This window comes from Rhinoderma darwinii, chromosome 1 (assembly GCF_050947455.1).
Source record: "Rhinoderma darwinii isolate aRhiDar2 chromosome 1, aRhiDar2.hap1, whole genome shotgun sequence".
In the NCBI taxonomy this organism is placed as follows: Eukaryota; Metazoa; Chordata; class Amphibia; order Anura; family Rhinodermatidae; genus Rhinoderma; species Rhinoderma darwinii.
Genome location: NC_134687.1, coordinates 420,583,841 through 420,847,527, shown reverse-complemented (window position 1 = coordinate 420,847,527; position 263,687 = coordinate 420,583,841). Strand labels below are relative to the sequence as shown.

The 263,687-nt window shown below is 43.0% G+C and overlaps 2 protein-coding genes across 5 annotated transcripts in view; one reads left to right on the top strand and one right to left on the bottom strand.

Annotated features, from left to right (window-relative positions):
- Positions 1 to 66,901: 66,901 nt before the first annotated feature.
- MORC2 (MORC family CW-type zinc finger 2) lies at positions 66,902 to 214,799 on the top strand. 4 transcript variants are annotated; one of them, XM_075829377.1, is made up of 27 exons: positions 66,902 to 66,990; positions 67,959 to 68,231; positions 85,368 to 85,421; positions 85,526 to 85,560; positions 88,922 to 88,990; positions 99,969 to 100,059; positions 117,813 to 117,921; positions 136,458 to 136,617; positions 136,712 to 136,823; positions 139,213 to 139,338; positions 139,919 to 139,998; positions 140,260 to 140,342; positions 148,451 to 148,536; positions 153,162 to 153,302; positions 157,091 to 157,245; positions 158,032 to 158,160; positions 162,174 to 162,279; positions 174,477 to 174,609; positions 175,004 to 175,075; positions 175,147 to 175,515; positions 192,661 to 192,819; positions 195,948 to 196,059; positions 197,418 to 197,559; positions 206,994 to 207,167; positions 208,229 to 208,322; positions 213,569 to 213,757; positions 214,454 to 214,799. In XM_075829377.1, exons 2-27 carry the CDS (start codon positions 68,164 to 68,166, stop codon positions 214,520 to 214,522), a joined length of 3,117 nt encoding a protein of 1,038 aa, XP_075685492.1. In that variant the 5' UTR covers positions 66,902 to 66,990; positions 67,959 to 68,163; the 3' UTR covers positions 214,523 to 214,799. The 4 variants fall into 4 exon arrangements, with proteins under 4 accessions (XP_075685492.1, XP_075685502.1, XP_075685482.1 ...); XM_075829387.1 differs by lacking the exon at positions 66,902 to 66,990 and adding an exon at positions 67,228 to 67,622 and having other exon boundaries at positions 195,951 to 196,059; XM_075829367.1 differs by lacking the exon at positions 66,902 to 66,990 and adding an exon at positions 67,229 to 67,622.
- A 35,052-nt stretch (positions 214,800 to 249,851) lies between these two features.
- The window catches only part of LOC142655334 (rab5 GDP/GTP exchange factor-like), a 21,003-nt gene continuing 7,167 nt past the window's right edge, over positions 249,852 to 263,687 (bottom strand). Inside the window, exons 3-9 of the mRNA XM_075829353.1 lie at positions 261,774 to 261,922; positions 261,013 to 261,158; positions 260,488 to 260,557; positions 256,002 to 256,137; positions 255,553 to 255,644; positions 253,596 to 253,852; positions 249,852 to 250,304 (exon numbers count right to left, since the gene is read on the bottom strand). Of these exons, the coding sequence (XP_075685468.1) occupies positions 250,002 to 250,304; positions 253,596 to 253,852; positions 255,553 to 255,644; positions 256,002 to 256,137; positions 260,488 to 260,557; positions 261,013 to 261,158; positions 261,774 to 261,922 (1,153 nt within the window). The 3' untranslated portion in view covers positions 249,852 to 250,001. The remainder of the gene's footprint in view (positions 250,305 to 253,595; positions 253,853 to 255,552; positions 255,645 to 256,001; positions 256,138 to 260,487; positions 260,558 to 261,012; positions 261,159 to 261,773; positions 261,923 to 263,687) is intronic.

The window sequence follows — 263,687 nt, the reverse complement described above, 5'->3', positions numbered from 1 at the left end:
GAATTACAGCCTTCAGTAATAAATGAGTCATCGTGGATTCTCCAATAAACTGTAGGGATTTTATTTTTCTTACGGGAATTCTGCACATACTTACATCCTGCTCGCATTTTATTGCCATCCCCACCATGCCACGTGCCTTTCTTCTGGATCAGATGCTCAACTGACTATAACTATTTAATTTCTTTATTTGTTTAGCTGCCTTCCAGCTATGCTGAGTCTAAACCATAATGAATGTCTAATGAGAACTGTATTTTATCACATCTAAGGCTTCGTTCACAGTCGACTACGCTATTGATTCCGTCAAAACGACGGAAGCCTTGCACAACGGAGACAAACGGAAACCATTGGCACCGGATCCGTCACCATTGAAATCAATGGCGATGGAAATGTAAACCTTATGGTTTCCGTTTGTGTCAGGATCCCGTTCCGACGAAAAGCTCAGACGGAACTTCGGAACGGGACCCTGACGCTGAACAAAGCCTAATGTATACATCCTGTTATATATATTCATATATATTATTGGCCTCTAAAGGAAGCTGTAATTCTATTCCCCACCGCAACGTTGTACAATATGGAGCAGAATGAAGGGGGAAGTTTCGTCAGAGTACTGTGGCCCCCTTCAAATAAGCTGGTCGGCGAGGGTGCCGATAGTCAGACCCCTACCGATCAGATATCCTATCCAAAAGACAAACCCTCACCAGATAAACCCTTTAAGACCCTCTGGTACATGGTCTTCTCAACCTACGGGAAGGTAAGTGGACCTCAAATGGTTGGTACACCCAAGTTGCATTCCTTTCTATTTCAGCAGGATCCTTTATATATAAAAAAAAAGAATTCTACTTTACTTTCTAGCAGAATCACAAGCTGTGGCTATTCCCAGACATTGGAAAGCTTCTCGAAACCTTCGACTATTGAAGTTAAAGAGGCTCCGTCACCAGATTTTGCAACCCCTATCTCCTATTGCAGCAGATAGGCGCTGCAATGGAGATAAGAGTAACGTTTGTTTTTTTTAAAAACGAGCATTTTTGGCCAAGTTATGACCATTTTTGTAGTTATGCAAATGAGGCGTGCAAAAGTCCAAGTGGGCGTGTTTAAAAGTAAAAGTCCAAGTGGGCGTGTATTATGTGCGTACATCGGGGCGTTTTTACTACTTTTACTAGCTGGGCGTTGTGTATAGAAGTAACATCCTCTTCTCTTCACAACGCCCAGCTTCTGGCAGTGCAGATCTGTGACGTCACTCACAGGTCCTGCATCGTGCCGGCCACATCGGCACCAGAGGCTACAGTTGATTCTGCAGCAGCATCAGCGTTTGCAGGTAAGTAGCTACATCGACTTACCTGCAAACGCTGATGCTGCTGCAGAATCAACTGTAGCCTCTGGTGCCGATGTGTCCTCGCTCGTCTGACACGATGCAGGACCTGGGGCAGGAAGTGAGTGACGTCACAGCGTGATCTCTGGAGAACACGGCTGTGTCTGCACTGCCAGAAGCTGGGTGTTGTGAAGAGTGGATGATACTTCTATACACAACGCCCAGCTAGTAAAAGAAGTAAAAACGCCCCGATGTAACGAACACAATACACGCCCAGTTGTACTTTTACTTTAAACACGCCCAGATGTACATACACAATACACGCCCACTTGTACATAACTTTAAACACGCCCAGTTGTACTTTAGAAAGCCTCATTTACATAAATATAAAAATGCTTGTTTTTTTTTTAAAAAAAAACGTTACTCTTATCTCCATTGCAGCGCCGATCTGCTGCGATAGCAGATAGGGGTTGCAAAATCTGGTGACAGAGCCTCTTTAACTTTATTATGAGAATAGAAGAATTGGTGGCTGAGGACTCGGATGGCCGTAGTAAATTTTTGTCAGTGTGACCGTGCTGGATTACCTTAAAGAACTCCTCCGAACTCCAGGCGTTGCTTGGAGAAAGCCCCTTCCCCTCCCCACAACCCTTTTTTCTATTTCTTTCTTACTCCTCTCTCTTCCTTTTCCACCCCCTTTTTTGTTAGTGTGGTTCTGTTGTTGTCAGTGTTTACCCCTCAGTCATTGTAAAATTATTTGCAGGGCCTTATGATGTCTTGAGTGCTCCTTACTTCAGCTACTATCCACTTTAATTAAAGCGTACCTAACTTTTCAAGAGATTTTCAGAATAAGCTGTCATATGTGTGTACATGAGGAACAACACTATTTTTGGCCATTATATGACTTGTATTCTGCATTATTTAGCCGTTTTCCCCTCTCTAATTCTCAGTTGTCGCAAAGCTAGTGGGCGGAGCCTAATGGCTATCATATCTTCTATACACAGCACACATAGAGATAGGAGAGCAGAATTATTCTCTTCTTCTATCACATATATAGAAGCTGCAGCAGCAGGAGGAAATTATACAGCAGTACAGAGCAGTGTAGCTAAAAATCCAGCACTGATGTGAGATAGAAATCTTTCCAGGATTGTGTCTGTGTCTCTGCTCCTGCTTCCTCTTGCTACTCCCCCTCCAAAATATATATAGTATATGCGGGCTGATCCTGGGGTACAATCCCAATAGCATCATAAATGCATAATCTAAACCTATAGAGAAAAGATGCCATGAAAACAAAAAATGGATGAAAAAGTAGAAAAAAAATATTTTTTGAGTTACATAATAAAAACAAAATGCATAGGATAAAAAATCCACAACCAACAGGATAAAAAAGGACAATACGCTGTGTAGCTCCAATGTATGCCCAGATAATGAAATTTGTCACAAGATAACCTCCACATAAGTATATATAGACCAATGCAGTGAATAAGTATAAATACAATAAGTATTGACACGTTCCAGGTCAACACGAACACAGAGGCAACATTGGTAGCAAAAAGTGATAGTAGTCACTATCAAAGATAACGCATACCCATGATAAGGGCTGGAGACTATACACAGCGAACATCCGCCCCAGCGCGCGTTTCGGCGCTAATGCCTTCGTCTGGGGGTGGCGCTGAATATTGAACACACCATATTTAAATGAACACCGACCAATCAGAGAGAACAGATATCCAGTTGAAGAGTACCACTTAGTTAGACTAAGGGTATGTGCACACGACCTCTTTTCAGACGTAATGGAGGCGTTTTACACCTCGAATTACGCCTGAAAAGACGGCTCCAATACGTCGGCAAACATCTGCCCATTGCTTGCAATGGGTCTTACGATGTTCTGTGCAGACGAGCTGTCATTTTACACGTCACTGTCAAAATACGGCGCGTAAAATGACGGCTCGTCAAAAGAAGTGCAGGACACTTCTTGGGACGTTTTTGAAGCCGTTTTCTCATAGACTATTGAAAACAGCTCCAAAAACGTCCGTAAAAAACGCAGCGAAAACACAGCGAAATAAGCGAGTTGCTCAAAAACGTCTGAAAATCAGGGGCTGTTTTCCCCTGAAAACAGCTCTGTATTTTGTGACATGTTTGACTCTGCGTGTGAACATACCCTAAAAATACTTACTGCTCATCTATAGGTTGCGTCATGCTGGTAGACAGGAAGAGCGGCTCCCGGAAACGTCGACCACAAGGGGCCGGAAACATGTGAGCATATCAACTGACACGGTCACGTGAGTCCAGAGACCGATGCGTCATGGGCGACGGAACGGAGGCCGGTCATCTGCTGCCAATCAAGAAGCGACACAGTAAGTAAACAGTGTGGGAAAAAGTAAAAGTAAAAAAGATGCATATTCAACCCATCCCAAACCAGGAGGCCACATCAAAGAGCTCCCGCCAGGATGGCATAACAAGAAGTACGGCAGAATACTTAATGACATTACACATATAATGATTACAACCTTGTGCACGTATATTGGATGTGAAAACAACAGTGTAAAAAGTGAAGTGATGATACTAGAAGTATACACTCCCCCTGAGAAAACGCAGAGTATCAATATAGAATCACTCAGACCAATATCTTGAGCATGTAAATGTAAATATTAATGTGAAAATAGGGGGGTGACGAAAATGTGTGCAAAATGATCATAATAAATGGTGCACATATGGAAGAATGTACGTACATAAATATAAAATATAATGTAATGTATGGTACATATTAAAGTGACCAAAATATATATATATGGATGTGAATGTGTGTAAAAATTTATACAATAAGTCAAATGGTGCAAATAATTTTTTTTTTTAAATTCCTGTTTGTCTTCACTTATTCAGTTGATATCTAAATTGCAGTGATGTTACTCAAAGAAAATTAAGGAATCCATTAGTGTAGAGCCAATGTACCATTTCCTAATGTAACAATGGAATATATATCTAATCTGTATGAAAAGAAATATATACGGTAAGTTAAAATCATGTTCAACAATAAAAAATAAGAAGATTTTTTTTATAAACACCCAGCACCACTAAAATGCTGACAGAGAAAGCCTGAAAATCCAATGGTCTCATTTAGACCCTTAGGATGTATAGTTTGAAGCCGCCAAATCCACTTGCATTCACGCTGCAAGAGGAGTTTCCGAAGATCTCCTCCTCGTAATCCAGTATCTATATGATCAATACCTTTGACCTTAAAAAGTTTAGAATTACATGAACGATGAAGTCGAATGTGCTTGGGAATTGTTTTGAGCTGTTCTGGATCTTCTGTTGTTTTGCCATTTTCGATATCCCGATCGTGTTCTCGCACATGAACACGCAATTCGCGTCTAGTCATGCCTTACGATATATCTATATTTTAACAGACACTGACACTTCTGAATCTTTTTTGTGAGATTCCAGCAATGGATATGAAATCTCGCGAGATCACGGAGCTAAACGAGATTTGGTTTCACTTGCCGGAATCTCACAAAAAAAGATTCAGAAGTGTCAGGATTCTGAGTACACATGACGTCCAGGCTGGATGGTCATGTGTATTCATTATCAGGACACTGTAGTAATGTTAGGGTTTGTATATGAGGCTGCACATAGTGATATAACTATATCGCTAGTGCAGTGTAAATGAATGGAGAGGAGTGCATGATGCCGATTGGTCAGCGTCATGCACTTCTCTGTACAACGCCCACTTGGTCGAAAGTAAAAGTACGCCCACTTGGGCATTAAGAAAGCTCATTAGCATAAACCAAAATCGCTCCTAACGTTGTGAAAAAAGATCGTTTTTTTAAAATAAAAAGCTTTACTGTCACCTACATTACAGCGCCGATCTCCTTATGTAGGAGACAGGGCACTTATAATGTGGGGACAGAGTCTCTTTAAGCAACTCATTAGCATAAATCTAAAATCGCTCCTAATGTGGTGAAAATAGATAGTTTTTTTTTAAATAAAATGCATTACTGTCACCTACATTATAGCGCCGATCTCCTTATGTAGGAGATAGGGCACTTATAATGTGGTGACAGAGCCTCTTTAAGTCAACAAAATTCACAGAGCGCTCGATATTGGGACAGCTCAAACAATCTCCACAGGGCTTTCACCCCCATTTGGGGCCTTTTCTGCCAAACACTTTTCCAGGTTTGACAGGTGTCAAATAGCTATGTACCACGGTATCGTGCAGATTCCGTACTCTGCGTGGTGCCATGGTAGGATAGCTTGGCAAGATTTTTCTTAGTGTGGGGTCAGTCAGCAACACTGGCCAAACTTTGGTCAAATTGCCACGCATCTCTGACCAGCGTGAATTATACTTAGTAACAAATCTCACCTTTTTTTCTTATCGTCTTTTGGAGTTGTTTGTAATACCTTTTCACAAGGAGCTAGCAGCGCTCGACGATGTGCTTTACGGATATTGCGACGACTAGCCTCTTTGAACAAATCTATCTTCTAGCTCAGTTGATTGATGTTTGAAATCGTGAACGGTTGAACAAATTTTCTTTATCCTTAAAAACTGTCCAGTTGGTACAGCTTCAATGGTATGTCGAGGATGTGAGGAGGTGGCATGGAGCAGCGAGTTGGTTGACATTTATATAAACAGCTTGTCTGTGTATCTGCTCACGCTCCCTCTTACCCTCTCCATAGACTTCTATGAGCAGCTTGTCCGTGTCTCTTCTCTCTGCTCCTGTTTCTTAGACTTGTATGGGCAGGCTATGAAGAAACACCTCCCCACTTCCTGCAGTCTGTCTCCTCTGCTCTGTAGCTAGAGACGGAAAAGCGCTTGACAACAGGGTGGAACTCCAGATTACAGGAAGGGAGACATCTTGTGACAGCAACTTTACACAGACTACATGCAAAAAAACACCTAAATTTTAACAGTAACTAAATTACAAAGTTGTTCTATATCGGGTATACTATTAGATTAGCATAAGTTGTTTGAAAAATTAGTGTCCATTTAATTTAATTTTAATGTAGGAGTTATTCCGTATGTTAAACCTTTTAGATTTCATTTTCTTAGCCAAAGTTATGGTCTTAAATTATGCTGTTTGCCTGATGTGTATTTATTGAACACCACCTGTTTCTACTTGTACTATTGTATTCTTTATGCTGCCTTTCCACTTTTTTGAGAATCAATAAAATCAGATTAAACGTAATACATCAGATCACCAACACAAACCTCTCCTCTGTTCTTTGTTTAATTCAATGTTTCAGTATAGTTACTGCTTTGTTCAAGCTACATTTGACAAATAAAGGAGCCACGTGTAGCTCCCAAGCTCTTGCCAGCTAAACAAAATTATTTTGCACTTGTGACACCAGGGATGTGGGTAAAAGTCATATCACTAGGTAATATCTTTAATAGACATTTCCATTTAGTCTAATCATAACAGTAACAGCACAACTGGAGGTTGCCCCTGACCTCTGTATACAGGAACACAGAGAGGTTAAAAAGGTCCCTTCCCTCAACCACTCTCCAGTGTTTTTCCTCTCCCTACAGAGGACAGGCGTAGAGCGTCCTCCCAGCGTGCTGTTAGGAGAGGATGAAGATATTTCAGTTTGTGCTTGTTTTTTTCAAGCTCACCAAAAGTACTGCTGGGGTTTGATCATGGTCTCCTCTCGCTTCCTTCTTCAGCAGAAGTAACCCCCATATACTCCATTGCGGAGCTCTGCGGGGTCCTTTTGGCAGCCTCTGCTTCTTTGAAAGCGACGTCATTGCATCGGCGCTGGGGACGTCAGTACGCCGACGTAGCTTGGCGTCAAGACGCTGGATGATGTTGGGGTGCCGACGCAGGAGACGTTGTGAGGCAGTGCCAGATGACGTCAGGACGCTGGCGAAGGATGCCGTTGTGATGCCAGCACCAGATGACGTTAGAATCATTTGACGGCACCATCATGGCAGCGCCCTCGTCAGGAATCGCTGTTGTTTCATTTGGCAGGAGATTTGAATTACCAACTTTACAGGTGCAAGGAAGCCCATGGAGAAATGTACAGGAGAAGAAGCTCAGCTATTTATTAAGGTATGACCAGATATAGCTATACTCAAACGTCATGGTGTGTGCTGACATGGCAGATCTGGATATCCTCCCTTCATCTGTAAGTGAACCAATGGGGTTTTTGTTATTCTTCTAAATGATAGGGTTATGCTATAATATTACTATTAATTCCTTCACTCTCGTAGGGGAAAAAGGAAATCCATAAGTTTAAGTCTGACTTCAAGTCACATCCAAAGGTTGCATTTAAAGCTGGTCCTAAAAAACGTACTAAAAAGTGTATCATGTGTTGTAAGACGCTGGAGGATTTATCTTGAAAATCTCTCTGTGCCACTGTATCGCTAAGGTGATTAGGGGAAAAGATCCGTCCGTTATAGATTAAGATCCATGGGCAGAGAATAGATTCTGGCCTTCATCTCCCTCCTACAGGAATCCTGGGGCCCAAAAACGCTCACGCATACAGTTGTTTTCTGACTCCAATTCAGAAAATGAAGGTTTTAATTTATCAGATGGAAAAATTGAAGAAATGGAGTCTGTTAGTAAAACAGAGGGAAGTTAAAAATACTACTTTTCCTCTCAGGATAATTGAAACTCTTATTAAGGCCGTAAGAGACACAATGGGTTTGGTGACGGTTCAACAACCTATAAGAATTCAATACAAGATCTTTGGTAGTCTTAAAGCGCTAAACCTAAATTTGTGTTTCCGATTAATCAGAATCTGAAATTTTTGGTCAGGGAAGAATGGAAGTTTGCTGAACGTAAACTTGTCATGTCCCGAGAATTTAGAAATAGACTTATTTGATCCTGAAGATACGTACATTTGAAATTAAATTCCTCATGTAGTTAAACAGGTGGCAAAAACAGTTAAGAAAACCTCTTATCGCTTTGAGGATTCAACTAAATGATGTGATCCTATGGAAAATAAATAGGGCTCTTAGGAAAGCATTTGAAACTTCAGCTACCACTATGAAAACTAACGTCGCAGCTACCTCTGTAGCTAGGGCCATGAGATTATAGAGTAATTAGCTAGATAATCACCTTATTTAAAGACACTAAGTGAGGACATTATTAATTCCCTTTACCTCTTAAAAATGGCCACTGGGTTCCTCGCTGATGCCTCGGCGGAATCTGTCAGGTTTTCGGCTATATCTTCTACTTTAGAAAATACCAGTAGAAGTTTGGAAGGGAGGAGATAATAAATCTAGATCCAATCTTTGTGCACTTCCTTGTAGGGGCTCTTATCTGACAAAAAGAAAATCTTTCCTGAAGCATGTAAAAAAATACGCCTCTTTTTTGTAAATTCCGTACTGGCGGGTGGATTCCCACGACAAATTATCAAGGGAAATACAAAACAGGGAGTTATAGCTAACCAAAGGGTGTAGAGGTTCTATCTTATGTTCCATTTAGCTCCAAAATAAACAATGACGCCAGGCAGGTAGGGGGGAGACAAACATTTTTTTTCCATGCTTGGAAAAATATTACTTCAAACTTATGGGTTTTAAAAATCAGCTTAGGGGGTTACAAAATAGAGTTCATCTCCCTCCCCCCAAGAAATTCTGTCATAACCAACCCATAACTCTTGCATCAAAAATTAAAAGGTACCTGTGACCTTTTAAAACTGGGTGCAATTATCCCTGTCCCCCCAGAAGAAATAGGTCAGGGTTACTACTCCTTACTGTTCTTAGTACCAAAACCCAACGGCTCTTACAGAATGATTATAAACCTCAAAAACTTGAACAGATAGATTCCATTTTTTATTTGTAATAACAGATCCATCTGGTCCACGACTCCTTTAATAAATATAAATTCTTTGTGCACAATAGACCTCAAGAATATTTTCACATCCCTATTCACCAAACATACCAGAAATATCTAAAGTTTGTAATTCGGGAAGAATTTTAAATTTTCGGTTCCAAAGTCTCCCCTTTGGGATTTCATCAGTTCCAAGAGTATTTTCAAAAGTTGCAATAAGATGGGAGCCTTCCTCAATCAGTAATTATCGCCCCGTACCTAGACGATTTTTTTGTACTAATTGCAAAATTGTCAGGGGAAATCCAGTCTCACATAAAAAGAATGACGGATCTTTTTCAGAAACTGTGCTGGATCATAAACCAAGAGAAATCAGATCTTTTCTTTGAGACAAAAATATTTTTTGGGAAGTCCTCCTAGACTCGACCACCCAACATTCATATCGCCTTCATATAAAGAATAACGACGTTATGAGGAGGTTCAAAATTTTTCAGCTAAGAACTTCCTGTACTATCTGTCAGAATATGCAAATTCTGGGTCTGATGACATTCTGTATCCAAGTTGTTCTATGGAGTCAATTTCATTCCCGACCACTTCAAAAACGAATACTGTCTTGTTGGGACAAATCTCAGACATCCCTAGACAAAAAACTTCTTAAACATGTACATATCTCTCCAAATTCCTCAAACCTATCCAAAGGTACCCCTTGGATCCGGTTTCCATCCATAGCATTAACTACAGTTGCAAGCTTGACAGGTTGGGTAGCATCAATTCTGAATTTCTCTTATTTAGGGGGCATGGTCCCCTCTAATTCAAAGTAAATTATCAAATTACAGGGAACTACGTGCAATTTGGGAAACAATTCAACAGACTCATAATTTCCAAACTTGTAAAATTCATGTCAGACAACTTAACAACAGTAGCATTCTTGAGACACCAAGGGGGAACAAGACATCCTCATCTACAGTACATGTCACAAAAAATTCAGTTCGGCCGAAAATAATGTTCTTTCAATCTCGACCATACACCTGAAGGGATCTGTAACGGCAGGGGGTAGGGAGACGGACAAGTGAGCCCTAATCTACCCGCCACTCTGTCCCTGCCTACTTGCAACGACCCGCCCTAGGCGACGGGGTACAACTGGGCGGCGGTCCCTGCGCTCAGTAAGTGCACGACAAACACGACAAACATACAAAGAACACGAGCAAGGAAAAGGGGCCGTTGCCCACGGCAACACCGTGAGCAACCAGAGTGGTGAACGAGCCGAGTCAAGCCAGGAGTGTGCGAGGTACAAAACGAAAAGCAGAAGAGTAGTCGGTAAGCCAGGGTCGGTATGGAGCAGGATCAAAAATAGCAGGAGCTGTAGCTGGGCCAGGAACCACAAGGAAGGAAACAAAAGCAATAACAAGCACCGAGGGACAGGAAGTGCAGGCTTAAATAGACCGAGGGCGGGAGCTAGCTGAGTCTGGCCAGGTTACGATAGGCTCTCCCACTCCTAAGCCTGCCAGCCTGAATGGTGGAAGCAGGAGTCAGTCTCAGGGATGTATTCTCAGGTGCTGACTGATTAGTTCTGGGAGTTAACCCCGCAGTGCCTGGCAGATCCTTTACAGGATCTGACAATTTACCAGCAGGTTTTTTGAGCCGTCACCATCTTGACCCAGGGGTCCTACATCAGGAGGTTTTCCACACGCTGACTCAGAAATGGGGTACCCCCCAGATAGACCTTTTGGCCGCAAGGAAAAATGCAAAACTCAAAACATTCTTCTCCCTCAATCCAAAGAATCAAACGGAAGGGGGGATGCTCTTTTCCAGAGTTGGGAAGCAGATCTGTGCTATTTCGCTTAATCCCCTTGGTACTGAGGAAACTCCTTCAGGAAAGAACAAAACTTATTAGAATAGCTCCCTTTTGGACCAAAAAGAATTGGTTTCCCATTCTCAGGAACCTAGCACTGGATGACCCAATAATGCTTTCTTTGAGACAAGACCTTCTTCATCAGGGTCCGGTGTCCCATTCCAAACTGAAAGAATTGAAACTAACAGCTAGGATCTTGAAAGGGAAAGACTGCTACAACAAGGAATTTCTGAGAATGTAATATTTACCTTACTAAAAATCCGTAAGCCAGTCACTTCAGCCATTTATCGAAAAATTTGGAAGAAGTTTTGTTCTTGGAGTGGTAATAACAGCTTTCGGGATCCAGACATCCCTCAGATATTAAAAATTCTACAAGAGGACCTAGATATAGGTTTAAGCCAAAATACCATTAAGGTAGGGGTAAATTGATTAGTAGGTTTAATTGAATTGGACCTTGCTTAGGGAAAAGTTTTCCTAACTGGGATTTGAACATACAGTGGATATAAAAAGTCTACACACCCCTGTTAAAATGCCAGGTTTTTGTCATGTCAAAAACTCAGTATAAGATGAATAATTTTATAACTTTTTCCACCTTTACTGTGACCCATAATCTGTACAATTCCATTTAAAAACAAACTGAAATCATTTAGAGGGGAAAAAAGAACAAAAACTACAATAATGTGGTTGCATAAGTGGGGATGTGGTTGTGTTCAGAATTAGCCAATCACATTTAAACTCATGTTAAATAGTAGTCAGTACACAGCTGCCATAATTTAAGTGATTCTGAGTAACCCCATATAAAGTTCAGCTGTTCTTTTAGGATTTTCCTGACATTTTCTTTGTTGCATGTGACAGTAAAAGCTATGGTCTTACAACACATCAAAGGAATCGGATTGTTGAAAGGCATCAGTCAGGAGACGGGTACCAAAGAATGTCCAAGGCATTAGATATACCATGGAACACAGGGAAGACGGTTATCAAGAAGTGGATTACATTTGGCACAACAGTGACATTTCCAAGAACTAGACGTTCCTCAAAACTTGATGAAAAGACAAGACGAAAATTGATTCGGGAGGCTACTAAGAGACTTACAGCAACATTAAAGGAGCTGCAGGACTTTGTAGCAGGTACTGGTTGTGTAGTGCATGTGACAACAATCATCCGTATTCTTCATATGTCTAGGCTGTGGGGTAGGATGACAAGACAGAAGCCTTTTCGAAACTAAGAAAAACATCCAAGCCCAGCTATGTTTTGCAAAGACGTACATCAAGTCTGCCAAAAGCATGTGGGAAACGTGTTCTGGTCTGATGACACCAAGGTTGAACTTTTGGGCTATAATTCCAAAAGGTATGTTTGGCGCAAAGCCAACACTGCACATCACCAAAAGAGCACCATACCCACAGTGAAGCGTGGTGGAGGCAGCATTATGCTATAGGCTGTTTTTCTGTAACTGGGGCTTTAGTCAAGGTGGAGGCACTGGCGTAGCTATAGGGGTCGCAGTGGTCGCAATTGCGACTGGGCCCCGAAGCCAGGGGGGCCCACGGCCCCCCGCACCACATCAATAAAAAGTTACTATAGTAACTCAGGCCGCGGGCCCCTATTACTATAGTAACAGACTGTACTTACCTTCCTGGTTCCGGATCGCAGCGGAGGTCCTGACGTCAAGCGCTGTGCGCAGCGCATGACGTCACAGCGCTATGCGCCGTGCACAGCATCGAGACGACAGAACTACCGCCGCGGCTGAAGAGGAATGTAAGATTAGCCCTGTTTTGAAGGGGCCGCAGCACTCGTACGAGAGCTGCTCCCCTTCATTCCGGTCACTTCATTCCGGTCACACTGTGAATCGGTGTCGGCGATTCACAGTGTGAGCGAGTAGTGAAATTAAGGGGAAGCCGCTCTCGTTCGAGTGCTGTGGCCCCTTCAAAACAGCTGATTGGCGGGTCCCGGGAGACGGACCCCGACACATCAGCTATTGATGGCCTATCCTGTGGATAGGCCATCAATGTTTAGGGACTGCACAACCCCTAAGCCTACGATGTAGCAGGCTTAGGGGGCCCATGAGACAGGATCACAGATTGCCAGCTTGGAACTGTGACCCCAGCGAAGGATTCTTCCTCTGTCTGCCAGCCGTACGAAAGTTTTTCCTGGAGGAATGTCTCTGACCTGCAGAGGGTTGACAGAGTAGATGCAGGAAGGATCAATAATATTCTCTGGGGACTCCACAGTGTCCTATGTCTCAAATTACCTAGACAAGGCATCGACCCTCACATTCTTGTTGGCAGGTCGGTACCGGAGTTCAAACCGGAACGGTGCAAAAAACAATGACCATCTGGCTTGACGAGGGTTCAGCCGTTGAGCCGTCTGTAGGTAGGTCAAGTTCTTGTGGTCCGTGAAAACCAGGATAGGATGAGCTGCTCCCTCCAGTAGGTGTCTCCACTCCTGCAGAGCCAGCTTGATGGCCAGTAACTCCCGATCACCAATTGAGTAGTTGCGCTCTGCAGAAGAAAACAGCTTGGAGTAGTAACCACATACCACAGTCTTGCCTTTCGAACCCCTCTGGAACAATAGTGCACCGGCACCAACAGAGGAGGCGTCCACCTCTAATGGAAACTGTAGGGATACATCAGGATGGTGCAGAATTGAGGCAGACGTGAAGGCCTTTTTTAAGGTTTCAAATGCGATTTCCGCCTCTGGAGTCCATACCTTGGCATTCATACCCTTCTTAGTGAGGGTGGAGATGGGGGCTGTCAGAGAAGAGAAGTTGGGAATGAACAGTGTGTAGAAGTTGGCGAATCCCAGGAAGCGTTGTATGGCCCTTAAGCCTTGGGGAAGTGGCCACTGCAGGACAGCCTTGACCTTTTCAGGGTCCATCTTGAGACCTTGATTAGAGATGATGTATCCCAGGAAGGGTAGAGACTTCTCTTGGAACACGCACTTCTCCAACTTGGCGTAAAGATGATTCTCTCTTAATCTAAGCAACACCTGCCGGACATGGCCCTGATGAGTCACAAGATCTGGGGAAAAAAATCAAGATATCATCGAGATACACCACAACACAGACATAAAGGAGGTCACGAAAAATGTCATTCACGAATTCTTGAAATACCGCGGGAGCGTTACACAGGCCGAAGGGCATGACCAAATATTCGTAGTGTCCATCACGTGTGTTAAATGCAGTCTTCCACTCGTCTCCCTGACGGATCCGGATTAGATTGTAAGTCCCCCGCAGATCAAGCTTGGAAAAAATTTTCGCCCCACATATACGATCAAAGAGCTCAGAAATCAACGGCAAGTGGTACCTGTTCTTCACCGTGATCTGATTGAGACCCCGGTAGTCAATGCAGGGTCGAAGGGATCCATCCTTCTTTTTGAAAAAGAAAAACCCGGCTCCGGCCGGGGATGAAGACTTTCGTATGAAGCCCCTCTCCAGATTCTCCTTAATGTAGGCCGACATAGACTGGGTCACTGGCAAGGAGAGAGGGTATACTCTACCGCGAGGAGGGGACGAATCAGGAACCAAGTCGATAGGACAATCGTATTCTCGATGTGGTGGCAATATCTCTGCCTCCTTTTTGTCGAAGACATCAGCGAACTGAGAGTAACAAGGAGGCAACTCTGTCAATGACTGAGGCGACGAAGGCTGGGATGGATTAACACGACCCAGACAGCGGTCTAGACACTTGGGGCCTAACTGAAGAACCTCTCCGGAGTTCCAATCCAGGACTGGGGCGTGAAGACGGAGCCAAGGCAAACCCAGAACGGGGTTGACGGCCTTGGGCAGGACATACAGGAAGATAAGCTCGGAATGAAGAGCTCCCACTTGGAGTCTCAATGGCTTGGTCACAGACAATACTGGGTCAGGCAAAGGCATTCCATCTACCGAGGCAACTATCAATGGTCTCTCCAGCAAAACAGTAGACAAATGAAGAAGATCCACAAGGTCTTGACAGATGAAATTGGCTGCGGAGCCAGAGTCCAGGTAGGCAGAGTCTGGATGAGGTCTCTCGCCAACGACGATCGTCACAGGAATAAACAGCTTGGACGCGAGTTCTCTATCAAGTGCAGTAGTGCCCAGGGTTGTCTCTCCAACCAATCCCAGGCGTTGGGGTTTCTTAGGCCTATGGGGACACAGACGCACGACATGGCCAGCAAGGCCGCAGTACAGACAGAGTCCAGAGGTGCGCCTGCACTGTTATTCTTGATCAGACAGTTTAAGCCGATCCACCTGTTAGGGATCTGCCAGGTACTACGTCTAGGTATACTCCTGGGATTAATCAATCCACACCTGAGGCCAGACCTGTTAGACTGACACCGTCTCCCACCAACCAGGGTGGCAGGCTCAGGAGTGGGAGAGCCTATCGCGGCCTGGTCAGTCGGAGTTAGCTCCGCCCCCTGTCCTTTATTACCTGCCGTGTTCTCTTCCTCAGTGCTTGTAATTCTTCTGGATTCCTGGCCCCACTGCTGCTTGCTCCAGCCTGCTTCTGCCGTGCTTCTGCCTTGCTGCAGTTCTGCTTAACCTGCTTCGCTTTGCCCCTGGCTTGCTTCCTTCTCCGTGCTCACGTTGGTATACTCCACTTCATCCTGGTCCTGACTATTCATTCACCGCTCCGTTTCCTCGCGGCGTTCCGTGGGCTACTGCCCCTTCCCTTGCGTGTTCCCTGTTTGTTCTCCCGTGCACTTAGACAGCGTAGGGACCGCCGCCCAGTTGTACCCTGAAGGCTGCGGTTATCCCTGTTGCTTGTGCACCTTTTTCTACCACACTTTCTCCTTCCTCTCAACTTTCCATTAATATGCTTGGGTACAGCACTCTGTGAACAGCCAGCTTCTTTAGCAATGTCCTTTTGTGGCTTCCCCTCCTTGTGGAGGGTGACAATGACTGTTTTCTGGACAACTGTCCGCAGTCTTCCCCATGATTGTGTTGCTACTGAACCAGACTGTTGGACCATTTAAAGGCTTTGGAAACATTTGCAGGTGTTTTGTGTTGATTTGCTGATTAGAGTGTGACACCAGGAGTCTACAATCTTCAGCTTTTACCCAATATTCAAATTCTCTGAGAGACTAAATTTTGGGTTTTTATTAACTGTTGGCCATAATCTTCAACATCAAAAGAAAAAAAATGCAAAATATGAAATAGATCACTCTGTGTGTAATGAATCTATATAATATATGAGTTTCACTTTTTAAAGTGAATTACTGAAAGAAATTAACTTTTTGATGATATTCTAATTAATTGAGAAGGACTAGTATATATATATATTAGAACGTGCATAAATCAAGATTTTTTTTTTTATACACGTGATAATTTCCCTTTAAGCGTTGTACAATCACTAAACATTATTTATAGAAAATCCCTCTAGCCTACCACTCCATGTAGAAAGTTGCGCAAGAATTATGACATTGTTGCAATGTCAAGGCAAATTGCACACAACTTTTTAGGGAAACAATCACTGTTACGAAAACCCGCAAATTTACTGCAACTAAATGTGTCAGTGGAGCCTTGTCCCATCAGTCACAGTGAGTCCTCACTTCAGAAAACAGATTTCCACTGCTTCTGGGTCCAATTGCAATGTGCTTCATATCACTCTAGGTGGCGCCTGCCATTGTACATAATGATCTCAGGCTCATGTGTGACTGATTGGCCAGGGGAACCCAACATATTTGCCTGTGTTCTTTCAAACTGAAGGTCCACTATAACAAACAAAAACAATATAGCATAAAGGCAGTATCATCTCAACCCCTGCCTGGCGCAGGATGGCTAAACAAACTTAGAATTCTGAAAGTTTACCTGCAGACTCCGCAAAGGCTTTTTTATTATTATTATTATTATTATTATTATGGGCCAACCTCCTGATATAAATTGTATAATGTAATTTGAACTTCCTATTGTTTTTTTCCTCGCTCCCTCTATCTCAGGCTAATTTGGGTGGGTAGGGAATTTAATAAAAAAATAATTATACTGTATTTAATATGCTTGTTTTAATTTTGTAATTTAATAAAGAATAAATAAAAAGAGGGCTCGACTGTTTTTGTAACTCCCATAGCAATGAATGGAGGGAACCTGACACCTGCAAACAGTACAACACCACCTAGTGGTCGCAGTAGAAAAATGCAAATTTAGGTGATTTCATTTTTAACTTTTTTTTAAATTAAAGTAAATTTATACAGATTGTAACTGTTCAGGGTATGCATCTCAATGTGTGTGTATAATATAGCTGCTTTGTGTGCCTTACATTTATTTCCCCACAAATAAGTCCCAGGCCACCAGCTATTTTAACTTCTATTGAAACTCTAGAATGAGAAAGTAGCTACTTCCTCCCTTATTAAACTATTTTTGATCTAAATAAAACAAAACTATACCGGATACTAATAGGTATAGGCTCTGACCTGTCTGAAAGTTGGGGGTCTTCTCAGTCAAAGAAATTAGCCCAATAATTGATGGAGAAATCTGGAATATGAACAGCTGAGCTTATAGGAGAAAGTCTACACACAGCAACTGCACATGATTAAGAAACACGGTCAAGTTTCCATTTTTTTATGTAGTGGAGTATAAGATCATTGTCTTGTGTTATATTAAGATGTTTGTAGGATCATATGGGTGAATGGTGCACCAACCACAGGTACACAAACCAAAAGCATGAATCCGCCACCCAGCGGTTTCCTGCAAATACTAAAATTAAGGTCTTTTCACACTGCACATACGTTTATATAGACCCCTGAAAAAGGGCTTGTAATCTCGTGGGGTTCACTGGGCTAGTGTCACCCACTATTACTACCTCCTTTATCTTAGGATCACTAGGGTTATGCCTAGCTCCCCTACCTTTTCCTTGTATTATCGCTTATCTAATCACTTTGCCGTTAAGTGTGCATGTGTATGCAGATTCATGACATAATAGTATAATAAAAGCAATATTTATTAATACAAAATCACACTTAGATATAAAACACAAAATACACAGAACACAGTAAATAATCACAGTATAGTATCATTAAATCCCAATACACATAATAACTTAATAGGTATTGAATATACTGACACAACACGTGGCATAGTATAAGAAATCAACAGTACTATACTATATCACCTAACCCTTACCTAAACATACTTCACGATATAGCATCTGCACACCTCAATACATATAATAACTTAATCTGTACCAAGTATACTAATGCTACACGTGGTACAGTACCAGTACAATAATATACTACCACCCACCCACTTACCTAAACATACATATACAATACAATGCACTCACTCACTCACTCACTCACTCACTCACTCTCTATGAGACCCTCTCCCACCTGGCTCTAACTATCCCTTTAACTACACAATAAGGGGCTGTAGGGACAAAGGGTGTGGGATATGGATGTGAGCTGAAAGGGTTGCTGTTCAGGGCCTGTAGAGTGAGTTCAGCAGGCCTGCTTTGGTGGGTTAAAAAGCTGTAGACCAGGGAAGGAAAAGGGTTACCAGGAATAGTAGGGTTTATGGGGAGAAGGGTAGGAGAGGGGAGAGCGAGAGGGAGGATACTTAGCGGTGCATGGGGTCCTTGGTAGGGCTGCAGGGAGACAGGAGGTCAGTTGGTCTGGGGTGGGAAGCATGAAACAAGAGAGGGAAGTGTAGGATTGTGGCCCCTCTTATACCCAAGTCTGTGCACTTCTCTATGACATCACATACTCATGCACGTGCAGTGGGGTAGGGAAGGTAGCAACAACTCAAGGTTCAGTCTAGTTGCTAGAATGAATGGCTTCAGCCCCCCTGCTGAGTAGGGACAGTAGCGTCCATGGCCGCGGGCCGTCGGGTTTACTCACCTCCCGACGCCCACAGCCATGGATCCGTGAGTGCTGGCCCCCATCTCCTTCTTAGGAGATGCCAGCGCTCACTTCCGCTCTGGTCTGCAGGGTCCTGTAGGGTGCACGCGCATGCTCGTGCCCGGCCTTAAAGGGCCAGCACGCGCACAAAGGAAATCGTCATCATCATCAACTGCCATGATTTCCTGGTCTATAAGAAGGCCCCAGGCCTTCTGATCCTTGCCAGAGCCTGTTAGTGTTGGAGTCGTATCCTATTGCACCTGCTGTCGTCTTACACCTCCAGTGTCGTCTGCCACCTCCATTGTCGTCTGCCACGTCCAGTGTCATCTGCCACGTCGTGTTATCTGCCACGTCTGGCACAACCTGCTACACCTGCTGTCATCCGCCACGTCTGACGTACCTACTGCACCCACCTCCATCCGTGCCAAAGCCTCGGCCACTGTCTGGACTATTAAGGTACCCTAGAGCGGGACTTTGTATTAATTGGGTGCTCTGTTGCTTGGCCAGCTGCTTCCCCACTACAGCGGTGCAGCCTAGTGGGTCCACATACCCACAGACCGTGACAACCATATTGTTGTTCACTTTAGTCATACAGTTCAATTCTTCATCGTCTCCTTTTTAAGACAGGAACCCCTTGGGGTCAAGACGCTATCATAGTTGCACACACTGGCGTAGCTAGAGGGGTCGCAGCGGTCGCAATTGCGACAGGGCCCCGAAGCCAGGGGGGCCCAAAGCCCCCCGCACCACATCAATAAAAAGTTACTATAGTAACTCGGGCCGCGGGCCCCTGTTACTAAAGTAACAGACTGTACTCACCTTCCTGGTTCTGGATCGCAGCGGAGGTCCTGACGTCAAGTGCTGTGCGTAGCGCATGACGTCACAGCGCTATGCGCCGCGCACAACATCGAGAGGACAGGACCTCCACCGCAGCTGAAGAGGAAGGTAAGATTAGTAGCCCTGACTGGCGGGTCCGACTCCCGGGACCCGCCAATCAGCTGTTTTGAAGGGGCCGCAGCACTCGTACGAGAGCTGCTTCCCCTTCATTCCGGTCACACTGTGAATCGGTGTCGGCGATTCAGTGTGAGCGAGTAGTGAAATGAAGGGGAAGCAGCTCTCGTACGAGTGCTGAGGCCCCTTCAAAACAGCTGATTGGCGGGTCCCGGGAGACGGACCCCGACACATCAGCTATTGATGGCCTATCCTGAGGATAGGCTATCAATGTTTAGGGACTGGACAACCCCTTTAAGCCTACGATGTAGCAGGCTTAGAGGGCCCATGAGACAGGATCACAGCTTGTGTGATGCTGTCTGCTGGGCCCTGTATCTAAGCCAATCACATGGTAGGCTTAGATACATGGCCCATGTGTGATCCTGTCTGATGGGCCCTGTATATAAGCCTACCACACTGTAGGTTTAGATACAGGGCCCCAGCACACAGTAATCTTATACTGTATAAGATTACCGTCTGCTGGACTCTGTATCTAAGCCTACCTTGTGGTAGGCTTAGATACAGGATCCCACAGACCGTATCACACATGGGCCATGTATCTAAGCCTAACACACGTGTTACTAATCGTTTTTTGTGTGTGTTTTCTTACAGGTTCGGTCGTTGGACTACGTTGGATTCCAGGACTACTTCGATGACAGCTTTTTTTAATTATCAATAAGATGGTTAATGAGGGTTGTGTGGGTTTTTTTTTTATTTCAATAAAATATTTTTTCTATGTCTTTGTGTTTTTTTTTAAACTATATTACTACCGCCTTAGTAATGGCCGCCGGCTGATTGACAGCGTCCATTGCTAAGGCGGGGCTTAGTGTTAGCCAGTGCAGAGGCTAACACTAACCCCCTTTATTACCCCGGTACCCACCGCCACCAGGGGTGCTGGGAAGAGCCGGGTACGATCCAGTACCCGACCATCTGTAGTGATGGTCGGGCAATGGGGTGGCCGCAAACTGGTATTATCAGGAGGGGAAAGGCCAAAACAGTGGCCCTTCCCACCCTGGTAATGCTAGACTCCTGCTGCTTTATTGTATCTGGCTGGTTATGAAAAATGGGGGGGACCCCACGTCATTTTAAAAAAATTATTGGAAAGAACGATGTCGTGTCCCCCCCCAATTTTCATAACCAGCCAGATACAACACAGCAGCAGCAACTACCAGCCTGCGGCCACCCCGGTGCCTGCCCGTCACTGCAGATGGTTGGGTACTGGTTTGTACCCGGCTCTTCCCAGCACCCCTGGTGGCGGTGGGTACCGGGGTAATAATGGGGGTTAGTGTTGGCCTTTGCACCGGCTAACATTAAGCCCCGCCTTAGTAATGGAGGTTGTCAATCAGCCAGCGTGCGTACATTACTAAGGCGGTGATAATAAAGTTTAAAAGGATACAAGCACATAGAAAAAATATTTTATTGAAATAAAAAAACACAATCCTCATTAACCATTTTATTGAGAATAAAAAAACGCCGTCATTGAAGTCTTCGTATCCGAAGTCCAACAACCGAACCTGTAAAAAAACACAATCACACAAAAATAATCAGTAAGGGTATGTGCACACACACTAATTACGTCCGTAATTGACGGACGTATTTCGGCCGCAAGTACCGGACCGAACACAATGCAGGGAGCCGGGCTCCTAGCATCATACTTATGTACGATGCTAGGAGTCCCTGCCTCGCTGCAGGACAACTGTCCCGTACTGTAATCATGTTTTCAGTACGGGACAGTTGTCCTGCAGCGAGGCAGGGACTCCTAGCATCGTACATAAGTATGATGCTAGGAGCCCGGCTCCCTGCATTGTGTTCGGTCCGGTACTTGCGGCCGAAATACGTCCGTAAATTACGGACGTAATTAGTGTGTGTGCACATACCCTAACACATAAAGAAGCAAAATTATTCTTACCTTTCCTGGGTCCAGCGCTGGAGCCGCAATGTCAGCGAGTCCTGTATCTAATCCGATCATGTGTGATACTGTCTGCTGAGCCACTGTATCTAATCCTATCATGTGTACTACTGCCTTCTGAGCCACTGTATCTAATCCTAGCATGTGTGATACTGTCTGCTGAGCCACTATATCTAATCCTATCATGTGTGATACTGTCTGCTGAGCCACTGTATCTAATCCTATCATGTGTAATACTGTCTGCTGAGCTGCTGTATCTAATCCTAGCATGTGTGATACTGTCTGCTGAGATGTGTATCTAATCCTAGCATGTGTGATATGGTCTGCTGAGCTGTGTATCTAAGCCGCTGTATCTAATTCTATCATGTGTGATACTGCCTGCTGAGCCACTGTACCTAATCCTATCATGTGTGATACTGTCTGCTGAGCCGCTGTATCTAATCCTATCATGTGTGATACTGTCTGCTGAGCCAGTGTATATAATCCTATATTGTGTGATACTGTCTGCTGAGCTGTGTATCTAATCCTATCATGTGTGATACTGTCTGCTGGGCCCTATCTCTAATCCTATCATGTGTGATACTGTCTGCTGAGTCATTGTATCTAATCCTATCATGTGTGATACTGTCTGCTGGGCCACTGTTTCTAATCCCATAATGTGTGATACTGTCTGCTGAACCACTGTATCTCATACTATCATGTGTGATACTGTCTGCTGAGCCAATGTATCTAATCCTATCCATAGTTTATAGAGTCGTAGTGCTATAGATATGCTATGCTGTCTCCTATAGACACATTTTTTTTGGGGCGGACACATATGTATTGGGGCTATTTCCCCTGACATTTTAAACCCTGAGGGTATGTTCACACGGCAGCGTCCGTTACGGCTGAAATTACGGTGCTGTTTTCAGGAGAAAACAGCACCGTAATTTCAGCCGTAATGGCATGTGCAGGCGTCTTTCGCTGCGTCCATTACGGACGTAATTGGAGCTGTTTTTCCATGGAGTCCATGGAAAACGGTTCCATTTACGTCTGAAGAATTGACAGGCACTTCTTTGACGTGGGCGTATTTTTTACGCGCTGCCTTTTGACAGCGGCGCGTAAAAAAAATGACCGTCGGCACAGAACATCGTAAGACCCATTCTAATGAATGGGCAGATGTTTGCCGACGCTTCTGAGCCGCATTTTCGGACGTAATTCGGGGCTAAAACGCCCGAATTACGTCTGTAAATAGTGTGTGTGAACCCAGCCTTAGTGACGCCCCTGGCTGCTAGTGCTGCATTGTTGGGTCACTTAGGAGACCCAGCGACGCAGCTGAAACCTGCGGACCGTCGGCCATGAGAAGTTTGCGGGGAGGGGGGGCAATATGAACTCTTGCATCGGGGCCCATGAGCCTTTAGCTACGCGCCTGGTTGCACACTAACACTGATTATTACAATTACCGTCTTACTTATGACATGTTTTTCCTTCATACTCCATACTAAATGTTAGTGTGGCATTTTATAATTGGATTCTCCCACATATACCTTAGGCGAAAATGTTATTTGTTCCTTAACTTTGGCTTTGTGGTTTACATACAGTACAAGTAAAAAGTTTGGATGCACCTTTTCATTCCATGTTTTTTTTTTCTACATTGTAGATCCATATTGAAGATGAAAACTTTGAAGGAACACCTATGAAATTAAGTAGTAAACAAAAAAGTGTTAAACAAGCCAGAATTTGTTTTTAATTTTAGAGTCTTCAAAGTAGCCCCCTTTTACTTTGATGACAGCTATGTACACTCTTGGCATTCTCCCATGAGATAGTAACCTGGAATGGTTTTCAATTAACAGGTATGCTTTATCAAGAGTTAATGTTAAGAATTGCCTACATAATGTGTTTGAGACCATTAGTTGTGTTCTGGAGAGGTAGGATTGCAACACACTTCCATACAGTGTTTAGCCCTATTCAACTACTGTTATAATCCACATTATGGCAACTAAGTAAAGAGAAATGACAGTCCATCACTACTTTAAGACATGAAGTAATAATGTTTAAATGTGAAAAAATGGATCATAAACGACGCTGCTACTGGTAATAAGGAATACGGATAATAATTGACTATTTATTGTAATTGTGGCTACGCGTTTCGATACCGTACCGGTATCTTCCTCAGTCCATATAAAGTATGTATACAGTCATCCACACTTAAATACATTGGGTTGTTAAAAAAAAGCTGCCAATGTGAACGGGGTCAAAGTACCCAGATGACGTCATCTGGCAAGGTCATGGGTTAAAACCGTAACAATTGAACACGAACGTTATTCTATATAAACCTTAAATATATGTAGAAATATATGTAACTATATATAATCAAATACATTCAAGCAAAAAATATAAATATACAACGTAATCGCAGTACATTAGGGTATTGAACAGATTGTTGCAAAACGGTTAGACATAAGAAATATGCTAAAAACAAACAAACTTACATTCTAAATGTTAAAAAAAAATAGACATTATGCAATAGTTACTTCTGACAGGATATAACAATATATGTAAAAAAGAGTATATACAGAACCAGCCCTCGTGCTAAAGATCGCGCAGGTACACAGGCGGTGCCAAAGTGTCCCTGGAGTCAAGGCAACCAAATGCAGCTACGGAAGCCGATAAGGGTCAAAAAAGGAAAGACTGAACATGTGATAAAAGCGCTAAAAAAGGTAAGTCAAATTTACTACTCTACATGCATACTATATCTTTAGCAATTCACCATACCATTAGAAAGTTGTACATTTAATCAATAGATATAACGGGTAATCAATTAGTTCTACAGCGTATAATTATCAGTCTAGAGATGTTTCCGAAATGTCATTCAAACCTTTTGGATGCAGTGTAACAAGTTTAAAAATCCAATAATTCTCTCTTTGTTTTAATTTTTTAAAGCGATTAGCAACATCAGGGGATATTTGTTCTATGGGGGTAATAATGATTCTATCAAATTGGCAATTGTGTGATGAAGCACAGTGACGGGAAACACTGTGTTTAACCCGTTGCGTACCTTCTCCGCAATAGTACGGCGCAGGCCGCTCATTGCAGCGGACCTTCGCCGTACAATTGCGGAGAAGGAATAAACTGTCACTATGTGAAATCACCTAGTGATATAAAAGCGGCGGCAGCTGTCATTGACAGCTAACCGTCTCTGTTACCGGCCTGGGGACCAATTAGCAGTCCCCCATGCCGGCGATTGCTGTGATTGGTCAGTCTTCAGAGACTGACCAATCACAGCCGTCTGTGACGTCGTCTACAGGAGAAAGCTCCTGTCACTTTCTCTGATCTCCTAATTTCTGTGAGATCCGTGAGGAGATTAGAGAAAGCTATGTGTAAACTGTTCTCTACGATCGTGGAAGTTTAACCCCTTTAAATGCCGCTGTCAATAGCGACAGCGGCATTTAAGTGATTGATACAGAGGGAGGGGGCTCCCTCTGCACCCCATTGCCCCCCCCCCGCAAAAAATCGCGGGGTTCTGATGGTTGCAATGGCAACCAGGAAGCCTAGCAACTGCTTCCTGGTACGGGAGCCTATTAGGTCCTGCCCAAGGCAAGATGTAATAGGCTCAACTGTCAGTTGTAAAGTGACAGTTACAATACACTGCACTACACAAGTACATACAGAAGTAGTGCAGTGTATTGTACAGGGGATCAGAAGATCAGATCTTCCAGTCTCCTAGTAAGTGTAAAATAAAAAGTGGAAAAAAAAGTTTTAGATAAATAAATAAACGTTTTACGTAATAAAACCAATAATCGCCTTGTTTCCCTGATCAAGTCCTTTATAATTAGAAAAAAAATAAAATTGACATAATAGGTGTCGCCGCGTTCGTATCGGCCTGACCTAAAAAAATATCATATTATTTATCCCGCACGGTGAACACCGTAAAAAAAATACAATAAAAAACAATGGCAGAATGTCCTTTTTTGGTCACGTTGTTTCCAAAAAAATGGAATAAATAGTGATCAAAAAGTCGCGCGTAGCCAAACATGGTACCAATAAAAAGTACAGTGTGTCACGCAAAAAACAAGCCCTCACAAAGCTCCGTCGACAAAAAAATAAAAAAGTTATGGCTCTCAGGACATGGTAACACTAAAACATTTTATTTAGAAAAAAGTGTTTTTATTGTGTAAAAGTAGTAAAACATATAAAAACTATATATAAATTTGGTATTGCCATAATCGTAACGAACAGCAGAATAAAGTAAACATGTTGTTTATACTGCACAGAGAACGCCGTTAAAAAATTCTAAAAAAAACTGTGAAAGAATTTCTGTTTTTTGGTCTCCTCACCTCAGAAAAAATTGAATAAAAACCGATCAAATTATCGCATGTACCCCAAAATGATACTAATAAAAACTTCAGCTCGTCCGATGAAAATCAAGCACTCACACAGCTCGTCAACGGAAAAATAAAAAGTTATGACTCTTGAAACGCAATAATGCAAAACGACAGCACAAACTAATTTATATGTGCAGCAGTTCTTCACCTAAAACTCCACGTCATCATTTGCAGCCCCCACTGGTAGACCCTGTAAATGCAGCGGAAACTATGACATTTTGGGGTCTGTGCTACATATGGGGCTAGTGAAGAAGTTAAAGATTAGGCAATGCTGGAGTGCGGATGTTTTGTACAACACCACAGACACCCTTTAGAAGTGCGACTCCTGCACCCAATAATCCGGCCTGTGCATAAAGGATTGGTTCAAAGCGTACGTCACTATCCATGGATAATTAATTTTATTATTCATTCTCCCCATTATTACATGATCCTATTATGACCTGTTGCACTCCGCCCAGCTTACATATACCCTGATGTACTCCGCACAGTTTAAATATACCCTGATGTACTCCGCGCAGCTTACATATACCCTGATGTACTCCGCACAGCTTACATATACCCTGATGTACTCCGCCCAGCTTACATATACCTTGATGTACTCCGCCCAGCTTAAATATACCCTGATGTACTCTGCACAGCTTACATATACCCTGATGTACTCCGCGCAGTCTACATATACCCTGATGTACTCCGCGCAGCTTACATATACCCTGATGTACTCCTCACAGCTTACATATGCCCTGATGTACTCCGCCCAGTTTACATATACCCTGATGTACTCCGCCCAGCTTACATATACCCTGATGTACTCCGCACAGCTTACATATACCCTGATGTACTCCGCCCTGTTTACATATACCCTGATGTACTCCGCCCAGCTTACATATACCCGGATGTACTCCGCCCAGCTTACATATGCCTCCACATTATAAACTGAAACACCAGTAAAACACGAAACAAAACTACTACCAAGCAAAATCTGCGCTCCAAAAGCCAAATGGCGCTCCTTCTGGGCCTGGCAGCGTGCCCAAACAGCAGTTTATGACCACATATGGGGTATTACCGTACTCTGGAGAACCGCTTAACAATTTATTGGGAGTATGTGTCCAGTGGTACAAGCTGGGCCCAACACATTGGGCACTGAAATAGCGCATATCTGTGGAAAATGGCAATTTTCAATCTGCAACATCCACTGTGCACTAATTTCTGCAAAACCTTTGGGGGTCAAAATGCTCACTACACTTCTAGATTAATTCCTTGAGTTGTGCAGTTTCCTAAATGGGGTCACTTCTCGGGAGTTTTCACTGTACTGGTACCTCAGCGCAATGCAACATGGCGTCAAAGACAAATTTTGTAAAATCTCCACTCCAAAAACTAAATTGCGCTTTTTCCGTTTAGACCCTTGCTGTATGTCCAAATAGCCGTTTACAACCACATATGAGGTATTTCCCTACTCAGGAGAAATTGTGTAACACATTTTGGGGTGTCTTTTCTCCTGTATTCCTTGTGGAAATGAAAAATTATGAGCTAAATCTACAGGTTATTGGAAAAAAAATGTTTTTCATTTTCACGGACCAATTCTAATAAAATCTATAAAACACCTGAGGGCTCAAAATGCTAACTACACCTCTAATTTAATTCTTTCAGAAGTATAGTCTCCAAATTGGGATCACACCTGGGGAATTTCTACTGTACTGGTACTTCATGGGCTCTGCAAATGTGACATGGCCCCCAGAAACCCATTCAGCAAAATCTGAGCTGCAAAATCCAAATGGTGCTCCGTCCCTTCTGAGCCCTGCCGTGGGTCCAAACAGCAGTTTATTACCACATATGGGGTATTACCGTAATCAGGAGAAATTGGTTTACAAATGTTGGGGTGCTTTTTCTCCTTTATTTCTTGCAAAAATTAAAAAAATTTACGTTTTTCCAGAAAAAAAGTAGATTTTCATTTTCACAGACTAACTCCAATAAATATAGCAAAATACCTGTGGGGTCAAAATGCTAACTATAACCCTAGATAAATTCCCTGAGGGGTGTAGTTTAAATAATGGGGTCACTTTTGGGGGTTTCCACTGTTTTGGCACCACAAGACCTCTTCAAACCTGACATGGTGCCTAAAATATATTCTGAAAAAAGGAGGCCCCAAAATTCTCTAGGTGCTCCTTTGCTTCTGAGGCCTGTGTTTCAGTCCATTAGCACACTAGGGCCACATGTAGGATATTTCTAAAAACTGCAGAACCTGGGCAATAAATATTGAGTTGCGTTTCTCAGGTAAAACCTTCTGTGGCACAGAATTTTTTTTATTACATATGAATTTTGTAAAAAAAAAAAATACATTTGAAAATTTCAGCTCTACTTTCCTTCAATTCCTGTAAAACGCCTAAAGGGTTGAAACACTTTCTGAATGCTGTTTTGGATACTTTGTGGGGTGCAGTTTTCAAAATGGGGTGTTTTATGGGGGTTTCTAATATATAGGGCCATCAAAACCACTTCAGAACTGAACTCGTCCCTGAAAAAAATAGCTTTTTGAAATTTTCTTAAAAATGTGAGAAATTGCTGCTAAAGTTCTAAGCCTTGTAACGTCCTAGAAAAATAAAAGGATGTTCAAAAAACAATGCAAACATAAAGTAGACATATGGGAAATGTTAATTAGTAACTATTTTGTGTGGTATTACTATCTGTTTTACAAGCAGATACATTTAAAATAAAATCACAATTTCTTCAAATTTTCTAAAAATTTTCATGTTTTTCACAAATAAGCAATGAATTTATCGACCACATTTTTTCACTACCATAAAGTACAATACGTCACGAGAAAACAATCTCAGAATCGCTTGGATAGGTAAAAGCATTCCAGAGTTATTACCACATAAAGTGACACGTCAGATTTGAAAAAAATGGGTCTGGTCCTCAAGGCCAAAATGAGCTGGGTACTCAAGTGGTTAAAGGGAATGTGTTGCCAGCAAAACATGTTGTTTTTTTTTTAGTTAAACAATTAGTGTGTAGGTGATCAAACATTGTTCTAATTTATTTATTTTTTTTCACGAGTCAGGAAATATTATAAATTGGATTCAATTTATAATATTTCCCAGCACTGGTCACTAGATGGAGCCATTCCCAAAATTGCAGCATTGCATGTGGTAAAGCAACCACATTGCTTTATGCTGCAAAATTGGGTAAAAATCCCTCGCTCTAGTGAGCTCTCAGAATCCCCCCCTCCTTTATCCTGGCTAGTGCCGGGAGAAACGAGGGGTTTGAACGGTCTAACCTCCTACACTGTGTGTCGCCATTTTTTGAGCTAACACACAGTGTAGTAGGTTTACATACAGTAGTAAACACACACTGAAACACGAACATACATAGAAATAACTTACCTGCTCCAGGTTTTCGGACGGAATCAATAGCGTAGTCGACTGCGCTAATGGTGACGGAAACGGAAGCTGTCACTTTCACTTTCCGTTGCGGGGTTCACCCGACAGAAACCTCAGACGGAACGGAAGCGAACGGTGATGTGAACAGGCCCTAACACAAAAGTTTTGTATTTTTTTAAGCTGGTTCACAAAAAAAAAATAATTCCAAATTCTAGTGGACCAATTGCCTATTTAGAGACCGGCAGCAGCTCCAGGAGCGACATTATAAGGAACACACTAGGCGGATATGCTGAGTAAAACTACACAGCTTATCCGCCCCCGGTAGCCGCAGGGAATTCCGCCAGCAAAACCGCACCAAATAGTGGCGCAGGTTTCGTGAGGCGTGTCCGCTGCGGGAATCCTGCAGGGAAAAAAACGTTTCGACTTACCCCGGCCGTAGTTTAGGTGACGCATCTCTCACTTCTGAACGTAGCCCCGCCTCCTGGGATGACGCTGTAGACCTTGTGACCTGCAGCAGTCACATGGGATGAAACGTCATGACAGGAGGCCGGGCTGCGCTAAGAATAGAGGATCGCGTCACCAGGACTACGGCCGGGGCAAGTCTAAACTTTTTTATAAATTTAAAAAAGTGCCTTTTTTTTTTCTTCTCATTTGTGATTTTTGCGGCAGAACCGCAGCATTTCCGCAACTGAGGAGCAGCGATTCCACAGAATACATTGACAAGCTGCGGCTTAAGCCAAAAGCCACACGGCAGGTCCATTTTTTTTGCAGCGTGTGGATGAGATTTGTTCTAATCTCATCCACTCTGCTGCGACTGTGATACGCTGCGGATTTTCCACAATAAAATGTGTTGCATAAAATCCGCAGTGTTCATGCCTAGTGTGTTCCTACCCTAAGGCCGGATTCACACAAGCGTGTGCTTTTTGTGTGCGCAAAAACGTGGCGTTTTGCGCATGCAAAAGGTCCATAACAGCTCCGTGTGTCAGCAGCGTATGATGCGCGGCTGCGTGATTTTCGCGCAGCTGCCATCATTATGACACTCTGTTTGTATGTTTGTAGCACGTGGTGCTTTTCTGTTTTCATTCATAGTTTATACGGCTGCGGAAGTGCTGGGCGTGATTTTCACGCACCCATTGACTTCAATGGGTGCGTGATGCGCGAACAATGCACAAATATCGGACATGTCGTGAGTTTTACGCAGCGGACACACGGACACACGCTGCATGAAAATCACTGACAGTCTGAACGGCCCCATAGAGTAACATAGGTCCATGCGAGGCGCGTGAAAATCACGCGCGTTGCACGGATGTATTACACGTTCGTCTGAATAAGCCCTAACAGTAAGGCCCAGTTCACAGAGTTTTTGGCCCTTGATATTGACTCGGACACTGCGTCAGAATCAGCACCAAACAACTTCCAAAACCGCCTCCCATTGATTTAATCTGAAATCAATGGGAGCCAGTCGCGGAAAAAAGAAAAAGCAGCACATCCTTTCTTTCCGCGGTTCCGCCTCTGACCTGCCATCGAAATCAATGGGAGGCAGAAAATGCATTTTTCCCTGCGTTTTTTGACTGCTGTCCTCAATCGCAGCGGGCAAAAAACGCGGCAAGATAGTGTGGGCAGGTCAAAATCTGCCTCAAAATTCGGTGCGCGGTTCCAGCCGGTCGCGGGTGCGCATGCGCGGGAGTTTGCGGGTGCGCGCGATCGGTCGCACGGGCGGCAGTGTTTGACGGCCCCCATGACGACCCCCATGCTACCCAGGGCCGCCATCAGGGGGGGTATTATGGGTACTGATGTGAGAGGCCCGGCCAAACCTAATTGAAAGGGGGGCCCGCAGCTCACGACATTCTTTTCGTGAAAAAAATGGGCCCCATTGCAGGGGCCTGTTTTTTTTCTACCAAAGGCAAGTCGCGGCAGTTGCCGGGCCCCACTTTCAATTAGGTTTGGCCGGGCCTCTCACATCAGTACCCATAATACCCCCCCTGATGGCGGCCCTGGGTACCATGATATAGTGCTGGACGGAGTACCGTTAACAGGCGCTGCCACGGTAGGGGGGCCCAGAAAATTTAGCTGTAGGGGGCCCTGAAATTCCTGATGGCGGCCCTGCATCTCCCAGTATCGTTCAGTCTGAGCACAGCTCCATACTCCGTGCCACAAATTTGTCAGGGGTGTGTTGCATTTGGGACAGCTCGTAATGCGATCGGGGAAGGACAGCGAAGGTAAAATATTGAAGCCATATATGGCCGAATGTATTAGTTTAAAATAGGTTTCCCTCCAGCTCTCGTTCACTATCACCTTCCGTACCGTCTCCCAACCCTCCAATATGGTCTCTCCTATCGCCGGATCTTGCGTCTATCGTTCCCATATTTTGAACATAGCCCGTGGGCGCGGGCGGACAAAATAATCCCCGAGTGCACTATACAACCTCGAGATAGTCGCACGAAGAACCGTTGGGCCTATGACCTCATCCAGAATATGAGTGGTAGCTTCCTTATTCAAATCTCTGAGCCTAGAAGTACAGAACGACCGCGCCTGGAAAACTTGTATGAAATCAGCATTAACATTAACATTGCCCTCTAATGGATTGAGTTTAGCTCTAATTTCTGACCCCGTTAACCATCTCCTTTCCTCTTTATGCATAAGATCCCCTGCGTTACTAATACCTGCTTCCCCCCAAGAGGCAAATCTATTCCTACTCTCTACTCCCGGCAGGAATTCCGGGTGTCCCCACAGCGGCATGTGCTTGGAGAGCAGGTGAGGCAAGCCAAAACATTTACGAACCGCTTTCCAGGCCATGACTGTATCTCTCAGGACAATGGAGGTTTTGAGACGGCACGGAAGGGAGGCCACTTTACAATGCAATAACGCTTTTAAGTTCCAGGGTGAGGCATACTCCCCTTCCAGCTCTAAGTTGGAATAATGGCTCGTTTCATGGAGCCAATCCACTGCATGACGAAAGAGGCATACCACATTGTATCCCCTAATATTGGGAAACTTCAATTCCCCCTCCTGCTTGCCCATCATGAGTTTAGTAAGTGCAATACGAGGCCTCTTTCCTGCCCATACAAATTTTGTGAATGCGGAGTTCAGTTTGGAGACATCCCCATGCTTCAGCAAGAGCGGGAGCGTTTGAAAGGGATATAACAGTCTGGGGAAACTAACCATCTTGATTAGGTGGCACCTCCCCAGCAGGGATAGGGGTAACTGGCACCATCTGGCGAGTTCCGCCTGTATTTTTTTAAACAGCGGTGGATAATTCAGACCATACAGGGTTTCAGGCCCCTTCCCTATCTTAATGCCTAGATAAGTTATGCATTGTTTCACCGGGGATATTCCGCATCCCAAGGACTGCCAAAATGCCCCGGGTAACGGTTTGCCCAAATCCAGCAGTTCGCTTTTAGCCATATTGATTTTGTATCCCGAGCATTGCCCAAAGTCCTGCAAAAAATGAAAGACCGGCATTAAGTGTTCTTGGTGATTTGACATAAACAGAATAACATCGTCAGCAAACAAGGCTAACTTAAAGAGGCTCTGTCACCAGATTTTGCAACCCCTATCTGCTATTGCAGCAGATAGGCGCTGCAATGTAGATTACAGTAACGTTTTTATTTTAAAAAAACGAGCATTTTTGGCCAAGTTATGACCGTTTTTGTAGTTATGCAAATGAGGCTTGCAAAAGTCCAAGTGGGTGTGTTTAAAAGTAAAAGTCCAAGTGGGCGTGTATTATGTGCGTACATCGGGGCGTTTTTAATACTTTCACTAGCTGGGCGCTCTGAAGAGAAGTAACATCCTCTTCTCTTCAGAACGCCCAGCTTCTGACAGTGCAGATCTGTGACGTCACTCACAGGTCCTGCATCGTGACGGCCACATCGGCACCAGAGGCTACAGTTGATTCTGCAGCAGCATCAGCGTTTGCAGGTAAGATCGATCTTACCTGCAAACGCTGATGCTGCTGCAGAATCAACTGTAGCCTCTGGTGCCGATGTGGCCGTCACGATGCAGGACCTGTGAGTGACGTCACAGATCTGCACTGTCAGAAGCTGGGCGTTCTGAAGAGAAGAGGATGTTACTTCTCTTCAGAGCGCCCAGCTAGTGAAAGTATTAAAAACGCCCCGATGTACGCACATAATACACGCCCACTTGGACTTTTACTTTTAAACACACCCACTTGGACTTTTGCAAGCCTCATTTGCATAACTACAAAAATGGTCATAACTTGGCCAAAAATGCTCGTTTTTTTAAAATAAAAACGTTACTGTAATCTACATTGCAGCGCCTATCTGCTGCAATAGCAGATAGGGGTTGCAAAATCTGGTGACAGAGCCTCTTTAACTGCCCGAGACCCCACCTGGATATCTTTGAATACTGCGGACTCTTCCAGAAATCTAGCCATAGGTTCCAGTGCTAGATTAAATAAAAGTGGCGACAGTGGGCATCCCTGCCGGGTTCCTTTATGCAATTGGACGGGAGCCGATAAAAACCCTGAGGAGTAGACGCGCGCTTGGGGATTATTATAGACCCCTTTCAAAAAGATCCGAAAGGCTCCCTGGACCATCATCTTATCCAGCACCATCCCCAGCCATTCCCATTGTATGTTATCAAAAGCTTTCTCTGCGTCTAGCGCCAAGAGTGCCGGTCGGGCCCCTGGCTGAGGATCGTGCCTTACTGTTTCTAGGACCGTCAACACCTTACGCAGATTAGTCACTGCCGCCCTACCCTTTACAAACCCCACCTGACATTTCCCCACCAATGCTGGCAAAAATATGGGCAAGCGGTTAGCTAAGATTTTTGTAAGTAGCTTCTGGTCTTGATCTATCAATGAGATCGGGCGATATGACCCCGGGTCAAGAGGATCTTTCCCCTTCTTGGGCAGCACCTTTATATGCGCTATTTTGGCCTCCGCTGGGAAAGTACCGGTCTTTAGTAAAATATTATAATACTCCACCAAAGTGGGGCTGACTTCCTCTCTTAGTGACTTATAAAATTCTCCCGTGAACCCATCCGGCCCCGGGGCCTTTCCATTATGTAGGGTCCTGATTGTGCTCGTGAGTTCCTCCACTGTGATTTCTGCGCTCAGCAGATCGTTCTGCCCCTGCGTGAGCCCAGGTAACTTTACCTTCTCCAAGAATTCCCTACCTTTTTGAGGGTCAATGCGCGTGTCCGAATAAAGGGCTTGATAATACGTACGCAGAATAGTGTTAATTTTTTTCGGATCCGCTGTAGGGATTCCGTCAGTGTCTCTAAGGGATACAATGTGCGACGGTGAATACCTCCCCTTCGCCAGGCGTGCTAATAATTTGCCCGCTTTGTTGCCAAAGCGCATAAGTTCAGCATCAAATTGAGACCGATAGATGCTTTCTCTTTTATCTAGCCATTGATCAAATTGTCGCTTGGCTGCACTCCATGCCTCCCCCAGAGACGCCGACGGCTGCTGTAAAAATGCCGTATATGCACACCTTAATCGCTCGCTTGCCGTCTTGTACCCCTCAGTGGTCTTACGTTTCAGATTGGCCATAAATTGTTTAATTTTCCTGCGAATTACCGCTTTTGCTGTACGCCAATACAACGACGGGTCCGTGCGGTGTGACGCATTATCCCCTTCAAATTCCGTCCACCATCCCCTTAGTTTTTGTAAAAAGTCTTCGTCCGTCGCCAGAAATGAGGGAAACTTCCATATAAAATCCATTCCCTTAGCTACTGTGTCAGCCAGAGTAATGGTAATCGGGAAGTGGTCAGAGATGATAAGATCTTCTATCGTCGCTTCACGCAATCTGCGGGAACAAGCTTCGTTCACCAGTAAGTAATCAATACGCGACCACGATTGATGCACGTGCGAAAAGTGAGTATACTCCCTAGCGTCAGGATGTAAACTCCTCCAGGCATCCGCAAGGGCAGTATGTCTTAAAAAGTTCGGCAAGATCCTATCCCTCTGTTTCTGCGAAGCAGCCCCTACACTTCTAACTTCCCTAGAGGACCTTACAGTATTAAGGTCTCCCCCTAATATCAATAATTTAGTGCGATCCTGCTGGAGTTGGGCTTCCAATTGGTCAAAAAAACCTGTGTTGGCCGCATTTGGCCCATAGACATTATGGATACTAATAGTTTCCCCTGCATGCTCCACCACTAGATGGACCCAACGACCCTCATCATCATGTTCCTGGGACACCAATGTGAAAGCAAAATTTTTATGTATCAATATTATAACTCCCGCCTTGCCATCTCTTGCCGGCGAGCCAAAAACGTGGCCCACCCAGAATTTTTGTAGATATTTAAATTCTAACTCGGTAAGGTGAGTTTCCTGTAACAGGGCTAAATCTGGATGCAATCTCTTCATATGTCGCAAGAGTTTGGTCCGTTTCTGTGGGGATCTGAGCCCCTTAACATTCCATGAGACTATTTTCATGTTATTGGACTATGTTTAAGATGAGCTAAGGTGTCAAAAAGCCGTGATCGGTTCGGGGAGTCGGATCCATCTTTCCCTAATCGCCATGTATAAACATAGAAAACATGGCCAGAACACGGCCTATCAAACAAAGCTAAACTCCAACTCAAAGCCAACAGACCTTGTTGAAAAGGAATATAAAAAACGCCTGTGCCAAGGGCGGTCACCCCCCTAGTACACATTGGCATAGGAAACTTCACTTTTTTCTGTTGTGCACTAACACGTCCCTCCCTCCCCCTCCCTCCCAGACCTGAGCAGCCAAGATTACAAATCACTTATCGTGATCAAGCTGCACCAGCCCTTCGCCGACCAACCATTTCTTGCAGCCGATACTCGGTCTTCTATCAAAGGGTCACGCCCTTCAGCTGCCGCTCAGATTACCATGCGCCATATCGACCTGAACACTGCTTCACTTCAACGTTGCCCCAAACAGCTACCCAAATAAACCCCTTCAGGAGAGAACCGGCCTTGTGGAACTCTCAGAGTATCCCACCAGTGAGCGTGCTTAGAACTTAGAACAGGCCCTAACTCTGATTCCAACCCCCTGCAATGTGAATACAGCAATATATCAGTATGCATACATTTTGATCTTGATCTGAGGACATTTGACAACAGACTAAAATGCTGTAGTAATAGACAAACATATGCAATCATCAAGCATTATCTGCAATAACTGGCAACTTATCTGCTCAAGATCGGATCGGAACCTGCAAGTGGTCTACAGCGTCCTCAAAACCCTCTCTCTAAGACATAAAGGTCCTAAAAAAACTTCGCTCTTCAATCAGGAGACGTGGACCTGGTGCGGTCCCGTGGCCGTCTCTGCGGCTTCGGAGAATCCCCTCTGTTCCTGGATCTTCCTCCGCGTTCTCTTTCGGGCGTGGGTAGTAAAGCTTCTGCCCAGGTTCTCTCCATATCCAAGCGACTCCTTCCGACTTCTCTTGGCTTGCGACGTGGGCTGTGTTCTGGATTGCGTTGCTCCTCATGCGGGGAGCGGCTTCCACATAGCTCTGCCCGCGCGTCCTCCGCCTCTTTTGCTGTATTGAATGTCGTGGTCCGGCCGTTCGCTTGAAACACCCGCAAGATGGCTGGATATTGCAGATTAAAACGTACTTTCGCTTGGAACAGCTCGGTACAAATCTTGCTGAAGGATCGCCTGCGTTTCGTGACCTCCGTAGAATAGTCCTCGAAAAGTAGCACTTTCATGCCCATTATCTCCAAGGGCCGAGATCTGCTGCGATATGCCTTCATCATTGCCACCTTGTCATTGTAATCCAACAATTTAAAGATGACTTGTCTGGGGCGATACGAACTGCTGCTGGTGTCTGCTGCTGGAAGATTTCTAGGGTCTGGCCCCACCCTGTGCGCCCTTTCCACCCGACATGGACGCTGGAGGCCCAATGCTGCTGGCAATGATCTCTCACATAGACGCTGCAACTCAGAGGGGACCGCCGCTTCTTTCAGGCCCAGAATTCGCAGGTTGTTCCTCCTGGAGCGATTTTCCAGATCCTCTACTTTGTCCCCCAACTGCGTGGTATTAGGCTGGGTTCACACGACCTATTTTCAGACGTAAACGAGGCGTAGTATGCCTCGTTTTACGTCTGAAAATAGGGCTGGGATACGTCGGCAAACATCTGCCCATTCATTTGAATGGGTTTGCCGACGTACTGTGCAGACAACCTGTAATATACGCGTCGTCGTTTGACAGCTGTCAAACGACGACGCGTAAATTGACTGCCTCGGCAAAGAAGTGCAGGGCACTTCTTTGCCACGTAATTTGAGCTGTTCTTCATTGAACTCAATGAAGCACAGCTCAGGATTTACGAGCGTCTCAGACGCCTCGTAAATTACGAGGAGCATTTACGTGTGAAACGAGGCAGCTGTAAACAGTCTGTCTTTTCACACGTAAATGCCTCTCATCGCGTGAACATACCCTTAGACAACACCGTTTTAAGTTTGGATTGCAGGCGTTCATTTTCATCCTCTAGCAGCGTTACCCGTTGCTCTAATTCATTAGTCCTGGACGTTACTTGTGCCAGATCCGCATGCATGCGGGTAAGAGACGCTTGCACCGTTTTTTCCAGCGCTTTTTGCAGGTCAGGAGCTATCCGCTTAGCCACTTCATGGGCTAGTGCTATATAATCCACAGGTACTGGTTGCAAAGAGGCTATGGGCTCTGCCTGGCTTGAAATCGGGGACATGGGCTGGGGCTGCAGCAGTTCCTCATCCTGTGAATACAGCGGGGGAGGAGTGGCGGGAAACGCCACCATCTTACCTCCCCCGTCCACACCCGCGGCTCGATCCTCCATGGCTGGCTTGTGTGCGCTCCGGAGGAGAGATCGTTCCATATACCCCTGGGTACGTTCCTGTGCGAAGGGCCGGTGTCACTGAGCTGTTTTTCGTCACCGAAGTGACTTTAGCAGGTGAGCAGGCTAGTCGGGAGCGGGAGCTCAGTCACACGCGTCCTGCATCGCCCGCGCCGGATCCGGAAGTCTTTAGTATGTTATTAAAATACATTTTATTTATTTGTGTTTATGTGTTTTACTTTTTTCTTACTTTTACTTCACTGTGGGGGCTTCCATTTTTTCTTTCATCTCTGTATGTCTCGATTAACGACACATACAGAGGTGGAATACAGCACATACATCCCCATAGAGAATGCGAACGCTAGCCGTTCCATTCACTATAATGTACGCCGTCTGTGTGGGAACGGCGCATGCGCCGCTCCCACACAGTCCAAAAGGAAGGTCTTCGGCAGAGCGACATCTGGAGCCATTTTCATGTGGATCGGAAGCCACGGCCGGACAGTAAGATGACTACTTCCGGTCGCGGCTTCCGGACATATGTTCCAGGCAGCGAAGACGAGAGGAGTAGGATCGGAGGCAGCAGCGGCGGCAGGAGCAGGTAAGTTATGTTTGTGTATGTGATGTGTGTATTATGTTCGTATTATACTGTCTGATTACCACTGTATCTAATCCTCCTACACTGTGTGCCGCCATTTTCTGAGCAACTGCACAGTCTAGGAGGATTAGATACAGGGCTCAGCAGACAGTATCACACGAACAAACACGAACATAATACACACATTACATACACGAACATAATACACACATCACATACACAAACATAAATTACCTGCCGCCGCCTCCATTGGTCTACGCTCCTATTCCTTGCACCTAAACATATGGCTGGAAGCCACGGCCGGAAGTCGTCATCTTACTGTCCGGCAGCAGCTTCCGATCCACATGAAAATGGCGCCAGATTTAGTTCTGCGAACGAGCTTCGTTTTGGTCTGTGTGGGAGCGGCGCAAGCCCTTTCTGTGAGAACTGTGAATCTATTGAATAGTCCACCGCATGGGGCTGGTCGCAGCAGGAACAGTAGATGACTTTCCTAGAACAAAAAAATATTAGCTCCTATGTCAACGTGTATTTCATCCCCTCCCTTTCTCCCATTCTTTGGTTGAACTTGATGGACAGATGTCTTTTTCAACCGTACTAGCTGGTGTATCCTGCCTGCGAATTGTGGAATTAGATCAAACCAGCTTTTTCACCTCCCCCACTGATGCTGAAAAATGGATTTCAAAATGCAGAGACCCTCCATATACCTAATCGAACTTAATAATAACAAAGCACCCGATTATCTACCTTATGTAACGGCCGCAGTCCGCAGACCCCTCTCATACTGCCGACATCTCCATCCCCGGAGATGCCAGCCCATGCGGCCCTCCCGCCCTGCAGCGACCACTAGGGTGCGTGCGAGAGCTCATTCCCGGCCTTAAACGGCCAGCGCGTGCACATGTAAAGAATTTACTGATCACACCCAAATCACCCTGGACTATAAAAAGGGCCCTGCCCTTTCACTCCTTGCCTGAGTGTTGTTTGTATTCCTATGTTAGTCTTGCAAATGGTCGTATCCTGTTCCCAGTGTTTCCGTGCCCTGCTACCTATATCCTGTATCCCATTCTGTATTTGTTGCTGTGCCTTCTCTATTGTTGGAGTCGTGTTGTGCAGTCTGCTATGCCTGAGGTCATACACCACGCCGGGTGTCATCTGCCACGCCCGGTACCTCCTGCCACATTTTTGCATTACCTGCCGTCAAAGTACCATCTGAGCCTAGCCTTGACAATCTATTGGTACATTCAAGATAAATCTTGCCCCGTCAACGTAATTGAAGTGTCCACCATACATCATATAGGGGCGAGAACATATTTAAACCAAGTATAGCTTGGTGCATTGACCCATAATAATATATAACCTACAAACATAGGGTACAAATAATACCGGGAGGTATGAAAAAATACTCAGAGTGCTTTATTTAGATGTACACAAACAATTAAAAGATGAGCCATACAAAGCAAAAAAAAGGCGTCAGTCTATGCAGAGAGAATATGCAAGAAATGGTGCAACAGGAGCAAGGAAAAACAGCAAATGGTAACAGAAAGAATATATATAGATATATCTGCAAGGCCACGGGAGACCCTAAGTAAAGGGTGAACCCACAAATAGAAATGCAGGTGTAGCATATAAATAACAGAAAAATTGTAATCATCTGTACCATCAAAAAAAGCCTAAACAGATTGATTTAACAAGTACTGTGAAACATGCCGAAAATAATCAACATGTTAAAGGGGTTGTCCAATCCCTAAAAATGTATGGCCTATTCTCATGATAGGCCATCAATATCTGATCAGTCAGGGTCCGACTGCTGGTCAGCTGTTTTGAAGGGGCTGCAGCGCCCGTACGAGCCCTGCTTCCCCTTCCTACTCACACTGTGAATCATGGCAGCAGCGGCGATTCACAGTAATACACCCTACTCCGATTCACTTCAGTGGGAGAAGTCTGTAATACTGTGAACCGCCACTACTGCCGTGTCGGAATGAAGGGGAAGCAGTGCTCGTGCTAGCGCTGCAGCCCCTTCAAAACAGCCGATTGGTCCTGGCAGTCGGACCCCGACCGATCAGCTATTGATGGCCTATACTGATGATAGGCCATAAATTTTTAGGGACTGGACAACCCCTTTAAGGATGGAAACATACCCATGGTGCTGCTCCTGCAAAAAAGAGAGGCCAGACCCAATTTTGGCAGAATGCCTTCATCCTTGCTACTGTCTGGACTATTACAGGTACCCTTGTGCTTGGACTTTGTAGAGACTTGGTATACTGTTGTTTGGCCAGGTGCTACTCCGCTATGGCGGTGCGGCCTAGTGGTTCCATATACCCACAGATCGTGACACTTTATACAAGATTTAAGGTCTCTACATTTCCTTCTGGACTGACTGCAACAATCATCATGTTTCTTTCAAACTGTAAGTACACAGTTACAGGTCTTTCAACTTTCTCAACTTCATAACGACGCTCTTCTTTTTTACAAAATTGCCATTTTCTGATTTTTATCAGTGGTTCAACTGCTCCTGACGATTTAAACCTTTGCTTTTATAATGGCATTGCCCTATGTTTAAGCCGATGGTTGACATTCTATAATCAGTTGTTAACTAAGCTAGTGTCTTTTTCTGAAAAACGTAGGTTCTCTATGAAGGGACACGCTTACCCATGGTACAAGCTACCCATTTTCACAGCGTCATTTCCTATAAGTTTTTTTCTATTGACCAGCGGCAATAGGTGAGTACACATGAGGTTCCAATAGTAGGTGACTATTGATAGTGGTCTTACATATGTCCTATTTTTCACTTACCTATGCTAATCCGTGATTTTTACAGTTTGTCATGTAGATTATGCTTTACATTGCTAAACTGTGTCCGACTGTATTGCATCTGTATTACAAGGTTTTCTTAACTTGCCTACCAGAGATGTACCCCCAGCTTGAGAAGAGGGACCCTGTACCTCAAGACATGCAATATTTCTTGTGTTATTTCGCTGAATGAGCACATGTACTATTCTTCACCTAAATGTTCGACGATTGTAGCCAACTCTCTTACCCCCCAGGCTATATAAATCATTATGTACAACGTTCTTTAAATCCTCCTGTGCTAGATATTACTATATCCATGCAAGATTTTTCTTTTTCAGTTTTTTTCTTTTCCCTTTTTCTGTACATACTTATTGTATATGTACGCGGCTACTAATATGTATACTATTTGTTTGCAGAGTTTGATAAAGGCCGGATTGTGGCCGAAACTTTACACTTTTTCTCTTATATTGCCTTATTTAAAATAAACCTATGTTGCATATTTCAACCGAAGGAGTGCTTGAGTTTTTCATTGCAAGTATCTACAGCAGTGGTTCCCAACCGGGGTGCCGTGGCACCCTGGGGTGCCGCGAGAACTGTCCAGGGGTGGCGCGGCACTCCGCTCATCCACTGCAAAAAAAAAAAAAAAGCCTTTAAGAGCGGGGACGAGCGTGCGCGCGCACCCTCCGGGATCCAGCAGAGGTGAGTGGATGCGAGCGCTGGCGTCTCCTGTTCGCATTCACTATGGGGATGTATGTGCCATATGCCATCTCTGTATGTGTCGTTAATCGACACATACAGAGATGGGAAAAAATGGCAGCCCCCATAGAGAAGTAAAAGACAGAAAATAGAAAAAAGTAAAACACAAAAACACAAATAAAATGTATTTTAATAACATACTAAAAGCAAAAACATATAAAAAAAAATTTGCCGTGACACCTTCCCTTTAATAAACTTACCTGTCTGCACTCCAGTGTCGCCTCTTCTCACTCCCAGTCACAGAAACAAGTTTCGGGACAAGGACGTTGGATGGCCATTATCACACGGCCGTCTGACCAATCAAAATTATATGCAAATTATATAAATCAGCATTATACTGCTTGCAAAGGTTTGTAATCTGCTTTGGTTTGTACATTATACTTGTACTGCTGTGACCCAGATTCCCTGACTACTCTGGAATCTTCACTGTACTGAATCCTTATTCTGCTGGACCTCCGTTACCTGACCCTTGGCTTGTCTATTCATCTTTTCCATGGTGCGGCATCCTCATTTTGCCTGATCCATGTTACCTGACCTTTGGCTCATCGGACTACGCTCACATCTATTTCATGGTACAGCATACCCAATTTTACCTGACCTGTTACCGACCACTGGCCTGTTTGACAAAGCTACAGAATTCCTGTCTAATCGTTATACCCTCCACAGTATGTTTAAAGTTACTTTACTGTTGGTGTTATCCATAGCAGCCATACCGTTCCATTGTTGTCTTGTTTCATTCCGACTAGACATTATCCAGGTAAACAATTACCAGACCAGCTAAGGACACCTAATTCCTGGGTCCAACCTTAAACGAAGAAAGGGGGATGCTATAGGCCTTTGACCTAATCTACCGATACCTACCCACAAGTAAATCAACGTGTAAAGGATCTGCCAGACACAACTTCTGTGTCGACGCCCATGGGTAATCAGTCTGCACCTGCTTCTATGTCTGTGAGACTGACTCCATCTTCCACCACCCAGGATGGCAGGCTTAGGAGTGGGAGAGCCTATCACAGCCTGGCCAGACGGAGCTAGCTCCCGCCCTCCGTCTATTTATACCTGCCTTTCCTGTTCCTCCTTTGCTTGTGATTCTGCTCTGCTGGTTTCCTGGCCCTGCTGCAGCTTCTTGAACTACTGATCCTCTGCTTGTGATTGACCTTGGCTTTACTGACCACTCTTCTGCTCTGCGTTTTTGTACCTCGCTCATCTCCTGGTTTGACTCGGCTCGTTCACTTCGCTTGTTGCTCACGGTGTCCCCGTGGGCAACTTCCCCATTTCCCTGGCTTCTTTGTACCCTTGTCTGTTTGTCTGTCGTGTACCTATTGAGTGTAGGGACCGTCGCCCAGTTGTACCCCGTCGCCTAGGACGGGTCGTTGCAAGTAGGCAGGGACTGAGTGGCGGGTAATTAGGGCTCACTTGTCTGTCTCCCTACCCCGACATTACACAACGGTCCTCACAATACCTTCTTAACTCTCCTCCATACTCTGGAACTTGATACCACAACACAGACTTTCTCCTAACATTAAAGCTTTCTAAAACAAACCTGAACACCCACCTCTTCAGAAAAGCTTGCAACCTACAATAACCCTACTGCCACTAAACTACCATGCAAGCAGTTTCTACGCTCACCTACGGTCTCCTTTCCCCTTCCTTTCTAAATTGCAGGGTTCTATTCCTTCTGTACCATTCTTTCACTCAAGTTCATATGTATTGTACTTGTTGTTTTTATTGTTTCATGTTATGTACTTAACCCCTTAATACCACATGTGATTTGGACCTTAAAGGGGTTTTCCCAGTAAGGAGGAACTAGGTTGGGACCACCTATGCTTAGCAGAAAGACCCCTTTAAGAACCATGCAATATTTTGAGGTTTTTTTATTGTCACATCTCAAGAGCCAACTTTATTTTTCAGTTGATGTATGAGGGCTTGTTTTTTGCAAGAACAGGTTTATATTTTAATGGTTCCATTTTGGAGTACATAAAATGTATTGGATTAGCTTTTCTAAAATTAATTTGAAGAGAATGCAAAACAAAACAGCAATTCTACCAATGTTTTTATTGCATTTTTTCCCGCTGCTTACCGGGCGATAAAAATACTAAATTAAAATAAGAAGACAAATACCAAATAAGTATGGTTTTTTTCAGGTTTAAGTAATTTTGCACTATAAAAACATGTTTTATATAAAAAAAAAAAAAAAAAAAAAAAGAAGAAGGGTGGTCATTTTTGCGTTGCTGCATTTAGAGTTCCATAACTTTTTTATTTTGCTGTCAACTTAGCCGTATAGGGCTTGCTTTTTGCGGGACTAGTTTTTACTGCTACTCTTTTAGGATACATATAATTTATGGATTCATTTTTATCTTTTTTTTGAGAAGGCAGAAAATAAATAAAAAGCAAGAATTCCGCCATTGTTTTTTCTTTTTTCTCGCCACGGATTAGCACTCAGTAAAAATAACAAGTTAATTATATTCTACGGGTCGTTACCAAATATATATTCTCTTTATGGTTAAATATGTAATTACACTTTTTTTTTTGTGTCCCCGTAAAGGACTTGCAGCAGCAATCGCTTAAATAATGCTTTAAGGCAAAGGCAAACTATTAGGCCATTCCTTTGCTAGGCCCCTGGCTCTCATAGTAAAGCATCAGAATCCTGTGATAAGTGTCACAGGGCTGACAAAGGAAGCCCCTCCCTCTGTAAAACACCTTTGCTCAGGGGTAGACAAACTTTTTTTGTTTGGCGTGCAGATGTAAAAAAAAAAAAAAATCAGTGTGCATTGCAAACATGAAAGTAATGACACAAACTGTTACTATGTATGTGACAAACCAATTAATCAGTTAATTACATTTGTGTGACCTTTGTCCCCGACTTTCTTTGTAAATATGACCATACCTCCCAACTTTTGAATTCGAAAAAGAGGGACATTTTAAGCCACGCCCCATAACCACGCCCAAGATCCCGCATCAACACATTAAATCACGGCCAGATCCTTCTGCAAATAACACGCGCGCATTCTCACTGCGGATCTCTGGACTGTCTGGATATCACAGATATTATGGATCCGGTTATGTCGTCTTTATGTTACTTTTCCTATCTTGGGTATAACATTTGCTCATCACGGTGGCAGCAGCTGCAGGACAAACCAAAAGGCTGAGAACAATGAAAGTCAAGAGGGAGACCCTGTGGTTGAGGACTTTTCAAATGACAGGTAGCAGAGTTACATGATGGGGATTTTTTTTTCCAGTTGTGTAACTCTGCTACCGGTCAATGGAAAAATCATCCACCAGAGCCCTCCTGTAGATTGCTCCACAAAAAGACCCCCTGTACATAGCGCAAGACACAGCCCCCCTGTACATAGCGCCGGACACAGCCCCCTGTACATAGCGCCACACACAGCACCCACTGTAGATAGCGCCACACATAGCCCCCCTGTAGATAGCTCCACACACAGCCCCCATGTACATAGCGCCAGACACAGCCCCCATGTACATAGCGCCAGACACAGCCCCCCCTGTAGATTGCTCTACACGGCCCACCTGTACATAGCGCCAGACAAAGCCCCCTGTAGATTGCTCCACACACAGCCCCCCTGTAGATAGCTCCCTGTAGGTAGTGCAACACAACCCCCTTATAAGAGGTAACCGGCCCTACTGCTGCCACTCTCCGTCAGAAGAAGGCAGGAGTCTTGCGGCGGCGTTCTCACTGGTGTTGATACCGGCCCCGGAGTGGACCAGTCAAGTCACCTGACCGGTGAGGTCAGATGACAAGTCAGGTGACTGGACTGGTCCACTCCCGTGCCGGCATCGATCCCAGTCACAACACCGCCACAAGACTCCTGCCTTCTTTTGATCGCTGCTGCAGTCGTCTGACATGCAGGGCGCCTGCCAGTAGCGATCAGCTGTTTTGATACAGCTGCAGCGCCCAGCGGGACATTTTGCAGACCGCCTGCGACGGCGGGACAGCGGTGAGAAACCGGGACTGTCCCGCTGGATCCGGGACGGTTGGGAAGTATGAATATGACCCATCTGTGGTGCATACGAGGCTACTGAAGATCAGCTGGGGGGAGGGGGTTAGGGTGCATATAGGAGAGGCTGAAAACCAGCTAGAGGGAACTGTACACACGGGAGTGGCTACTGAATACCAGCTTGGGGTGCTGCATGCAGAAAAGAAAATAGCAACTGAACAACTTGGGGGTTGCACATACTAGAGACCGCTACTACTGAATACCACATTTTAGGGGTACACATAGGAAAGAGCTGGCAAATTTTGCTAACTTTTTCTTTTATAGAGCAGTTACTGAACTCTATCCTTGCGGCGCTGTTCACCAGGAAAGAGCAGCGCTTCCTTATGCATTTGGCAATGCTGAACAACAGGAGAGAGTGCAGTGCTGCATTGTATGCTTGCCAAGTATTCAGCAAAGACAATGAAGCGCTGCTTTCTCTCCTGATCAGCACCACCCAGCACATAATACAGCTCCACTCTCTCCATGTGAAGCACCGCCAAGCACACAAAGGCGCTGCAGACCGGGAGAGGGAAGTGTGCCAGCACACCATGCCCCACGTGCCGGCTGTGGCACCGGAGCCACAGGTTGCTGAACCCTACCGTAGATGCTATTGACCAAGGCATCTAAGCGGTTAAACAATCAAGACCCATTTTATTGGTCTCTGATCAGTGCCCTGATGCCAAGGCGGTTAGCCTGGGCATCGGGATTGTACAGCGGATAGCACTGCAATATTCTTCTGAAGCACCATAATAGAAAAGTTGGCACATCAGAAGTCCACTGAACGGCCGCCGTAAATACATACGTTAAATTGTTATACCCCTTTTTTCTTATGTACAGATCCCTGGAATCAAGTTAAGCTTTAGTTGTAAATATCAACCCAAAACATCCCAAACATACACTATGTTGGCAAGTTTAGGAATTAGGCTGGGTTCACACGAGCATGTTACGTCCGTAATGGACGGAACGTATTTCGGCCGCAAGTCCCGGACCTAACACACTGCAGGGAGCCGGGCTCCTAGCATCATAGTTATGTACGATGCTAGGAGTCCCTGCCTCGCTGCAGGACAACTGTCCCGTACCGTAATCATATTTTCAGTACGGGACAGTAGTTCCACGGAGATCCATCAAATACATCGGAAGAACCACTGGGAGCAACTGCAGAGCTAGGCGTGTTTGCATAGCGGTTGAGGACTACAGGCTTCAGGAGGGACACATGAAAGGAGTTGGGGATTCTGAGGGTAAGAGGCAGCCGAAGCTTGTAGGAAACAGGGCAATATGCTGTAGAATCTCAAAGGGTCCGAGGAGCCTGGGAGCAAACTTGTAAGAAGGTACCTTTAGTCAGACTTTGGTACCCGGAGGATACGGGTCTCTTCTTCTAGTATCCGCTTTTCACTTCATGCGGTCGACCACCAGCAGAATAGAGGACCGGGTTCGCTGCCAGATCTGTAGAAAGTCCCTGAATGCAGAGTCAGCTGTGGGCACCTGGGACGTAGCTGAAACAGGAAGAGGAATTCGTGGACGTTGGCCATAGACAATGAAGAATGGTGTAGAAGCAGTGGTTTGTTGTATAAGAACTCGGCCAAAGGAAGAAGCTGTACCCAGTCATTATGCTGCATGGAGATGGTGTCGTAGATCATTCTCCATGTTTTTTGGTTAATCCTCTCGACTTGAACATTGCACTGGGGATGGTAGGCTGAGGAAAAGTCCAACTTCACATCCAGGAGTTTACAGTGGGCTCTCCAGAATCTCGAGGTACACTGAACCCCCCGATCAGACATGATATGAAGAGGCAAGCCATGCAAGCGAAAGATGTGTTGGATGAAGAGGTTAGCCAGTTGAGAAGCAGAAGGTAGGCGGTCAGCGGAACAAAATGAGACATTTTCGAGAACCGGTCCACCACCACCCAGACCGTATTGCATCCAACAGAGGAAGGAAGGTCTGTGACAAAGTCCATTGCTATATGCTGCTAGGGAGCATTGAGCACAGGCAAAGGTTGGAGCAGACCAGCAGGCTTGGAGTGAGCAACCTTGTTGGCAGCGCACACAGTGCAGGATGAGACAAAGTCCACAATATCTTTGGGCAGTGGGGGCCACCAGAAATGACAGGCAATCAGATGTCGGGTTTTACAAGCACCCGCGTGCCCAGACAGTTTGGAGCTGTGCCCCCAACGAAGGATTCTCCTCCTGTCTGCCAGGCGCACAAAAGTCCTCCCTGGAGGGATGTCTCCAACTCGCAGAGGATTTACAGAAACAATACAGGACGAATCAATGATACTTTGGAGACTCCACGGTATCCTCTCTCGAACGACCTGGACAAGGCATCGGCCCTCGGCCCCTGACATTTTTGTCAGCAGGACGGTAGTGGAGCACAAACTGGAACCGGGCGAAGAACAGCGACCACCTGGCTTGACGGGGGTTCAGCCGTTGGGCCGACTGGAGATAGGTGAGGTTCTTGTGGTCGGTATATATTAGGATGAGGTGAGCTGCGCCCTCTCTAGTTGATGTCTCCACTCCTCCAGAACCAATATGATGGCCAGCAAAAAAGTCTAATAATAGCCACATACCACTGCCTTCCCTTTGGAACCTCTCTGGAACAGAAGTGCCCCTGCACCAACAGAGGAGGCATCCACCTCCAACGAAAAAGGCTTAGGAGTGGGAGAGCCTATCACAGCCTGGCCAGACGGAGCTAGCTCTCGCCCTCCGTCTATTTATACCTGCCTTTCCTGTTCCTCCTTGCTTGTGATTCTTCTCTGTTGGTTTCCTGGCCCTGCTGCAGCTTCTTGAACTACTCGTCCCTGCTTCATATTGACCCTGGCTTACGGACTACTCTTCTGCTCTGCGTTTGGTACCTCGTACACTCCTGGTTTGACTCGGCTTGTTCACTACTCTCCTGCTCTGCGTTTGGCACCTCGTACTCTCCTGGTTTGACTCAGCTCGTTTACTACTCTTGTTGCTCACGGTGTTGCCGTGGGCAACTGCCCCGCTTCCCTTTGTTCTGTGTTTCCTTGTCTGTTGTGCACTTACTGAGTGTAGGGACCGTCACCCAGTTGTACCCCGTCGCCTAGGGCGGGTCGTTGCAAGTAGGCAGGGACTGAGTGGCGGGTAGATTAGGGCTCACTTGTCTGTTTCCCTATCCCTGTCATTACAGTCAGTTTTATAGCTCCTCTAAACAGCAAAACGGTTTACAGCGGTGCTAACATAATTGCACAAGGGTTTTCAAGTGTTTTCTAATCATCCATTAGCCTTCTAACACAATGTACCATTAGAACACTGGAGTGATGGTTGCTGAAAATGGGCCTCTATACACCTATGTAGATATTGCATTAAAAACCAGACGTTTGCAGCTAGAATAGTCATTTAGCACATTAACAATGTATAGAGTGTATTTCTAATTAATTTAATGTTATCTTCATTGAAAAAAACTGTGCTTTTCTTTCAAAAATAAGGAAATTTCTAAGTGACCCTAAACTTTTGAACGGTAGTGTACATCAGGATGATGAAGGGTTGAGGCTGACGTGAAGGCACTCTTAAGGCTATTAAATCCAGATTCTGCCTCTGGAGTCCACACCTTGGCGTTCATACCTTTCTTGGTGAGGGTAGAGATGGGAGCCGTCAGTGAAGAGAAGTGTGGGATAAACTGGCGGTAGAAGTTGGCGAATCCCAAAAATCGCTGTATGGACCTCAAGCCTTGAGTACGTGGCCATTCCAGGACGGACTTCACCTTCTCAGGATCCATATTGAGGCCTTGATCCGAGACTATGTAGCCCAGGAAGGGTAGAGAATTCTTCTGAAACACGCACTTCTCCAGCTTGGCATACAGGCGATTCTCCCTTAATCGCAGCAGAACTTGACGGACATGTCTCCGATGAGTCGTCGGGTCTGGAGAAAAAAATCTAAGTGTCATCGAGATAAACCACAACACAGAAATAGAGGAGATCTCGGAAGATGTCATTGATGAACTCTTGGAAGACCGCGGGAGCATTACACAGACCAAAGGGCATTACCAGGTATTCATAGTGCCCGTCTCGGGTGTTGAATGCTGTCTTCCAATAGTTACCCCGGCGGATCGGGATCAAGTTGTAAGCCCCACGCAGGTCTAGTTTAGAGAAAATCTTGGCTCCTCATATGCGTCAAATAGTTTGTAAATTAGTGGCAATGGATGTTTGTTTTTGACTGTGATTTGATTGAGACCCCAGTAGACAATGCAAGGCCGAAGAGATCCGTCTCTCTTCTTAACAAAGAAGAACCCGGCCCCAGCCAGGGGGGTGGATTTTTGTATGAAACCCCTCTCCAGATTCTCCTTTATTTATACCGACATAGACCGAGTCTCTGGCAGGGACAGAGGATATACCCGTCCACAAGGAGGAGACGCATTAGGAACCAGTTCAATAGGGTAGTCATAAGCTCTGTGTGGGGGCAGCGTCTCAGCCTCCTTCTTGCTGAAGACATCCGCAAATTGAGAGTAATGAGGAGGCAATCCTGCCAACGACTGAGGCAGAGGAGGTTGGGCCGGATGGATCTGCAACAGACAGCGATTGAGACACTTGGAGCCCTATTGGAGAACCTCTCTGGAATTCCAGTCCAGGGCTGGGGCATGTAGTCGAAAGCCAAGGCAGGCCCAGCAGCACAGGGTTGACGGCTTTGGGCAGAACAAGAAATGAAATTAGCTCTGAATGAAGGGCTCCAACTTGGAGCTTCAACGGTTTGGTCTCAGATACAATTGGATCGGCCAGAGGCAGTCCATTCACTGAGGCAACAGCCAAAGACATCTCCAGAGGGACTGTGGGCAACTGGAGTAGATCCACTAGGTCTTTTTGGATGAAGTTTGCTGCGGACCCAGAGTCCAGATAGGCAGAGACTCGATGCGTCTCTTCGCCGGACACTATGGTCACGGGGATAGACCGTATTGAAGATAATTTTTTATTCAGCGTCGTACTGCCTAGGGTTGTCTCTGCAACCAATCTGAGGCATCACAGTTTTTTGGCTTCTGAGCGCACAAATGCACAACATGGCCTCCGAGGCCACAATACAGACAGAGTCCCGAAGTGCGTCTGCGTTTTCTCCTGGAAGGATAATTTGAGCCGGTCCACCTGCATAGGCTCCCCTGGTGGAACAACTGGTGAGGGCAACAGGGGTTGCTGGAAAGTAGGAGCCAGCCTAGGAAGTCTTCTCTGCCGACGAACCTCTTGTGATCGTTCCCGGATCTTCATGTCAATCCGGGTGGCGAGAAGAATGAGGTCATCCAGGGTCGGTCGCAGATTCACGAGCGGCAAGCTCGTCTTTAATCTCGAAAGACAGTCCCTGCTAGAATGTAGCCACCAAGGCCTCGTTGTTACAGGATAGCTCTGCCGCCAGGGAGACACCTCTGTGGGCGAACATGGCTAAGGGTCAGCAGAGATGCAGCAGCAGAGGCGAATCACCCAGGTTCCTCAAATATCATGTGGAAAGTCTATAGGAAATGCCTGAATTCACGGGTCTCTGGTCCCCGACATCCCCAGATAGGATTCGCCCATGCTAGGGCCTTGCCAGTAAGGAGCGAGATGATGAAAGCGATCCTTGCGCCAGACGGAAATGCTTCGGCAAGTAGGCTGAAGTGGATCTGGCACCGGTTCAGAAATCCCCTGCAGGTCCTTGCGTCTCCATCGTAGCGAGGAGTGGCAGCAAGAATCGGGAGTCAGCACAGGTACTGACAGTAGGTGTAGCAGGAGGAACAGCCAGAGCAACAGGAACGGATGCGGAGGACTGCCGCTTGTGCATCTAGCCGAGGTGTAATGGCTTTCACTGCCTGGAGGAGTTATTCCTGTCAGAATTGGCAGAGTAGCATATCCGCCTGCATGGCTTGTGATGTCGTCATGGTCTTCGGTGGACCAGCAGGGTCCATGGCCTGAGCATACTATCACGGTCTGTGGGTATGTGGACCCACTAGGCTGCACCGCCGTAGCGGGGAGGCAGCTGGCCAAACAGAGCAGCCAAGCAATACAAAGTCCAGCACAAGGGTACCTGAATATTCCAGACAGTGGAAGACGCTTTAGCACGGATGACAGGTGCAGCAGGTTGTGCCAGACGACAGCAGGTTGCACCAGACGTGGCGGATGACAGCAAGACACGACTCCAAATCACTAACAGGCTCAGGAACTAGAACACAGCACGGGATACAGGTAGCAGGAAACGGGAACAAGTTAAACACTAAGGGACCATTTGCAAAGACTAACATGGAAATACTAACAATGCTCCGGCAATGAGCAAGGGGGCAGGGCCCTTCTTATAGTCCAGGGTGATCATGGGCTAATAGAGGATTCCCATGTGCGCACGCTGGCTCTTTAAGGCCGGGCACAAGCGTGCACACGCACCCTACGGGACACAGCGGACTGGAGCGGAAGGGAGTGCTGGAGTCTCCTGGGGCGGAGATACGGCCATGGACACTACATAGGCAGACTTCTCTGAACAGTAGATGGGCGTAACTAGGTCCCACAGGTTTCTCCCAGTTCTGAGCTGATGACACTACTGGACATCTTCCAATTTCGAAGAAAAGTAAGAATGATGCGTCTTTGCTCTGCTGCACTAAAGTTTCCTTGGCCAACCACTGCGTCTACCGTCCTCAACGTTGCCTGTTTCCTTGTGCTTCTTCAAAACAGCTTGAAAAGCACATCTTGAAACCCCATTCTGCTTTGAAATCTTTGCCTGGGAGAGACCTTGCTGATGCAGTATAACTACCTTATGTCTTGTTGCAATGCTTAGTCTTGCCATGGTGGACCTCTGACCTGAAATGGTCTTCCACAACCTCACCTTTATAGCAGTTTGGCTGTTCCTCACCCAGTTTTAAGCCTCCTACACAGCTGTTTCTGTTACAGTTAATGACTGTTTCAACCTACATGTGAAAATGATGTGCATTATCACCTATTTGGTATAACTGGTTAGGCTTCATGCACACGACCGTGCCCGTTATCACGACCCGGAACAGCGGGCGCGGACGACCACGGACTGCCGGCCATTTTTACAGGCCGTGCTCCCATTATAAAGTATAGGAGCACGGTCCATAAAATAAAAATATAGGACATGTCCAATTTTTTCCAGCAGGTTTCTACGGCACGGACACCGTCCCGTGGACATACGGGAAGGTGTCAGTCGGCCATGAAAATGCATGGGGCCTTAATCATACACTTGACTATAATCCTACAAAATCCATGACTTTGGAAGTGTACCTAGAATTGATGCTGTTTTGAAGGCTGGTAACACCAAATATTGATTTGACTTTGTCACTCACTTTGTAGTTTAATTGATATAAAAAGGAGGAAAATTCTGCCTCAAAATTCCATTTGGGATTTTGAGGCAGACTTGGTCCTTCCTGCACGTCGTTTGCCGCGTTTTTCGCTTGCGGCCATTGAATGCTACGGGCAAAAAGCTCAGTGAAATACGCTATCTTTGCCTCCCATTGATGTCAATGGGAGGTCAGAGGCGTAAACGCGCGAAGATAGGGCATGTCCCTTCTTTCTCCCGCGAGGCGGTTTTACCACTCGCGGGAGAAAACCACCCCCGCCTCCCATTGAAATCAATGGGAGGCATTTTCGGACAGTTTTTGACGAGTTTTGCGGAGCGGTTTCAGCTCCAAAAAGCTAGTCAAAATACTCAGTGTGAACAGGCCCTATCACTTCTACTTTTGGAAGCATTATTAGTTTGCAGCATTTTTCCACTGCCTAAAACTTTTGATAAAATATAAAAAAACTATACATTACTGATATTGTTGTTTTCTTATTAACCCAAACCCCCAAAAAAGTACAAATGAAAACGTAATTTCAGGTCACAAAAAACAAACCCTTACACAACTATGTCAACGAAAAAAAAATAAAAAAAAGTTATGGCTCTCAATATGGCAACACAAAATCAAATTTTTTACAGTAGTTATAAAGGATATACATGTACCCCAAAAATAGTGCCATTATAAAATAAAACTTGTCCTTTCAAAGAACAAGCCCTCGATCAAGAGGAAAATAATAATAACTTTTTTTTTTTTATGGCTCTTGGAATGAGCCAAAAACAAAAAGGGTTAGCTGATAAAAACAAAAACAGAAGTACTCACTTCTTCCATCCCCCGCTGATCCAGCAGTTACCCCAGCATTCACCCGCTAGCCTTTGTTTGCACGCTGCCAGAAATGATGACATACTGGCATGTAACTGCTGCAGCCAATCACTGGTCACGTGCCATAATAAAGGGGTATTCCGATCTTAGATCCTGTATATATGCCATAACTGTCTGATAGCTGCGGGTCCCAGAGTTGGGACCTATCTTGAGTATGGGTGTTACCTAGACCCTGCTTGGTGAGGCGGCTGCTGCATCAAGGCAAAGACTTGGTGGATAGGTGGCCGGTAGTATGGAAACCACTGAGCTTGCTGTACTAAGCGGTTTCCATAACTCCCATAGAAGTACTATGCATTTTACATTAACACGCATTCACTTCTTTCGGGATAATGGGAACGCTGCTGTTTCAGAACTACCGGCCACCTCTCCATTGTATTTTAAGCTAAACGCGGCACCCATCGGCTAACTCAGCAGACAGGGACATGCCATACATGTTTAAGATGGAAATACCCCTTTAATGCCTCCATAAAATGGGATTGAATAAAGCATCCAAATGGGAGCTATAATTTAAACCGCTCTGGTGCTGTTCTATATCTTATATAGTTGATAAGGTTGAAAAAAGAAAACACGGGTCCATCAAGTCCAACCTATAATCCTACCTTGTTAATCCGGAGGAAGGCAAAACCCCCATAACGTTGATGCCCATTGCCTCGTTAGGGGAAAAATTCCTTCCAGACTCCAAATATACCAATCAGAATAAATCCCTGGATCAACGTCCCATCTCCAGAATCTAGTACACATAACTTGTAATATTATATTTTTTAAGAAAGGCATCAAGGACCTTCTTAACCCCTTAGTGACCTGTCTATTTAAGGTCCTAATAACTAAGCAATTTTTTTTTTTTCATTTTTCTAGTTGCATTCAAAGAGCTATAACTTTTTTAGATTTCAGTCGACATAGCTGTATAAGGACTTTTTTTTTGCAGGATTAGTTGTACTTTTTAATGGCCCCATTTTGAGGTACATATTTTTTTATCAACATTTATTAACTTTTTTTGGGGGGTGGGGAATAGAAAAAAAAACAAATTTAAATTCCGCCATTGTTCTATCAGTTTTAAAATGGACACCGTTCACTGTGCGGCGTAAATAACACATTACCTTTATTCTATGGGTCGGTACAATTACGACGATACCACATATGTAGAGGCTTTTTATGTTTTACGACTTTTGCATAATAAAAACTTTTAAAACTAAAATTATTTGTTTTTGCATAGTCTCTTTCCAAGAGTCGTAATTTATTCTTCCGTCAATGTAGTGATTTTCTGGGCTGCTTTTTGTGGGACGAGACATCATTTTGATTGGTACATTGTACTTATTGGTTAACTTTAATTATGACTTTTTTAGGGGGCAATGGGAAAAAACAGCAATTTCGCCAGTTTTTTTTGTTTAGGCGGGATTCACACGAGCACATTACGTTCGTAATTGACTGACGTATTTCGGCCGCAAGTCCCGGACCGAACAGAGTGCAGGGAGCCGGGCTCCTAGCATCATACTTATGTACGATGCTAGGAGTCCCTGCCTCGCTACCGGACAACTGTCCCGTACTGAAAACATGATTACAGTACGGGACAGTTTTCCGGCAACGAGTCCTAGCATTGTACATAAGTACGCACTGCACTGTGTTCGGTCCGGGACTTGCGGCCGAAATACGTCCGTCAATTACGGACATAATCTGCTCGTGTGAATCCAGCCTTACAGCGTTCACCTTGCGGTTTAAATTACATATTAACTTTGTTGGAGTTATGGTCACGGCGATACCATATATGTGTACTTTTACTATATAAAACCACTTTTTATGGAAAAAAATGATTTTTTTACTGTAATTTTTATTTCACATTATTTTTTTTAGTCCCACTAGGAGACTTTACTATGTGATCTTTAGATCGCGGCTATAATGCTTCGGTATACTTAGTATGCCAGAGCATTATTGCCAGTCAGTGTAAATCTGACAGGCAATCTATTATGATGTGCCTATGCCCAGGGCAGAACTGGTGGCTTTTGTCAGGTCCCTGGCTGCCATGGCACCCCATCAGAGGCCCGCGACTGCATTTGCGGGCCGCCGATGGGAGACAGAGGGAGCTCCCTCCACATGTAAACAAGTTAAATGCTGCGGTCGCTATTGACTGCAGCATTTAACGGTTTAAACGACCGCGATCTAAGTAAACTTTGATCGCGGTCGTTAGAGCAGGAGTCCGGATGTCAGACAGCCGAGCCCATGCTCCAGCCTGGATGGGACACCCGTGCAGGGCTTAGACTGGGCAGCCGTGAAAAGGCGGCGGTCTAGCAGAAGGCCCCTTAGTGACCGCTGTATTAGTGGTCACTAAGGGGTTAAACTTGTTGAGAGAATCAACCACCACAACATCCTGTGGCAAAGAGCTCATAGTCTCACTGCTCTCAAAGTAGAGAGTCCATGCCTGTGATGGTGAAACCTTTTTTTTCCCCCCCTAGACGTGGAGGATGCCCCCTTGTCCTGGTTACAGGTCTAGGTGTAAAACAATTAGAAAGATCTCTATACTGTCCAATTATGTGTTTATTGTAATTAGATCACCTCTAGGCGGTCTTATATCTAAACTGAATAGCCCCAAATTTGAAAACATTATTGGTACTGCAACTCACCCATTCCCTTAATTACCATGGTTGACCTTCTTTGCACCCATTCTAGTTCAGCCATGTCCTCCTTATGCACATGTGCCCAACATTGTACATATTCCATGTGTGGTCTGACTAGTAATTTGTATAGAGGCAAAACAAAGTTCTTGTCATGAGCATCTATGCCTCTTTTGATGCACCCCATTTTATTTGCATTGGCAGCAGCTGCCTGGCACTGGTTGCTAAAGTTAAATATACTGTCCACAAACATCCCCAAAACTTTCAGTAGCAGTTTTACCATTTAATGAATAATTGTAAAATTTCTACTTTCCTTGGCCCAAGTGTATAACCTTACATTTATCAACATTAAACTTAATTTGCCCTTTCCCTGCCCAAACACCTCTGTAATTTTGCATTATCCTCCTACGTGTTGATTATTTTATAGAGTTTAGTAACTGCAAATACTGAAATTATATTCTGTAAACACTCTACAAGGTCGTTAATAAACATTAAAAAGAGGTCCCAATGACCTCTGTAGCACCTCACTGGTAACTGTGAACCACTCTGAAGATCTACCATCAATAACCACCCTTTAAATTCTATCACAGAGCCAGTTATTAACCCAATTACACATTTTCCCTCAGTCACAGAATTATCAATTTATATACCAACCTTTTATGCGGCACAGTATCAAACGCCTTTGAAAAGTCTAGATACGCCACATCCACATCCAGTCTAGAATTTATCTCCTCATAGAAGTTAATCTGATTAGTTTGACAGAACCGATCCCTCATAAACCCATGCTGATGCTGTGTTAACCATTTATTTTCATGGAGATACTAAAGAATAGCAGGTCTTCAAAAACCCTCAAATATTTTACCCTTAACGCCGAAAGACGGATATATCCGTCCTCTGCAGCTGCTAGTTCGCGCAGGAGGATGGATATATCCGTCCTCTGATCGCGCGGGTGCTGCCAGTGTACACACGTGATCAGAGGCAGGAGCACGGCTGTTATACACAGCCTGGCTCCTGCCGGAATAAAAAGCGCGCTTCAATTCCGGCAGTTTAACCCATTAAATGCAGCTGTCAATAGCGACAGCAACATCTAATGTGTTTGACACAGGGAGGGAGCTCCCTCTGTCATCCCATCAATGCCCCGGAAAAGAAATCGCGGGGCGCCGTCGGGTTTCCATGGCAGTCGGGGGCCTAACAAAGGCCCCCAGGTCTGCCTTCAGCAAATGCCCGTTAGGCCATGCGGGAGGCATGACCTAATAGATTGCCTGTCAGTTTTACACTGACAGTATACCAAAGCATTATTGCCTAAGTATACCAAAGAATTATATATGAGATCAGCAGATCGCATAGTGAAGTCCCCTGGTGGGACTAAAAAAAAAAAAAGCAGTTAAATAAAGTTTGTGAAAAAAAAAATAATTTACAGTCAAAATCAAATAAAACTTTTTATTTAGTAAGTGTCAAAACAAATAACACACACATATGGTATCCCCGCGATCATAACGACTGGAACAATAAAATTAACACAATTAAACCGCCGGATGAACGGTGTCGAAAAAAACATCAAAATTCTCTTTTCTCCCATTCCCCCCATAAAAAATTAAATGAAAGTTAATCTATAAGTCCTATGTACCCCAAAATAGTACTAATGAAAACTACACCTTGGCCCGCAAAAATCAAGCCCACATTGACGGACAAATAAAAAAGTTATGGCTCTTCAAATGCGGCAATGCAAAAACAAGTAATTTTTTTCTAAAAGCGTTTTTTTCGTGCAAATGTAGTAAAACATAAAACCTTTACATATTTGGTATCCCCGTAATCGTGCCGACCCAGAGAATAAAGTTAACATGTTATTTACGCTGTATAGTAAACGGCGCAAATTTATAACGTGAAAATCAATGCTGGAATAGCGGCTTATTTTCAATTCTCTCCTAAAATAAAGTTAATAAAAGTTAAATCGATATATTATAAGCATCTAAAAATGGTACAATTACAAAATACAACTCGTCCCGCAAAAAACAAGCCCTTATACGGTTATGTCGACGGAATATAAAAAAAGTTAAGGCTCTTGGAATGCGACCGTGAAAAACAAAAAATAATCCTTGGTCATTAAAGAGCAAAATGGCCTGGTCATTAAGGGGTTAATGAAGGTTAAATTTACAGGCCTATAAGTTTCCAGGCTAATTTTTTTTAGTATTGGCAACACTTGCTATGCGCCAGTTTTGTGGAAAATACCCTGTCATTAAAAGAATCCTCAAATATCAGAAATAAGGGTCTCTCTATCATGGAACTTAATTCCTGCAGAACGCAGCGGTGTATACCATCTGGACCCGGTCATTTGCCTATTGGGATTTTTAGGGCTGCACTGCACTTCTTGCTGGGTTAAGCAGGTGACATTTAATGGAGAATTTACTGGATCCCTAATAATTGTGTGACATTGGCTTTTCCTCTGTAAATACAGTAGAGAAAAGGCCTCTAAATAGATTGTAATTTTCCTCATCCTCCACCATTATACCCATATTTTTGAGAGGGATAACAGTTTTGATTTTCTGTTTCTTATTATTAATGTATTTGAAAAATATTTTTGCGTTATTTCTACTTTCTTTGGCTTACAAGACATCCAATTACATTTTTCTTCACCATTCTTCCCTTCAAATTGAAAGTCTAAAACGTTAAGGTCACTTCTGGTCAATGACCGTTTATACTGTATAGTCTCCGATAAAGAGGAGCTCTTCCTTCAAGTTTGGCAGCCATGGCTCAGATACCTTGGGACGATCTCTTAGGTTAATTTTGCCTGGAAGACATTTGACCCTCATTTTCCTGTCCCCCCCCTTTTTCCTCTTTCCCTCCCTCCCTTAAAGGCTATGTTCACACTGAGTATTTTGGGGGAGGACTATCTGCCTCAAAATTCCGTTTGGAACTTTGAGGCAGATTTTCCTCTCCCTGCACGCCGATTTTCGCGCCGGTTTTTGCCGCCGCGGGCATAAAACAGCGCGAAATACGCTTTCTCTGCCTCCTATTGAAGTCAATGGGAGGTCAGAGGCGGAAGCGCCCGAAGATAGGGCATGTCGCTTCTTTTTCCCGCGTGGCAGTTTTACTGCTCGCGGGAAAAAGACGCCGACGCCTCCCATTGAAATCAATGGGAGGCGTTCTCGGGCCGCTTTTGCCGAGTTTTGCGACGCGGTTTCCGCGTCAAAAAACTCGGCAAAATACCCCGTGTGAACATAGCCTTATTCCTTCCTTATTTTTTTGGTTTCCTTTTTCGATATGGCAATATTTGGAATATATTTGTCTGTTATGATTCGATTTATGGGGAATGCCCCCGACTGTTATTTGCACTGTTTGATGTACAATTTGCCTTTTCTTAAAAACCTTCAATAAAAATTATTGAAAACATAAAATGTTAAGGTCACTTCGATGATACTGGATCACATTTGGCCAGATAGGTTTCCTCCTTTCTTTTGATATTTTCAACGTGGTTCAGAGTCCTAATCATTAGCACCATTCAAATTTGGCTGATATTTTTCAAATACTTTCCTTTGACAATATAGACCACACAACAGATGTAACAATTTAACTCCAATAATTGCATCGTACACAATATGGACAAAAGTATTGGGACACACATCTTAGTCATTGAATTTTAGGTGTTTCATTCAGTTCCATAGCCACAGGTGTATAAAATCAAGTACCTAGCCATGCAGTCTGCCTGTACAAACATTTTTGAAAGAATAGGTCGTTCTAAAGAGCTTACTGAATTCCAGTGTGGTACTGTAATGGGATGCCACTATTGAAACAAGTCAGCTCGTGAAATTTCTTCCCTACTAGATATTCCAAGATAAATTGTGTGGTATTATTGCAAAGTGGAAGCGTTTAAGAACCACACCAACTCAGCCACAATCTGGCAGACCACGTAATGTTAGAGCAGGGTCGCCGAGTGCAAATGATTCGCTAACGCTTTACTCAATAACTGCAGTTTTAAATCTTCTCTGGCATGAACATCTACACAAAAACTGTGTGCCGGGAGCTTCATGGCATGTGTTTCCATTGCCAAGCAGCTGCATACAAGTCTTACATCACCAAGCACAATGCCTAGCGTCTGATGGAGTGGTGTAAAGCACACCATCAACTGGACTCAGGAGCAGTAGAAAAATGTTCCATGGAGTGATGAATCACGTTTCTCTATCTGGAAGTCTGATGGACGAGTTTGGCAAATGCCATGAGAACGTTACTTGCCTGACTGAATTGTGCCATCTGTGATGTTTGGTGAAGTAGGGATAATGCGATTTGGTTTCTTTTTAGGGGCTGGCCTTTTCCCTGGTACCAGTGAAGCAAAATCTTTATGCTTCAGAATACCAAAGACATTTTAGACAATTGTATGCTTTCAACTTTGTGGAAAGTTTTAGGAAGGCCCTTTTCTGTTCCAGCATAACTGTGCCCCAGTGCATAAAAAGTCTATAAAAGCCTCGTTGGGCGAGTTTAGTGTGGAAGAACTGGACTGGCCGACACAGAGCCAAGACCACAACCCCATCAAACCCCTTTGGGACAAACTAGAACAGGAGTTTGTCAGCTAGGCACTCATCCAACATGTGTCTGACTTCACAAATGCTCTTATGGATGAATGCGCAGAAATTCCCACAGGCACTCCAAATTCTTGTAGAAAGTCTTCCCAGAAAAGAGAAAGCTGTTCTAGCAGCAAATGGGGTAATTAATGCCTATGGATTTGGAACGGGATATCATAAAATAACTTGTAGGTGTAGGCTCTCTGAATAAGGGCTGTGCACGAGTCAGGTGTCTTAAGTTCCTATCTTGCCTAGATATTTGTGTAGTGTGGAGGATGTCTTATAGCTCTGTATAATAATAATAATGAGTGATAATGTAGTTTTGATAGCGTGGCCATACTGCTAAATACCGTTTATCTGATCCTGACCCAATCAAATGATATTGGTATTAGCTGGATGTCAAGTGTCACTAATATGGTTCTGATACTGGTACCAACTTTTAGCAAAGCTAGGACTACCCTGGTGTCATTAGTACATAATTGTCAACAGCTGAGGAGCCTTTGATTTTCAGCACATACAGTTGAGAAATTGTCACTAACAGAAAGCGCAGTCAAATAGAAATAACATTTGCATGTTCTCTTACTGAATGTGTTCATTTTTTTCCCCACTGACAAAAACATACTAAATAGGTTATTTGGCTTCCTTTGAAATTAGACTTCGTGTATTAAAGATAGATAAACTCGCATGTGAGCCCCACTGGGGGGGCAGTGACTGAGCTAAATAGGCAACAGAAAATAAATTATCCGCAAATTCATATCACTTCTTACAATGAGAATTAAGATTCGCACATGCTGCACAATTTTGAAAAGTATTCCCTCACCGAGACGAATCCTTTAACTTAGGACGATATCCTAAGAAAAACAAAAACGCATTCACAGAACCTTACATACTAAAGTGCCATAGACATAGCCACGTGGTTCCGCTTGGCTGATCTTATATTATTTTCAGAGATACTTTAGATAGGAGCAGACCATTAGATAGATAGGTTCCATCTGTTGTTACAGATGCCATACCTAATCACGCCTCATCAGGTCTGCTTACAATTTATACTGCTTTACAAGTGAATGTTTCTGTGACACCAGTAATAAACCATCCACAAACCCAAGTTGCCCTGAATGTGAAAACTCCTTTAAAAACCCGTAACAATGGGAATGCCTTGTAGAGTCCATGACATTTGGACCCATATAGTAAAGATGCTTTATGAGTGCGTCCCAATCTATAGATCGGGCTGTCTTTACCCTTTATTATACCTTGTTACTAGTTAAAGTTTTGCAAGACATCCCTTTGTCAGTATGATGGATGCAAATCAGCAGCACAGGATAATTTTTCTAAGGCGGGTGCACGCCTCCTAGGTCACAGTCCAAGAGTGACCCCTCAATAGGGACAAAAAGAAGATGAGGCAGCACTACCAAATATTTGGATAGAGATCCTTTTATTCCACGTGTGTGCAATGTTTCAGCTCGGTGTGAGCCTTTCTCAAGCATATATTTGGTAGTGCTGCCTCATCTTTTTGTCCTTTGTCAGTATGTTTACCTTTTGTAGCATACTATATTACTATGATCATTACATAAATTGGCAAAAAGAACCCTGACAGCCCATTGTTCTTTTAAATTTATCAATGCATAGATTTACCTGTGGTAATTCTACACTTGTGGAATAAATTCTTCCATATATAGTGATTTAAAAATATACTTCTCTCATCTGAATTGCTGTTTTTACCAGATTGAATGTTCTGACCATAGAGCTAATCGTAATCAGCCAATTGCTGTTTTATGAGATGCATACGCTGCACCATAGGCAGAACGTATTCCGACAGCAAACTCTGGACTTTTGTCCCTGCCATTGTTGTACTCTATGGATCACCCTCATTTAAAAAAGGAAGCATTTACAATATTAAAAAGTATTAAAATAAATAGCTTTACGTTAAGCCAATACCCTCTGATTATAATCAAAACTTCTATTTTAACATAGTACATAAAAATATATACTTTCTTCAAAACAGTGGACTCAAATGAGTAAAACGTGACATGTCTGAATAACCCTTACACAGCATTTCAGAATTCAGCTACTTGATGTACGACATACGATTGATACACTATATATGTTTTAACATACCTGAACAATTTAAGAGGTATTTTTTGTTGCAATTATTCCTTTACAATTTAGTGATTGCAAATAACTGCAACTTTGAAAGTGCAAAAGTTGCATTTTTCAAAATATTAAGAAAAAATACTCTGTATGTAAGCCACCTTTTTTATTTTAATATTTCAGCTATATAGTTGAGGTTTCATCAAATGTTAACGCAATGTTATTGGGTTACATTGTTGGTATATACATCAAGTGCTGTTTAAAGGGTTTTTTCCGAGTTACCGTCCTATATAAAAAAATGTTTCATACATTTCCCCTTATACAGACATCAATAAACCAGTATATGTAAAAAAAAAAAACAAAAAAAAAAACACTTATCCCATATTTTCTTTGAATTTTGCGCCGTTTGTTTACATGCACTCCAGGTCCGGTTTGTTAATGTTTCCTTCTGATAATACTTTTCCCTGCATGTATTGCAGGCTGTAAGGAGCGTGCATGTAGATCCTACCAAGAGTTCATGTGTGTTGTCCTTGCTCGTCCCCGCTGACATCCTTCCCTGTACTGCGGTTTCCTTGCTAACATTCTTCAAGCATGGTAACAAAAAGTTAACCCCCCATTACATTTACACACATATTACACTTAATTACGTTTATTCTTTCCCTTTTTAAGTTTATAAACCTGTTCCGGTCTACCCTAACTCTCTTCTATCTCCACACCCGTCCCCTCCGCTATTGCAAAGCATCTAGCACCCTCCTTAAATCTGCTCTCTCCTCTCCCTAGGGAGCTACGTTGTACCGCGGGACGTAGATGACAGCCTCAAAGGCTGCATGCGGCCTGTGTGCCGCATGTTTGATACATTCTTATCTAAGCCTACTATGTGTAGGCTTTTGCAGAGCACTGTATTCCTGTATTTAGGATTAAAAAAGTAAATGTGCCGGTGCCGACATTGAACCTAGTAGACTAGGTTCGTAATGCGCATGCGCCGTCCAAAATCACTGTGAACACGCACAGGCGCACGCTCACAGTGAACTAGACAGGCTGCGCAAGCACTAAAGAACAAGCCTCCGCAGAAACGAGACATATATGACGTGTCATATACGCTCCGAGGTCACTCTGGTCCAAGACCATGCGATGGGTATACGACACGACAGTGGAGGCTCAAAACGTGCCGTCAGCGGTCATGCAATGAGCAGGAAAGAGCAGGCAGAAAGGAGGACCGGAGCAAGATTGCAATGGTAAGTATATTAAGATATTGTAAACATTCCGTGTTTAGGCTGTTCTGTTGTAATGCGCATGCGCGGCCTCTGCGGTTATCTCGAGAACAGCAGTGACAGCGCATACGTTACGGGCTGTGCAGCAGAACAGCCCATACACGGCACGTCATAAGCGACGTGTCGTATACCCAGCAAAGAACTGAAGATCAACACAGCGGCCAGAGCCAGTGCAGAGAGTGACGTCCCAGTCAAGTTCCCCACGGCAGGATCTGGAAACGGGGCCAATTTGGAAAATTTATAAAGTACAAGCATTAACACAAAGTCATTAAATCTCGGACAACCCTTTTAAGTCAATGCTTTGGCTAGGAAATTAACATTACACGATTTCTTCTAGAAAACGGAGTGTCGTCTTTTATGCTTCGATCCATTGCTGTTAATTTGCTGGTTCTCAGACCTCTGCTACTGTGGGGGATCTTATTCTTCTATCATTTATAAGAAAACAAGGTAGGATTGCATTATCACAAGGAGTTTTTTTCTTTTTACTATTACAGACACTTTGTATCTTGATTTATCCAGCTTTAAGCAAGGTTTACAAAATGAATATTGTAGTCACATATACCACTGAAGATGTGTTTTCACAATTTTGGCCCCTGTGCTCGTAACTCAAGATCTACTAGATGATATTTCAGATGGCATGTTAATTGGAGATAAAACTGCTTCTACTTAGCTATGTAGCGAATGTCTCTCTTTGCTACTGGAGAAAGGCTCATTTAATTCACATGCGTACGTCAAATTAATCCATCCATATGACGTTTCCTTGGCATGGCCAGCAGACGTCAACTTTTGCATCTTGGTTCAGGCTTGAAAATATTAGTGCACAAGAAGGATTGGTGCAGTCACAAAACATGGGCAGGTCTTCTATTATACCATGGTAAAGCACTCCATCCGCTTCTCATTTATCTTCATAAGGGATACCTTATTTTGGTCAATCTAGTTTCACGCCATCTGCTCTGCATCATCTCTTTGGCTTCTGCTGCAGAATATTCATTACACAAGTTTCTTTTAATAGCTATGCATAGTGCAAACGTTTTAAGAGCTGGGCAGAGAACCAACGTGGTAGAGCTAAATTTATATATGTAACGTCAAAACTCAATATGTATCCAAAAAGTTTGGTTCTCTGTAAAACAGTTTGAAGAGGCCCTCCATCACCATGAAGTCTTAAAGAAGCTTGTGACAAACAACAGATTTCAATTTTAGAGAGCCCAGTTTTAGACTTGAATGCCAAGAAGTTGACAAGCTAGTTTAGTACGAATAGCCATTGATAAGTTGGGTGAATCATCCATCTATTTCTTCATGGTCAAGCCTATGTTTGGAGTGTTTCCATCAGTCAGTCATAAAACCAGTGTCTATTGGTGCATTTCTTCAGGGAAACCCATATCTTCAAAACCAGCCCAGAAACTATGTTCTATTTCTCCCATAGCTGGGCAGGTTTCACAATCTGCAGACTTTGATGGCACCTCAGATTAAGGAATTTGTACTTCAAAACACATTTTCCCTCACGCTGGATTAGTGTTGGGGTGCACTGCAGGTAAAATATTGCTTGTTTTGTGGACAAATGGTAGTTTCTACCTTTTGCACACAACCTGTATTTCAGACAATTGAACCCATGCCTCTAAGAGCATGTTCACACTATGGATAAGGGCACGTATTTCCATTGAAATCTGTGTACCATTGAATTCAGTGGAAAATCGGTATCACAGTTCATATAACGCAGATTTGAAATTCACGTAAAAAAAAACACTTAACATGGTTTCTGCGTTATAAAGACATAACAAGCATTGGTGTACTGGTCTCAGAAAACGGTTACATACAGTTTAAGGTACTCAAGTACAATTTGACTGCAAGGCAGAAAACATCACATAATTTGGTTCAGTAAACCTGTAGCCTTCTATGTCCACAGCAGTCACAAAGGCTCCACCTATTCCAGAGCTATGGAAAACAAACCACCTTCCCTCCTAAATGATAATCCCTCCTCTCACTTCTGCAGCGGCGGCCATTTTTACCATACATACACGTTCCTTCAATAGCCGTTCACAGCGTGAGGAACAAGACATACGAGACAAGTTGCTGTTATCTGGAGTACAGCAGGTAAGGAACGAAAAAACACAGCGCCACTAACGCCGATCATGAAATCACCTCATGGAAGCCACGCCTATAAAGTGCACACAGCTGACGGCAATGTAGGTAACGTGACGACAAGCCACGAGGTTTTAGACAAAGTGCACGGCGTTCGCCGTTATCAAGAGTCTCGTTTAGCCCGTCGCCTGACTAGAGCCGCGAGTCACGAACGCGCTTCCAACCGTCCCATACAGCGCGCACTCGGCTCTACCCCCCTCCATTCCGGGGAACTTCAGACGGTCACGTGTGCCGCTGGGCGTGGTCTTGCCCGGTGACGTAGATTCTGGCTCCGGCGTCTGCTTTCCTGTACGTTTCGTTTAGACACGTTGTCTGGAGACAGCGAAGAGTTTCTAGAAGATTCACGGTAGTCCAACGCGAAAGCAAATTGCCCCTTACACCTATGAATCTGAACGAAGACCGCTGGAGATCCGCGTCTTCCATCACGTCAGCCTAGCACTGCAGCCTCGCTTCTCCCGACTGGCGCGCGTTCACGACCGTTTGGGCGGCAACTGCCAATGTTTGCGCACTGCGGAAGGGGCGGGGAATCGCGCCGGAAACTGGTCTATGAGCGAGAGTGTGATATTTAGGGCTTATGAGCACAGGTATGTATCGTACAGGTTAGTTGAACTCGGATTCACGGTCCTCGTGCTTGCCTGTGGCAACGTTGTTTAGTGTAAGGTGTTTTTTTTTTTAACCCAGCCATTCTTTAACATGGCTGTTTGAAGTCCGAGTGGAAGGGTTTCATTGTAATATAGGAAAGCTGGCATGGATGAAATATAAGGAATGGCAGGTCTAGTAATGTGAACATGTTATAAGAGCTCCTTTAATACTTTACATTTTGTGCTATTTTAACAGGTTTGGAAATTAAGAAGCGGTTTACTGAAATACTATTTGTAATTTTTTTTTAATTCTTTTTTTATTTTATTTACGGATACCAGGAATAACAGTGATGTTACTGTAAAAAGACTGAAGATCTTCCGCTACGTAATGGTGACGTTATTGGTCCAGAACGTGGCGTGATGCAATCTGAAAAGCATTTGGAGAGCCATACAGGTCACAGCGGTTCCTTTTATATGAGATTTCAAATACCAGCAATTGACGGCTTTTTATATTTAGCCACTTTATACTGGAAGAACTGAAATCATGGCCTTTACGAACTATAGCAGTTTAAATCGTGCTCAGTTGACCTTTGAATATCTACACACGAACTCGTAAGTATTTTTAATGCCAAGAAATGCTTGTTTTTGATTCGTTAATGAAGTTATATCTGCATACATCAGAAAACCGTATGGTTAGACTCTGTTCACACTGCATTTTCCCTGTATGTTTAACGTGTCTGGAAAGCTTCTGGCGCATACGTCAAACATACCCATAGGCTCCCATTGTACCTTTTGGACTCAGTCGGGCAGGAAACGTTGGTTACACAGTTTTTTGGCTTGATAGAATAGCGTAGTTGACTATTCTACTGTACGCAGAGGCAACCAGTTAAAAACGTAAATGTTTAATGGATGCCATAATAGCTTATTGTGACTTATAGCACTCTGCCATCTGTCACTGGTTTCTGTTAAATGTATTCGTTGGGAGCGCTCCAGCGATGTAACTGTCCATGTATGGACGGTTATCGCCGAAGCTCCCGTGGCCCTTTTGCATGAGCGCTGGCCGGGAAAGATCTCCCCATGACTTTGTAATGAGGGCCCCCTCCACCCGGCAGCGCAACCCAGTAAAGCTTCTCCTCACATGCACATACTACAGCAGGCGGTTTTCGCACACAAATATACATCCCAGCAGCCTGCCTGTCATCAGCAGGCCCATCACTTTGCAGAGCTCCACAAACCGTGCCCATACCCAGCTTCCCGTCCTCTCCCCTTCCTGCGGGGCCTTTTCCCCTCTATCATTGAGCAGCATATAGAGGGCTTGAGAGGGGACCTCGAGAACTTGTGAAAGAGGGGAAGGGGGCTCTGCAGGCGACGTATTCCACTTTATGCATATACAGTGGGATATGTCAGAGGTATATGTCTGGAGTCCTGACGTATACCTCTGACGAAAGGCTCAAGACGCAGTGTGAACAGAGCCTTAGCTGGTGTTTGTCTTTCCATATGATATTTCAATTTATGTATTCATTAAAATGTATTTTGATGCCAGATTATTAACTAAGGGCCTCTTCACATCACCGTTACCCTTCCGTTGAGGGTTCCGTCGGAGGTTTCCGTCGGGTTAACCCCTCAACGGAAACCTAAGCTTCCATTTCCCTCTCCATTGATATCAATGGTGATGGAAACCTAGCTAATGGTTTCTGTCTGTCACCGTTGTGACAGGGTTCCGTTGTTCTTGACGGAACCAATAGCGCAGTCGACTGCGCTGTTGATTCAGTCAAAACGACGGAACCCTGTCACAAACCAATAGCTAGGTTTCCGTCACCATTGAGTTCAATGGTGAGGTAAACGGAAGCTGCAGTTTTCCATTTGCTTTCAGCTGAGGGGTTAACCCGACGGAAACCTCAGACGGAACCCCTCAACGGAGCATAGACGGTGATGTGAACACAGCCGAAGAGACAAAAAAATGCTTTTTATGGGTCCTTCAGAATATGTTAATGAACCGACTCACCTATGAGTCGGCTCCGAATTTCCTGTCCAGAAGTTCACATTATGTCCAGCACTGCTTCCCTAAACCCATTCAAACTACAATGTAAAATGCTGGGTATCTGTGCTTCTCCCCAGCTCTGCAGTCAATATCCCCGTCCTGCATCTCCATAGATGAGACTATGCTGATGTTTAAAGAGGCTCTGTCACCAGTTTAAAAATGCCCTATCTCCTACATCATTTTATCGGCACTGGAATGTAGTTAACAGTGTTTTTTTATTTTGAGAAACAATCTTTTTTCAGCAAGTTATGACCTTTTATTACATTTATGCAAATTTAGTTTCTTAATGCCCAAGTGGGCGTTTTTTAACTTTTAACCAAGTGGGAGTATTACAAAGAAGTGTATGACGCTGACCAATCAGCATCATACACTTATCCCCATTACACCGAAGCTTGTTTCAAAGGGAAAATTGCTGATTGGTCTGCCTTGAACATATGCCTTGGGCTTGTGTCTTGAGCTATGCATAACCTACAAAAAGTTCTCGATATGTAACGTTCGATACCACCATTTGTGTTAAGCAACACCTATATCATGAAATGTAGGCAAAAAAAGTCCACCATATAAAAATCAAATTATATCTTAACCCTTTCATGACCAAGGGTCATTGATGCCCCTGTGTGCAGATCAAATTTTCCATTTCTGATGTGCACTTCTTTAAACGATCATATGTTTGCAACCGCTTTAAATACCCTAACTTTTTCTATGTTTGTTTGTTTTTTACAAGACTTTTGAGGCTTTAATTTTCTAGATTAGCTTAATTCCATGTTTTACATTTTTATTATGAGCAGACTAAAAATAAAAAAAAAAACACTTTTGTATATTTTTTTTTTATATATTTGTTATTTGAGTGTGTATAATTAATATATATATATATATATATATATATATATATATATACATATATATATATATATATATATACATATATTCGTCCAATAAGAGACAGCACTCCAATTTGTGATAGAAAAAACGGCTTTTTATTAGCCCCTGTGCGACGTTTCGGCTCTTAACATGGAGCCTTTCTCAAGCATACAAACAGTGTAAAAGCATGTGCTATATATGGAGACCACACAACTGGTCTCATTAGGCAAGTGATTTAGCATAAAACATAAATAAATACAAAAATACAATCATGTTGCATCAATAGAAGTTATAAAATACAAAGAAGTGCCATTGTGTATATATGAGGGTATGTTCACACGATAGCAGGCATTTACGGCTAAAATGACAGACTGTTTTCAGAAGAAAACAGCTGCGTCGTTTCAGACGTAAAAGCTCCTCGCATTATGCGAGGCGTCTGTGACGCTCGTAAATCTTGAGCTGCTCTTCATTGAGTTCAATGAAGAACGGCTCAAATTACGTTGCAAAGAAGTGCCCTGCACTTCTTTGCCGAGGCAGTCAATTTACGCGTCTTCGTTTGACAGCTGTCAAACGACGACGTGTAAATGACAGGTCGTCTGCAGAGTACGTCGGCAAACCCATTCAAATGAATGGGGAGATGTTTGCCGACGTAGCCCTATTTTCAGACGTAAAACGAGGCATAATACGCCTCGTTTACGACTGAAAATAGGTCGTGTGAACCCAGCCTAATGGTCCTCAGTTCAATCAGGGCCATCCAGTTTGCAGCAGAAAAATGCTAATTGGTGAATAACTTTAAAAAAAGTGCAGGTGCACATAATATAACAAATTAAAAACATGAGCCTTGTGTTTACCTCGGATCCATGTATTCGGGTTGTAGTTCCGGCGCCTGAAAAGTGGGGTGGCGACTATCTATGACAGAGTAGTCTCTTGCTACAGCGAACTTTCGCGCATGCGCAGTGCCACTATGAGGCAGGCGGCGGCCATCTTAGTACAGCATACAAGGCCAGCAGCGGCCATGTTTGTATAATCTTATTGTCATGGTGGACATTCTCTCTCTCTCTCTATATATATATATATATATATATATATATATATATATATATATATATATATATATATATATATATAAAATGCCTTCATAGAGAAGGTGAAACGTTGTAGTGGATGTTGGACAAATAGACCCCCTTCATTTTTTTTTTTTTAGTGCTGCTTCACTTTCTCTCTATCTGACGTTCATCATACAAGGAGGAGTCACTCCTTTGTTTGGAGAGGGGGGAGGTGCCAACACACACAGGGGAGAGAGAATAGTTTCAGACTGCTTAATCTGCACTTGTAACTTTAGTTTAATAAAAAAACACGTTTGTTTTATGAAACTAAGTCAAAGAGGTGTCGACACTTGTAAAGAGAGCCGACACATAGATTAGTGCAGATCTGCTCACACCGAAGCAGCTTCTGCACTCATTAAACCCTGATGCACGCTTCAAACATCTATTTACAGGCTAACTGCACGGGGCATCGGCAGTTAGAACGTATATAGCCGTATGGCAGTTGTGAACTGGTTAAACAAAAGCAGTATTTGGACTAATAAAAGGCGCAGCTTAAAGAGGCTCTGTCACCACATTATAAGTGCCCTATATTGTACATGATGTGATCGGCGCTGTAATGTAGATTACAGCAATGTTTTTTATTTAGAAAAATGATCATTTTTGACAGTTATAACCTATTTTAGCTTTATGGTAATTAGTTTCTTAATGCCCAACTGGGCGTGTTTTGCTTTTTGACCAAGTGGGCGTTGTCGAGAAGTTTTTGACGCTGACCACTCAGCGTCATACGCTTCTCTCCATTTATTCTGCACATAGTGATCTTACTAGATCACTATGTGCAGCCCCATACACACACATTCACGTTACTCAAGTGTCCTGACAATGAATAGATATTACCTCCAGCCAGGACGGGATGTGTATTCAGAATACTGGCACTTTTGTGTTAAAGGGAAGGTGTCATGAATTTTTTTTTTTTTATCATATTGCTTTTAATATGATAACATAAATTGTATTTATTTGTGCTCTCATGTTCTACTTTTTACTTTGTTCTTACTTTTACTTCTCTATGGGGGCTGCCATTTTTTTTAAATCTCTGTATGTGTCGATTAACGACACATAGATGGAATACGGCACATACAACCCCATAGAGCATGCGAACGGGAGCCGTTCCGTTCTCTGAAGCGTACGCCGTCTGTGTGGGAAAGGCGCATGTGCCGCTCCCACACAGACCAAAATGAAGCTCGTTCACAGAGCGAAATCCGGCGCCATTTTCATGTGGACCAGAATCCGCTGCTGGACAGTAAGATGACGACTTCCGGCTATCATGGCGCGGGGTGTGGACCCACTGGGCCGTACCGCGTAGCGGAGTAGCAGCTGGCCAACAAGGTACAAAACAATGTCTATAGTTCTGAACGGGTACCTGAGGCAATGTAGACAGTGGCAGGAGCACGACTTGACTTTCACAGCAGATGCCGCCGCGGATGCAACGGGAAGACACGACTTGACTTTCACAGCAGGTAACGATAGCACGGGATACAGGGTACAGGCAGCAGGAATGGGTAACACTGGGAACTGGAAAACACTGGAAGACCTTTAGCAAGACCAATTAGGGTATACAACAACGCTCAGGCAAGGAACCAGAGGGCAGAACCCCTTTTTATAGTCCAGCAGCCATTTGGGCTGATAATTGATCTTAAACAGCTGGACGCGTACTGGCCCTTTAAGGCCGTGCACGCGCGGGTGCGTGCGCCCTGCAGGAAACGGCACTAGGACCCGGAATAGAGTGCCGGCGCCTCCCTGGAGGGAGCGGACGCCGAGAAGAGAGATGTCCATGGCCGGGAACGTCAAGGGGTGAGTTTGAACGACGACCCCCCCCCCCCCCCCCCCCCCCCCCCGGCCATGGACGTATCTCCGGCCATATGTTCAAGGAAGCGAAGGCGCAAGGAATAGGAGCGGCGGCGGCAGGAGAAGGTAATTTATGTTCGTGTATGTGATGTGTGTATTATGGACAAGAAGACTGTATGGGAGAAGAGGAGGGGGGAATCCTCCAGCTCACCGTTTGTAGACTTTATCCAAATAGCGCTCGGATCCCCGCACAGCCAGCAGTCAAATAGTAGAGACAAGGAAGAGACTGTGATCCAGCGCTTGTGCGTAATTAAAAGGAATCTAAGTTCCAATTTTATTGAAATTCGAGTTAAAGGGAACCTGTCACCAGCATTTCACCTATTGAGCTTTACTTATCCCTCACTGGCCGGTGCTTTTAAAAGTTAATTTCCGTTATCCCCTCTCCTAAACTTCTCCTCCGACTGTAAATAACGGTCTGCAAACATTTTGCGCTTTTTCTCGTAATAATCCGGTGTCTCTTTGTGCGCACACCCCAGAAGAGGACATCAATGCACAAACGCGGGATTTTGTGTGCTGGGGGAAGGCGAGGAGCTGTCAATCAAAAGTAAGGAGGTGGGGAAAACTCGGAAAGACTTGAGGAATGAAGATTTGACTCTTTTCAAACGAAGATTTGACTCTTTTCAAACGAAGATTTGACTCTTTTCAAACGAAGATTTGACTCTTTTCAAACGAAGATTTGACTCTTTTCAAACGAAGATTTGACTCTTTTCAAACGAAGATTTGACTCTTTTCAAACGAAGATTTGACTCTTTTCAAACGAAGATTTGACTCTTTTTCAAACGAAGATTTGACTCTTTTTCAAACGAAGATTTGACTCTTTTTCAAACGAAGATTTGACTCTTTTTCAAACGAAGATTTGACTCTTTTTCAAACGAAGATTTGACTCTTTTTCAAACGAAGATTTGACTCTTTTTCAAACGAAGATTTGACTCTTTTTCAAACGAAGATTTGACTCTTTTTCAAACGAAGATTTGACTCTTTTTCAAACGAAGATTTGACTCTTTTTCAAACGAAGATTTGACTCTTTTTCAAACGAAGATTTGACTCTTTTCAAACGAAGATTTGACTCTTTTCAAACGAAGATTTGACTCTTTTCAAACGAAGATTTGACTCTTTTCAAACGAAGATTTGACTCTTTTCAAACGAAGATTTGACTCTTTTCAAACGAAGATTTGACTCTTTTCAAACGAAGATTTGACTCTTTTCAAACGAAGATTTGACTCTTTTCAAACGAAGATTTGACTCTTTTCAAACGAAGATTTGACTCTTTTCAAACGAAGATTTGACTCTTTTCAAACGAAGATTTGACTCTTTTCAAACGAAGATTTGACTCTTTTCAAACGAAGATTTGACTCTTTTCAAACGAAGATTTGACTCTTTTCAAACGAAGATTTGACTCTTTTCAAACGAAGATTTGACTCTTTTCAAACGAAGATTTGACTCTTTTCAAACGAAGATTTGACTCTTTTCAAACGAAGATTTGACTCTTTTCAAACGAAGATTTGACTCTTTTCAAACGAAGATTTGACTCTTTTCAAACGAAGATTTGACTCTTTTCAAACGAAGATTTGACTCTTTTCAAACGAAGATTTGACTCTTTTCAAACGAAGATTTGACTCTTTTCAAACGAAGATTTGACTCTTTTCAAACGAAGATTTGACTCTTTTCAAACGAAGATTTGACTCTTTTCAAACGAAGATTTGACTCTTTTCAAACGAAGATTTGACTCTTTTCAAACGAAGATTTGACTCTTTTCAAACGAAGATTTGACTCTTTTCAAACGAAGATTTGACTCTTTTCAAACGAAGATTTGACTCTTTTCAAACGAAGATTTGACTCTTTTCAAACGAAGATTTGACTCTTTTCAAACGAAGATTTGACTCTTTTATATTCATTAGCATACGGTGTGGGAACACTAAAAAACTGAATACTAAAGCTACAGAGCCGACTAAGAAGACAATTATAGGTTATATAGAAATTACTTTTCACCCACTACCACCAGGTATTGCTGGTTTAATAGGTGAAATGCTGGTGACAGGTTCCCTTTTAAAATATAAATTCACAGTACTGAAGGGTATATCGCAATTATATTTCACCAACACGTTTCAGACATGTGCAGTGTCCTTCATCATGGCATATGCCACTATTTTAAGTAGTGCAATAGTTCTACTATATATGCTGTGTTGATTATTGAGTTGGTTATTACAACAGCGTTTTGTGCATCCATTTATCAATACATATATATTGGCTGTGTCTCCGGCTCTGTTTGTACATATTTAATAAACCGATGATGTTTATATTGATTTATGATGTTCGTAATTTATTTGTTTGATATTGGGCTGTGGTTAGGATTATAAATTATTTAATTGTGAGCTCTTCTTATTGTACCATATTACTGTTTAGTGACCTCTTACTAGACTTCTAGGATAGATGTCACAAGGCTGGGTGTTGACCCACTGGGCCGTCCCGCGTAGCAGGATTGCAGCTGGCCAAACAGGTATGGTACAGAGTCTATAGTCCAGAAAAGGGTACCTGAGGTAGTGTAGACAGTAGCAAGGCAGGCTCTGCTGGGACCAGGCTGCAGGTAGACGTCCGGCGTAGAGTAGAAGAACAGGCGTGGAGATGCAGCATAACACGACAACCGCTCAGCACGGCAGTAGACCAGGATGGTACAGCTAGCACGGGAAACACTGGGAGGCTGGAAGATACTTAGGAGACCATTTGCAAGACAGACTAAGGGAAACAACAACAACAACGCTCAGGTGAGGATAAGAAGGGCGGTGACTCTCTTATAGTCCAGGAGTTCATGAGTTGATGATGATGATTTTCAGCTGCGCACGCTGGCACTTTAAGAGCGCGCGCGCGCACCCTCCAGGAGACAGGCTCGATACCCGGAAGTGAGTGCCAGGAGCCTCACAAGGGGACGACGCAGCACATCAGTCCATGGTCGCGGTCATCAAGGGGTAAGTTAGAACGACAGACCGCGGCCATAGATGTTACAATAGATCATTATTAGTATTATTTACTGCTGAATCTGCCAATGGCATCTGTTTCCAAATGTTCCTGAGGGTTATTCTCCCTATCATCTCTGAACAGAACTTTTTTTTGTATTTTTTTTTTTTTGAGTACATTTTAAATACTGTGTTTTTTATAAAGATATATTTTTGATTTTCCTGGCACCTCCACGACAGCACTCACAGGAGGATTCCCCACTTCTCCAGGGACAGGAAACATGGACACAGAAATAAAAGGCCCCTCCTCCATACCTTATCCAGTTGTTTCCTGTCCCTTTGGGAAGCATGGATGTCTCCTGCCATTGTGGAAGAGCAGGAAAATAAATATCTACCGCCCAGTCTTGTCTCTGTTGGTCCCCACCAGCGGTGGGCTCCGGGCGACTGATGCACTGAGCGAGGTCGCAGGCGGCTTGCGGGCCTCCCTCCCGCTCTATGGCAAAAGTCCTCCGCCAGAGAAAGCTCCAGTTCCTTTCCGTGGTTGGAGCTTGGGTTCAGTCGCAGGTGCGACTATAGACGGATTCCATTGGCAGGGAATCCCTTTCCTCCTCCTGAGTGTCGGCGTCTCCGGTCACATGTTGTATGTGACGTGCACGCTGGCGTTAGGACTCTGATATATGGAGGAGAGTGGGGATTGGCCGGAACAGTCAGGGCGCCAAATTCAAAATAAAAGACTGCTGCTAAGTGTATTCCAGCGTCTCCTGAACCATGTCGGTCTGCTCTTATGTGGCGGATCCCCGCAGGTCTGCAGATCCTGTGGTTGCCTTTGGCCCGGTATGTCCCTCCTCCTTCTTGTATACTACACTCTCCCTTAGGCTGAGTTGGGGGCTGAAGTTGTTTCCTTTGTGACTTCTTCCTTTCTCGTAAATTTACCATTATGACCCTTGTTTATGCATTATTTAAGGAAGCGGCCTATAAAGAAATGTGATTGGTGCTGAGGAGTGATGACACTTTCAAGTGCAGTATGCACAAGTTTATATAAGGAAGAGGAAAACAAACGCGTGCTCAATAGCCCCGAATTATCCCCTGAGGACGCTGCTTGTGCAGCGAAACATGTCGGGGGGGGGGGGGGGGAATCGCCATTTTAATATTCACTGACGTTCCAGCAATCTATCTCACTCCAGTGTGACTGCATGAGCAAACGGCAGTCTGCAGCTGCCGAACTAGCCTGTCACACTGCATTGTAGCGACGTGCTACACACACTCATCCGACCTCTTATATATGCTGGCCGTCTTTTGAAAACAATTTTAACTTTTTGTCTGTTGTACGTCCCTTATTTAGATATACTAATAAAAGTTATATTTTAATTCATACAATCTAAATAGTGGTTGGGAAATTGCTCAGGCATATTAGTTGTTGTCTATAAAGAAATGTGAAGCTTGTAAGAAGTCGCTGTCCTCATCATATAAAAAGGCGTGCTGCTCAAAATGCATTCAAAAATTGGTGGTAGATGAACTCCTTCATTTTTGGATAGTTTGAAATCTACTATAGAAGAGGAAGTTGGCTCCGCTATTGCTCTACAGATTGATTCTCGTTCTCCCAGGCCTACTTCTAGCGTTGATCAAACTTCTATACCCTCTACAGCTCCTATACGTTCCGATGGACCTGATGAGGGGGAAATCCAGTCTCTGATTGATTCGGTTATGATGGAAGATACAGTGTGTCTTCTTAAAGCCATTTGGGCTACCATGAATATAGAAGATACTAAATAATCTCTTTCCAGTAAGGATCAGATGTTCCAGGGCCTGGGAGAAAGGAGAAAACGAGCGTTTCCTGTTCACCAAAAAGTAAAAATACTTATCTATTGAATGGAAGGATCCAGAAAAGAGATCAACGGATTCTGATACCTTCAAACGAAAATATCCCTTTGCGGAAGAAGATTTGGGGCTCTCTGACCCTATGGATAAAAAAGCGGAAGCTCTTAAGAGGACATGGGAAGCTTCCACAGCGATGTTTAGACCCGAGATCTCCGCTACCTGTACTGAGAGAACCCTTTCTATCTGGATTGACCAGCTGGAAAGCCATCTTGCTGCTGATACTCCCAGAGAAGACCTCATCTCCTCTTTGCTGATGTTGAAAATGGCCTCTAATTACCTAGCAGATGCCTCCAGCTGATTTAGTAAAACGATCAGCTAGATCCGCTGCATTATCCAACGCAGAAAAAAGGTCCATCTGGTTAAGGATCTAACCTGGGGATCCTCGTTCCAAGCTAGTAGGCATTCCTTGTGAGGGAGATTGTCTCTTTGGAATAGAAGAAGATGAAGAAGTTTCCAGTAGATCAAAAAAAAAATTTCAGCGATGGAGATCCTTTCGTAACCAGAAAAAGAATAGTTATGGAGGCGGACAAGATTATAAGCGGAAACCAGAATCGTCCAAACTAGAACCTTAAAGGTAAAGGGACGAATGTCCTGTTCAACCGGGACACTGTCCTGTCAACCTCCTCAGTGATGCCAGAAGTCCAGTAGGGGGCAGGTAACATTTTTCTTGGTGGCCTTGAAGAACATCTCACCTTCCCCTTGGATTCTAGACCTAAAACATCATGGCTACCAACTAGAATTCTTTGCCTCCCCTCCACAGAGATTCCTATTCATGAATCGTCTTTCCGCAGAAAGTCAAATATCTTTTACAAAAGGAAATCTTTCTTCAGAAGAAGGCCAAGGGTTTTTATTCCCCTGTGTTTCTCGTCAAGAAAACGGACGGCTTCACAAGAGCCATAATAAATCTGAAAGCCCTCAACCAATATTTGACATACAGAAAATCCAGGATGGAAACCATATAATCCACAGTAAATCTTCTATCTTCAGCTTGTCATATGGTTACACTGGATTTGACCGACGCCTACTATCCTATCCCGATTCATACAGAATCTCAAATGTTCTTAAAGGAATAGTGTCACCCAAAAAAATTTTTTTATATCATCTGTTTGATGTTCGTGTTTTATAAAAAAACGTTTGTATTTATTTGTGTGTTACTTTTTTTTATTTTTTTTACTTTTTCTTCCCTATGGGAAGAAAAAGCCATTTTTTTTTCCATTTCTGTATGTGTCGATTAACGACACATACAGACATGGAGTACGGCAGCCCCAGTCCCATAGTGAATGCGAATGGGGCCCGTTCCATCCACTATGGTGTACGCCGTCTGTGTGGGAACGGCGCATGCGCCGCTCCCACACAGTCCAAGTTGAACTGAGCGCCGTCCGGCGCCATTTTCCTGTGGACCGGAAGTCGCGGCCGGACAGTAATATTACTACTTCCGGTCGCGGCTTCCGGACCTGTGCACATGGAGCAGCGGCAGCAGACGGAGCGGATGGACCGGAGGGAGCGGCGGCGACTGGAGCAGGTAAGGGATTTCTATGTATGTTTGTGTTTCAGTGTGTGTTTACTACTGTATGTAAACCTTCTACGCTGTGTGTTAGCTCAAAAAATGGCGACACACAGTGTAGGAGGTTAGACCGTTCAAACCCCTCGTTTCTCCCGGCACTAGCCAGGATAAAGGAGGGGGGGATGCTGAGAGCTCACTAGAGCGAGGGCTTTTTACCCAATTTTGCAGCATAAAGCAATGTGGTTGCTTTACCACATGCAATGCTGCAATTTTGGGAATGGCTCCATCTAGTGACCAGCAATGGGAAATATTATAAATTAGAATCCAATTGAATCCAATTTATAATATTTCCTGACTCGTGAAAAAAAAAAAAAAAATTAGAACAATGTTTAATCACCTATACACTAATTGTTTAACTAAAAAAAAAACAACATGTTTTGCTGGCAACACATTCCCTTTAAGGATTTCTCTCCTGCAGAAGGCGATACCACTCTATCCGAGAGATTATGACGATCTTTGGTTTCCTAACCTCAATGATTCCAGCAGTCCTCTGGGCACAAGCTCATTCAAGATGCCTGCAGCAGTTTTTCCTCTCTGTGTGGGACAAGGACCAATCCTCCCTTAAAGAGGCTCTGTCACCAGATTTTGCAGCCCCTATCTGCTATTGCAGCAGATAGGCGCTGCAATGTAGATTACAGTAACGATTTTATTTTTAAAAAACGAGCATTTTTGGCCAAGTTATGACCATTTTTGTAGTTATGCAAATGAGGCTTGCAAAAGTCCAAGTGGGTGTGTTATGTGCGTACATCGGGGCGTTTTTAATACTTTTACTAGCTGGGCGCTGTGAAGAGAAGTGTCATCCACTTCTCTTCAGAACGCCCAGCTTCTGGCAGTGCAGACACAGCCGTGTTCTCGAGGGATCACGCTGTGTCGTCACTCGCAGGTCCTGCATCGTGTCAGACGAGCGAGGACACCGGCACCAGAGGCTACAGATGATTCTGCAGCAGCATCGGCGTTTGCAGGTAAGTAGCTACATCGACTTACCTGCTAACGCCGAGGCTGCTGCAGAATCAACTGAAGCCTCTGGTGCCGATGTGTCCGACACGATGCAGGACCTGTGAGTGACGTCACAGATCTGCACTGCCAGAAGCTGGGCGTTCTGAAGAGAAGTGGATGATACTTCTCGTCAGAGCGCCCAGCTAGTAAAAGTAGTAAACACGCCCCGATGTACGCACATAATACACGCCCAGTTGGACTTTTACTTTTAAACACGCCCAGTTGTACTTTTGCAAGCCTCATTTGCATAACTACAAAAATGGTCATAACTTGGCCAAAAATGCTCGTTTTTTAAAAATAAAAACGTTACTGTAATCTACATTGCAGCGCCGATCTGCTGCAATAGCAGATAGGGGTTGCAAAATCTGGTGACAGAGCCTCTTTAACAAAAGGGTAAAGGTTCCTTCGGGGGTAAGAATATCGCTAAACTGGTGGTTAATATCAGATCATCTCCAGAAAGGAGTCTCTTGGAGACCAAGCCCTCAACCAGTGATCACGACAGATGCCAGCAGTCGGAAAGACCACACATACTCTTCTCTTGTCCAAGGCTTATGGGAACTTCTCATGGAAAGAGCTTCTTCCAATCTAAGAGAGCTGTTGGCAGTAAAAGAGGCGTTTTGGGCTTTACAATCTTCTCTGCTAGGGAGACCTATATAGGGCTTATCAGATAATGTAACCACCGTGGCATACCTGAGCAAACCCGGGGAACCAGGAGCAAAATCCTTTACCAAGTAGCAGCTTAGATCTTATTCTGGGCAGAAAGAAACAACCTCTCCCTGTTGACTGTTCATGTAAGAGGCAAAGCAAACCTAACAGCAGATTTTCTCAGAGTCTCTAAAGGAAGGAGAGTGGAAGATAAATCCTTAAATCTTCAGTTGGATCACCCAGAAATTGGGGATACCACATCTAGATCTGTTCGCTTCAAGGGAGAACCATCAATTCCCAGCTTTTTATTCTCTTTCACACAGGAACAATCCAGTGAAGGTAGTTGCTCGGTCCCAGAATTGGCCAAAAACTCTTTATGCCTGCACTCCATTTCCCTTGATACCAAGGGTGTTCGCAAAGATCCAAGAAGAGAATGCCAGAGTAATTATGATCGCTCCTCATTGGGCCAGAAGATCTTTGTTCCCTCTTTTCCTCCAGTTAACAGAATTACTGGTCTCTTCCCTCCCTTCAGGATCTTCTATGTCCGGGACCAGTTTGTTATTGGAACATCCTTCAACTTCGTCTAACAGCTGGCATGTTGAATGATTGATCCTAAGAAATATGGGGTTTTCTGATGGTGTAATTTCAACTACTTCAAATAGCCGAAAGAAAGTATAAAATATATATCTAAGAGTCTGGAAGAAGTTAATCTCCTTTTCTCAGCATAGATGGGACAGTTCTTCTAAACTTAGCATTGCATTAATCCTGGACTTTTTACAAAAGACTTAAAAACCAGCACTATAAGGTGTAGTTCACACGAAGTTCGACACGTTTTTTGATGCGGAAAACCGCGCAAAAAAAATGTCCAAAAAGGCCACCCCTTGATTTCAATGGGAGGCGGAGGCGGTTTTTTCCCCGCGAGCAGAAAAACCGCGGGAAACAGCGACATGCCCTATCTTCGGGCGTTTACATCTGACCTCCCATTGACATCAATGGGAGTCAGAGAAAGCGTACTTCGCTGTGTTTTTGTCCGCGGCGCTCAATGGCCGCGAGCAAATAATGCGGCAAACGGCGTGAAGGCAGATCAAAATTCCAGAAGGAATTTTGAGGCAGAATTTGCTGCCTGCAAAAAAAAACAGACCTGTGTGAACATACCCGAAAAGTGCATATATCCACTCAATACCTTTCTGGACTGTAAATTAGCTGTGAATTTTTTCTATGAAAAGTTTCCGAACGTATATGTTCAGTAGTCCATTCTACAGTACCCACCTGGGACGTAAACCTAGTACTCTCAGGTATTCCTTTTTGAACTGATGGCCGACATCCTCTCAGGCTTCTAACATTTAAAATCTTCTTCTTGCAATTACAACCGCTAGAAGAACTTTTAGAATTGCAGGCTTTTTCATCTATAGCTCCGTACTTTGACAGTCTTTCCTGACAAAATCCTCTAGACACCGGCCTTCCTTCCTTCCAAAGGTCATTTCGAAATTCCACTGTCAACAGAAAATTTCATTACCTTTCTTTTTTCCCAACCCATCTCCCAGCTAAGAACAGGAATACCATCACCTGGATGTCAGAATATGTGTTCTGGGCTACCTAGAGCGATTTGCGGACATCAGGAAGACTGACTATCTTCTTGTCCAATTTCAAGGGAAAAACAAAGGAATGGCAGCAAATAAATCCACTATTGCTTGATGGATTAAAATGGCCGTTTCCGCCTATTACCAAAACAAAAATGTATCGCCCCCAGTGGGATTAAAAGCACATTCTACTAGAGCAGTTTCCATATAATGGGGCTTCAACTTGGATTGACCAGGTTAGTCGGGCTGCTACCTAAGCTAACAGATGTTTTATCAGACAGGGACTTGTCTTTTGGGCGTAAAGTCCTTTCGGCAGTTGTCCCTCCCTAAAAATCAAAATCCTCTACTATTCCTCCTGTGAGTACCATTATGGAGGTGCCAGGAAAATATGAAAATTAGAAGAAAATTTAAGATTTTCCGTAAACCTCCACAACGGCACAGGGTTTTCCCTCCCATGTTGTTTTTATTTTTTTGTGTAGTTTATACATAATTTATTGAATCGTTGAATGGAGCTACTTTATTACTGGATAAGGTATGGAGGAGAGGCCTTCTATTTCTGTGTCCATGTTGTTTCCTGTGCTTCGAGAGGCGGGGAATTCTCCTGTGGGTGCCGTTGTGGAGGATTGCGGAAAATCCAATTACCGGTAAAAACGTAATCTTTTTATATAGTGGACTTTGTCTTGATCTATAATTTGGCACGAACAAATTTTAAGTATTGCAAATTACTTCACCTGACTGAAAAAAATCCAACACCTCAAAGGCAATACTTGAGAAATGTCTATCTTCGGCCTGTGTCTGACATGGTCTTTCAAGTCCTGATTAAAAAAGACCGACGGGAATAAGTGGTTTTAAATCTGTCGTTGTTGATGACAAAAATCGCTTGTGTATGGCCGACTCAAGATCAAATAGAGAGGTGTTTGATTTTTCATCTGACGTTCTTTGTGTGTAGTGGTATATTTTAGTATGTCTATTGGCCAAAAGTACTGTTGGACGACTGTCCTAACTGGTTGGCCATTTGTCAGTTGGTTTCCATCTAATGCCTGTTTAAGACATTTGTTCCCAAGTAAAAATTTATCTTTTAACCCCTTAGTGACCACCAATACGCCTTTTCACGTTGGTCACTAAGGGGCCTTGGGCTAGGCCGACGCCTTTTCACGTTGGCCCAGTCTAAGTCCTGCACGGGTGTCCCGTTCAGGCTGGAGCCGGGGCTCTGCTGTTTGGTGACTGCTAGGCTCCTGCTCCAACACCCGCGATCGAAGTTTACTTCGATCGCGGCCGTTTAACCTGTTACGCCGCCGTCAATAGCGACCATGGCATTTAACTTGTTTACAGAGGGAGTGAGCTCCCCCTGTCTCCCATCGGCGGCCCGCAAATGCAATCGCGGGTCTCCGATGGGGTGTCATGGCAGCCGGGGGCTTGATAAAAGCCCCCAGGTCTGCCCTGGACATATGCCTATTCGGACGCGCCGGAGGCACGTCCTAACAGATTACCTGTCAGATTTACACTGACAGCCAATAATGCTCTGGTATAAGAAGTATAACAAAGCGTTATAGCAGCACACATATACGGTATCGCCGCGACCGTAATGACTCAATAAAGTTAATATGTAATTTAAACCGCAAGGTGAACACCGTAAAAAAAAAACGCAAAAAACAATGGCGAAATTGCAATTTTTTTTCCATCGCCCTCCCAAAAAAGTAATAATAAAAATGAATCCATAAGTCCCATGCACCCCCAAGACCGTACCAATCAAAATTACGTCTCGTCCCGCAAAAAACAAGCCCAAAAAATCACTACATTGATGGAAAAATAAAAAAGTTACGGCTCTTGGAAAGCAACGATGCAAAAACAAATAATTTTAGTTCAAAAGTGTTTGTTTTTATTGTGCAAAAGTTGTAAAACATAAAAAAAACATTACATATGTGGTATCGCCGTAATCATAGAATAAAGGTAACGTTATTTACGCCGCACAGTGAACGGCGTCAATTTAAAAACGCATAGAACAATGGTGTCATTTCAGGTTTTTTTTATAATCCCCCCCCCCAAAAAAGTTAATAAAAGTTAATAAAAAAATTATATGTACCCAAAAGTGATGCTATTAAAAAGTACAACTAATCCCGCAAAAAACAAGTCCTCATACAGCTATGTTGACGAAAAAATAAAAAAGTTATAGCCCTTTGAATGCGACTATAGAAAAACAAATAAAATAGCTTGGTCATTAGGGCCTAAAATGGGCTGGTCACTAAGGGGTTAATGTAATTTTGTTTTTTTTGTGTTTACTTAGGACCACACACGAGTTCCTGTTTGGAGCGTTATCTGAATTAGTTGATAATGCAAGGTATGTATTTTTTAATGGCAAAGTTTATTTTGTTTTGTTATAAATTTATTTTTTGGGAGCTAGATGTGATCACACTATTTGATTCATAACTTTTATTTTTGCAGAGATGCTGATGCTACAAGAATTGATATTTTTACAGGTATGTTGGCATAAAACAAACATAATTTTGCTTATTTGCGTTTTGCGAAACGTTGCTAAATGTTTGCTTTCTAATTGCCATTCAGACTTTTAATGTATAGATAGAAAAACTTTTTCCTAGTTCACTATTTCGAAGAAAACTAGAATGCTGGTCTTTTTTTACACCAATTGCTGTACATATCAGGGAGAGATAGAACCTATTACAGTAGTTCCATCATGTTTGGAGTATTACCTTTTTATAGTAGTAGCTGAGTTTGTGGAGCACTTACTCCTCTCAAATTCATATTGACCTTTGCAGAGTTTAAAATTAAGTCCTAATCCCAAATTTTTGCGTAAAGTAGTGCTTTCCCTGGAGGTAAAGGACTTTATAGGCTATGCACATGTTTTGAAATCCTGTTGTGGCCACCCCCCCCACAATAAAAATGTCAGTGTGTTTGGTGCATTGTTCTAAATACTTTTTATTAAAAATTATGTTAACTTTTTGAGATACAGCTGCTTTGTATCCTGTATACAGAGCAGCTGTATCTAGCGCTGAGACCTGAATTCGTCAGATCCGCGGCACTGACTGGTTCAGTGACAGCAGGCAGGATCCCACCTGTTCTCTATCACATCTAAGTTCATAACTTAGATGTGATCAGTAACCGCTCGATCATGAGTCAGAGACTTGCAGGACCCGCTGACACTGAACCCATCAGTGCCGCTGACCTGACAGATACAGGTTTCAGCGCTAGATACAGCTGCTCTGTATACAGGATACAAAGCAGCTGTATCTTAAAAAGTAAAAATAATTTTTTATAAAAAGTATTTAGAAAGATGGACCAAACGCACTGCTAGAAGTTTTTATTTCTGGGGGTGGCTATGTACAAGGGGGTCTGTGTGGCACAGCCTACAAGGGGGTCTGTGTGGCACAGCCTACAAGGGGGTCTGTGTGGCACTGCCTACAAGGGGGTCTGTGTGGCACTGCCTACAAGGGGGTCTGTGGCTGTATCTACAGAGGGCAGGGTGTGGCATTCTCTACAGAGAGAAGTGTGTGGCAGAAAATGTACAAATGCGAAACTGATCAAAATCGGCTGTTAAAAACGGAAACGCGGCCCGAAACAGAACGCATGCAAAACGGCCGTTTTTATCTGCCGACTCTCGGACCCTGTCGTGTAAATAGAGCTTTAAGAGTTAAAACAAACTATCCGTTCCTTATCTGCCCAGATAACGAGCACCCTGGCTCCGTTATCTCTGGGCAGAAGCCGAACGAGGGGGGAGATACTGACACACATGGGGGAGAGAGAAAAGTGCAAAGTGCGTCATTGTGAGCATGCTGCACTTTTTAGTTTAGTTTCATAAAAAAAAAAAAACACGTTTGTTTTATGAAACTAAGTCAAAGAGGTGTCGGCACTTGTAGATCGAGCCGACACATAGATTAGGGCAGGGCTGCTCACGCTGAAGCAGCTCTGCACTCCTTAAACCCCGATGCACGGGGCGTCGGCAGTTGGAGCAGTCACACCGCTTAGTATCGAAATACATAAATTGACAGTACTGAACCATTCCAGGGTGCACGGTATCGAAATTTCGATGCATCGAGCATCCTTAGTGGAAACACCTCCAATTCATGCTCAAAAGCCCTCCAATGTAGCCAAATTAAAACCATTCTGCAAAGAGTGAGCCAAACGTCCTCCATAGCGAAGTAATTGCAAACGTTTGATTTCAGTTATTGAGGTAAGGCCACACGGAGCGGCCTTGACGCAGCCAACAACCGCGCCAACACCATGTTCAGCGCGGCTGTGAAATACCCTGTTAATGGCCGTGCGTTATTGCAGTTAAAACGTCCCTTTACCTGCAAAATCGTGTGGCCGTAAAGGGTGTATTAATTAATGGCCGCGCAATTTTGCAGGTAAAGAGACGTTTTACCCGCAATAATGCGTGGCCATTAACAGGGTGTTTGACAGCCGCGCCGAACATGGTGCCGGCACGGTTGTTGACCGGGTCGCGACCGTGTCAGGACCGCTCTGTGTGGCCTTACCCTTATTGCCAAGGGTGGCATAACCAGTTATTGGGTTTAGATGTGCGATTACTTCGCATGGGTGATATAGGTTTTAAATAAATCTTTATCTACAATAAATGGAATTATTTAAAAGCTGAATTTTGTGTTTACTTCTGTTGTCTTTATCTTATATTAAAATTAGTTTGATTTGAAGCATTTAAATGTGACAAATTAGCAAAAACAGAAGAAGTCGGGTAAGGGTCAAATACTTTTTCCACAGCACTATATATATATGGACAGTGACATCTGCCGGTGGGGGGGGGGGGGGGGGGCGGGCTCTTCAGGTGACTTATTCCACTGTATGCCAAAATAGTGGAATACATTGTGGGCTTAAGTTGGTGGTATACGTCAAGAGTCTTCCCGATATATGCCTCCGACGTAAGGTGAATCCGAGATATGGAGGGGGCATATGTATTATAACACTTATTTAGTTTTATTTTAACGTCCCCTAATAAAAGCTACATTTTAGCGCATACCTCCTTTTTATTTCTTTTTTTTTTTTCCCTCCTCTCCTCTTTTACCAAACAAGGCTTAGGGTATGTGCACACACACTAATTACGTCCGTAATTGACGGACGTATTTCGGCCGCAAGTACCGGACCGAACTCAGTGCAGGGAGCCGGGCTCCTAGCATCATACTTATGTACGATGCTAGGAGTCCCTGCCTCGCTGCAGGACAACTGTCCCGTACTGTAATCATGTTTTCAGTACGGGACAGTTGTCCTGCAGCGAGGCAGGGACTCCTAGCATCGTACATAAGTATGATGCTAGGAGCCCGGCTCCCTGCACTGTGTTCGGTCCGGTACTTGCGGCCGAAATACGTCCGTCAATTACGGACGTAAATAGTGTGTGCACATACCCTTACTGCGTTATAGCAGGGGTAGGCAACCTTGGTGAGGCAGAGATCTGCTGTAATAATACAGAAGTTTCTTAAAGGCTATGTACACCTTTTTGAACCCACATTTTATTTTGGAGGGAAGAATGTGTCAGTCAGTATGGTAACCATCAAAAACAGGTTTCCTATGGTGATAACAATTTATGCTGCTTTAGTCCAGAACTTGTTCTATAAAGTGCGCTCTTTATAAGGAATCGGGGAGCTTATCAGGACCTGTCAAAGGACTAGTAGTTCTCGATCTACTAGTTGCCTACCTAGGCATTATAGAATGATGCACATTTCCCTGTTAAATCAGATGTGCAATTTGTTGAAAATTTTATTTATAGTGTATACATTCTAAGGATTCTCAAAAAAAACAAACTGCTTTTGTAGATATAACAACAATATTGTACAGTGTTTTTTTATTTTTCATTTTGAATTGTGTCATCTGCAGTGCCAAGAGAAGAATTGAGGGGAGGTTTCATGCTTTCTTTTCTGGATGATGGAGCAGGGATGGACCCAAGTAAGATACATATTTTTATTCTATGTCTCTTGTTTTGTGCTATGATTGAAAGCAATTCTTTGTTTTTGTTCTTTATATATAAACACTGCTGTGTAAATTAAATGGTCACAAACTTTGCATGGATCATTAGTACAAGCGAATATAAAACTGTATTTAAATCTTATTAATCAAAAATGCCTTTCTCAGCTTATCAAGCAACTTTGCTCCACCCCCCTCCTAAGGCCAGGGCACACTGAGCCTCTTTGTAGTGCTACTGATTTTAAAGGGTTATTCCCATCTTTATAAGTTGAGCTATTAATCTCAACCTGTTAGGGTCAGTTCACACAGAGTTTTTTGACGCGGAAAACGTCCGAAAATACCTCCCATTGATTTTAATGGGAGGCAGAGGCGTTTTTTTCCCGCGAGCGGAAAAAACAGGCTCGCAGGAAAAAGGGACATGCCCTATTTTCGGGCGTTTACGCCTCTGACCTCCCATTGACATCAATGGGAGGCAGAGAAAGCGTATTTCGTGGTGTTTTTTTGCCCGCTGCGCTCAATGGACGCAGGCGAAAAACACAGCGAAAATCGGCGTGCAGGCAGATTTTCTGCCTGCAAAAAACTCAGTGTGAACCCAGCCTTAAAGTTAATAATTTTTGCAAATACCTTTCTTTATGAAAATTATGTAGTTTTCATTCTATCCGTCCTCCATGTCGCTGTCTGTCCCTCTTGTTTACTGCTCGTTGTCTAGGAATCCGGCCACCGCTGTTTTCAGATAGCGGTGGCCGCTGTCACATTGGGTACGTGGACCCACTGGGCCGTACCGCCTTGACGGTATGGCATCTGGCCAACAGGGTGCAGGTCACAGTCTATAGTTTGTATAGTGTACCTGTTGCAGCTCGGACAGTAGCGAGACCGGCTCGGCTGGGACTAGGCAGCAAGCAGACAGGCGTGGTATATAGCACAGCACGACTTCAGCTCAGCACGGCACTTAACCAGGATAGCACACGGGATACAGGAGCGGGGAACACTAAGCAAATAGTCTCCTAGTGTTTCCCAGTTCCCAGACAAACTTTGAGTATGACAACAACGCTCAGGCATGGGAGGAATGGGCTGAGCTTTTCTTATAATCCAGGGTACTTATGGGCTAATTTTGACATTAACTTCAGGTGTGCGCGCTGGCCCTACAGGACCTGGCCGAGGCAAGTGGAAGTGAGCGCTGGCTTCTCCTGATTAGACTGGGGCCAGCGCTCGCAGACCCATGACTCCGGCTGTCAGGAGGTGAGTGAGCCTGACGGCCCGCGGCCATGGACATGACAGCCGCACATGCACAATGATATCCTCTCCGTCCTTAGGAGAGGATGTCATTCTATTCGAGAACGCTCATATAAGCTCATGCGCATTAGATGTTGGCCCGGCCACCGCTCGTCTGGATATATCAGTGGTCGGCTCCAGGAGACTATCGTTCTCCCGATGCTGCTAGAACAACCTTATCTAGCAGCGTCGGGACCGCGCACAGTGCAGAGTGGCTTGATTGGCATCGAGCCGCTCAAGCCCACTTTTATAAAAGATAACCAGCACTAGCTGAGTTGAGTTAGAAAAAAAGGTAGTTGGGGAAGGCATTTTTTAACATTAGTAGATTTATAATTCAATCTCTGGTTAGAATTTATTATAAAAACAAAATGAGTCAATTTGGGAATAACCCTTTAACTATTTAGCTGCAACTGCAGTCCAAATTAATACATTGAGTTGCATGCAATCTTGTGGACAGCAGCTCTCATTCAATAGTTAGAGGCTCTGTCACCAGATTATAAGTGCCCTATCTCCTGCATAATCTGATCGGCACTGTAATGTAGATAACAGCAGTGGTTTTTATTTTGAAAAACTATCATTTTTTGAGCAAGTTATGAGCAATTTTTAGATTTATGCTAATTACTTTCTTAAAAGACAACTGGGCGTGTTTTTACTTTTTACCAACTGGGCGTTGTACAGAGAAGTGTATGAGGCTGACCAATCAGTGACATACACTTCTCATTGTTCCAGCCCAGCTTCTTTCACTGCACAATCACACTGTAACAATGGGCTGGAACAATTAGAAGTGTATGACACTGATTGGTCACCGTCATACACTTATCTGTACAACGTCCAGCTGGTAAAAAGTAAAAACACGCCCAGTTGTCTATTAAGAATCTAATTGGCATAAATCTAAAATTGCTCAGAACTTGCCCTAAAATGATCGCTTTTCAAAATAAAAACCACTGTTATCTACATTACAGCGCCGATCAGATTATGTAGGAGATAGGGCACTTATAATGTGGTGACCGAGCCTCTTTAAACTTATTCTGTAGAGCTTCAAAAAGTCTTATTGTAGCCCTAGTTCACTACATTTTGCTCTTTTTATATATGGGATCGATATGGGAGAGCAGGATTCTTCTTTTATCTGTGTGCAGTGTATAGCAGACATTATAGCAATTAGGCTCCACCCACTAACTCAGGGTGAACTGAGAATTAGAGAGAGGTGAAAACTGCAAAAAAAATGCCATACACAAGACATAATGGCCAGAAATAGTGGTGTTCCTTATTTACACACAAATGACAGCTTATTTTGAAAGTCACCTGAAATGTTAGGTATTGTCACTGCAGAATTTACTTTGTCCCTTAACTTTGGACATTATCTGCATTTGTCTGAGTTCCAAATTAATGAATGCTCTCTCACTGTTGGATTTGAGAGAGGCCAGGTGGCCGGAGAGAGACCATGACACGCAGCGTCCAGTGTTTCTCTGCCCTAGGGGGCGGATCCGTCTTTATAAGGAAATGCGTGTAGGTGGTACCCTCAAGCTTGCACATATACATTCTACATATGGTAACATACAGAATCCCAATCTCGTCTTTAGGATGTATCTTTAGCCAAAATAAATATAATGTCGTCAAGTTTTATCACGTCCGTCTTTGTAACCGCTGAATACAGTCATAAACCAGAAGACTTCGAATAGAATAGCCACCCCCCTGTAGGCTGTTTCAGTAGTACTGTAAGCTCCAGTTACACCTATCCATAGCAGTACATATTAAGCACTTTTAGGTTCACACATAGAAAGCATACGGTCAAAAATATTTTAATATCTTTATAAGTTTCTTATTTGATCTCTAGAAATAACGTAAATTTGTAAGTGTTAAAGTTCCTTAAAGAGGCTCTGTCACCAGATTATAAGTGCCATATCTCCTACATAATCTGATAGGCGCTGTAATGTAGATAAGTGGTTTTTATTTTGAAAACCTATCATTATTGAGCAATTTTAGATTTATGCTAATTAGTTTCTTAATGCCCAACTGGGCGTTTTTTAACTTTTAAAAATATAAACACCCAAAAACTTCCCTTGGATGCTGCAATAAGACCACATCAATCATTTCATAGAAAAATACAAAACTCTTTTATTGAAGACAAACAACACAGTTGATCAAAACTGTTTAAAAATTACACCCATAAAAACAAAATGTACAATCCGTACACGAACATACAGTGTTGGTTATATTGCAGGGCAAAAAATGGTGGTACTGTGCATTCAATATCAATAGATATGAACTGTATTATATATGCATCACTACATGTATGCCAAAATTAGATACTCGGACCATGGTCAAACCACAATAGCATCAACAACAATGTACAGTGAAGGAAATAAGTACTTGATCCCTTGCTGATTTTGTAAGTTTGCCCACTGTCAAAGACATGAACAATCTAGAATTTTTAGGCTAGGTTAATTTTACCAGTGAGATAGATTATATTTAAAAAAAACTGAAAATCACATAGTCAAAATTATATATATTTATTTGCATTGTGCACAGAGAAATAAGTATTTGATCCCTTTGGCAAACAAGACTTAATACTTGGTGGCAAAACTCTTGTTGGCAAGCACAGCAGTCAGACGTTTTTTGTAGTTGATGATGAGGTTTGCACACATGTTACATGGAATTTTGGCCCACTCCTCTTTGCAGATCATCTGTAAATCATTAAGATTTCGAGGCTGTTACTTGGCAACTCGGATCTTCAGCTCCCTCCATAAGTTTTCGATGGGATTAAGGTCTGGAGACTGGCTAGGCCACTCCATGACCTTAATGTGCTTCTTTTTGAGCCACTCCTTTGTTGCCTTGGCTGTATGTTTCGGTTCATTGTCGTGCTGGAAGACCCAGCCACGAGCCATTTTTAATGTCCTGGTGGAGGGAAGGAGGTTGTCACTCAGGATTTGACAGTACATGGCTCCATCCATTCTCCCATTGATGCGGTGAAGTAGTCCTGTGCCCTTAGCAGAGAAACACCCCCAAAACATAATGTTTCCACCTCAATGCTTGACAGTGGGTCATAGGCAGCATTTCTCTTCCTCCAAACACGGCGAGTTGAGTTAATGCCAAAGCGCTCAATTTTAGTCTCATCTGACCACAGCACCTTCTCCCAATCACTCTCAAAATCATCCAGATGTTCATTTGCAAACTTCAGACGGGCCTGTACATGTGCCTTCTTGAGCAGGGGGACCTTGCGGGCACTGCAGGATTTTAATCCATTACGGCGTAATGTGTTACCAATGGTTTTCTTGGTGACTGTGGTCCCAGCTGCCTTGAGATCATTAACAAGTTCCCCCCGTGTAGTTTTTGGCTGAGCTCTCACCTTCCTCAGGATCAAGGATACCCCACGAGGTGAGATTTTGCATGGAGCCCCAGATCGATGTCAATTGACAGTCATTTTGTATGTCTTCCATTTTCTTACTATTGCACCAACAGTTGCCTCCTTCTCACCCAGCGTCTTACTTATGGTTTTGTAGCCCATTCCAGCCTTGTACAGGTCTATGATCTTGTCCCTGACATCCTTCGAAAGCTCTTTGGTCTTGCCCATGTTGTAGAGGTTAGAGTCAGACTGATTCATTGAGTCTGTGGACAGGAGTCTTTTATACAGGTGACCATTTAAGACAGCTGTCTTTAACCCCTTCCCGCTCCTTGACGTACTATTACGTCATGGCAGCTGTATCGTTCGCGCTCCATGCCGTAATAGTACGTCTCGGGAGTAACGGCCGTTTCGGCCGTCCTCCCGACACATACAGGAGCTGTGACGCTGCTGTCTTGTTCAGCAGCTGTCACAGCTCCTACAGCGGGGACCGATCGCTATGTCCCCGCTGATTAACCCCTTAAAAGCCGCGTTCTATAGATATCGCGGCTTTTTAGGGGTTAAGCTGCCATCGCCGGCCTGCTACGCGATGGCGGCCGGCGATGGTGACTATGGCAACCGGACACCAAACAATGGCGTCCGGCTATGCCATAGACGGAAGCCTAGTGGGTCCTGACAACGTCAGGACCCACTATGCTTGCTGTCAGTGAGTAGCTGACAGTTCTAATACACTGCATTACGCATGTAGTGCAGTGTATTAGAATAGCAATCAGGGCCTCCTGCTCTCATGTTCCCTAGTGGGACAAAGTAATAAAGTAAAAAAAAAGTTAAAAAAAGATGTGTGAAAATAAAAGATTTAAAAGTAATAAAAGTAAAAATCCCCCCTTTTCCCTTATCAGTCCTTTATTATTAATAAAAATATATAAACAAACAAATGAACTATGCATAATTGGTATCGCCGCGTCCGTAACGGCCTGAACTACAAAATTATTTCATTATTTATCCCGCACGATGAACGCCGTAAAATAAAATAAAATAATAAACCGTACCACAATCACAATTCTTTGGTCACTTCACCTCCCAAAAAATGGAATAAAAAGATCAAAAAGTCGCATGTATCTAAAAATGGTAATGATTGAAACTACAGTTCGTTACGCAAAAAATAAGTCCTCGCACGGCTTTATTGATTGAAAAATAAAAACGTTCTGGCTCTTAGAATAAGGTAACACAAAAAGTGAATGATTGTTTACAAAACGTATTTTATTGTGCAAACGCCATAAGACATAAAAAAAAACTATAAACATCTGGTATCGCCGTAATCGTATCGCCCCGCAGAATAAAGTGAATATGTCATTTATAGCGCACGGTGAACGCTGTAAAAAAAAAAGAATAAAAAAACAATAGTAGAATTGCTGTTTTTTAGTCACCACGCCACCTAAAAATAGAATAAAAACTGATCAAAAAACCGCATGCACCCCAAGAAAACTACAATGGATTCCTCAAGGGGTCTAGTTTCCAAATTGGGGTCACTTTTGGGTGGTTCCCAATGTTTTGGCACCACAAGACCTCTTCAAACTGGACATGGTGCCTAATAAAAAAGAGGCCTCAAAATCCACTAGGTGCTCCTTTGCTTCTGAGGCCTGTGCTTCAGTCCATTACCGCACTAGGGCCACATGTGGGATATTTCTCAAAACTGCAGAATCTGGGCAATAAGTATTGAGTTGTGTTTCTCTGGTAAAACCGTTTGTGTTATAAAAAAAATGGTATAAAGAGGATTTTCTGACAAAAAAAATAATGTAAATTTCACCTCTACTTTGCTCTAAATTTTTGTGAAACACCTAAAGGGTTCATAAACTTTCTACATGCTGTTGTGAATACTTTGAGGTGTCTAGTTTCTAAAATGGGGTGTTTCATAGGGGTTTCTAATATATGGGCCCCTCAAAGCAACTTCTGAACTGGAACCTAAAAAAATAAATAAATGAGGCAATACTTCATTTCTTACATTATACTGATAATGAGCCGTGCCCACCCCGAGCTGACCCCCAGTTTTGACCGTTTATATAAATGGAGACCCCTATTAGACCGTTTCAGTGCCCGGTTTTCCCAAGCATACACCCCGAGAAGTGTATTTCTATTGATGAGTCCCTGGTACATTTTAAAGGGAGGGTTCAATTCCGCGAGTACCTGCCGAGTAAGAGGGCAAGGTATGGCGTGAAGATGTATAAGCTGCGAGAGTGCATCAGGGTATACCTACAGGTTTAGGCTATATGAAGGAAAGGCCACCCCCAAACCAGACTGCATCCTGGACTACAATAGGTACATGGGAGGGATGGACTTGTAAGATCAAGCCCTGAAGCCCTACAGCGCCATGCGGTGTGGTATAAGAAGCTGGCCGGGCACATCATACAGATGGCTTTGTATAATGCGTACGTGCTACGTCGATGTGCAGGTCAGACGGGAACTTTCCTGGAATTTCAAGAGGTGATTATCAAGAACCTAATCTTTAGGGACCAAGAAGGGGGGGCACACAGTACTTCTGGAAGCGGGGCCACACGCATCGTACCAGGGCAACACTTTCCAGGGGAAGTTCCCCAAACTGGCAAGAAGGGAAAAAGTCAAAAGAGGTGCAAAGTCTGCTATAAGAGGGCGATAAGGGATGACACAATATATCAATGTGACACGTGTCCCGAATAACCAGAGCTCTGTATGAAAGAGTGTTTTAAAATTTATCATACATCCCTTGGTTTATAATTTACCCCTATTTTACTTACCCTGATGCCCTCCGCACAGCTTATCCCCCCTCGTCTTTCCCCTCTGAGCCCTGCTGTGTGCCCAGGCAGCTGATAACAGCCACATGTAGGGTATTGCCATACCCGGAAGAACCCACATTACAGTTTATGGGGTGTAGGTCTCCGGTCAAAATGCTCACTACACCTCTAGATGAATGCCTTAAGGGTGTAGTTTTTAAAACGGGGTCACTTCTTGCGGGTTTCAACTGTACTCGTACCTCAGGTGCTTCTGCATACATGACTTCGCACTAGAAAATCCCCAGTAGGCCAAATGGTGGTCCTTTCCTTCTGAGCCCTCCCATGGGCCCAAACGGCAGTTTATCACCACAAATGGGGTATTGCCACACTAAGGACAAATTGGGCAACCAAATGGGGAATTTTGTTCCCTGTGAAAATAAGACATTTTGATCACAAATGACATTTTATTGGAAAAAATGACATTTTTTTCATTTCACAGCCCAATTCAAATAGGTGCTGTGAAAAAACTGTGCGGTCAAAATGGTAACAACAACCATAAATGAATTCCTTGAGGGGTGTAGTTTCCAAAATGGGGTCACTATTGGGGGATTCCTACTGTTTTGACACCTCAACACCTCTTCAAACCCGGCATGCTGCCTAAAATATATTCTAATAAAAAAGAGGACTGAAAATGCACTAGGTGCTTCTTTGCTTCTAGGTCTTGTGTCTTAGTCCACGAGCGCAGTAGAGCCACATTTGGGACATTTCTAAAAACTGCAGAATCTGGACAATACATATTTAGTAGTGTTTCTCTGGTAAAACCTTCTGTGTTACAGAAAAAAAATTAAAATTAAAATTCTGCAAGAAAAATCAAATTTGCAAAGTTCACCTCCACTTTGCTTTAATTCCTGTGAAATGCCTGAAGGGTTAAAAAACCTTCTAAATGCTGTTTTGAATATTTTGAGGGGTCTAGTTTTTAAAATGGGGTGTTTTATCAGGGTTTCTAATACATAGGCCCCTCAAAGCCACTTCAGAACTGAACAGGTACCTTAAATAAAAGGCATTTGACATTTTCTTAAAAATATGAGAAATTGCTGTTTTTGTTCTAAGCCTTGTAACGTCCAAGAAAAATAAAAGAATGTTCAAAAAACGATTCCAATCTAAAGTAGACATATGGGAAATGTGAACTAGTAACTATTGTGGGTGGTATAACCGTCTGTTTTACAAGCAGATGCATTTAAATTCTGAAAAATGCAATTTTTTCAACATTTTCTCTAAATGTTGCAATTTTTCACCAATAAACACTGAATATATCGACCAAATTTTACCACGAACATGAAGCCCAATGTGTCACGAGAAAACAATCTCAGAATCGCTTGGGTAGGGTTAAGCATTCCCACGTTATTACCACATAAAGTGAAATATGTCAGATTTGAAAAATGGGCTCTGAGCATTAAGGCCAAAACTAGGCTGCGTCCTTAAGGGGTTAATGCAGGCACCAAGTTGATTTGGAGCGTGTAACTGGTCTGGAGGAGGCTGAACTCTTAATGGTTGGTAGGGGATCAAATACTTATTTCTCTGTGCACAATGCAAATAAATATAATTTTGACACTGATTTTCTGTTTTTGGTTTTTTTTATATATAATCTATCTCTCACTGGTAAAATTAACCTAGCCTAAAAATTCTAGACTGTTCATGACTTTGACAGTGGGCAAACTTACAAAATCAGCAAGGGATCAAATACTTATTTCCTTCACTATATATCCATGAAACCCTATGATACAACATACTTCAAATACTACAAATAGTATATATATTTGTACAAAATTTGGAGATATACAAAAAGTATAGTGATTATACTAAATGAATTAAAATAATCTGTGAGAAATAATAAATAAAAAATGTGGAAAAATGTGTCAAGACCCAAAAAGTCCAATAAAGACTCAAATGAGTAAAGTGTTGAATAAATAAAGTGAATTGATATATGTATAGACATGCCACAGTATGGTAATTTAATGGCATGCACAATTCTATGTGTATATATACATATATAGTACTGAAACGTGAATAATTAATCATATCGGTAAAAAAAGCATATGATCGTGAAACAAATAACTCAATCAAGAAGTGTAAACATACCAGATCCATCACTATGGGAATGCATTACATAATGCCAACATTACATGTACATACAGCTCTAGCAAGAAAAAAAGATCTGCGCATCATTCAAAAAGTTTTTGTATTGTACATATCCATGTGCTAGTCACCGCCTATCCATACAGAATTCAAGACGCGAAATACATGCATCTTTATATGGCCAAATGATGCCATCACGAGATCCATAATTCAGTCATATACAGAATGACACTTCTGTCCTTGCAAACAAGTGGGGTCCACTCTGAAATTGTAAGCAAAAATATTAAATCCTCAGAAGTCCTCCCTTCACACAAGGATAAAACGTAACAAAGCTTGGCACTTACTAATATTTATTATTGTAAAAACGGAGCAAAACTGACCATTTCATTTAACCCCTTAGGGAAAACGGTCTGTAAATTCATAATCCATTTGCATTCACTTTGAGCAAGGATTTTCTGAACATTACCTCCTCTGTTTCCCAATGAGATTTTATCAATGCCTCTAAATGTAAGGAGTCTCCAATTACCTTGATGATGATCACGAAAATGGCGAGGTATTGGTTTCAGTTTGCTTAATTTTTCAGGATCATCAGTCTTCATAAGTGTTTTTTATTTTGAAAAACGATCATTTTTGAGCAAGTTATGAGCTATTATGCTAATTAGTTTCTTAGTGCCCAACTGGGCGTTTTTTAACTTTTGACCAAGTGGGCGTTGCAAAGAGAAGTGTATGACGCCGACCAATCAGTGACCGATCAGCGTCATACACTTCTCTCCATTCATGTTCATTTATACTCAGCACAGCGTGATCACGCTGTGCGGTCACATACACCCACATTAACTTTACTGAAGTGTCTTGAGAGTGAAAAGACATCACCTCAAGCCAGGACGCAATGTCTAGTCACACTCCCGACACTTCGGTAAAGTTTCTGTGGGACTTAATCACACAGCACAGCTGTGCTGTCATTCACAGCGTGATCTCTCGAGATCACGCAGTGCTGTGATTAAGTCCCACACAAACTTTACCGAAGTAATACCACCTCTGGGGCTTGCACTTATCTAAAATGAAGCCCACTGACCCCCATCCTGTCTGGCGAAGCGGTTGGGAGTACAGAAATAGCCGAGCTCGCTGTGCTATGCCATTTCCAGAACTTGTATTTACTTCTATGAAAGTTACAGAAACTGCATAGCTCAGCAAGCTTTGCGGCTTACATACAACCCGACCCCCCCCCCCCCCCCTCAACAAACAGTGGCCTTAGAGCAGCTGGAGTAGGACAGTGTTTAGGGGGCCCGTTCTAGAGTTAGGTGCGGGTCCCAGAGGTGGTACTCGCATCTATCGGACATTTATAGGATATTCTGTTGATTTGCCATAAATGTCTGTGTTCGTTACTAGTCACAATATTTATTTGTTTTTGATCGGCAGTACAATGTATGTAATCAATTATTTTTGAATTTACTTCCTATTGTAGGTGAGGCTGCCAGCGTAATCCAGTTTGGACGTTCCGCTAAAAGAACTCCTGAGTCTATTCAAATTGGACAGTATGGAAATGGTTTGAAATCGTAAGTATCTGTTGTAATGAAGATGTGATCTGGCTGTATGTAACTGGAAACATGGCCAATTACTTGACTAATGTCAATAAACCTTTTGATATTGACCAGGATTTTTTATTGTAGTTTTGGATGTACTGGAGCATGGTTTCTAGCAGTGACCAGAGCTCAGGTCTTGACTCTCAAGGAAGACATATGTATTCATCATTTATCAAAAGTGGCATAATTTTAGCCAGTGTCTAAGTCCAAGCTTAAGGTAGAGAGTTACCACAGCACTGAACCGCTAGAGCGGTGCATGCCTCTTCAGAACCCGGTCCAAGGTCCTCAATATAGGGCAAAAAATGGACAAGGAGGCAGCACTTGCTTGAGAAAGGTCCTGAGGGATTGAAACGTTGCATGGGTGATTAAAGGTTTTCTACGTTTTATTGGAAGTGCTGCCTCCTTGTCCATTTTAAGTCAAAGCTAGACAACTTCAATTGCCATTTGTTGTGACAAATTTATGACCTGCATTTGTCTTCTTAGATAAATCAGTCACAACATACCCCACTGCCATTAACGGTGACTTTTTTTTCTATGCTAGGGTCTCAAATAGAGATGCAATTTTTTTTAAAATTTGTAACTCGGAAAAAGATTGCATTACTTTAAAGGGAATGTGTTGCCAGAAAAACATGTTTTTTTTTAAAAAATTAAACATTTAGTGTGTGGGTGATTAAACATTGTTCAAATTTTTTTTATTTTTTTCACGAGTCAGGAAATATTATAAATTAATTCTAAATTTATAATACTACCCATTTTTGGTCACTAGATGGAGCTATTCCCAAAATTGCAGCAGTGCAACATAGGGTTAAAAGCCCTCGCTCTAGTGAGCTCTCAGCATCCCCCCCTCCTTTATCCTGGCTAGTGCCGGGATAAACGAGGGGTTTGAACGGTGTAACCTCCTACACTGTGTGTCGCCATTTTTTGAGCTAACACACAGTGTAGTAGGTTTACATACAGTAGTAAACACACACAAACACGAACATACATTGAAATCTCTTACCTGCTCCTGCCGCCGCGGCTCCCTCCGGCCCGTCCGCTCCGTTTGCTGCCGCTGGTCCAAGTGCACAAATCCGGAAGCCGCGACCGGAAGTAGTAATATTACTGTCCGGCCGCGACTTCCGGTCCACAGGAAAATGGCGCCGGACGGCGCCAATTTCGAATTGGACTGTGTGGGAGCGGCGCATGCGCAGTTCCCACACAGACGCCGTACACGGAAGTCAATGGGACGGGAGCCGTTCGCAGTCCCTATGGGACTGTGGCTGCCGTATTCCATGTCTGTATGTGTCGTTAATCGACACACACAGAAATGGAACAAAAAATGGCAGCCCCCATAGGGAAGAAAAAGTGTAAAAATAAGAAAAAGTAAAACACAAACACACAAATGAATATAAACGTTTTTAATAAAGCACTAACATCTTTAACATATAAAAAAATAATTTGTGATGACACTGTTCCTTTAAGTGTCTAAATCATGAAAGTCTTTTTTTTTTTTACTCTACTTTTACAAGATTGCATACTTGGCGCAAACCGCTCTGAATTCCTTATTTTCCCCTCTGGTGGCGTTTTGTGCCTGTAGGGACTTGTTAATTTAGTCCCCAGTTTCTTTGGGTTTAGGCAATAATCTTTTCCTTGCACACACTTGAGTCACGTGGAGAGTGCTTTTTATTGGGACGCTCTACTCTTACGTGTCCTTGTTTTGCCGCCTCCTTGTGGGGGAGCGGGCTGTCCAATGGCCATTTAGCTCGGTATTTTCAGGAGGAAAGCCTCTTCTCCAGCACAGGCTTTCTAAAGGGAGGTCCTCAGGAAGTGCTCAGAAAGACTACCTGATCCATCCAGTGCTCCAGGTAGCACAGCACCTGTTTCATCATCTCCCTGGCCTTCTTTCTAGAAACTGTGCGGCAGGACACATCACTAGGGGTAGGCTTGCCCTACGGGCTATTATTTCCACCCAAGTGGCTAATTTTTCCCACTATCCATAGACAAGTCTCCATTTCCCTCCAGGCAGCATGTCTTCCTCTCGGGAGGATCACAATAGAAAGCCAGGTCCTGTGGCAATGGCGCCTCACTATACTTACGTTCGCTGCAACAAAAACTTTTCATGCGGCTGTAAAGGATCTGCCAGGCACAGCTTCTGTGTATACGCCCATAGGTAATCAGTCTGCACCTGCTTCTATGTCTGTGAGACTGACTCCATCTTCCACCACTCAGGATGGCAGGCTTAGGAGTGGGAGAGCCTATCACAGCCTGGCCAGACGGATCTAGCTCCCGCCCTCTGTCTATTTATACCTGCCTTTCCTGTTCCTCCTTGCTTGTGATTCTTCTCGTGTGGTTTCCTGGCCCTGCTGCAGCTTCTGAACTATTTGACCCTGCTTCATACTGACCCTGGCTTACTGACTACTCTCCTGCTCTGCGTTTGGTACCTCGTACACTCCTGGTTTGACTCGGCTCGTTCACCACTCTTGTTGCTCACGGTGTTGCCGTGGGCAACTGCCCCATTACCCTTAGCTTTGTGTACCCTTGTCTGTTTGTCTGTCGTGCACTTACTGAGCGTAGGGACCGTCGCCCAGTTGTACCCCGTCGCCTAGGGCGGGTCGTTGCAAGTAGGCAGGGACTGAGTGGCGGGTAGATTAGGGCTTACTTGTCTGTTTACCTACCCTCACCATTACAGCGGCCAGTCTAACTGTCCTCTCGGTGCTTGGTTCCCATGGCCTCCCAGGATTCTTCTGACGTGCGCTCTCTAGATGTAGCACCCCCCTTTCTTGGCCAGGTCCTTATCTAAGGCCATGCTGCATCAGTCTGGAGAATCATTTGACTTGGATTCAGAGTCAGAACAAGACCTGTAATTAGCAGCAGCTATGCAGGACCTGATCTGTGCAGTAAGGGAAACTTTACACACCGTATTAAGGCTGACTCCTCCACTACCTCTGAGTAAAGTCCCCTTCCGGCACCAGCCTCTATTTTTCTAAATCACAGCGAATTAGAGCAGATCCTCTCCAAGGAAAGGCTGTTCCCATTTTCAAAGGTCTTGAACAACAAATGGGCAGTCTCCCCAGCATTTTGTGTTCCAAAAGCACCAACCTACCACTGTCTGGTCACAGTATTTTTGTGGCAGCAGGGTCTACCCTGCGCCCGGCATTCGTTTCCTGCGGGGTTAGTCAGGCCTGCTATATGGGGGCAAGGCAGCTTCACTAGGCAGCTTCACTGATGGAGCATCTCCGAACGACCTTAACTAGCATCTCAAAGCTTTTATGTGTGGCCCCTTTTGAGTTGGCCCTTTTCACTGCCGGTGCAACTGCTAACTTTGTCGTTATTCACCGCTCCGTTGGTCTTAAATCTTGGGCAGCAGACCCTCTTCAAAAAAGGCCGGTGCTGGCCTTCCCTTTTCTCGAGGTAAACTTTTTGGGAAAAGCTTGAATGAGTTAATCTCTGAGGCCACTGGTGGGGAAAAAGCTTTCTACTTCCTCAGATTCGACGTAAACAGCCTTCTCAATGTTCCCCGTGTTAACACATGGACAAAGAGTGGTCTTGGGTGGTGCTATTGACCGAATACAAAATCGAATTCCTGACCCTTCCCCAGGTCAGTTCTTCCTATCGACCCTGCCTCCGGTCCCAGATGGAGCTTCAGCTTTTTTTCCTATGTAATCACTAACTTTTCCTGCAGGAAGTTGTTGTCACCGTCCCGCAGTCGCAAATCTTCCAAAGATTCTACTTGAACCTCTTCACCATCCCCATAAAAGACAAGTTAGTCAGACCCATATAGCCTCTGAAGGTATTGGGTAAAATGTGAATCAGGCTGTTTTTGTTTGTTGCCCTGGTACTGTGCAATTGTAAAATATCATTGAGTAGCATCTGTGCTTTTGTATTGATAATACTTTATTGAAAAGATTTGTATTTAGTAGGTCATGTGGCCCTATATGATTATAGGTATTCTAATAATGGTTGACAAACCGGTATGGGATCTTTTGTCTTACCCATCTGGGACCTAAAGAAGTTAAATTGATTTGTCTGCACTCGAAGGTTCCAGATGGAGTCTCTGAGGTGAGTAATCGCCACACTACAGCAAGGCGAGTAACATTCCTCCATCGATATTCGCACTGCCTACCTCCGCATCCCTATCGCTTGGGCCCACCAACGTTTCCTTCGATTTGCTATTGGTTTTTAGCGTTCCCAATTTGTCGACCATTCTCCCCCCACCAACAGCTTTCTGGATAGCGACCGCTCTCCAGGTACTGGCGACTCATGGTCCTTCTCCATGCCAGAGGAGTCGCTGTCACCCCTTACCTGGAAAACCTCTTAGTGAAGCTCCCCTTCAAGAGTGGACAATCCTCTTCAGCCTCTGTATCACCTTGGACACCTAGTAGAGATTGCTGCACACTGGGGCAAATCTCCGACTTCCCTGGACAAATTGATCATCCTACCCACACGAGTTTGCAAGTAATTGCTTTGGTGGGATGTCCCCAACCATTTCTCAGGACTGGTCATTCTTGCCTCTCTGGTGACTTGTCATCTTGAAGGATAGCAGCCTAACAGGCTCGGAGGATGTATTCATCCTTTACAAGGTCTAGGGAAGGTGGTTGCAGGAGGAAGCTCTTGTACAGATCAACCTTCTGGAGCTAAGGAACATTTTTCTAGCTGTCCCAAATAAACCCTCCTACTCAGGGATAATCTGATCAGGGTCCATAATTTCAGGGCGGTTGCCCATCCGAGCCATCAAGGCGGCACTAGGACCCGGTTGGCACAGAAACTTTTTCCTGATTCTGCATTGGTCCGAGAACAACGTTGCAGCTCTTTCTTCGGTCCTCGTTCCGGGGGTGCACATCTGGGCTGCGGACTTAGTTAGGAGAAGCTGAGGGGGGAATAGTTGCTCCACCCGGAGATTTTTCGTCACATCTGCACTATGTAAAGGCACTCTAGATGTGTGTGCCTCTTTGCAGTTTGTCTGAACCACAAACTTCCCTGCTACATGGACAGGGCTTGCAATACTCTGGCCTTATCTGTAGATGCCCTGGTCACTACATGGGAAGGGTTCTCTCTTCTTTAACTCTTCCGCTCCTGCCCCAGGGTCTTAAGCGTGTTTAAGCGGAGATCATTCCCGCAGTACTGGTGGCTTGAGGCTGGCCTCACAGGGCCTGGTATGCTGATCCCATCAATCTGCTTGCAGACGTGCCATGACCTTTTCCATCATGACCCTAACTCCTTTCCCAAGGTCATTACTCCATCCCACTTTACCTCCGTTGTTGAAGTCGAAGTTTTCAGGTCTCTGTTTTCTGAGTCGGTTTTCCAGATGATGCTCAATTCTCGTAAACCCCAATCACGAAGGTGTATCATCGCACATGAAAGTTATATTTTTGTTTGTGGGAGCAGCGCAGTCTCCTTCCCATGTTGTTTTTCATCGTATTTCAAGCTACTGTGTGTTAGGCGCATGGAGGATTCCTTCCTCTGGGGCTGCTTTTGGACCTCTCATGGTGCTGTGTCACCCAGTGACATTAACCAGAATATTGGATTTTTGTACTCGCCATTAAAATTATTTTCTCAATTAATTCATTGGGGGACACAGATCCTGCCTCCTTTTGGATTTTTCTAGGCCTAGGAATGTTCTGGTTGTGCTGTGGTTGTTTAACTCCCGGGACCCAGATGTGGTGTTATTGTTTCTTTCCTCTATTGCTGCTTTTTGCACAAACTGGCTTGCCCAGTGTCTATGGAAAGAGTGACGCCTGCCTGGGCGGAGCCAAAACTTCTTTACTACCAAGTGTCATCCTCCTAGTGGCAGGGACCTAAATCCATGGTGGTCGTCGGCAACCCCCCCCCCCCCAATGCATTCAACGACAAAAAATATTTTATGGTGAGTACAAATATCCAATTTTAGTAATCCTGGTCCCCTCCCTCTTATCACCAACTGTCCATTCACGAACACTTCATTTAGCTATTAACTGGTGCGCATCTCTGCAAACCTGAGCCAAGGACTACTAAGGGTATAAAATATGGTAGGATCCAAGTCTGAGGTGTGTATCCCTTGTCCTTTCCTACCCTTTAAAAAAGGATTGTTGATGATTGGTATTTGTATGTCGTCCTTTTTGTAAGCACTATACCTTTTTATATTATATTTTAATAAGTCTATTCCTTGTATCCTCTAGAGAATCTATAGCCTATTTATTTATATATTTTTTTTTTCTTTTGTGTTTTTAGGCCTCATGCACACAACATGCACACAACATGCACACATGTCCTATCTTTTTGCCGTCCAGGCTCCTGGGCAATGCATGGATCGTGGAAACCGCGGTCGTGTGCATGGGCCCATAAAAATTAATGGGACCGCAATTCACCCGCAGATTTGCGAGTGAATTGGGGCCGTAGAAACCCGCTCGTGTGTATGGGGCCTTAACCCGTTAGTGACAGCCCCATAGTGTATTTACAGCAGTCACTAACGGGCTTTATTCTGATTCATGAGCCTTTTTACGGCGCTGCATTGGAATAAATAAACAGAGCAGGGAGCCTTTAAATCTCCCTGCTCTCAGCTGCCAGAGGTAGCTGAGGGCTGGGGGCATCCCTGCTCTAACGGGTGAGATCGATATCCGTATCGATCTCGCCCGTTTAACCCCTCAGATGCGGCGCTCAATAGCGAGCGCCGCATCTGAGTGGTTTTGGAGAGAGGGCGGGAGCTCCCTCCTCTCGCACCCGGCGATAAGATCGCCGAGTGTCTGTGTCTCCGATGGCACCTGGGGGCCTAATAAAGGCCCCCAGGTCTGCCTGTATAGTAAATGCCTACACCAGAGGCATGTCCAAGCAGATGCCTGTCCGTTTTAAACTGACAGGCAGTAATACACTGCAATACAAAAGTATTGTAGTGGTATGATAAAAGCGATCGGAGGATGGCATATTAAAGTCCCCTAGTGGGACTAGTACAAAAAAAAGGTTAATAAAGTTAATTAAAAAAAATAAAAATGAAAAACCCACTTTTTCCCCTTACAAACTGCTTTATTATTAAAAAACAAAATAAAGTAAAATAGTTAAACCTAATTGATATCGCCGTGTCCGTAACGACCCCAATTAAGTTATTACATCATTTAACCCGCACGGTGAACGCCGTAAAAAAGAAAATAAAAAAACAATGGAAAAATTACTGTTTTCTTTGAATCCAGCCTTAAAAAAAAATTTTATCAAAAAGTCGCATCTACTCCAAAATGGTACAGATAAAAACTACAAGTCGTCCTGCAAAAAAAAAAAAAGATTATGGATGTGCAAATATGGAGACACAAAAACAAATATTTTTGAAAAAAAAAGTGTTTTTACTGTGTAAAAGTAGTAAAACATACAAAATCTATATAAATTTGGTATCGTTGCAATCCCAACAACCCGCTGAATAAAGTAATTGTGTTCTTTATATCACACGGTAAACGGCGTAAATTTAGGACCCAAAAAAGTGTGGCGAAATTGCACTTTTTTATTTCTATTTCTCCCCCCCCCCCCCCCCAAAAAAAAAGTTTAATAAAAGTTAATCAATAAATTTATATGTACCCCAAAATGGTGCTATTAAAAATTACAACTTGTCCCGCAAAAAAACAAGACCTTATACAGCTATGTCGATGCAAAAATAGTTTATTTTTTTAGCTCTTTGAATGAGACGATGCAAAAACATAAAAAATGCCTTGGTCATTTAAGGTCTAAAACAGGCTGGTCATTAAGGGGTTAATCCTTTAAAGAGCGGTCTATGCGTGTTGGGTACATATCGGTAGGTGGTGGCAGCAAGTTATGTATCTGGTGTGTGTGGACTGTGTATCGGTGTGATTTATGCTCCGTTTGCTACTTGAGTGGGAGGTGAATGCAAGATTAAGTAAAAATGGTTTAACCCCTTACAATCTCACCCACGTCCTGTGTTGTGAAGGTATAAAAAATAAAATATACTAATCTAAAGATATAACTTAAACTGCATTTATTCCTATTTCTTGCCTCGTAAAATAATGGTGATCCACTCATCTGAATGCGCTTCGTATTAACCCTTTGTAATGCCCTGTATTCAAAGCTTATAAACCTGAATAAAATAAAAACATACTCCTATATATATATATATATATATATATATATATATATATATATATAAATGTATGTATAAACACAGTACTGTTCAAAAGTTTTAGGCAGTTGTGGAAAAATGCTACAAAGTAAGAATGCTTTCAAAAATAGGAGCATCAAAGTTTTTTTTTAAATTTTATCTATTAACAAAATGCAAAGTGAATAAACATGAGAGATCTAAATCAAATCAATATTTGGTGTGACCACCCTTTGCCTTCAAAACAGCATAAATTCTTCTGGGTACACTTTCACACAGTTTTTAAAGGAACTCAGCAGGGAGGTTGTGCCAAACATCTAGAGAACTAACCACTGATCTTCTCTGGATGTAAGATTCCTTAAATCCCTCTCTCTCTTCATGTAATCCCAGACAGACTCTGATGTTGTGATCGGGGCTCTGTGGGGGTCATATCACTTCCAGGGCTCCTTGTTCTTCTTTACGCTGGAGATGTCATTGGCTGTATGTTTGGGGTCGTTGTCCGGCTGCAGAATGGATTTGAAGCCTCCCTAATAATATTGCATGATGGATAAGTTTCTGCCTGTCTTTCTCAGCGTTAAGGACACCATTAATCCTGACCAAATCCTCAACTCCATTTGCTGAAATGCAGCCCCAAACCTGCAAAGAACCTCCACCATGCTTCACTGTTGCCTGTAGACACTTGTTATTGGACCGCTCTCCAGCCCTTTGGCAAACAAACTGCATCAGTTACAGCCAAAGATGAAAAAATTTGACTCATCAGTCTAGCAACTTCTACAATTTTTTTTGCACCCTGGTTCCTATATTTCGTGCAGTGTTGTCGCTTGGCTTTATTTACATGTTGAAGGCTTTTTGGCCACGATTCTTCCATGAAAACCACTTCTTGCCAGACTTCTCCGAACAGCAGATGGGTGTACCTGGGTCCCACTGGTTTCTGCTACCTCTGAGCTGATGGCACTGCTGGAAATATTCACATTTCAACGGGAAGTAAGCATAATGTATTCTTTGATCTGCTGCGCTAAGTTTCCTTGGCCGACCACTGCATCTGCGGTCTTCAACGTTGCCTGTTTCTTTGTGCTTCTTCAAAAGCGCTTAAAGAGGCTCTGTCACCAGATTTAGCAACCCCTATCTCCTATTGCAGCAGATCGGCGCTGCAATGTAGATAAGAGTAACGTTTTTTTTTTTGTTTTTTTTTAAATGAGCATTTTTGGCCAAGTTATGACCATTTTTATATTTATGTAAATGAGGCTTTCTAAAGTACAACTGGGCGTGTATTGTGTTCGTTACATCGGGGCGTTTTTACTTCTTTTACTAGCTGGGCGTTCTGACGAGAAGTATCATCCACTTCTCTTCAGAACGCCCAGCTTCTGGCAGTGCAGACACACAGCGTGTTCTCGAGAGATCACGCTGTGACGTCACTCACAGGTCCTGCATCGTGTCGGACGAGCGAGGACACATCGGCACCAGAGGCTACAGTTGATTCTGCAGCAGCATCGGCGTTTGCAGGTAAGTCGATGTAGCTACTTACCTGCAAACGCTGCTGCTGCTGCAGAATCAACTGTAGCCTCTGGTGCCGATGTGGCCGACACGATGCAGGACCTGGGGCAGGAAGTGAGTGACGTCACAGCGTGATCTCTCGAGAACACGCTGTGTCTGCACTGCCAGAAGCTGGGCGTTCTGAAGAGAAGTGGATGATACTTCTCGTCAGAACGCCCAGCTAGTAAAAGTAGTAAAAACGCCCCGATGTACGCACATAATACACGCCCAGTTGTACTTTTACTTTTAAACACGCCCAGTTGTACTTTTGCAAGCCTCATTTGCATAAATACAAAAATGGTCATAACTTGGCCAAAAATGCTCGTTTTTTAAAAATAAAAACGTTACTGTAATCTACATTGCAGCGCCGATCTGCTGCAATAGCAGATAGGGGTTGCAAAATCTGGTGACAGAGCCTCTTTAAGCAGCACATCTTGAAACCCCATTCTGCTTTGAAATTTTTGCCTTGGAGAGACCTTGCTGATGCATTGTAACGACTTTGCGTCTTCTTGCTGTGCTCAGTCTTGCCATGGTCGACCTGTGACATGAAACTGTCTTCCACAACCTCACGTTTGTAGCAAGAGTTTGTGTCTCATCCCGTTTTAAGCCTCCTACACAGCTGTTACAGTTAACCCCTTTAGGACGCAGCCTGTTTTGGCCTTGTGACACGGCCCATTTTTTCAAATCTGACGTGTCACTTTATGTGGTAATAACTCCAGAATGCTTTTACCTATCCAAGCGATTCTGAGATTGTTTTCTCGTGACATATTGTACTTTATGATAGTGAAAAAATTTGGTCGACAAATTTAATATTTATTTGTGAAAAACACCAAAATTCAGAGAAAATTTGCAAAAATAGCATTTTTTTTTAAAAATGTAAGTGTATCTGCTTGTAAAACAGACTGTAATACCACACAAAATAGTTACTAGTTAACATTTCCCATATGTCTACTTTTATGTTTGCATCGTTTTTTGAACATACTTTTAATTTTTTAGGACGTTACAACGATTAGAACTTTAGCAGCAATTTCTCACATTTTCAAGAAAATTACAAAAGGCTATTTTTTCAGGGACTAGTTCAGTTCTGAAGTGACTTTGAGGGCCTTATATATTAGAAAGTCACCATAAATCACCCCATTTTAAAAACTGCACCCCTCAAAGTATTCAAAACCGCATTCTCAAAGTCTCTTAACCCTTTAGGCGTTTCACAGGAATTAAATCAATGTAGAGGTGAAATTTTAGAATTTCATTTTTTTTGGGCTGAAATTCATTTGTAATACATTTTTTTCAGTAAAACAGAAGGTTTTACCAGAGAAACGCATCTCAATATTTATTGCCCAGATTCTGCAGTTTTTAGAAATATCCCACATGTGGCCTTAGTGTGCTAACAGACTGAAGCACCGGCCTCCGAAGCAAATGAGCACACAGTGGATTTTGGGGCCTCCTTTTTTTTAAATTATATTTTAGGCACCATGTCAGGTTTGAAGAGATCTTGTGGTGCCAAAGCAGTGGAAACCCCCCAAAAGTGACCCCATTTTGGAAACGACACCCCTCAAGGAATTTTTCTAGTGATATAGTTAGCATTTTGACCCCCCTCCCAGTTTTTTTGCAGAATTTAGTAGAAATAGACTGTGAAGATGAAAATCTCCTTTTTTTTCTGAAAAAACATAGAATTTTTTAATTTTTACAAGGAATGACGGAGAAAAAACACTACAACATTTGTACAGCAATTTCTCCCGATTACAGCAATACCCCATATGTGGTAATAAACCGCTGTTTAGGCCCACAGCACGGCTCAGAAACGAAGGAGCAATCTTTGGATTTTTGGGCGCAGATTTTGCTGGAATGTTTGTCGGTGCCATGTCGTGTTTGCAACGCCCTTGAGGGATGAAAACAGTGGAAACCCCCCAAAAGTGACCCCATTTTGGAAACGACACCCCTCAAGGAATTTTTCTAATGGTATAGTTAGCATTTTGACCCCCCCCCCCCCCCCAGTTTTTTTGCAGAATTTAGTAGAAATAGACTGTGAAGATGAAAATCTACTTTTTTTTTCTAAAAAAACATAGAATTTTTTAATTTTTACAAGGAATGACGGAGAAAAAACACCACAACATTTGTACAGCAATTTCTCCCGATTACGGCAATACCCCATATGTGGTAATAAACCGCTGTTTAGACCCACAGCACGGCTCAGAAACTAAGGAGCGCAATTTGTAGCACAGATTTTGCTGGAATGGTCTTCAGGTGCCATGTTGCGTTTGCAGATCTCCAGTACAGTGAAGTGACCCCATTTTGGAAACTGCACCCCTCAAAGAATTTATGTAGGGGTGTGATTACTTTTATGACCCCCATAGTTTTCTGGCTTGCAAAATAAAATGTTAAGTTTTTTACAAATGCGCCATTTTTTTGGGCAGATTTTTCAGACACCACATATAAGTGAAGTAAAGTGCCTCCATATTTATTGGGGTATTTCTTCTGACTTTAGAAATACCCCCAAAGTGGTCTAAATATGTTGTCTGGACACATAGCAGTGCCTGGAAGTGAAGAAGCACCACAAGAATTTTGAGGCCTTATTTTTACTTGGATGATTTTTAGCCACAAGCATAGGCCTAAAAAATTGTGCAGATCATACACATATGTTATGGTATTAGGTATTCATCTAGGGGTATAATGAGGGTTTTTAGTTTTGTTACACATTTTTTTTTTAGAGTGTCCAATTTTATAAATGGGTAAAAGACCAGAATGATAAAGGGAGGGGTGGGGGTTTCAAAAGTATAATTTTTTTTTTAATCCAGGGAGGTGTGGAAGATGCGGAAGCAGTTCTTCATGCAGAGTCCGGGTTTTGATGGACAGGTGTCGCACTGATATATGGTATCCTTACGGATACCATTTTTTGCACAGACACGGCACCTTTTTTGTGCCTGCCGTTTTTTGGGAGTTGCAGGCACTTCACTTGGAAAGTGCTGCCCAGGAACGATATGGCAAGAACTACTTGAAGCAGCAGATGTTTCCCCCACCTCGTCTCCAAGCAATAAAAATGTAATAATTTTTTCTTGGTACTCCAAGTAGGTACCCGGGTGGCCAGCTTTCCGGAAAATTAGAAATGAATTCTACAGTGCCATCTGTACAAGGTACACAGACAATTTTTTTTTTTTGTACCAAATTTTGCTTTTCTGCATGGCACTGTACGGTTTTAACACCTGGTCATTCAGGTCAACACCCCCCATGAATTTATTATATGCCTGAATGCACACAGGCTTCATTGTGGACGTTGTGAATCCATGTGTGGGGGCAGGGGTGCACCTGGCATCATGCATAGATGTCAGCATGCATACATCTTTTTTTATCCCGGTATTTCAAACACCGGATCCCATCCTGCAGCAATGCCCTGCTTTCTCCAATTTGCAGGGATTGGCCGATGAGGGTCTTGGGAAGGTGCCGCTGGTTTTTTCGGACCGTCCCACATGCCACTGTTTTTTTGTCTTTTAGACATTTGAACAGGGGTACACTTGTGTACCAGTTGTCCAAGTACAAGTTGTACCCCTGATCTAACAGTGGGTGTAGGAGGTCCCACACTACCTTCCCTGTTGTGGACAGGACGGGGGGACAATTTGGGGGCTGTATTGTCCTGTCCTTCCCCTCATAGATCCGGAAAGCATATGTGTATCCGGTCTCAGCTTGTAGACCTTGATCCCGTACCTGGCGCGCTTATTGGGCAAATATTGGCGAAACCTCAGCCTACCCTTAAAGTTCACCAGGGATTCATCAACTGAAATCTCTTTGTCGGGGGTGTAGATTTCAGGAAACTTTTGGGAAAAAAAGTTTAGGAGGGGCCTAATTTTAAAAAGTCTGTCGGAATTGGGGTCATCCTGGTGGGGGGCATAGGGAGTTGTCACTGAAGTGCAGAAATTTTTGGAGGGCCTCAAAACGGGGTCTGGTCATTGTATTGCGGTACAACGGACAATGATATAAAATGTCTGTAGACCAGTAGGATCTCACTTTGGGCTTTTTAGTGAAACCCATGTTGAGAACTAACCCCCAATATTTTCGCATTTCTGCACAATTAGTTGGTTGCCAACGATTGGGCTGGGCATAAAATGAGTTTGGGTGTTCGGCTATAAATTGGTGGGCGTAGATGTTTGTTTGGTCCACCATAAGCTCTATCAAATTGTCGGTAAGGAACAATTTGAAATATTCAATTACAGGCAGACCTTCCGTCTGCACATTAATTCCTGCTGCAGCAGTAAATTCTGGGATTTGGGGTGTGTAATTGGTTGGGGGTGACCAATCACTGCTGGCAGTACCGGGGTCAGGCAGAACGGCAGTTTCAGGGTCAGGCAGAACTTGGGCACTAACCCTCCTGCGACTACGAGGGAGGTTCCTCGCTGTCACTAGAGGAGGAGGAGGACGAGAGAAAGAACTCTGGTTCCGCACCACTCGCTGAGTCCGTATCGGATGCGATCATGGCATACGCAACTTCAGCTGTGTAACGCTTCGCAGCCATTTTATTAATTTGTGTGTGTGTGTAATATATATATATATATATATATATATATATATATATATATATGTGTGTAGTTTATACACCCGTAGCTGTAACAACGTTACGTTGTATAACAAAGATTTTTTTTATTTTTTCGTTTTTTCACACTAAACTCTAACGCTGAAACACTTACGGTTTTTTTTAGATTTTTTTTTTTTTTTTTTTTTTTTAACACTTAGTACCACTTACTAACTGACACGAACGCTGACTAACTGACAAGTGACCAGACTGACAGTGACGGATTGACACTAACTGACAAGTGACGCGACTAAGGGCTTATTCAGACGAACGTTGCGTTTTTGCGCGCGCAAAACCACTTGACAGCTCTGTGTGTCATCCGTGTATGATGCGCGGCTGCGTGATTTTCGCACAGCCACCATCATAGAGATGAGTCTAGTCGACGTCAGTCACTGTCCAGGGTGCTGAAAGAGTTAACTGATCGGCAGTTAACTCTCTTTCAGCACCCTCGACAGTGAATGGCGATCACAATATCGAGAAACCTGTTAAAAAAAAAAAAAGAAAACGTTCATACTTACCGAGAACTTCCCTCCCGGCCGTTGCCTTGGTGACGCGCCTCTCTTGACATCGGGCCCCACCTCCCTGGTTGACGCCGCAGTCCATGTGACCGCTGCAGCCTGTGATTGGCTGGAGCTGTCACTTGGACTGAATTGTCATCCCGGGAGGTCAGACTGGAGGAAGAAGCCGGGAGTTATCGGTAAGTCAGAACTTCTTCTTCTTTTTTTTTTTTTTACCCGTTCATGTATATTGGGATCGGAAGTCACTGTCCAGGGTGCTGAACCAGTTGAACTCTTTCAGCACCCTGGACAGTGACTATCTCCTGACGTCGCGTACCGGAAATTTTTTTGCCGGGTTCGGCCAAAACTAGTTCGGCCGAACCCGGTGAAGTTCGGTTCGGTTGTCCGGGTTCGCTCATCTCAAAGACACTCCGTTTGGATGTTTGTAAACAGAAAAGCACGTGGTGCTTTTCTGTTTACATTCATCCTTTTGACAGCTGGTGCGCGAAACAGTCGGTTCGCACGGAAGTGCTTCCGTGCGACCTGCGTGGTTTTCACGCACCCATTGACTTCAATGGGTGCGTGATGCGCGAAATACGCGGAGATATTGAACATGTCGCGCTTTTTGCGCAGCGTACAAACGCTGCGCCAAAAGCACGGACTGTCTGTACTGCCCCATAGACTTGTATTGGTCTGTGCGTGGCGCGTGAAAACCACGCGGCCCGCACGGACCCGATACACGTTCGTGTGAATCCCCCCTAACCGTGACGGATTGACACTAACTGCCAAACTGACACTACGGATTGACGCTAACAAATTGGATGAAAAAAATAAAATCTCCCTTATACACTGGCAGTTGTGTGTGGTCACACACTAGGAACAGGGAAGAGGGAAATTAGGGGTTGATTGTTTTTTTTCACTTTGTGTGGGGGCACACAACACGACACAGGCTCTGATCTCTCCAACTTCTCTTCACCTACTAAGAGATCAGAGTGTAAAGGATCTGCCAGACACAGCTTCTGTGTCGACGCCCGTGGGTAATAAGTCTGGACCTGCTCCTAAGTCTGAGAAAGTGACACGATCTTCTACCAGTCAGGCTGGGAGGCTGAGGAGTGGGAGAGCCTATCACAGCCTGGCCAGACGGAGCTAGCTCCCGCCCTCTGTCTATTTATACCTGCATTTCCTGCTCCCCCTTTGCCTGTGATTCTTTTCTGTTTCCTGGCTCTGCTGCTCCTGCTAGGATTATTGAACTTGCTTCATTTTTTACCCTGGCTTTACTGACTACGCTCCTGCTCTGCGATTTGTACCTTGTGCACTCCTAGTTTGACTTGGCTCGTTCTCTACTCTTTTTGCTCACTGTGTTGCCGTGGGCAACTGCCCCATTTCCCTTAGCTTCTGTGTACCCTTGTCTGTTTGTCTGTCGTGCACTTATTGAGCGTAGGGACCGTCGCCCAGTTGTACGCCGTCGCCTAGGACGGGCCGTTGCAAGTAGGCAGTGACTGAGTGGCGGGTAGATTAGGGCTCACCTGTCTGTCTCCCTACCCCGTCATTACACAGAGCCTGTGTCCGTTATTTTTCACCCACCCTGGGTGAAAAACGCACTGTGATTGGTGGGTCTGAACAGACTCACTAATCACCTCTTCTATTGATTCCCTGCTGGTCACATGGGGCATGGGACAGGAGGGGGGGGGGTCACATGGGGCATGGCACGGGGGGGAGGTTCCCATAGTAACTGTTTCTGGACTAATTTCAAGTCCAGAAATGATTTTGAAAACTTTATGTGCAGAAATTATGTAATCAGTGGATCTGTACAGATCCACCGATTACATCGATCGCCGACATTGGACCGCTTTTACGGGTCCAATGCCGGTAACTAGGGAGTGCTAGTTGTCAGGGGAGGGGGTTTTACCCGCACCTTCATCCACCCCCGGCTGAGAATGCTCTCATAGGTGGGTTTGTTCAGACCCACCTATCAATGCAATCGCCGGCAATGGCCACTGCTATTGGTCCATTGCCGGTGACATGAGGCATCGGGTAGGGCGGGTGAGTCTCTATACTAACCGTTTCGGGACTTATTACATGTCCTGAAACGGGTTTTTATACTTTATGTGCAGAAATGATGTAATCGATGGATCTGTACAGATCCACCGATTACATCGATCGCCGACATTGGACTGCTTTTACGGGTCCAATGCCGGTGACTGGGGAGTGTCAGCTGTTTGGGACAGCTGTCCCTGCCGTTCCCGATGCACACTGCCACCGACAGTGTGCACCGGGACCCACTCAGCGCACAAGGACGTACAGTTACTAAGACACTGGCAGCAGGGACGTACAGTTGCATCCTGGTGCGCCTAGGGGTTAATGACTGTGTTTCAACCTACATAATTAAATGATCAATATCACATGTTTGGTTAAATATAAAATCACATATCCAAAGGTATTGAGTCCCCCACCGATTGTGATAACGGGGATCCTGAACCCCCTATTCCTCCTCACTGCAGCGAGGAAGACCATGAATGGAGCGGCTTTTGAGCTTGCCCACTGCTCTCCACTTGAAGTCTATGGGAATGACTGAAACAACCGGGTACAGCAGGTGCATGCTTAACCGACGCTCCATTTAAACTCCTCTTTGCAGCAAAGGAGGATCTGGGGGTTCGTGACCCTTGTTCTCACAATCAGTGAAGAGCCCAGCGGTGGGGCCCCCAGCGATAAGAAAATTATCACCTATCCTGTAGTTAGATGATTTATGATTGTGGGAAAGCCCCTTTTAACTATCTCTGTTTTTCTCTAGTGGCTCTGAGAATAAGGGTGATTCACTTATCTGCATTTGCTTTGTTTCAGAGATTTGTAAATAAATCTTCTGATTTTCTTTATGGTACCTGTATATATTAATATTTCGTATTCTACTGTTACTGTTTTTTTTTTTTTTTTTTTTTGTTTTTTTTTTTTTTAAATAAATGTAAACCTGTATAAGCATGCTACATCTGCACGTCAGCGAAAACTGGATATAACATGCAAGAAAGTTTACAGTAGTGTAAATGATCTTTTATTAGCTGTTTTTGTTTCCCTTACTTACCTTTTTCTCTAGTGGCTCTATGAGAATTGGAAAAGACTTCATCCTTTTCACGAAGAAGGAAGATGCAATGACCTGTCTCTTTATGTCCCGTACATTTCATGAAGAAGAAGGAATTGATGAGGTTTGTAGTATTTAAAGCGTAATGAACGTTTACATTTTTGCCCATTTATTAATAGTATATGGATATATAAGAAACTTGATAATCTTCTTTCTTTTATTTATTTTTTTTAAATCGTTTTATTGAAAGGTCAAACAGGGTCAATAGCGCATAAACATCAGAATAAGATGTAACAAATACTCCAGAAGACCATAAGGAGCATTGGTCAGGATTCATACAAAATAACGAAGGCACACCATACACACAGATGTACATAAGAGATAAATGCATCAGTCATTAAAGAGACTCTGTCACCACATTATAAGTGCCCTATCTCCTACATAAGGAGATGGGCGCTATAATGTAGGTGACAGCAGTGCTTTTTATTTAAAAAAAAACAATCTATTTTTACCACTTTATTAGCGATTTTTAGATTTATGCTAATGAGTTGCTTAATGTCCAAGTGGGCGTATTTTTACTTTAGACTAAGTGGGCGTTATACAGGGGAGTGTATGATGCTGACCTATCAGAGTTATGCACTCCTCTCCATTCATTACTCAGCTCATAAGGATCCTGCTAGATCCTTATGTGCTGTCTTATACTAACACATTAACAATACTGAAGTGTTTAGACAGTGAATAGACATTCCACGGGATGTCTTCACAATCTCTGCACTTCGTTACTGTTTCTATGGTAGTTACAGCAGAGGAAGCGTGATCTCGTTGTAACCTGTCATTTACAGCGAGATCTCGCGAGATCACGCTTCCTCTGCTGTAACTACCACAGACAGAGTAACTAAGTGCAGGGATTGTGAATAGACATCCCGTGGAATGTCTATTCACTGTCTAAACACTTCAGTATTGTTAATGTGTTAGTATAAGACAGCACATAAGGATCTAGCAGGATCCCTATGCGCTGAGTAAATGAATGGAGAGGAGTGCATGACTGATTGGTCAGCGTCATGCACTCCCCTGTATAACACCCACTTGGTCTAAAGTAAAAATACGCCCACTTGGGCATTAAGCAACACCTTTGCATAAATATAAAATCGCTAATAAAGTGGTAAAAATAGATCGTTTTTTTTAAATAAAAAGCATTACTGTCCCCTACATTATAGCGCCCATCTCCTTATGTAGGAGACAGGGCGCTTATAATGTGGTGACAGAGCCTCTTTAAGCATATAGGTGATAATGAGTGAATTGTGTAGCCCACACGCAAGCAGGCAATGAATGAGAGTACGTCACATCCAGCAATTATTCCTTAGCAAAGCCCAGTCATAGCATTAGTCAATGAATCACGGAATCCCTGAACTGGACCGTGAGTGAGATTAGAGGAGCACAAACCAACCCATATTGAAGTAAATTTAGCAGGACATCCACGGTTCTTACATACAATATTCTCTTACGGAAGGCTATAATTTATCAGTTTACGCCATTGGGTGATCGTCGGTGTCCGATCAGCCATCCATGGCAGAGCCACCACCTTCCTTGCCGTGAAAAGTGCTTCCCTGAGGAAGATCCCTTCATGCGTGGTAATATATCTTCTCATTACCAAAAAACAAACTGCTTTCTCCACTTAAAACATTTCTCTACCACTACCTCCTGCACTGATCACTCAGTCTAAAATCACTGTCCTCATGTGTACGAATTCTATCTTCACGAAGAGACCAGGTTACAGCTGCAGCCAATAGATCTCTATGTAGAGGTGACTATGTGTAGGCAGATGCTCAAGACACATGCACACACGCAGACGCTTCTAGTAAGTCCCCTATTACCCCTCACCACAGAGCCTGGATACAAACCAACACTGCTCCTTGCTGCTGTGTAATGTCCTCCATTCTGTGTGTGTGAGCGAGGGTGAAAGAGGAGCATCATCTTCTTTTCTCTTTCTGTGCGGTGTGTGGGAGACATCAGAGCAGTTAGTCTTTGCCCTTCTGGAGCTGAGTTTGCAAAAATCTAACAATTCGATATGGATCCTGCAGTGGACTAAAACTGCTGAAAAATGCATATACAAGTCATATTCTGGTCAGCAATAGTGTCATTCCTTATGTACGTACACATGACGTTTGATTCTAAGAGTCGTCTTGCGAACGCAAAAGGATAGTAATGCTTAAAATACTTGTGGAGGATTTAGCAGTGCTTTTTTAAAGTGTAGGTTTACATTTTCATAAATGGCTGGCAAGTCTAAAATTGTGTGTGTGTTTTTATATTTAACTTTAGATACACAATATGGTATTAAACATTGAAATAACGAAGTTTTATAGTTCTGAATAATTAAAAAAAGTTATGAAAAGTAAAATGAAGAAATACTCAAGATTTTGCAAATTTAGGCAAATCTATAATCAAGTGATCACATTCACCGGTTCTCGACCGCTGGCTGTGTATTTACTGCCGGCGGTCAGGGTCCTTAAAACCCGTGCCATAGACTATTTACGGCGTGAGTTTTAGCTTGCTGCCCGAGCGATCGGGCAGCTGAATGTCGGGTCTCCGGCAGTCAGTGACTGCCGGGGACCCTGAAGAGAAGATAGAAGCAGTTTTCGCTGCTTCTATCTTCTCTGATTTTTTTCTACACCGAGCTCAATGAGCATGGTGTATATGAATAGAGGCAGTGCCGCTGTGTCTATTGGTCCCGGTGATCATGTGACTGGTCACATGATCAATCACCGGGATGCCATTAGTGGCAGACTGCTTCTGGGTCTAACTAGACCCAGCACCGCCCTATTAGTGACAATAGTCCATATGAGAGGGCAGATTTCCCCTGTAACTGCGGCTGCTGTGCAGCCCCAGTTAGAGTAGAAAAACCTAGTGTAAAATAAGAGAAAAAATAAATAACGTAAAGTGCAAAAATAATTAATAATACACATAAAATACCCACCCCAAAAAAATGTTCAATCGTTGTCGTAATGTCAGCCATGACCCGATTACCCTAAAATAGAATGTAATATATTCAAATTTACAGTAGACAAGGACGAACACAAATAAAAGGTCTATTTTAGGATAAAACTGTTATTACCAGAAACAAAAATAGCTAAAAAGTAAAAAAAATGTTGTTTTTTCTATATGTATCAATAGCAAGGTTGGTTTCCCTTTCGCCTCCCTCCGCAACTTATGAGACTCCATGGCCTCTAGTATATCCGTGCACTGACTCAAATAATACACCAGTTTCCCACTAGAGTCCCACTCTTCCCTATTCTTCCAACCTTTAAAGTGTTGCACTTGGGCTGCTAGATAATATATCCACGCATTTGGAATGGCCAATCCTCCCTGGTCTGTTGGTAATTGTAGTTTTTCCAATTTAATCCTGGGGATCCCCCTTTTCCACACCAAGTCCCTAAACAGATTATGTATTCTCCTGAACCAGTACTTAGGCAACCACACTGGGGCATTATGCACAACATAAAGAACCTGAGGCATCAGAATCATTTTAATCAGGTTTGCTCTTCCTAGCGCTGAAAGTGGTAGTCCTAGCCATATTCTAGTCTTTTCTTTTAGTTTGTCCAGTAATGGTTTTACATTCAGTGCGACAAAATCCTGCACCCTCGCCGAGACCTTAATCCCCAGATATTTAAATTCCTTAACACAAGGTATATCAATTCCCCCCCCCCCTGCAGTGGCCCCTCTAATGACTTGAGTGGCAATAATGCAGACTTGCTCCAATTAATTTGCAACCCTGAAAATTTACCAAACCGTTCCAATACGGTCATTATCATAGGCAGTGATCGATCTATCTCTCCCAGGAATAGCAAAATATCATCCGCATATAGTGCAATGCGTTCCTCCAGGTCCCTACATCGAAACCCTTCTATACCCGGATGTTGCCTTACTATGTTTGCCAGAGGTTCGATCGCTATAGCGAATAGTAACGGGGAAAGTGGACATCCCTGACGCGTCCCCCTCCCTAATCTGAAAGAGTCTGACATCCTTCCATTGGCTCTGATTCTAGCCACCGGTTCCTTATACAACAATTTTACCCATGTTATAAAATTTCTCCCAAAACCAAACCGCTCGAAAACAGCCCACAGATACCCCCATTCCACGCTGTCAAATGCCTTGGCAGCGTCTAAGGACAGCACTGCTCTACACTGCGTATCTGCAGCATCTGTCTGCAAATTCAAGAATAATCTCCGTATATTAATCGCTGTAGATCTTGATGGCATGAATCCCGACTGATCCGGGCCCACTACTTTAGTTACCACTCTTGTCACCCTGTTAGCCAGAGCCTTTGCCAGAATTTTAACATCAGCGGGCAGCAGGGATATTGGTCTATAGGAATCTGGCTGTGTTCGATCTTTCCCCTCCTTGGGAATGACCACTATTGCTGCTTCGTACATAGTCTGCGGTAATCGCCCCCTGGTAAAACTATCTTGGAACACCTCCAACAACTCTGGCAGAAGCTCCCCCCCCATATGTTTTGTACAGCTCAGTGGGTATTCCATCCATCCCTGGAGCCTTTTCATTTGCCATAGAACTCACCGCTTCCTGCAGTTCCTCCAAAGTAATTGGCTCCTCAAGCCACTCTCTCTCCTCCTCCCCCAGAGTAACCCACGTCATTTCCGCCAAATAGTCTGTCAGAAGATCTTCTGGATAATCTACCCTCGTGCGATACAGCTCAGTATAAAAGGACTTCAACACTCCCAGTATATCCCCTGTTTCTCCCACCAGTGTCCCGTCTTTATCCTGCAATTGGTGGATGAACGCACCCTCCCGCTGAGGCCTAGCCATATTTGACAACAATCTACCCGTCATTTCTCCCTCCTCATAGTATTTTTGTTGCAAAAACAACCTTTTATTAGCTGCTTGTTCCAGCTGATGTTCCTTTAGTAGTTTTTGGGCGACCTTCCACTGGGCCAAAGTTTCTACTGTACTATTAGCAATATGATTCTCCTCAGTTAACGTCACCCTTCCCCTCAGATGTTCTCCCACCTGTCTTGATTTATTCTTTATGATCGTGATCTCCCGAATATACACCCCCCTTATATTTGCTTTCATAGCGTCCCATAGGATATCTATAGGAACCGTACCTTTTATTAAACTCAAAGTACTCCTGCAGGCTCGTAGTTATTATCTCCTCCCCCACTAGGTGTATCCAGAACGGATTTAGCCTCCAGTGCAGTCTTAGCCCCCCCATCTGTGGGCTGGTTCGGACCTTCAGTATCATCGGGGAGTGATCAGACAATGACCTTGGTAGATATTCCACCCCTTCCACCCCCTCAATCCCTAACCCGTTACTAAACATCAGATCTATTCTGGATAATGACCCATAGGTAGATGACACACAAGAATATTGCGTAGTAGAGGGCCATTTTGCCCGCCAAATATCTGTATACCCAACCTCCGTCATGTATTTCCCAAACAGCGTCAGAGCAGCCTCTCCTACCCCCCCCCCCCCTTTTGGAAATTTATCGCACCTTTTATCCATTACGTTGTTGAAATCTCCCATTAGTATAGTCGGAACCATAGGCCAACCCGCTATCCTCTCCAACACTTCTCTTATTGGAACCACAGAGTATGGGGGAGGTACATATAGTACCACAATTATACATTCCCAGTTAAACAGTTTACAATGTACCCCTACATATCTGCCCTCTCCATCTCTAAAGGAAGCCAAACAGCAAAAAGGTACATCCCTATGAACCAGGAGACTAACCCCCCTCGAGTATGTGGAGTGAAAGGAGTGGAAGCTGTGCCTAATCCAAGCCCTATGTGCCTGTTGCACAGTATCAGTGGTAAGATGCGTTTCCTGTAGTCCCATCACTCCAGCAGACTGTCCTTTCAGGAAATCGAATATAGCTCGCCGTTTTGTTGCCTCCCCCATACCTCTCACATTCCATGACAAAAGATTTACCCTACCCCCCATCTAGCCTTTTCTTTTATCTGACAGTGGCAATTACCGTTGAATCCAGTGTTAATCAGAGCATACTGCATTTCAAACTCCCTTTCCCTCCAAAACATTTTCCCCCCTCCACCCACTTCCCTAACCCACCCAACTTTACATAAACTTACCCTCCAAAGAGGGCCCGGGCTGGCGAAGAAACCTCCACCAATGTGACTATTCAGCTTCCCATTCACATTGCAGAAATACATCTCTTCCCGCAATATAAACTTAAGAACCACAAACCTCCCGCCACCTTACCACAATAGACATATAGCATTTCTGTGACTCAAATACCTGATGCTTCAATTATACTGACATCTCTGTCTCTCCCTCTCACCATTATAGACATATAAACTGCAGACCCACATTAGAACAACAAATAAATGCAGAAAACAGTGCCTTATTCCTCTGCGCAGCTCATCCTTCTCTTTTTTCATAAAAATCAGAGTCCCCCCTTCAGCCCTCCACCTGATGATCACGCCGCATCTTCCCCTCGATCCTGACGAAGGCGATCTTCGTGACTATCCAGCCATCTCAGCGCATCTTTTGAGTTCTCAAAAAATTGTACGGATCCCAGCGCCGCAACCCGAAGCTTCGCCGGGTACAGCATTGAATATTGAACACGCAGATTCCTCAGTCGTCGTTTAATATCCATAAATTGCATCCTTCTTTTCTGAACCTCTGCAGAAAAATCTGGGTAAAATGACACTTTCACACCATTCACCCGTATATCTTGCTTTTCCCGGGCTTGCCGAAGAATTAAATCTCTGTCTTTATAATGAAGCAACTTTACCAACACTGGTGTGCTTGGTTTTAACGTTACTTTATTCTTTCATGAGTTATTTACAAGTTTCTGACCACTTATAAAATGTGTTCAAGGTGCTGCCCATTGTGTTGGATTGTCAATGCAACCCTCTTCTCCCACTCTTCACACACTGATAGCAACACTGCAGAAGAAATGCTAGCACAGGCTTCCAGTATCCGTAGTTTCAGTTGCTGCACATCTCGTATCTTCACAGCATAGACAATTGCCTGCAGATGACCCCAAAGATAAGTCACCTCAAGGCCACGGGATATCTGAAATTGCTACATGATGATGTGTTTCCCTCTTTATGCACTGAAGCTTGCACGTTCCCTGAGTTTTTCCAGCAAGATGGTGCACCACCACATTATGGGTGTCAGGTCCGAGCATTCCTAGATGAACAGTTTCCTGGAAAGTGGATTGGTCGTCGTGGGCCAGTTGAATGGCCCCCTAGGTCTCCCAATCTGACCCCCTTAGACTTTTATCTTTGGGGTCATCTGAAGGCAATTGTCTATGCTGTGAAGATACGAGATGTGCAGCAACTGAAGCTAGGGATACTGGAAGCCTGTGCTAGCATTTCTTCTGCGATGTTGCTATCCGTGTGTGAAGAGTGGGAGAAGAGGGTTGCATTGACAATCCAACACAATGGGCAACACTTTGAACACATTTTATAAGTGGTCAGAAACTTGTAAATAACTCATGAAAGAATAAAGTAACGTTAAAACCAAGCACACCATTGTTTTTCTTGTGAAATTCTCGATAAGTTTGATGTGTCACATGACCCTCTTCCCATTGAAAAAACTAAAGTTGGATACAAAATGGCCGACTTCAAAATGGCCGCCATGGTCCACACCCAGCTTGAAAAGTTTCCCCCCTCCCATATACTAATGTGCCACAAACAGGAAGTTAATATCACCAACCATTCCCATTTTATTTAGGTGTATCCATATAAATGGCCCACCCTGTAGTTCCACTGCACATGGTATACATAAGACTCCAAGCAGGTTGTCTATCCGCTGCAAAAGAGTCATAATGGCCACATTTCACGAGTATCCGCATAATCATCAGTGTTACCCAACTTTTGACTGTCATGTAGAGGGAAGCGCATGTTGTTCCAGAGGAGCTGGCAAAGGTGATGATGAATGCATTAGAGAGTCCGAGTCATCCACAGCTTGAGACACAGATGCTTCGCCCTGCTTCTTGAGGCGTAAAATGTCTGCCACTTCCTCAGGGGAATGGTAAACAACCGATGTGCCATCTTTGTGAAATACTCTCAGGATCGCTGGATATAACGGCGCATATTTAACATGTTTGTTGTAAAATTCCGAGAAAAATCACGTAGTCTCTTTGTAACTTCAGCTGAAAAGTCTCCAAATATGAATATGTGATGCCTCTTGAAATCCAATCCATCATTTTTATTTTTAAACGCTTTCAATATCGACATTTTATCCGAGTAATCAAGATATTTGACAACGACTTGCCTCAGTCTGTCTTGTTGTGCGTTGGCATCCCTCCGTTGATCCAAAGAAGCTTGTTTCAGATCTGGTCCAATTCTGTGTGCTGGTTCGACTTTGCATGAGCGATTTATACCTAAGGCAGCTGGCAAATCAATTTCACACACAAAGATATCTCAAATCCTTGGACCGCACCTGTTCAGGTATTCCTATTATACGTAGATTACTACGCCTGGAACGATTTTCCAAATCCTCAATGCGATCCCATAATTTATTTTCTTGCTGGGCATCGTATATAGAGGAACGCAAATCATCAATATCTGAGCGCACGTGCTCTAAAGATGTGTCAATGGCGTCTAGCCTTTCTTCATGCTGCGCCACAGTTGCATGCAGCTGAGACAGCGATGAAGCCACTATCTTAGATAATGACTCCTGAAGGTCTGGGGATATAAGCGATGCCACGGTAATCGCCAGTTTCTTATAATCAATAAGACCCACCAGGTCTTCGGGTGAGTCCTTACCCGCAGCATCCTTTCTGTTTATGTCTGGGGAGCCGCTGGGCGGGATCTGATCCTCCGCCATGTTTGGTTGCTGGTCGGCCAGGCGCTTGGTTTGGGTCCTTGATTTGCCCATGATAGAAATAAATCTGTCCATAAACCCCACGGCACTTTGCTGGAGCAATAAGGTGAGTTGCAGACTGTCGGTATCAGTCAGAGTGATCTGACAAAAGGATATTTGGAGCGGAGGTCGGAGCTCTGTCTCTGCACGTCCTCACATGCCGGGGCCGGAACCGGAAGTCTTTACTATTATTTTAAGCCTAAAAATTCTAAAATGGCAAAAAGGATGTATATAAATATGATAAAAAAAGAAACCTTCATTGTCTACGGAAAAAACATCGCAAAAAGTACGTCGCTAGCCCAACAAATAAAAAAAATTCTAGCTGTTTAACCCCTTCCCGCCGCAGCCCTTTTTCAGAGTTTTGTTGTTCCCTCCCTGCCTTCCAAAAGCCATAACTTTTTTTTTTTTTTCTGTTGATCTAGTCCTATGAGGGCTTGGTTTTTGCGGGACAAGTTGTAGTTTTTCGTAACACCATTTATTGTGCCATATAATGTACTAGGAAACGGGGAAAAAATGATTTGTGGGGTAGAAAATGAAAAAAACAGCGATTCCTCCATTGTTTTTTCGCCTAGTTTTTACGGAATTCACTGTACAATTAAAACAACATGTTAACTTTATTCTGTGGGCCAATACGATTACGGCGATACCAAATATATATCGCTTTTTCTATATTTTACTACTTTTACAAGTAAAAAACTAAGTGTAAAAAATTAAATTTATTTTGTGTCGCCAAATTCTGTGAGCCATAACTTGTTTTATTTTTCCGTCGATTAAGTGGTATGAGGGCTTATTTTTTGCGGGATAAGCTGCAGTTTTTAATGATACCATTTTGGGGTACATGCAACGTTTTGATCACTTTTTTCATTTTTTGTGGGAGATTAGGTGACCAAAAAATAGAGATTCTGGCGTTTTTATAATTTTTTTTTACATATTTTTTTTTTTTTTTTACGGCGTTCACCGTGCTGGTTAAATAATGATATATTGGAATAGTTCAGACTTTTATGGATGCGGCGATACCAATTTATGTTTATTATTTATTTATTTTTATTTTTTTACAATGCTCTAGGGGGGAAAATGGGAAAAGGTTTTTTTTTTGTTTTTTTTTTTTTTTTTTTTTTTTTTTTACTTAATTTATTTTTTACAAATGTTGACTTTTTTTTAAAATTTTTTTTTTTTTTTTTTTACATTTTATTAGTCCCCCTAGGGGGACTTCAACCAGCGATCGTTAGATCGCTTGCAGTATATCGTGATTCTGACAGGCTTCTATTAAGCCCTGCAAGAGGCAGGGCTTAATAGGAGCACAAAAATGGCGGACCTGGGGGCCTTCATTAGGCTCCCAGGCAGCCATAGCAACCATCACCACCCCACGATTGCATTGTGGGGGGCGCGATGAGCTGTTAGAGGGGGTCGCCCCCTCTTTCTAACCATTTTAAATGCTGCGGTCGCTATTGACCACAGCATTTAACGAGTTAAACTAGCGGGATCGCGCTCGAGCACGATCCCGCTCGTTACTCTGAAGTGTTGGCTGTAACAAACAGCCGACACCGGCATCTAATGGAGCGGTTTCACTCCGTGAGCTCGTTCCATACTTCCCCTACTCGACTTTGGCGTATGGATACATCAAATCTCGGTAAGGGGTTAACTAACGCGTGCTAAAAATGGCTAAACGGTGTCTGGTTCTGAAGGCTCAAAATAGCCTGGTCCTCAACCGGTTTGTCCGGTTTTAAGAAAATGTTTGTTTTTATATAAATAAGTTATACAATTTTCCAATATAATTTCTGCATTAGTTTCTCACGGTTTTAACCCCTTAATGACCAGCCTATTTTAAACCTTAATGACCAAGGCATTTTTTAAGTTTTTCCATCGTCGCATTCCAAGAGCTATAACCTTTTTATTTTTGCGTCGACATAGCTGTATAAGGTCTTGTTTTTTGCGGGACAAGTTGTACTTTTTAATAGCACCATTTTGGGGAGCATATTTATTGATTAACTTTTATTTGGGGGGGAAATACAAAAAAACCTGAAATTTCGCCACTCTTTTTCGCGTCTTAAATCTACGCCGTTTACCGTGTGATATAAATAAAACAACTTTATTCAGCGGGTTGTTACGATTGCAACGATACCAAATTTGTATAGATTTTGTATGTTTTACTACTTTTACACAGTAAAAACGCTTTTTTTTCAAAATTATTTGTTTTTGTGTCTCCATATTTAAAGAGCCGTAACGTTTTTATTTTTTCGCCGATGCGGTTGTATGAGGGCTTTTTTTTTGCGGGAAGACTTGTAGTTTTTATTGGTACCATTTTGGAGTAGATGCGACTTTTTGATCACGTTTTATCACATTTTTTTAAAGTCAGGATTCACAGAAAACAGCAATTTTTCCATAGTTTTTTATTAAAAATGTTTACGGCGTTCACCGTGCGAGTTAAATAATGTAATAGATTTATAGTCGGGGTCGTTACGGACGCGGCGATACCAAATATGTGTAACTTATTAACTTTATTTTGTTTTTTTAATAGTAAAGCAATTTGTAAGGGGAAAAGCTGGTTTTTTTTTATTTTTTTTCACATTTTTTTTTAAATTAACTTTTAAACTTTTTTTTTACTAGTCCCACTAGGGGACTATAATATGCGATTCTGCGATCGCATTTATAATACACTGCAATACTTTTGTATTGCAGTGTATTACTGCCTGTCCATTTAAAACGGACAGGCATCTGCTAGGTCATGCCTGCGGCATGATCTAGCAGGCATTCACCACAGGCAGACCTGGGGGCCTTTATTAGGCCCCCGGCTGCCATGGGAGACACACACACTCCCGGCAGAGCAGGGAGATTTGACAGCTCTGTTTACTTATTCCGATGCCGCAACGTAAAAAGTCTATGGCATCGGAATAAGGCCCGTTAGTGACCGACGTAAAAAGACTATGGGCCGGTCACTAACGGGTTAAAGATCTCTACATGTTGTTTTTCAGTAGGAACCTTCATTGTTTACTTAAAGTGGATACAATTCTGTCCATGGTCATGTGATCACACAGGTTCGGGGATCGTTAGTTACAGTTTGTGTACCAGAGCTGTGTCTTCTAACGATCCCAGCGCCTGTGTGTCCATCACATGACCATAGACAGAATGGTCTCCTCTGTAAGTAAACAATGCTCATTTTAGAAATTCTATTGGAAAATTGCTTAACTTTTTTTTAATTATACAAAAAATAACATTTATATGCTAAAAACTGGGCAACACCTTTTATGTCTGTACAGAGGTCAGATTTCCTTGAGTTTTTTTTTCCAATAGACTTCTGTATTCAGACAACTCTCAAGTGGATTTGATGTACGCATCAGAGTCTTGCTTAAAGAGGCTCTGTCACCAGATTTTGCAACCCCTATCTGCTATTGCAGCAGATCGGCGCTGCAATGTAGATTACAGTAACGTTTTTATTTTAAAAAAACGAGCATTTTTGGCCAAGTTATGACCATTTTCGTATTTATGCAAATGAGGCTTGCAAAAGTACAACTGGGCGTGTTGAAAAGTAAAAGTACAACTGGGCGTGTATTATGTGCGTACATCGGGGCGTGTTTACTACTTTTACTAGCTGGCAGTGCAGATCTGTGACGTCACTCACAGGTCCTGCATCGTGTCGGCACCAGAGGCTACAGTTGATTCTGTAGCAGCATCAGCATTTGCAGGTAAGTAGCTACATCGACTTACCTGCAAACGCCGATGCTGCTGCGGAATCATCTGTAGCCTCTGGTGCCGATGTGTCCTCGCTCGTCCGACACGATGCAGGACCTGGGGCAGGAAGTGAGTGACGTCACAGCGTGATCTCTCGAGAACACGCTGTGTGTCTGCACTGCCAGAAGCTGGGCGTCACTCACTTCCTGCCCCAGGTCCTGCATCGTGTCAGACGAGCGAGGACACCGGCACCAGAGGCTACAGTTGATTCTGCAGCAGCATCAGCGTTTGCAGGTAAGTAGCTACATCGACTTACCTGCAAACGCCGATGCTGCTGCAGAATCAACTGTAGCCTCTGGTGCCGATGTGTCCTCGCTCGTCTGACACGATGCAGGACCTGTGAGTGACGACACAGCGTGATCTCTGGAGAACACGCTGTGTCTGCACTGCCAGAAGCTGGGCGTTCTGAAGAGAAGTGGATGATACTTCTATACACAACGCCCAGCTAGTAAAAGTAGTAAACACGCCCCGATGTACGCACACAATACACGCCCAGTTGTACTTTTACTTTTCAACACGCCCAGTTGTACTTTTGCAAGCCTCATTTGCATAAATACGAAAATGGTCATAACTTGGCCAAAAATGCTCGTTTTTTTAAAAAGAAAAACGTTACTGTAATCTACATTGCAGCGCCGATCTGCTGCAATAGCAGATAGGGGTTGCAAAATCTGGTGACAGAGCCTCTTTAAGTTGTGTAAATTAGTTGTCATTGTTCGCCTACTGTAAATGTGGGTATGCATCAGGTTTTCAGCAGAACATTTCATTCATACAGTCTGGTGAAGAAGTATTTGAACATTGACGCAATTTATATAATTTTGCCTCCTGATTTTAAACAAAGCATTCAAGATGAGATTGGAAGTAGACTTTCAGCTTTAATTCAAGGGGTTTAAAGAGGCTCTGTCACCAGATTATAAATTCCCTATCTCCTACATAATCTGATTGGCGCTGTAATGTAGATTACAGCAGTGGTTTTTATTTTGAAAAACTATGATTTTTGAGCAAGTTATGAGCTAGTTTAGATTTATGCTAATGAGTTTCTCAATGGACAACTGGGCGTGTTTTTACTTTTTACCAACTGGGTGTTGTACAGAGGAGTGTATGACTCTGACCAATCAGTGACTAATCGGCGTCCTGCACTTCTCATTGTTCCAGCCCAGTATGATCTGCAGGCCAGTGTGATTGTGCAGTGAAAGAAGCTGGGCTGGAACAATGAAATGCAGGACACTGATTAGTCACTGATTGGTCAGCCTCATACACTCCTCTGTTGGTAAAAAGTAAAAACACGCCCAGTTGTCCATTGAGAAACTCATTAGCATAAATCTAAACTAGCTCATAACTTGCTCAAAAATCATCGTTTTTCAAAATAAAAACCACTGCTGTTATCTACTGTACATTACAGAGACTCGTTAACAAAAATATTGCATTAAAATTTTTTGAAATTACAGCCGTTTTAATATAGTCACTCCATTTTCACAGGCTCAAAAGTAAATGGACAAACCAAGGCCCTCTTCGCATCACATTTCTGAACTACACTTAGGCCTCATGCACACGACCGTGCATTTGCGGCCGCATGCTCTCCGCAATTGCAGATCATATAGAACAAATTCTATCCGATGGGCCAATGCACACGGCCGCAAAAAAAAAATGGGACATGTCATTTTACGGACCGGGCTCCTTGAAGTCATTGCACATCTTGTGTGTGCACGGTCCATCATTGCGGACGGCCCATGGATGACACTCCGCTGCCCGTCCGTGCCGTAATCACAGACCGTGCACACAGCTACGGTTGTGTGCATGAAGCCTTATCGTGTACTTAAACGTGTCCATAGCGCTCCATTAGCCCAACAGAGGCCAAAGGAGTGTCTTTTTGATGGATCAGTTATACGTTGCACGTATACGCTGTGAAGCTCCAGTGACGTAACTGTCCATCAGGTGGCGTTATCCCACTGTATGCCATACAGTAGGATACATTGCAGCCTCCCAACGTATAGCTCCAACGGAAGGCAAAACCGTGATGAAAGAAGGCCTAACGTAGTTACAAATATAAGGATTATTTTTAATAATTGGATGCAAATCCTTTGCAGTGAATGACTGCCGGAGATCTTGACCCATGGACATCACCAAATGCTGAGTTTCCTCCCTTGAGATGCTTTTTTAGGCTTTTAGTGTAGGCGCCTTCAGTTGCTTCTTATTTGTGGCTCTTTGTACATAAAGTCTTCAGTAAGAAAATCGCATACTCAATCAGGTTAAGGACAGGTCACTGACTTGGCCATTAACCCCTTAATGAACGGCGTATAGTGTTTTTACGTCGGCCATTTTGGGTAGTTCTTCTGAAGTGCGGCCTTTTCACGTCGGCACTTCAGAAGAACTTTTGCAAACGGCCTCGGGCTTCAGGGCAACGATCAGAGACCACTAGCAGTAGTCTCCGATCATATTTAACCCCTCAGATGCGGCACTCAATAACGAGCGCCGCATCTGAGTGATTTTAGAGGGAGGTAGCTCCCTCTCACCCCACTGGCATCCTGCGTGCATCGCGGGGTGCCAAAGGCCCCCCAGGTCTGCCTTTAGTGATAGCCACTGGCAGGCAATAATACACTGCAATACAGAAGTATTGCAGTGTATTATACAAGTGATCAAAAGATCTTATAGTAAAGTCCCCTAGTGGGACTAAAAAAAAAAGTTAAAGTTTGAAATAAATGTCCCAAGTAAAAAAAAAAACGAAAACCCACGTTTTCCCCTTACAAAAATACTTTATTATGGAAAAAAAGTAAAAAGTTACGCATATTTGGTATCACCACGTCCGTAACGAACCCAACTAAAGAACGGTTACATTATTTAACCCGCCCGGTGAACGCCGTAAAAAATAAAATCGAAAACAACACCGGAATTGCTGTTTTCTGTTCATTCTACCTTCAAATTTTTTTTTATAAAAAGCGATCAAACAGTCGCATCTACTCCAGAATGGGGCCAATAAAAACTACAAGTCGTCCCGCAAAAAAAACCAGGCCTCATACAGCTGCATCGGTCAAAAAATTATGGCTCTTCAAATATGGCGATACAAAAGCAAATAATTTAGAAAAAGTGTTTTTACTGTGTAAAAGTAGTAAAACATAAACCCATAAAATTTGGTATCGCTGCAATCATAACGACCCGCTGAATAAAGTTATGTTCTTTATACCACACGGTATTCGACGTAAAATTAAAAAAATGCCGACATTTCTGTTTTTTTTCCCCATTACCCCACTAAAAAAGTTAATAAAAAGTTAATCAATAAATTATTTGTACCCCAAAATGGTGCGATTTATAAAATATAACTTGTCCCGCGAAAAAAAAGTCCTTATACAGTTATGTCGACGGAAAAATAAAAAAGTTATAGCTCTTTGAATGCGACGATGGAAAAACCTAAAAAATTGCTCGGTCATTAAAGAGGCTCTGTCACCAGATTTTGCAACCCCTATCTGCTATTGCAGCAGATCGGCGCTGCAATGTAGATTACAGTAACGTTTTTATTTTTAAAAAACGAGCATTTTTGGCCAAGTTATGACCATTTTTGTAGTTATGCAAATGAGGCTTGCAAAAGTCCAAGTGGGTGTGTTTAAAAGTAAAAGTCCAAGTGGGCGTGTATTATGTGCGTACATCGGGGCGTTTTTAATACTTTTACTAGTTGGGCGCTCTGAAGAGAAGTATCATCCACTTCTCTTCAGAACGCCCAGCTTCTGGCAGTGCAGATCTGTGACGTCACTCACAGGTCCTGCATCGTGTCGGCCACATCGGCACCAGAGGCTACAGTTGATTCTGCAGCAGCATCAGCGTTTGCAGGGAAGATCGACTTACCTGCAAACGCCGATGCTGCTGCAGAATCATCTGTAGCCTCTGGTGCCGGTGTCCTCGCTCGTCTGACACGATGCAGGACCTGTGAGTGACGACACAGCGTGATCTCTCGAGAACACGGCTGTGTCTGCACTGCCAGAAGCTGGGCGTTGTGAAGAGAAGTGGATGATACTTCTCATCAGAACGCCCAGCTAGTAAAAGTATTAAAAACGCCCCGATGTACGCACATAATACACGCCCAGTTGTACTTTTACTTTTAAACACACCCACTTGGACTTTTGCAAGCCTCATTTGCATAACTACAAAAATGGTCATAACTTGACCAAAAATGCTCGTTTTTTAAAAATAAAAACGTTACTGTAATCTACATTGCAGCGCCGATCTGCTGCAATAGCAGATAGGGGTTGCAAAATCTGGTGACAGAGCCTCTTTAAGGTTTAAAATACCTTCGGTATTCAGGGGTTAAAGAATATTAAATTTCTTTGCCTTAGGAAACCCTTGTATTGCTTTTGCTGTGTATTTTGGGTCATTATCCTTGTGTACTGTGAAGCGCCTTCCTATCTGTTTTGCAGCATTTGACTGAATCTGAGCCAAAAGTGTAACTATACACAGATGAGAGAAGAGCAATGTACAGTATTGTAGTGAATTTTGTTGGTACAGTTTGTAACTATATGTAAAGACTATATGTAAAGAGTGTTAACATGAATTGCCTGTTTCTTCTAGGTTATTTCTGATAGAGAAAAAAGGCATTAGAGGCAGGTGAAATTTCACACAAAGAATAATACTCTTTGCCATCCTCATCATAAAGCTGTTGGAGCAGTACTAAATCCTGAAAAATCCCAGCAGACAATAATTGTAGACCAAGTGTAATCACATTGTGGCCTTAAAATAAATGTGTACTCTATAAAATGGCACCAAATAGTGGATATTTCTATTTATGACACAATTTGGTAAGTTTATGGGGTAGAGTTGGGTTTGTACAAGACCTTAAACTGAGAGAAGACCCTTTAGGGGTTGCTAAGAAGCAAAGAGTAGTAATAATGTAACTGAGTTCAGGAAATATTGCTGGGAAATGTTTTGTTTTTTTTTGTGTTTTTAAGCAATTTTTTTTAATTGGCTTTAATAATGTATTTTACTTTTTACGATACAGCTTCTATGTATCCTCTATACATGGAAGCAGTATCGTTTTCTCTTGGGCTATATTTACACGACAGTGAAAAAAACGGCCGTTAAACTGACCAACTGTCAGCTTTGTATCAGTGTGTCTCTAAAATTTCATTCATTTCCTGTCCATCGGACCGTTTTTAACAGGCGTTTTCGTCCATCCATTTGCCATCCGTTTTTCACGTCATAAAAAAAAAAAAAAGATGAATTTTGATTTGTCAGGGTTTTTTGTTTCAACCCCCTGAAAACACCACAATGCCCACTGTAGATAGTGCCCACATAGATTGTGCTCATGTAGGTAGTACCACACACAGTGCCCACAGTGACTTCAGAGGCTCCTCCAGGACCTTCTAGAGCGTTGCCGACGCTCTGGTCGGGGATTCCTGCATCTCATAGCCCCTAATGTCACTATCTATATATGGGCAGTGACCTCAGGGGCTCCCACTAGGAGCGGAACCGCCAGCCAGAACGTTGCCGAAACTCTAGCCAGGAATTCTCGCATTTCAAAGCCCCTAACGTTACTGTATATACAGTGACGTCAAAGGCTTTCCCAAGACCGGAACGCTTGCGATGCTTTGGCCAGGGAGTCCATAGTTGAAAGCAGCGGACATATATGGACATTTACTTAAGTGGCTTCCCCAGGCTCAGCGCTTAACATAGCGCTGTGCCGCAAGGTGTCCCTTGTGAGGACCAGAGTCCGTTTTTAACGGCCGTCACACGGATATCTTTCTGAAAAAAAACGGACTAAAAACTGATCCATTGACTTCTATGGGGGCTATTGGGCAGTGAAAACTACCGAAAATAGAACGTTCTATTTTTTTGACGGCTGATGTTCACGGACATTTTTTTTAATGTCAATACACCCATAGAACGTCATTATTCTGAAAAAGGCCATGTGATGGCCGTTAGAAAAACGTCCGGCTCATTTCCGTTTTTAACTATCATGTGAATATAGCCTTAGCAGTTTGCCAGTTCATCTGAACTGACTGTTCGACTGAGAGATGGTCTTGCGCGTATTACAGGATCCACCTAATATCGATCACATCGAAGTTCGTAATGTGATAACCTATTCTTAAACCTTGTTGTAGGTGATTGTCCCACTTCCCACATGGAATTCAAAAACTGGTGAGGCATTGACAGAAAATGTAGAAAAATTTGCCATTGAAACGGAATTAATCTACAAGTACTCTCCGTTTCATTCACACAAGGAGGTCATGGAACAATTCAAAAAAATTACTGGAGATTCAGGTAAATTACACAGTTAATGATTAGACTGTATAGAAAAATGTTATATCTTACAAAGCGTATCATCTGAGGATAAAATAACAATTCTTGTTCTTAGGTACACTAGTTGTCATTTTTAATTTGAAGTTAATGGACTCTGGAGAACCAGAGCTTGATGTAGTGTCTGATCCAAACGACATTCAGATGGCTGGTACCCCACCAGAAGGAACGTAAGTAAGAAGCTGGAAATCTTTGATTTTGGTTGTTTTATAAAGTTCTGAACTTTGTTTAAATATGTCATTTATTACGTTCTTTATTATATTTTTTTTGCTTTACCAGAGTGTATTGTACACCTTGTAAAAAAGACAAGCTTCCCAAACACATTGCAAGGAAAAATATAAATCTACAATCTACTCCAGAATTATTGGCACCCTTCAATACATATGATTTAAATGGCCACTAACTTGTGGAACAACTTAGTCTAAAATCATAGTATATTTGATCAAGAACAAATCTGCAAATAATTTTGATGAAAAATGTTTTACGTATGCCAATTGAAAAACACTGTTGGAAATCCTTGCCACTAGTGGTCTCCATACTCCCTTTTGCTAAGGCAAACCCGTTTTCAGCAGCAAGGATGCCGAGACAGAATGCAGGCTCAATGTGAGAGACTAAGGCTTGAGGGAAGGGGGCTCACTTCAAATAGCCATATCTTGGGCTGTGGTCCACCTAGTACAGTGGTGGCATATGGAAGATGAGATTCTTATCTTTCATAGGCCACAAGGCTCTCCGTTCTAGCTGTTACATGACCGGAGATATCACTAGTTAAAGACCGTTGGGAAAGGGAACTGTATATGCATATAGTATACATCTTCCATTCCAAACAGTTTTTTTTAACTGGTGATATCTCTAGTTCTCGGCTTTCATATGCCACCAGAATCGCAGTTCAAGGTAGCACACAGCACGAGATATGGCGATTTGAAGTGACCCCACCAATCTGCGATTAGTGAGGCGTCAGTCTGTAGCAGTGTGTTACTGTCAGATTTGTACGTTTGGTCCAGACCCCCAGCCTCAGAGAGGAACACAAGTTGGGGTGCAGACAGAACAAAGCAAACTGTGCCGGAATCAACAATGATACAGCGCTCAAAGGGTTACACAGGTACACAATGACCTCTCAATGAGGTCTCTGCATGTTTTTACTGAATTCATCAAAACTCTGGTGACCTTAAATAAATATTTCTGAAAAGTTTACCATTTATGTAAAAAACATCATACCAATCAATGATATAGTCTTTCAAAACTTTTGGGACCTCTAAAGAATATTTTAACCCCATCCCAACACAGCCATGTTTTTGCTTTTTCCTCCCTGCCTTACAAGTGCCATAGGCGCTTTACTACTTTGAAGTTGTTTTTCTAATGAAAAAAAATGGCATAATAAATTTCAAATAAATACATTTTAGCTCCAAATCTGTCTGCCTTTGCCAGTATTCTGAAACTTGGGAATTGTTGAACCTTTTCAGCAAGATAACAACCCTCCAAAAAAATTCAAAATCCACACGCAAATGGTTGTGGAAACACAAAATCAAAGTTTTACGATATCCCTTTCGGTCCCCAGATTTTAGCCCAATTAAAGAGGGCAGTCTAAAAGTAATAACCTAAAAATTTCAAGGAACTGGAAATGTTGTGCATGGAGTAGTTGTCCAAGATCCCTCAACACTACACTGTGTTCGTGAGGTGAGCGCTCCCCCCTGGTACTGTAGCTCATAGCAGCTCAATTCCATTTAAGTGAAAGGCAGTAAGCTGCAGTATCGGGAACAGCCACAACTAATTACGGTACGGTGTCTGGGTAGCTAACAAAGCGGAGTCTGACCCCCACCAATCAGATATTGATGGTCTATCCTAAGGATAAGCAACAATATTAGTCCAGGAAAGCCCCTGTTAACAGGGCACCATACTATAACGAGAGACCCTCTTTAAGGCTCTGTACACAGTGCGTTTGCAGTGTACGTTAGAGTAGATTGAAAAAATGCTCCTAATTTATAATTGTCTGCCACTGCATAGGCATACAGTGGCATACGTCGCCCATATTCTCTCATATTAAAAAAAAAAAGTAAATGTATAAGGTTTTTCAAGATGCTTCTGTGTAGGCAAACGCAGCAGACTACACTTTCCTACACCGTTTTAAACTCTCTTGGCATCCTTCGGGTCTGTAGAGCCTTTTGGATATGTTCGGCGTATGCGCCAGGAAAGCTCCAAACGTAGGTGATAAACAATTTGAATGTAACCTTACACTTTTTATTGTGCCCCTTCTGCTCTGGAATAATTCACAAGTGCATCAGTTTTGATTGTGGATGAAGCACTTGCGCAAGCATAATCATTCCACATTCTAAGGGTGAGGCCATGCAAAGCACAGATCGGTTTCACATTGTTTTATATTACTGGCCATAATAAACTGTCTACTAAATAGAAATGTTATGTCATTTGCGTGTGAGCCAGTACATAGATATGTCAACATATGTATGTGCATAAGTTGCTTCTATATGTGTAGATTAAGCAATATTTATCAATGTTCGTTTTCTTACCCCCCCACAAATGTATAAAAATGTTTGAATTTTCTAGGAAACCAGAGAGGCGATCATTTCGAGCCTATGCTGCTGTTCTTTATATTGACCCAAGAATGAGAATTTTTATTCATGGTCACAAGGTCCAAACCAAGCGATTATCTTGTTGTCTTTTCAAACCCAGGTGAGTAAATTAGACGGAAACCGGTGCTCACCCAACATTCAGGGCATATGCAAGATTTGTTCTAAAATGTTAGGCTTTGTTCACATTTGCATTTATTATTATTTATAGTATGAATAGCCCAGCATGCAGCAGCATTATTTCCGATTAAAATTACAGAACCCCAAAGGACCCCATCAAATGTCAATGGGGTCAGTCATGGACTTCCGGTATAAATTGAAGCCTTAACGTCAGAGTGAACAGAATCTATATTATCATTAATAAAATACTTTAGCATGTGGGCTTTTTATCTTGTGGTTACGTTTTGTTCACTTCTGCGTTGCAGATTCTGTTAAGGGCCTTCGTCACAGATCTGGTAAAAAATGGCGCACAATATAGCACAGCATGCTGCACAATGTTCGGTGGAAACCTGACAGAAGCCATTAAAGTCATTGGGTGCTGATGGTGTCCATGCAATGGGTCCTAAGCTTTGTTTTTTTCCGTTGATCTGCCTATGATGGAGCAGAGCAATGAAAATACAGAACACCGATATGAACGAGGCCTTATTTTAGTAAAGTGTTTTACATATTTTGTTTCTTTTCAGAATGTACAAGTATACATCAAGTAGGTTCAAAACACGAGCTGAACAGGAGGTGAAGAAGGCAGAGCACATGGCAAAAATTGGTATGGTGGGGGCAAGAAAATGTTGCGGCTAAAATGTGAAGATGCATTGTTTATTACTTAGGATATTTAGCATTTTGTTCTAGTTCCTTATTTACGAGCTAAATTATCTTTGTGCATTTATATACTTAGAAAGATTAGCTTTACAGTCCGTTTTAAGTTGAGAATTTTTTGCAGAATACTGTTTTGCCCATTGATTAAAAACGGCATTTTGGTTAAAGAGGCCATCTTTGGTTGCTAAATGTAACCTTCATCTTTCGGTAGCGGAGGAAAAAGCACGGGAGGCAGAGAGTAAAGCACGAGCCCTAGAGTCTCGTCTTGGAGAGGACGTGTCCCGGGAATCCAGGGTAAGGCTGATATTCTTATCCTAATAAGCAATAATTCATGCAAATATTTCCATAAGCCAGTGTCTCAACTACAGTCCTCAAATGCCCTAGTAAGTCAAGCTTTCAGAATTGCAGTATTTCTTGTCAGTGCATCAGGAATTGCCACACACTTTATACTACCAGACCGCTTTATACAACTTTGCATCAAAATGTAATTCTTGTCTAAAAAAATAAAATACGCATGGAAATTTATGTTTGTGGCTAACTCTGACTCAAACAGAGCCTTCCATGCGCAACACCTCTTAAAAATAGAAGTTCAAGATGTGCAGAGTTCATACATCCATCCATGCCCAAAATCGCCAAAACTGAAGAGACCAAAATTGGTTTTAAATGGATAATTAAAAACAAACAATAAAAAATCATTATATAGAAAACCAGGGATTAGAGTACTTGAACGGTCATGCGGAAATACATAGTGTTTAACTTTCAAGTGTGACTAAAGAGCTAACCCAAGCATACGCTTTATGAACAAAAAAAAGTCCAAAAATGTAAGTATGGTGTGATCACATACATCTACGTGCACATATCTTAAAAAAACAAAACGCCAAAATAGTAGGGGTGCAAAGTTTGATTTCAAGATAAATAAAGCCTAACCATGTCAATATAAAAAAAAATAAAGGCATATATAACTTTTACATTGACTTTTATTTTGATTTGCTCCTAAATGTAAAATTAGGGTACTTTTATATATGGTCTTTATTTCCTACCACTTTGTTGCTGTAGAGTCGTGGCAACTCCTTTAGTGGCTGGCTGTGCTGCTGCTTCTGACAAAGTTGCCCCCGATTGCTGTCCGCTCCATCTGCTTTACTGACAACTTGCTCTCCCTGGGAGCTTGCACAGTAGCACTTTAACTTTGCAACTAAAACCCTTTTTGGGCAGGTTTTTACATGACAAATTAAACGAGGGATATACTTTTCCATCCCCTATAGCTATAATCCATAATTGCCAAACCCTGATCAATAGCCACTTATAAGGTGTGTTAACATGTACAGATTTTTTTGTGGAACTAGGTTGGAACTATTATTTCTTTTGAAAATAAGTGCACGAAAATTTTGTTTTTAACTGACCGAAATCTGTTTAACCCCTTCCCGCCCAATCACGTACATTTACGTGATTAAAGCCGGTGGCTTACCGCCTTTTCACGTAACTGTACGTCATGGAGATGAAGCTGGCTCAGGAGCTGAGCCAGCGACATCACCGCCGGGTGACAGCTGTAACATACAGCTGTCACCCTGAGGTATCGGCCAGGACCGGAACTAGCATCCGATCCGGCCGATTAACCCCTCACATGCTGCGTTCAATAGAGATCGCAGCATGTGAGGAGTTTATAGCCACCGGCACCCCAGCAACGTGATCGCTGGGTTGCCGGTGGCTGCAAAGGCGATCGGAGGGCTAATACTTACCCCCCGATCAGCCTGTAACGGAATCCTCCTATGCCCCGTCGTCGGCGGGGCCCAGGAGGCTTCCGGTACCATCGGCAAGATGGCGCCGGCTCAGCTTCCGGCTCAGAAGCTGAGCCGGCGTCATCAGCAGTGGGTGTCCGCTGTATGTTACAGCGGACACCCCGATCTATCGCCAGGAACCGGAGCTAGCTCCGATTCCTGGCATTAACCCCTTCGATGCAGCGATCCATTGTGATCGCTGCATCCTAGAGGTTTGTAGCAAATCGGCAGCCTTGCCACGCGATGGCAAGGCTGGCGACTGCTACTATGGCAACAGGAGCCCTAACAATGGACTCCTGTCTGCCATTACGTAAGCTGATTAGGCCCCGCCCAGAGGCGGAGCCTGATCGGCTTGCTGTCAGTGAACAACTGACAGTTCCAATACATTGCACTACATAGGTAGTGCAATGTATTAGAACGTCAAACAAACAGTTGGACATTCAAGTCCCCTAGTGGGACTAAAAAAAAAGTGTAAAAAAAGGAAAAATAAAAGTTGTAAAACATACAATAAAAGTTTCAAGTAATAAAATAAAACACAATCGCCCTTTTTCCCTTATCAAGTCATTTATTATTGAAAAAAATAATAAAGCCATACATATTTGGTATCGCTGCGACCGTAACGACCTAAACTATAAAAATATTATGTTATTTATTCCGCACAGTGAACGCCGTAAAAAAAAAACCTCAAAAACACTGCCATAATTACTGTTTTTTTGGTCACCGTCTTCCAAAAATTGAAATAAAAAGTGATCAAAAAGTCGCATGTATCCAAAAACGGTACCTATAAAATCTATACCTCGTCTCACAAAAAACAAACCCTCACACCGCTCCATCGACGAAAAAATGTAAAAGTTATGGCCCTCACAACATCGCGACAGAAGAAATACATTCTCTTTCCAAAAGTAATTTTATTGTTCAAAAAGTTATAAAAAAGTTCTATAAATTTGGTATCGCCGGAATCGTACTGACCCGCAGAATAAAGGTAACATGTAGTTTATAACGTACGGTGAACGCTGTATATAAAAAAAACAAGCTATGGCAGAATTGCTGTTTTTTTGTCACCTGGCCTCCCAAAAAAAGGATAACAAGTGATCAAAAAGTTGCATGTACCCCAAAATGGTACCAATAAAATCTACAGCTCGTCCCGTAAAAAAAGCCCTCATACCACTACGTCTATGAAAAAATAAAATAAGTTAAGGCTCTATTAATTCAGGAAAGAAAAATATCCGGTTGTGCCGGCCCGAGGGGAACATTTCTTCTGTTTCAAAAGGCGATGTATCAAGGCACTAAAATTAGGGAACCAGGAAGGGGAGGGCCCAAACATATCTGCTGGAAGCGACAGCGCCCGTATTATACCAGGACAACACTTCCCAGCAAAATTCCCCAAACTGCAAAGGTGCAGAGTGCGGACCAAAAGGGGGATAAGGAAGGACGCCAGTTATAAGTGCGACACCGGCCTGTGCAGAAAGGATCGATCACAGCGTAACACACATCTATGGATCATTTTATTATATTTTTTACCTTATTATTATACCACCTGACTATGCCCCGATGTACTCTGCCCAGCTCACATATGCCCCACATTATAAACGGAAACAGTGATACTCCAAACAAAACTATTACCAAGCAAATTCCACGCTCCAAAAGCCAAATGGCGCTCCCACCGATCTGAGCCCTACAGCATGCCCAAACAGCTGTTTATGTCCACATATATGGCATCGCCATACCCGGGAGAACCCTTTTAACAATTTTTGAGGTATGTGTCCCCAGTGGCACAAGCTGGGCACAACATATTTGACAATGAATTGGCATATCTAGGGCAAAATTTTAATTTGTACCTTCGGCAGCGCAATCATTTATGGAAAAGACACGTGGGGTGAAAATGCTCACTACACCTCTTAATAAATGCCTTGAGGGGTGCAGTTTCCAAAATGGGGTCACTTCTCAGGGGTTTCTTTTATTTCACATCTTAGCCTCTGCAATTGTGAACCAATACTTTATATGTCGCCAAATTAGGCCTCAATTTTACATGGTACTCTTTCACTCCTGAGCTCTGTTGAATGTCCAGGCAAAAGATTAGGGCCACACGTAGGGTGTTTCTAAAACCGGGAAACACTGCATAAAAATTGAGAGCTGTCTTGTTATGGTGGCACAAGCCGGGCACCACATATTGGCGTATCTAAGGAAAAATTCCCATTTTCACTCTCCCACATCGTGTGCACACGAATTTCTGCAAAACACCTGTGGGGTTAACATGCTCACTACACCCCTAGGTGAATACCTTGACGGTGTTGTTTCCAAAATGGGGTCACTTCTGGGGGGGGCTGTTTTGGTTCCACAGGGGCTTTGCAAATGCAACATAGCGACCAGAAACCAAATGCAGCAAAATCTGTACACCAAAAGCAAATGGCGCTCCGTCCCTTCTGAGCCCTGCCGTGTGTCTAAACAGCAGTTTATGACCACGTGTGGGGTATTGCCGTACTCCAGAGAAGTTGCTTTACAAATGTTGGGGTTCTTTTTTTCCTTTATTTGTTGAGAAAATTAAAAATTTTGAGCTAAAGCTACGTCTTATTGAAGAAAAAGGATTTTTTTTATTTTCACTGCCCAATTCTAATAAAATCTATGAAACACCTGTGGGGTCAAAATGCTCACTACACCCCTAGATGGATTCCTCAAGGGGTGTAGTTTTCTCAATGGAGTCACTTTTTGGGCGTTTTCACTGTTTTGGTCCATTAGGGGCTTTGCAAATGTGACATGGCCTCCGCAAACCATTCCTGCTAAATTTGAGCTCCAAAAGCCAAATGGCGCTCTTTTCCTTTTAAGCCCTGCCGTGTGTCCAAACAGCTGTTTATTACCACATGTGGGGTATTGTTTTACTCGGGAGAAATTGCTTTACAAATGTTGCAGTGCTTTTTCTCCTTTAGTCCTTGTGGAAATTAGAAAAAATTAGCTAAACCTACATTTTCTTTGAAAGAATGTAGATTTTCATTTTCATGGCCCATTTTCAATAATTTCTGCAAAAAACCTGCAGAGTCAAAATGCTCACTACACGCCTAGATGGATTCCTCAAGGGGTGTAGTTTTCTCAATGGAGTCACTTTTTGGGCGTTTTCACTGTTTTGGTCCATTAGGGGCTTTGCAAATGTGACCTGGCCTCCGCAAACCATTCCTGCTAAATTTGAGCTCCAAAAGCCAAATGACGCTCTTTCCCTTCTAAGCTCCGCCGTGGGTCCAAACAGCCATTTATTACCACATGTGGGGTATTGTTTTACTCGGGAGAAATTGCTTTACAAATGTTGCGGTGCTTTTTCTCCTTTAGTCCTTGTGGAAATTAGAAAAAAATTAGCTAAACCTACATTTTCTTAGAAAGAATGTAGATTTTAATTTTCACGGCCTACTTCCAATAATTTCTGCAAAAAAACTGCGGGGTCAAAATGCTCACTAGACCCCTAGATAATTTCCTCAAGGGGTGTAGTTTCCCAAATGGGGTCACTTTTGGTGGATTTCCACTGTTTTAGCACCGAAAGAGCCCTTCAAACCTGACATGGTGCCTAAAATATTTTCTAATAAAAAGGAGGCCCAAAATCCACTGGGTGCTCCTTTGCTTCTGAGGTCTGTGCTTCAGTCCATTACCACACTAGGGCCACATGTGGGGTATTTCTAAAAACTGCAGAATCTGGGCAATAGATATTGAGTTGCGTTTCTCTGGTAAAAACTTCTGTTACAAAAAAAATAGATTAAAAATGAATTTCTGCAAAAAAAAAATGAAATGTGAAAATTTCACCTCCACGTTGATTTAATTTCTGTGAAACATTTAAAGGGTTAAGAAACTTTCTAAATGCTGTTTTGAATACTTTGAGGGGTGAAGATTTTAAAATGGGGTGACTTTTTGGCGGTTTCTAATATATAAGGCCCTAAAAGCCGCTTCACAACTGAACTGGTCCCTGTAAAAATAGCCTTTTGAAATTTTCTTGAAAATGTGAGAAATTGCTGCTAAAGTTCTAAGCCTTGTGATGTCATAGAAAAATAAAAGGACGTTCAAATAACGATGCAAACATAAAGTAGACATATGGGGGATGTTAATTAGCAACAATTTTGTGTGGTATAACTGCCTGTCTTACAAGCAGATACATTTACATTTAGAAAAATGCTAATTTTTGCAGTTTTTCACAAAATTTTGGTGTTTTTCACTGATAAATATTGAATTTATCGACCAAATTTTTCCACTATCATAAAGTCCAATGTCTCACGAGAAAACAATCTCAGAATCGCTTTGATAGGTAAAAGCATTCCGGAGTTATTACCACATAAAGTGAAATATGTCAGATTTTAAAAAATGGGTCTGGTCCTGAAGGCCAAAATGAGCTTGGTCCTGAAGGGGTTAATGTCTCGGAAATGGACATTCTTCTTAAGCGCTAATTTTTATTGCTATGACTGTAACGTATGGTAGAGAAGCATTCAAAGGAGTTTGTACTAAAGACTGGGTACAACCTCAAATAAGGATCATGTAGATTGCACAATGTTTTTAATAAAGTTTAATTTAAATTCATGTAGAACACCCATGGAGTCACTAAAAGGCTATAGAGCGAGAGAGTCTGTGACTGTGATCCTGCTTCTTCCGCTCACTTGCAGCTTTTCCTGCCATCTCCCTCCCTTGCCCAGACACTGAAGCAGCGAGCTGCAATCTCATGTGGCTGTCTGCTTCAAATGTAAGCTGCTGTGGGTTTTGGTGTCATTTTTAAAGCCAAATTGCTCTAGCCATGATTTTCAATTCTCCACACTCATTTAACCCCCTTAACGACCGGCGTATAGCCATTTTACGTCGGCCATTCAAGGCACTTCTTCTGAAGTGCCGCCTTTTCACGTCGGCACTTCAGAATAACTTTTCCCGATTTGGGCGGGGATCTCCTGAAGCTCGTGCTGTTGCGAACAGCCTCGGGCTTCAGGGCAACGATCAGAGACAACTAGCAGTGGTCTCCCATCATATTTAACCCCTCAGATGCGGCGCTCAATAGCAAGCGCCGCATCGGAGTGATTTTAGAGCTCCCTCTCTCACCTCACTGGCACCCCGCGTTCATTGTCTGGTGCCAATGGTTTCTATGGCAGCCTGGGGCCTAACGAAGGCCCCCAGGTCTGCCTTTAGTGATTGCCTGTTAGGCCATGCCTCAGGTGCCTGTCAGTTTTACACTGACAGGCAATAATACTATGCAATACAGGAGTATTGCAGTGTATTACAATAGCGATCAAAAGATCGTACAGTAAAGTCCCCTAGCTGGACTAAAAAAAAAAAAAGTTACCGTTTGAAATGTCCCAAGTTAATTTTTTTGTTTTTAAAAACCCACTTTTTCCCCTTACAAAATACTTTTATTATGAAAAAAAAGTTACTCATATTTGGTATCGCCACGTCCGTAACGAACCCAACTGTAAAACGATTACATTATCTAACCCGCACGGTGAACGCCGTAAAATATAAAATAAAAAACAAATTGGTGTTTTCTGTTCATCCTAACTTCAAATTTTTTTTTATAAAAAGTGAGTCGCATGTACTTCAAAATGGTACCAATAAAAAATACAGGTCGTCTTGCAAAAAAATAAAATAAAAAAAGCCCTCATACAGCTGAATCGGTCAAAAAATAAAAAAGTTATGGCTCTTAAAATATGGAGACACAAAAACAAATAATTAAAAAAAAGTGTTTTTGCTCTGTAAAAGTAGGAAAACATGAGTGACTGACTGTGCAGATGCATGTTGACACTTGCTAATGTGTTGTTCTTATTCCTTGTCTAGACACTGAAACTATGTCTGAAATGTATATATGTATAATGCTTGGTTATCCTTGTTGGATTGTTTGGTGACTCAGCCTGTTTGTTTGCATCTAAATCTCATAAATATACCGACTATAAAAAAAAAAGTAAAAAGTAGGAAAACATAAAAAAACCTATATAAATTTGGTATCGCCGCAATCGTAACAACCCGCTGAATAAAGTTATGTTATTTATACCACACGGTAAACGGCGTAAAATTAAGACGCATAAAAAATGGTGAAATGTATTTTGTTTATTTTCAAGTACCCAACTAAAAAAAGTTAATAAAAAGTTAATCTAATTATTTGTACCCCAAAATGGTGCTATTCTAAAATACAATTTGTCCTGCAAAAAAAAATAAAAAATCCTTATACATGTTGGCGGGAAAATAAAAAAAAGTTATAGATCTTTGAATGAGACGCTGGAAAAACTTAAAAAATTGCTCAGTCGTTCAGGTTTAAAATACCTACGGTGTTAAGGTAAAACACAATATTTGCTTCCTTTGCTTCAAACTTCCTTGACTGCCAGGACGTAATATTTCTCTCGGAACTCTCAATTTTAAAAGCCATGCGAAAAATCGACACAAAATTAGAACTGCACTATAAATACTAAAATGCCGGTTTTCCTCCATCTGCAGGGCTTTCGAGCTGGCAACCCTGTCGTGTAAAGCCCCTTTTTGGTGCTTCACCAGGTTAAAGTGGTGCTTCGTATGGTACTTTCTTTTTTGCCCAAGTTGGTCTCTTCCTTTCACCTCAATGAGGACATATATATAATGTGTTTTGTTTTTTTTTTTAATGTTTTTAACTGGCTTGTTTTTTCTTTTCAGACTGCTCTGAGGCAGGTGCAGAATGCTGCAATCACTGCCCGTCGGGAGGCAGATGTAAAGAAGCGTATTAAGGAGGCAAAGCAAAGGTAAACTATCTGGCGGTGGATTGGACCGGTCACCTGGTTTAGTGTGTCCAGAATCATCATTGTGTAGTGGTTAAATTAACCGGTTAAGGACTAGGCTGTTTTACAGCTAAATGACCAGAGCAAATTTCACAATTTTGCTATGCGCTTCTTTAGATGACTATAACTCTGCAGGTAAATAAAGTTCATCTTTGAATTTTACACTCTTTTTAAAGGACAGATAGGGCTTTGTTTTAGTGGCATTTGTCAGTATATATCATTTTTATTTTTTTCTCCAAAGTGGGCAAAATTGGAAAAAAATGCAAGAATTTAGCAATTGCATCAGTTTATGCTAGCATTTTTCACACACGGTATGGACCACGGACAAAATTAATCTCCTTTCACATTCTTCCACTTCTCCCGTGCATGGGGATACCAAATATGTGTGCCTTATTCACTGTGCGGGCATGTGCCAGGGCTTGGTATAAAAGGAGGCTTTTCGGTCCAGGAATTCTGCATTTGACTTTATAGCCGCATACTGTTTTCTGGGGGGCCTAATGCTGCTGAAACATTAGAAACACCCCATAAATGACTTCATTCACACAAGTAGACCCCACAAGGTTTCCTTCAAGGGGTTTATCATATTTTTAGACAGTCCAGTTTTCTTCTGAAAGTTTCTTGAATAAGATGGAACAAAATAAAATTAGCAATTTTTTAGCAAATGCGTCAGTTTATACCAGCATTTTTCACACACAGTATAGACCACGGACAAAAGTCATCTCCTTTCACATTCTTCCACTTCTCCTGAGCATGGGGATACCAAATATGTGGGCCTTATTTATCACATAGAGATGTAGGAGGGCGGACGATAGAAGAAGCTTATTTCGCAAATCGCTTTTTTTCAAAGCTGGTTTTACAAAACTCAACAGAGTTTCTATAACATTTCCAAAATATCTGCTCTTGAAGCAGAAATCCCAAAATATTCATCTAGGGGTATAATGGGAATTTATTTTTTTGGGTTTTCTAAAATAACAAATTGCAGGTTTATGCAAATGGAGCTCTCCAGCAGATGAACTTTAGAGAATATGCAAACATGACATCCACCCCCCACCCACCCATTCCCTCCCTCACCCTTGGAGTAAAATCAGGGGAAAAATATAAAAGTAATGTAGGGCAAATATATTTTCAACGAATTAACTAAAATCTAATAATTCAGAACAGTGTGGTATTTTTTAAAACATGGCTCAATGCACAGGCCTGGTTATGAGGGACAGAAATATCGGGAATCTTTGCGGTGCCCGTCTTTTCTGCAGACGCGGCACTTTTTCTGGGGGTTGCTTCTGGTTGGTGTTGGGGGAATCCGACTGATGAAGTGTCTTTCAGTCAGTCGCATGACATCCTCAGACTGGGGGCATTCTCGGGTGTCCTGAACATCAAAAATGAGGCCTTCAATCATTTTTTCCTGGAAATCCAGGTATGTGTCTCTGCCTCTGTTTTTTTTGTAGAGCACAAATGAGTTGTGGATGGCCACCTGTAACAGATAAATGGCCACTTTTTTGTACCAGGTTTTTGTTTTTCGCTTTACTAAATAGGGCTGTAAAACCTGGTCGCTTAAATCCACCCTCCCCCCCCCCCCCATTTACTTGTTATATTCGGACACGCTCACTGGTTTGTGCTTGTCCGATGTTGCCCCCCTTTCCCTCACTGCCACTGTTCCTGCGGTATGAATCGTGCTTAACACATACACGTCTTTGCGATCCCTGAACTTGACCGCCAGCAATTCTTCAGATGCATAAGCACAGGAGTCCCCCTTTACCATGCGCTTCCCCACTAATTGCTGTGGAAAACCAATTCGGTTTTTGCGCATGGTACCACATGCCCCAGTCCTTGCAGCATTCAAATGCCTAAACAGGGGCACACTCGAATAAAAATTATCACAGTACAGGTGGTACCCCTTGTGAAGCAGAGGCTGCATTATCTCCCACACGATCTTACTGCTGGTGGAAAGATCAGGGGGGCATCCAGGAACATTTATTGAGCGGTCCCGGACTTCATAAATCCTGAAGGCGGTGGTATATCCTGACCCGCTTTCACACAATTTGTAAAGCTTAACGCCATATCTTGCCCTTTTGGAAGGTAGATATTGCTGAAAGCTAAGTCTTCCATGAAAGTTGAGGAGGGATTCATCCACACTTACATTCTGCTCAGGGGTGTAGAGTTACAGAAATAAATAATTCAGGGAATTTATCAGTGGTCTTATTTTGAACAACCGATCCCGGTTTGCATCGGTACTTGGGGGGGCCTGTGCGTTGTCATTGAAGTGGAGGAACCTCATTATTGTCTCATAACGAGACCTGGGCATTACTGCAGAATACACTGGGGTTGCTTTGGTGGGTCTTGTTGACCAGTAAGACCTAATGGAGAGCTTTTTGACAATACCCATATTTAGGGTGAGCCCCAAAAAATTTTTTAATTCCTGCAAATTGGTGGGCGTCCAATCTCTGGCATGGGTGGATGAAGGTTTCTGCCTTATATATTGAGTGGCATATAAATTTGTTTCGTGGACAATCTGATTTAGGATGTCGTCCGTTATAAATAAATGGAAGTAATCCATTTGGACAAAATTTGTATTGTCCACGGTTATGCCAGGAGTGGCAGTAAATCCGTGGATTCTAGGCCCAAAAGATGGGGCAGGTGCCCATACAAGAGCCTGGACTGGAGGGACCAGGCTGTCCCGTGCTACAGCGCTACTTGGCCCTGCGATTTCATGTTCTGCAGTTTCAACTGCATCAGGGACAACGTCCCCTGAAGATGAACCTGAAGTGACGCTGTCATCGTCACTGCCCAAAACAGGTTCCATCTCTGATGCGGTCTCCGACTCAGACCATAGCATGGCATATGCCTCCTCGGCGCTAAACAACTTCCTCGACATAACGTCACTAACACTAATGAAACAATTTTTTTTTTATTTTTATAAAACACACAAACTAACTGGTATATATATCTACACTACCGCTAACAAAAAAATAAACCGCTATTGCTATATATATTATATATATGTGGATATATATATAATTATATACTCCCTACCTGCCTATTCTAATAGAATAAAAGATAGAAAGGTAGATGGATAGAAAAAAAGATAGATGGATAGATAGATTGTATAGATAGATAGAAATCTATCTATACAGAGAATGTTTTAGAGTGTAACTGTATTTTTTTTGTAACTGTAACTGTAATCTTCTGGCAGCAATTCTCCCGAGTCTCTTCTTCTCCTCAAACTGAAACAATGTTTGAGGAGAAGAAAAGAGGCAGGAGATTTACTGCCAGAAAAGTCTAAATAAAACAAATGTGGTCGCTGTGATAGGTTTTCACAGCGACCACATGTTCAGGGACCATCAGATTGGTCCCTGATACTCTGCCCAGTGCCCAGAGCTGTTGGTAACAGCGTGGGCACAGGGCTGTGTGCACGCGATGGCGTGCACACTGTTTTATATGCAGAAATGCATGTGATCGCTGTGATTGGTTGTCACAGCGATCACATGTTCAGGGGCCAAAAGATTGGCCCCTGACATTCTGCCCAGTGCCCATGGCTGTTAGCAACAGCCAGGGCATAGAGCTGTGTGCACGCGATCGCGCGTGCACAGTCTCTGAAGTGCCGCCGTAATTAGTCTATACGGCGGACTTCAGAGACCCTGACCGATGGCCGTATAAATACAGCCAGCGGTCGGGAACCTGTTAAAATGTGTTTCACGGGCTGTGTTTGTTTGCTATCAACCAGTACACGGTGAAAATAGCTGTTTGGAGTCATGAAGGCGTGGCCAGTAGTGTGTTTTATGTGACTTCCACACAGCCTATATGTAGTCGTTTCCTTGTATTAGGACCTGTTCACATCAGCGTTCGCTTTCCGTTCCGGGATTCCGTCTGAGGTTTCCGTCCGGTGAACCCCGCAACGGAAAGTCAAACTGAAACCACAGCTTCCGTTTCCGTCACTATTGGTATCATTGGTGACGGAAACATTGCTAATGGTTTCTGTTCGTTACCATTCCGGACGGTTTCCGTTTTTCCGACTGAATAAATAGCACAGTCGACTCCGCTATTGATTCAGTTGTTAAAGCGGAAACGTGGCGGAATGGTGACGAACGGAAACCATTAGCAATGTTTCCGTCACCATTGAGATCAATGGTGATGGAAACGGAAGCTGTGGTTTCAGTTTGACTCTCCGTTGCGGGGTTCACCCGACGGAAACCTCAGACGGAACCCTGGAACGGAAAGCGAACGCTGATGTGAACAGGCTCTTATATACCAGTTTCTGAATGACCGCTAACTTCGCTGAAAACTGTTACAGAAGGAATTTGCATAAAGAATGCGTAATATAAAGTAAGAACTTAAGACACACGAGTGTGGCTATGATAGTTCCAACAGTTACAGAAGTAGAGTGTGTAGAGGAGTCAGGGAATGATTTGAAAAATTTTCTGAATCTTCTGTGATACCAAACAGCTATCCTCCCCTTGATTCATATTGCTGCAAATTCCTCTCCCCAGTTACAGAAGCAAGATCACAAACTGATGTTCTTACAACTGTGCAATGTGCAACTAAGAAGTATGTATAGTCCTTCATTCACATTTTACACATGTTTTGCTTTCTAGGGCCCTTAAAGAACCAAAGGAATTAAACTTTATCTTTGGGGTGAATATTGAGCAACGTGAGCTTGATGGCATGTTTGTTTATAACTGCAGTCGGTTAATAAAAATGTATGAAAAGGTTGGACCTCAGCTTGAAGGAGGAATGTAAGTATCAAATTTGTTTTAACAAACCAGTTTATTGTATTTCGTAATATAACTTCATCTGTTATGTTTTTTTTGGGAGGGAGGATTAGAAATATTTTCCAAATGAAATTAGAATACTTGATGCTGCTTGTACAAAAACACTTTATCTAAACATGGATTGGTTTGTTTAGCTTTTTGAAGGCAAGTATATAATAGAGTTGTCTCTAGAATTCTTTATTGTAAATAAGGTCATTCAATTTTCTAGTGCCAGATTGGACAAATTAAAGGAGCCGTGGTGCCAATGCACCTAGAAGTTTGCTGTTGGCCACGAACTGTTTTGGTGGTTCAAAATTAGAAAGACGAAGTCAGTTAAATTGGGGTTGAGCTGAAATAACAGACACAGCCCATGGACAAGGGTGGCTCGGTTTCTGGAAAACAGGCATTTTTACTTTAATTGCCTGCACTACCAAGTCAAATTTCCTTCTGGAGTGGCCTAATTGGGTCTAAAGGACTAGATTACTTTATCCATCCCTGATGTAGTGTACTGTGTATTTTAGCATTGAAATGTACACTAGAACAGGAAATTATACGATATAAAGCGTGGTCGTGCTGCAGCTCAGTCCAATTTATTTGTAGAAAAGTACAGATGAGCCGTTCTGCCTGTCTAAACAATGAAGGAGCTGTGGTCCCTTCATTGTGCTGATCGGCAGGGGTCTCAGGAGTCGGACCACACCAAACATCCATGGCCTGTCCTAAGACTAAGCCGTTCATGTTTAGGGTTAAATTCCGAGCACATTTTCATAGTAGTAAAAAGAATGCACTAGGGTCAGTTAAAATAACAAGGCCCTTAATTCTTTCACTCTGGTCCCGCAAATGTAACTTTCCAATGTGCTCTGTACACTTTGGGTCCTTAAAGGGTTATTCCTAACATCTGCATTAATATTCAAATGTTCAGAATTGTACATTTATTTCTGAATACCTTCTTTTTTCTGTAATGCAGCGTTTTGTAGATATCTGATCCTCTCCACCCCATGCTGTGTTCTTAGTTGTGGTGATCATCCCTATGGGGACAGCTGCAGGGAATGCGCATTAGCCCTGGAGCCGTTGCCTGCTTTTGCACTTGGCACAGCACCTCAGAGCTCTTATCAGTGAATACACTGGGGGACTACCTGGTACATAAACTAGGGGGATTGATTTGGGGCAATCAATTACTTTTATGGGGCTGACATCCAAACAATTAGTGGGTAGGGGGTTGCCACGATGAATTGTGGCAACCACTCTTACCATGTCTAATCGCTTGGTAATGGCGTTGTTGGTGAAGCAACATGCCTCTATTTTGGAAGATGCTGGGGAAAAAAGATATGGGAAAGGGATCACGGAGCCTTTAGATATATAGTTAGGGAAATTGCTTAGATAGCTCCATTATTCTTAATGTAAGATAAATCAATATTTTAATGAAATTTAAAATGTAACACCCGTGTTGGGAATAACCCTTTAACACCACAGACTGTTGCTAGGCTGTACAAGAGTAGTTGCCAAAACAACGCCCCTTCTGACATAATTCAGTGATCTGCAGTTGAAGCTGCACCCCACAGATTTCCTGTTCTCCCCGCTCCCTGCATGTACTCTGCCATAATGCTGTGAGTTCTCTGCTTCCTTTCAGGTAATTCTCTCTTCTTTCTGGTGCAGGAAGAAGCAGCAAAAAGGGAGCAGAGAGCTCTCAGTATTATATGCCGAGTGCATGCAGGGAGCGGGTACAGCTTCAGCCAATAACTGCAGAGCAGGAAGTGATGTTAAAGAGGCCCAGCATCATGCAGCCATTTTGTTATTTACTGTGGTGTTAAAGAGGCTCTGTCACCACATTATAAGTGTCCTGTCTCCTACATAAGGAGATGGGCGCTATAATGTAGGTGACAGCAGTGTTTTTTATTTAGAAAAACAATCTATTTTTACCACTGATCTAGCAGGATCTCTATGCGCTGAATAAATGAATGGGGAGAAGTGCATGACGCTGATTGGTCACTGATTGGTCAGCGTCATACACTCCTCTGTATAACGCCCACTTGGTCTAAAGTAAACACGCCCACTTGGGCATTAAGAAACTAATTAGCATAAAGCTAAAAATCGCTCCTAACGTAGTGTAAATAGATCATTTTTCTAAATAAAAAGCATTACTGTCACCTACATTATAGCGCCCATCTCCTTATGTAGGAGATAGGGCACTTCTAATTTGGTGACAGAGCCTCTTTAAGGATATATAGTGTAAGGAGCACCTTGGAAACTTGCATTTAGGGACCAGTGTGAAAGAAGTAATCGCCCCGGATTGTTTGTGAATAGCCCCAGCAGCTCCATTTTTATTAATTATGACAATTTGCCCGGAGATTCACGTTAAAGGCCTGGAAAGTGTGCGTGCGTGCGTGCGTGCGTGCGTGCGATCCTGGCCTAAGTGTTTTCTGCTGCTACACAGGAACTCTGTTCTGCTGCACTAACATCAGACCAATGTTTATTTATCCCATCACTTCCGCTGGGCAGGTGGTTTTGTCAGTCTCTAATAGTCTGCCTACACAAAACCATTAATATTATTAATATTCATACATTTCCAAATGATAAGATAATTACTCCGCGTAAATGCACAAAGCAACAGTAAAAAATTCAATTATTTGTGAAATGGTAAAATGTAAATAGTCATTGACAAAACGTTTGACATTTTGAGTACAATCTAATTTGCGTAAAAAATTGTGCCAAATATGGGATAATTGTAATGGTGTAAATGTATATTTATAGGCTGGACTCACACGGGGTGAACATCAGAATAGAGTGAGCATGCTGCAGATTTGAAAATCCGCAGCACGCTCTGATTTCCGTCCGGAAAATGTTCAGCAGCATGTGGATGACATTTGTTCAAATCTCATCCACATGGCTGGGACTGTAATCCTCTGTGGATAAGCAGCGCTATTTTGTTTTGCAAAAAACGACTGAATCTGTGACGGAGGCTCAGATGTGATCAAGCCCTAATATATGCAGTGTGAAAGCAAAAAAATAAGGTGATAATGATACTGTTTCCAAAACTACTTTTTAAAAACTTTTTTGCAGTTGGGAAAAAAAAAGTGAAAGTAGTTTTGTAACTAGGTCACGTTTTTATATCAAAATAAACCAGTACAGAGCATATTTATAGAAGTTCAATTTTAGGGTTTTGCATGGGATTTAAAAACGTAAAAAAATATATTTTGTTAAATCATTTTTTTATGAACTAAAAAGCCCATTATTTTAACGAAAGCAAATATTAGGTTTATTGAGAGATTTTTTTTATACAGCTATCTGTCATAAAAAAAACTACAATTTCTTTGTGTAAAAAAATGTTACAGCCGTTTAACTAGCATGTGTGAAAATGCCCAGTATTAAGGGGTTAATGAGAACTAGTCACTATGACTGACATCCAAATAATACTCTAATATTGTTATATTGGTGGCGACAATTATAACCACAAAACAGCTGAACATAAAACTCAACCAGTCAGCATCTCCGAAAAGGATCAGCCTGGGACTCCCGTTTCTGAGAAGTCATGGGATGTATGTCACATGATCCTTTTCAGAGCAGCTGACTGGCTAAGAAAGATTGTGCGATACACCACTCCACAGAATCTAGATGTGCTTCTTTGCATCCCCCCGGTTTGGCACTTTGAGGGTTTGTTTAGTTTGTGTAATCACTAGTATTACTCTATTAGTGTCTCTTTGTTCACTTGTGTGTTTCCTCATATTTTCTGTCATATTTAAATTGTAAGTGTATTCATTTTGAATCTTTCCTTCTAGGGCCTGTGGAGGAGTAGTAGGAGTGGTTGATGTTCCTTATCTTGTTCTGGAGCCTACGCACAACAAACAAGACTTTGCTGATGCCAAGGAGTACCGACACCTTCTGAAAGCTATGGGGGAGCACTTGGCACAATACTGGAAAGATATTGGCATAGGTGAATTATGTTGTAATCTCGGTGTTGATACAGAATGTGAACCGTTTTTAAGCAGTGTTCTATAGTTTAAAAATTCATGGCTGTTTGTGTAAATCAGCGCTTCGTAACCTTTTTCTACTGGGGCTTCACCAAACAAGCCTCACCTCCAGTTGTTGAAGTCCACGGCAAAATTAAATATGTTGCTTGATTTTAACTTTCATTTGTCTTCTGAACACAATATAACATAAAGATAAGCAGAAAAGGAGTCCATTATGTTATTAAACCAGAGATTGCTGCATCTGGAGGAAGGCATATGTAACCTGATTACTTCCATTAAAACTGCCTCCTGAGCTCCACCTCCCCAACAACTGGGGGTGGACCGCTGCCCTCCTTAGGCCCTGTTCACACAGAGGTTTTTTTAGCCACGGGAAAAACGGATGAAATTGACTCCCATTGATTTCAATGGGAGGTGGAGGCGTTTTTTTTTTTTTAATTTTTTTTTTTACCGCGAGCAGAAAAAACGCTCGTGGTAAAAAGAAGCGACATTCCCTATCTTTAGGCTTTTTCCGCCTCAAAAAATGGGAGACCTTTTTTTGCCGCGATTTTGACGCTTTTTTTGCCGGGTTTTTGGCCTAAAAAGATGCGGCGAAAAACCACTTAGAATTTTTTTTCCCTAAAAACCTTGGAAATGATAGTGTTATCATTATGCTTTCAGACACCTTGCAATGTGTATTTATGAGCTGTGTTAAACGATGTACATTCACTGCCAAAATAGAGCATATTCTTTTTTTCTTACTCCTCCCACAGCTCAGAAGGGCATTATCAAATTCTGGGATGAGTTTGGTTACATATCTGCAAACTGGAATCAACCACCAGCTTCTGATCTTCGGTATAAACGAAGGCGCTCAATGGAAATCCCAACCACTATTCAGTGTGGTGAGTAGCTTTGTTTAAAGTGTATTGTTTACTCTGATTTTAGTCGGTTCGGAAGTAGAGCTTGGGTTAGAAATGCTATAAACTACAGAACCAGTCATTTGGATTGGTCATTGTCACTATTGTGCAATATTGGCTGGCACTTTATTTATTTTGAAAGATTTATTTAGTGTGTGTGTGTGTGTGTGTGTGTGTGTGTGAAATTTATTTTAGTCTAATCTCTCTCATTTTGAATGTAGCAAACGTTTGTGCTATCAGTAAGGGCCTGTCACAGCCCGTTAAATGTCTGTTACCTTATTAAAGGTAGAAATAGATCTTTTTTTTTTTTGTAATCTTGTGATTTATTTATTTTTAGAAAATCTTAGCTTGTTCACATCTGTGTTCATAGGAGCAGAACAACGAGATTACTAAAACCTTGGGATCCATTGCTTGACGGAAACCCTTAATGGAGCCTCCAACGCAGATGTGAACACCCCCTAGTTAATACAACTGAATGATGTAGTGAAGTTTCATCTCCAACATTTGGATTCTCTCTCTTAACCCTTTCATGCCGACAATCTGTAGATACACGTCCTTTTCGCACATACACCGTGCTGCTGGGGCATGAATATACAGATCTCTGTTCCAGCCGGCATAGCGCTGTGAAAAGCGCTCGGACGCCGGCTGTGTCAGTGTCCCCGGCTCCCCAGCAACCTGTTCTCTGACAGCCGAACAGATTGGTTCGGCTACAGAGAATATTATCACCGTTATTAAAGAGGCTCTGTCACCAGATTATCAAATCCCTATCTCCTATTGCATGTGATCGGCGCTGCAATGTAGATAACAGTAACGTTTTTTGTTATGAGGCAATTTTATATTTTACGTGTTTACTTGTTTTACTAGCTGGGCGTTGTGAATAGAAGTGGATGATGCTGACATATGATGCTGACATACACTTCTATTCACAATGCCCAGCTAGTAAAACAAGTAAACACGCCCAGATGTTACAAAGACAATACACGCACAGTTGGAAATAAGAGAAAACACGCCCAGTTGTCCATTAGAAAGGCTCATTTGCATAAATATAAAATTGCTCATAACTTGGCTAAAAATGAAAGTTTTTCAAAAAAACAAAATGTTACTGTTATCTACATTGCAGCGCCGATCACATGCAATAGGAGATAGGGATTTGAGAATCTGGTGACAGAGCCTCTTTAACTGCTTCCTGACCGCCCACAGTAAATTCACGTCGGCGCTTGCTGGGCTCTGTGCAGCGCCGACGTGAATTCACAGTGGGTGTTAAAAGCGCGATCCGGGTGTCTCAGAGTAGCGGTGACACCGGGATCGTGCTGTCAACCCCTGCCTCTGGTCCCGGAGACATGACCGGGACCTGATTAGTTCAGGTCCCAATCATGTGATCGCAGGGAAAGTTTGTTGTAGCAACAAACTGGAAAGTTTGTTGCTACAGCAAACTTTCCCGAGGACCGTTTGCGGGTGCTGCCGTCGGTTGCATGGCAAAACCGGAGGCCATACAACGGTCTCCGGTCTGCCATTCACGGAAGCCTATGAGGACCAGCTGGTCCTCCTAGGCTTCCTATCAGTGTGACTGTCAACGTCACACTGACAGTTTATAACACGTTACACTACCTAGGTATGTATTATAGCAACCATCAGTGCTGCAGGTCTTCAAGTAAAAAAAAACTAAAAACTTATAAAAATGCTTTATAAAAGTGTAAAAACAAGTTATAAGCTACAAAAACATAAAATGCTTTTTTTCCTATAATAAGTCTTTTATTATAGGAAAAAAAATAAACCGTTAAAGTACACATATTTGGTATCACTGCGTTCGTAACGACCTCAAATATAAAACTATAATATTTTTCCCGCACGGTGAACACCGCAAAAAATAATTAAAAGACAATGCTAGCATCACAATTTTTTTTTTTTTGTCATCACACCTCCCAAATTATAGAATAAAAAGTGATCAAAAATTTGCATGTACCTCAAAATAATACCAATAAGAACTACAACCCGTCCTGCAAAAAACAAGCCCTTGCACAGCATTTTTGACTGAAAAATAAAAAAATGATGGCTTTCAGAATATGGTGACACAAAAAAGAAATAATTTTATAGAAAAGTGATTTTTATTGCGCAAACGCCACAAAACATAAAAAAACTATATACATATGGTATCGCCGTAATCGTACCGACCCGCAGAATAAAGTAAAATGTAATTTATAGCGCACAGTGATTACTGTAAAAAAAAAAAGGACAAAAAATAGTGCCTAAAAAGTGATCAAAAACTCACATGTTCCCTAAAATGGTACCAATAAAAACTACAGATTGTAACGTAACAAATAAGCCCTCGCACGGCTCCGGTGGAGAAAAAATAAAAAAGTTCTGGTGCTCAGAATATAGCGACAGAAATTGTGCAGAGTCTCCAAAAGCGGAAAAGATTGGGCACCTTTTGTCAGTGCGACACCGGCCACACATCTAAGAATTATTATTTATTTACCGCTTTATTATACCCTCTTATTATGCCCTGATGTTCTCCGCACAGATTACATTTGCCCCTACATTATAAAATGAAATACCAGCAAAACCCCAAACAGAGCTATTACCACGCCAAATCTGCGCTCCAAAAGCCAAATGGCGCTCCCTCCCTTCTGAGCTCTGCCGTGGGTCCAAACAGCAGTTTATTACCACATATGGTGTATTTCCGTAATCGTGAGAAATTGCCTTACAAGTTTTGGGGTGCTTTTTATGCTTTATTCCTTGTATAAATTAATTTTTTTTTGATAGTTTTTCAGAAAAAAAAGTAGATTTTCATTTTCACAGACAAACTCCAATAAATATAGCAAGAGACCTGTCGGGTCAAGATGCTAACTATACTGCTAGATAAATTCCTTGAGGTGTGTAGTTTCCAAAACCACTTTTGGGGAGATTCCACTGTTTTGGCACCACAAGACCTCTTCAAACCTGACATGGTGCATAAAATATATTCTAAAAAAAGTCCAAAATCCTCTAGGTGCTCCTTTGCTTCTGAGGCCGGTGCTTCAGTCCATTACCACACTAGAGCCACATGTGGGATATTTCTAAAACTGCAGAATATTGAGTTGCGGTTCACTGGTAAAACCTTCTGTGTTACAGAAAAAAATGTATTACAAATGAATTTTGGCAAAAAAAAATGGAATTTGTACATTTCACCTCTACTTTGCTTTAATTTCTGTGAAACACCTAAAGGGTTAATAAACTTTCTGAATGCTGTTTTGAATACTTTGAGGGGTGCAGTTTTTTAAATGGGGTGATTTATGGGGTCTATCTAGTACATAAGGCCCTCAAAGCCGCTTCAGAAGTGAACTGGTCCTTGACAAAATAGCTTTCGAAATTTTCTGGAAAATGCGAGACATTGCTGCTAAAGTTCTAAGCCTTGTAACGTCCTAGAAAAATAAAAGGATGTTCAAAAAACAATGCAAATATAAAGTAGACCTATGGGGGGGGGGTGTTACTTAGCAACAATTTTGTGTGGTATCACGATTTGTTTTACAAGTAGATTACATTTAAAATGAGAAAAATTATAATTTTTTCAAATTTTCTTTCAATTTTGGTGTTTTCCACAAATAAGCTATGAATTTATTGACCAAATGTTTCCACTAACATAGTACAATATGTCACGAGAAAACAATCTGAGTCGCTTGGATAGGCAAAAGCATTCCAGAGTTATTACCACATAAAATGACACATGTCCGATTTGAAAAAATGGGGCTGGCCATTGAGGCATCGATGACCCTTGGTCCTGAATACAGTCTTTCTATAAAAAATACACTTAGGTCAACATTTTTAGCCCATTTAAGTATCCTGATTCAATCAGTCGTCGCATTTTTATTTTTTATAAATGCCAGAGTTTGGAGATCAATTGTTGTTATACATGGTAGAATGCGCAATGCAAGTATTATATCTCTACATAGAGCAGAATTTGGGTTGTTTTTTTGCTAATATTTTCATAACTATTGACTGTTTTTGTATTTTCCCCCCAGATCTGTGCTTGAAATGGCGAACACTTCCTTTCCAGCTCAGCGCTGTGGAAAAGGAGTATCCAGATACATGGGTCTGCTCAATGAATCCTGACACCGTGCAGGATAGGTCTGTACTTTGCCGAATAAGAACATTATTTGTCTTCTACCTCCTTTTTTTTTTTTTTTTTTTTTTTTTTTTCTTCACGTGTTGTGAGTTGATATTGGTTTTAGTATTTACATATAAGTTAATTGGAATTGGGAGGTGCTAGACAGTTTACAGTTTTTTTTCTATGCTCCGTACAATTAACTTATGTCTATAATTGTGATAACCACACATAAAACTGTAACAAGTTCATGCCATATAAGTTTCGTATAATTTTTAAAATGTCTAACTGGGTTTTAGTTTTCAACCTAAAAACAGCCCTTATTACCAACCTCCTTCCCAACGTGTATTTTATGGCTGGAATTTTCCCCTTTTTTTGTGGTCTAGAAAAGTTGCAATTTGCACGAAAAGGTTTTTTTTATTTTTTTATTTTTTTTGTTCAAGCGTTTTTCTTTACAACTTTTGTATATTTATGACGTCCCCACCAGTTTTTAAAATACTGGGCGGGGCTTAGTGGGAGGAGACTGGGCCACCCAAGGCTCCATAAATTTACTATAATTTACACCAGGAACTGGCGTAAATTATACCTGAAATATACTCCAACTCATCAGTGATGTTGATTTCTTGTTCTGACACGGACAGTCAGATGCGCCTAGTTTATTAAGAAGTGTTCGCCTCTTAATACATTAGGTGCATTTTACTCCAGTGCTCTTTAATAGTATGACTGGTGTATGAAACGCCAGTCTTAATAATTTCCCCTATATCTTTTTTTTAAAGCATTCCGACGTTATTACCACATAAAGTGAAATATGTCCGATTTGAAAAATGACCTCTGAGCCTTAAGGCCAAAACTAGGCTGCGTCCTTAAGCGGTTAAAGAGACTCTGTCACCACATTATATGTGCCCTATCTCCTACATAAGGAGATGGTGCGCTGTAATGTAGGTGACAGCAGTGCTTTTTATTTAGAAAAACGATCTATTTTTACCACTTTATAAACGATTTTTAGCTTTATGCTAATTACTTTCTTAATGCCCAAGTGGGCATGTTTTTACTTTTAGACCAAGTGGGCGTTGTACAGAGGAGTGTATGACGCTGACCAATCAGCGTCATACACTTCTCTCCATTCATTTACACAGCAGATAGCGATATAGCTATATCGCTATGTGCAGCCACATAAACACACTATAACGTTACTGCAGTGTCCTGACAATGAATATACATTACCTCCAGCTAGCCAGGACGTGATGTGTATTCAGAATCCTGACACTTCTGGATCTTTTCTGTGAGATTTCCAGCAAGGCAAACGTAATATCGTTTTAAATGAGTTTTCAGTGTAATCTCGCGAGATTACGTTTGCCTTGCTGGAAATCTCACAGAAAAGATTCAGACGTGTCAGGATTCTGAATACACATGATGTCCTGGCTGGAGGTAATGTATATTCATTGTCATGACACTGCAGTAATGTTATAGTGTGTTTATGTGGCTGCACATAGCGATATAGCTATATCGCTATCTGCTGTGTAAATGAATGGGGAGAAGTGTATGACTGATTGGTCAGCGTCATACACTCCTCTGTACAACGCCCACTTGGTCTAAAGTTCAAACACGCCCACTTGAGCATTAAGAAAGTAATTAGCATAAAGCGAAAAATCGCTCCTAACCTGGTAAAAATAATAATAATAAAAAAAGTTGGTGGGAGATCCAGAGTCTGGAAAACTATTTAAAGAATAAGATAGTTCCCAGAGGTCTTAGGGTCCCCATTGTCCCAGCATTAAGATTAAAAACCGCTAATATTAAAGAAAGGTGGGAACAGGAGATTACAGGGAGCTCACTTAGGCTGATGCAGATCTTGGTAGAGGAAGAAAAAGTCCAGTTTGACTTTATTAGTGTTGAGCTTAAAAAAGAGATTGAGGCAGCCAAGTCCTTGGTAGATACCCCAGGTTTTGAAAAAAAGGACAAAATCCTCCAACAAACTTTGGAAAGGTTTACTAATCATCTTAAGGAACGAAAACACTTCCAATTCCAGAGAGACCTACAGGAATTTAGGGAGAAAAAAGCGTATGATTTTGTCACTACACAACAACAGCAATATCAACAGACCAATAGGGGGCCGAGGGAATCTGACCCTTCCACATCAGAGAGTGAAACTACAGACTCTGAAAGAGTGGGCCCATTCTTTGGCGGTAGTGGTGGGAAACATAAATTTAGGGGAGGAGCAAGAAGTAGAAATAGAGGCCGTGGGAGAGCCTCTTCTAATAGTGGCAATAATTTTTTAGCCAACAATCCTCCCATTTCCCGCTATATGCTGAGGGGTCAAAAGGATTAGTGAAGGGGAATAACATGGATAGGCTTCAAATCATTAACCTTTCTGAATATAATTTGAGTGCATCAGAGATTACACTATTAGAAAAGGGACTTTCCTTTGTCCCTACAGTTAAATTTGACTCATTTTCGTGGATAAAAGATCTCAATTTATTTGCTCGCAAACTTAAATGGATAAAATTTTTTAAACACCATAATAGAAAAAAATGCATGGAATTAGGCCTAGAGGAGTCTGATATGGAAGGTCTTTCGGCCCTTGAGGGGCTATTAGAGGAATCTGGACGCACTCCAGGTATAGGTCCCTTCACCAACCTTAAAATGAAGAGTAGGAAATTGCCACCTATAGGAGACTTTACCAATGTGGATTTATTTGTGGATATGGTGGGAGATGAGATCAAAAGTCTCAGTCAGGATAGCAGGGGAATGGATAATAATTTGTCTTGGTCTGAACGATTAGCTCTGACCACTTTAGAGAAAAAAGAGAATATTGTTCTCAAATCATCCGATAAAGGTGGGAACATTGTGGTCATGAGCAGGGATGGCTATAAGAAGATGTGTGAGGACATTTTATTTAACCATGACTGCTATACCATTTTAAAGGATAACCCCACGGCATTATTCAAGAAAGAGTTGCTGAGCATTTTGAGTGATGCAAAGAGCAGATCTTTGATTAGTGCAGGGGAATTTGGGTTTTTATACCCACAATTTCCTGTTATGGCGTGTTTCTATAGCCTGCCCAAAATCCACAAAGGTTATCCTCCTTTACGTGGCAGACCTATTGTTTCAGGCATAAATAATTTAACTCAAAATGTGAGCACGTATGTTGACCAAGTGTTGCGTCCCTTTGTTTTGAGTCTCACATCATATGTGCGTGACACAATGGATGTCCTGAAACAGATTGATGGCATTTCCCTGGAGAAAGATACAATTTTGGCGAGTCTGGATGTCGAGGCGTTGTATTCATCCATACCGCACAAATGTGGCTATAAAGCGGTCGAGTACTATTTGGGATCTAGAGGTACCCAGTTTGTAGCTCATAACCAGTTTGTCATGCAGTTATTACAGTTTGTTCTTGAAAGAAATATATTTATTTTTGAAGACAAAATTTTCCATCAGAAATGTGGTACTGCAATGGGGAGTCCTGCTGCTCCCACCTATGCAAATTTATTTCTTGGCTGGTGGGAGGAGACAATTGTCTTTGGGGACAAATTTGTCAATTGGACTTCATCTGTTGGATTATGGATTAGATATATTGATGACGTGTTGATCCTCTGGAACTCTACAGCGGATGAGTTCCATAATTTTGTAGCAGCCCTCAACAAGAATGATGTAGGACTTAAATTCACATGTGAGATCAGTGAGAAAGAATTGTCTTTTTTAGATTTGAAAATCACAAAAACATCAGATGGCACAATCCACACTAAGGTACATAGGAAAGAAACAGCAACAAATAGTTTCCTGCAATGGAATAGCTGTCATCCCCATTCCCTCAAAAGTGGCATACCAAAAGGCCAATTTATGAGAGTACGTAGGAATTGTAGTTCTATGGGTGATTTTGAGTTCCAGGCCAAGGAGCTCAAAACAAGATTGAAGGACAGAGGTTTCCCCGAGAGGGTTATCAGGAAGGCCTATGAGGGAGCAAGGGATGCTGATAGGCAATGTCTTCTGGTCCCTAAAAAACGGAAAGAAGAACAGGTCACAAGACTCATAGGTACCTATGATTCCAAACAAAATGATATTATGCAGATACTGAATAGGTATTGGCGTATTCTCAGTTCTGATACAGATCTGGTAGATCAAATCACACAGAGGCCGTCTGTCACCTATCGGAGAGGGAAAAATATAAGGGACAGAGTCATGCACAGCTGTTTTGACCCCATTTCACCTAGGGGCACGTGGCTGGACAGACAAATACCAGGCACCTTTAGGTGTGGTAGTTGTAAAGCCTGTGATTTCATTTTTAAAGGTAATAGCTTCACTAGCGTCACCACACAGAAACAATACACTATTCGGGATTATGTCAATTGCAAGACTGCGGGAGTGGTCTACCTAATCACATGTCCATGCCCCCTTAACTATGTGGGAAAAACAGCACGACAATTTCGTCGCCGTATTAGGGAGCATGTTGGAGATATTGTCCATGATAGGGACACCCCAATATCTAAGCATGTGCATGCCAAACACCAAGGCCAGGCAGCATGTTTAAAGTTTCAAGCTATTGAACTTGTTAGACCCCCCAAAAGAGGAGGTGATTGGGATAACCTGATTTTACGCAAAGAAGCACAATGGATCCACAGACTGGAATGCATACATCCAGCAGGTTTAAATGAGCAGACTAATTATACATGTTTTATTTAACACCCCGTATGGACGACCTATCTCCCTTGGGTTGCCCAGGGGGTGGGTGAGTTCATTTTTGCCTAACACATGTAGGTTTGAGATGGCCCTATTGGTCTGCCGTTTTTTAACGGCGATCGTCTCTCGGTCCCCCATGTCATGAGGGATCGTATTTCCTTCCACCCTACATGTGATTAATTACATTTTTAGTTGCTTTGTGAGGTAGCCTACTTGCGGTGTTTAACTGTCCCGCGAGATTTACTTATAATCCATTATCGTGTAGCGCTTACCTTCTCCTATTTTGGCAGTCTGGGCGAATTGTCCCTGACTTCTACTGCGCCTGCGCGTGCGGCTTGATGCGGCCGATGATGACCCCTGGTTGTCAGCTGACGGCGGGGGGTCACATGGGCAGGTGTCACTAATCGTGAGGGTGTGGGGATTGGTCAGTTCATGTTTGCCGCTAGAATACGAGGGGTGGAGTTTAGCGTTTATAGTAACGTAGCGCCTGCAATGAAGTATGCCGTTGATATCAATACGTGCATCTTTGCCGTGACGCACAGCAGAATATCTGCTGTTAAAGGATTCTATCGCTGGTGTGAAGGCCAGAGTTACCATTATACGGACCCCTGAGGATGAGTACCTGAAACGCGTAGGGTCGTTGTACTGTTTATGGAATGTTTGCATTGGGGATAGTCATATCGTGTTACACCCAGCACTAGGAGACCCGATCTATTCGGACGCCTGTGCTTTATTTTGGGATTGTACTACTGATGTGCCCTGGATATATGCTGTTTCCAGACATAATATTGTTATAAACACCGAGTTAGATGTATCACAATGACTCAGTGTTTTTTGTTTAATACGTTTTTTAACAATCACGGTGGGGCTTATGTCACAGTGGTGTGTTACCCCTGTTTTTAACTAGTTACTAATTAAAAGGTATTTTTTACTTTATTGTTACTTCAGTGAACTATATAATTTACTCATATTGTGGGAGCACAATTAGATTTCTATCAAACTAGACAGTGAAATTACATTTAATCCATACAGTTAATTATTTCAGTTTATCTAGGTATGGCAGCCTTTGCACTTTCTGAATTAAACACAGATGGGTGGATGAGTGAGGCCAAAAGCGTCTTTTCAGAGTGTGAACTGACGTATACAGTTCAGGGTGCATCTCTCAAATCCACCTTTAAAAATCTTAATAGACTGCACAAAGATTATACTAGAAGTTGGTGGGAGATCCAGAGTCTGGAAAACTATTTAAAGAATAAGATAGTTCCCAGAGGTCTTAGGGTCCCCATTGTCCCAGCATTAAGATTAAAAACCGCTAATATTAAAGAAAGGTGGGAACAGGAGATTACAGGGAGCTCACTTAGGCTGATGCAGATCTTGGTAGAGGAAGAAAAAGTCCAGTTTGACTTTATTAGTGTTGAGCTTAAAAAAGAGATTGAGGCAGCCAAGTCCTTGGTAGATACCCCAGGTTTTGAAAAAAAGGACAAAATCCTCCAACAAACTTTGGAAAGGTTTACTAATCATCTTAAGGAACGAAAACACTTCCAATTCCAGAGAGACCTACAGGAATTTAGGGAGAAAAAAGCGTATGATTTTGTCACTACACAACAACAGCAATATCAACAGACCAATAGGGGGCCGAGGGAATCTGACCCTTCCACATCAGAGAGTGAAACTACAGACTCTGAAAGAGTGGGCCCATTCTTTGGCGGTAGTGGTGGGAAACATAAATTTAGGGGAGGAGCAAGAAGTAGAAATAGAGGCCGTGGGAGAGCCTCTTCTAATAGTGGCAATAATTTTTTAGCCAACAATCCTCCCATTTCCCGCTATATGCTGAGGGGTCAAAAGGATTAGTGAAGGGGAATAACATGGATAGGCTTCAAATCATTAACCTTTCTGAATATAATTTGAGTGCATCAGAGATTACACTATTAGAAAAGGGACTTTCCTTTGTCCCTACAGTTAAATTTGACTCATTTTCGTGGATAAAAGATCTCAATTTATTTGCTCGCAAACTTAAATGGATAAAATTTTTTAAACACCATAATAGAAAAAAATGCATGGAATTAGGCCTAGAGGAGTCTGATATGGAAGGTCTTTCGGCCCTTGAGGGGCTATTAGAGGAATCTGGACGCACTCCAGGTATAGGTCCCTTCACCAACCTTAAAATGAAGAGTAGGAAATTGCCACCTATAGGAGACTTTACCAATGTGGATTTATTTGTGGATATGGTGGGAGATGAGATCAAAAGTCTCAGTCAGGATAGCAGGGGAATGGATAATAATTTGTCTTGGTCTGAACGATTAGCTCTGACCACTTTAGAGAAAAAAGAGAATATTGTTCTCAAATCATCCGATAAAGGTGGGAACATTGTGGTCATGAGCAGGGATGGCTATAAGAAGATGTGTGAGGACATTTTATTTAACCATGACTGCTATACCATTTTAAAGGATAACCCCACGGCATTATTCAAGAAAGAGTTGCTGAGCATTTTGAGTGATGCAAAGAGCAGATCTTTGATTAGTGCAGGGGAATTTGGGTTTTTATACCCACAATTTCCTGTTATGGCGTGTTTCTATAGCCTGCCCAAAATCCACAAAGGTTATCCTCCTTTACGTGGCAGACCTATTGTTTCAGGCATAAATAATTTAACTCAAAATGTGAGCACGTATGTTGACCAAGTGTTGCGTCCCTTTGTTTTGAGTCTCACATCATATGTGCGTGACACAATGGATGTCCTGAAACAGATTGATGGCATTTCCCTGGAGAAAGATACAATTTTGGCGAGTCTGGATGTCGAGGCGTTGTATTCATCCATACCGCACAAATGTGGCTATAAAGCGGTCGAGTACTATTTGGGATCTAGAGGTACCCAGTTTGTAGCTCATAACCAGTTTGTCATGCAGTTATTACAGTTTGTTCTTGAAAGAAATATATTTATTTTTGAAGACAAAATTTTCCATCAGAAATGTGGTACTGCAATGGGGAGTCCTGCTGCTCCCACCTATGCAAATTTATTTCTTGGCTGGTGGGAGGAGACAATTGTCTTTGGGGACAAATTTGTCAATTGGACTTCATCTGTTGGATTATGGATTAGATATATTGATGACGTGTTGATCCTCTGGAACTCTACAGCGGATGAGTTCCATAATTTTGTAGCAGCCCTCAACAAGAATGATGTAGGACTTAAATTCACATGTGAGATCAGTGAGAAAGAATTGTCTTTTTTAGATTTGAAAATCACAAAAACATCAGATGGCACAATCCACACTAAGGTACATAGGAAAGAAACAGCAACAAATAGTTTCCTGCAATGGAATAGCTGTCATCCCCATTCCCTCAAAAGTGGCATACCAAAAGGCCAATTTATGAGAGTACGTAGGAATTGTAGTTCTATGGGTGATTTTGAGTTCCAGGCCAAGGAGCTCAAAACAAGATTGAAGGACAGAGGTTTCCCCGAGAGGGTTATCAGGAAGGCCTATGAGGGAGCAAGGGATGCTGATAGGCAATGTCTTCTGGTCCCTAAAAAACGGAAAGAAGAACAGGTCACAAGACTCATAGGTACCTATGATTCCAAACAAAATGATATTATGCAGATACTGAATAGGTATTGGCGTATTCTCAGTTCTGATACAGATCTGGTAGATCAAATCACACAGAGGCCGTCTGTCACCTATCGGAGAGGGAAAAATATAAGGGACAGAGTCATGCACAGCTGTTTTGACCCCATTTCACCTAGGGGCACGTGGCTGGACAGACAAATACCAGGCACCTTTAGGTGTGGTAGTTGTAAAGCCTGTGATTTCATTTTTAAAGGTAATAGCTTCACTAGCGTCACCACACAGAAACAATACACTATTCGGGATTATGTCAATTGCAAGACTGCGGGAGTGGTCTACCTAATCACATGTCCATGCCCCCTTAACTATGTGGGAAAAACAGCACGACAATTTCGTCGCCGTATTAGGGAGCATGTTGGAGATATTGTCCATGATAGGGACACCCCAATATCTAAGCATGTGCATGCCAAACACCAAGGCCAGGCAGCATGTTTAAAGTTTCAAGCTATTGAACTTGTTAGACCCCCCAAAAGAGGAGGTGATTGGGATAACTTGATTTTACACAAAGAAGCACAATGGATCCACAGACTGGAATGCATACATCCAGCAGGTTTAAATGAGCAGACTAATTATACATGTTTTATTTAACACCCCGTATGGACGACCTATCTCCCTTGGGTTGCCCAGGGGGTGGGTGAGTTCATTTTTGCCTAACACATGTAGGTTTGAGATGGCCCTATTGGTCTGCCGTTTTTTAACGGCGATCGTCTCTCGGTCCCCCATGTCATGAGGGATCGTATTTCCTTCCACCCTACATGTGATTAATTACATTTTTAGTTGCTTTGTGAGGTAGCCTACTTGCGGTGTTTAACTGTCCCGCGAGATTTACTTATAATCCATTATCGTGTAGCGCTTACCTTCTCCTATTTTGGCAGTCTGGGCGAATTGTCCCTGACTTCTACTGCGCCTGCGCGTGCGGCTTGATGCGGCCGATGATGACCCCTGGTTGTCAGCTGACGGCGGGGGGTCACATGGGCAGGTGTCACTAATCGTGAGGGTGTGGGGATTGGTCAGTTCATGTTTGCCGCTAGAATACGAGGGGTGGAGTTTAGCGTTTATAGTAACGTAGCGCCTGCAATGAAGTATGCCGTTGATATCAATACGTGCATCTTTGCCGTGACGCACAGCAGAATATCTGCTGTTAAAGGATTCTATCGCTGGTGTGAAGGCCAGAGTTACCATTATACGGACCCCTGAGGATGAGTACCTGAAACGCGTAGGGTCGTTGTACTGTTTATGGAATGTTTGCATTGGGGATAGTCATATCGTGTTACACCCAGCACTAGGAGACCCGATCTATTCGGACGCCTGTGCTTTATTTTGGGATTGTACTACTGATGTGCCCTGGATATATGCTGTTTCCAGACATAATATTGTTATAAACACCGAGTTAGATGTATCACAATGACTCAGTGTTTTTTGTTTAATACGTTTTTTAACAATCACGGTGGGGCTTATGTCACAGTGGTGTGTTACCCCTGTTTTTAACTAGTTACTAATTAAAAGGTATTTTTTACTTTATTGTTACTTCAGTGAACTATAACCTGGTAAAAATAGATCGTTTTTCGAAATAAAAAGCACTGTTGTCACCTACATTATAGCGCCCATCTGCTTATGTAGGAGATAGGGCACTTATAATGTGGTGACAGTCTCTTTAACCTTTGACAACCAATCGAAACAGGCAGAAGTACAATGCAATCCTTAAATGTCACATTACCATACGCTGGTCGAAAATAATCTTTGCAAATGGAGTAGTCAATATGTTTATTTTGGGCCTTAGTCAGTCCTAGTATAGTACCCTGTGCCAAGTAGTCACATTCAGGACCTATCATGTGATATTGAAGAAGTCCGTCACCATCCAAGCACCAAAAAAATGTGCAGCTGCCAATTGTTCTCCAAAACGCAATAGTGAGTTCAAAGTGAAGGTCTCTTAGGCTTGGCACTAGATAGAGCTGATAACTCACCCGGGTTAGAAATGTAAATGCAGTGTCCTGTCACAAAGAATCGTGACCTCACATTTTGGGATCAAGAGATTCATTTAGAGGTGTTTTTTTGTTTGTTTTTTAAATATGCCCTTGTTCTTTATTTCTACGTGGTTGTTGAGTGCCTCAGTGTGTGTGTGTGTGTGTGTGTGTGTGTATATATATATATATGTGTATATTGAAGGAAATAAGTATTAGATCCCTTGCTGATTTTGTAAGTTTGCCCACTGTCAAAGACATGAACAGTCTAGAATTTTTAGGCTAGGTTAATTTTACCAGTGAGAGATAGATTATATTTAAAAAAAAAAACAGAAAATCACATTGTCAAAATTATATATATTTATTTGCACTGTGCACAGAGAAATAAGTATTTGATCCCTTTGGCAAACGAGACTTAATACTTGGTGGCAAAACCCTTGTTGGCAAGCACAGCAGTCAGACGTTTTTTGTAGTTGATGATGAGGTTTGCACACATGTTAGATGGAATTTTGGCCCACTCCTCTTTGCAGATCATCTGTAAATCATTAAGATTTCGAGGCTGTCGCTTGGCAACTCGGATCTTCAGCTCCCTCCATAAGTTTTCGATGGGATTAAGGTCTGGAGACTGGCTAGGCCACTCCATGACCTTAATGTGCTTCTTTTTGAGCCACTCCTTTGTTGCTTTGGCTGTATGTTTCGGGTCATTGTCGTGCTGGAAGACCCAGCCACGAGCCATTTTTAATGTTTTCTTGGTGACTGTGGTCCCAGCTGCCTTGAGATCATTAACAAGTTCCCCCCGTGTAGTTTTCGGCTGAGCTCTCACCTTCCTCAGGATCAAGTATACTCCACGAGGTGAGATTTTGCATGGAGCCCCAGATCGATGTCGATTGACAGTCATTTTGTATGTCTTCCATTTTCTTACTATTGCACCAACAGTTGTCTCCTTCTCACCCAGCGTCTTACTTATGGTTTTGTAGCCCATTCCAGCCTTGTGCAGGTCTATGATCTTGTCCCTGACATCCTTAGAAAGCTCTTTGGTCTTGCCCATGTTGTAGAGGTTAGAGTCAGACTGATTAATTGAGTCTGTGGACAGGAGTCTTTTATACAGGTGACCATGTAAGACAGCTGTCTTTAATGCAGGCACCAAGTTGATTTGGAGCGTGTAACTGGTCTGGAGGAGGCTGAACTCTTAATGGTTGGTAGGGGATCAAATACTTATTTCTCTGTGCACAATGCAAATAAATATATATAATTTTGACTATGTGATTTTCTTTTTTTTTTTTTTTATAATCTATCTCTTACTGGTAAAATTAACCTAGCCTAAAAATTCTAGACTGTTCATGTCTTTGACAGTGGGCAAACTTACAAAATCAGCAAGGGATCAAATACTTATTTCCTTCACTGTGTGTGTATGTATGTATGTATATATATATATATATATATATATATAACAAAAGCTTGAACAGCACACTCCAGCAAAATTAAACAAAGCGTGTATACAGGTGCAAGAACGCCTGTGCCTGCAAATTTTATACAGCACACAGGAAAATGGTGACCGCACACTGCGAGCACAAATGCCACCTAAACCAGTCTATCCGTTTTTCCTTTTAAACATTTTTCCTTTCTTTTCATCCACTCCTGTGTTTGGTTTTAAAAAAAATTCACTGAAACAGCATGTGTGCTTTCAGCCTAAAACTGGATTCATACATGCAGTTTTTGTTCCAAACCCAGGAGTGGATACGAAAGGAAGGTAAAGTATAGACGAAAGACTGATACTTCTCTTCTGTATTCGCTCCTGGCTTCGGCTCAAAAATACGTAATCAAAACTGAATTTGTGAATCCAGCCTTAATAGAGTTATTGCAGCTTTTGATGCCCGCAGTGAGTGCAGCATAATGTGGATGACAGATACCCTTTAAGAACATTATTATATCTTTGAAAGAGTAACTGGTTCATCTCAATTTCAGATGTGACGCTCTGGAGCAAAAACAGAAAGTTCCTGTTGGAGTGCTAAAGAGGGAATCTGTATCCCAGGATGACAAGAAAAAACAGCTAAGTGAAAAGATCCAAAAACAACAGGAGAAGCTGGTAGCTCTACAGGTAAAAAATAGGGTCATACATTACGATTGAAGATAGAATTATAGTGGTGGCATGTTCTAATTATTTTAAAATAAAGCTCAATATTTAGAGGTAGTTTTCAGTAAATACAAGGGAATTACTTAAATATCAATTTTCTAATATAGTAAAGTCTAATATAGCTTGAGAAAGGCCACTGGTTGGCTAAACTACGCTTGTCCTGTAATTTCACTTGTATTGTGTTATGATGCAATAAAGACATCACTTTTTTCTGTAACTTTATTTAAATCCGGTGTCTTAGCGTTTCCTATTGAATTCTTTTATACAGTATTCTAATAGTAGCTGCTCCAGATAAATAGATTAGGGTAGGTATTTCATGCACTGTTTTTATGGTTACTTACTACTGAATTCATTGCAGAAAATAACCACAGTTCGCTCAAGTGCAGACGTGAAAAAGCTCCCCTTGGAAGTTAGCACTCGCTCCACAGAGGTGAGTAACCGTCTCTGTTCTCTCGTTTTCATAAGTTTCTGAACAGTTTTTGACTGTCATTTTCTTGTTAGGCTCCTGTATCAGTAAGTCGACTAAGGCCAAGATCCCCTCCTCTTCCTGCAGTCTTGAAAGAAGCTGTTAAACCTCCACCTGCACGAATTAGCAGCGGCACTGTCAAACGGTCCGATACACAGCGAAGTTCAATGTTGAACTGTGAGCAGGCTAGCACCTCAAAAGCTCCAACCCCAGCACCTGTCAAACCTAATTATACTGCCAAGACTCCTAACAAAATAACACCAGTTATAAAATCTTCGCCATCCCAATCAAAACCAACTCTGCTACAAGCTCTGAAATCATCCAAACCCTTACCAACACCACCAGCCTTGAAGAACTCGAAGACCCTTGCAGCAAAGAGACCAGCACCAAGCAAAAGCTCTACGGTGAGGCATCTAATTTAGCTGCTTATTTGGTGGGTTAATGGGGGTGTCTGTCAGTTGCTTCATTCAAATAAGATGAGTGAATCTTGTTATGCTCCGTTCACATCTGCGTTTAGGTGTTCTGCTTTGTCATAGGAACAATGAGAAACCGGAATTGCCGTCCGTCCTATGATGGAAACCAACAGCGCCCCGACTGAACCCATTGACTTTAATGGTTTCTGGCTGCTTTTTGTCATATTGTCCGTCGCTTTGCCGGACAAAATAGAGCAGCATGCTGCACTACTGTGTCTGGCGTAAAATGACGGCATCTGCGACGGAGGCCTTTTAACGGAGCCTCCGGCGCAGATGTAAATAGAGCCTTATCCTCCAGAAAGTATTAAGTTGGACGGTGAAATCCTGAAATAACATCAAATATTTATTCTAGGAGTGTTTACCCTTTATTAGTAAAACTTTATAAAAAGGAATGAAAGATTTTCTATAGCGCAAGGATGCACAGCCTTTTAGTCTGAGGCCCACATTGTCAGATTTCACTACTTGAAGGGGTTGTTAGAAGATGTATTCTTTATGTATATTATAAACTTTTAACCCCTTCCCGACATTTGACGTACATGTACGTCATGGAAAGCATTGACTTCCCGCAAAATGCCGTACATGTACGTCAAACGTTTGGCACCGGCTCAGAAGCTGAGTCGGTGCCATCATCGTCGGATCTCAGCTGTATCTTACAGCTGACATCCGACTGTAACGGCGGGGACCGAAATTAGCTTCGATCCCCGCCATTAACCCCTTAAGTGCAGCGCTCAAACGCGATCGCTGCACTTAAGGTGTTTGCAGCTCATCGGAGCCCCAGCAATGAAATTGCCGGGGTTCCGGTGGCTGCAATGGCAACCGGAGGCCTAATACTGGCCTCCCGGTCTGCCTAGCACCGAAGCCGGTCAAGATCCGCCCGGCGGCGGAGCCTGATCGGCTTCCGTAGCTGCCGGCAAGATGGCGCCGGGTCAGGAGCTGATCCGGCGTCATCAGCGGTGGAGGTCAGCTGTACTGTACAGCTGACATCCACCTGTAACGGCAGGAACCGGAGCTAGCTCCGATCCCTGCCATTAACCCCTTCGATGCAGCAATCGAAAGCGATTGCTGCATCGTAGCGGTTACTAGCAGATCGCCAGCCCTGACAGGCAATCAGGACTGGCGACTGCTGTTATGGCAACAGGAGACACAATGGTCTCCTGCTCTGCCATTACGGAAGCCGATTTAGGCCCCGCCGGGAGGCGAAGCCTAATCGGCTTGCTGTCAGTGAATGACTGACAGATCTAATACATTGCACTACATAGGTAGTGCAATGTATTAGAAAAAAAAAAATATGACCGTTGGACCTTCAAGTCCCCTAGTGGGACTTTAGAAAAAGTGTAAAAAAAAGTATAAAAAAGTGTAAAAAAAAGTGCAAAAAATAAAAGTTTGAAAACAGTAAAAGTTTCAAGTAATCAAATAAAACACAATCCCCCTTTTACTCTTATCAAGTCCTTTATTATTGAAAAATAATAATAAACCATATGTATTTGGTATCGCCACGACCGTAACGACCGGAGGTATCAAAATATTATATTATTTATTGCACGCGGTGAACAGCGTAAAAAAAACCCGTAAAAAACTTTACCAGAGTTTCTGTTTTTTGGTCACTTTGCCCTACAAATATTACAATAAAAAGTGATCAAAAAGTCGCACGTATCCAAAAATAGTACCTATAAAAACTATAGCTCGTCCCGCAAAAAACAAGCCCTCATACAACTCCGCCCTTAAACGTTATGGTTCTCACAACTTGGCGACAGAAAAAATACATTCTTTTTACAAAAGTAATTTTATTGTGCAAAAAGTTGTAAAACATAAAAAAGTGCTATAAATTAGGTATCGCCGGAATCGTACGGACCTGCAGAATAAAGTTAACGTAATTTATAGCGCATGGTGAACGCTGTATAAAAAAAACGAAAAAAGCTGTGCCAGAATTGCGTTTTTTTGTTTACCTAGCATCCCAAAAAATAGGATAAAAGGTGATCAAAAAGTTGCATGTACCCTAAAATGGTACCAATAATAACTACAGCTCGTCCCGCAACAAACCAGCCCTCATACCGCTACGTCTATGAAAAATAAAATTAGTTATGGCTCCAATAAGTCAGGAAATAAAAAAATATGCAGTTGTGCCCGAGGGGAACATTTCTTCTGTTTCAAGAGGCGATTTATCAAGGACCTAAAATTAGGGAACCAGGAAGGGGAGGGCCCAAACATAACCGCTGGAAGCGACGGTGCCCGTATTATACCAGGAGAAAAATTCCCCAAACTACAAAGGCGCGGAGTGTGGACCAAAAGGGGGATAAGAAATGACACCATTTATCAGTGCGACACCGGCCTGTGCAGAAAGGATTGCTTCACAGCGTAACACACATCTATGGATTATTTTAATTTTTTTATACCACCTGACTATGCCCCTTATATACTCCGCCCCGCTTACATGTACCCCCACATTATAAAACACCAGCAATACTCAAACAAATATAGTACCAAGCAAAATCCGCTCTCCAAAAGCCAAATGGTGCTCCCTCGGCCCTGAACCCTACAGCGTCCCCAAACAGCAGTTTCCTTCAACATATATGGCATCGTCATACCCGGGAGAACCCTTTTAACAATTTTTGTGGTGTGTGTCTCCAGCGTCATAAGCTGGGCATGACATATTTGCCACTGAATGGCATATCTAGGGAAAAATATAAATTTTTAATTTGCACCATCCGCAGCGCATTCATTTATGGAAAAGACCTGTGGGGTGAAAATGCTCACTACACCCCTTAATAAATGCCTTGAGGGGTGCAGTTCCATAATGGGGTCACTTATCAGGGGTTTCTTTTTATTATTTCACATCTGAGCCTCTGCAGTTGTGAACCAATACTTTGTAAATCGCCAAATTAGGCCTCCACTCCGCATGGTACTCTTCACTTCTGAGCCCTGTCATATGTCCAGACAAAAGATTAGGGCCACATGTAGGGTGTTTCTAAAACCGGGAAACACCGCATAATAATTAGAGGGCTGTCTTGTTATGGTGGCACAAGCCGGGCACCACATATTGGCATATCTATGGAAAAAAATCCCATTTTCACTCTGCAACATTGAGCGCACACTAATTTCTACAAAACACCTGCAGGGTTAAAATGCTTACTACACCCCTTGGTAAATGCATTGAGGGGTGTAGTTTCCAAAATGGGGTCACTTCTGGGGGGTTTCCACTGTTTTGGGCCCACAGGTGCCCAGAAACCAATCCAGCAACATCTGCACTCCAAATGGCGGTCCTTCCCATCTGAGCCCTGCGGTTTGCCCAAACAGCAGTTTATGACCACATATGGGGTATTGCCGTACTCGGGAGAAATAGCTTTACAAATGTTGGGTTCTTTTTTTCCTTTATTTGTTGAGAAAATGAAAAAATTTGCGCTAAAGCTACGTCTTATTGAAGAAAAAGGACTGTTTTTATTTTCACTGCCTAATTCTAATAAATTCTATGAAACATCTGTGGGGTCAAAATGCTCACTACGCCCCTAGATGAATTCCTCAAGAGGTGTAGTTTCCTAAATGGAGTCCCTTTTTGGGCGTTTTCATTGTTTTGTCCCCTCAGGGGCTTTGTAAATGTGACCTGGCCTCCGCAAATCATTCCTGCTTAATGTGATCTCAAAAAGCCAAATAGCGCTCTTTCCCTTCTAAGCCCTGCCGTGTGTCCAAACAGCCGTTTATTACCACATGTGGGGTATTGTTTTACTCGGGAGAAATTGCTTTACAAATTTTGTGGTGCTTTTTCTCCTTCAGTCCTTCTGGAAATGAGAAAAAATTAGCTAAACCTACATTTTCTTTGAAAAAATGTAGATTATTATTTTCAGGGCCTACTTCCAATAATTTCTGCAAAAAAACTGTGGTGTCAAATCGTTCACCTATACCCCTAGATAATTTCCTAAATGGGTGTAGTTTCCAAAATGGGGTCACTTGTGGGGGGTTTCCACTGTTTTATCCCCTCAGGGGCTTCGTAAATGTGACATGGCCTCCGCAAACCATTCCTGCTAAATTTGAGTTCCAAAAGCCAAATGGCGCTCTTTCCCTTCTCAGCCTCGCCGTGTGTCCAAACAGCCGTTTATTACCACATGTGGGGTATTGTTTTAGTCGGGAGAAATTTCTTTACAAATTTTATGGTGCTTTTTCTCCTTTAGTCCTTGTGGAAATGGAAAAAAATTAGCTAAACCTACATTTTATTTGAAAAAATGTAGATTTTCATTTTCACAGCCTACTTGAAAAAATTTCTGCAAAAAACCTGTGGGGTCAAAATGCTCACTATACCCCTAGATAATTTCCTCAAGGGGTATAGTTTCCAAAATGGGGTCACTTGTTTGGGGTTTCCACTGTTTTGTCACCTCAGGGGCTTTGTAAATGTGACATGGCCTCCGCAAACCATTCCTGCTAAATGTGAACTCCAAAAGCCAAATAGCGCTCTTTCCCTTCTCAGCCACGCCGTGTCTCCAAACAACCGTTTATTACCACATGTGAGGTATTGTTTTACTCAGGAGAAATTGCTTTACAAATTTTGCGGTGCTTTTTCTCCTTTAGTCCTTGTGGAAATGAGAAAAAAAATCGCTAAACCTACATTTTCTTGGAAGAAATGTTGATTTTAATTTTCACGGCCTACTTCCAATAATTTCTGTAAAAAACCTGTGCTGTCAAAATGCTCACTGTACCCCTAGATAATTTCCTTGAGGTGTGTAGTTTCCCAGATGGGGTCACTTTTGGGGGATTTTCACTGTTTTGGCACCGCAAGAGCCCTTCAAACCTGACATGGTGCCTAAAATATATTCTAACAAAAATAAGGCCCCAAAATCCACTAGGTGCTCCTTTGCTTCTGAGGCCGGTGCTTCATTCCAGTAGCACGCTACGGCCACATGTGGGATATTTCCTAAAACTGCAGAAACTGGGCAACAAATATTGAGTTGCATTTCTCTGGTAAAACCTTCTGTGTTATAAAAAAAATTGTATTAAAAATGTATTTCTGCAGAAAAATATGAAATTTGTAAATTTCACCTCTACTTTGCTTTAATTCCTGTGAAATGTGTAAAGGGTTAAGACATTTTCTAAATGCTGTTTTGAATACTTTGAGGGGTGAAGTTTTTAAAATGGGGTGACTTTTTTGGGGTTTCTAATATATAAGGCCCTCAAAGCCACTTCACAACTGAACTGGCCCCTGTAAAAATAGCCTTTTGAAATTTTCTTGAAAATGTGAGAAATTGCTGCTAAAGTTCTAAGCCTTGTGAGGTCATAGAAAAATAAAAGGATGTTCAAAAAACGATGCCAATCTAAAGTAGACATATGGGTGATGTTAATTAGCAACAATTTTGTGTGGTATAACTGCCTGTCTTACAAGCAGATACATTTAAATTGAGAAAAATGCTAATTTTTGCAATTTTTCGCTAATTTTTGGTGTTTTTCACAATTAAATACTGAACATATCGAGCAAATTTTGCCAGTAACATAAAGTCCAATGTGTCACGAGAAAACAATCTCAGAATCGATTGGATAGGTGAAAGCATTCCGGAGTTATTACCACATAAAGTGACACATGTCAGATTTGAAAAATGAGGCTCTGTCAGGAAGGTCAAAAGTGGCTAAAGAGGGAAGGGGTTAAGCGCTCCGTTTATTTATATAAATTGCTTTAGCTTTTCTCATTTAATTCTGGAGCTCACAGCAAGACTAGACCTATGTAAACACCTGGGATCCTGACCTACCCAAAGCTGTGTCACAACCCTCTGTTAGGATGCTACATTTAATGGACACAGTAGTCCTGCTTCAGTGACTCATGGAATTATAAGAGGGACAAGGAAAAACAAGCAAATTGTTACAGCATTGGATACTGCTGTACTGCAGCAACAAAACTCAGTATGTCATAATGTAGCCCCTGTCTCTGCCAGTCTGCTGGCTTTCCCCACATGGATCATCATGCCAGGAATGATTCAGGAGAAATATGCAGCAGTCTGATTATTTGGCAGCACGTAATTAACCCCTTCCCGTCGTAAACAATTTTCAGATTTTCATTTTCGTTTTTTCCTCCCCACATTCCAGAAGCCATAGCGCCTTTATTTTTCCGTCGATATAGTCCTATGAGGGCTTGATTTTTGCGGGACGAGTTGTAGTTTTTCGTAGCACCATTTATTTTGCCGTATAATGTACTAGAAAACGGGAGAAAAATAATTTGTGGGGTAGAAAATTAAAAAATCAGCGACTCCTTCATGGTTTTTTGTGTGCCGTTTTTACGGAATTCAATGTGCAATTAAAATGTTAACTTTATTCTGCGGGTCAATACGATTACGCCGATACCAAATATATATAGTTTTTTCTATATTTTACTACTTTTACAAGTAAAAACCTAAGTGTACAAAAGAAAATTTATTTTGCGGCGCCAAATTCCGAGAGCCATAAGTTTTTTTTATTTTTCCGTCGATTTAAGTGGTATGAGGGCATATTTTTTGCGGGATAAGCTGTAGTCTTTAATAATAATTTTGGTGTAAATGCGACGGTTTGATCACTTTTTATTTCATTTTTTTGTGGGAAAAAATAGACATTCTGGTGTTTACAATTTTTTTTTTTTTTTACGGCGTTCACCGTGCAGGTTAAATAATGATGTATTATAATAGTTCAGACTTTTACGGACGCGGCGATACCAATTATGTTTATTTTTATTTTTTTTACTATGCTCTAATGGGAAAAGGGGGGTTTTTTAAAATTTTATTTTTTAACACAAAAAAAACCTTTTAACGAATTTTTACTTTTTTTTTTTATTAGTCCCCCTAGGCGACTTCAACCAGCGATCGTTAGATCGCTTGCACGATATACTGCAATACTAACGTATTGCAGTATATCGTGATTCTGACAGGCTTCTATTAAGCCCTGCCAGAGGCAAGACTTGATAGGTGTACAAAGATGGCGGACCTGGGGGTCTTCGTTAGGCCCCCAGGCAGCCATAGCAACCATCAACCCCCCCGCGATTGCGTTGAGGGGGGCGCGATGAGCTGTTAGAGGGGGTCGTCCCCCTCTTTCTGACGATTTAAATGCTGCGGTCGCTATTGAAATCTGGTGAAAAATCACTCTTTAAACTTTGAAAAACCCTCTACATGGCCGGCAGTGGAATTCTTTCAGTTTCACTGTCTCCAACCCCCCCCCGCCAAAAAATCCAAACATTTATTTTGCCTTGCTCTGGATCTACAGATGAGTGAGTATCTTTTTTTCTTACATTTTTTTTTTCCCCCTCAGCCTTGTACTACCGTGTTTCCCCGAAAGTAAGACAGTGTCTTACTTTCTTTTTATCCCCAAAAGCCCCACTATGTCTTACTTTCGGGGTATGTCTTATATTGGGAAAAAATTGTCGAATTATTATTTATTTATTTTTTCACAAACTTTAACTGTTTTACATTTTTTTTTTTAGTCCCACCAGGGGACTTCACTATGCGATGTGCCGATCGCATATATAATGCTTTGGTATACTTAGTATACCGAAGCATTATTGCCTGTCAGTGTAAAACTGACAGGCAACCTATTAGGTCATGCCTCCGGCATCGCCTAACAGGCAGATGCTGAAGGCAGACCTGGGGGTCTTTGTTAGACCCCTGGCTGTCATGGAAACCCGACGGTGACCCGCGATTTGTTTGCGGGGGCGCCGATCGGGTGACAGACGGAGCTCCCTCCCTCTGTCAAACACATTAAATGCCGCTGTCACTATTGACAGCGGCATTTAATGGGTTAAACTGCCGGAATCGGCGCGCGCTTCGATTCCGGCAGTTGCAGCAGGAGCCAGGCTGTGTATAACAGCCGTGCTCCTGCCGCTGATCGCGTGGGTACAGTCTCAGTACCCGCGCCATCACAGGACGGATATATCCGTCCTCCTGCGCGAACTAGCAGCTGCTGAGGACGGATATATCCGGCGCGGTGACGTATGGAGAGGGGGGCGGCGCGGAAGTGGGCAGGAGGCGGCAATACCCCCGTGTTTCCCCGAAAGTAAGACATATGTCTTACTTTCGGGGTACGGCTTATATTAGCCGACCCCCCTGAAACCCCCGATACGTCTTACAATCGGGGGTGTCTTACTATCGGGGAAACACGGTAGGTTATATGTGAACATGAATAAGTGGATTTCACTTGTTAGAGCAGGCATTTCTGCTGCAAAGCTGCTTCCTACTGGAGCTAAGGGGAGAGGTCGCAGGTTTTTAATGCGGATTTTACCCTTTGCACTGCAAAGGGTGCGATCCGTGTCAAATCTGCAACAAATCTGCGACGTGTGAACTTGGGCTACGTTGAAGGCTATGTAGAACTGTTATACAGTAACAGACGATACATACAAGTATGTAGGCGTTTCTCTCTCCTTTCACTTCATGTCTGTTTACTTCACCACGTTCCCAACTTTTATTGGCTCGCAGGACATTCCTGCTCTAAGGTAGGAATGATCACATTGACAGCCCAAATTTATTTATTTATTTTAAATTCACAAATAAAGTTTATTGTAAAACAGCAGACATAAAAACAGAGCATAGAGATTTGTAGACATGTCCACTGCAAGTACAAAGAACGCAATAATTCAATAGAGGAATGTGTCAGGAGTTCAGGCAATTAGGGCAATGAAAGTTAATAGAGTAAAGAAATGTCATCCAAAACAGTACAGTAGCATATAAAGCAAGCAGGGTATCTTGAAATTTTACACTCCTTCAATATTTATAATCCAGTGTGTAATGTAGCCCAAATGTATCATAATGTGGTGACAGAGCCTCTTTAAAAGTGGCCTATATTGTACATGATGTGATCGCCGCTGTAATGTAGATTACAGCAGTGTTTTTTTTATTTAGAAAAACAATCATTTTTGACGGAGTTATGACCTATTTTAGCTTTATGCTAAGGAGTTTCAATGGACAACTGGGCGTGTTTTACTTTTTGACCAAGTGGGCGTTGTGGAGAGGAGTGTATGATGCTGACCAATCAGTGACCAATCATTGTCATACACTTCTCCCCTTTCATTTATTCTGCAGATAGCGATACAGCTATATCGCGATGTGCAGCCACATACACAAACACTAACATTACTGCAGTGTCCCGATAATGAATATACATTACCTCCAGCCAGGACGTCATGTTTATTCAGAATTCTGACCACTTCTGTAGCGTCTCTGTGCTTTACAGCACAGCGAGATCTCGCTGTGAATGACCGTTTACAGCGTAATCTCGTGAGACTACGCCTGCTATGCTGTAAATCACAGAGACGCTACAGAAGTGGTCAGGAGAATGAATAGACATGACGTCCTGGCTGGAGGTAATGTATATTCATTGTCAGGACACTGCAGTAATGTTAGTGTTTGGTGATCGCGATACAGCTATATCGCTATTTGCAGCCACATACACGGAGTAAATGAATGTAGAGAAGTGTATGACGCTGATTGGTCAGCGTCATACACTCCTCTGTACAACGCCCACTTGGTCAAAACGTAAAACACGCCCAGTTGTCCATTGAGAAACTCATTAGCATAAAACTAATATAGGTCATAACTCCGTCAAAAATGATCGTTTTTCTATATAAAAAACACTGCTGTAATCTACATTACAGCGCCGATCACATCATGTACAATATAGGGAATTTATAATCTGGTGACAGAGCCTCTTTAAGAACTAGCAATGCAAATTTCCCCTCTAAGGCTTTACAGTAACGTCAATATTGGCAGTTGTTGGGCACAAACCGCTTTCAAATACAGAAAGACCTGCAATAAAAAGAAAATTGGCCTTTAACTTTTAACCCATTCCTGACCCATGATGAAAATGGAGCGGGGGGGTTAAGCACGGAGACAACTCCATACACTGCAGGTGTCAGTTGTGTATCTCAGCTGACACGCTGCTCTAACGGCCAGGAACAGCGATCTTGCTGTTCCTGGCCGTTTAGCTAGTTAAATGCCGTGGTCAATAGCAACCGCTGCATTTGAACAGTTAGAAGCCCCCTCCGACAGCCCAAAGGCCCCCCCCGCAACTTGATTGGAGGGGGCTGACTGTTGTCATGGCAGCCCGGGTGCCTATAAAGGCCCCCAGGTCTGCCTTCTGTCTACCACTGCTAAGCCATGCCCCTGGCAGGGCTTATCAGAGACCTGTAAAAATGAGAATATATTGCAATACATTTGGGGTACCATTAGGCGGACTTTTCTGGAGTGTAAAAAAATATATAAAAATATTAACCCGTTAGTGACCGGCCCATAGTATTTTTACGTCGGTGACTAACGGGCCTTATTCCGATGCCATAGACTTTTTACGTTGCGGCATCGGAATAAGTAAACAGAGCAGGGAGCTGTCAAATCTCCCTGCTCTCAGCTGCCAGAGGCAGCTGAGGGCTGGGGGCGTCCCTGCTCTGCCGGGTGAGATCGATATTAGTATCGATCTCACCCGTTTAACCCCTCAGATGCGGTGCTCAATAGCGAGCACCGCATCTGAGTGGTTTTGGAGAGAGGGAGGGAGCTCCCTCTCGTCCCACCGACACCCGGCGATACGATCGCCGAGTGTCAGTGTCTCCGATGGCAGCTGGGGGCCTAATAAAGGCCCCCAGGTCTGCCTGGAGTGAATGCCTGCTAGGTCATGCCAGATGCATGACCTAGCAGATGCCTGTCCGTTTTAAACGGACAGGCATAATACACTGCAATACAGAAGTATTGCAGTGTATTATAATAGCGATCGCAGAATCGCATATTAAAGTCCCCTAGTGGGACTAGTAAAAAAGTAAAAAAAAAAGTTTAATAAAGTTAATAAAAAAAAAGTTGAAAAAAAAATGAAAAACCCACTTTTTCCCCTTACAAACTGCTTTAGTATTAAAAAAACAAAATAAAGTAAAAAAGTTACACATATTTGGTATCGCCGCGTCCGTAACGACCCCGACTATAAAGCTATTACATTACTTAACCCGCACGGTGAACGCCGTAAAAAATGTAATAAAAAAAGTTGGAAAAATTGCTGTTTTCTGTGAATCCTGACTTCAAAAAAATTTGATTAAAAAGTGATAAAAAAGTCGCATCTACTCCAAAATGGTACCAATAAAAACTACAAGTCGTACCGCAAAAAAAAAGCCCTCATACAACTGCATCGGCGAAAAAATAAAACCGTTACGGCTCTTCAAATATGGAGACACAAAAACAAATAATTTTGAAAAACGTTTTTACTGTGTAAAAGTAGTAAAACATACAAAAACGATACAATTTTGGTATCGTTGCAATCGTAACAACCCCCTGAATAAACTTATTGTGTTATTTATAGCACACGGTAAACGGCGTAGATTTAGGATGCAAAAAAGAGTGGCGAAATTTCAGTTTTTTTTCAGAAAAAGTAAAAAAAAAACGTTAATAAAAGTTAATCAATAAATTATATGTACCTCAAAATGGTGCTATTAAAAATACAACTTGTCCCGCAAAAAACAAGACCTTATACAGCTATGTCGACGCAAAAATAAAAAAGTTATAGCTCTTGGAATGCGACGATGGAAAATAACTTGGTCATTAACGTCTAAAATAGGCCGGTCATTAAGGGGTTAAAAGTGGCCTAAAAAAAACAACTATTTTTCACCAAGCACGATGTAAAAAATAAACAAAATTGATATCACCGTGTCCGTAAAAATCCAAACTATTACAATATAACGTTATTTAATGCACGGTGAACGGCGTAAAGAAAAAAATAAATAAAACACCCAAATCGCAGTTTTTTTTTGGTCACCTTAGTGCTATAAAAATATGACACAAAAAGTGATCAAAAAATCGTCTGTACAAATAAAAACTCCAGCTCGTCCCGCAAAAAAATACCGCTCAATCGACTGAAAAATAAAAATGTTATGGCTCTCAGAATGTGGTAAAACAGAATATTTTTTGTTTTGTAAAAGTGGTAAAATATAAAAAAAAAACTTTCTAAATTGGTATCGCCGTAATCTTATTAAGACACATAATGTGGTGACCGAGCCTCTAACTTTATTCTAAGTGCCCTATCTTCTACATAATGTGATCGGCGCTGTAATGTAGATTACAACAGTGGTTTTTTTTTATTTAGAAAAACGATAATTTTGACGGAGTTATGACCTATTTTACCTTTATGCTAATGACTTTCTTAATAGACAACTGGGCATGTTTTTACTTTTTGACCAAGTGGGCATTGTGGAGAGAAGTGTGACGCTGACCAATCCGTGACCAATCAGCATCATATACTTCTCTCCATTCATTTATTCAGAACATAGCACATCATGATCTAGCAAGATTACTGTCACTTACTCACACATTAACGTTACTGAAGTGTCTTGAGAGTTAATAGACATTGCCTCCAGCCTGGAAGCGAGGTCTATTCACAATCCCGACACTTCGGTAACGTTTGTGTGGGACTTACAGCACAGCAAGCGTAATCTTGCGAGATCACGCTGTAATTGACAGTGGAGCAGCTCACCGTAAAGATCAACCAGGAGGCTACCAGATGTGTGTCTAAAACAACAGTTCAGCGAACCCTACTGCGTATGGTGCTGCGAAGCAGACGGATGGTCACTGCTCCTATGCTAACAAAGGTGCATCTGAAAAACGGCTTCAATTTGCACGGCAGTATTGGAATTGGACCAGCGATGATTGGCAAAGGGTTGCCTTCTCCGATGAGTCATGCTTTCTGCTTCATCGAACGGATGGACTTTGGCGTGTCAGGTGAGAAACGTCAGAGAACAAACACTCTGCAACCATTGCTGGAAGAACACAAGCTTGTGGCAGCAGCGTTATGCTCTGGGGAATCCATCGTTGCAGATCACGTCCACCCATACATGCTGTTTGTCTTCCCTGGGGCAGATGGAATATTCCAGCAAGACAATGCGACATGTCACACGGCTAGAAATGTCCGACAGTGGTTGGAAAAGCATGACCAAGTACTTCCCTGGCCCCCTAATTCAGCAGATTTGAGCCCAGTTGAGCATCTGTGGGACCACCTCGATCGTCTTGTTCGCTCTATGGATCCTCCCCCACGCACCCTCCAGCAAACGAGGGATGCACTGCAGTCAGCATGACTCCAGATACCTACTAGCACTTTATTGAGTCACTTCCATCCCGTCTAGCTGCTGTCCGATACACCCATCTAGTCCTGGACCTCATTGGCCTTCAGAACTGTAGTAATTCGTCATGGCATAGATTCCACCAGTTTTTGAAATTGTTCTGCAGGAATTTTGGCAGACAGGACACTTTTCAGTTGCTGCTAAAGTGTCCTCTGCCATAGGATAAATAGCTGCCATGAAGGGATGAACTTGTCAGCCACAGGTATCGGGACACATTGTGTGTGCTAGGAAAGATTCCCCAAACCATTACGCCACCTCCACAAGCTTGAACTGTTGACACCTTGTGTCGAATTCTGACCCTGTCATTAGCATGGTGCAACAGAAATCTAGATTCATCTAACCAGGAGTTTTTCCACTGCTCAGTGATCAAATTTTTGCTCTCTTTTTGCCTACTGTAGTCACGCCTCTTTGTTTCCCTTAAACACCAATGGCACTCAAACTGGTCGTCTGCTGTTATAGCCCATCTGTGCTAAGGAACGACGCGTGGAGCTTTCGGACACGTTAGCTGGAGCAATAGCGTTGTATGCGGCTGCAACTTTCTTGCCTGCATATCCTTTTGTCAGAACTATTCTTGACGTCCTCCTCTGTCCCCTTTCATCGCTGAGTTGTTTATGTTCCCTGGATCACCTTTCGCTGGATGTTTTTCCTCTATCGCACCATTCTTTGTATACTCTCGACATTGTTGCATGTAAAAAAACCCTAAAGGTTGGCAGATTTTTAAATACTCTATCCCGGCTTTTCTAGCACCGATGACGTGTCAATTTATGTGGTAATAACTCTGGAATGCTTTTGCCTATCCAAGCGATTCTGAGATTGTTTTCTCGTGACATATTGTACTTTATGTTAGTGGAAAAATGTGGTCAATAAATTCATTGCTTATTTGTGAAAAACACAAATTTAGAGAAAATTTGCAAAAATTATGATTTTTCTAATTTTAAATGTATCTGCTTGTAAAACAGATCGTAATACCACACAAAATAGTTACTAGTTAACATTTCCCATATGTCTACATTATATTTGCATAGTTTTTTTAACTTTATTTTTCTAGGACGTTACAATGCTTAGAACTTTAGCAGCAATTAATCACATTTTCAAGAAAATTTCAAAAGGCTATTTTTACAGGGACCAGTTCAGTTCTAAAGCGGCTTTGAGGGCCTTATGTACTAGATAGACCCCATAAATCACAACATATTAAAAACGGCACCCCTCAAAGTATTCAAAACAGCATTCAATGTTATTTTTTTTGCCGAAATTCATTTGTAATACATTTTTTTTTTCTGTAACACAGAAGGTTTTACCAGAGAAATGCAACTCAATATTTATTGCCAAGATTCTGCAGTTTTTAGAAATATCCCACATGTGGCCCTAGTGCGCTTATGGACTGAAGCACAGGCCTCAGAAGCAAAGGAGCGCCTAGAGGATTTTGGGGCCTCCTTTTTTTTAGAATATATTTTAGGCACCATGTCTGGTTTGAAGAGGTCTTGTGGTGCCAAAACAGTGGAAACCCCCAAAAAGTGACCCCATTTTGGAAACTAGACCCCTTGAGGAAGTCATTGTAGTTTTCTTGGGGTGCATGCGGCTTTTTGATCAGTTTTTATTCTATTTTTAAGTGGCGCGGTGACTAAAAAACAGCAATTCTACTATTGTTTTTTTATTCAAATTTTTTTTTACAGCGTTCACTGTGCTCTATAAATGACCTATTCACTGCGGGGCGATACGATTACGGCGATACCAGATGTTTATAGTTTTTTCTTATGGCGTTTGCACAATAAAATACATTTTGTAAAAAATCATTTACTTTTTGTGTTACCTTATTCTAAGAGCCAGAACTTTTTTATTTTTCCATCAATAAATCTGTGCGAGGACTTATTTTTTGCGTAACGAACTGTAGTTTCGATCAGGACCATTTTTCGGTACATGCGACTTTTTGATCTTTTTATTCCATTTTTTGGGAGGTGAAGAGACCAAACAATTGTGATTGTGGTTCGGTTTATTATTATTTTATTTTACGGCGTTCACCGTGCGGGATAAATAACAAAATAATTTTGTAGTTCAGGCCGTTACGGACGCGGCGATACCAATTATGTATAGTTTATTTGTTTGTTTATATATTTTTATTAATAATAAATGACTGATGAGGGAAAAAGGGGGATTTTTAGTTTTATCAATTTTAAAACTTTTATTTTCTTATTTTTACACATCTTTTTTTTAACCTTACTACTTTGTCCCACTAGGGGACTTGAGGACAGGAGGCCCTGATCGCTATTCTAATACACTGCACTACATGTGCAGTGTATTAGAGCTGTCAGCTACTCACTGACAGCAAGCATAGTGGGTCCTGACTTTGTCAGGACCCACTAGGCTTCCGTCGATGGCATAGCCGGACGCCATTGTTAGGTGTCCGGTTGCCATAGTCACCATCGCCGGCCGCTATCGTGTAGCAGGCCGTTGATGGTAGCTTAACCCCTAAAAAGCTGCGATCCCTATTGAACGCTGCTTTAAAGGGGTTAATCAGCGGGGACACTGCGATCGGTCCCCGCTGTAGGAGCTGCAGCAGCTGCGGTACGAGACAGCAGCTGTCACAGCTCCTGTATGTGTCGGGAGGACGGCCGTTACTCCCGTGACGTACTATTCCGTCATGGAGTGCGGAATAGTACGTCACTGAGCGTTAAGTGGTTAATGTTTAAGATTATGGCTAATTGTTAATGAAAACCCAAAATTTTGTCTCTAAAACTAAGGTGCAGAAGCGCTAAGCTGTGCACTCTGCCCCTTCGGCTGTGATCAGCACTCTGTCAGGCTGAAGACTGTTTACCTAGAAACGTCTAGGTGAGCTGTCTTCAGGCTGACGATGAGCGCTGATCACAGCCGAAGGGGCAGAGTGCACAGCTTAGCGCTTCTGCACCTTAGTTTTAGAGACGTTGGGAGTCTCCGCACCCTGACCCCACCGGTCCAAACTTCTGATTTGTCTCTATGACATATCGAAAGTTTGATGAAAGGTTAGTTACTCTTGTAAGTAGATAAAAACAACTTGGTTGACCGTTGTTACAAGAAAACTTCATGTATACTAACATGCTGTGGCTATTGTGATGAGCACCACCCGTGCAATGTGTGAACATATCCTATCTGTACAGTGACTTCTGTATCATATTCATAAAAAGAAAAGCAAGCTGCCTTACATGGATGGAAGTCTAGAATTTGTGAATAGCATGTACAACTGAAAACACCTGAATTTAACTAGGCATAAGGAATAAAATCAAGTAGTTTATCGATTTATTGAGTGGAGTGAGTTTTTTTTTTTTTTTGCGATCGGTAAACAGCAGTTGTTTTTTTCTTCAATCAAATCCAGGACTGGATCCCAAGGAGAAGAGAGAAGTAGAAGGGAAAGTTTTAGGCTACATTCACATGTTGCATATTTTGCTGCAGAAAATACGCACCAAAACGTCAGCAATACGCAGGAAATTACCTAATCGTGCGTTTTTTTATGCGTTTTGGCACAGTTTCATTCTGCGGGTTTTGGTGCGATTTTTCCACAGCACTAGGCCGATACAATTCGCAGTCGGAAATGCAAGATAAATTGACATGCTGCGGATTCTGAAATACGCACCGCAGGTCAATTTCCGTCTCGAAAAATACTGCAGCATCTACATGGGATTTCCTGGAATTTCATTGACTATGCCGGTACTGTATTACGCTGCGGATTTTCCGCACACAAATCTGCGCTGCAAAACCGCACGTAATACGCATCGACCCTTTATACTTCTTATTTCATAAGCCAATCTTAGATTTGTGCATTAAAATACATACAGCAAATGCACCAAGGCTGTTGCCATGATTAACGGGTAAATTAATTCTTTATTTTTCCTTTCTTCGCCACCTTTTTTATCCCCATCAATGATCCTCTTACAAGCCAATTAAAAAAGAAAAAAAATTGTGATCCTCTAACGGCAAATATCGTTTTCTTACTATGTAGTTGCTCATTATTGGTTTGATTCCAAATTCAGGTAAGCAGTGTGAGAAAGAGAAGTTCACAACAGATAGTAATTGATGATGATGATGACGAGGAAGAGCCAGTTTCCTCCCGGAAACCCGAAAAGGCTAAACGAACAAAGCTAGTGGAAGTGAAACGAGAGAAAAAAGATCTGAATGAAGTGGAAGTAAAGGTAATAAAGAGAGACATTGTTAATGCTTTTCATTTGCTTTACATTTCTGGTTAGGTGTAAAATATGCTACGAAACTGGGCTGAAAATCAACAACAAAATTTGCATCCGGTCATGGCAGATTTGTCGTGGAGTTTACCCATTGCAAATCTGCTGCAGATAGGGTGTGATGTGGTTTCAAATTTGTTTGCGAATGGAGTTTGTTTAAAGCGCACTTACCAGGGGCGTAGCTAAATGCTCATGGGCCCGGGTGCAAGAATTCAGCTTGGGCCCCCCTACCCCTCCCCAGCACCACCATCATCATCAGACCCCTGCGCGCTCCTATGCCCAGATGCCTTGCCCAATAGCCCCCACACAGTATAATGCCCCATAACGTATACTGCCCCCCATAATAGCCCCATACTGTATAATGCTCCCCATATCAGCCCCCCATACAGTATAATGCCCCCCCCCCACAATATCAGCCCCCCCATACAGTATAATGCCCCCATATGTGCATAATTACTTACCTATCCCCGTTCCCACGTTGAGTGGAGGATCCTTCACCTCCTCCGGTGTGTACTATGAGTGACTCAGCGCAGGCAGGCGCGATGATTTCGCTACATCCTGCCTGCCTGTGTTGAGCCACTCATGGCCGTGCTCAATCGCGTGCCGTGATTGCGGGCACGGTCGTGTGAATGGGGCCTAAGTGATAGAAAGCAATTTTTATTTTATTTTTTTACAGAGTACACATCATAAATGATGCAAAAAAATAGTTGTGCAGGTTATTACGGGCGCGCCAATACCGATTATGTGTATGTTTTATGTATTGAGACTTATTTTAATGTTTATTATAAAAAAGGTGTATGTGTATTTTTTTTTTAACATTACTTTGTTTTTACTTTATTTTAAAACTTCAATGTACTGGCTTATAGCTATATGCTAGTACATTAGCCTGTGTACGGATAGTACACAGGCAGTTGTTAGGACATACCTCAGTATGCCCTAACAACAGGAAATATGGTAGGACAGCCCTGGGGTCCTTCAATAGACCCTGGGCTGTCTGCCCATATATGGGATGTCCCTTAATCGCGTCACAGGAATTCCCTGTGACGCGATCCAGGGGCATCCCCCCTTCTCATTTTCCGCTGAATGCTGCTGTCAGCTTTGATCGCAGCATTCAGGAGAATAGCGGCGGAGATGAGCGGTTTCTCTGATCTCCGCCGTTATAGAGCAGGGCTGCGGCTGTGTAATACAGCCATTGCCCCGCTCCTGATATAAGTGCGCGCGCGGTCAGCATGAGGAGATGCGGCCGGCGCTGCACTAATGAGCGGCGGTTCAGGCATTGAGGACAGAACATGGGGGTGTTTTGTAGCGCGCCCGCCATGTTCTGTCTTCAGTGCCGACGCTCATTAGTGCAGCGCCGGCCGCATCACATCATCCTGACTGCGCGCAGATGTCAGGACTCAGGAGCGGGGCAGTGACTGTATTACACAGCCGCAGCCCCGCTCTCATACACTCGTGTGTACTATACTGTATTGTGTTGTATTGTGCAGTTTGCGGTGGAGGAACGGGGGGGGGGGGGGCTGCGATTTAACGCCCCCCCCTCTCCACCGCAAACAACACAATACATTACAAGGCATCACAACACATTACATTACAATACATAACGTTACAACACAACACATTACATTACAATATACATTACATTACACTGCAGCTTACCTGGAGTCCTCCGCACCGCCTCTTCTGCTCTGTCTGAAAGCCGTGTCACGTGACAACACGGTCACATGGTACACTAAGTGTACCATGTGACCGTAACCAGGAAGTGCCGGCTTCACGGACAGAAGATTCAGTTAGAAAACATGCTGTATGGCAACGGGGGCCCGTGGGCCCCCCAGGCTTAGGGGCCCGGTCGCAATTGCGACCGCTGCGACCCCTATAGCTACGCCACTGGCACTTACCTTTACTTTGTTGCAGAATTTCAGTTCAAATTCCACATCCAAAATGACACAACAGTTATATGATGTGAGTGCGATAAAGCAATATCGTTCTCCAATATCATCTTTTGATGAATGTTTGCTTGTGTATTCGGGAATTGCATATATCAAGTATCCTAGTATGGTATGTTCACACCCAGCTGATTTGTTGCAAAACTTTCTGCAAGTGTCACCTTTTATCTGGGGAATCCATTCCGTAGGTACAGAAAAAACCCCAATCAAATATATAGAATTGAATTTTCTTCCTTTACGACTGTGAGCAATTAATTTACGCTGGGGTCACATGTTGCGTTTTTGAACCGTTGGGGAGAAAAACGCGTCTTGAAAAAAAGAATGCGTTTTTTAATTACCCATGTGTTTTACCCAAGTGATTCAGCTGTAATCTGGATTTAAATTTACTAGTCATAGTTAAGGGCCTTTTACACCAGCCGACAATAGGCCGATGCAGCGAGCGCTGATCAACAAGATATCGTTGATCTGCGCTTGTTTGTTCCTGTCACGCGGAGCCACGGATGTGGACGAGCGGTCATTACTCGGATCGCTCGTCCCCATACATTATTATCGTGTCGGCAGCGCGTCTCCCTGTTTACACAGGGAGATGTGCTGCCAACAACGATATTTTGCTTTTTTAAAACGATCCGATCAGTAGATGATTGAGCGTTTGATCGTTCATCTGCTGATCACTACCCTGTTCACACAGGGCAATTATCGGCAACAAGCGTTAGATGAACACTTGTCTGCCCGATAATCGCCCAGTGTTAAACCCCCCTTTACACGCATGCATTTTTTAAATGCGTTTTTCTCCCCAGCAGTACAAAAATGCAATGTGTGATCCCAGCCTTAATAGGAAAGAGCCGTCCATAAAATTCCCGACACATGCGGTCCTAGAATGGAGAGGGGAGGGGCCGCCAAAATGTGTTGCCGGTTATCACAACAGCTCTCCTCTGACAAAACAGCTTACAGGACTTGTATTTTGTCAAACTGTTTATTTACATATCAGAAAGCAGCGCTACCACTCAAAACGTCCTTGTTTATTAAAACACGAACATTACAGAATCAAGTTATTGTATTTGAAAAGAATACTGTATAAAGCGCATAGTAGAAAAGCTAAATATTCATAAACGCTCATTTTCATGGTTTCAATTTTTTTAGCAGGATCTGCATACACTCTCTGACTCTCATGACTCCAATGTGTCATTGCAATCATTGCAGTTGGACAGCCCAGAGGTGGATGATATTGCATCCACCAAAGCAGCACAGAAAGGTAATTGATGAGACCTTAAATGTACACTATTGCTTCCCCTCCCCCCTTTATCTATTTGTCTAGTAAAAATATGTCAATAAGCAACATCATTGAAATAATTTCAGGAGAATTCTGTTTCTAAAAATTTTTAGTTTTCTTGGCAACATTTGGGCCACTTATTTTATTGATAAAATTAAGTGAGTGGTATCAAGACACAATCCAGCATACAAGAGAAGGAATACATTATTCCTGTGCAGGGTAAAGTATTTTATGTCTGCATTCATGAAAATTTTATTTTAGTCTTTGACTCTAACCATTGTTACCATTGTTGTGATTGTGACACTTATCTTTCGACCATTTGGTTAACAGTTGCTTTGATTTTACGTACTATTGTTAAAAAAACATCAGGTATCAGGATACAATCACACATATTCATTTTTTTTTTTTGCCACTGGTATTTTTCCAGATGCTACAGTGAGTGGTATTTTAAAAACCCTGTTAACACAATACGAATCAAGATTGCATGTTTTTGTTTTTTAAATCATTGGGAAAAAACACTACAATCATTTCCTAGAAACGCTTTAAGAAAAATCTCACAGCTTGTTATAGATGGAGACCTAAAGGTGTCCATGCATTTTTGGCGAAAAGTTATTCCGCTCAACTCCACCATTAACATGCAGCTCAGTCCCATGTTTATATCAATAGGGAAAGGGGAATTCGGGCCTGTGCACATGACATTTGTGCCCTGTTTATCGTGTACGTCTGGAAAGCTCCCATTGTACACAATAAACGTGTCAATAGGGTTTCATTAGCCAGACGGAGACCAAAATAGTGTCCTTTTGGTCTCCGTCGGGCTGGAATATGTTGCTGCACCCTTTTCTTTATTTCCAGGATGGAATAGTGTAGTATACTGCTGCATGTTGTGTGTTTTCTTTTTCTTTCTTTTTTTTTTTTTTTTTTTTTTATATATATACATGGCAGCCTACGAGGGACGGATGCCACCCGTCACAGGTATACTTTTTAAACACATTCGTCGGATAACTCCGGACATCACTGCCCGTATATGGACAGTGATGTCAGGAGCTTCTCCAGGGCTGTAGTCCCCAGCCAGTGCACTTCCTGGGGATTCTAGCATTGTAAAGCTTTTGACATCATAGTCCATATATAGAGAGTGACGTCAAGAGCTTCCCCAGGGCCATAGTCCCTGGCCAGAGCGCTAGCCCACTGACTTTCCGCTTTGTGTATGGCCACCTTAATGGCATCTTCGTTTAGACCAAATATCTTAGGGGGAAATTTATTTTACCTTGGCTAAGTTTGATCTGTTTAGGGGCACGGTCTGTCTGCAGACTTTAACCTATACACTGATCCTTTTCTTGCAGATAAAGGCTTGCATGTGGAAGTACGTGTAAACAAGGAGTGGTTCACAGGACGTGTCACTGTTGTAGAGGCTGGAAAACGCGGTGTTCGCTGGAAAGTGAAGTTTGATTATGTGCCAACAGACACTACTCCTCGTGATCGATGGTACTGTGTCCTATAACAGCTCTCAGTACAGAAAATTTTTAAGGATTGAGCATAGGGATAGATAGATAGATAGATAAAATGTATTACATTTTTGATTTTACCATCTGGATCAATTATAATAAACAAACATTGTGCTGCAAGGATTTACACTGAGGATACGCTGTGATTAACGTTGAGTTTAAGAACTTTGCAGCAGCACTTTTGAAGAGGTTTCCTGAGCCACAATAATTCCTACCAAGCCTTTTATAACTATTACTTTTTTTTTTCTGATGATGAAGTGTTCAGCAGAGTTATAAGAAACATTAAAACTTGAAATAAATGATAAAAGTACACCGTAGATAAACTTGCCCCCTCTGTTTGTCAGTCTGCAGGAATTTTTGTATGTTCCTAAAACAGTTTTTTTTTTTGTTTTTTTTTTTTTTTTAAATCAATCCGATTTTATTGATACGAACACAGAAATGAAATAACACATTAACATTCACATTACAATTTTCCAACATCGTATACAATAGTTACAGCATATCAGGAAATCCCCAACTTCCCCCCCCCCTCCCCGCACAGCCCCCCACTATATCTCCGCCCTTTGTTTCTATTACCATTCCTGGTCAGAGCACATTTCTCTTATCAAGGTTCCCCACCACCCCTTCTTTGCTCCAGACTCTATCACCCCCAGTTCCTCAGACGACTCTCGCCCTTAGTCTGCTCAGTTCAGGTGACAGCACCTCAGGACAGGCCAACCATCTGCTCCATTGTTTCAGAATTTTTTTTTCCGTGCCCCTTTTAGAAAATATCTTATGCTCCATTAGGATATTATAATTCAACATTCCTACAATTTCCCTCATCCCTGGTGGCTCCGCGTCCAGCCAGTGTTTAGGAATGCATTTCCTCGTTTGATATAATATCTTGGCAATTGCCAGGCTTGCCGTTCTGTCACTCTCCAATTCTCCCACCGCTCCCAACAACATAACTTTAGGGTCTGCCGCCAATTCCCGACCATACACCTGCTTTATCAGGTCCAATATTTCCCCCCATAGGGTCCTCAGGGCCTCACATGACCAAAACATATGCAATATGTCCGCCTTCTCCTCCGTGCACCTAGGACATTTAGCATCAGTTCTAATACCCATCTGTTTTAATGCCCACGGGGTGCGGTACACTCTATGTATCAGGAAGAGTTGTGATCTCCTCTGCGCCAGACTGAGCGATAATTGACATGTGGACGCTAATATCTCTTCCCACTCCTCCTCGGTCAATGGACCGACATCCTGTTCCCGTTTCGCTTTTACCAGCACCATTGGGTTTCCCAGGTGTTTGGACAGTAAGCTCCTGTACGCCATTGAGATCAGGCCTTTGGTCGTGTCAGCCTGTCCCACATACTCTAGGACCCCAAGAGCACAGACCGTCAGGTCCACTACATGCGCCTGCGCCTGTAGGGCATGACGGATCTGCAAATATTGGTAAAACATATTGTGCTCTAGTGGAAATAGGTCTTTCAACTGCTGAAATGATCTCAGCCCGTTATCATCATACAGGTGTTGTAATCGCCTAACCCCTGCCGATTCCCATTTTTGCATGCCCTCTAATTGGTATAATTCCCACAAGACCGGATTATGCCATAGGGGAGTATATTTGGTACACATTCCCACTCCCAGGATCTGTTTGCATTGCCACCATATTTTATGTATCAGGAGTAATGTTGGTTTAGCACTCGCCAATCTCTTAAATGTATGTGCTTCCAGACCCTCTAGTGCAGGGGTCAGGAACCTTTTTGGCTAAGAGAGCCGTAAACGCCACATATTTTGAAATATAATTCTGCGAGAGCCGTACAATATGTTTAAAGGGCCATTGACAGATCTTTGCCCTGATAGTGGTCCTTTAAATCAGTTTCTTATGCCCACAAGAGATTAATTTAAAGCCCCCAAGAGTGTAATATGGGTGGCAGATGTTTTTTAAGGCCATATTTTTTTTTTTTTTTTTTGGGGGGGGGCTATATAATGGATTATGTGGGATTATTTTCAGGGGTGAAGTGGGAAGGGGGGGTTGGTGGGACACACTGTATTACACAGCCCCTTTATTGATGCAGCTCACTGCTGCTGACCATGAGGCTGTGTAACAATTTCCATGTTATAATGTTCACATTCAAAGCAGCAGCACAGCCAGGGGTTTCTGGAACGTCCAAGGGAGACACAAGGGAGGAGGCAGATGCCGCTTCACTAGGGGACGCAGGTGCGTGCTTGCAGACGGCGCGGCTATGCAGGGAGTTATGGGAAATGTAGTTCATGCTCCCTGTCGCTCACCACTGCCGCCAATGCTTATCAGGCCATCAAAGAACTACCAATATCAGCGTGCACCGCGGCCTGATGGAGCGCGGTGCACGGGCTGATGGAGCGCGGTGCATGCATCCTTCCCATAGACAGGTAGGAGCAGGGGCGTAACTAGGAAAGACTGGGCCCCATAGCAAACTTTTGACTGGGGCCCCCCCCCTCTGCTGGGTATCACACAACCCCCCCCCCCCCCTTGTAGATAGTGCCTCCCTATAGATTCCACCACACAGCGCCCCCTATAGATAGCACAATACACAGCCCCCTGTAGATAACGCCATACAGCCCCCTCTGTAGATAACGCCATACAGCCCCCTCTGTAGATAACGCCATACAGCCCCCCTGTAGATAACGCCATACAGCCCCACCTGTAGATAACGCCATACAGAACCCTCCTGTAGATAACGCCATACAGACCCCCCTGTAGATAACGCCATACAGACCCCCCTGTAGATAACGCCATACAGACCCCCCTGTAGATAACGCCATACAGCCCCCTCTGTAGATTACGCCATACAGACCCCCCCCAAAAAAAAACGGCCTATAGTTTGTCCTACAAAAGACATGCATCCCCTATCCACAGGATAGGGGATACATGTGTGATCGCTGGCAGCGATAAGGAGAACGGGGGACCGAAAGTCCCCCGAAGTTCTCCATGACTAACCTCTGACTTCCGGCGTCTGCGCAGTTCAATAAAAATGAAAGGAGCGCTGGTCACGCATGCGCACAAGCACGACCGGTGCGCAAGTCCTTTCCATGGAGCTGCCGACACAGACACCGGAAGTCCGAGGTTTGTCATGGAGAACTTAGGGGGGACTTTCGGTCCCCCGTGCTCCTCATCGCTGGGCGTCCCAGCGATCCCACATGTATCCCCTGTCCTGTGGATAGGGGATGCATGTCTTTTGTAGGAACAACCCGTTCAGTGGTGTCGCGCTGTAGCAGCCATAGCGGCTGCTAGCGGAGCCTGCGGCCATGGGAGGGGCCGTGCCGGCGGGTGGCACAGGCCCCCTCATGCTGCAGGCCCCGTAGATGTCGCTACGGCTGCTATAGCGGTATTTACGCCACTGCGCATAGGTTTGTACGGCGTAAAACTACAGCTCCCAGCATGGCCGAAACAATGATAAGGATATGCTGGGAGATGCGGTTTCACAAAAAAAAACATACCACCATCATCTCGCTGCAGATCATACAGTGACTACATTACTGATTAGAGGCAGAATAAACATTTACATTAAGTGACTCACCGGTGACGTCTCAGATTCTAGTTCTTTTCTTCTCCCTCCGGTTCAGACATCTATGATGGATTTCTCCCGGCCATGACCCACTTCTGCAGTTTTCCGTTTAGATGTCTTCAGCTTCTCACTTTTAAAACATTTCTGCACCTGTAAACAAAGTTACAATTCTCAACACATCTAAATATAACTGTCTCTCACACACACACACACACACACACACACACACACACACACACACACACACACACACACACACACCGTGCCCCCTGTAGATAGTGCCCCCTGTAGATAGTGACCTACATAGAAGCCCCTGTAGATAGTGCCCACATATGGACTCCAGAGCTGCAAGGCAATAGTGCTAACCACTGAGCCACCGTGCTGCCCTACATATAGCTTCCCCTATAGTTAGTGCTCCACGTATAGCCCACCTCTGTAGATATTGTCCCACATATAGCCCACCCCTGTAGACTGTGCACTACATATAGCCACCCTGTTGCTAGTGCCCCACAGGTAACCCACCCCTGTATATAGTGTCCCATACATAGCCCACCCCTATAGAAAGTACCCTAAAAAATAGCTCCCCTATAGATAGTGCTCTACATATAGCCCACCCCTGTATAGTGTCTCACATATACTGCCCCACATATAGACCCCCCTGTAGATAGTGGCCCACACCCCCACATATAGACCCCCCTGTAGCTACTGCCCCACATATAGACCCCCCTGTAGCTACTGCCCCACATATAGACCCCCCTATATATAATAGCCCACATAAAGACGACCCCCCCCCTGTAGATAGACCCCCCCCCCCCACTATAGATAATGCCATTCACATTTTTCTGAGGAAAAAAATATATAAAGTTGACATACTCACATTCTCCGGTTCCCACGCTGTTCACTGGCGATGCAGACATGCTCTCTTCTGAGCATGTCTGCAGGAGCTGAATGAGCGTCCTTCAATGACGCTGATTGGCGGGGCAGAATGACTTGCCCCGCCAATCAGCACCTTCCAAGCATGGAAGCGGCGCGATGATGTCATCGCGCCGCTAGCCAATCAGTGTCATTGTAAGGCACTGGATGGTCAGGCACGGAACATGCCCGGCCATTCAGCGCTAATACATGTATTTGGCTGCCGCTAGCATCGGGGCCCCCTCCGGTGCTAGCGACACCTACAGGCATGAGAGTGCCTGTGTAAGGCTCGGCGGCGCGGGCCCCACAGTAGCGGTGCTACCCCTGTAGCAGCCATAACGGCTGCTAGCGGCGCCACCGGGCATTTGGGAGGGCGTGTCGGCTGGCGGCACGGGCCCCCTCAAGCCCCGGGCCCCGTAGCAGCCGCTACTGCTGCTACCGCGGTAGTTACGCCACTGGGTAGGAGCCCTGTCTGCGAGCCAGATACGGCCATCAAAAGAGCCATATCTGGCTCGCGAGCCATAGGTTCCCGACCCCTGCTCTAGTGGATTAAGTCCTCCCCCCAAATATGACAATAAACGTGCACTGGAGCCCCATGTCTCTGTGTCCTCCCACGCCTTAAACTGTTGGCTCTGGGCAGCCAGGTAATATATCCAGGCATTTGGCAGCGCGACCCCCCCCCCCCCCCCCCCTTCGTCTTTAGGCAATTGCAATTTCTCCAATTTAATCCTTGGAACCCCTTTTTTCCAGACCAGATCCCGAAAGAGATTGTGCAATCGTCTGAACCAGTGCTTAGGTATCCATACTGGGGAGTTATGCCTCAAGTTTTATATATTCTTCATAAGGATCATCTTGATTAGATTAGTCCTCCCCAGAGCAGAGAGCGGGAGCCTGTTCCAGGTGTCCACCTTATGTTTCACCTTGAGCAGCAGTGGTAAAACATTCAAAGACATATAGTCTTGGACCCTAGCCGTCACCTTAACCCCTAGGTACGTAAATTCAGAGACTATCGGAATCCTGGGTCCCACTCCAGTATCTACAATATTCACCGTGTCAAGTGGCATCAGAGCAGACTTGGTCCAGTTAATATTTAATCCCAAGAATTCCCCAAACCTTGTGATCGTATCCATTACTACCTTCAGAGTATTCTCAGTGTCTGTCATATATATTAAAATATCATCTGCATATAGTGAAATTTTTTCCTCCATTTCCCCATATTGCAAGCCTCTTCTACGCTCCTCCTGTCTTATGAGGCACGCCAGTGGCTCTACCGCCAAGGCGAATAGCAATGGTGACAGTGGGCACCCCTGGCGCGTACCCCGGGCCAGTGAAAATCTCTCGGACATTGCACCATTCACCCGTATGCGGGCTGTAGGGGCCACATACAACAACTGTACCCACTTCACGAAGTTAGGGCCGAATCCCATCTTTTCTATTACCCGCCATAGGTACCCCCATTCTACGCAGTCGAACGCTTTTGCGGCGTCTAACGTTAGCACCGCCCTTCCTCCTTGATCATCCGGTGTCGCCTGAAGATTTAAAAACAGCCGCCTGAGGTTGACCGCTGTCGATTTGGAGGGCATGAACCCCGATTGGTCTTCATGCACAACATGCTGTACCACCCTGTTCAGCCGCAGTGCCAATATCTTTGCCAAAATCTTGACATCCGATGTCAACAAGGATATTGGTCTGTAGGACTCCGGTAATTGACTGTCTTTCCCCACTTTTGGGAGAACCACTATCGTAGCCTCATATAGGGAGTCTGGTAGTTTACCTCTGTCAAAACTATCCTGCAAAGTACTCTGTCACCCGATCCTCTAAACTTTCTCCCAATTGCCTAGATTTAGTTTTAATTCGTTTAATATGTTGAATGAATACTCCTCTCAACCAGGCTTTCATGGCATCCCATAACACTCCTCGCGGCACTGACTCGGTATTAAAATTGAAATATTCTTTTATCAAGTCCCGTATTTCCCCGCCATCCATCAATCTTAGCCAAAACGCATTCAGCTTCCAATTCCCGGGGTTCCTGGTAGGCCTTACACCCACTTCCAGCGGAGAGTGGTCTGACAACGCCCTCTGTAGGTATTCAATTTGCGCTATGTACGGCACTGCTGAAGCTGAGCATGCTACCAAGTCTATTTGCGAAAGTGACTGAAATGTGGATGATGCACACGAGTACTGCCTCACCCCTGGATGTTTATCTCTCCAAATATCCAGCAGACCCAATTCCTCCATTAATCTTCCAAAGGCAGTCAGGTCTCCCCTTTGCCCTCCCCTATGAAACCTATCCAACCCTTCAGACATCACTGCATTAAAATCCCCCATCACGATTAGCGTTACCTCAGGCCACCTGGAGAGTTTCTCCGTAACTCGTTTAAGTACAGTGCTAGAATAAGGCGGAGGGATATACAGCACTACTAGAATACACTCCCAGTGATATATAGTACAGTGCACTCCCACATATCTCCCCTCCTCATCAGAGAAAGACGAGTGACAGACAAAGGGAGGACTCCTGTGTATCAGCAAACTCACCCCCCTAGAATAAGTCGTATGAAAGGAATGAAACCCATGTGCGATCCACACTCTCTGCAGTAAGGACACAGATTCTCTAGTCAGATGCGTTTCTTGCAGCCCCACTATCAGGGCATTTTGCTGTTTAACCCAGTTAAAGATTGCCTGTCGTTTCCTAGCTTCCTGTATTCCCTGGACATTCCAGGATAGACATTTAACCGATCCCATCAGGCGCCATATCTTTAAGAAATCTGTTACCACTCCAGCCTGCTCCAGTCAAGATATTAGGCCGTGCGTTCGTTCCCTCCCTCCTCCCCTCCCCTCCCCCCCCCCCCCCCCCAACAAAACCTTCCCTCCGAAAAGGGTCAGAGCGACATGTACTGTCTCTCCTATCCAGCAGAAACGCACCATAGTGCGAACTTTTAACATGCCCTATTGGCATCTCTCTTTGAACCATTTAACTTTCTCACCACTTCCAGTGAGCGCTGGCTCCCACTGCTATTCGCATGTATTAAACAATCCCACACAATCAGCAGAATTACAGATACATTAGGTACCCAGTAACAATCCCACAATAACATTGCCGTCAAGTGCGGCCATTCTTGTTAAAAGGATACCACCCTGCTGTGTTTCAGACAAGGGTGTTCACACACACTTCGGAGAACTGCATAAGAACATATAATATGCTACAGTCCCGCAAACGGCAACATGGCTCCAGACTTCGCCGCCCAGGCGGGCTTTCACGCATCTTCTCCAGCCGGTCTCCGCAGCCGTGCCTCATTGCTATCCAGCCATCTTGCAGCCTCTCTGGGGTTCTCAAAGAATGAAGCAGTCCCAAAAGCAACCACCCGCAATTTAGCCGGATACATCATGGAGTACGGTATGGACAAGTTCCTCAGACGTTTCTTTACATCCCAATATTGCAGCCGCTTCCTCTGTACATCCGCGGAGAAATCCGGATAAAAGGATATTTTGGCGCCATTGATGGAAATATCCTGCCGTTCCCTTGCCTTCTTCAGTATATTATCTCAGTCCTTGTAGTGCAACAGCTTCACTAAGACCGGTCTTGGGGGGCCTCCCCGGTGGTCCCGGTCTGGTAGGTACTCTGTGCGCTCTTTCAACAGCATATAAAGGAGACAACTCTTCCCGGCCAAACTGCTCCAGCAGCCATTTTTCAAAAAACTCATCCGAGTTATTGCCCTCCGTTTTTTCCGGCACTCCGACCAAACGCACGTTGTTTTTGCGTAGCCGATTTTCTAAATCATCCGCCTTAGCCTGCAGGGCAACCACCGCCAAGGACTGAGACTGCACATCCCGCCTGAGCTCCGGCAGAACATCTTCCACTTCAGACACTCTCCCCTCAATAACTGTGGTTCTTTCTGCCACTTTCTGTAAATCATTACGTAACAGCAGAATATCTTCCTTCAGGTTTCCCACCTGCCCGGTCAGCATAGATAAAATTGAGGAATTCTGCTTCACCGCATCGAATATATCTGTGAGGGAAGGCTCCTTCACCTGGTCTCTCCTGCTATGCGTTCTGCCTCCATCTTCCTCAACACGCCTGTCCCGCCGCTGACTCCCCCGCTCTTCCTCCTCACTCACCGAGTCTTCTCCCAGCACGGAGTATCTGGAACCTGAGGCCATGCTGTCTGCCTTCCCACATCCAGCCACCGGCGTCTTGCCTCCTGCAGATCCGCTCGCACGAGGGGTTCTTGCAAATCTCTCCAGCCTGTCTGCTGCTTCAGACCTCATGTGCCTGCTCCTGCATTCAGTCTCCTCGGCGCCATCTTGTCTTCTCGGCCCCGGACTCGCCAGCGGCGTTTTTTGTTTCTTAGAACGGGTCATTGCAGCTGTATTAAGCGGTACCGACTCCTCCAGCCTCCACATCGGTGAATATTACCGGGTAATTCAGGGATAATCAGTACTTTCAGGATGGATACAGCAGGAGCTCCAGCCACACACTTCCTCTTACATCTGCTGCTAGGCCACGCCCCCTAAAACAAACAGTCTTGAAGAAATCCTGCAAAGAACACAAGGGTTAATTTCCCCCTGAGAAAGCGGATGGGGCTTAACTATCGGAGTGTCCCACTGCAGAGGGGAGAAGCTCCTGCTGCAGCCAGTTGTCTTTCAGCCAGACACAGGATTTTGACGAGAACGAAAATTTGTCTGTTCTCCTAGAACACATAGAGAAGAAGGCAGTAAAGGGAGGAGGGATTTTTAAAAAGTTTTTGTACGTTTTGTATCATTAGTGTTCCTTTAAGTGGTAAAGGTATGTGGGTCCCTTTTTTCAGGCCTCTGATTAATTATTTCTTCCCAAATTTCTTAAATTAAACTTGTCACTGTTCGAATATAATTGAATAGATATTGAGAGATTTGATATAATGAAAAGAGATTTCCTGCTTTTATTCATATTCACTATTACGAATTCAGTACCTCACATAATGTGTGATTTTAGGGTTGAAAAAGATAGTGATGATGTGAGACTCATGCGGCCACCATCACCAGAAAGACAGACACCTGATACGCAGCAGGCTGAGCCTTCTACCTCTGATAACACCCGAATAGAGCCAGATACAACAGAGCCCAGTGCCTGCCTTGCTCCTGTGGAACAACTTACACAAGTACTCCGGTAAGCTGATATATTATTTGTACTTTAAAATGATGACATCTGTCATTGGCAGTAAAAGGGTTAAATGAACACAGATGCAAATTTTAACCGCTGGTCGGGAATATAAGGTCTAGAGCTTAGAGCTTTGAATCTTTTTAAAGCTTTTAAATTCTACCAGGATCAAAGCTCTGGGTGCAGTATTGGTGGAGCAACACTTGTTTGAACATGGGGAGCAGGGTGAAAACTTTTAATTCCTGGTTCTATGTTCTGCAGCAGGAAGAAGGATTACAGCCTGTCACTGTCATCTCTTTCCCTGTACAAGTGATTCCACGAGGTATACAGGAATTTCATATTATCACCTCTCTTACCAGTGAGAGAGGTTAAGTGGAGCAGTTTCCTATCTAATCGCCACCTACGCCAAAATGTCAACTCTCCAGTTTTGTGGCTTTTGTGATATCTGCATGTAAACCTAGGCAAAGGTGGCATGTATGAACTCTGCACATATAAAACTTTTATTGTTAGAAGGTGTTGTGGGCCTTAAGGGCCTTTTACACCTGCCAATATTCGGCCAGTGCAGCGAGCGCCAATCAACGAGACATCTGCTATGGATGGGGACGAGCGGTTGTTACTCCGATTGCTCGTCCCCATACGTTATTATCATGTCTGCAGCGCGTCTCCCTGTTTACACAGGGAGAATTGCTGCCGACAACGATGATATTTCACTTTATTAAAACGATACGACCAGCAGATGATCGAGCGTTTGCTCGTTCAATTGCTGATCATTGCTCTGCTTACACAGGGCAATTATCGACCACGATTATTTTATGAACGCTGGTCTGCCCGATAATCGCCCAGTGTTAAACCCCCTTTAGGCTCTGCTTGGGACTTGTGCAAAAAATGCATACAATTCATATTTGTAGCTAAAATGTTCTGCGAGTCAAACTTGCATGAAGGCACCCATAAGTGTAACGGAGTGCTAATCTACAGTCATCAAGTGATTTTATTATGTTGGTAAAGGAGTTTTTAATGCAGGAATTCGTTTTTCATGCAATATGATGTAATGCAATGTCTCTCTATTTTAGGAACTGCTTAAGGTATTTTTTACCACCGAATTTTCCTATAACCAAGAGTGAACTGAGTGCAATGAATGCAGAGGATCTTATAGCTTTTCCACTGGTGAGTGAGGAAAAGAAATTGACAAAAAAATGAAACCTTTTTTTAATTACATTTTTATTGTTTGGTTTTTATTTTGGTTCTAACGTAAAGGCTTTGTCCATCTTTGCACTAAGTTTTGTTCATTGTGCATTTGCTTCCTAAATGCAAAGTTAAGCAGCTTTCTAAACAGTCTTTATTACAAATGTCTTACCATTTTGCTATTGTGGAGTCTGTGCAGCTCCTGGAATTGCGGGGATTTTTAAAAAGATTTTGTGCATGTGTGGGACACCTAACCCCAGCAGTATAACATGCTGGTGATTTAGTGCCCTAAAATCAAGTAACCAGGTCCCTTTAACAGGTTCCCGACCGCTGGCCGTAAATATACGGCCAGCAGTCAGGGTCTCTAAAGTCCGGCGTATAGTATATATACGGCCGCACTTCAGAGACTGTGCACGCGCGATCGCGTGCACACAGCTCTGTGCCCTGGCTGTTACTAACAGCCATGGGCACTGGGCAGAATGTCAGGGGTCAATCTTTTGGCCCCTGAACATGTGATCGCTGTGACAACCAATCACAGCGATCACATGCATTTCTGCATAGAAAACAGTGTGCACGCGATCGCGTGCACACAGCCCTGTGCCCTCGCTGTTACCAACAGCTCTGGGCACTGGGCAGAGTATCAGGGACCAATCTGATGGTCCCTGATCATGTGGTCGCTGTGAAAACCTATCACAGCAACCACATTTGTTTTATTTTGACTTTTCTGGCAGTAAATCTCCTGCCTCTTTTCTTCTCCTCAAACATTGTTTCAGTTTGAGGAGAAGAAGAGACTCGAGAGAATTGCTGCCAGAAGAATACAGTGAAAAAAAATACAGTTACACTAAAACATTCTCTGTATAGATAGATTTCTATCTATCTATACAATCTATCTATCCATCTATCTTTTTTTCTATCTATCTACCTTTCTTTCTTTTATTCTATTAGAATAGGCAGGTAGGGAGTATATAATTATATATATATCCACATATATATAATATATATAGCAATAGCGGTTTATTTTTTTGTTAGCGGTAGTGTAGATATATATAGCAGTTAGTTTGTGTGTTTTATAAAAAAAATTAAAAAAAAAAAATTTGTTTAGTTAGTGTTAGTGTTAGTTACGTTATGGCGAGGAAGTTGTTTAGCGCCGAGGAGGCATACGCCATGCTGTGGTCTGAGTCGGAGACCGCATCAGAGATGGCGTCCGAGATGGAACCTGTTTTAGGTAGTGACGATGACAGCGTCACTTCAGGTTCATCTTCAGGGGACGTTGTCCCTGATGCAGTCGAAACTGCAGAACATGAAAGCGCAGGGCCAAGTAGCGCTGTAGCACGGGACAGCCTGGTCCCTCCAGTCCAGGCTCTTGTATGGGCACCTGCCCCATCTTTTGGGCCTAGAATCCACGGATTTACGGCCACTCCTGACATAACCGTGGACAATACAAATTTTGTCCAAATGGATTACTTCCATTTATTTATAACGGACGACATCCTAAATCAGATTGTCCACGAAACAAATTTATATGCCACGCAATATATAAGGCAGAAACCTTCATCCACCCATGCCAGAGATTGGACGCCCACCAATTTGCAGGAATTAAAAATTTTTTTGGGGCTCACCCTAAATATGGGTATTGTCAAAAAGCCCTCCATTAGGTCTTACTGGTCAACAAGACCCGCCCAAGCCACCCCAGTATATTCTGCAGTAATGCCCAGGTCTCGTTATGAGACAATAATGAGGTTCCTCCACTTCAATGACAACGCACAGGCCCCCCCAAGTACCGATGCAAACCGGGATCGGTTGTTCAAAATAAGACCGCTAATAAATTCCCTGAATAATTTATTTCTGCAACTCTACACCCCTGAGCAGAATGTAAGTGTGGACGAATCCCTCCTCAACTTTCATGGCAGACTTAGCTTTCGCCAATATCTACCTTCCAAAAGGGCAAGATATGGCGTTAAGCTCAACAAATTGTGTGAAAGCGGGTCAGGATATACCACCGCCTTCAGGATTTATGAAGGGCGGGACCGCACAATAAATGTTCCTGGATGCCCCCCTGATCTTTCCACCAGCAGTAAGATCGTGTGGGAGATAATGCAGCCTCTGCTTCACAAGGGGTACCACCTGTACTGTGATAATTTTTATTCTAGTGTGCCCCTGTTTAGGCATTTGCATGCTGCAAGGACTGGGGCATGTGGTACCATGCGCAAAAACCGAATTGGTTTTCCACAGCAATTAGTGGGGAAGCGCATGGTAAAGGGGGACTCCTGTGCTTATGCATCTGAAGAATTGCTGGCGGTCAAGTTCAGGGATCGCAAAGATGTGTATGTGCTAAGCACGATTCATACCGCAGGAACAGTGGCAGTGAGGGAAAGAGGGGCAACATCGGACAAGCACAAACCAGTGAGCGTGTCCGAATATAACAAGTACATGGGGGGGGGGGTGGATTTAAGCGACCAGGTTTTACAGCCCTATTTAGTAAAACGCAAAACTAAAACCTGGTACAAAAAAGTGGCCATTTATTTGTTACAGGTGGCCATCCACAACTCATTTGTGCTCTATAAAAAAAACAGAGGCAGAGACACATACCTGGATTTCCAGGAAAAAATTATTGAAGGCCTCATTTTTGATGTTCAGGACACCCGAGAATGCCCCCAGTCTGAGGATGTCACGCGACTGACTGAAAGACACTTCATCAGTCGGATTCCCCCAACAGCAACCAGAAGCAACCCCCAGAAAAAGTGCCGCGTCTGCAGAAAAGACGGGCACCGCAAAGATTCCCGATATTTCTGTCCCTCATGTCCCTCACAACCAGGCCTGTGCATTGAGCCATGTTTTAAAAAATACCACACTGTTCTGAATTATTAGATTTTAGTTAATTTGTTGAAAATATATTTGCCCTACATTACGTTTTTATTTTTCCCCTGATTTTAGTCCAAGGGTGAGGGAGGGAATGGGTGGGGGGTGGATGTCATGTTTGATGTTTTCTAAAGTTCATCTGCTGGAGAGCTCCATTTGCATTAACCTGAAATTACTTATTTTAGAAAACCCCAAAAAATAAATTCCCATTATAGATGAATATTTTGGGATTTCTGCTTTAAGAGCAGATATTTTGGAAGTGTTATAGAAACTCTGTTGAGTTTTGTAAAACCAGCTTTGAAAAAAAGCGATTTGTGAAATAATCTTCTTCTATCCTCCGCCCTCCTACATCTCTATGTGATAATAAGGCCCACATATTTGGTATCCCCGTGCACGGGAGAAGTGGCAGAATGTGAACGGAGATTAATTTTGACCGTGGTCTATGCCGTGTGTGAAAAATGCTGGTATAAACTGACGCATTTGCTAAAAAATTGCTAATTTTATTTTGATCCATCTTATTCAAGAAACTTTCAGAAGAAAACTGGACTTGCTAAAAATATGATAAACCCCTTGAAGGAAACCTTGTGGGGTCTACTTGTGTGAATGAAGTCATTTATGGGGTGTTTCTAATGTTTCAGCAGCATTAGGCCCCCCAGAAAACAGTATGCGGCTCTAAAATCAAATGCAGAATTCCTGGACCAAAAAGCCTCCTTTTATGCCAAGCCCTGGCACATGCCCGCACAGTGAATAAGGCACACATATTTGGTATCCCCATGCACGGGAGAAGTGGAAGAACGTGAAAGGAGATGAATTTTGTCCGTGGTCTATACCGTGTGTGAAAAATACTAGCCTAAACTGACGCATTTGCTAAAAAAGTGCTGATTTTATTTTGTTCCATCTTATTCAAGAAACTTTCAGAAGAAAACTGGACTTGCTAAAAATATGATAAACCCCTTGAAGGAAACCTTGTGGGGTCTACTTGTGTGAATGAAGTCATTTATGGGGTGTTTCTAATGTTTCAGCAGCATTAGGCCCCCCAGAAAACAGTATGCGGCTCTAAAATCAAATGCAAAATTCCTGGACCGAAAAGGCCAAAAAGCCTCCTTTTATGCCAAGCCCTGGCACATGCCCGCACAGTGAATAAGGCACACATATTTGGTATCCCCATGCACGGGAGAAGTGGAAGAACGTGAAAGGAGATGAATTTTCTCCGTGGTCTATACCGTGTGTGAAAAATACTAGCCTAAACTGACGCATTTGCTAAAAAAGTGCTGATTTTATTTTGTTCCATCTTATTCAAGAAACTTTCAGAAGAAAACTGGACTTGCTAAAAATATGATAAACCCCTTGAAGGAAACCTTGTGGGGTCTACTTGTGTGAATGAAGTCATTTATGGGGTGTTTCTAATGTTTCAGCAGCATTAGGCCCCCCAGAAAACAGTATGCGGCTCTAAAATCAAATGCAAAATTCCTGGACCGAAAAGGCCAAAAAGCCTCCTTTTATGCCAAGCCCTGGCACATGCCCGCACAGTGAATAAGGCTCACATATTTGGTATCCCCATGCACGGGAGAAGTGGAAGAATGTGAAAGGAGATTAATTTTGGCCGTGGTTCATACCGTGTGTGAAAAATGCTAGCATAAACCGACGCAATTGTTAAATTCTTGCATTTTTTTCCAATTTTGCCCACTTTAGTGAAAAAAAAAAAATTATATATACTGACAAATGCCACTAAAACAAAGCCCTATCTGTCCTTTAAAAAGAGTGTAAAATTCAAAGATGAACTTTATTCACCTGCTGAGTTATAGTCATCTAAAGAAGCGCATAGCAAAATTGTGAAATTTGCTCTGGTCATTTAGCTGTAAAACAGCCTAGTCCTTAACCGGTTAAATTAAGGATGTACATTCATTAGCTGAACAGCAGAGGGGGCAGGAAGGCCTTTTTCAGTCTACAATAGTGTAGCTAGACTACAATACTTTGTAAGTAAAATTTTTACCAATGTTCGGAATAATATTTTACACTAATGCAGCTAAGGCTATGTTCACACTATCATCATGGCTTTGTTATATCAGAAGCTCTGACGCTGTGACCGATCCTACATACAATAGAGACAAACCCTCTTTGATGGGGCCTTTTGACTTATTTTGGAATCTGTCAGTTTCTATCATTTTGACAGCCACTGCATGCTGCATTTTTCTTGCCGTCAAAAGCGATGGAAATTCCAACGGAGGTACTGAACTGGTATTAGAACCGAGCCTAAGTATTTATTTTTTCTTTAAGTTATGTATGTAGTAGATCACCAAAAAGAATAAAACAAAATTGCATTCGAGAGGTGTACTGGTAGATCTGATTTCTATCCTTTCTGTTTTTAGAAGGAATACTTCAAGCAGTATGAAGTGGGCTTGCAGAACTTGTGCAATTCATACCAGAGCCGTGCTGACCTCCGGGCAAAAGCTTGTGAAGAGATGCAGCGCAATGCAGAAAAGAAATGCAAAGAGTCTGAAGAGAAGCTGCAGAAATTAAGGACCAATATTGTGTCTCTGTTACAGAAAGTTCAAGAGGTAAGGTTTTCTAATCCATGGTGTTTCTCTTTTTGGGTTTTAAGAGAGCGCTTTATTTGTGCTTAAAGAGCTACTTCAAGCATAGGTTAAAGGGGTTATCTGGTTTACCTATTTTTGAATACCCTATGAGGGGGAGACTTGTTCAGGATCACTAGAAGTTTTTATGGAAAAATAATGCTCACAGTACAAAATAAATGTATTTACTTAAAGGATAACTAAACGTTCAACAAACTTCTGACATGTCATAGTGACATGTCAGAAGTTTTGTTTGGTGGGGGTCCGAGCACTGAGACCCCCACCAATCGCTAAAACTAAGCTGCAGAAGCGATCGTGTGAGCGCTGAGCCGCTTTGTTTCTGTTCGGATTTTTCCAGAAAGTACGGGCTCATAGACTTTCTATTGAGTCCGTACACCGCTACATTGATTTACGGAAAAAGCCGAACACAAACTAATTGGCTCCACGCTCACACAAGCGCTTCTGCCACTTTGTTTTAGCGAGTTGCTGGGGGGGGGTCTCAGTGCTCGGACCCCCACCAATAAAAATTTCTGATATTTCACTATATGTCAAAAGTTTGTTGAACGTTTAGTTACCCTTTAATTCATTCTTCAATTCTTCAGAGATAAAATATTACAATTGTAAAAAAAATATTTTTCACCTTCCAGATGTCAATTTGTCAACTTCTTTACTTCTCTCTAGGATATTGATATAAATACAGACGATGAGTTGGACGCTTATATTGAGGATCTCATTGCCAGAGGAGACTAAACTATTGTACGCCACTTGTTTAATTTTCTGATGAACAGACGGAGAAGTTACTTTGATCCCTATGTAAATAGATTTACCGAAGGGGGGGAGCAACACACGTTACAAGTTTAATGTTTTCTTGTAATAAGTTTTCATGGTTTTTACTTAACAGGCATGTGTTTTCTGAAAGTTTTAAACATTGTCGTTCTTGAACTCATGTCTTTGTTTATAAATATTTATTTTTTATTGGAAACCGAAACACCTGAGCCTGGGTGCTTTATTAAAAAAAAAAAAGGTCCAGCTGACTTGTCTCTCATTTTTCCAGTGTCTCAATCTCAATTGCCAGGTCCTTTTCTTCATCTCAGGATCCCGAGGCGTACCTGGTCGACACTGGGGGCTATGTTGGATCACTTCAGCTTGAGTTACATGTTTCCCCACTGTCTGTTTTCCTAGGCTCCTCAAGAGGATCAGGGTCAAGAGGATTCCGTCAATCCTTGTCACTCTGGACTGGCCGCACCGTTGTTAGTATGCTGACGTGGTGGCTTTGTCAACCGACGTTTCTTGACGCTAACCTCTTCTGCACAATCTGTTTTCTCAGGGGCCTATCTTCCAATGTAGTCGGCTCCCTTTGAACCACTTTGTAAGATTTCGTTGCTTACCTAGAAGAATGTGTTCCTTGTGGCGGTGACCTCCATTCGGCCAAACAAATGGCCCTCTCTTTTCGTGATCCGTATTTGACTCTCCATGATTATAAGGTGGTTCTCTGCTTTGTGCCTTCCTTTATGCCCAAGGTGGTCTCCTTTCACTTTAATGAGGATATAATTTTGCCGTCGTCCTGCCCGTCTCCGGTGCACCTTAAGTAATGCTCTCTTTTTACAATTTGGATGTCCGCGACTTGCGGGTTTTTCCTTTCGGTCACTTCCTCCTTTTGACTCCTTGTTCATTGTCCCGGAGAGCCCAAGGAAGAGCTTAATGGCCTCTAAGGCTACAATCGCTTGAAAGCGTCAGTTGACCATTTGAAATATCTACCAGATCAAAGGGAAGAAACCACCGATTTTGGATTATAGCCCATTCCACTAGGGTGGTTAGTGCTTCCTGGTGTCTGCAGAGCTAAAGCCTGATGGCGACAATGTGACCTTGCCATTTTTTCACACGTTGACCAAATTTTACAGGGTGCATACCTTTTGCGTTCACAGATGCTTCCCTTGGTTGCAAGGTGTTGCGGGCATCAGTGAAGTAGATGCTCACGTTCGTTTTTTTCGGTTCCCACCCATGTAGACTGTTTTGGGACGACCCATGGTCTGTGTCCATCAATAAGACAAAAAATAGGATTTTTTTTTGTGCGTACTCACCGTAAAATCCTTTCTTTTTTGTCCAGTAAATTGGGCGACACGGCTCCCACCCTATTTTAGTTATGAAGTTCACAAGGTTGTCCGTCGGACGTGCTGGTCTTCCATGGTTCTGTTATTCTTGTTCTATTACCTTCTGTTCTGCTTCTCCTACTGCTTCTATACAGACTGACTAGCTCGTTGCCTGAAGGAGGGGTATATACTGATATACTGTAGAAGGGGCTAACACTTTTATTAATCTTAGTGTCACGTCTCCTAGTGTTGACCGCATATGCTCATGTTCTGTGTCCCCCAATGGACTGGAAGAGAAAAGGATTTTATGGTGAATATTCAAAACATCCTATTTTTCTTACCCTGATGTAAGGACTAACGTATTCTACACTGGTCTGTTCTACTGTATTGCTAACTAGCCATGTTAGCCGTTTGGTGAGCTAAAATCTAAATCCTACTTCCGTTTGCTTTGTATTTCACGATTGTGTAATTTTCTCTTGCTTCCTTATCTATCTCCCCTCAGGTATCCTATAGGAGTGTTGTAGCATGGAGAGGCAATGTATTAAATAGCACAGGAGTCCCTAACCAATTTTTTTTTTTTAAATTCTGTGTTTGTTTATTTATTTATCAAAGGTGAATAACAAATTTCACAACTCTGGAAAACATAGATATGACATGAGAGCACCAATGTAAATTATACAGTCAGTCATAGAAAACACAAGAGAAAGAAAGGGAACCGGGGAGGGAAAGAGGGGTATTAAGGGGGACTTATCCTCATGGTCTGCCCCATAGTCAGATGTCCCAGAATAGAAACACGATAATCCAATAACTCAAATTAGGACAGTAGATCCAGATACTCTGCAGAATTCTGGTAGCCAACCCACGTAGACTATACTCGCATAAACTTATCATGAGTGTCTCGCTGGGAAGCTGTAAGCTCCTCCATCCGTTTCACTTCCTGGATCTTCTGAAACCAAAGGGGCCTCCACCTTTTTCCACATAGCCAGGATGCAAGCACGTGCCGTGTTGATCAGATGCCGCACTATTGACTTCTTGTATGTGGAGATCGGGATGTCACACAGACGAAGCAGGAATAAGCCAGGGGATCGGGGCAGCGTATATTCCGTAAACCGAGACGTCACCGTCCAAACCGTCTCCCAGAACGTTTTTAAGTGTTGACACCCCCCAGAACGTGTGTAGTAGATCCCCGACCTCCACCCCGCATCTCCAACACATAGGAGACACCTCCGGATAAAATGTATTAAGTCTGGAAGGGACCCTGTACCACCTCGTCAGAATCTTGTATCCCGCCTCCTGGATTCTACTTGATATCGAGGACCGATGAGTCATGGTATATAGCCGAGTACGCTCATCCGAGGTGAAACTCATACCTAGGTCCGTCTCCCACTTAGCCAAATATGAGGGGTGCGAGTCTGTCGGAGGGGAGTTTATAAGACTAGTTTACCGAAAGGGCGTGACGGACTGTGCCCGACATCGTGCATTGCGTTTCAAATGGTGTAAGGTCACGCGAGAAATCGACCGCCGGAGCAAGGGATAACAGAAAGGGACGGAGCTGGGCGGCCTGCCAAATCGGAAGGTGTCCCAGATCCGCCCCGTCCGCTAAGTGAGATGTCGTCTGCTAAGTGAGATGTCGTCTGCCAACTGCCATCAGTGACATAATGGCGGGCCTGCGTCGCCCCTACTAAACGTTTGCGGGAGAATGGCCCGGGTTCACAACCCGGCTGAAAAGAGGGATTGTCTAAAACGGTATAGCGGAGACGGTCTCGGGGAGATCCGTAAATGTTTGAACGCCTGTGCTGCAACTCGCAGGGTGGGGCCTATAAGAGTGCGATTTTGCCGAAGTTGGGATCTGATCCAATAGCCACGGTGCTGCCGAGAGAGGAAGGGATATGAAGGATTGTTCCAGCTTGACCCATGGTTTGGACCTGGCATGTCTACACCAGTCTATAATACGCGTCAAATGTGCCGCCTGATAATAGCGGTGGATATCAGGCAAGCCCAAACCACCGTCAAGTCTCATGCGAGTCAAAATCGCTTGTGCAGTGCGTGCGTGTTTGTTCGACCAGATAAACTTAAGCATCAGAGAAGAGAGTGAGGTAAAGAAAAGACGCAGTATGTAGATTGGGAGAGCCTGAAAGATGTACAACAGCTGAGGCAGCACATTCATCTTGAATATGGCGCAACGACCTAACCAAGTGAAGGTCCCTTTCGACCATCTCCGGATCTTCCTGGAGTGTTCGTAATATGTGCAGATAGTTACAGGCATAAAGGTGTGAGGGCCGGCTAGTGAGCTGAATACCAAGATATTTAATGGAACTAGTCGCCCACTTAAAGGGGAAGGAATCCGCCAACGTTGCCACCTCCCGGGGTGAGAGGGAGACATTCAGAGCTTCAGATTTTTAGAAATAAATTTTGAAGTTAGACAGGGCTGCAAATGACCGGAATTCAGCCATCAGGTTCGGCACCGTAATACGGGGCCAGGAGAGGAAGAATAATAAGTCATCCGCATACGCTGCGACTTTGGGTCGTGGCCCCCACCTGGACACCTGCAACATCTGGGTTGGCTCGGACATGACATAAGAAGGGTTCCAAACATAGCGTAAAAATCAAAGGAGATAATGCACAGCCCTGGCAGGTTCCGTTAGAGATGGGAAAGGAGGAGGAATGATGCCCGTTGACCTTCACCGATGCCGAGGGGGTGGAGTAAAGACTTAAAATCCAACTGAGCATACCCCGGCCCAAACCTATATAAGATAGTCTCCTGGAGGAACGACCAATCAATCCTGTCAAACGCTTTCTCGGAATCGGTGGAAAGCAAAAACGCTGGGACCGAGGAGGCGGTAATATGCTCAATAATGTTGACTGCTCGAATGGTATCTCTAGACTCTCTTGTAGGAAGAAAGCCGGTCGGGTCTCCATGAATTATTGTCGATAAAAATGGTGTGATTCGGGTAGCCAATATCCTTGAGAAAAGTGTTAAGTCTAAATTTAGAAGGGAGATGGGCCTGTAGCTACTGCATTGGGAGGGATCTTTATCCTCCTTGGGGATTACTGTGATGTGAGCCCTCAACGTGTCTGTAGGCAGCGCTCCACCTTCTGTAATGGAATTGAAGGCCGCCAAAAAAGGATTGGTGAGGAGAGGGGTATGTTTTTTGTAGTAGGCCAGAGAAAGACCATCAGGCCCTGAGGCCTTACCCGAAGGGGAGGTCTGGACGGCTGCAAAGAACTCATCTGCCGTAATCGGGGTGTCTAGGCTTGACACCGCCTCTTACGGAATCTTACGTAATCCCGAGGATTGGAGATAAGATCTGATGACATCCCGTCTAGAATTGGGAAGCGGAATGCCCTCAGAGTCTCTTAGGTTATATAACTTTAAATGATAGGCACGAAAGGATTCCGCAATTTGGTCCGACGAGTGTACCTTTGTGCCCTCGGGTGTAGTAATGTAAGGGACATACGTGCGCGTCCGCTGTGCCCGCAAAGCCCGTGTCAACGTGCGACTCGGCTTATTACCAAATTCATAAGTGTCTACGGCATCTAATGAGAGAGGCCTTGGCTGCCGAGAGTGTCAACGTGCGCAGTTTATCCCGTAATCTTATTAGTTCTGCACCCGAGCTCGGATCCAGTAGTCTTTTATGAGTGAGTTCCAGGGCGTGTATTTTCTCCACGAGATCTGTGAATGCTGCTGCACGTTCCTTTTTGAGTCTGGCGCCAATCCGTATGAGAACTCTTCTCGTAACGCATTTATGGGCTTCCCAGATTGAAAGAGGGTTAGAATCGGCCGTAATATTAGCGTCCAAGTAAAATCGGAGTTCCGACATCACTTCCTCCAAGACCGCAGGATCCTGAAGTAATGAGTCGTTCGGACGCCACTGCCACGGAGTCGAGTGTAGGGAGGGGAGGGACAGGGTTAAAGTGATCAAGGCATGGTCGGAGAATGATATGCAATCTATGGAGGCTGAGGACAGAAGTGTAAGCTGGGGGTGCCGAAGCAGAAAATAGTCTATACGTGAGTACATATTGTGTGGGTGGGAAAAAAAGGTATAATCTGTCCTGTGGGTGTAGTATGCACCAGGGTTCTAATTGATGCAAGTGGAGCAAATGCTGTAGACGACGAGTAAAGGGTTTCGCAACAGCAGGCTGGTTTGACACGGTATCTACTCTGGGGTCTAGGGCCATATTAAAGTCACCGCCTAAGACCAACGTCCCTTCCGCAAAGTCGTCTAAGTCAGTCAGGACCTCTTCCAGTAATGTCAGTTGACCCGAGTTTGGTAGGTTAAACGTTGGCAAAAGTCATGGAGCAGTCTGTAATCTTACCTTTCACGAATATGTATCGTCCCGCGTCATCCGTGTGACATCCCAAACACTTCCAAGGTACAGAGTTTGCTTCAAGAATGGATACGCCCTTGGTTTTAGAGTCCAGAGAGGAACTGTGGTATAAATCTGGGAATCTCGAGTTGCGGAGCGACGGCATCTGGTCGGAACGGAAATGTGTCTCCTGCAAGAAGACCACCTGAGCCTTTTTTTTTTTCCAGAGAAGACGTAGCAAGGAGGATCTTTTCTCCGGTATATTCAGGCCCTGGACATTTAGCGAGGTAATAGTTTGGACATAGTGCGGACGGTGCCACGACCCCGAGGATAAGGGGAGCAGAGCGGGGGGGGGGAGTGGGTCAAACGAGAATAAAAGGGTAAGGGAGGAGGGACAGAGAAGTGGACAGCAGTAAGAGAAAAAGAAGAGCCCAAAGGCTCCAAGGGACTACTGTGAGTTGCACGACCCAAAAAGAAGGACGAGCAAGACCACAGGTCAACGAAGTGAAGTCGTAGAAAGGCACAGCAACACAAGGCATACGGAGTGCCCGGACAACATACATCATAAGTCATATTTAGGCAGTAACAGAATGACAACCATAACCCCAAGCTGACATAGGGCCCAGGCGATAAGCCAACCCCCTCCCTTCTGACATAACGTTGAAAACATGGCTTCCACCAACCACAAGTCCAACAGTCCTGTTAGTACTTGATGGCCCTACAACAAGGGTAAAGCCGTTACAACGGCCCGCACCACTGGTCATGCGATGAGACCGAACTCCAGGCCTGCAACCACGAACATCGGCATCGAATTCTGCCTGCGGAGATCAAGCCTTAAAGGAGAAAAGGGACAAAGAGCCGGTCTGTCCCTTCAAGCTGCGTTTCCCTGGCGGGGGCTACGCGCCGGGCGTCTGGCTTCTTCATCTAACTGCTCCGATTGTCTCGGTCGAGTCGTCGGGTCTCTCCTCTGTGGTAATGGAGGGGGCAGCAGGGTCCAATCCGGGACCCTCTCAGACTCCAGGAAACGGAAGGCCTCCGTGACGTCAAGCGGCGTTTTAACGGCAAAGGTTTGGCCATCCTTCAGAAGGATTATATGAAAAGGGTGGCCCCACCGATATGAGGCACCTGCCCGCTTAGTGGCATCCAGTAGAGGTTTAACGATACGCCTCATGTAGAGAGTTAGGCGAGAGACATCTGGCAGGATCAAGACATCAGCCCCGTAGTAAGGGACCGATCCGCGGTCCCATGCGTTATGCAGAATGTCCTATCTGTAGAAATGGACTCTACAGATCACATCTCTGGGGCGGTCAAAGTCCCTGATTCTAGGGCCCGCTGTGCGATGCACCCTGTCCAACTCCAATGGTGCTACCGGTGCACGATTCAGCAACTTATTAAAGATGGTGGACACCACTTCCTGCAACTCTTCTGAGGGCACTGACTCAGGGATCCCCCGTAGCTTAAGATTATTGCGCCTGCCTCTGTTTTCTATATCATCCACATGAAACGCAAAGTCCTTCAGGCGCATGGCCTGATTACTCACAGTTGTGGAGAGCGTTGATACTTCAGAGGCTAGGGACCGGTTGTTGTTCTCCAGACGAGTGACTCGATCGTCTAGGGAGCGTACAGATTGGGAGACTTTCATCAAGGCTTTGGCCTGTTTCTCCTCCAGCTGCGACATGTGTGCCACCATGTCTGATCGTGTGGGTAGAGCTCGTACCATCTCCCATAGGCCAGCTAGGGTACGGTCCATCTGTGTGCCCCCATGAAAGGCACTACCAACAAGGGAGAGGCCGACAAGTGCTGCCGGGAAGTCCTGCGAGGGCTCCGGCAGGACGCACGTGGTCGGGGCAGTGGAGGACGCCATGACACCTGCAGCAGTGCGGTCGTCAGGTTTCTGCTGCTGGGCTGGCGCTGGTTGCAGGAAACGATCCAAGGAGGGTTCACGAGAGGCTCTGGGTGAGCCAGGCTTAGATTTGCCCCTTGGCATGACGTTTAGATCCAGTACCGGGTGAGTATTCACTGCGAGGTAAGCTGGTGTGTCCGGAGCTCCGAATCCGTGCTGCCTCACGCCGCCATGCCCCCCCCTAACCAACTTTTAAATATAAGTGGAGCTCACGGAATATTAAAAGCGAAAAAGCCTGTTAAAGTTATGACAGGTATATGGGTTTTTACCCTAGTGTTAACTGCCAGAGGCACGAAGTTTCAATAATGCTATGAGAGCCTCGTTGCTTTTAGCGCACAATCGTATCTGCAGCTCTCAGCAAATGGAAATAAAACAAGCATGGGTTTGAGAGCCACTGCATGGGGGGACTTACGTCTAGCAGAAGTAGTGAAATAGTGGTAATGTAACCAGGGTGTTAAATGGTTGCTAGAGAACATGGAGCCCACAGAAGTTTAGCGAAAAGAAGAAAATTCTGCAGAAGTATATTATGTCGATTTTAAGTGTACAACCAGTCATAAGAAAACAAGACCATTTAGACCGGATGTGCTGTATAATCCTATAACCTTTCATTTAAGTGTTTGTTTGTCTAACATATTGCAGCAACAGCGAGGTGGCACACAGCTATGTGCTTTGTACCCTAGTTCCCAGGCTTCCCGTACAGAAGTACCACAAATGCTCTAATAATAAATCGAGACCGTGTGTGTGTGTGGCTCTGTCTCCATTTCTGAAGTTTCTGCCTATAGAGTAGCACAGACAAAAGTAAGTCTGCACTGCAAAATATAAGAAAGGAAAAATAAGTACCTCATGAAATATATAGATTGTTTCACATAATTATTTTTTCCTTATAACTGGAGGTTCACTTTAAAGGAAAAATCTGATATGTCATAGCTAAATGTGAGATGATCAGTGTTGATCCACCATCATAGACTCTTCCAATGTGATTTAGAGAATGAAGGACTCTTAGGGTATGTGCACACGTAGTGACCAAAAACGTCTGAAAATCCAGAGCTGTTTTCAAGGGAAAACAGACCCTGCTTTTCAGACGTTTTTTGACCAACTCGCATTTTTCGCGCCGTTTTTCGCGCCGTTTTCGCTGCGTTTTTTACGTCCGTTTTTGGAGCTGTTTTCATTGGAGTCTATGAGAAAACAGCTCCAAAAACGTCCAAAGAAGTGTCCTGCACTTCTTTTGACGAGGCTGTATTTTTACGCGTCGTCGTTTGACAGCTGTCAAACGACGACGCGTAAATAACAGGTCGTCTGCACAGTACGTCGGCAAACCCATTCAAATGAATGGGCAGATGTTTGCCGACGTACTGTAGCCGTATTATCAGACGTAAAACGAGGCATAATACGCCTCGTTTAAGTCTGAAAATAGGTCGTGTGAACCCAGCCTAAGGGTATATTCACACGGCTTATTTTCGGCCGTTTGAAAAACGGCCAAAAAATCTGAAGCAGAGAGCCTCCAAACATCTGCCCATTGATTTCAATGGGAAAACGGCATTCTGTTCTGACCGGCAGTTTTTTTACACGGCCGTTTTTAAAAATGGCAGCGTAAAAAAATGGTCACGAAAAAGATAGTGCATGTGACGACTTGAGCCGTTTTTGGAGCAGTTTTTCATTGACTATAGAAAAACCGCTCCAAAACCGGCCATAAAAAACGTGAGTTGCTAAAAAAAAACGGCTGAAAATCAGGAGCTGTTTTCCCTTGAAAACAGCTCCGTATTTTCAGACATTTTTTGGTTAAGCGTGTGAACATACCCTTTTAGTCTATTTGTACCAGCATCCTATTTGATGTATTTATACTGCAGTAAAATTGTTAGGCCTCATGCACACGACTGTAGCCATGTGCTTGGCCGTGATTTCCGGGTCGGCCGGCCACGGAGTGACAGCCGCGAGTCGCCCGCAAGTCGCGGGCTGTGCACATGGCTGTGGCCATTATTTTCAATGAGCCCGGACCATGCACGGACTGTGAAAACCACGGTCAAATGCATGGCCCCATAGGAATCAATGGGGCCGCAATTCTCCCGTGTAGGCCCCATGCACACGAATGTGCTTTTGCGGCCGCAATTCCCCCGAAAATCCACGGGAGAATTGCGGCCCCATTCATTCCTATGGGGCCATGCACACGACCGTGGTTTCTCACGGTCTGGAAATCACGGCCGCGCACATGGCTACGGTCGTGTGCATGAGGCCTTAGTCTGACAGCTACAGTTTCTTGTTTCTTGTGCATGCTTTAAACATCCAATCAAAATGCAGATTGTACCTGCAGAGGTTACAAAAAAAGTTTTACTTTAGCAACAAACTCCAAAAAGATGCTTTGTTAGAAATAGTGTTGGATAATAGGACAGTTTGTAGTCTATTCCTAAGGAGCATATGAGGGAATCTTAAGGGTATTTTCACACGACCTCTTTTCAGACGTAATGGAGATGTTTTACACCTCGAATTACGCCTGAAAAGACGGCTCCAATACGTCGGCAAACATCTGCCCATTGCTTGCAATGGCTCTTACGACGATGTTCTGTGCAGACGAGCTGTCATTTTACGCGTCGCTGTCAAAATACGGCGCGTAAAATGATGGCTTGTCAAAAGAAGTGCAGGACACTTGGGACGTTTTTGGAGCCGTTTTCTCATAGACTCCAATTAAAACAGCTCCAAAAACGGCCGTGAAAAACGCTGCGAAAAATGTCTGAAAATACGGAGCTGATTTCAAGTGAAAACGGCTCCTGATTTTCAGACGTATTTTGTTAATCGAGTGAACATACCCTAATAGCCTATGCAGGAAATCTTCAAATGTGAACCTAGAGGGTATGTGCACACACACTAATTACGTCCGTAATTGACTGACGTATTTCGGCCGCAAGTCCCGGACCGAACACAGTGCAGGGAGCCGGGCTCCTAGCATCATAGTTATGTACGACGCTAGGAGTCCCTGCCTCTCTGCAGGACAACTGTCCCGTGCTGTAATCATGTTTTCAGTACGGGACAGTAGTTCCACGGAGAGGCAGGGACTCCTAGCATCGTACATAAGTATGATGCTAGGAGCCTGGCTCCCTGCACTGTGTTCGGTCCACTACTTGCGGCCGAAATACGTCCGTCAATTACGGACGTAATTAGTGTGTGTGCACATACCCATATTTTAACAATAGAGCCGATGAGTCCTGCAGCAAGGAACTACACAGGGTTATCGTAAAGTATTGTTTCTTCTATCATGTGCTGCAATGAATGTAATAATCAGGAAATTGTCTTAAGTTTATCAAATTGCTCGGCCAAGGAACTTCAAGTAGTATCAAATTCCAGGTTGCAACAAAAACATCCGTCATGCAGAGTCTGGAGTTCACTGCCAGAAAGTGGCTACAGAAAACCCATGCTATATATTCTTCAGCCCACCCTGAGCACTGAAAATAATACTACAGCAATAAATATACATGCTATGCTGATTGTTTACTGACAGAAAGAAGTAGCTTGCTCTTGTCCATTTTCATCCTATCTGTAATGCTAAATCTAGCTTTAACCCCTTAGGGTATGTTCACACGGCCTATTTACGGACGTAAATCGGGCGTTTTTGCCCCGAATTACGCCCGAAAATAGCGCCTCAATAGCGCTGACAAACATCTGCCCATTGAAAGCAATGGGCAGACGTTTGTCTGTTCACACGAGGCGTATATTTACGCGCCGCTGTCAAATGACGGCGCGTAACTAGACGCCCGCGTCAAAGAAGTGACCTGTCACTTCTTTGGCCGTAATTGGAGCCGCTATTCATTGACTCCAATGAATAGCAGCGCTAATTACGGCCGTAATTGACGCGGCGTTCAAGCGCCTGCACATGCCGGTACGGCTGAAATTACGGGGATGTTTTCAGGCTGAAACATCCCCGTAATTTCAGCCGTTACGGACCCCCGCCGTGTGAACATACCCTTAGTGACCAGCCTATTTTAGGCCCTAATGACCAAGCTATTTTTTTTTATTTTTTTTTTCGTTTTTCTATAGTCTCATTCAAAGAGTGAATAACTTTTTTTTTTATTCTTTCGTCGACATAGCTGTATGAGGTCTTGTTTTTTTGCGGGATTAGTTGTACTTTTTATTGCCACCATTTCGGGGGCAGGTATCATTTTTTTATTTAACTTTTATTAACCCTGAAATTCCGTCATTGTTATATGCGTTTTAAATTGACGCTGTTCACTGTGCAGCATAAATAACACGTTACCTTTATTCTATGAGTCAGTACGATTACGACAATATCACATATTTTGGTTTTACCGCTTTTGCACAATAAAAACACTTTTGAACTAAAATAATTTATTTTTGCATCGTCTCTTTCCGTAATGTTTATTATTCTGTCAATGTAGCGATATGAGGGCTTGACTTTTGCGGGGTGAGGTGTAGTTTTGATTGGTACTGGTTTGGGGTACGTGGGACTTATTGATTAACTCTTATTATGGCTTTTTTGGGGGGGCAATGGAAAAAATGGCAATTTCGCCATTATTTTTTTTATTTATTTTTTTTACGATGTTCACCTTGCGGTTTAAATTACATATTAACTTTGTTTGGGTCATTACGGTTGCGGCAATACCATATATGTGTAGTTTTATTTATTTACTAAATAAAACCACTTTTTATGGAAAGAAACGTATTTTTTTTTTACTGTAATTTTTATTCATTTTTTTTATTTCACATTTATTACTTAGTAAAGTCCCCTAGTGGGAATAAATAAATATGCGATCTTTTGATCGCTGCTATAATGCTTTGGTAGATTTACACTGACAGGCAATAATGCTCTGGTATACAAAGTATGACAGGCACTCTATTAGGACGTGGCTCTGGCATGTCCTAATAGGCATACTCTCAGGGCAGACGTGGGGGCTTTTATCTGGCTGCCATGACACGATTGCATTTGCGGTCCGCCGATGGGTGACAGAGGGAGCTCCCTCTCTCTCTGCAAATGATTTTAATGCTTTAATGGGTTCAACGGCCGCGATCTAAGTAAACTTCGATCGTGGCCGGTGGAGCAGGAGCCCGGCTGTCATCAGACAGCTGGCTCCAGCCTGCACTGGACACCCACGCAGGACTTGGACTAGGCCGCCGTGAAAAGGGATATTGGTGGTCACTAAGGGGTTAAAATAAAATGAAGGACTTCCGGTTCCGGCGCGCACATGGTTAGACGCGAGTAAAGAGAGCTCCGTTAACCCGACTCAAAAAATCGGGGTCCCGAGGCTTTGATACCGGACTTGAGGCCACTGGCCGACAACCCGAAGTACAGGCTTCTCTCCGGCGTATGGAGAGATTCCTGGTGAAAACCGGGACCCCAGGATTAAACTCACAGGCCCCGCAGACTGACGACATGCTGCCGCTGGGAGAAATGGCGCCTGAGCCGGCCAGGAACACGAGGAGCACGAGCTCGCGCTCGGCATCACAACCTCCTCTGGTGCAGCCAGCATTGGAAGAAGGTGAGCCTGATACTATGCTGCACAATATGGACATTTCATGTCGAGTTTTGGCCATAGAAGTAGCTAAACTTATAGCCCCAGATATTACAGCTTCTTTGGAGGCGACGGTGTCGAAATTATTACATCAAATACAGTCGGATGTCTCAGCTCAGGCGGAACGAATCACTGATTTGGAGCAACGTCTCAGTTTATTGGAGGATGAGTTAGCGGGAACACAGGAGGAGGTGAAGAAGGTGATTGCTTCCAATCTCCAACTGGTAGATAAAGTGGATGACCTGGAGAATCGCTCGAGAAGGAGCAATTTACGCATCATTGGGCTCCCAGAATCTATACCAGCAGGCCAGCTGCTAAAGTTGTGTGCTGTGGAATTGCCTCAGGTGCTGGGCTTGCCTGCCCCGCTGAGAGCGGAGAGAGCTCATAGACTGGGTCCAATGCGAAGTGTTACCCAAGATGGCGCTCCAGCAAGACCGCGACCAGTTATTGTGAAGTACCTGGACTATGTGGATAAAACAAATGTGCTACAGGCCTATCGAAGGTCCTCGGCACAAGTGAGAGTGCGAGGCAACAGAATCTTAATGTTCGGAGATTACTCGGCAGAGGTTACACGCAAGCGGCGTGCTTTCAGCACGGTGTGCTCTCTACTGGTCCAGAAGCGCATTCGGTTCTCTTTGATGTTTCCCGCCATTCTTAAGATCTTCGAGCCCGGTGGTGGTGTGGAATCGTTTTCATCTCCAGGGGAGGCGGCTAAATTTGTGGAAAGCTTGTCCCAAGACAACAATGGGGATCGTCAGACATACAGAGATGGATTGCCTCGCAGGGGACGTTCCAGAAACAGGAGTACCAGGAGGGGTCTTACCTCTTCTTCTCCGGACTGACGGGAGATGTCCAGATGGTGATGGAAGGAGACTCATGTTATTTTAAGATTCATAATGTCTGAGGCACAATTGTTATTCCTATAGTTGCATCGGAGGTTGATGCTTACTGATGTTATTGGTAGGGGATTGTGCAGCTGAAGTGAGGCTTGAGGGAATTTCTGCATGGAGTCGGGTGGGAGTGTACGATTTTGTTGATACTTTCCTGATATACAGGGGGTTGCACGATAAAGTCTTGGCCCCATTACTGGCCTCCACAGGCATGGTAGATGTATGGAGAACACAATTTCCATTAGGTAGAGAGTTCACTCACTCTTCCCATGCGCATACCGCATGGTCGCGTATTGACTACTTGGTGGCTTCTCCATTGCTCCTCCCTAGGATTCTTAGTGCTCACATAGAGGACTTGGTGATTTCAGATCATTCACCGGTATCTCTGATCTTGGCAGATACATTTAAACGGGGATCGGATATCTTCTGGAAATTTCCTTCTTTCTTGGTAACTGATGAATCCTTTCAGGCATGTTTGAATGGCTAGTTATTGGAATATAGTCAGGAAAATCAAGCACATAGGGAAGACAGCCACTTGTTTTGGGACACAGCCAAGGCAGTACTGAGGGGAGGATCATTTCTTTTGTGTCGTCGCTTAAAAGAAAAACCAACAAGCTTTATAACGAGTCTAGTAGAAATCTTCGCATGAAATATACAGCGTACTCGGCAAATCCCACATTAGCGCTTCGGGATGAATGGCTTACAGCTAAGACAGAGTTTGAAATGTGGCTAGATAGAAAGGAAAGGTTCCAGAGAGAGCAAACAACGGCGCATTTCTTCAGGTATGGTAATAAAACAGGATCCCTGTTGGCCAAAATGGCGAAAAGGCAATTTCACCCGACTCACATAGGGGGGTTGAGAGATGGGAACGGGGCAATACAGAAAGATCCAAAGATCGTCAATGATATACTGGGAGATTACTACACTGCGCTATATGCACAGGATACTTCGGGGAGGACTGAGGGGAGGGCGTTTCTGGACTCTTTAAAGATACCATCTCTCTCGGACTCTGATAGAGAATCGTTAAATGCTTTGATCACGGAACAAGAGATAGTATCAACCATTAAATCATTGACGAATAATAAAGTGCCAGGACCGGACGGGTTTTCTAGTGACTTTTATAAGATTATGAGGGAGGAGGTCACACCCATTTTATTGCCGGTGTATAATCATATGCTTTTAAATAAGGAATTCCTGAAATCGGGCAATGTAGCTTATATCAAGGTATTGTACAAGGAAGGGAAAGCTCCGACTAACCCGGGCTCCTATCGCCCAATCTCTTTGATAAATCAGGATGTTAAAATATTGTCGAAGATATTGGCCAACAGGTTGGCCCTGTTTTTCCCGGATCTGATTGGGTCACACCAGGTGGGTTTTGTTAAAGGGAGATCGGCGGTCAAAAATATACGCACGGTTCTGGCGGTACAAGACGCAATAAAGACTACTAGCATGGAGGGGTACGAGTCGCCAGCACTTTTAACATTGGACGCCGAAAAGGCCTTTGATAATGTTCACTGGGATTGGCTGGGGTTAGTTCTAGATAGATTTGGGATACAGGGATTGTTTAGGAATTACCTGGAAGCGTTATATTCAGAACCTCTAGCTAGGGTGTTCACCACAGGTTTTCTTTCAGCACCGATCCATTTACAGAAGGGAACAAGACAGGGATGCCCCCTGTCTCCATTGCTGTTTGACTTAGCTTTGGAACCGCTGGCGAGACATCTTCTGTCCTCCAGTGATTTTGAAGGGATAATGGTTGGAAGTCAGGAGATTAAACTGACATGCTTTGCTGATGATCTTTTGCTATTTCTGAGATCGCCTGGGGATCATTTGGGGGGGGGGGGGTGCTGGAGAAGCTAGGGTACTTTGGATCATTCTCAGGATATAAAGTCAATGCGCAAAAGAGTCAATTACTCTACTTGAAGGAATCAGGGGCAAGACCACCCTTGCAGGGTATGGTGGAAATAGCCACATCTTATATCTCATACCTGGGGATTAAAATAGGCAAATTTCCCTCTTCCCTCTATAAACTAAATTACTCACCCTTGTTTGAAAAAATTCATAAGGAACTAAATCGATGGGCGTCACTGCCGTTGTCATTGTTTGGGAGAGCTGCTCTTTTAAAAATGATAAGCTTTGCTCGTCTGTTATATCCAATGCAAACAATACCCATATTGATCAAGCACCTAGATAGCCAAAAATTACAGACAGCATTTCTACAATTCTTGTGGAAGAAGAAAAGACCTAGGACTGCATATAAAAAATTGGCACTGCCCAAAGTTGATGGTGGCATACAGTTACCACTTATTCGATATTACAATTTAGCGGCCATCTGTAGGCACATAGGTGATTGGCTGCATAACACTAATTTGTACTCCAATGTTCAACTGGAACAGGCTTTGGCTGGATCGGATTCGTTGACGGCACTGTTACACTTGCCCTATGCTCAGCTGCCTAATAATGTTAAGTCAAGTTTGTTGCTAAGGGATACAATAGGCGCCTGGAAGGCGGTGCGGAAGCTTTTTGGCCTTTCGTATGGTCTTTCTAAATTCTGGCCATTATGGGACAACCCCATGTTCCCACAGGGGAGCCAGAATAAATTATTTTCGCAGTGGAGATCTGAGGGGATCAATGTTCTGGGCCAACTCATGAATGTTGAAGAGGGAAGATGGTGTACGTGGCAGGAGTTCTCTAGCAAGTATAATTTGAGGGATAATCAGTATCTGCAATATGCTTAAGTAACAGAGTTATGTAAAACCAAAGTACGCAATATTGAGGTAGTGGAGAGGCGGGGGGCATTTGATGGGATGGTGCCGCAGGGCGTTATGGGTAGAAGCCTTGCAAGTTTATATGGTAAGCTTCGGAATGTCCACCTTGACTCTTTTAGTACCTCCTGCTTTCGGACCTGGGAAGAGGAGCTGGAAGATCCAGAACTCTCTAGCAAAATTCGGGAAGGGTGGGAGAGGGTGAGGAAGGTCATGGTAAATGAGCAGTGGCGTGAGATGCACTTCCGGCTTATGCACAGAGCGACATATGCTTTTCATTTATCCTATAGGGACGCTCCAGCACACTATCTGCGTAGTTGTCCTAAATGTGACCTACATAAAGCTAACTTACTTCACGGGATGTGGTTGTGCCCACAAATTCGGGCGTTTTGGAACCTTGCTCTACAATTTATTAAAGACACCTGGGGGGGAAGAGGTGCACGCAAACCCACAGGCAGTGCTGTTTCATTATATCCCCATGGATCCAGATGGGGGGGGGGGGACCACCTCTAGTAGCCCGGAAAGGAATCCATATGGCATTATTGGCTATCAAGAAGTGCATCTTGCGTCACTGGTTACAGGCATCGGTCCCGGGAATTGCAGAGGTTGTGACTACTCTTAAAACTTTATTGGGATATGATAAAACGGACCTAGAAAGACACAAAGAAAGGTCTACAGAACAATTTTTTAAAACTTGGCATATATTTATTGAAAAACATTATTCCGCAGCGGAGTTCACAGAGTATCCAGGGCATGCTAGGCATGCTACTGGCTAGTTAGGAACCTGCTCACCGAGATGGAGGAGAGTTGGGGGGATGGAAGGGGATGTTCGGTTTTGTTTTGCCTTATTCATTGCCTTGTAACTTGATGATGACAAGTAAAATGAAAAAATTATTTTGGAGTTAGAACACATTGTTATATAATGTACTTATCGTATGTGTGACACGTACTTTATACCTGTAACTGTTCTGACTTTGAATAAAAAATATATTTGAAAAAAATATAAAATGAAGACTGGTTGCTCACAGAAACTAGCTCTGGCCTTGTTATACAACAGCTTGTAAGGTGGACAAAACATTTAAAACTATGCACATTTGTATATTTGTTTAACTGCTCTGTTTATTTGTTCTGCTGTGACCAGTTTTATAGGAGTGAGGTCCTTTGACCTTAAGTATACAATTAGCAGACCGGCCCCTCAGCAACTTAAAGGAACAGTGTCACCACAATTTTTTTTTAAATATGTTAAAGATGTTAGTGCTTTATTAAAAACGTTTGGATTAATTTGTGTGTTTGTGTGTTACTTTTTCATATTTTTACACTTTTTCTTCCCTATGGGGGCTGCCATTTTTTTTTCCATTTCTGTATGTGTCGATTAACGACACATACAGACATGGAATACGGCAGCTCCAGTCCCATAGGGACTGCGAACGGGGCCCGTTCCATCCACTAACATGTACGCCGCTGTGTGGGAACGGCGCATGCGCCGCTCCCACACAGTTCAATTTGAAATGCGCGCCGTCCGGCGCCATTTTCCTGTGGACCGGAAGTCGCGGCCGGACAGTAAGATTACTACTTCCGGTCGCGGCTTCCGGACTTGTGCACATGGAGCAGGAGCAGCGGCAGCAGACGGAGCGGATGGACCGGAGGGAGCGGCGGCGACTGGAGCAGGTAAGGGATTTATATGTATGTTTGTGTTTCAGTGTGTGTTTACTACTGTATGTAAACCTTCTACACTGTGTGTTAGCTCAAAAAATGGCGACACACAGTGTAGGAGGTTAGACCGTTCAAACCCCTCGTTTCTCCCGGCACTAGCCAGGATAAAGGAGGGGGGGATGCTGAGAGCTCACTAGAGCGAGGGCTTTTTACCCAATTTTGCAGCATAAAGCAATGTGGTTGCTTTACCACATGCAATGCTGCAATTTTGGGAATGGCTCCATCTAGTGACCAGCAATGGGAAATATTATAAATTAGAATCCAATTGAATCCAAATTTATAATATTTCCTGACTCGTGAAAAAAAAAAAAAAAATTAGAACAATGTTTAATCACCTATACACTAATGGTTTAACTGAGTAAAATATACCTTTTAATAGTAACTTGTTTTAAAAACAGGGGTAACACACCACTGTGACATAAGCCCCACCGTGAAAATAAAAAATGTATTAAACAAAAAACACTGAGTCATTATGATACATATATCTCAGTGTTTATAACGATGTTTGTCTAGAATCAGCATATAACCAGGGCACAACAGTAGTACAATCCCCAAAATAAAGCACAGGTGCCCGAGAAAATCGGATCTCCTAGCGCTGGGTGTAACACAATATGACTGTCCCCAATGCAGACATTCCATAAACAATAGACGACCCTACGCGTTTCAGATACTCATCCTCAGGGGTCCGTATCTTGGTAACTCTGGCCTCATCGCCAGCGATAGTAATGTTCAACAGCAGATATTCTGCTGTGCGTCATGGGAAGATGCACGTATCGATGTCAACGGCATACTTCATTGCAGGCGCTGGGTTACTATAAACGCCTAAACTCCACCCCTCGTATTGGCGGCAACACATGAACTGACCAATCACAGCACGCTCTCGATTCGTGACACCTGCCCATGTGACCCCCCGCCGTCAGCTGACAACCAGGGGTCATCATCGGCCGCATCATACCGAACGCGCAGGCGCAGTAGAAGCCAAGGACGTGTCGCCCGGACTGCCAAACACGAGGAAGGTAAGCGCTACACGATAATGTATTATAAGTATATCTTGCGGGACAGTTAAACACCGCAAGTGGACTACCTCACAAAGCAACTACAGAGTAAATAAACACATGTAAGGTGGACAAGATTACTAAGTCCCTCATATTAAGAAAAACTAACAAACGATCTCTTTAAGTGTCGGCTGACCAAAAATGGCTATCTCAAAAAATAGTACATAATGCAGATAAAGACTCACCCACCCTAAAGGCAACCCAGTAGAGGTAAGCCACCTACAGGGGAATGGTATCGCATATTAAATAAAACATGTATAGTTAGTCTGCTCATTAAGACCAGCTGGTTGTAGACATTCCAGTCTATGGATCCATTGTGCTTCTTTACGTAAAATCAGGTTGTCCCAGTCCCCTCCTCTTTTAGGGGGTCTAACAAGTTCAATTGCTTGAAACTTTAAACATGCTGCCTGGCCTTGATGTTTAGCATGCACGTGCTTAGATATTGGGGTGTCCCTAACATGGATAATATCTCCAACATGCTCCCTAATACGACGACGAAATTGTCGTGCTGTTTTACCCACATAATTTAGGGGGCATGGGCATGTAATTAGGTAAACCACTCCCGCTGTCTTGCAATTGACATAATCCCGAATATTGTATTTTTTCTGTGTAACAACACTGGTAAAGCTATTCCCTTTGAAAATGAAATCACAGGCTTTACAGCTACCACATCTGAAAGTGCCTGGTATTTGTCTATCCAGCCACGTACCCCTAGGTGAAATGGGGTCAAAACAGCTGTGCATGACTCTGTCCCTAATGTTTTTCCCTCTCCGATACGTGACAGACGGCCTCTGTGTGATCTGATCTGCTAAATCTACATCCGAACTGAGAATACGCCAATACCTATTCAGTATCTGCATAATATCATTTTGTTTTGAATCATAGGTGCCTATGAGTCTCGTAACCTGTTCTTCTTTCCGTTTTTTAGGGACCAGGAGACATTGCCTATCTGCATCCCTTGCTCCCTCATAGGCCTTCCTGATAACACTCTTGGGGAAGCCTCTATCCTTCAATCTTGTTTTGAGTTCCTGGGCCTGGAACTCAAAATCACCCATAGAGCTACAATTCCTGCGTACTCTCATAAATTGGCCTTTCGGAATGCCACGTTTGAGGGAATAAGGATGACAGCTATTCCATTGCAAAAAACTATTAGTTGCTGTTTCTTTCCGATGTACCTTAGTGCGGATAGTGCCTTCTTCTGTTTTTGTGATTTTCAAATCTAGGAAAGACAATTCTTTCTCACTGATCTCACATGTGAACTTTAGTCCTACATCATTCTTGTTGAGGGCTGCTACAAAACTATGGAACTCATCCGCTGTAGAGTTCCAGAGAATCAGCACGTCATCAATATATTTAATCCATAATCCAACGGATGAAGTCCATTTGACAAATTTGTCCCCAAAGACAATTGTCTCCTCCCACCAGCCAAGAAATAAATTTGCATAGGTGGGAGCAGCAGGACTCCCCATTGCAGTACCACATTGCTGATGAAAGATTTTGTCTTCAAAAATAAATATATTTTTTTCAAGAACAAACTGTAATAACTGCAAGACAAATTGGTTATGGGCTGCAAACTGAGTGCCTCTTGATCCCAGATAATACTCGATCGCTTTATAACCACATTTGTGAGGTATGGATGAATACAACGCCTCAACATCCAGACTAGCCAGGATTGTATCCTTCTCCAGAGAAATACCGTCAATCTGTTTCAAGACATCCATAGTGTCACGTACATATGATGTGAGACTCAAGACAAAAGGGCGCAACACCTGATCAACATATGTACTCACATTTTGAGTTAGATTATTAATGCCTGAAACAATGGGTCTGCCACGTAAGGGAGGATACCCTTTGTGGATTTTGGGCAGGCTATAAAAACACGCCATAACAGGAAATTGTGGGTACAGGAACCCAAACTCAGCTGCACTAATCAAAGATCTGCTCTTTGCATCACTCAGAATGCTCAGCAACTCTTTCTTGAATAGTGCTGTAGGGTTATCCTTTAAAATGGTGTAACAGTCATGGTTAAATAAAATGTCCTCACACATTCTTTTATAATCATCCCTACTCATGACCACAATGTTCCCACCTTTATCAGATGCCTTTAGAACAATGTTCTGTTTTTTCTCTAGAGTGGTCAGAGCTAATCGTTCGGACCAAGACAAATTGTTGTCCATGCCCCTGCTGTCCTGACTAAGATTTTTAATCTCATCTCCCACCATCTCCACAAATAAATCCACATTGGTAAAGTCTCCTATAGGTGGCAGCTTCCTACTCTTCATTTTTAGGTTGGTGAAAGGACCTAAGCCTGGAGCTCTTCCAGATTCCTCAAATAACCCCTCCAAGGCTACAAGGCCTTCCATATCAGACTCTTCTAACCCTAGTTCCATACATTTTTTCCTATTATGGTGTTTGAAAAATTTGATCCATTTGAGTTTATGAGCAAATAAATTAAGATCCTTTATCCATGAAAATGAGTCAAATTTAACTGTAGGGACAAAGGAAAGTCCCTTTTCTAATAATGTATTCTCTGATGCACTCAAATTATATTCAGATAGGTTAATAATCTGTAGCCTATCCATATTGTTTCCCTTCACTAATCCTTTTGTCCCCTCAGCATATAGCGGGAAATGGGAGGATTGTTGGCTAAAAAATTATTGCCACTGTTAGAAGAGGCTCTACCACGGCCTCTATTTCTACCTCTTGCTCCTCCCCTAAATTTTTGTTTCCCACCGCTACCACCAAAAAATGGGCCCACTCTTTCAGAGTCGGTTGTTTCACTCTCTGATGTGGAAGGGTCAGATTCCCTCGGCCCCCTATTGGTCTGTTGATATTGCTGTTGTTGTGTATTAACAAAATCATACGCTTTTTTCTCCCTAAATTCCTGTAGATCTCTCTGGAATTGGAAGTGTTTACGTTCCTTTAGATGATTAGTGAACCTTTCTAAAGTTTGTTGGAGGACTTTGTCCCTTTTATCAAAACCAGGGGTATCTACCAGGGATTTAGCTGCCTCAATCTCTTTTTTAAGCTCAGCACTAATAGAGTCAAACTGGACTTTTTCTTCCTCTACCAAAATCTGCATCAGCCTAAGTGAACTCCCTGTGATCTCCTGTTCCCACCTTTCTTTTATATTAGCGGTTTTTAATCTTGATGCTGGGACAATGGGGACCCTGAGGCCTCTGGGAACTATCTTGTTCTTTAAAGGAACAGTGTCATCACAAATATTTTATTTATATGTTAAAGATGTTAGTGCCTTAATATAAACGTTTATTTTCATTTGTGTGTTTGTGTTTTACTGTTTCTTTTTTTCACACTTTTTCTTCCCTATGGGGGCTGCCATTTTTTGTTCCATTTCTGTGTGTGTCGATTAACGACACACACAGACATGGAATACGGCAGCCACAGTCCCATAGGGACTGCGAACGGCTCCCGTCCCATTGACTGCCGTGTACGGCGTCTGTGTGGGAACTGCGCATGCGCCGCTCCCACACAGTCCTATTCGAAATTGGCGCCGTCCGGCGCCATTTTCCTGTGGACCGGAAGTCGCGGCCGGACAGTAATATTACTACTTCCGGTCGCGGCTTCCGGACAAGTGCACATGGAACAGCGGCAGCAAAGGGAGCGGACGGGCCGCGGCGGCAGGAGCAGGTAAGCGATTTCAATGTATGTTAGTGTTTGTGTGTGTTTACTACTGCATGTAAACCTACTACACTGTGGGTTACCTCAAAAAATGGCGACACACAGTGTAGGAGGTTAAACCTTTCAAACCCCTCGTTTATCCCGGCACTAGCCAGGATAAAGGAGGGGGGATGCTGAGCGCTCACTAGAGCGATAGCTTTTAACCCAATGTTGCAATGCTGCAATTTTGGGAACTAGCTCCAAACAGCCCCATCTAGTGACCAAAAATGGGTAGTATTATAAATTTGAAAAAATTTATAATATTTCCTGACTCGCGAAAAAAATAAAAAAAATTTGAACAATGTTTTATCACCCACACACTAAATGTTTAAATTTTAAAAAAAAAACATGTTTTTGGGGCGACACCATGCCTTTAAATAATTTTCCAGACTCTGGATCTCCCACCAACTTCTAGTATAGTCTTTATGCAATCTATTAAGGTTTTTGAAGGTAGATTTAAGAGATGCACCCTGAACTGTATACACCAGTTCACATTCAGAAAAGACACTTTTAGCCTCACTCATCCACCCTTCTGTGTTTAAATCAGAGAGTGCAAAGGCTGCCATACCCAGATATAATGAAAATAATTAACTGTATGGACTAAATGTAAATTCACTGTATAGTTTGATAAAAAATCTGATTGTGCTCCCACAATATGAAAAAATTAATTATAAGGTTCACTGAAGTGACAACTGAGTAAAATATACCTTTTAATAGTAACTTGTTTTAAAAACAGGGGTAACACACCACTGTGACATAAGCCCCACCGTGAAAATAAAAAATGTATTAAACAAAAAACACTGAGTCATTATGATACATATATCTCAGTGTTTATAACGATGTTTGTCTAGAATCAGCATATAACCAGGGCACAACAGTAGTACAATCCCCAAAATAAAGCACAGGTGCCCGAGAAAATCGGATCTCCTAGCGCTGGGTGTAACACAATATGACTGTCCCCAATGCAGACATTCCATAAACAATAGACGACCCTACGCGTTTCAGATACTCATCCTCAGGGGTCCGTATCTTGGTAACTCTGGCCTCATCGCCAGCGATAGTAATGTTCAACAGCAGATATTCTGCTGTGCGTCACGGGAAGATGCACGTATCGATGTCAACGGCATACTTCATTGCAGGCGCATTACCTTCCTCGTGTTTGGCAGTCCGGGCGACACGTCCTTGGCTTCTACTGCGCCTGCGCGTTCGGTATGATGCGGCCGATGATGACCCCTGGTTGTCAGCTGACGGCGGGGGGTCACATGGGCAGGTGTCACGAATCGAGAGGGTGCTGTGATTGGTCAGTTCATGTGTTGCCGCCAATACGAGGGGTGGAGTTTAGGCGTTTATAGTAACCCAGCGCCTGCAATGAAGTATGCCGTTGACATCGATACGTGCATCTTCCCGTGACGCACAGCAGAATATCTGCTGTTGAACATTACTATCGCTGGCGATGAGGCCAGAGTTACCAAGATACGGACCCCTGAGGATGAGTATCTGAAACGCGTAGGGTCGTCTATTGTTTATGGAATGTCTGCATTGGGGACAGTCATATTGTGTTACACCCAGCGCTAGGAGATCCGATTTTCTCGGGCACCTGTGCTTTATTTTGGGGATTGTACTACTGTTGTGCCCTGGTTATATGCTGATTCTAGACAAACATCGTTATAAACACTGAGATATATGTATCATAATGACTCAGTGTTTTTTGTTTAATACATTTTTTATTTTCACGGTGGGGCTTATGTCACAGTGGTGTGTTACCCCTGTTTTTAAAACAAGTTACTATTAAAAGGTATATTTTACTCAGTTGTCACTTCAGTGAACCTTATAATTAATTTTTTCATATTGTGGGAGCACAATCAGATTTTTTATCAAACTATACAGTGAATTTACATTTAGTCCATACAGTTAATTATTTTCATTATATCTGGGTATGGCAGCCTTTGCACTCTCTGATTTAAACACAGAAGGGTGGATGAGTGAGGCTAAAAGTGTCTTTTCTGAATGTGAACTGGTGTATACAGTTCAGGGTGCATCTCTTAAATCTACCTTCAAAAACCTTAATAGATTGCATAAAGACTATACTAGAAGTTGGTGGGAGATCCAGAGTCTGGAAAATTATTTAAAGAACAAGATAGTTCCCAGAGGCCTCAGGGTCCCCATTGTCCCAGCATCAAGATTAAAAACCGCTAATATAAAAGAAAGGTGGGAACAGGAGATTACAGGGAGCTCACTTAGGCTGATGCAGATTTTGGTAGAGGAAGAAAAAGTCCAGTTTGACTCTATTAGTGCTGAGCTTAAAAAAGAGATTGAGGCAGCTAAATCCCTGGTAGATACCCCTGGTTTTGATAAAAGGGACAAAGTCCTCCAACAAACTTTAGAAAGGTTCACTAATCATCTAAAGGAACGTAAACACTTCCAATTCCAGAGAGATCTACAGGAATTTAGGGAGAAAAAAGCGTATGATTTTGTTAATACACAACAACAGCAATATCAACAGACCAATAGGGGGCCGAGGGAATCTGACCCTTCCACATCAGAGAGTGAAACAACAGACTCTGAAAGAGTGGGCCCATTTTTTGGTGGTAGCGGTGGGAAACAAAAATTTAGGGGAGGAGCAAGAGGTAGAAATAGAGGCCGTGGTAGAGCCTCTTCTAACAGTGGCAATAATTTTTTAGCCAACAATCCTCCCATTTCCCGCTATATGCTGAGGGGACAAAAGGATTAGTGAAGGGAAACAATATGGATAGGCTACAGATTATTAACCTATCTGAATATAATTTGAGTGCATCAGAGAATACATTATTAGAAAAGGGACTTTCCTTTGTCCCTACAGTTAAATTTGACTCATTTTCATGGATAAAGGATCTTAATTTATTTGCTCGTAAACTCAAATGGATCAAATTTTTCAAACACCATAATAGGAAAAAATGTATGGAACTAGGGTTAGAAGAGTCTGATATGGAAGGCCTTGTAGCCTTGGAGGGGTTATTTGAGGAATCTGGAAGAGCTCCAGGCTTAGGTTCTTTCACCAACCTAAAAATGAAGAGTAGGAAGCTGCCACCTATAGGAGACTTTACCAATGTGGATTTATTTGTGGAGATGGTGGGAGATGAGATTAAAAATCTTAGTCAGGACAGCAGGGGCATGGACAACAATTTGTCTTGGTCCGAACGATTAGCTCTGACCACTCTAGAGAAAATACAGAACATTGTTCTAAAGGCATCTGATAAAGGTGGGAACATTGTGGTCATGAGTAGGGATGATTATAAAAGAATGTGTGAGGACATTTTATTTAACCATGACTGTTACACCATTTTAAAGGATAACCCTACAGCACTATTCAAGAAAGAGTTGCTGAGCATTCTGAGTGATGCAAAGAGCAGATCTTTGATTAGTGCAGCTGAGTTTGGGTTCCTGTACCCACAATTTCCTGTTATGGCGTGTTTTTATAGCCTGCCCAAAATCCACAAAGGGTATCCTCCCTTACGTGGCAGACCCATTGTTTCAGGCATTAATAATCTAACTCAAAATGTGAGTACATATGTTGATCAGGTGTTGCGCCCTTTTGTCTTGAGTCTCACATCATATGTACGTGACACTATGGATGTCTTGAAACAGATTGACGGTATTTCTCTGGAGAAGGATACAATCCTGGCTAGTCTGGATGTTGAGGCGTTGTATTCATCCATACCTCACAAATGTGGTTATAAAGCGATCGAGTATTATCTGGGATCAAGAGGCACTCAGTTTGCAGCCCATAACCAATTTGTCTTGCAGTTATTACAGTTTGTTCTTGAAAAAAATATATTTATTTTTGAAGACAAAATCTTTCATCAGCAATGTGGTACTGCAATGGGGAGTCCTGCTGCTCCCACCTATGCAAATTTATTTCTTGGCTGGTGGGAGGAGACAATTGTCTTTGGGGACAAATTTGTCAAATGGACTTCATCCGTTGGATTATGGATTAGATATATTGATGACGTGCTGATTCTCTGGAACTCTACAGCGGATGAGTTCCATAGTTTTGTAGCAGCCCTCAACAAGAATGATGTAGGACTAAAGTTCACATGTGAGATCAGTGAGAAAGAATTGTCTTTCCTAGATTTGAAAATCACAAAAACAGAAGAAGGCACTATCCGCACTAAGGTACATCGGAAAGAAACAGCAACTAATAGTTTTTTGCAATGGAATAGCTGTCATCCTTATTCCCTCAAACGTGGCATTCCGAAAGGCCAATTTATGAGAGTACGCAGGAATTGTAGCTCTATGGGTGATTTTGAGTTCCAGGCCCAGGAACTCAAAACAAGATTGAAGGATAGAGGCTTCCCCAAGAGTGTTATCAGGAAGGCCTATGAGGGAGCAAGGGATGCAGATAGGCAATGTCTCCTGGTCCCTAAAAAACGGAAAGAAGAACAGGTTACGAGACTCATAGGCACCTATGATTCAAAACAAAATGATATTATGCAGATACTGAATAGGTATTGGCGTATTCTCAGTTCGGATGTAGATTTAGCAGATCAGATCACACAGAGGCCGTCTGTCACGTATCGGAGAGGGAAAAACATTAGGGACAGAGTCATGCACAGCTGTTTTGACCCCATTTCACCTAGGGGTACGTGGCTGGATAGACAAATACCAGGCACTTTCAGATGTGGTAGCTGTAAAGCCTGTGATTTCATTTTCAAAGGGAATAGCTTTACCAGTGTTGTTACACAGAAAAAATACAATATTCGGGATTATGTCAATTGCAAGACAGCGGGAGTGGTTTACCTAATTACATGCCCATGCCCCCTAAATTATGTGGGTAAAACAGCACGACAATTTCGTCGTCGTATTAGGGAGCATGTTGGAGATATTATCCATGTTAGGGACACCCCAATATCTAAGCACGTGCATGCTAAACATCAAGGCCAGGCAGCATGTTTAAAGTTTCAAGCAATTGAACTTGTTAGACCCCCTAAAAGAGGAGGGGACTGGGACAACCTGATTTTACGTAAAGAAGCACAATGGATCCATAGACTGGAATGTCTACAACCAGCTGGTCTTAATGAGCAGACTAACTATACATGTTTTATTTAATATGCGATACCATTCCCCTGTAGGTGGCTTACCTCTACTGGGTTGCCTTTAGGGTGGGTGAGTCTTTATCTGCATTATGTACTATTTTTTGAGATAGACATTTTTGGTCAGCCGACACTTAAAGAGATCGTTTGTTAGTTTTTCTTAATATGAGGGACTTAGTAATCTTGTCCACCTTACATGTGTTTATTTACTCTGTAGTTGCTTTGTGAGGTAGTCCACTTGCGGTGTTTAACTGTCCCGCAAGATATACTTATAATACATTATCGTGTAGCGCTTACCTTCCTCGTGTTTGGCAGTCCGGGCGACACGTCCTTGGCTTCTACTGCGCCTGCGCGTTCGGTATGATGCGGCCGATGATGACCCCTGGTTGTCAGCTGACGGCGGGGGGTCACATGGGCAGGTGTCACGAATCGAGAGGGTGCTGTGATTGGTCAGTTCATGTGTTGCCGCCAATACGAGGGGTGGAGTTTAGGCGTTTATAGTAACCCAGCGCCTGCAATGAAGTATGCCGTTGACATCGATACGTGCATCTTCCCGTGATGCACAGCAGAATATCTGCTGTTGAACATTACTATCGCTGGCGATGAGGCCAGAGTTACCAAGATACGGACCCCTGAGGATGAGTATCTGAAACGCGTAGGGTCGTCTATTGTTTATGGAATATCTGCATTGGGGACAGTCATATTGTGTTACACCCAGCGCTAGGAGATCCGATTTTCTCGGGCACCTGTGCTTTATTTTGGGGATTGTACTACTGTTGTGCCCTGGTTATATGCTGATTCTAGACAAACATCGTTATAAACACTGAGATATATGTATCATAATGACTCAGTGTTTTTTGTTTAATACATTTTTTATTTTCACGGTGGGGCTTATGTCACAGTGGTGTGTTACCCCTGTTTTTAAAACAAGTTACTATTAAAAGGTATATTTTACTCAGTTGTCACTTCAGTGAACCTTATAATTAATTTTTTCATATTGTGGGAGCACAATCAGATTTTTTATCAAACTATACAGTGAATTTACACTAATGGTTTAACTAAAAAAAAACAAAACATGTTTTGCTGGTAACACATTCCCTTTAATACAGGGAGGGGGGGGGCTAGTTTGGTTTGAGCAGTACCATCTCTTAGGGTATGTTCACACGGCCAGATTACGGACGTAATTCTGGCTTTTTACGCCTGGAATTACGTCCGAAATTACGGCTTGAAAGTGTTGACAAACATCTGCCCATTGAAAGCAATGGGCTGACGTTTGTCTGTTCACACGAGGCGTATATTTACGCATCGCTGTCAAAAGACGGCGCTTAAATAGACGCCCGCGCCAAAGAAGTGTCATGTCACTTCTTCAGACGTAAATGGAGCCGTTTTCCATGGACTCCATGGAAAACCAGCTCCAGTTACGTCCGTAATGGACGCAGCGTTCAAGCGCCTGCACATGCCGTTACGGCTGAAATGACGAGGCTGTTCTCTCCTGAAAACAGCCCCGTAATTTCGGCCGTTACGGACGCTGCCGTGTGAACATACCCTTATAAATCTTGCAATAGGTGTGTATATGTTGATGTAAGGCTGGGTTCACACGAGCACATTAACGTCCGTAATGGACGGACGTATTTCGGGCGGAAGTCCCGGACCAAACTCAGTGCAGGGAGCCGGGCTCCTAGCATCATAGTTATGTACGATGCTAGTAGTCCCTGCCTCTCCGTGGAACTACTGTCCCGTACTGAAAACATGATTACAGTACGGGACAGTTGTCCTGCAGAGAGGCAGGGACTCCTAGCATCGTACATAACTATGATTTTAGGAACCCGGCTCCCTGCACTGAGTTTGGTCCGGGACTTCCGCTCGAAATACGTCCGTCCATTACGGACGTTAATGTGCTCGTGTGAACCCAGCCTAACTGTGATCCACAATGTTGGCACTCATTTGTCTCTTCAGGTGTATCTATAAGGCCTTATTCACACGAACGTATAATATGGCCGTGCTACGCGCGTGATTTTCACACGCGTCGCACGGACCTATGTTAATGAATGTCAGTGAATTTCATGTGCAAAACTCACGACATGTCCTATATTTGCCTGTGTTTCGCGCTGCATGCACCCATTGAAGTGAATGGGTGTTCGTGCAAATCGCGCACGGCACACAGAAGCACTTCCGAGTGATGCGCGCTACAGTAGTAAAAAGAATGAATGAAAACAGAAAAGCACAACGCAAAACGCAACATTTTGCTCGTGCAATACGGACAGGTTCGTGTGAATAAGGCCTAAGGCTCGATTAACACACTACATTTACATGCAATTTTCACAATTTATTTCCCCCAAAAAAACGTCGCAGCCAGACGTTACTTTACTCCCTGAGCGACTGATATATTTACACATTAGTTACCTGAGCAAAGGTAGCGACCCGTAGAACAAACATAACTTATTAGTAACACTACACTTTGCATGGTGTGAAAAAAAACAAAACTGCAAAAATCATTGGTATTGCTCTTATTTTTTTTTTGAGGGGGGGGGGGGGGCAACAAAAATAATCAATAAGGTATATGTACCCCAAAATTGTACCAATAAAAGCTACAGCTATTCCCATGAAAAAACAAACCCTCATACGGCTACATCGAGGGAAAAGTTATGGATCTCGGAATGTGTCAACACAAAAATTACTTTTTTCACTAAAACATGTTTTATTGTGCCAAAGAACTAAAACATAAAAAATACTACATACTGGGTAGTGCCACATTTGTACCAACTGGTAGAATAAAGTTAACCAAAAACTTTCAAAAGAATTTATGAAAGCAAAATCAATAAATTATATGAACCCCAAAATGGTGCCATTTGAAAAGTACAACTCCTCCTGCAACAAACAAGCCCTCCTACAGCTACAGCGCTAGAAAAATAAAGAAGCTCTGGCTCTTGGAATGTGAGATGAAAAAAAAGTTTGGTCATTAAGGCCCAAACAGACCTGGTCCTTCAGGGGAAAATGTCTATCAAATCTAGCATACTCTGGATATAATATTTTTCATAGGCTTCTTTATAGGGCTTTATTAACGCTGGGAAAAACACACGTACAAAATTACAGTCACCAACAATGCATATAAAAACACCAAAAAAAAGAGCCTGCGTTTGTACATGTAGTTTAAAACGCCAGACAAAAACCCTGTGTAAAGGAGGCTTTAAAACTGTATTCAGGGTTGGGACATTTTTCTGTTCCCATACACAAGCAATCACTGTAGCAAATGTAGCGTGTAAGCTTAAAGATGCTCTGTCACCAGATTTTGCAATCCCTATCTGCTATTGCAGAAGATAGGCGCTGCAATGTAGATTACAGTAACGTTTTTATTTTTAAAAAACGAGCATTTTTGGCCAAGTTATGACCATTTTTGTAGTTATGCAAATGAGGCTTGCAAAAGTCCAAGTGGGTGTGTTTAAAAGTAAAAGTCCAAGTGGGCGTGTATTATGTGCGTACATCGGGGCGTTTTTAATACTTTTACTAGCTGGGCTTTCTGACGAGAAGTATCATCCACTTCTCTTCAGAACGCCTAGCTTCTGCAAGATCACGCTGTGACGTCACTTCCCCAGGTCCTGCATCGTGTCAGACGAGCGAGGACACATCGGCACCAGAGGCTACAGTTGATTCTGCAGCAGCATCAGCGTTTGCAGGTAAGTAGCTACATCGACTTACCTGCTAACGCCGATGCTGCTGCAGAATCAACTGTAGCCTCTGGTGCCGATGTGTCCTCGCTCGTCTGACACGATGCAGGACCTGTGAGTGACGTCACAGCGTGATCTGGCAGAAGCTGGGCGTTCTGAAGAGAAGTGGATGATACTTCTCGTCAGAAAGCCCAGCTAGTAAAAGTATTAAAAACGCCCCGATGTACGCACACAATACACGCCCACTTGGACTTTTACTTTTAAACACACCCACTTGGACTTTTGCAAGCCTCATTTGCATAACTACAAAAATGGTCATAACTTGGCCAAAAATGCTCGTTTTTTAAAAATAAAAACGTTACTGTAATCTCCATTGCAGCGCCTATCTGCTGCAATAGCAGATAGGGGTTGCAAAATCTGGTGACAGAGCCTCTTTAAGGGTTGTACACGTGACCGTATTATAGATCCTTATGGTGCTTCTACTGTACCTCCGATTTTACATGGAGGTACAGAGGTATTCTCCCCTTAATGTGTAGGGAATTTGTGCGCAATTTTGCTTTGTGCATGAGCCCTGATCGATAGAAAACCAGCAACCCAGCTGTTGAGAAACTACAATTCCCAGCATTCCCTGACAGCCTTTGACTGGAATAATAAAAGCATGTGGCTGTCCGGGCACATGGGGTGTTGTAATTTCTCAACAGCTGGAGTGCCGAAGGTTCCTGACCCTTGGTCTAGAGATGCAAACATCTGTTTGAAAATGAAATGCATCAAATTGTGGTGCATTTTCGACACCTTCAAAGCGAAGACACATTAGTAAATTTGCCCCAATATGTCCAAAAATTAGGTTAACTGAATCCCTCCCTTTGTATAAAAAAAGAAAAACCAAACTGATGCCAACTCCGTATAAGCATTCGTTTCTTTGGGTATATATGGCTAAATAGTCACTCAAGCACAGACTTTTTTTTGCTGTAGTCATGTGTTCTTGTGGGATAATGATTAGTACATGTAAAGTGTAGGATCACATTTGAATACAATTTTAAAGTTAAACATATACAACACAAAGGTTGAGCAACGTGTTTTACTTTTCTAGTATTGATTTTGTGTTATAGCTTACTCTCCTCCACAGCTGCAGATCATACGACTTAGGCTGGATTCACACGAGCATATTCGGTCTGTAAAGGACGGAACGTATTTCGGCCGCAAGACCCGGACCGAACATAGTGCAGGGAGCCGGGCTCCTAGCATCATAGTTATGTACGATGCTAGGAGTCCCTGCCTCGCTGCGGGACAACTGTCCCGTACTGTAATCATGTTTTCAGTACGGGACAGTAGTTCCACGGACTCCTATTGTCGTACATAACTATGATGCTAGGAGCCCGGCTCTCTGCAGTGTGTTCGGTCCGAGACTTGCGGCCGAAATACGTTCCGTCCTTGCTCGTGTGAATCCAGCCTGAGTATTCCTGCTTCTTCATAGTCTGTAGACAACATTCTGGAGGTGCAGTCTTTACACCAGGCATTGTACAATAATTTTATGTAGGAAGAACTTTAGCTGACAACACACAATCTAACGTTTCTGCCCAGGCCAGCCCGTGAGGGCCATCATCTTTTGAGAGCTTTACAATATGATGCAAATTTCACAGCCTTGTGTAGTCCTTCACTTTTCCAGCATGGAATCAGTGGCAAGGATGATTCTCTGGTGTAAACTGTAATAAATTTGTCGAAACCACTGTGATTCAGTCACCTTTTACAAAGCTACACCCCCTTTTTTTTTTTTTTTTTAAATAAGTCCAAAGTCGCCATTTGCAACTATTAACTTGGGCCCTTTTGCGAGTTACCTGGCGTAGAAAGGTTGATAAAATTCCCTCAAGGCTCCAAGCACATGACCGTGCCCGTATTTACGGACCGTGCTCCCATGCCCTTTTTCTTTCGGCAAGTTTCTATGGCACGCACACCTTCCTGTAAGTATATGGGAAGGTGTCTGTCGGCCATAGAAACGAATGGGCCCGTAATTCCGGGCGATTTTACGGTCGTGTGCATTGGGCCTAAGACTTTAATGAATTCTAACCTGGAACGTTGGGAAAGAGAGGGGCTGTGGTCTGTAATACTTTGTAATGGAGTTTTTCAGTTACATATTTTCCTTGATATATCACCTCTTTCTAATTCTTGAAGCCAGTAAGTTTATGGTAGGGTGAGAAGAATGGAACCCAACTTGATTATTCTGCCTTGTTGCTCCCTAACCCGTCTCTATTGGGCTATGGTTTACATATCTTGCACTGATGACGACTAACAAACATGAAACAAATGGTTTTAATGGCTTTTTTTTGTTTTGTTTTATGCAGCCACAGATGTTATATTTAAGTGTTTAGTAAAAGGCAATTTGGTGGTCAGTGGTGGTGTTTCCCCCCCGATCCCCCCAAAGCAGCAGACTCTGGGTATGGTGTTTTTTTTCATGCATTTTTCCCATAAGCTTCTCTATAGGACTTAAAATACGCCCCCAAAGAAAACCTATGTACAAAATGACACTAAATGAAAACCGCCACATGCATGTTACACTTTAATAACGCTGGCGTTTTTTTGATGGTTTAAAAATGAAAGCATCTGTGTGAAGGAGGCCTTATTCACACAAACGTATTTCACATCCGTGTGCTGTCTGTTTTAATAACCAACAGCACACTGACCAATTCAATGGGGTTATTCACACATCTATTATGTGACTCTCACTGCATGTCCTATTCTACTTCATTTTTGCAGAGCAGACTCGCCCATTGAAGTCTATATATGCGTGAAAAACACAGACAGCACACGGAGGACATCCGTGTGCTGTCTGTTTTTCACGTATCCGTTGCTAAAGCTATGTGGAAAAAAAAAAGTCAAATCAGGAAGTGCTTGTACAGGAGAAACACGGATGAGGAAAACTGCAAACGCAAATCAGACACGCTTGTGTGAATAAGGCCTTGGACTGGAATCACAAATGCCGTTTTTGGAGCCAAAACCAGGAGTTGATCCAAAAGGAAGGATTGATAAGTTTCCTTCCTGTTTGTTACACTTCCGGCTTTGGCTTGATAGAAACTGCATGTGTGATTCCAGCATTATGGAAGTTTAAATTATGATATTAGAATTAACAATTTTACTATGACAGGTAGACCTAAACTAGAACATGCCAAACAATGGTATTCCTGCCCAGACCTTTTTATGAAACGTAGATAGTCTCTGATTTTCGACCAAAGGTGAATTGTACGTTAGAGAAATACATTAACAATGGGCTTTATTTGAGTTTCAAAATAACCTGTATTATCTATCATTATCCTCATGGTGAGATTAAAATATTAGCAGGTTCCTATAAACTGGAGGTTAATAGCCAAAATATATAACAAAATGTGTTATTTTTCATGCTCGGTGATGAAATAAAATATCTTAGTACCATAAATACAATAGTGACCGTTTAATAAGTATTTTGAGAAAACTCCTCCATCAGTTAGATCAGATTGAACTAGATCAACAGCAGCTTACGATGTAGAAACCGTCCATATCTCCATGTTGTAGAAACCATGTCACTGGAGATACATCATGCACAACTTCATGTTGAAGCTTTAGTGTCCAGAGGGAACCTACGGATCATTTCCTGAATTTCTCCCTGTACAGACAAAGGCCAAGCTTCCACCTCTTTTCCCAGGCATTTGGCCTTTTGAAATAGAATATCCTGTCGATGCTTCAGTTCCGCCAGGAGTTCCTTGTTCCTCTCGATTTGTTGCAATGTACATAGTCCGTTACTTGAAATAAAAGGTGTTACTTCTGAGCCCTTTATTAAGCGAAGAAACTCATTCTGGGTGAGCCCAAGAGATGAGGCCTCCAGAGTCTCAATGAAAGAAGCTGCACAACACTGCAAGGGAAACATAAGAAACCATTGTAATGATGGAACATGTCACAACAAATCCTGCTACTATCTATTAGTGGTCGCCTGATAACCCGTAATTTCATCTCTGTGGACAATATGGCCAAGTATAGTTTTTCTACGGGATAAGAAGCCCCAATGGGAAATACAGGAAAATAGATGCACTTAAATACATCTGCTTCTAAATATTACAAATCATTTCTATACAAGAAACAGAACCGAGCGACAGCTGAAAATGTCATTTAAGACCATTATGGAGGTCCCTTGACATATGGATATCCCATGAGATTAAAAATAAAGAGGATCCATCTGCAATACGGGAAGTACTTACATTTATAGGAACATTTGTTCTAAAGTGCACGTTTAGTAACAGTATTCACCACTTTAAGGGCAATTCAGTATGAGCCAAAACATAATCGTCATTAGAAAAACATACATGCATACAATATTAATATAATACTACGTAATAGAGTAGGTCGTCCACTCCCGCCTAAGATTAATGATGTATCCAGTCCGTATCTCCTCAGTATTATCTTTCAGCTTTTTGTTTGTGTATTTTTCCCCCTATTGAAATCGATCAAGAGAAAAGTGCTTATGGTTTGTGTCATTATCCTGGAAGAACAATGGCCTGCGACAGTCTTACATTGGGCAGCGCGTTTCGCTCCAAAGTGCCTTGATAATCTTCTAATTTCAGTGTTCCCTGACGACTCGCTACCCGATTTCAGTAAAGCAACTCTAACACGTGTATTATGTACCCCTTAATCTATGGATTACAGTAGGAGTGGTGGTCTTCTTGTCTTTGTGTTCCTTGAAAACAAAAAGCTTTCAGAGATGGGGTGATCTACCCAAAAGCCTTCATTCTGTTTTTCCTATCCAAAGGACATTTTCCCATTTATTTCTGTTACTTCCAGTACCAGTCAAAAGTTTGGGTGCAGCTTTTTATTCCATGGTTTTTCTTGTTTTTTATTTTCTACATTGTAGATTCATATTGAAGACATGATAACTTTGAAGGAACATATGGAATTAAGTAGCGAACAAAAAAAAAAAAATGTTAAACCAAAAGTTGTTTTTTATTTTTTAGATTCTTCAAAGTAGCCCCCCTTTTGTTTTTATGACTGCTTTGCAGTATTCTTTCAATCACCTTCATGAGGTAGTCACCACTTGTGGGGCTACTTTGAAGAATCTAAAATGTAAAACATTCTGGTTTGTTTAACACTTTTTTTTTAATTTACTACTGAATTCCATAGGTGTTCCTTCATAGTTATGGCTTCAATATGATTCTTCAATGTAGAAAATAAAAAAACAAGAAAAACCATGAAATGAAAAGGTGTGTCCAGACATATGACTGGTACTGCATATAGCGCCAACGTATTCCGCAGCACTGTACAGAGGTTGTCCTGATTTGCTGTCCCTATTTGGGCTCACAGTCTAAACTTCCAAAACAATAGTGCTGACCACTGAGCCCCCATGCTTCCCATAAACATCTTCATAATACGGCTAGTTGTCACAGCACAACAACAAAAAAATAACCAACATATAAATGAAACTATCTACCTTTTAATACAAAATGTAAAAGCGGACTTTGTATAATGGGATAACCCCATAATTACCCGGGTAGGCAGAATAAACGCAGTAAAAATGGTCACATTACCGTGTATATTTTCCATAGACTTCCTATACCCATTCCCACAGTTTCCAGCATTAGATTTCTAAATTCACATGGGAAAATAAAGCTCCTAGAATTTTACGTTACCATAAGCGCCTTGGGGGTTAATCAGTACCTAACTTATTATAGAACTATTCCCTCCACAGGACTACATAGAATCACATGTACATGCAACTTTCATACAACGGTTGTGTGGCCAAAATATCTATAAGAAAAATGGAGTGAAAGAATGAAAAGCCGCTTGCAGAGGTGGCACAAGTGTCATGCGACAGCTGTAATAGTTTTTTCTTATTTGATGTTCTACTGCAAACCAAACACATGTATATATGGATCCAAAAGATATTTTACATTTCAACACGTCTCAGGATGAATGAAGCATTATTTAAAAGGGTGGTCTGAACACAGACAACCGATTTAATATGAGAGCTGACCACCATGGGTCCAGCTAACAGAGACCCAGCTGATCGCCCTGGTCTGCCAGAGCATGAGCCTCTGCTTGTTAGCAGCTCCCCACTGTGGCTCATTGAGGGGGTCCTAGGTTGTGGACCCTCTCCCTCTAGGATATCCATATATCCTAATAAAGGATATGGACATTGGTTGTCCTGATTGAAATTATCAGTACCCTTGCATTTAAATTTAGCCACATCTGTATGCATTATTCACTATGAACAAATGCTATGACATGCATAGGTAAACTGCAAGAGTCCTATGTTGTTTCCATGTTTTAAATTAGAATGCGCATGGTAAGAAGTGCAAGGAAGGCTGGGCTCCCACGTAGTATAAACGCTGCGGAATTCTGTGTGGAAACTCCGCAGCATTAACAGTAGCAGCAAAGTGGAGGAGATTTAGATAATCTCGAATTTAATTCCGCAGCATGTCAATTTATGCTGCGTTTTCGTTCATTTTCCGTTGCGGGTTTTCCTCATTGAATTCAATGGGGATGCACAAGCCGCAACAGAAATCAAAGCGTTGCGACTTTTGTGGCGTAATCACAGCATTTACTCTGCAAAAATCTCAAACGTCAGAAGAAAAATCAAAAAACACTTACCCAGAATGCCCTCCTTCGATGACGTTGCATCCCATGTGACCCCCGCAGCCAATCACAGGCCGCAGCGTCAAACGGCCTGAAACGTCATCCAAGGAGGCCGGAGCCGACGTCAGAGGAGAGATGGAGTAAGTATGAACGGCTTCCCTCCGCAGTGGAATTTCCGTACGAAAAATCACACCACAATGTGGTGCAGTTTTTCAGACAGAATGTCCTGTGGGTTCCAGGTGGGGCACGCCGCGTGATTTTTATGCAGCGTATCCGTCCCATGGGAACCCAGCCGACGGCCCCATGCACACGGATGTGCCCGTAATCACGGACGCATTTTTGGGCCGTAATCCCATACAAAGTATGGGAGCACGGCCCGTAAAACAATAAAAAACTGACATGCTCCATAATTACCGGCACGGTTCTACGGCGATACGAAACGGTATCCGCGGCCAATAGAACTGAATGGGGTCGTAATTACGGTCGTGTGCATGGGGCCTAAGTGGTGAACTAGGATTGAAGGAAATGGAAGTTCCCCTTGTTCACATATAAACTGTAAAGGTGCTTGCTGTATACTCACAAGGCTAGTAAAAAAATATCCAGACTCCCCTGTCATAAGTCTCTTGGGATTGCAGAACCTGGTGATGTATTGCAGGTTTGACCACAGACGGGGTGGGTTTGCCTTCAGCGTACTATATATTAGACAAGACAGTAAATCATCAGCTGTGGCTGGCTCTTTCTTAGAACTTTGTATGGATTTATAAAGGTAGTTACAAGTCCTAGACACACAGGTTAACTTGTCTTGGGGGGCTCTCTTGGAATCCATTTCTTTTAGCACTGAAACAAAGAAAATACATACGATAAGTGGTTCTCACAAATAGAAGAGAAACATGTTATAAACCAGGTGATGGCAGGACAACAGACAGTTTTCAGGAACGAACTCTAGTTTAAAAGGTGGATAAGCTCTGAAAAGCTGCGCTCAGTTTTAACTTAGTTCTGCAGCAGGCAAGTGAAATGGCACTGAAGGGAATACATAGCCGAACTGGATATCAGACAGCAAGCAGTACACAGCAGTACCAGCCATAGGAAAGGAAAAACTCTGGTTAAGGCCCCATGAGCGTAGAATTTGTCCGTAAATATGGTCCGCAATTACGGACCAATTCACTTCTATTGACCACGGACACCTTCCCGAATATTTGCGCAAAAGACAGAACATGTCCTATCTTTTGCCTTTTACGGTATGTGGTCTCATAATTTGTATGGGAGAACGGGCCGAAAATGTGGGTGGCTGTCCGCGGCCGGCCGTGCCAATAATCGTTGACCGTGATTACGAGCATGGTCGTGTGCATGAAGCCTAAATATTTGTAAAGGTTTGTAGCAAATAATAAGTGGGGAATTTTTTTTAGACTGACGTTTCATACGCCAGACTTAATAGACTGAAAAGTTGGAGAAAATTCTGACATTTATTAAAGGGGCAAAAGCCTCTTAATAAGTGTATGTGCGCCGAAAATTTATCTGCTCCTCTTCTCCCCTCTCAGACTCCTTCATCCTTCCAGTGCCGTACATACAAGGACCAGACCCTGAGCAGAGTCAGTACCTTATATGCGACCCAGCGATTCAATGTCATCAGTGCTGCGTCGCATACAACGTCATGCAGTTGCTCCGCGTCAGGTCCTTGTAAGAGCGGCACCGGAATGATGAGGGAGACAGAGGGGAGAAGAGCGGTTCGGGGAGTATAATTATTTTATTTTTTTCAGTATTCTTATTTAACTGTCTAATGGAAGGGGAGGGGATAGTCCGGTGGGGGATTGGCAAGGTAGTGCCGCGGCCCGGGCTCTACCTTGCTACGTGCCATATAGTGAAATCTACTCCAGCTAGGAGCTAACGTAGATTTCCACTATAATTTACGCCAGTCTTCTGGCATTAATTATAATACATTTTCCGGGCTGCGGTTGCCACGCCCCCTTTCCACAAAAGTGGCACTAAAACGGCCCGTTTGTGACTTTTTTACACATAGAAAGGTCGATAATCACCCCAAATTGTGCTCCTGTAAACCACTCCAACCAAGTGACTCAGTTTATGTGAGACTCAAGCAGACCACGGACATTAGATATTTGATAGCAGCCAACAATCTAATTTCTTCAGGTGCCCCCAGACCTTCCCTCAAAGTTGTGGGAAACAGATTTTTCCTGTCTAATCTTATGTATTGTGTTAGTGTTAACTGTATGACAATGGGGTTAGATTTATTATAAATGGAGCAGTTTCCCATGGCAACCAATTAGATTGCGGCTTTCATTTCTCAAATTGAGAGGTTAAATCTAAATTGTTGCTATGGGTAACTGCTCTACCTTTTCCTTGCACTAATTTTGCTATGTTTCCATCTGTGTGTACACTATTTGCATCAGTCAAATTTGTAAAGTTAGGAAAATCCCCTAATAAAACCTGTCCCACAAGTGCTGGTCCATGTTATTGTACTCCATAAAATAATTTTATACCACATATGGAATTCTGAAAAGAAATAGATGTTTTCGTCTTACCAGTTACAGCGCAAGAGATCCCATCCTTCTCTTCTTGACTGTCTTCTACTAGTGGGAGTTGAAGCATCCTTGGCGTCACCCAACTCAATGACCTAAAAACAGAAAAGTTGGTAAGGAGAAACACTGAAACCGGAATAGGGTATTATACACATGACATAAAACGGACATCCAAATATTTTGTAGGTTTTCCATAATTAAATATTTTTCAGTGAATTACATTAGGTCCATAAACACATCCAGAAAACCATAGCGGGGCTCAAGTTACTGATGCTCACTCAGTTTTTCACAAAGATCTTTATTTATAGATCACTCATTGCGCCATCTGTTATGCTCATCATGGCTTCCGGCAAAAACAAAATGAGATCAATACCCGTTAAGTCCGACATCTGGGGAAAAGCAGTAATCCTAGATTCACCATTAGCTGAAAATACAAAATATCGAGCACTTACTTGATGCGCTTTTGAAGAGAGAGATCCTTCTGTTCATCTTGTGAACTATCCAGACAAAATACAGACTTATAAAGTCGTGTCATCACTAACTTCTCAATATTATCCAACAAGCGGTCTCTCTCATCGGACATGTGATCTACGAAAGACAAAGTACAAAAATACTGAGGTCCTAAGGCAGGTACATATTCTGAATAAAGGCAATGTTTTATATCAATATTTAAGGAAAGACATCACTAGAATAAGAATATATTCACATAGTAGTTTATATAGAAGTAAGCCATTCATAGAGATCAATGTGCATATCACATGTATATAGACTGCTATGTGGATGCATGTACGCAAATAAACACACCTTCCTACCGGACAGTAGCGGTCCCTGACATTCACTCTCATAGAATGAATATTGACAAACCATATATTATAATGTTAAAGTGTAGCTATCTACCGATCACCTACCTACAGTATTTGACTGTGAATTCGATTATTTAGGAAACTTTTTAAATTGGACATTATACATCCTATTCACACTGATCTTATAATGGACACTGCTAATACAATTAGAAAAAACGCAGGTTTAAAGAAAAAAAAAATGCTTTTGGGAAGCAAAGGGAGCTTAGAGAATTTGACTGATCTATAATGGCAATTAAACATAGACTCTTATTTACAATGGTCAATAGAATAGCACAATAAAAAAAATAAAAAAAGAAGAAGAGGATGAAATATTACTTTGACAGATGGAAACCGCTTATTGATTTACAATCCACAATTGCTACAGAATTGAAATCCAAGAGTACGTAAAGCTCAGAACTGTCCGCGGATTGCTTGTTGTACGTGTGCAGTTGTATTGCAATCAGGCAACTACAGTGAAACAATATAAGACCATGTTCACATTACGTTTTTGCCCTATGTTTAACTTGTACATCAGGAAAGCTCCCGACGCGCATGCTAAACGTGTTCACAGGGCTTCATTGTCAGATGGAGGCCAAAAGAGTGACCTGGAATAGCATAGTAGACTGCAAAATTTTATACACTGTATGGCATACGTCACAGGCATCCAGTTAACGGATACATCATGAGCTTTCCAATAGTGTTGTATGACATTTGTTAAACAGCTACCATTAAAATCTATGGCCGTTAAACGGATGTCTAATAGTGGCATCCGCCGCCCATAGACTATAATGGTATCCGTTTAACGGATACGTCATGAACGCTCATAACCCCAGTTCACTCCACATCCTTTTAACAGATACCATTAAAGTCTATGGTGATGGATGCGGCTGGTAGGGCATACTGAATAAACGAAATCCCGGCACTCACTGATCAGATAATAGCTTTTTTTATTTTTCAAAATAAATAAAAAAGCTATTATCTGATCCAGTGAGTGCCAGGATTTAGTTTATTTAGGATCTTTGTATTATTTCCCTTCCACGTGCACCATGCTCGAACCAGAGAGCCGACCATTTTTTGAACATTACTGTTAGGGCATACGTCACAGCCTATGTTTGACGTATATGTCGAGAGCTTTTTATGAGACATACGTTAAACGTAGGTTAAAATATGTGATGTAAATATAGCCTTACTATGCTATGAGAAAGTCAAGAGTTCTCTCCCTCCAGATAAAGGTTTTTGCTGGAAAGCGCAGATGGCGCACATGATGGTTTATACCCACTGGCCCACATTTATAAACAATATCATATTGTGCACCAATTAAATTGTAGAGGGTAGTTTGCGAGAATTGTGCAACCCGGCGCACTTGAAATTGATTGTTTGAATTTCTTTTTACACCTGCTAGGAGTACCAGTACATTTGCACAACTAATTTGCTCCTGTGCATTTTGTAAATGAGTCTAAAAAGAGAAATTAGTTTCTACCAGTAATTTGGTTTTCATGAGTCCTCCATAACGGCACACAAGGAGGTTGACCCTCGACCTCTGTATGGAACAGAGAGAGTTGAAAGGGTTCCTCACAAACTTCCCACCAGTGCTTCCAAAGTAATATACCGGACAAAATATATGTAACTAAAATGTATTATAAATTGTTAAAGTCACAATGTGGGGGGGGGGGGGGGGGGTTCCTAGCTCCGTCATTCGAGTACTCATAGTAACCGATTCACTGGTAGAAACAAATTCCTATACTCCATGTCGTCCTTCATGGAGGCACGCGAGGAGTTGTACCAAATTAGGTATCTAGGGAGGGACAATAGCCTTGAGGACTTTGCTTACAAAGGCTAATTCCTGACTGGATAGTAAATCCAGTCTGTAGTGTATTAAAAATGTACGCAGGCTTGACCAACTGGCAGCTTTACAAATTTGGTCAGGCGATGTACCCGCTTTCTCTGCCCGAGAGGAGGAAATGGATCTTGTGAAGTGTGCTCTGTGATTTTCAGGAACCTCTTTGTCTAAGGATGGTCTCTTTGATCCAGCGTGCTATCGTGCTTTTAGATGCCTTTTTCCCTTTTGATTATTCCTGAAATTGAACAAATAAGTTACTGTCCTTCCTCCAGAATTTTGTAATTTTACGGATAATGGAGAATCCTTCTTTTCATTTCAAAAGTATGAAATTCTTGTCAGGATTTTAGCAAAAAAAAAAAAGGAAGGAAATATAATTTCTTGAGATCTATAAAAATCAGAAGACACTTTCGGTAAGAGGGATCGAATTTCAGAATGACTCTATAAAGCAGGATTGATAAGTATGGCTCCACAATAGAGAATGATTGTATATCTCCTATTCTTCCGGCAGATGTTATAGCGACATAAAATGCAGTTTTTAGAGTTATGTGTTTAACAAAAGCTTCCTGAATGGGTTCAAAATGGCTGGAGGTTACGGCTAACAACCCCCAGTTTAAATTCCACTGAGGAACTGAAGATTTAAGGGAAGGTTTCAATCTGGAGGCAACAGACATCAACCTTTTAATGCACCTTTGTTCTGCCAGAGAGCAATAAAAAAAAAAAAAAAAAAGAACTAGGGGCTGACACCCAAACCTTAAGGGTAAGACGAAGTCTAAAGCCGTTATGCAAACCATATCGAAGAAAGTCCAGAGGCTGAAATGTTGGGTTTAGAGGGGTCAAGTTTATTATTACCACAACATTTTTTCCAAATTTCCCAGTAGATCGCAGCAATAACTTTCTTCCTACTGCGCTGAAGGGTAGATATTACTTTATCAGACAGCCCTTTCGGTTTTAATAAGGCCCTTTTAGAACCCAAGCTGACAATTAAAAGATGGTCTAGATGGTAGATTGGACCCTGACGTAGAAGATCCAATCTGGATGGTAAGAATATCGTGTCAGTTTCCTCAAAAGAGGGAACAGAAAAAGGGTATGAGTAGGATAAGAGTTGTAGACTCTTTTTGGAGTTTCTGGAAAGTTTTGGATATTAGTGGAAGGGGAGAGAAAGTCATCTTCATGTCTCACATTTGAGACCGTGCATTTACCCTTATAGGGAATCCCTTAGACCTAGGGAGAAAAAAAATAAATAAATCTTTCTTCATGTAGGGACAGGAACCACTGGTGGGAAGTTGCGAGAGAGACCCTTTAAACTCTCTCTGTTACTGCCCCTACAGCGGTCACGAGTACACCTTCTTGTGTGCAGTCATGAGGGACGATATGGAAAGTACACGTACAGCTTGACCACACCCACTTATTGCCTTTTTTTTTTTTCCGCAATTTTTAACGTGACTTTTATACCTGTGCAATTTCCTCCAAAATGCTTAAACAAAATAATAAACGTAGACCATCCCCTTATCTTAGGATACGGTTCATTTATGTAATGAAGTGTAATTTTCCACTTTATTAGCATTGCTGTATTAATATTTCATGAAACATATTGGACAATATAGAGTGCTATTTGTGATTAAATGTACCATGTTCGACTACGTAAATTTACATATGATAACATATAGAGAAGGAGATATGGTCTTGTGAGACTCATCCACGATGTATTATGATATGAAGCATTATCTTGAAGATTTCTACCTAAAATCTAAAATTCCCAATATAAAATTCTGTTTTATTCAGTCAGGGCTACTTTTCTATTCAGTTGCGGCAGCTGGTTTTACAAAAGTGGCAACAGGAAGTGCAGCCATATTAGTTGCCACGTTTGAATTTGGCTATTGCTTGAATTAAAGATTTACTAATGCGTAGCAAATTGTTATGTTTGATCATCAGAAGAGAAAATGTTAGTTTTTTTTAAAGTTGTACACTATGTAGAGTTTCAGGTATAGATTTCTATGAATTTTGGTGTAGGTAAATTAATTTCGGTAAATGTACTCATACTGGCATAATTCTGAGTGTGTAACTACAGTGTAACGTGCAACATATTCCCTGAGATAGGCATTAGGCAATTTTCGAAATATGGAGTGAAAACATTTTAAATTGCAACGCAACTTGAGTCATACTGAATGATATTGTCGTAATTGCATTTATAAATCTGCCACATTGGCTATATTCATGAGAGTGCATTAGGCACTGGTATGTCTGGTATTCTCTCACCGGGGTAGTACAGTACAAGATGTTGGTAGAAGGTCTGTACTTCTTCTGCTTTTCTGTCCACGGTCAAGCTCTGTAAGACATACATTACTTAGTTCTACATCAAACGCAAACGATGGCGATAATGCAGGGACACTGTGGGTTGCAATTCAGAACCCTGCTTTCTAAAAAGATATAACTAAGGAACAGCTGAACTGGTCGATATACATCTATATACTTTTACTTGTACCGTTCCGGTTATCCCTCCTACAATTTTATGAATAAATTGACAACGGAGTGTTACCAGTTGAGGGTGTATCCCTACAAAATGTGACAGTACCCAAACAATGCTGTCAGTTTCACACAGTAGGGACACCCCCCTTTGACAAGGGGAATGGTAACACCCAGTTTTCATTTTATTCATACATTTCTAGGAGGAATAACAGAGGAACGGCACAACGTAGAGTTCTAAGAAAAGATGCTGAAAGAGAAGACCTGATGAGATGAAGAGCTGACAGGTCCTCTGCAAGTAAGCTAGTCAAAACTTACCTCAGCCTCTTGCATCCTCTGAATGAAATTGCTACAGCGCGTCAATAATGGTTGTGCTTCTTGACTGTGGAGGGCTTTGAGAAATTCTGAAAAATCACCTCCAGCCAGTGAGAGAAGGCAAGACTGGGAAAAGTGCAATACAGGGTCTGCGGAGTGAGCAAAACATTGCATGTGAGCCTTCCCTCTACTCACATTACCATCTCCCTAAGTCTGTGCAAAGAGACCGCAGTACTTTACTACTTTAGAAGTTGGCGCACAAAATTAAGCTTAATTCACAGATTGCGCTACATGGAACGGTGGTAGATATTTTTTTTAGAAGAAAAATCTTCTAGAGAAGGTCCCTTAATAGACTGGTCATAGAAAATAAAGGCACACAGTGTAGTGGAGTCTGCAACAAATCTATGCTGATGCCAAACCAACGTTAAAAATAAAAAAATATATATAATCTTTCACATTAAAGTGTAATAACTATTCTAGTGTACTTTTGCTGGATATTTCAGAAGATTAAATTAGAAAAAAAATTGCCAAAAAAAAAATGCATAGGGATAAGTTTGTGCAATTTATCGTGTCTGCACACATGATGACTTTTGTATAGATGTGTCGCACCGCATTAAATAGGTGCGGTAATGACAAGTAACATCCATTGGAAATGATCGCGAATAGAAGTTGTGTGCCAAGGCAGTATATGGGCGCCAGGTGAATGTGTATGTGAGCGCAGCATTTCTGAACAGGTCTTGTAAATACTTAAAATAATGACGTACCTGTTGCAGTTTGGTATTGGCTGGCGGTAGATTGCTCACTTTTGACGTTATTATTGGTGACATCCTGAAACGTATCTTTCCTATTCAATAGCTGAGTGGTGGCGATCATATCAGGCTTAGCCTGCAGATTTCCTGCGTGATGCCTAAAACTGAAGCGAGAAATCAGAACTGCTAAGCCAGATCATGTGAAGAAGTGATGACAATTTTTAATAACGTGCACCAATTCCATAGTCGTTTGATCGAGGATGTAGAACACATATTGCCCAATAAATGCTGGTCTCGGAGATCTAGGGCTTAAAAGATGTATTAGTTAGCTTCTTTAAAGGGGTTGTCCAGTCCCTAGAAATTGATGGCCTATCCTCAGGATAGGCCATCAATAGCTGATGGGTCAGGGTCTGACTCCCGGGACCCCCGCCGATCAGCTGTTTTGAAGGGGGTGCAGCTTACGACGGCGGCATCCCCTTCATTTCTACTTGTGAGTCGTCGACACGGATGTGGCGGCGATTCACAGGTATTGCATCTTTCTACATGGGAGCCTAGTAGATAAAGCCAGCACTCGGCCCCCTTATCGCATTCTATGAGCATCATGCAGCACAGACACTGAGAAGCCCATGCTGACGTATTACAGGGAAGAGGCAGAACAAGTTTATGCAGTAGATTAGGAAATATCACTGGGCGAGTCCTACATTATAACAGGAGGTACACTTTAATAACAGAGTTCAGATCCAGCTAACTCCTTTTATGTAGCAAAGGTGAACTTTATGTGAAATCCACAGGAGTCACATGGTCACAGATGATAAAAGTTATGTAAATAAACGTTCCCAAAACAAATTAACTTTTTAGTGAACATGTGAATATGAATGTGTATACTGCAAATACCAAATACTTACAAAGTACGTCACCAGAACAGTAAAGTAAAACACTTATATAATATAGAGAATTGCATATAAATCCTCCAGGTAGCGATCCTCCAGGAAAATATAGAGCTCATTGAAAATAAGTACGTGTCCCAAAGAATAATTATTTATACAATTTTTTATTTTTTTTTGCTTTTAATCAGAAAGTGAAATTGGTACTTCTTCTTATTGAGTATAAACAATTCTCCCTCCTAAACAAATGCCGGACCATTGGATGCCAAAATGAAAAGTAGTGCTGTTATTTGTCTGCTAAAGGCAGTGGGTGTAAATACATAAAAACAAATTGATCACAACGTACTTACAATATTCTACATAAACATTATTATGTTTTGCAAATATGTTCCTTAAAGGGGTTGTCCACCATACATATGTAATGAAGTATCTTTGTAATCTACTTACCGTTTCAAAGGTGTAGCGGTCTTCTACTACGGAGTTGTGTCACGTGACTCTGCCAGCAAAGTAAATCTTCTCCTCCGCTGTCTGTTCTTCATTCTGTACTTCCGGACGAGCTCCTCTTCCGGTCTTCTGCTCGAACGGTGCGTCATCCGTGATGTCCCTGTCGAGGGTTCTTCCGATCCGTCCTCGTGAACGTGCGTCTGCGCGTTTCAAATTTTTGTTTTTATGAATCACGCATGCACAGTAGAAGTAAAATGTATTACGCCTGCGTATTGAAAGTTGATTTATTGCACCTGCGCATTCAAAGCATGAAATCAACTTTGCAGGCAAAATAAATTAGATTTTACTGCGCAGGCGCGATAAATCAACTTTTAATATGCAGGCGCAATACGTTTTATTTTTACTGCGCATGCGTGATTCATAAAAAAAAATTTAAACGCGCAGGCACAAGTTTACGAAGACGTAGATCAGAAGAGCCCATGACAGGGACGTCACGGATGACGCACTGTTCGAGCAGAAGACCGGAAGAGGAGCTCGTCTGGAAGTACAGAATGAAGAACAGACAGAAGAGAAGAATTACGATGCTGGCAGAGTCACGTGG

Excerpts from the sequence above, each read along its gene's own strand:
- MORC2 (XM_075829377.1), top strand. The coding sequence starts at position 68,164 with ATGGCCTTTACGAACTATAGCAGTTTAAATCGTGCTCAGTTGACCTTT. Across the intron at positions 117,922-136,457 it reads AAGAAGAAGGAATTGATGAG|GTGATTGTCCCACTTCCCAC; the intron begins GTTTGTAGTATT and ends ACCTTGTTGTAG. Across the intron at positions 208,323-213,568 it reads ATCTTATAGCTTTTCCACTG|AAGGAATACTTCAAGCAGTA; the intron begins GTGAGTGAGGAA and ends TTCTGTTTTTAG.